A 288,358-nucleotide genomic window follows, 5' to 3' on the forward strand; every position below is an offset into this window, starting at 1 on the left:
TAATGACGCCCGCCTAGGAACTACTACTGCCTGGCAGCGATTGCGGCAAGATTTCATCTAAAGAGATCACCGCAAATACCTAGCTCCTGCAATTTTCGTCCAGGATAGTGCGGTCTTCATGGTCGAAGGCTTTTTCAAAGTCAGTGTAGATCACGTCAACCTGCGAGTCATCATCCATACTCTGCAATACATCATTAGTGAAGATGACCGGGTTAGTGTTAGTGGAGCGACCTCTAATACATCCATGTTATTGTGCAGGTATATTATAATACAACGTTCGATAAAAATATTAATGAGCTACTTTTTCTAGGAGTTTACTAAGTGTATTTAGTATTGAGATCTTTGTCTGTCTGTAGATGTCTTCGTGCGCTCTTTAATAGAATAGGGTCTACATTGGCCGTTTTCTAAGTTATCGAAAGGCAACCTTCACGAAAGCATCGGTTAAACAAACATGACATAGGCTGCAATAAATAAGCAAAATAACGTGAGTATTCCATCACTACCAGCTTCTTTAGTATCAACGATTTTAGACATGACATCAGACATATATAGTGTGAAATGTATCGCGAGCAACAATATTCCCTGGCAAGGTCGATCGTTAACGAACTATTAAAATTTCTAGAGACAAAATATAATTATAAAAAAATATATACCATTTCGCGGATAATTTATTAATTCCATCGAACATCAGTTTAGGGTAGCTACTGTACATTCTTTCTTCTACGTAAGACCAGAGACTTTTGGAACATGTTTTTATATTATTTTCTGAGAAATAAACAAATTATTTTTAGTCACTAATTTGCAACAATTTTACTATTCGTCTTAAATAAAAAAAAGTTTGGTGATTTAAATATGATTAAATATAATAATTATTATCTATAATTATTCTATCTAGAAGTAAACTAACAAATAGAACAAGCAGGCTTTCGCAAGAGCTTTTCAACGATCGATCATATACATACTCTAGAACAAATAATGGAAAAATACCAAGAGAACCAAAGAACGCTCTACATCGCATATATTGATTATAAAAAAGCTTTTGATAACGTGTCACATTCAAGTATATGGACCGCCCTGCAAGCTAAAAGAGTTGAACAAGAGTATATAGATATAATCAGAAACATTTACAAAGGTAGCAGAGCAAAAATAAAACTAGAATGCACTGGTCCTACGTTCTCCATCGGAAGAGGCGTGAAACAAGGCAACACGCTGTCTCCAAAATTATTAATATCTATCCTAGAGTCAAAAGATTAACCTGGAAAAAGACAGGATTAAACATCAATGGCAAGTATTTATTCCACCTACGCTACGCTTCGCAGATGACTTAGTTCTGCTGTCAGAATCTAGCACACAGTTACAAAACATGATCGATTCACTAAACACAGCTAGTAAGCAGGCAGGACTAGAAATGAATGTATCTAAAACAATGGTCATGACAAATAGGTAGTATACAGAGAAGAATATCAGTGGACAATAAAATTCTGAAATATGCAGAGAAATACATATACCTTGGAAAACAATAAGCTTCAACAGAGAGCAAAACGAACTAGAAGTAGAACGAAGAGTACAAAATACTTGGAACAAGAACTGGTCCTTAAAAGAGATATTCAAAAGTACCATGCCAACAAAAGTCATGATGTCATGCCTTCTACCTTGTCTAACCTACGCATGTCAAACTTTGAAATTTACATCCAAATTAAAAAGCAAAATCACTACCTGCCAATGGGGAATAGAACGAAGTGTGCTCAACATTAAAAAGATGCAAAGAATTCGTCACGCAAAAATTAGAGAAACCACCAAAGTGACGTATGCTCTAACTTACGCTAAAAAACTTCAATGGAAGTGGGCTGGACACGTAGCGAGGCTAAAAGACGAGAGATGGACCAACAGGGTAACAACGTGGAAGAGTCTAATCAGTAAACGTCGCAAAGGCAGACCCCACACGAGATGGGCAGACGAGTTGATAAAAATAGGTATCTGCTGGTCACACATAGCTCAAGATAGAGACACATGGTATTCTTTAGAGGGGGCCTTCACCCTCACTTGAAGAGGGGTTAACTTATATATTATTATCCAGACCTAAACAAATACGTGTAAATAACTATTATAGACTTTCTTTTATTTAATTTTTCATCTCTAAACTATATATGTATATTAATTTTCACATGAAATATTATTATTATTTATCTATAATATATTAATAAAGAAAATCATAAAGTTAGTCTTGGAAAGTTGCAGTGACCATAACACAAGTAATAATTCACATAATTTATTACTTTGTTGAGGTTGAGGCTATATTTACACAATAAGTTGTTTTAGATATGGTATTTTTAAATTGCTTATAATAATTTAACTTTCAACTTACGTACGTTTCTTGGAAAGTTTTCGTGGAATCATTTCAATAAACGAGCTCGCATCATTATGTCAGATCTAAAGTTCGAACAAATTGGCAATTAGAGGCGCTTCACCCAACCCCAGCTTCGATCATGTCTGCCAGCGCGCGAATCTCTCTCCAAATGGAGACTGAAGATATGTCTTATTTGCAGTGAAACGTTTGCAGTCGCGTAAGCACTTAATGAGAAATTAAAATACTTATTAAAGTGACGCGCAATTACGAATCGCGCAGAATATAGGGCTCAATCAAGAATCGTGAGCGGCACACGTTGTACTGGGCAGGGCGTATCATTGACAAAAAATTGTCTCGTCATTTTTTATCACAAGAATCTAACTCACCTGACCAAACTTTTTAGTGATCAGTTTGGCCTTCCTCCCCGGGACGGATCTGAACGCGCGTCGACTCCGAGTGTGACGATAGAGGTTGTCAACTCTGGTATTGCTTTTTATTGTGACATATTATTTAAATTTTATAGAACCTTGTGAAAACCAACACTCTTGTGGTTCATATTAAATATTCATGACAAAATATTTGGTCAACGCACGCTAAAAGCAGCTGGCAATTTTAGTTCAGGTTCGCCGTAAAAAAATACCACCAGGCAAGATACAGTTTGTAATAAAATATAAGACAGGCTATAAGTTCCCTTGTCAATGTGGTTATTTCATATTATAAATTAAAGTCGGCCACCACTTCTGTCAGTCTCTCCAGATAAACTCACAATTAATACTATACTGATTTTAATGCGGTTCTATGCAACGTGTGACGTCGAAGTAGATCGCTAGTTAAAATTAAAATAAATATGGAGCACTTAAATAAATAAATCATCTTTAAAATTTCAGATGTTTATATTTTAATAATTTTTATAAATGTAAAAGGGGGGAAACGTGTAAGAGGTTCACGTGATGGGGCGTGGTGAGGCAACTGCTCATGGACATCCGCAACACCAGGAGTCAAGAGATGCGTTGCCGGCTCTTAAAGTATGTTCTTGAAGGTCCCTAAGTCGTATCGGTCCGGGAAAACAACAGCCATTTATTCATTCCATAAGTGGTTTTGCGAGGCAAGAAATGTCTTGCAAAACGGGCGGTTGTGAAATGCCAGACGTCAACGTGATGCGGGTGGTACTTTGCACGTAATGTCCGGTGGTGGAAATTGTCCGCTGAAATCAACCCGAACAGCTCCTCTGAGCACTCTCCATGATAAATACGGTAGAAGATGCAGAGAGAACCCACATCTCTACGCAACGTCAAAGAATCAAGCCGATCGGAGATGACTTGATCGTCGATGATTCGAGCCGCTGTTCATTGTAATCGGTCAAATGGAAGAAGCTGGTACTGGGGAGCACCCGCCCAGAGGTTAGAACAGTTCTCCATGTGAGGCCGAATTTGAATCTTATATAATTGCTGGCTTATAGTGAAATACTGTCTCGCCTTACTGAGTACACAGAGCTTTTTAGACGCCGGTTTGGACTTCGCTTCCAAATGACCACGGAACTGAACGTCGCTCGATATATCGACGCCAAGTATGCCGATACAGGCTGTGCCAGTTAATGAAGTGATATCGAATCGAGAGTTACGACAAAGGGACACGTTATATAGGTGAACGCATAAACATTGTCCCCCTTACTCATAATGGTCCGCTAACTTTAAACAGCCGCTAAGGAGTGTTTTTTCTCATTCTGACTTAGGACAATAGAAGAAGACAGAGTGCGAATTAGCAATGCTTTAAGTTTAAGCAGCTGCTTAAGCAGACTATTATGAATAAGGAGGTGTGTCTTCTTGGGGTTGAATTGGACAAATTTTTGTGTGCCCCATTCAGAGACCTATTTGAATTTTTAAAGTTATATTTTTTGAAACGTTGCAACCTTTTTAGTAATAAAAAAACAAATAATTTGTCAATTGTATTTTTTATCACACATCAAAGTTCTACGTACGCAACGAAAATGGAATTAAGTCGAAAAGATTTAGAAGTTCTCTCTCTCCGCAAGACTGTGCCGCTCGTCTTCAAAATGCTTTTGGGAGAGAAGCACCTTGCTTGAGCACCGTGAGGCGATGGTTTGCTGAATATGAGAGAGGTCGACTTTCTTTACATGACCAATTTCGTGAAGGGCGGCCTTCAACTGCCGTCAACGAAAATAATGTGACTACTGTTAAGCGGCTAATTGAAGAAAACCCGCGGATTACCTATGAAGCGATTCGAAGAATATTGGGGATTGGTATGAGCCAAATTCAGAAAATTTTACACAAAAAATTGAAAGTTGAAAAGAAACTTTGTTGTCGTTGGATCCCTCATGAACTGACAGCGGAGCAGAAGCGGCCTCGCGTGGAATGGTGCTCACAGATGCTAATGAAGTACGACCACGGACATTCCAATGCTGTTTATGACATTGTCACAGGAGACGAACGTTGATTTATTGTTTTGAACCCGAAAAAAAACAGCAATCTTGGTATTCTACCATTTGTTTGCCCATGGTGTTAAAGAAAGTTCGCGAAAGACGACCAAATAGCCGCGTTCTCCTACATCATGACAACGGTTCACACACGGCCAGCAAAACTAAGTCATTTTTAGCTTCCGAAAAAATACAACTCTTTAATAATCCTGCACATAGCCCCGACCTAGCACCCTGTGATTTCTGTATTTTCCCCAAAATCAAAGATTTAATGAGAGTTTTCACTTTTACCAAATCCGAAGAGGCAGTGATAGCATTCAATCAGCACGTAGAAAAGATACCTTCACATCTGTGGTCCTCCTGTTTTAAAAATTTTTTCTATCGCATGAAAAATTGTTTAAAATGTAAAGTATGTCTCCAAAAATTACAATAATCGTAACTAGAATTAGATTGTATAAAACTACGCAATTATTTTTATACTTTTTAGTGCATATTATATCTATTGTTTTGGAATAGTGTTTTTGAAGTCGGTTGTTTGTTTGTTATTTTTTTTGATTTTTTGATTTTTAGTGAATTTGAAGTACACTAACAACATCTTGTCTGAATATGTGCAGAAATACTAAATTTTTCAATGCAACAATGAACGTAAGCGCTTAATTGAAGAGTTCCGTTACTTTGCCATGGATTTCGTAATCAGAACCTAACCAAACTCTCACCAAACTATCTTTGAAGTATATCCTTTCCAGTAAAAAAAGAATCATCGAAATCGGTTGGCGCGATATTGAGTTATCCGTAAATTTATCATCCAATTTGCTATATGCAAATTTAAGACTTTTATGATTTTTCTCATAGATGCCATTGTCAGATCTGGACCAAATTACAATGGGACCACATGGGAAGCACCAGTTTTCAAATAAAAAAAATTATCAAAATCGGTTCAACCAGTCGAAAGGTAACAAACATAAAAAAAATACCAACGAATTGAGAACTTCCTCCATTTTTGAAGTCGGTTAAAAACATGTTATTATTTTTCCACAAGTAGTCATTTGTATAAACATATTAATGTTACATTTTCATCGCATTTCAATCTTTTTCGTCATCATGGATATGTTAAAAATTCGAGTAATTATGGAATATGAGTACCGTCGTGGCAGCAACGCGGCACAAGCGGCACGCAACATCAACGACGTTTACGGAGTTAACACTACAAACCAACGCACCACCTGTTATTGGTTTATACGCTTCCGTTCTGGAAATTTCGACCTGAAAAATGAACCTTGCGGTAGTCCGAAGACTTTCGGCGACAATGACGAATTAAAGGCGATTGTGGAAGCTGATGATACACAATTTACGGCCGAATTAGCAGCAGCTTTCGACGTTAGCGTCAAAACAATATTGGTCCATTTGCGTGAAATTGGCAAGGTAAAAAAGCTTGACAAATGGGTGCCCCACGAACGCAAGAATTGCCATCGCGTAGTACACGTCGACACGTGCCTTGCACTGCTCAACAGACACACAAATGAAGGAATTTTTAACCGCATTGTTACCTGCGATGCGATGAATGTATGATTTTGGGGCGCTCAGCAGAAAGATCCACGTGTGGGCTAAGGAGTGGATCCACAAAGAAACCTCTTTGAGGCGTTCTGAATGGAGCGACACCTACCTCCCCAGTGCGCCCTGGTAACATTGATCCAGTGATTGATTAGTTATTGTGCTCGATTTTCACTAACCGTGCGCAATGGCTGTCTCTTGCTGGCTAATGGCTAATATCTGCTCGACTCTTCCGGCGGTTAGTGGGTGCCAACCGGAAGATTATATAGCATCCACCTGCGTTTTGGCCTGCGCAGTTGATCGGATGACGGAATCCTGGGGAGCTGAGCGGGACAGGGGTCGGGGTTTAGTTACCCCTGTAACGTAATACGCTCTCTTTGGCCCTGATTTCAAGCTAAACGGTAGGCCCGTGAGTAGCCGTCACGTGGGTAATGGTCACGTGTCCCCGCCTCGGCGGGGTCACAGGCAAGGTAAGGTTGGTCCCTATAAGGGGAAGGTGCTCGGCCATGCTGACGGGGTAAGAATGGGTGGAGGACCTGGCGGATTGGATCGATCTACCAGCCATCCATCTCGAGCTCCCGATGTCGTGCAAGAGGCCAACCAACTGAACCTATATTTACTTCGTAGCCCTGATGGTTAAGTTAACCATCCCCAGGTGCGGGCTCCGTGGAGGGTGGGGAACGCGGGGAATGAAATCTAACCCGGGTTTAACATGGAGAATAACAGATCCAACAAACCCCTTAAAATGGGACCTGGAGGGAAACCAAAAGGTACCATAACTGTTTCCAAGGATACTAACACATCCGGAGAGTGTTCAGCACCTACTGGCACCCGGAGCATACTGGCGAAAGAGCCATCAAAGGCCCAACCGTCTATGGGCACAGACATTGCGCAAGTGGTGCCTGCCCAAGCAGTCAGTAGACTGGAGGCTGGTTGGACCCTCGTGTCCTACAAGGGCCGAATGCAAGACAAGCCCTGTAAAAGGGAAAGTCAAACGCAATCGGCACCTACGAGTCACCATCGTCCCAACAGGAGACAGAGGCGCATAGCAGCCCACCATCGCAAGGCCGAAGCTCAAAACGCCAAAGCCCCGATGGCCTCCTCAACAACCGAACCTCAACCCAGCACCTCTCGTGGTTCAGAAATACCGAGGAACCAAACCCGAATTGATTCCAGGAAGGCCCCAACAACCAAAAACCAAGGGCCTCCTTCCAACAAAGTCAGTGCCGTAGCCCAACCCTCTGTACCGACCAAACGTTCTCGTCTGGACGATACTAACTCTCCAAGGGGGAACCATAAGAGGGCATAACTATTGAATCGGCCTAAGCCTACTACAACGCCGCGAAAACTGACCCAGTTGTAGCAATAACATCCATCACAACAGGGTATATAGATGCAAATGCAGTCCAGTTTATACAAAACAAACTTGAAGACAAGCTGATGGCCGCTATGCTGGCTGCTATAAGTGCGGAGAGAGAAGGGCCAGCTTTTCTGGGCAAGCCAATCTATGACGGGGGCGTCCTGAAACTGTGGTGCTCCAATCTCAACACACTTGAGTTGCTAAAGGCAGCCGTCCCAGAAATAACACTACCAAATGGAGACAGCCTAACTGTAAAGAACATGTGGGAAGTCCCTTACCGCATAAGGTGCGGCATCCTGCTGCCTGGAGTGTGGAGGGACACCAAGGCGATCGGTGGCATGCTTAGGTTCCAAAACTCTTGGGTCGAGGTAGACTGCTGGTTGCTACATGCTCTTCACCATCACAACGATGACACATTCATCATTGTAAGCGTTCCGGAGGAGAAAATCCCCAGAATAATGGAACATGAGCGCCGGCTTTCATTTATGCTGGGCTCAGTTTACATGAAATTCCAGGGGCCAGGTGGAAAATTTATTGAGACCCCCCCCTCCAAGGATGCTAACGATGAGGCAACTATTCAACCTGCAGAGCCAAACGAAGGCCATAACACTGCACCACCGGAACCGATGGAAACACAAGGGAATAACCCAGCAGACGGAACCTGTGCCGCAAGCTTCCCTTCTGAGGAAGCGCTCGACAGCCTGAAGGAGCTTGAAGAGCTTCTGGCTTCGGACCAAGGGCGATGCCGACTGCACTAAGGGTATCGAAAAACTCTGCATCAGGGACGGTGAGGAGGGCTTGCTATCCAAAGATAACATCCCCTTCTAAGTGCAGTTTTGTACAAAAAAACCTCCACCATAGTGAAACCGCAACGGCTCAACCTAGAAATGGTTGGAGGTTAACTCTACTGCTCTCGCCCTAATCCAGGAGCCGTGGGTTAGACGAGGCCGCATTTGCTATCTCTCCAATATTGGAGGTAAGCTCATACATTACTCAGGGCCAGAACATCCTAGAGCCTGTATTTCCATTTCAAATAACCTACATGTCAAGCAATCCCTAACAGACTATTGTTCCAGAGATTTATGCGCAATAAAACTACCAACATACTCACCAGAAAGCGATAGTGGTCGCCTCAGCATACATGCCAGATGGAGAAGAACCACCGCTAGAAGCTTTCGTCAGACTGGTGAACTATTGCGAGACCACCAAGAGCGAGCTGATGAAAGAGGTAAGCAACTTACTGAATACCTTTTCATTACTAACCTTAATATTTTAAATGTAGGGTCAGAACCCACCTTTATTAACAAGAGGAGCAAAACAATTATTGAAATTACCCTGGCAACGGAGGGTATGTCTAATTCTATATCCAACTGGCATGTCCCGAAAGAAGCATCTTGATCAGATCACAGATGGATACTCTTTAACCTGAAGGTACTACACACTAACCGTCTCCCAGGAGGAAACCCCGCAGAACGAACCTCATCCAATACAAGATGATGATGGAATCACGTCTGAATGAGGGAACACTCTCTGACAAGATAATCGGCGTAGATAACATCGAAAAACAAGTATCACAAATCAGTGATCTTATGATAGCCAGCTATCACGCTACATGCCCCCTCATCTCCCCCCCAATCTGACAAACCTAAACCCCAGCCATGGTGGGGACCTGAACTGGAAAGGCTCAGGAAAAAAGTGAGGAGGCATTTCAACCGCGCAATGAACACAGGCGAACAATACGACTGGGATATCTACAAGGAAAGTAAGTCTGAATACAAGAAACGCATCAGATACAGAAAATCTGAAAGTTGGCGTAAATACTGCAATGGCATTCAATGCCATTACAAAGCAAACAGGGTAAGAAGAATGGTCTCCAATCAACCTAGACATATTCTGGAATCCTTGCGAAAACCTGATGGTACTTTTACTAACTCACCAGAAGAAACAGAGCGTGTATTAACAGAAACGCACTTCCCAGGCTGCAAAATAACGCAGCAAACGAAGTGGGTGGTTGAAAACACAACTGCTGAAGAAGCTGACTGGCAACTGGCCCATAAGGTTGTGACGAATGACAAGACGAAGTGGGCTATAAATTCCTTCCACCCCTTTAAATCGGCGGGACCGGATGAGATCTTTCCTGCATTATTGCAATGGGGAGGGGATTCCCTTCACATCCGGTTAACTGACATTTTCAGGGCATGTCTAGCGCATGGATACATCCCTAGGAAATGGAGGGAGGTGAAAGTAATCTTCATACCGAAACCGGGTAAAAGCGACTACTCTAATGCTAGATCATACAGACCCATCAGTCTCAGCTCTTTTGCCCTGAAGAACCTAGAACGACTGTGCGAAAGAGAACTGAGAGAAAATTACCTGCGGAATATACCCTTACACCCCAATCAACATGCGTACAGTCAAGGTAAAAGCACTGAATCTGCACTACACGCTGTAACGAACGTTATAGAAGGTGCACTTTCGGAAAAGATCTTTTGTCTAGGAAGCTTCCTGGATATCGAAGGAGCTTTCGATAAGACAAAATTTACAAAAATTAAAGAAGCCCTACAACGACATTAAAAACATGCTCAAGCACAGAGTAATTTTACTCGATGAAGGTGAAACGCAGAAAGCTATAGTTGCCAAAGGCTGTCCCCAAGGAGGTGTCATCTCACCTCTTCTATGGAACTTGGTTGTAAATGATCTGATTGCCACCCTCAACGAAAACCACTACTATACTATACTGTAGGCTGCGCAGACGACCTAACTATACTGATATGCGGAAAGTTTGCCAATACTGTATGTGAAGTAACAAATGCGGCACTAAAAATCGTAGAAAAATGGTGCATAGATAAAGATCTGACAGTTAACCCAACGAAAACGGAACTGGTATTGTTCACAAACAAAAGAGTTCTAGGTAATTACAAACTGCCGAAACTGTTTAACACTGAACTCCAATTAACAAGCGAATTAAAGTATTTAGGCGTAATACTTGACAGCAAACTAAACTGGGGTGCCCACATAGATGCGAAGATTAATACGGCTACAATATCCTTCTGGCAATGCCGTAGAATGATAGGGAAGACATGGGGTCTTGCCCCTTTAATCGTACTATGGCTTTACACAGCTATGATACGGCTTGTGATATGTTATGGTGCAGTAGTTTGGTGGTCACCCACTTGACTTAGAACCACGTGTAATAAACTACAACGATTTCAAAGACTGGAATGTATGGCTATCACAGGATGCATGCGAACTACACCTACTGCAGCCTTAGAAACAATGCTAAATCTTCCGGCTCTACACGTCTTTATAAAACAAGAGGCGGCTTCCGCCGCAGTAAGGTTGAAGACACTAAATCTTTGGAGAAACAATCAACCCGCACACCCAGAGGTCCTGACTGAGGTGATTGAAAAGGAGCCTCTGCTGCTCGCGGTAAGTGACAGGTCTCCAAAGGAATACATCTTCGATAAGAAATACAAAATACAGCTGTATGAAGAACCAAAAGAGGACTTTAATGTTATAGACCTCAGGATTTTCACCGATGGCTCGAAAACAAGATCTGGTACAGGATACGGAGTGTTCTCGGAAGATCTAAATATAAAAATAGCCGCACCACTAGGAGCTCAGAACACTGTCTTCCAAGCAGAGTGCATGGGTATCATAGAAGCGGCCACAGCTACTTTGGCACGAAAGGTAAAGGATTACTCAATCCGCATCCTCTCAGATAGTAAATCAGTACTACAAGCTCTACAAAGCAACACTATCACCTCAAAGCTAATATACGACTGTCACCAGTAACTGACGGAGTTATGTGCAAATGGCAACCGGGTAACTCTTCAATGGATAAAGGGTCACAGTGACTCACGCGGCAACGATGCTGGCCAGGAAAAGCTCGGAGATGATGGCAATAGGACCAGATCCAATCGTCCCCCTCCCCTCTAGATGGCCTACAATGGTCATTCGAGAACATACCAAGGAATTACAAAGTAAATACTGGACGGAAGTGAGAGGTTGTAGACAAGGAAAAAAAATAGGCCCTACTCCAAGTAGATTTTAGGCTTTCTCGCAAGCTACTAAAACTCCCACGCCAAAGATTACGTAAATTAACCCATGTTATAACGGGCCACGGCCCTTTTAACAAACATCTGTTTAGTATAGGTGTCACCGACAGCCCGCTGTGCAGAGCCTGCATGGAGGCAGAAGAGACGGCCGCACACATCATTTTGGAGTGTAGGAGTGTGGCCACTTACCGGGCCAAACACCTGGGGTCACCGAGGACTCTCCCCGAGGTCATGGGTAACATCAGAGGTTTGATTAACTACCTTGAGGAGCTGGGATGGCAAGATTAGCCGCCCACCTCACCACGCAAAATAGACGCGCTATAGTCGTCGAGTTGCGGATAGTAGCCTGTGATAACCTATAACCTACCTGCGATGAAAAATGGATTCTGTTTGATAACCACAAGCGCTCAGCAACTTGGTTGGATCCTGTTTAAGTTAGCGGACCATTATGAATAAGGGGGCTAATATTAGGAGGGAAATTTAAAATAATAAAAAAAAACACAAACTTAACCGATTTTTTTTGTTTAGTAATTTTGTGTAGTATTTTTTTAATTAAAAATTCTAATTATATTATATGTAGAATTTATAACGATACTAGTCTGGTAAATAATATGACTCATGTTCGTCTGACGTAAGTATATTATACATGTACCTCCGTATCTACCCATTCCTCCAACGGACTCTCTGTCGTCACACAACTATCGCAACTTCATCGTGTCGTCCTTTATGTACACAATCGGAGACGAAGCTGGCTATTAATGGTTTAATTTTCTTAAAAGCTGTTTCAAAAGAGTTTCCAATTCTAAAACTTTTACATGGAATATTGTGAGAGGGAATACAGAAATCTTTAGAAACGCCACGTATTTAATTCCTATCTTGTATTCCTATGTTTCAGCATTGAAAGAATGATAAAAATTCGACAATCATGCAGGAGTATTTTATATAAAATAAGTTTTTCACATTTTTTCATATTCTGTTCATTCGTTTGCATTTCTATTCATTTTTTGTCCACTTAATTAGTTCTTTATAAGGTACAAAATCAAGCCAAAATAGCCTAAGCATTTAGATTACATTTAATATTCAATTTAATTACTTGGTCACTAGTAGTTGCTGTTTAATACGTTGGAAAAATATAAATGGATCAAAAAATATGTCAATAGTATTAGTAACTTAACGAATTGTATTATTATTTAAATATGTTTAATTACATACCTTGATTTTAAATTATAATAGAATATTATGGTTTCGAATTTCTATTCTCGTTTTAATTTTTTATAGGAGATTAATCGTCACATTTTGTCAAATTTTCTTAAAATCCGACTCCATCGCTCCTCCGTTCCTCCCACACAGGGGGAAGGCGTCCAAGCTCTCAGTATTCAGAGTATCGCAAATGTAACTTTCGGTTCTTTTCATGGCTAAAGTATGTTGGCGGCAATCCATAATGGGATCGCCATTATTCTTGCCATTAATTCGCATGGCCCGGCTTCCGTGCATTAGCGACCAGTGACTGCCAATACACTAGAAGGGTCACGAACAATATTCAAACGTAAACATCTCTCTCAGTTTTGATATATCATTCTCTAGATAAGGAAAATCAAACAAAAACTCGTATATATCGCAAATATATTCGTTGTTATTCCGATTTTAACGTCAGTCACTTTGTAGTTTGTTTTCTACGAGTCTCAATAGTTTTGTTGCTCTTACTGTTGCAACTTAAGTGCAGCTGCGTATGTCACAAACAAAATATAAGAAGTGCGAGTCGTAATGGAGTCGTATTTCTAACTTAAATGTGCGAGTTAGAGGTTAAAGTATAAAATTGTCGTGTTTTACCGAAAAAATATTTTTTGGGGAGTAAAATATATGTATCAATCTGGGAACCTGGACACAGCAAACTCTGTAAAGGCAAGGTACACAATGTACAATGCTTCTTGAGAAGAAAGTTTTTACATTTCAAATTGAATGTCCAAGTCTCGCAAAACACAGTAGTTTGTTGGGACCAGGGTTACCAATGACGGAGGATGTTGAAGGGTTTCTAAATGTGGGTCGTATAATGTTAATACGGTTCCTCGAGCCGTATGAGGTGTTGCGTTATCCTGGAGTAATAATGGTGAAGATCAATTGATATGTCTAACTGCGAGTTTCACCATCATTCTTCGAAGGTTTGTTGCTATTGCTTGACGGCTTTATAGTTACCATCACAATGCCTTGGGTTGTATTCGTTTTTGGGTATTATTACGGCCTTCGCCATGGAGCGCGTTGTTCACCTGCCATCATCATATATAATCCACTTATCCATCCATTCATTTAATGCTAAGACAGGTCTCAATGTAGGTCGCTTTAAACATAGGAAACGATTTTTTTTACGTTTTTATGCCTAGACACTGAACCGATTTTGATAAAATTTAATAAAGGGATAGATACTTAGACAAAAATGAAGGGGTTGAACTATCTAATACAAACTTCCATCCCCTTTGGCGTGAAAGTTCGTCATTTTCAAAGATGAAACTTTGTATTTAAGCACTTGATAAGAAAAAAAAAATATTTGTTCTAGAGTTCTTAAAATTTCAACCTGTGTGGTGATGATAGTTCGTATGGAAGTCGGAACATTTAACAATACATTTAACATTTAACAATTTGATTTAGACTATATTTGGTGCAAAAACAGACTAGACCTTGGGAAAGGATATTAAAAAGGGCATGAACAGGTTGAAATAAAGGTTCAGAGTTTGAATGGAAATACAGGGTGGCGCAATAGAACGTGCATATTTAAAAGATTGATTAAAAAATAAATACAAAAGGTATAGTTAAAATAAAACTGAGGTATTATTAAGAAATAACTGAAGTTTATTTTTTAAAAATAACATCGTCTAAATGATGACCCTCTCTACGACGACACTCCTCTAATCGCAAACGGAAGTTATTGAAAACTTTCTTCAGTAATGCTGGTGTAATTGCTGCCATTTCACCACGGATATTCTCCTTGAGCTGATCGATGTTTTTCGGATTATTGCTGTAGACTTTGTTCTTGAGGTATCCCCACAAAAAAAAAGTCAGGAGGCGTCACGTCTGGACTACGTGGGGTCCATGGGATATCACCTCTTTTCGAAATCAGTCTGCCAGGGAACATCTGTTTCACAACCGCCATGGAGTCATTTGATGTGTGACAGGTAGCTCCGTCTTGTTGAAACCAAGACCTAGAATTCACAATTCTTGAATTTTCAAGCTCTGGAGCCAAAAAACCTTCCAACATCGCAACATAGCGTTCGGTATTAACAGTGACGTTTTGCCCCCGCGCATTTTCAAAGAAAAACGGTTCAATTATTCCTCTACCAGAGATTGCTGCCCATACTGTCACTTTAGGACTATGCAGTGGTTTCTGGTGCTTGAGTTTGGGATTCTCACTGTTCCAGTAATGACAATTTTGACGGTTTACGAACCCATTGATATGGAAGTGGGCCTCATCTGAGAAAAGGATATTGTCAAAATTGGAAAATCGATTAAGCATTACATTAGCAAATGCGAGCCTTGCTCCGAAGTCAGACTCTTTCAATTCTTGTGTTAACTGCAGCTTGTAAGGATGCAGTTTAAGATCCAAGTTTAAAATTCGTTGCAAACTTCGTCTCGATAAGTGTAAGACAGACGATCTCTTGCGAGTAGACATTTGTGGATCTCCTCGTACAGACTGCATAACTCTCTCAATATTGTCGTCGGTCCTAGATGTTCTTGGACGACCTTTTGCTTGTGGTTTAAACGTTGAACCAGTCTCTTCAAAACGTTGTACCCATATTTTAATTAAATTAGCACTCGGAGCTTCACTAATTTGCGCACGCAAAATGCGCGACGCTTCCCGTCGAAGTGCCTCATATTGACTAAAACTCCATGAGCCCGCCTACTCAACGATGCAGACTCCCCCCACCCGTGCACTTTCTACCCCGCGAAAAAAGATGATGCAATATGCACGTTCTATTGCGCCACCCTGTAGAATTCTTTATTTTCGGAGACAAAACCACGAAACTATGTATTTGGGCACACTTGGACAAGGAATATCCGCTATATCGTAGAAGAGCGCCGCCAGTAGTGGAAGTTGAACGGCATCTGTAGAACTCTGAAATAGTAGTTACGTTACAATAGATAATGGTTGGGTGACCCTTATTTGTCCATTTTGTTAAAAATGTTTAACGCCCATATAAATTTCAAGGCTTGCAGTTCAATACACTATCAAAGATATTGACAAAGGTTGTGACCAAGCTATTTTTTAATTCAGAAACGCTAATACCGTAGATGAAGTCCAAACATATCAGTCTGGTCATTATGTCAGCAGCAACAAAGGTGTGTGGTGGCACTTTGGGTTCTCGTTACATGAAAGGAACCCCACCGTCACGTGCCTCAGTGTGCACCCAAAAAATGGTGAACGTGTCTATTTTACTGAAATTAAATTGGCGAGAGAGACTTTCTTCTTCTCATAAAACGACACTCACCGCTCTTTTTGATCTCTGTGCAAGAGATGAATTTGCAAGAACGCTTCTCTCTGTCGAGGTAGGATAGGTATTACACTTGGAACACAGCAAAGAGATAATGGAAACACCCAACTCAAGGAGCACCTGTTTAGGATTGACCTGGTGTCAAATAAGGAGAGGCCTTCCATACGGTCCATGTTAGTAGTATGAAATGTTTTTGATGAGAATGTTGTTACAATTTGCGTGGGCCATCCTTTTCAAATATCTCTAAAATCTCAATAATCATAAATTTTCGACTTTTCAAGCGGCGTGTGAGGCAAGAGGGTAATTATAGAATGACAATCAGTGGGCTATGGCTTTTGAAGTGGCCGCACAATGTTTATCTACGCCCGCGGTGAAGTTTTCGCTTTATTAATAGCTACATGTGGATTTTCATACCTCAACAATTTTACGATGGATGAATGTACAATGTCTCATAAAAAAGCAAACCAGGGTATCGTGGGAGGGGTAGTGGTTTTTTCGGGTGGTCAGACCCTGCTGGTTCTTACTAGGCGTACAGCGGCAGATAAATAAATGCCTTTTGAAAGTGTCTGTATTATGGTTATTAGGTACAAGGAGAAAAGTTTTGTCTTACTACAAATATGCGAGTAAAACTATACAATGATACATATAAGCATACATAAAAAATATTAAAAAGAAAATTCATTATATTTGAAAGCTTTCAATCATATTATTGTTATTCAATTGATTATCTTCTCTATCACATTTAAAGATTGGTTTGATTGTTTCGTTAAATATGAAAAGAAGCAAAATTGAAAATAAACTTAAAAGAGTTAAGAAAGATATAGATATAATGTAGATGTAAATAATTTATTAAAAGGTATGTATAAGTAAAGTGTATGTGTTTTATGTTATGTTGTTATGTCGAGGTCGTACAGTAAGCAAAACGAATTCAGAAAACAAAACCTGTTATAACTTACAAAATTAATTAACAACATCTGATGAGTATGCAGTGAATAAATCCTTCGTTTCTCTCCCGTCGGTAGATTGCATAAAAATAATCAAATAAGTGGCTGGACATTACTCACGATCACGGGCCACTACAGCGTGTTAGAGAGAGACACGGAACAGGCGAGTCGCGCCCTCTCGCTCTAACACGAGCTCCACACTCACCCTCCCAAAGAAAAACTCTCGAAAAACTAATTACAAGTTGTAATTGAAATTTTGCGTGTTATATAATCGGATACTTGAGCCGTGAGTAATGTGCGGGTCGCTTAGGGGGGGGGGACGCACGGACACACCGCCACGCCAGAGGTGGCTTACTGTCATCTTTACGAATTAAGAAACTTTAAATAGTAAGTAAAAGTCATCCGCATTGCATTATTAGCTTTAAACATTGAGACCATGAGACTCAATTGAATCAATAAAAAAAAAACAATTGAACTGTCTAATTCTAAGGTTGGTTTCTTACTGCATCATTATGTATATTAATAATTGTCATGTCTATGATTTATATGATGTATAGGTAATCTGTGCTCTCTTTTCCTATGGACGGCTTGAATATAAAGCGTGTGTTGTGCAGTAAATAAATAATATTTATGAAATTATGTGGTATTATTTCAAGACATGACAGTAATCAATGTAGAAGTAAGTATATATAAAAATAATAATAATCTGGGGGCTCAGCAGTACACTCGCCAAGTTGATTAACACAAGTGCCCGGCCGTACCATCCTTTTCTGAAAACAGGCAGGAAACAGTTCAGGCCATTGCGACCTCCTGTAACTTCATTGTGGATACAGTTAGAGGCCCGAATTGTATAAACTCGGTATATGATATCAAATTTCATTAAATTTCACCCAGTACTTAAGAGTTATAACTAGTTTGAGATCGTAGAATAAAACACCTTCTTCACAATATGCACTTTATTACAATTTACAATTACTTATAATACCATCGTTTATATTAAAAGGCATAAAAGGCATTTATTTTCTCAAAATTGATTCCTTAAGAATTCTTTTTGATGTCATTTCTAATATACTAAGATACTACTACCGCTTCGGAAACAAATGGCGCTCTAAGAGAGAAGAAGCGGCGCAAGAAACTCTCCCAGCATTTTTTTTGCGCTCTTTTCAATAAAAATATACAATATTGTACAGTCATTTCTATCACAATCTAGTCCCAGGCTGTCGGATCATTTAGATTCTCAGCTGTGGAGTAATAGGATTTACGGCAGAGCCATTTTTTATAAAACATTTAAATTTATTTATAGATAATGCCTGAACAGTGACTGGCAGTTTATTATACGTGTTAAGTGTATACATTTACCCTTAAAGCTATTATGTATCTTATGAAGCCTACTAGAATTAGTTACAAGTAATCCCTTATTTCTAGTGTTATAATAATGAATGAGGAGTAAAAAGGTGACGATTTTTGGGAACGTATATTAAATTTTCATCAATATATTGACAATAAACAGTCATAATATTTATTTCTTTAAATTTTTCTTTGAGAGACTGTCTATAACCAAGTTGATATATATCACGAACAGCTCTCTTTTGCAGAGCAAACACTATATCAATGTCAGCAGCATGACCCCATAGTACTAACACGTCATGGACTCGTAATTGCCTGACAAGTAACTGAGTGAAGATGAGGTTAAGTTTATCAAGAAATAGATGAGCGAAAAAAACATTGTCTATGGAATAACAATAATGAAGACTATGGTATTAATATTTGTATCACTTTGGTATCACTACTCAAAATTTCTTAATTTTGTCACTCACTGTTTGACTGAGCGATCATCAAAACTATAAGGAACTTCTAGCAGATAATATAAAAGCTTCAAACTTAGGATACAATTATTATTGTTTGGTGTATAAATCAAGGAAAGATGATGTTAAGTTAGCGAATTACGTAATAACTTAAGACAGATGGACCGTTGAGTTGGAAATGAATTTTCGAGACATGGTTTTATTTACAAGTTATGTTTCGGCATTCTTTATTTCAGACCCTTGATCCATACTACGAAATATACATTAAATTACAAATAGCAATTGGGTTGTAATATCCAGCCAGCGTCGGTATATTGTGGACAGCATCAACCAGTAAGACCAGGAGTCATAATGCCATATTCCATGATTGAACCTGGACATGAACAATGCAATTATTTTATATTAAATGGCATTAATTAATGAATCGACTACAGCCACGGTTCAGGTCCATGAGGAATCTAATAATGTTATTGTAAGTGACTTCTTAACGTCTTAACTTGACACGACAGTCAGAAGTAATATTTCAAATCCAATATTTAAAAGACAAGTATTGAACAAGATTTTGAAAATGATACAGATATATTTTCAAATAAAATTATAAAACTAATAATATACATAAATTTAATTTTGAAATTATCAATAGAAATGATGACATAGATTGCGATGTTAACTGTTACATAGTCAATAATAATAATTTTAAATTAATTGTGATTAATATACACTGGCCTTCAAAAGTAAGTATCACACTTTTAAAATTGGGAAAACGTTTTAAGTTCACAAGATACACTTTCGAAATAAAAAGGACTCCAAAGAGAATTTAATTTTGTACATAAAAACTTTATAGTCGGTAACCTTCCTTTAAGAATTGGCTGAAAAAAACTTCAAAATCAAAACCATTCCTTTTTCAAAGTGGACGTTTCCGAATTACAATTTTACCATTCACATTTTTCTTTCTGTTTTAAATTTTTTTCAAGATCGATTAACGATAACATTTATATATCATGCCTCTTTCAGTTGAAGAATGTGCTAGGATCATGGCTTTTCTGGAACTAGGCATCAGTATGCGTCGCACTGCAAGAATGGTGGGTGTGACGGTACGAACGGTCCAGAAGGTAAAGCGAAGGTACGAAGAGACTGGACATTATCTGAGGAGACCTTGTAATGGCAGACCCAGGTGTACCAGTGCCCGAGAAGATCGTTATATTATTTCCACTGTGTTAAGAAATCGCCACCAAAATGCAGTTGAAGTCCAGCAACAGCTACTTCAGACCCGGAGGGACTACATTAGTGACAGTACAGTGAGAAGAAGACTTGCTGAAGCAAATTTGAAACCCCGAAGACCAGCGAGTGGCCCAAAACTCGAGAGACAGCATCGAGTAGCGAGACTGCGATACGCTCGTGAACACATGCAGTGGGATGAAGAAGCATGGTCAAGAATTTTGTTTGCAGATGAGTCTCGATTCTCCCTTTACACTTCTGATGGAAGGCGAAGTGTTTACAGGCGACCTGGTGAGCGATACCTTCAGGCCTGCATCTCAGAAAGAGTCCAATACGGTGGAGGCAGTGTACATGTATGGGCTGGCATATTTTCAGAAGGTCGCACAGAGCTAGTAGCCATAGAAAATGGCACCCTCACTGGGCAAAGATATGCTCAAGAGATTCTCAATGAGTATGCAGGGCCGTATTTGGCAAATATGCGTGATGGATCGATGCTGATGCATGATAATGCCCGGCCACACACGGCTCATATCGTACAAGAGTATATTCAGGAGGTCGGTATCAGCCCTGTGCTGCCCCGGGGCGTAAAAAGAATAGGGTAGTCCCAGGTCCAAGGGTGTCGTAAGAGGCGACTACGGGCTTTTTGAAAGTGGGAGAGTCACGCTGCTGTCTCATGACGTCAGCACAATCGGGCCAGACTCGTCCGGGCTACTTACCACACTCGCACAGAATACCGGCGTGAAGTAGCGGCCTAGTGCCGCTATGTTTCGCATAGGTTAGTGTCGAGGACCGGAGGCCATTCCCCCCCCCCCCCCCCACAAAATATGAGAGCGGTATTTAAAGAGAAATTACCCCAGGAGGGTACCGGCTCTTGTAGAGCTAGAGAATCCCTCCCCGAGCATTCGCGCTCGGGCTGCCCTTCGTATTCTGGGGAGGGCACAGTACCGTGTATGTCACAGGACAAACAGGGCAGCAACACCACGGCACCCCGCTCCACGCTTAATGTGGACTTTTGTAACATCCGGGGAATTCACTCCAACTTAAACGCCGTCCACCACCACCTTGAGACGTCGCAGCCGGCCTTGTGTTTCCTTACGGAGACGCAGATATCTCGACCTAGCGATACGTCATATTTAACGTACCCCGGGTACAAAATTGAGAATAATTTCATGCCTCATGCCGGGGTATGTGTGTACGTTAGGGAGGATATCTGCTGTCGCCGTCTCGGCAATTTTGAGGGTAGGGGCCTGTCTACTCTCTGGCTCCGCGTAGATTTAGAGGACCGCGTCCGCATCTATGCGTGTGTCTACAGGTCCCATAGTGGTAACGCAGAAACGGATCACCTCATGGGCTGCGTTCAAGCGGCATTTGATGACGTGCTTGCTCAGATCCCCTCCGCTGAAATCGTAGTCTTGGGTGATTTCAACGGGCACAATGCCGAATGGCTTGGATCACGTACCACAGACTACGCAGGGCGATCTGTGCATAATTTTGCATTGGCGTTTGGTCTGTCCCAATTGGTTGAGTCGCCGACGCGGCTCCCGGATGTGGATAGCCACATGCCGTCCTTATTAGATCTTCTGCTGACTACACATCCCGATGGTTACCAGGTCTCTGTCGACGCCCCTCTCGGAACGTCCGACCATTGCCTGGTCAGGAGTGTAGTGCCTATCCGACGCCAACGTCGCAGACCACCAGCGACCCGCCGCGTTTGGCACTACAAGTCAGCAGATTGGGATAGGATGCGTTCCTTTTTTGCATCCTACCCTTGGGGCAGGGTTTGTTTCCTTTCAGATGATCCTAGTGCCTGCGCCGTTGCAGTAGCCGATGTGATACTGCAGGGCATGGATATTTTTATACCAAGCTCTGTAGTACCGATCGGTGGCAGATCACAGCCCTGGTTCGATGCGTCAGTTAAAGCAGCATCTGACTGCAAAAAACAGGCGTTTCGAACTTGGGTTGCGGCGCTGGGCTCAAAGGATCCGAACTGCAAAGTTCTGAAGAGGAAATATAACCGTGCCTCCAGATTTTTTAAGCGGCAAATCGCCCGTGCGAAATCAAAGCACGTCGTCAAAATTGGCGAGCAGCTTTCCAGTTACCCGACCGGAACACGCAAGTTCTGGTCGTTGTCGAAAGCTGCTCTTGGTAACTTCAACCAGCCGTCCATGCCGCCGTTGCACATGAGGAATGACACCCTGGCCCATACGGCAAAAGAGAAAGCCGATCTAGTGTGCACTCTTTTTGCCTCCAACTCGACTCTTGACGACAACGGAAAAACACCGCCGACCATCCCGCGGTGTCAGAGCTCCATGCCTGAAGTACAGTTCCGACAGAAAACTGTTAGGCGAGCTCTGTTTTCGTTGGACGTCAGGAAGTCGAGCGGGCCGGATGGCATTTCTCCAATCGTGCTTAGAACGTGTGCCCCTGAGTTGACGCCGGTGCTAACGCGTTTATTCCGGCACTCTTATTCAAAAGGCGTAGTCCCTGATTCATGTAAGTCAGCCCTTGTCCATCCGATCCCAAAAAAAGGAGACAGTTCGGATCCGGCAAACTACAGGCCTATTGCGATTACCTCCCTGCTCTCCAAAATCATGGAGAGCATAATTAACCGCCAGCTCTTGGTATACCTTGAGGGTCACCAGTTGATCAACGACCGGCAGTACGGCTTTCGCAATGGTCGGTCGACTGGCGATCTTCTGGTATACCTAACACATAGATGGGCGGCGGCTATTGAAAGCAAGGGGGAAGGCCTGGCAGTTGGTCTGGATATAGCGAAGGCCTTTGATCGTGTATGGCACAAGGCGCTCCTCGCAAAACTTCCATCATTTGGGCTTCCCGAGAGCTTATGCAAGTTGACCTCCAGCTTCCTCACTGGGCGCAGCATACAGGTCGTTATCGACGGTTATTGCTCGAATCCCAAGCCCGTGAACGCTGGAGTTCCCCAAGGCTGTGTGCTATCTCCCACGCTGTTTCTTCTGCATATCAATGATATGTTGGACACCGCCAACATGCATTGCTATGCAGACGACAGCACTGGTGATGCCGTATACACGGGCCATGCAGGTCTCTCTCGGGAAAACGTCGACCAGTGCCGGGAGAAACTTGTGTCTTCTATCGAGTCCTCTCTCGAGAAGGTCGCGGAATGGGGTAAGTTGAACCTTGTCCAATTTAACCCCCAGAAGACTCAAGTTTGCGCGTTTACCACTAAAAAAACCCCATTTGCCATATCACCGCTCTTCGAGAACACTTCCCTTAAAGCCTCGCCTAGTATCGGAATACTGGGTCTCGAAATCTCGAGCAATAGCCAATTCCGTGGCCATCTGGAGGGCAAAGCCAAACTGGCTTCAAAGAAACTGGTCGTCATAAATAGAGCACGGCAATACTTCAAGCCGGCCCACATTCTAGCGCTCTACAAAGCGCAGGTCCGGCCTCACATGGAGTATTGCTGTCATCTCTGGTCTGGCGCACCCCAGTATCAGCTCGATCCATTTGACCGCGTGCAACGCAGAGCAGCTCGAATTGTCGGGAACCCAGTACTCTGTGAACGGCTGGATCATTTGGCGTTGCGTAGAGACGTCGCTTCATTGTGTGTTTTCTACCGCATCTATCACGGGGAGTGTTCCGAAGAGCTGTTCAACCTGATTCCTGCCGCCGAATTCCACCTTCGCACGACACGCCACAAGTTAGGATTTCATCCCCACCATCTGGATGTGTGGCGGTCCTCCACAGTGCGGTTTTCAAGGAGCTTTCTTCGTCGTACCACGAAGCTGTGGAATGAGCTTCCGTGTGCGGTGTTTCCGGGACGATACGACATGGGTACCTTCAAGAAAAGCGCGTACACCTTCCTTAAAGGCCGGCAACGCTCTTGTGATTCCTCTGGTGTTGCAGGAGAGTGTGGGCGGCGGTGATCACTTAACACCAGGTGACCCGTACGCTCGTTTGTCCTCCTATTCCATAAAAAAAAAAAAATCTCAACCCGAACACGCCTGGGATGAGCTTGGAAGGCTAGTCAGAAATCGCAGACCACCACCTACTACCCTCAGGGCACTAAAGCAGGCCCTGGTAGAAGAATGGGAGAATATTCCCCAACATTGGCTCCGAAACCTAGTGTTCAGTATGCCAAACCGGCTCGAAGCTGTAATCAGAGCTCGAGGAGGCAATACCAGTTATTAAAAATTAAATAACATGAAATACATTTTAGTTGATTTTTTTTAGACTAAACTAAAAATGTCTATTTTCATTGTTTTATCTTTTTTAAGTTAATAATGTTACTAATGTATAATTTTAGTTTCTAAGAATTAAAGCCTATAAAATTTGCAACAAAACGTTTTTAATCTTAAATCTCTACCTTCTATAGTTAAGAAAAAAAAATAATTTGAAAAGTGTGATACTTACTTGTGCAGGCCAGTGTATATATATACCCTGTAATGCAATCTATTTCCGTAATACCTTTCAGTCATATTATGTAGGTAGGTTTAGGTAAAAAAAATGTTAACGAAATTGACCACCTGAAAATAATACCTATCCACTAAGTCCTAATTACTAAATTAACATACTAATGTAAATAGCTGGTATTTTTTTTTTATGGAATAAGAGGACAAACGAGCATACGGGTCACCTGTTGTTAAGTGATCACCGCCGCCCACAATCTCCCGCAACACCAGAGGAATCACAGGAGCCTTGCCGGCCTTTAAGGAATGTGTACGCGCTTTTATTCAAATTATTCAAAGAATATATTTTATGTTACTAATAACTAATACTCTGGGAAGTGCATGTTTGAGCAACTCTAATGAGCAAAGTGTAACTTTTATGGCACATCACTGACATTATAGTTCCCCAATTAATACCAAGAGTAACAAATGCATTCAAACCGAAGGGGATCACCTCATCATTTCGGGTAAACGAGCGCTTTTAATTAAAGCTCCCTTCAGCAGCATGCCAACAAAAAACGATATCACAATGGTAACAATCTAGGAAGCGATCTAAATGTATAAACACGCAAATAATGCACAATCAAAAGGGCAGCGGCCAACCGCGCCGAGGGCGAGGGCGATGGTGCAAACCCCCCCACCCCCCACCAACACCCAACACCCCCTTTTGAGTATTAGTTTTAATTACTTTTTAAATAACAACTGCTTATTTTCCATTTGCCTCTAACTTCTTGCTTTAAGGGAATTAAATTCTTAACTACTTTTATGCAGTTATTTACATTTAACTAATTGTATTTTTATCATTGTTATTGTTGCAGTTTTGCTTTTAATTGAATTAAACTTAGGTAACATTACTATCGGTAATCCATTAAGTCCGTCCGTCGTGTCTGTCTTCTCGTAAACCAGTCAATCAATTCACAATCGGACTCACACTGGAAGGCTCCGACCCATCGTACAATATAAATTAAAAACAACATTAATTTAATATCCGTGGCGTCCATGTTATTATAATATACAGTCAGGTGCACTGTATCCCGGTCACGGACGGAAGGACGCTGGCGGATGGAGCAATGTGTGCTCTTAAGTGCAATAATAAAGAATATTATGGTCTAAGGCTAAATACGATATCTGGAAGACTATTTGATGTTAATTTGTAAAATGAATCAAATAAACAAAACACATTTAGTAAGTATAAAGCAAGTAGGTCATAACAAGCGATGTAGACATTTTTTATAAATCAATTTTGGTATAATTAAATTACACTACTCTGGAAAAGCAAATAATCTACTAGATACCCTGTTTGGTATTCATCAACGTTAATACACATTGCTAGAAACAAGAAAAAGAAAAAAGCTTGGGTCAGATGGAAGAAGTATAAAAACGCTTCTGATTATGATTAATTAGTAAAATGAATCGAAAAAACAAAACACATTTCGTTAGTATAATGCAAGTATAGCTCTAGGAAAGTGTTCCCTTGTAAGTGTATGGAGGCTGTCATAAGTGGTTAAGACGTCCCATTTCCCGTTTCTGCGAGCTCGGATCGAGAGTGTTTTAGCCAAATCGACTCTCAGATTAGACGGATATTTTTAAGGCATCCCGCTTCATCCATTAGTGATGGAGCGACTCACTTAAGTGCGGGGATTATTTGTTACTACTACGAGTGTATCCATTAAGAGAATGTATTAGCTCTGCATTCATTGAGACAATAACTTACGAAGATGACAGTGTAATTGCGATCTCTCATCAATTTATGTAACCTCTCTGAATCTCTTATTAACTAGTATTGGCTGTTGCTGCTCTCCATATATATCTTCGAAATATGCGAATTTGTGAAGACAATTTACACAATTATACAAAAAAAGAAAAAAAACCTCGTTGGTTTCCCGAAAGATATAAAAATAAATAAACCTCCCGCAATCAAACTTAGTACAACATACCTCGAGTCCTTATGTAATGTCTATAATAATATAAAATAATCTGCTAGACAAAATTATTTTTATAAAAGAAATACTTTTTATAAGAAAAGTGCTACTATGCCATTAATAATTTTCTAAACGACTCAAGCAAAAATAAATAACAATATGGCTCTCCCTACTATGGTCTGCTGTTCAGACCATATTACGACACCCAAACTGAGTATATATAATACTGCCTTGTACAATCATTTACTCCAAATGAATGAATTTAAGGAATGTATTTATGTAATTGCAAGAAATTATTATCATTATATTTACAATAATATTGAAACTAATCTCTTTGATAAATTAAATCAACCGAAAAACTTTCCATGACTTACACACTTTCTTAATTTTTGTGTGTTTTAGGATATATACGTAATTAATATTATACTATATAATTTAAAATTATTATATATATATATATAATAATTTTATAATATATATATATATATTTATATATATATATATTATTATAATATATATATATATATATATATATATATATATATATATATATATATATATATATATATTATTTAAAATTAATTATATATATGTGTATACCAGTTTCATACATAGGCATCTACATTTTTTTTGAAAGGTCATGTTTTCGGACATCTTTTCCACACTGTTAGTTAAAAAGGCCGATTTAAGTTTATCAAAAAAATAAACAACCAAATAGCATTCAGTTTGAGATCATTTGCTCGTTTTAATGTATTAATTGGATTAAATACTAGTTATCCTTTTAATATAATAAACATGTTAAAATATAACAACGTGCCAAATTATACAGCACCTGACGAACGTACTGTTTATTTCAACTTTCAAATGACACACTTTACATGAATGACACCACACAATGATTTGAAGTCTTTTACTATGAATTAATATTTATTAATAGAACTGGCAATATTAATCAAGGATACTTCACTAATAACTTCATCCTCTTTCGAAACATAAAATAAAAAATAAAAAATCAAATGAAAAGAATAAATGCTCTGGATTGTGAATATTGATTTGAATAATTTTGTTTTATTTGATTATTTTAAGTTAAAGCCTCTTATTTTTCTTGTTATGTCATGTCAAGATCTAACAAAAGAAGAAATTAGTTGAGTTAGATCCGCGGCCATGTTGGAAGGAGGCGCATCCAACGGGCAGTTGCTGAGGCTTTACAAACCAGCCAAAACGTAAACTCCAGGTTATGGAGTAACGGGAGATGTCGAGGAACGGCATTCGGGCATTCGTTAATATATCCAGAAGAAAACCTAACATTATGGCCAAGCAAATAGTGCGAAGACATAGTATTGACCACCAGTTGTTAGTCAGTGATAAAACTGTTCGGAGAAGATTGGATGAAGCCGGTCTTCATTCCCTCCGACCACTAAAAGTTCCAGCTCTACGGAGTGATAATCGCGGAAAGACGTGTAGACTGAAGAACATTTAGAATGGACTGACGTTCATTGGTACTCTTGTCCGACGAGTCTCGGTGTGGACTTCATCCAGATTCACGAAGAGTAAGAGTTTGGCGAGTTCCATCGGCGTCTCCAACATCCACAAGAGGTGCATTCCTATCATGGTGGCACAATAATCGTGTGGGCTGGATCCGTATGGGCGCACGAACCAATTTCATCTGGAATAGAGAAAACATGACTTAAGAAGAGTAGCCAAGAGTAGTACAAGATGTAGCCATTATTGACTAGGCTGCACACTCACCTGACACCCATTACAAAGAACATTTTTGACAGCTTAAGCAACTGTTTCTCCAAGCCTGGTAACGGAAGAGCAACTTCTTATTCATCTGAAGAGAACCTGGGATCTTAAACCCTTACTGGAGATGTAAATTACTTAATATGGAGTATAAACAACAGATGCCGAACTCTTATTTACGTCAGAGGTTATGCAATTTATAAATAAAACCGTTTTTGGTATGCTTGTTTTTGGTATCCTTAAGTTGCATCTTAATATGATTTATGGTGTACCCACAATGAGTCAATATTAAACATTCAAAACGACTCTCTACCTGTTTATTTTTCTATTGTACAATTCAAGCATAACATAAGGTTTCATTCCACATGTAGTTCACTTAAGAAAATATTTATAGGTTTCCTAAAAATTAAGGAAATGTTAAATATATAGATGATGCACATCTTTTTTGAAGTCCATTATTAACTAGATTTGAACGCATCCGCAGTTCCCACTCCGATCAAATGGAAATAATAACAATAATAGAGGTATACATGGTCACGCCAGTTAACATTTATATCTGAGAACACACCGAGAGCCAGATAATGTCGGCCAGTTACTAAATATTTTATTATGATACTATCATCATAAATTCAATTAAAATAACGAAACACAATATGGCTGGTTTTTTCACAAGCAAGTTTCGTTGATGGTTTTGTGATAAAATTTTATGCGCTCATGCATTTTTATCGAGTATTACAATATTAAAGCTATCGTGTCTCATATTTCCTGTATCGTGAAATTGTTATTACATATCATTATTATGATATAAAAAATAACCAGCTTTCTTTTATCGGTACCGGTAACAACCAATAGGATCTAAATATTATGTGTGTGAAGCGTAATCTGTACTCTATGGAAATTAAAGGTTAAAAATTAAAGGTTTGGAATTTTCCAAATAGTCATCTCATACCAGCGACCACTATTCGTGAGTGACGGCTCGCCACTCATCAGTGGTGGCACTTCTAACTGGACAGATCGTACTCACAACCGCGCCTCTATTACTAATGAGCAGTATGTCTAAAGAAGCGAACTTCTCCTATTTAGTAACCTCAGAACCCATTTAGTTTGCAAGTTACCGGTCAAGTCCAGTTAATCTGTAATTAAACTGGTCTCCGGTTCTATTACTTGTTACATATTTAGACATGCCGATGTGAGTTTCCTTAATTAATTTTTGCATAAAAGCAATTAGAACGTTGTTACGTGAAAGCATTTTAGAAATGCTATGAATCATGCTGACGACGCCGTGAGGCATGTTGAAACATAAAGCGGGGTTTAGACAGGGCCAGTAACTGACTTCGATTTCGATTGAGACAAGTCAGCGCTAACCCGAAAAATACCAATGCAAACTGATTTGAAGTCAGTACAGCGGCGGGCAGTCAGCGCTGACTTCTCCTGCTCCGCGTCTTTAAAAAACTATGTACTCTCAATATCATTTTTTTGTAATAGTTTACACTGGCCATAAATGACAGTCTAACACTTTAACCGAATCCGAAGCAGCAAATAACATATAAGAGATACCTTTCACAGTTATTACTTTATTTTCAGTTTTCACATTTATTAACAAATGGTTATATATTCCGAATATAAACTCGCATATAGTTTGATGTTATATTGATTAATTTATAATGTAGCGCAGCCGATCTTGACCGAAGCAGAGCAAGTGAGGAGATCCTATTATTATTAAAGTGACCTTGAAACAGGGCTGGGGTGTCACCTGTGGAGGGGTGATGGCCCCCGCAGACAATACTAATAAGGCGGCCCGAGTCTCTCTGTCTAATTAATGTGAAACTTGAGAGGCCTGTCGGCTGGGCCCGCCGAGTACCGAACATGGCACGGTAACGCCGGCTAAGCGTGGTTGAGTGCCTCTCTTCTCTCTATCTTTGTAACCCCGTGTTAATTAGCAGTATCGTGCGTCAGAGTGTCGACTCCTGGCTTGTTTAATTAAGCCAAGTCAGTTATAACAATCCTATTAGCGCTAAAGTTGCGGTAATTTATAAATAACATTAAACAGGATTATGGCAACGGACTGGAATTAGCGTTGTTGATAATCTTATTGTAAGCCACCGCTGTATTCTGATTACAAAACACTAATTGTGTTGTTCACTCACAACATAATGGTTTGATGTTTTTGTATGGTCATGTGAGAGTCTGAACAGTAACAAATATAACACAGAACACGGAACTAATAATATTAAATATGGAGAATAGAAGACGCCTGCATTTCGCAGCTCTACTTTTCAATGTGGTTACATCTAAGGCTCTCGCATATTTATATAAGAAATTGAACTGGTTGAGCAACACTAAAACCTTGTACCACACCAGAGCGGCTCTATACGGTCTTCTACCTTTTAGTCGGCATCAGCCTGCTGCCTTCAAGGTAGTTTTAGTTATAACGCAACTAAGTGCTGGATCAATATACCGCCACCTTTCGAAGCCTCCTTATCTGTTAATTTCCTTAACTTAAAAATGAAAACATATATATTAAAAGAGTATAGAAGTCAGTATTCCAGCATTAGTTGCGTTCAAAAAGACTAGAAGCTTTTGTTTTATTTTATTATTTGTCATTGTTAGGTATTATTAATTATAATTACTTTTTATATGTTTGTTCTTTTTTCTTATTTTACACTGCTGGGTCAGGGAGCTTGTAATTTAAACGACCGACTCAATCTTTACTTTAGTTTATTGCGCGTTGCACTCGTGAATAACTACAGAAGTAAGAGCAAAGAATATTTAATATTAACTACAAGACTTATAAGTTATAATTTATATAATAACAGGTTAATGCCTAGGACACACGCGGGTAAAAATTATACTGACTGGTCGCGCGGGTAATCTAAAAGATTATTTTGAGTGGACTGTATGGAAAAAAAAAAGGTAGCGGGGTTCGTCTCCCAGTAATACCAATTAGCTCAATGCAGTAAAATTCCAGGGACTAACCTTGATATCTTCTGCAGGCCTCTCCAGGACGTCCTTCACTTTATTACACCACAGACACAGCTTATTTTCAAATTAATGTACCCTAAAGGAAAGGATGTAAAAGGAAAGGAAATGTGAAACGCGAAAAAGAAAAAAAAATAAAAAAATAAATAAAAAGATGCATCACGCGCGCTTATATTGAAGAAATGAATAAAATTAAAAATAAAACAAGATATAACTTAACCTACAATGCGGATTCGTCCAAGTGACGAATGTAAAAAGAACAGTAAGTTTATTGAGTGGGCAAAGGACAAAGCTTTGCTACTGGTCGTTGGTAAGAACCATTTTTTGTACGCACACTCGCAACTCTAATGACTCCATCCGAACCTGGGTGGACGTCATCAACTATGGCGAGCGGCCAACTAAGTGGTGGACAATTATCCACTTTAATTATAACAATTCTACCCTTATTCACCGGGTTCGTAACAGTGTTCCATTTTGATCGCATTTGTAGCTCATGGAGATACTCATTCCGCCACCGATTCCAATAACTTTGGAGCAGGTTGTCTAATAACTGTTTACGCTGTGACAAATTAATATTAGTTTTTATGTCGGGTGCAGAATGAAACGTACCCAATGGCCCTAACGTTAAAAAATGAGCAGGGGTTAGAGCGACCGGTTCAGCGGGATCGAAACTTAAAACAGTAAGAGGACGTGAATTAAGCACGCACTCGATTTGCGTGAGTAAAGTATACATTTCTTCATAGGTAAGTAAAGTTTCACCTATGACGCGTTTAAGGTGGAGTTTGACACTACGTACGTGTGTTTCCCAGACGCCACCGAAGTGTGCGCAGCTGGGTGGGTTCATTTTCCAATTAATGCCTCGGTTTACAACTTCATCGTTAAAGGATGCACAAAATGACTTCGACTTTAAGAATTTATGTAACTCATCAAAATGAGTTTTTGCACCTATAAAATTCGTTCCATTATCGGAAAATAAATTAAGACAATCACCGCGTCGTGAAATAAAACGCTTGAACGCACGTAAAAACGACTCCGTACTAAGATCAACTGCTAGCTCTAAATTAACTGCTCTAGTAACAAAACATGTAAAAAGGCAAATGTATGCCTTTTCTTTACGAGCACCTCTGTACCTACTTATCAAAATAAAGAAGGGACCGCAATAGTCAACACCAGTATTTAAAAATGGCTTCGCTTCGTTCACGCGGGGTGCCGGTAACACTGACATGTACGGATTCTGTGCACATGGATTAGCTCTGAAGCACTTGTTACAAGCTCGAAAGCGTTTTCGTACAATATCACGCCCAGCCATAATCCAAAACTTTTGTCGTAATAATGATAAAAGTAGGTGAGGTCCGGCATGCATATATTTGTGGTGATAAAAATCTATGATCATTGCCGTAATATGATGATTTTTAGGCAACAAAATGGGATGCTTAGCGTCAAACGAAAAGGAAGATTTATTTAGTCGCCCTCCAACACGGAGTAAACCATCCTTATCAATGAACAGCGAATAAGGTAATAAATATTTTGGGACCTTGCACTGCTTTTGGATCGCTGAAATGACATTTTCAAAAAACAAAAATTGCAAGGCGCGTAGCACAGCGATCTCCGCATGCTTCAATTGATCAACCATAATAAATTCAGCGCGTGGAAGTTTATGAACAAAACGAAAAACATACACGATAATGCGTAATAATTTTCCCCACGACGAGATGCGCGATGAAAGTTGAAGAAGAAAGTTTTCGTTTGATGAAGCTGTTTTAACTCCCAGAGCTTTAATTGGTCTATACTCTAAAAGTTTAGAATCATCTTCTTCATTGAATGTAAAATTATCCAACGGCCATGACGATAGATCATTTCGTGCCCACGGTGGGCCATGCATCCAAAGTGGATGAACTAATAATTGAGCAGGAGTTAAACCCCTAGAAATACAATCGCTAGGGTTTTGCTTACCCTCGACGTGATAAAAATGTTTAGGCGCGAGATACTCTTGTATCTTTGAAATGCGGTTAGCGATAAAAGTATCAAACCGATGCGGGGACGAATGCGTCCAATATAATGCGACCGACGAATCTGTAAAAGCACAAACACATCATGTATTTTACAACGCGACTTTACAGAATCACGGATAAAATTAAGAAGTTGTGCCATAAGTAGCAAAGAGCACAGCTCTAGTCTAGCTAACGAGACCATACGTGTAGGTGCAACGCGGCTCTTAGCCATCGCCAACGTAATGCGGTTAGGTTCATCTTGAATAACAACACAAAAATATACAACGGCACCGTAGCCTCGTTCGCTAGCGTCCGAAATACCTAAAAGTATAACGGGATGTGTGGCGCTATGGATACCAAAGAAACGCGGAATTTCAAAATTATGTAAAAGTGGCAACTCCTTCGTAAAGGTTGCCCAAGCTGTACGAATATTTTCTGGTGGTGGATCATCCCACCCGACGTTCGAAATCCACAATGCATGAATTAATAACTTTGCATATAAAATAACAGGTGCACAAAAGCTATTAATATCCCACAGCCTAGCTACTGTCGATAACATAAGACGCTTAGTACATTCAGGCCGCGGAGTAAAATTAATAGCAATGCGAAAAACATCTTCGCGTGGACACCAACTTAGCCCCAAAATTTTTAATGAATCATCATTGTCAAAATTCACGCTGCTTGACAACCGATTATCTTGCGGTATGGCATTTAGAACCTCTGCTGAATTACTGACAAATTTAACTAAATTAAATCCGCCCAATTTAAACATTTTAATTAAGTCCTGCGCTAAGCTGGCACCACTAGAGGGTGTTCGTGTAGATACGCATAAATCGTCCATATATATGTTATTAGATGCAACGTCCGCGGCGCGGGGGTACTGACTCTGTTCGTCAGTTGCGAGCTGCCTCACGGCGCGCATGGCTAGATAAGGGCTGCAACGCAGGACGAAGCAAACGCGAGTAAAATTATACATTTTTGTATCAAGTCCGTTTTCAAAACGATGTAAGATATTTAAAAAACGCCTATCCGAATTTCTTATAATAAGATTTAAAAACATTTGTTAATATCTGCAGTGAATGCTATTTTATAAAGACGAAAATTTAAAATAATTGTTGTAAGATCGGGTTGCAAATTAGGACCTGAATGCAAGCAGTCATTTAATGAAATGCCTGTCGTAGTCTTGTGACTCGCGTCCAACACTACACGGAGCTTGGTGGTAAGTTTGTCTGAGCGACAAACACCATGATGCGGAATGACATAAAATAAATCCCCCTCTTTCACTGGAGGCGCGGGTTCAATAATACCACTAGCTAAATATTCGCGAAGAACACTGTCGTACGCTTTACGTAAAAGAGGACTCAAATTTAACTTTCGATTTAAATTTTCGTAACGACGTTGTGCAGAAATTAAAGAATCCGTGTCGTATTATTTTTAAAAAAGTTTTCACATTGTAGTTAAGTAGGTGACAAGTACTTAGCAGAAGGCACCTCTTGTAAAGACCAAAAACGATTAACTAAATGTTCGAGAGAATCCTCAGTCGATGTGAAAAAACTACAAATAGAATTTTGTTTTTGTACAGAATTATTAATTTGAATATTTTCTACGGAACCAATTATAATAAAACCAAACGCCGTCTCTAATGCGTCCGGATATCCGGGCGGGCCAACTATCTTACCCGATCGCAAGATTTCCGTAAAAACTTCGGATCCAAGTAATAAATCGATATGACCGGGTACATTGTACTCCGGGTCTGCAAGCGTAACATTTTGTAAATAACTAAGGCATGATGTATTTATTTTTGCCGAAGGCTAATTGTTTGATATTTTATTCAATACAAATGGATTAATATGTAGCGAGTAGCCCGACTCATAACTTGATATTAAAGTTAAATTAGTATAGCTCCCTATTGGGTATGCTTTGTCGCCAAACCTTTAACAGAAAGTGAGTAATCTATATGTTTCGTACGAAGTCCTAATCGTTTGCAACACTGTTTCGTAATAAAATGATTTTGTGAACACATATCAATTAAAATGCGAATTTGTTTTTGCGAACCATCTTTACAAAGTACTTTCACGCAGGCCGTACCTAACAAAACGTTCCCGCTACGAGCGGAGGTCTGTACAGCGCTTGACATAGCGCACACAACATCACTCGTAGTGTTATCAATAATATCAGCTGAAGCGGACGGGCCAACTTCAGAGCGTCGATGCACAACGTTCTTCGCGCCGAGCGTAAACAGGTTCGCCCGAGCTGAAGTACTCGCGGGTGGGGAAGATACAGCCTCACCGCCCGGAGCCGCCTGCTCATGTGTAGCAGTGACTGTTGCTCGATTTACTGGGTTTTTATTATCGATCCAGTGCAACATAGTATGATGGCTATATCGAAAATGCTTACATACGTTTGTCGATTTACACACCGAAACAGTGTGTAAACTTAAACAATTAATGCACGATTTATTATTTTTAATAATATTAAACCGTTCGCGAGGCGTCATATTCTGAAACCTCGCACAATCGTAATAATGATTGTGGGTTTTCGAAAAACAAACAATACAGGAATTACTGTTATTATTATTATTATTAGTTACAAATGATTTCAAAATAGTTTTAGATGAAGTTGAAGGGTTTGATTCTGATTTGGACTTCGTATTTAATGAGCTGTGACGCTGCAATATTTTTATTTGATCGCGAATAAAAACAATAAAATCTTCGAGTTTTGGAATATCGCAATTACGCTTATTCATTTCAAATGCGCGAGTAGTTTCGCTGTCGACCTTTTTAAGAGCAATATACAATATAATATAATAATAATATAAATTTCTTAAGGCCGACACAGACGATGCAAATTTATCGACGAAATGTTCCAGCTGGTTTGCGTTAGCAGTGGGGTGTGGTTTGTAATCAAAAATAGTGTCTAAATACGCGGTCGCCAAAAGCCTCTTATCCTCATACCTATCGACTAGAGCCTGAAAAATAATGTCATAATTATCACGTTACGGAGTTATGTCTGAATACACTGACAACGCTTTGCCAGTTAACTTACCAATTAAATAGAATAATTTATCCGACTTGGAAAGTGAGGGGTTATTGTGTATTGTATCCTTGAAACTAGAAAAAAGATTGGCCAGTTGCGTACGTCTCCGTCAAATCCCTTTAATTCGATAGGGGGGAGTTTAGCTTTCCGAGGTAATCATGAATTATCAGCGCCTTGAATGTTCACTGCCGTTTTCGGTTTATTTAATGAAACTTGACGTTGTATATTACAAAGAATCTCTTGAAATGCGATAAGTTTTTTATACCCTGGCACGCATGCAGGGTCAATTTCCATTTGGATGCGATTTAAATCGTCTAAAACCTTTTCGAAGTTTAATCGAATCGAATCAACCCCCGACGCTTGGGTCAAAAATTTTTCGATAAGTGTGTCATCGGTTAAATTTCGTGATAAATCATAAATGCCTTGGATCCTTTCAAAATAAGCCGCAAGTTTGGCTTCCAATATAGCTACTTGCATCAATTGTGACTTCGACATTCTTATGCAATGTATTAAAATAAATGTAAACAAACAAAATTTACAAGTACCCACTATAAATTTGTGGAACGAATATGAACGTACGGTTAATAAGACTATGAAGGTAGATTCAAATTATCGTAATAGGGCGCGGTTCGTATAATAATAAGACTGATGAATAGTAAAGGTAGGTATATTAGGTATGTCTATTCTAAATAAAAACGGTTGCGGAATGAATATTAAATAAAAATGCGTTGACCAAGTAAAGAGCATAAGTTATTTAGTTAATTTAAATAAATGCGACGTGGTAAAACATAACATTTGATTATGTTCTATGCAATACCACCAATAAATGTTACGAGTAAACGTACATAAAATGATGCTTTTTATTAAAATAAATAGGTAAAATACGATGCGGTATGTACTATGTACAATTAAGAAATGCGTATATTACTATTAACTAGTTAGTTACGAATGCTGGGTCAATATAAAACATAAATTAAATGAAAATGGTATCTAGTGATGCAATATTTTATGCGAATGGCACGTGGCTTTAAGGATATTAAAAGGATTTAGGATCCGGCTCGAAGGACCAAAAATGGTCGCGCGGGTAATCTTAAAGATTATTTTGAGTGGACTGTATGGAAAAAAAAAGGTAGCGGGGTTCGTCTCCTAGTAATACCAATTAGCTCAATGCAGTAAAATTCCAGGGACTAACCTTGATATCTTCTGCAGGCCTCGCCAGGACGTCCTTCACTTTATTACACCACAGACACAGCTTATTTTCAAATTAATGTAAATTATGAAGAGCTCAAAATATTAAATAAAAGGTTTATAATATGAGGTAGCGGCGCGGGCGCGTATCGAACGCACGTTTTGAGATGCGGGGGTCGACGTATACTCTTCACGGTCGCTTCGCGAATAATGTCGCGATCCAAGTTATCCCTTTCATTCTACGCAATGAAGCTAATTGGCGCAACCACTGACTATATACCTGTATACTGACTAGCGTCTTTTGTTGTTGAGCGTCCGGAGTCTATCTTCATCTCCCTCTCTCATGATCAGTTGGCACTCCACAATCCCGAGTTGCCAACCTAAATTAAAATGGATGCCATCGCTTCAACACTTTTGCATTTTTCGGACCCGTTGTATGTAATATAAAGCAGTTGTTCCAATTTTCCTGAGGGACCGCTTCCTCAAGGCTTGTAAACCTCATCTATATCCTCAGCTTATATTAAAATATTGGAACGTTAAATAGTAAGGTTATTAATAATACTAATAGAAAATTTAGTGTATGTTCATAAAAATGGCAATAAATTTCAAAAGGTATATGAAAAACATAATATTAATACTAGAAACAAAAATAAACTGTTAATGCCCACTTCTAGGCTTAGTAAACTCGACAAGTCATTCATCGGTAATTGCGTTAGATTTTATAATAAGCCTCCTGAGAACATACTGGAAATGTCCCTCAACAAGTTCAAAGCCTATATTAAACATAAAGTTATGGAAAAATCGTATTACAATTTAAAGGATTATTTAGATGATAAGAAAGCATGGATATGAATTGCTCTAAAAGATTTGAGCATTTATTAACAGGAGGAGCAGCTGCGGGGCTTGCAAGAGGAACAAGCGCGCCGATAAGAGGAGCAGCTGCGGGGCTTGCAAGAGGAGCAAGCGCGGCGACAGGAGGAGCAGCTGCGGGGCTTGCAAAAGGAACAAGCGCGCCGACAGGAGGAGCAACTGCGAGCCTTGCAGGAAGAGCAAGCACGTCGACAGGAGGAGCAGTTGAGAGGTCTGCATAAAGGCCTCTCGAAGGAAATTTTATCCGTGGTTCAGAAAAACTCCGCCCGGATTGACGCTGTAGAAAAGGAGATCGCCCGGATTGACACTGTAGAAAAGGAGATCGCCCGGATTGACACTGTGGAAAGGAAGATGGGGGAGATAGAAGCAACCATTCATCAGCTCAATAGGAAGGTCGAGTGTGGGTCCTTCAGCCAACTCAGGAGTCACCTGCGGCATCACATCGACCAGAAGTTTGAAGGTACCCCCCTACGACGGCAGGTCTTCCTGGGCCGCCTTTAAGCTACAATTAGAGACGGTCAGAAGAGCAAGTAGTTGGAGTGACCAAGAAGCACACTGTGCCCTTACACTAGCGCTCCGTGACGAAGCACTTTCCGTATTGGAAGCACTCGGCGCTAGGAAGGAGGAAGTAACCTACACGGACCTTCTTGACGCGTTGGAGGCACGTTATGGCGATAAACACCTTGATCATGTGTATCGGGCGCAACTTAAGGACCGCAGTCAAAGGGCCAACGAAACTATGCAGGAGTGGTCCGTGGAAGCTGAGAAGTTAGTGCGTAAAGCATATCAGTCGTCGCCAGCTGCAATAGAAGAAATGTTGCTCCAAGTGTTCATCGATGGAATACGGGACGCCGAAGTAAGAGCAGCCGTACGATTGAGTCATTATACTAGCTTGAAGGAAGCGGTGGCACATGCCTTGGAGGTAGAAGCGGTTCGCCACGATTCTCGGGCGTTGAGACTCCGCAAAATTGTACCAGCAGATTCCAGCCGAAGGCAAGCATATAACCCAGTATGCTATGGGTGTGGGGAGCGAGGACACATTAGGAGCACTTGCCCCAGGCGTGAGAGCATAACGCAAGGTAGGAAGGATGCGGCGGTCTCAACATCACCGCTGGAGCAGCAGGAAAACTAGAAAAGGCCAGGGCAGGGGGTGGGCGCTGGATGGTAGAAGCAAAGCCCCAAGGATATTCGGTAAGCAGACATGTGACGGAAACACTTTAGTTATAGAAGGAGTGATAAATGGAAAATCTTGCCGTTTCACTTTGGATACGGGAGCCTCACGTACAGTCGTTAGTCAAAGAAGACTAGAGAGCATCGGAAGACGACATATGCGAGAAAATGTAAACTTAACACTCACAACAGCTACCGGCCAGCGCATACCAGTCCAGGGAGAGAAGATCGTGGCTATGAAAATCGAGGATACGTTATACTGGCAAAAAGTGGTAATCGTGGATATCACAGATGACTGCATCATTGGGTTGGATTTTCTTCGAATTCATCAGTGTACCATTAACATGAAACATGGTGTATTGAAGTATGGAGGTGAAGAAATTCCAACAAAAGGCGGAACTTTTGGGAAAGTGTTGTGCTTAAGAGACACTGGTGAAGCAGCTCATTGCATAGTGCACTAAAATATTAATGCTTCATTTATGTGGATAAATTATGGCGGCGTCTGATGCATTGGGCCTTCTGCTAACTTGAAATTGTATTTAGTTACGCATGAAAGGTCTAGATTGCGCTAGTTGTCTCGCATGCGCGCTAAATACGTGCGAATAATCGACTCGCGCGCCATAAAACAGTATCAAAGTTGTCTTCGAGTTGACTGCCTGTCGTGATTGATTCTATAACCTTTTAAGTGTTTGTGTGCCACGTGTCCGCTACATATATTTTGAAGACTTGCTTGTGACATCAATCTAGTTCTCGAATATACCGTGGATGCTTCCTGATTGCTGTTTTTATCCGCTCTGCTGCGACAACGACAAGCCACGAATCAAGACTGATCTGCGAGTATTCCTCCTTAGGAAACTCTAGATTCAATACAGGTTAGTGGATTGGTTCTTGCATTAGTTGTCGCCATAATTATCCGCTTTCTTTTTCGAGTTACGTTCCCCGCAGTAGATTGTCTATTTACACGACAGCCTACCAACATTTATGTGTAGGGTTTAAATGCCCTATTAGACACTACTTTAAATCTGAGATCGCAGACCCTAGTCCCGGTAGTCCTGCCATAACTGCCTTAATCCTCATGAGGACAAGCAAAACATTAGGAAGGGAACAGTGATCGGAGCTTGTGAGGAGATAGCTTGGTTAATAAAGTGTGAAGAAGGGAGGAAGACCGTAGCTGCAAGCCAGGATGTGAACATACAGAAACTTCTGGATGGCTGTAAGGACAATCTTACCAAGCTACAATTAATAAAAGCGAGAATTTTCCTGCTACGCTACGCCGGGATGTTCTCGAAGAACGACGGGGACATTGGAAGAACTGGTTTGGTGAAACACAAGATCGACACAGGAGACACTGTTCCCATACGGCAAAGACCAAGACGTGTTCCGTTTGCACGCGAACAAGAAGTGGAAGACATGATTCGGGATATGAATGAAAATGGTGTGATAGAACCGTCATCGAGTCTATGGTGTTCTCCAGTGGTTCTGGTGAAGAAGAAGGATGGATCAACTAGATTTTGTGTGGACTATCGTTTGAACGATGTAACTAAGAAAGACAGTTATCCATTGCCAAGAATCGATGACACCTTAGATTCACTTTGTGGCATGACGTGGTTCTCTACTCTGGATTTGAAAAGTGGCTACTGGCAAGTCGATCTGGACCCTAAAGACAAGGAGAAGACGGCTTTTTCAACCGGAAAAGGTTTATGGCAGTTCAAAACAATGCCCTTCGGATTATGCAACGCCCCAGCTACTTTCGAAAGGTTGATGGAGCATGTGGTGGCAGGTATGTTGGGAGAAACCTGCCTTATCTACTTGGATGAATTAATCATTATGGGACGAACTTTAGAAGATCATCTTAAGAAGCTTGAAAAAATCTTCGCAAAACTGCAGGGTGCCAACTTGAAGTTGAGTCCAAAGAAATGTTCCTTCTTTCAACGTCAGGTGAATTACTTGGGGCACGTTATCTCGGAGCAAGGCGTTGCGACGGATCCTGCCAAGATTAGTGCTATCAGGGTGTTGAATACACTATCTACGTTCACAATGAAACACACACAAACACTTCTATTTATTTATTATCCACTGCCGTGGCAAAAATTTAGCGAACACCTAACATAGTAATACTAAGCCTTACACCCAATACACAAAGCACAATCATAGTCCGTTTTAATCTATAGCTAGCGCCATCTAGGCATCTAGGACGTAAACTTTATTGACAGACTCACAGAGTCTGTGAACTGTGTGGAGGTTTACCTGACATGAATTTCAACATCCCGCCCACCAAGGACGAGTCCTTCAAATTAAATTATAATATATGGAACTTGACTACAAATGTACATTAGAATTTAACTTATACGAGTAACAGCTTACAACTAAACATAACAATCTGTAATAGATAATACATAATGCATAAGTAATTGGAACAATGATAAACTTATACAATCATACCCCCCACCGTGAGGGACTGAGCTTGTGAAAGCATTTGTTTTGAAAACTAAAGAAATAATTTAATTAATTTACTAATTAAGTCTAAACTAACTAAACTCTCTTAAAGACGGACATTAACCGCCCACCGTAACACAAGGTAGAAACAAGAACGAAAAGAAATCTATGAATAACAAAAATTAAACCAATTTATCAGAATGCTTATAACTTAGGTAGGAAACAAAGCTTGTTAACAGGACGTTTCAACAATTTATCCTTGCATTTAATAGTAACTACACGCGTGACATTATCCTTGCCTGGATGTTTTTGAACTATTCTACCGAGAATCCATTTTGTTGGTGGCAAATTATCCTCCCTAATTATAACTATATCATCAACATCAGGTTCGGATTTTTTTATGGTCCACTTATACCTCTTATCTAAATTTAATAAATAATCTTTGGACCATCTACGCCAAAAATCATTAGTAATCTTTTGAACTAATTTCCATCTACTTGTTAAATTTACATTTTCAGCATGATTAATGTAATAACTATCACAAACATTAACAAGAGGTTCTCCTACCAGGAAATGGCCGGGTGTCAAGGGGAGAGGGTCTACCGGATTGTCACTTAACTGACTCAATGGTCGTGAATTCAGACAAGACTCTATTTGTACCAACACTGTGGTCATCTCCTCATAGGTTAGAGTATGATTACCTATCCACCTTCTTAAAATGTGTCTTTGCCGAGCAAACCCCAGCCTCCCAAATTCCACCAAAATTTGGGCTTAAAGGAGGTATGTAATGAAACGTTGTACCCTCCATTGCCAAAACATCCGCAATTTCTTGAGGGACTTTTGATTTGGTTGTATGGAATATTTCTCGCAGCTCTTTATCAGCACCGACAAAGTTTGTGCCGTTATCGCAATGTAGATCAGTGCAACGTCCTCGTCGACCAACGAATCTACGAAATGCAGCGATGAAGCCTTTTGAAGTTAAGTCAGACACTGCTTCTATATGAATGGCACGAGTCACCATACACACGAAAAGGCAAATATAACCTTTATAGGATTTGCCTCCCCTACCAGGAGAGATTCGGAAATTTATGGGACCCGCATAGTCTACACCTGATGACTTAAAAACCTTACTTGGCTGCAACCGCACTTCTGGTAATTGACCCATCAGAGGAGTGGTTTTGCGTTGGGAGTATCTTATACATGTGACACAACGGCGAAAACATTTTTTAACTAACTGCCTGGCATGTATTACCCAAAACCTACTTCTGAGGTAATTGAGCATTGCTTGAGGTCCGCCATGCATTGTTGAGATATGAGCGTCCTGTACGATGACATGGGTAAGATGACTTACGTCAGGCATCACTATGGGATGTTTCTCGTCGTAACTCAACTTAAATAAAGTTATTCGACCACCTACTCTCAAAAGTCCCATTCCATCTAAAAACGGGCTGAGAATGTGCAGTTCATTTTTCTTCTGTACATGACCTCCAGACTTTAGTTGCCTGATTTCCTCTTTAAATTTTAATGCCTGAACTTGTTTAATGCAACCTAGTAAAGAATCATTAATTTCCCTTGCAGTAATGAACTCCGGATGTTTCTTTCTTTCGTGCGCTTTTAATTTTAAATTTAAAAATCTATTAACATATGACACAATTCTTAACATTTTGTTCAGAGACGAATATTTACTCCAAAATAAATTGTTTTCTTCTTGCTTGAAACGTTGATTTGCGTCCACTTTCTTCAACGCAACTAAGGTCTTGATTTCCCCAGTTTTGCACGCTCTGACTTCTTCTTGTGTGCTGTATTCTGTTATTGGATAATTGATCAATGGTTGATGAAGAAATGCAGGTCCCTTCCACCAAAGCATCTCTCTCTTTAAGTCGGAAGGTTGCAATCCTCTGGAAGCACAGTCTGCGGGGTTAAGTTTTGTTCCAACATGATTGAACTGATTACTGTCTAGAATGTTAAGAATTTCTGATACTCTATTACTTACAAAAGTTGTCCACCTAGACGGCAATCCTCGCAACCATGCTAGGACAATGGTTGAATCAGACCATGCGTGAAGCTTTTCTTTAGGCACAGCCATAACTTGTGCAACTTCATGCAGCAATTTTGTAGCCAGGACTGCACCGCACAATTCTATTCTAGGAATTGATAACTCCTTCTCAATCGGCGTCACTTTTGTTTTCTAGGCTAGGAGATGTACGTGAACATCACCCTTTTCGTTTACTGAACGAAAGAACACAACCCCAGCGTAAGCTGTTTGGGAAGCGTCTGCAAACGCGTGCAATTCGACTTCACAATCTTGAGTAAAATGTAGCCACCTTGGAATTAAGATGGTTTTCAGCTCAGTGAGTTGTGATCTGTATTTTAACCATTCATTTAGCAAATCTACAGGAAGCTCATCGTCCCAAGCCAAACCTCACTTCCACAGTTTTTGAATGAATACCTTAGCAGTCACGACAACTGGCGCGATCCAGCCCATTGGATCGTATAGCCGAGCAATGTCGGACAACACTTGACGCTTTGTTGGTAATTTGTCAACTTCCGGCAAATCTACCGTGTACTGAAACTCGTCAGAATCTCTGTTCCAACAAATGCCCAAAACTTTAACCATTTTGTCTGCCTTAATGGGAATAGATGGAGCTGAACTCTGATTGTCTTGGTCAATGTACTGCAATAAGGCTCTACTGTTGCTGCTCCACTTCTGTAATTGAAAACCTCCTGCCTGCATAAGCTTATTCATTCCCTTATAAATTTCAATTGCCTCCTCTTCAGTTTGACAGCCCGTCATGAGATCGTCGATATAAAAATCCTTCATCGTTATTTCCGATGCGGTTGGATAATTGAGACGCTCGTCCTCTGCCAACCGTTGCTGAGACTTTACGGCCAAATGAGGTGCGCATGCCGTTCCAAAGGTGAGTGTGAGCAACTCGTACTGACCCAGAGGTTCATCGGGGTTGAATCTCCATAAGATCCTTTGGAAACGCGTGTCCTCATCATTAAGGCGCACTTGCCTGTACATTTTGATTAAATCTGCAACGATACATATAGGAAATATACGCCACCTCATCAGAATGTGTCTCAGATCTTGTTGTAGTTTGGGCCCGACATGAAGATTGTCGTTAAGAGATACGCCGTTCTTACCTTTGCAAGAGGCATCGAAGACAACTCGTACTTTGGTAGTTTCCTTATCTTCCCTTACAACGGCGTGATGTGGAAAATATACTGCCTTTGGCTCGACCATTTCGTCCTTTATTTCGATCATATGATTTAAATCCAGATACTCTTGCATTACCTTGCAATATTCTTCCTTAAAATTTGGATTCCTTTGAAGTTTCTTTTCCAAATAATAAAATCTTTTCTCTGCTATCTCCTTTAATCCTCCGTATTGACATTGTGGATCATCGCTCTTAAAAGGTAATCTGACCACAAATCTTCCTTCTTCATTCCTGAAAGTAGTTGAGTCGTAAAATTCTTCGCATTTTTCTTCTGTTTTAGTAAGTTTCTTTTGAATCAAGTTTGGTTCATTTTCTAACTCCCAGAATTGTTTTAATAAAAAATCTTCTCTTACTTGAACGTGTAGGCTTACCATTTTTCTGACACCAGTTGAAGGTACTTGGGATACCTTCCCTGAAATGATCCACCCAAAGATGGTGTTTTGAGCTAATAAGTGTCCCTTTGGGTGTTTGATAATGTCATTCAAGAGGACTTCGCCATACACTTCAGCTCCTAGTAAAATATCAATTCTACCAGGTGATTTGAATCCTGGGTCAGCTAGTGATAGGTTCTCAATATCTAGCCAATCAGGTGACGAGATTTTGTTGGTGGGTAATCGAGAAATAAGGGATTTTAATACATATGCAGAAATTTGAATAGACTTACTTGGATCCCTACGCGACTCTATTTGGAAAGAAACCATGTGCTTTATACGCAATCGACCATCCCCTATACCTGACACGCAGCCACTAACTGACACTCGCTTAAGCCCTAATGTTTGTACTGTTTGCTCTGTGACAAAAGAGGCCTGTGAGCCTTGGTCGATCAAGGCGCGTAGAACACAGAATTGACCGCTGTCAGAAGATGCTCTCACAATTGCCGTCGCCAAAAGAACGTCGGCCAATCCGACGACTGTTTCTTCCCTTGCAAAATTGGCAACGATATTCACCCTTTGATTGGGTGATGAAGGTTGACTGTTTCCTTGATTAGGTTGCTTTGATTGTGTGAATGTGTGGTTGTTCTCTGTTGTGTTTGTGAACCCTTGTTGTATTTCTCTTTCCTGATGAAGCAAAGAGTGATGTCGTTTACCACATCTACGACAGCTTGTTGTGTAATGACATTTCTTAACTGAATGGGTGGGTGCTAGACAGTTAAAACAAAGAGATTTCTTCTGTACGTATTCTTGTCTCTCTTGCGGCGCTAGTTGTCCAAATCCCTTGCACCGATAGAGGAAATGATCTCCTGAACACATGATACATTGATATTTCTTAGCGTCATCATGAACTGCATGATTTAAATTTCTCTATACGTTTTGCATTGTTGTGAGGAGTTTTAGACATTTGTTTGCTACTATCAATCATTTCCAGTGTCCTAAACCGTGACTCTAGGAATACTTCTAATTCATCCCATTTAGGCAATGTGTCAGATGAAACACCACTGACAGTTATCTCCCACTGGCGGAGTGACTCGTGATCTAGTTTGGACACGACTAGGAAAACGAGAATTGCGTCCCACTCTTTGGTTTCAATTCCCAAGTTGTTGAGAGACGTGATACACGATGTTGTTCCATCTAGCAAACATCTTATGGAGTAGGCAGATTCGCTGGTGATATGCTTTTGAGTGAATAAACTCTTGAGAATAGCATTACAATTGTACCTTTTGTTATTATATCTGTTTGTTAGTTTTTTCCATGCCGCGCTGTAGTTAAGTTCAGTTGTTGGTAAATTTCGAATGAGCGCTTCCGCATCACCCGATAAAGTGCTCTTTAAATAATGCAATTTTTCAACGGCTGACAAATTCCGATTGTTGTGAATAAGTGAGCAAAAAAGATCGTAAAATTGTTGCCATTCTTCGTATTTTCCACTGAATTTAGGTAACTCTATTTTAGGAAGTTTGACATCACTGGACTTAGACTCTTTAACCACCGACTGTGGTGGCAATGCTTGTGATTCGTCACGACGAATCATGGCATGAATAGCTTCTTTCAAACAGCCTTTGTAATAAGTATAGTTTTCTTCAAACGTATCGTACGTGCCTTTCGTAAAGTAGTCAAGACTAGAGCTTTGGCTTTCATTTGCTGTTCCAATAATATGCCAATGAGTCTTCGTAAACTCCTTCCACAAGCTTTCAACTATTTCCAACCTTGTTTCTAAATAACCACTTGTGACCCTTTCCTTAGGACTTTTTCTGTAATTAGCCTCAGCTCGATTTAATTTCGTAAGTCATTCCTGTTGAATGGCAATTGATTTTTCCACACTCATATTGTCAGTTGTGAGAAATTTAATTCAATGAGATAGGTAATTATTCTAAGTCGATGGAATATATTTGTTGAAAATCTGCTAAGTCAATGAAGCATTCATCGAAATCTTTCTAAGTCTTTTTAAAACTTAACACTTCAAAATTTTTTGGGCATGGATTCCCCGTCTGTGCACTTATTAGTGAATTATTCTAAGTCCTTGAATTTACTTTAAAATTTTACAAGTTCAAATAATATCAGTAATTTTATAAGTTAATTTACTCACAGTTTTAGGGTCCAAATTCACTTTGATTTATTAGCACTCAACTCACCGCTACCACATAGAAACTTTATCTTCTTATGTCTGTTGTCCTTTTGAATGTCCCGGGTTTCGGCACCAAATTTTTGTTGAATACACTATCTACGTTCACAATGAAACACACACAAACACTTCTATTTATTTATTATCCACTGCCGTGGCAAAAATTTAGCGAACACCTAACATAGTAATACTAAGCCTTACACCCAATACACAAAGCACAATCATAGTCCGTTTTAATCTATAGCTAGCGCCATCTAGGCATCTAGGACGTAAACTTTATTGACAGACTCACAGAGTCTGTGAACTGTGTGGAGGTTTACCTGACATGAATTTCAACACAGGGACTGGCCGACGCGTCGGCGTCGGCCAGTCCCCTAAAGTCCTAGAAATGCTCTCACATGTGTCGTACTGTCGAGTAAAGACACATGTGAGAGCATTTCTAGGACTATGCTCTTATTATCGACGCTTTGTGAAAGGGTTTTCCGATGTTGCTAAGCCCTTACATCGACTGACGGAGGAGAAAAGAGCCTTTTCCTGGGATGAATAAGAATGCGAACAAGCTTTCTTAGAGTTGAAGAAAAGGTTATGTGAATCACCTATCCTCGGATATCCTGACACAGAGGGAAGATTCATAGTGGATGCTGATGCTAGCAACACCGGGATTGGTGGAGTACTATCTCAGAAGAGAGAAGATCAAGAAGTTGTAATTGCATACTTTAGCAAATCTTTATCGAAGCCAGAGAGAAAGTACTGTGTAACTCGTAGGGAGTTACTGGCTGTGGTAAAGACATTACAACATTTCAAAAAGTACTGGTTGGGTCGCAAATTCCTCGTAAGGACTGATCATGCCGCCTTGAAGTGGTTACTAGAATTCAAGAATCTGGAAGGACAAGTGGCCAAATGGATTGAGCAACTTCAAGAGTATGACTTTGAAATCGAGCATCGAGGAGGAAAAAGTCATGGAAATGCAGATGCTTTATCTAGAAGACCTTGTCCGATGGAATGCAAACATTGCATTCGGCAGGAGGAGAAGGAGAATTTTATGATCCGGCTGATCAGAACAGATTCGATCGACGAGAACTGGAGCAACGATGCAATGAGGAGAGCTCAAGAAAATGATAAGGATCTTCAACCACTTTTACATTGGCTAGCAAGTGGATCACTTAAACCAAAATGGTCTGAAGTGGCTAGACACAGTACGGCTACCAAGAGTCTCTGGGCACAATGGAACAGTTTGGTTATGCATGACGGGTTGCTCTGCCAGAAATGGGAAACCCCGCAAGGAAAGGACTGCCATCTGCAACTGGTCGTTCCCATGGGGAAGGTGAACGAGGTCCTGAGAGCTTATCACGATGGTTTTTCAGGTGGACATTAGGGAATAAGAAGAACTCTCACAAAAATTAAAGAACGATTTTACTGGTTGCATTGCCGTGATGATGTGGAAGACTGGTGCCGAAAATGCAAGAGTTGTGCAGCTGTCAAAGGACCTCAGACCCGGAGCAGAGGAGCTATGAAGTTGTACAATGTTGGGGCTCCGTGGGAAAGAGTAGCTCTGGATATGGCCGGACCGTTCCCAGTCACCAAATCTGGAAACCGTTACATAATGGTGGTGATGGATTACTTCACGAAGTGGCCGGAAGCATTTGCTCTACCGAATAAAGAAGCAGTCACCGTTGCGACGAAGCTGGTGAATGAAGTATTCTGCAGATTCGGCGTGCCCTTGGAGATGCACAGTGATCAAGGGCGGAACTTCAAGTCACAAGTGTTTCAAGAAGTTTGCAAGATCTTGGGAATCCATAAAACCAGAACTACGCCATATAACCCACAGTTGGACGGGATGGTGGAGAGGTTTAACCAAACATTGGAGCGGCATCTGGCAAAAGTAGTGGACAGTCATCAGGGTAACTGGGATGAGCACATTCCACTGTTTCTCATGTCGTATAGAGCCGCAATACACGAGACGACTACGGTGACTCCTGCGTACGCCAATTTTGGAAGGGAATTGAGGTTGCCAGCTGATTCAGCGGATGCTCCGAAAAGTATAACAGAATATGTGGATGAGTTACGGAATAAGATGATTGACATCTACGAGGAAATTAGAAGAAATGGGCTTAAGGCAAGTGAACGGATGAAGACGCGCTACGATCGAAGAGCTAATGTTCCTAGTTTTGAAGAAGGAATCCTGATTTGATTACACAATCCCGTAAGGCGAAAGGGGAAGTCTCCGAAGCTTCAACCAAGTTGGGAGGGACCATACAAAGTAATCACAAGAATAAATGATTTGACTCTCAGAATCCAGCGTACCCCTCGCAGTCCCCCGAAAATCATACATGTTGATCGGGTGGCTAAGTACTACAGAAGCAACGATGATCGGGACGATCATGTCTTGGGAGGGGGCAGTGTCGCGTAGCAACGCTTTGACGTATATGACGAGAGTTGTCAAACGTCATATCGTGCAGCAATGTACATGACGAGAGTTGTCAAACTTCAAGACATTGATAATTTCTACAGCTCCGTCAGCAATACTCGTAGCTCTAGCGTAAAAGTTTACTTTAGACGCTGTAGAACCGGGTTCGATACACCTACCAGTGTATGGAATTTTTTGGGTTTTGTAAAGTTAATGGAAATTTCTAGTAAGTTCAGGATCAAATCGAACAGAAAAAAAGGGATGGAAAATGTGTAAGCAGGATAAAAATAGTGAAAAGAATTTTCTAGTACAATTTAAACTTAAAGATGGAATGAGATAATCATTTTGAAAATGGAACAGATCCGGGGGTATATAAGCCGTACTAAGCGTGGCCTACGGGAATCCCAGCGGAAACTCCATAGGGAGTGCCGCTTGCGCCTCTCTCTCCCCATGAGAAGGTCGCCTTCGATGTAGGCTTAGAGGGCACCTGCCCAAAGCCAACTGCAGGTGGTGTTTAGTGGGTAGGCACCTAGGTTTCACGTGAGTCCCACATAACCAACGCAGACTTAGGCTGCGTTGGTATGCATGAGCATTCACCACCTCCCTCCCGTCGTTATCCCGGAGGGTAGCCCTTCCCTGCTTGGGCGCAAAAAAAAAAAAAAAAGGCCTACGGCAGTTCTAGTTCTGACTCCAAAGTATAAAGAAGAAGAAGAAGAAGAAGAAGAAAAGAAGAAGTAGTGAAAAGTGAAAGTGTTCCAAAAAGAAGAAGATAGACGAGACTTAGTGTTCGGTGCGGAGTGACGCGTTGAAGGTACCGCCGCCCACAAGAGGAACAGCGGCAGACCGGCGAAGTGCAAGTTCGGAAAAAGTGAACGCAAATAAAGACTCGTTCCTAAAAGCAGAGTATTATTTCCAATCCCTGACCCACTCTCGTGTCAGTATTTTACCATCATCATCGGTATCATCATCGTATTCCACCCGGACCAGCTGTTATTTTATTATTCCATTTTATTCGCGTCTCATTATGTAAAATAAAAAATTACTCTCGATATAGATGTAATCTCATGATGAATCTGGAAAAAATAATATATTATGATCTACATGCTCATAAAGTTTTTGACGAGATTAGTGATATCCTTAGAGCTTAGCCATTAGAACAATAAGACAAAGCTACAAATAGTTTTATTAATCAGATGAATGTTGTCTGTGAGTTCTGTCGCGGTCGGCTTCATTGTTAATAAACCAATAGCTGTCACAGCTTAGGCCGCCTACACGACAGCTCGCAAAGTGATTTCAGAATTGAGTTCGACGCAATCCCACGATTGATTCTAATTAACGATACCAGTATTTATTGGAACTGACGCGAACGAAACTAATTGATTTTGGTTTGACTTGACTTCTATTGGGAGAGGAGCCAATTGACCAATGTCACTTAGTGTCTGTTTGTTTATTTGTACGGATGTAATATTTGATTGTAAATTATAATGTAATCACTTTAGATTAGAATTAAGCTACTACGATGCAAGCCAGTGAGAAAGGGATTAATGTGATGGTTGATGATTTAGTGAAGTTATCAATGAAATAAAATACTTAGTGATTGTTTGAGACCACGTGAGTCGCGACAGAAGTGATAACTTCATCAAGGCGTTATTTGGTCTCTATTTCATAAAGTATAACATTTTCTATAAAAATAATGCGCTCACGGGTCAAAAAAAGGTGGAGGTGTAGTAGCTATAGCAGTTTTAAGACATTTATCAATTTTTTGCAATTTCGAGTGGAACTCCAGCGCAGAGGGTGTAAATATTTGTGTTTTATATTTGTGCACACAAAAGAAGGGAATTCTTTTGCTGAGTAATTGGATATTTGGTGCTAATCTAAAAAATATTATTAGTATCAACTCCCCCAGCAAATTTCTTATAGTGGGGGATTACAACATGGTACACAGTGGGCACAGTCTGACATGGAGACCATGGGATTCATGCCATCACGTATCACTGATTCTAATACAATGAGGCTGGACTTAATAGAATTATTGAATGAATGTAATCTATATCAATTTAATGCCCATTAAAACAGTATAGAAGAAGTTTATGACCTAGTTTATTGTAATAACTTTGTCTCTGTGCTTGTTTGCTCTGACCCACTTGTACCTGAAGACTTGCTCCATCCTAGTTATTTTATTATTGAGCCACTCTTTATTGAATTAGATGCATTAGAAGTACCTAAACGAAGTATTTACACAAACTATCGTGGTGAGTATGATTAAAATTGTAGTTGATTATCAGATATGGATTGGGAAATTCTTCTTAACGTGGTTACAGTGGAGTATGTGGTTAATTATATTTACTCGACTCTGTACAAGTTACCTGATAAATTAAAATTCTTTGTGGCAGGGTACGTGTGGTAGAATATAATTGCTTTAATATATATAGGCTATAGGTTATCACGGGCTATTATCCGCAACTCGACGACTACAGCGCGCCTATTTTGCGTGGTGAGGTTGGCGGCTAGTCCTGCCACCCCAGCTCCTCAAGGTATTGTGTCAAACCTCTGATGTCACCCATGACCTCGGGGAGAGTCCTCGGTGACCCCAGGTGTTTGGCCCGGTATGTGGCCACACTCCTACACTCCAGAATGACGTGTGCGGCTGTTTCATCTGCCTCCATGCAGGCTCTGCACAGTGGGCTGTCGGTGACGCCTATATTAAATAGATGCTTGTTAAAAGGGCCGTGACCCGTTAGTACATGAGTTATTTTCCGTAACCTAGGTCGAGGAAGTTTTACTAGCTTGGGGTCTATTTGAGGTAGAGCTTCTATTCTTCTAGAACTTCTATCCAGTACTTATTATGTAATTCCTTGGTGTGTTGGCGTATTACCATCGCATTATTTAGATCTTCCGAGAACACTCCGTATCCCGTGCCCGACCTTGTCTTTGAGCCATCTGTGAAAATCCTGAGGTCTTTTGTACTGAAGTCCTCTTTCAGTTCTTCATACAGCTGTATTTTGTATCTCTTATCGAATATGTATTCCTTTGGAGATTTATCACTTACTGCCAACAGCAGAGGCTCCTTTTCAATCACCTCATTAAGAACCTCTGGGTGTGGAGATTAAGTGGTTTTCCAAAGATTTAATATCTTCAACCTTACTGCGGCGTTGGCGTATGACGTCGGTTTGGGCTGATTTAGCAATTTGGCCCTCTTGTAGTCTCCCCTCGGAGAGTTGGTGTCATCCAAACGAGTACGTTTGGTGGATGCCGAGGGTTGGGCTACTTTGCCTGCTTTGTAAGAAGGAGGCCCTCGGTTGTCTGGGGCCTTCCTGGGGTCGTACCGGGCGTGCTTAACCGGCATATCCGAACCTCGTGAGGTGCTGGGTTGTGGTTCGGGTTCAGAGGAGGGCATTGAGGCGCTAGCTTTCTGAGCGTTGGCTTTGTGAAGGCGAGCTGCTATGCACCTTTGCCTCCTGCTGGGTCGATGGCGATCTGTATTAGCTTATGCCGAGTGACTCTCCCCTATTCGGGGTTTATTTTGATTTCGGCCCTTGTAGGATACGAGGGTCCAACTTGCCTCCAGTCTGCTGACTGATTGGGCAGACACTGCTGATGCGGCGTCTGTGCCCATAGACGGTTCCCTATTATGCTCCTTGGTCTGTATTTTCTGGGTGCCAGCAGGTGCTGAACACGCTCCAGAGGTCTGTGTGGTCCCGGTGGATTACTCCACCGGGGAATTGGTTGGTTTTGCGGTTTTTTTGGATCTTGGGTTGTCCATACTTTACCGGGTAAAACTTCGTTCCCCTTGCACCCCACCCTCCACCGAGTCCGCAACTGGGGATGGTTAACTTAACCATCAGGGATGCAAGGGGAATATAAGTCCAGCTGGTTGGCCTCTTGTGCGACATCGGGAGCTCGAGATGAGTAGCTGATGGATTCGATCCTATCCATCAGTTCCTGCACCCATTCAGCATGGCTGAGCACCTCCCCTTGGGGGGACCAGCCGAACCTCGCCAGTGGCCCCGCCAAGGCGGGGACACTTGACCATTACCCATGTGGCGGCTACTCACGGGGCTACCGTTTAGCTTCAAAATCAGGACCGAAGGAAGCGTATTACGTTACAGGGGTAACTAATCCCCGACCGCTGTCCCGCTCAACCTCCCAGGACTCCGCCATCCCCGCGTACGGCGATCAACTGCGCAGGCCAAAAACACAGGTGGATGCTATAAAATCTTCCGGTTGGCACCCACTAACCGCCGGAATAGTCGAGCAGATATTAGCCACTGGCCAGCAAAGGACTGCCATTACGCAGCGATTATTGAAAATCGAGCGCAATAACTAATCAGTCACAGGCGCAATGTTTCCAGGGTGCACCGGGGAGGTAGGTGTCACTCTATTCAGAACGATACTAAGAAAGGTTTCTTCGTGGATCGACACCACCGCCCACACGTGGAGGTTTCTGCTAAGCACCCCTATTAATAATTGCTTTAATAACTATATTGCCAAATTAGACGGTCTAATTACTAAAAACCTTAAAATGTTACATGAAAGGTAAAATAAGTAATGCCTCATATCCGGCTACTATGACTTACTCTGATCAATTTTGTAACACGGGTCCTCGTATCTCGCAACTCTTCTCTCTTATTTCTCTTCTTCTTTTTTCCCTCTAATTCTCAGCCATCGTCAGTTACTTCCTCAATCGATATCACGGCTTGCAGCATATCCTCGATTGATATATCAGCAGGTGTGTACAAGGAGTTGAAGCGATTAGATCTTAAGAAATCAGCGGGTCCTGATACAATTTCTGCTCTATTTTTAACCAGTTGCGCTAGAGAACTTTCAATCCCAGTTAGCATACTATTCCAACATTCAAAGAAGGTTAAATCCCTGACATGTGGAAATCAGTCTATATCACCCCTAACCACAAAAAAGGTCTAAAAACGTGGTTGAAAACTATAGACCCATCTCATAGCTATGCTTATTATCGAATGTTTTTGAACAAATCATTTTCGATCAATTATATAATGAAATTAACCATATATTTATTCCACAGCAGCATGGTTTTCTCAGAGGTACGTCTATAATCTCCAATCTAGTAGTTTTTTGTGACTTTGTTACTGAAGCTATGGACAACGGTAATCAGGTTGACACGGTATACACTGATTACAGTAAAGCCTTTGATTGCATTGATCACAATGTATTATTAGCTAAACTGTCTGCGTCAGGTATTTATGGGGATCTTAACCGTTAGTTTACGTCATATGTCCGCAATATATCGCAGTCAGTAGTTTTAAATGGGTATTCATCGACCTGGGTTGAAATTCCGGGAGTACCTCAAGGGTAATAATATTGGGGCCTATATTGTTTTTAATATTTATAAACGATATCAAAGCTTGTTTTTATCATTCTAAATGTCTACTTTTTGTTGATATTATATATTTGATATGGAGATCTTTAAATCTTTTGCGATGCTATTCATCTGCCAGCACATCTTTTGAAACTTGACCAGTAATGCGCTATCAATAAACTGGACCTTAATGTTTCGAAATGCTTTAACTAGCTTTTACTCGTCAATAGGAACCCATTCAGTTTCACTATGAGATAACAAGCCAAAATAATAGTGTTAATACTATTAGAGATTAAGGTGTTACATTTGACACTAAGTTAATATTTAGTGAACACTAGTTGACCCGACAGACGTTGTCCTGTATATAATAAATAAAATAATGTTTTTTATTTATTTGTCAATAATATTTCATATCATCAAGAATTATTTCGTAAAATATGCACCCTATTGTTATAATGAAATTGTTTCACAGCAGAACTGTCAAACCGTGCGTCAGTAAATTCTCTCATAGAAAATATGTTCCCACAAAACAAATATCGGACGACGGGGGACGCATCAAAGGAAAAGCAAAATTGTTGTTTTTATTTAATTCCGAAAACTTTCATATTTATTCACCTTTTAAACCTTCCTTGGACTTCCACAAATAATTCAAGACCAAAATTAGCCAAATCGGTTCAGCCGTTCTTAGTTTTAGCGAGACTAACGTACAATTCATTTTTATATATATAGATATTCAAAACATTACTGAGAAAGCATACATAGTATTAGAGTTTGTTCTCCGGTCATCTCAAGACTTTGAATGTTCTTTGCTGTACTAATGTGCGAACCCAATCAGAATCTGAAATATGAAACCCTTGTTATGTCACATACATAAAGAATATAGAAAAGATTCCGAATAAATTTACTTGTTTTCTCTCCCATAAATTTAGTGTACCTAGAGTTGAATACACTCAACGCTGACAGAAATTTCATCTGCTACCTCTCCAGGTTAGAAGAGACGTTTCTTGTAAAAATAGCCCTAAGCCAAACATTAAAAATTATGTTTACTGACTGATTTGTAAATGTTGCTGTAAGCTCCCCAAATAAAATAAAATAAAATAAAAAACAAAATATCGAAGAAGCTTACATGAGAATTAGTTTTTTAAATAACACAAGTTACGTGATACTGAAGCACAATTACTTAGACGAGCCGTACCATACAGCGCTGTAGGCACACAGTGCAGCAACTAACATATTATCTTTCCCTTTAATTAGCTGCGTCCCACGTCCCCTAGTCCCGCCCTGTAGCCCACCTGTCTACTAATTAATACAGCTGAATAAACAAGCATCCACTGCTGCTAATTCCGTTTTCTGGTAACTCTCCAATTCAATTTCTCACAATGGCTGTTCAACATTAAACTTATAAGCAATAATTGTTCTGCAGTTCAATTATTGTCGATTTAATGAGCGGTTTGCGAATTACAGTTTTTTTTGTTTTTTATACGATATTAAAAGAAGAGCAAGGAGCTCTGCTTGTGGTAGATGATGACTTCCCATTTAATTATTCAACTTCGAAAGGGGAGATTATAATTTAACGATAAAATGGTGAAAAAATAAACGAACCTGACCAAATTTCCCTTCCCTATCTGCTGTAACTGTAAACCTTCCGACATGCTCAGTATAATAATGATTACTACTCGTCACTTTCGGGAAACTCGCAAGTTATGACATTTCTTAAAGTTATAATAATAAAAAGTGATACGCATCAGTACATCCACTCCTATCAAACCTTTATCCACCAATTCCACCCGTATGATTTATAGAAAATTAAAAAATAGCACCTCACCGTACAATTTAATTGTCATCATTGTTGCTACATAAGTGCTCAACACTTAGCACCTCGTATCACATTAAGCCAAAGAGCTGAGTACATTGGACACTTATCTTTTTATGTACTAACAAAAAAGTTAAGTCTTTAATATTGATAGATTGATATTGATTGGTAGCGTGAAATTATGATAATATTATAATAAGATATAATTATGTGTTTGAATTTACAATTGAATGAACAAAAGTAAATTTCTTATAAATTCAAACACATAACTCAATTGGTACGTATTGAGGGTGGTGAGAAATAATGAACTCTCGAACTTTTTCGTTATAAAACTACATTAGAAAATATGAACGAATAATCGTTCGGTAATAGTCTTACCAAATGATGTGTTCCTTCCGAACACGGCAAGTGCTCCACGCCGCGGTATGCCTTAGATTGGCGTGAATTTAGCGCGCGCGCAGTGGTCTGTCAATGCGTATTATTTTACGTGTATTAATAGATTGCTTATAATAAGGATAATTTGAGTGAATTTATAGTATCTTATTTATAGAGACAAGCTATAAGACTATGCAAAATAACCCACCTTATAAACAAAATACAACTTGATCAGGGCGTAGTGTGCCATACGGCACATTCGATTTTGGGTTATCTGAAAAATCTAGTGCCCTGGGGCACTTGCCGATTTCGGAAGGTTAAATGTCTGCAATCGGTACGTTTAACTACGAATGAATTTCTTCAGTACCCTATCCAGTCCATGTATATGCATCTTATAAGTCGGGTTCCATGCTGTACTACAATATTCAAACCTCACGTAACAGTTATATATTACTGTAGATGGATTTATGAAGCCTTTAAATAAAGGCTTCATACATCAATGGAGCATCTTAAAATAAAGCCTAGAGATCGATTTAGCCCAGATTCTGTCAATATGATCCGCAAAACGAAGCTTGCTGTCTACTTGGATACCGAGGTCTCGAATAATTCATGTAGTTTTTGTCTATCAATGAAGTATTTGGATTGCAAAGTGTATCGTTTTCTAACAATCTTTACATTATGTTGAAATTTTAATGTGTTCAACATTTTGTTCTCGGTGCACTAGTCATAAATGTTGGCAATGTCATTCATAAGGCATTTTACGTCGGAGCTGATTCGCACTGTCAACAATCTTGAGGTCATCTAGAAAAAGAAAACGTCGCTATGATTTACAACTCGTGTTATGTCATTGATGAAGACATTGATAAACAGTGGCAAGAGGAATCGAGCCCAGAGGTATACCAGAAGACGAAATAAATGGTTGAGATTCTTTTCCATCCTCGCTTCTACACTCGCACATCGGCGATCGCACATTAGTGAGGTAGGAAGCGCACCATTCAAGAAGGTTGTCAGTTATGCCGAATCAATATAGTTTTCCATTGAGAAAGTGTAAGATTTGTATTAATAGATCTTTTAGTCATGAAGCAATGTTATTTAATATATAATATATATATATATATATAATAACATTGCTTCATGCTAATATATAATAATATAATATATTTTTGTATATAACGTTATGCACCAGTGATTCAAATACTTTGGATATTGCCAATAGAGATTGGGTGGTAGTAAGTTATTTGATCTTTCTTTTCGTTTTTGTATATAGGGACTACTCTTTCTTCCTTCCAGACATCTGCTACCGATATGGTGACCTAGTTCTTAAAACACATCAAAAGGATTTACAAATAAGTTATAAATTACTTGTTTCTCTTTTATGTGCCTAGTTTTGTACATTAAGCCAAACTATTGTGCAACTTTTCCTTCATTTTAGACTGTTGGAAACGTATTATATTATAATTGTTATATTTCGTTTATTAATGTTGTATGAATTTGTTAATGTGAGCTCTCGACATGACTGTAAGTAGCACTGCCTTGACTTATCCAATCTACAATATTTCTTAAGTTTTCTACCTAGTCGTTGTTATATATTATTTGTATTACAATATGAGTTACGTCTCTTAAGTAATTAATTCTGCTCACGTAAGCCACTCCGTTCTTCCGTATAATAATTAATTGAAACAGAGATTATCAAATAACACTCCGCGCCGCAGTTCGTTTGTTCGACTAATTAAAGCCAAGCGACACATAATGAGGAGCTGCTGTACACACTAATTAGCCACCACTGCTCCAGAAACTACACCTAACTCTTCCAATTAACACTTTGTGATTCATGTACATACCATAGTAGAAGCACTTCATTGTATTCCAGTATTGTTAACTCTTACAGAAACTCTCCAACAGATTGCAATGTTAACTATACTTATTAAATTAAGTATTTCATTGAATGTATTTGAAGTGATGAAAATGACCTTACCTTGCTTGAACAGTTTGCCGTGTTTGTGAACGATATGATGGTCATTAAAAATATGGCCAACAAATTCAAATTTCAAATTCCTAAGCTAGACAACAAGTTCAAAATCGTCTTAATTATTTATAAGGACAATAAGATATAGAAATATGAGTGATGGCTAATTATATTCGGAATGACGCGGACGCGAAAATGAAAAAATGATAGCATTTGGTTTTTGTAAATCACTCAAACACTAATTATATATTATTAAGAATTTTGTAAAACTACCTTTAAATATTGAAATATAAATATTATAAAGAATTAACACATTTTTGAACTTTTGACTAGCCTTTAAAGAAATGTTCTTAATAAGCCCTTACATAAGCGTGTCACTGTTAAGAGTGCAGTAACTCTGTTTTAAATAGATATACTTAAATAAATTAGTAAAATGGCTTGCTAGTAATGTTTTTAGAACAACATTCTGTGAAATTAGTTTCCACAGCCGTCTTTCCTCCATAAATATAATTGCCTTCCACTTATTGCCCATAAAAGTAAGGGAACGTGCGAATAGCTCTATTGCAGAATTGTACAAAAGGAACGCAATATGAGGTGGAAGTAAGTAACGCTGGCCGGAGCTCGAGTCGGTGACTGAGACGGGCGGGGAGGGGAGGGGAGGGGCGGGAAGGGGAGGCCGCACACATTCATTATTTATCAACTGTATCGCAATTTTCTTTATGACTCTTCCGACGGTGCCAATTTGTTTTTGAAAGACATTCGTAAACTTGCAAGGACGCCCCAATTCAAACTGAATCTTTTTGTGGCAATACTTTAAATCGTAATCAAATAATTATAATGTCTCGAGTTGTGTTTATTTTGAAGCAGTCACTTAAATGAACGACGAGTTGCGGTCTTCGTTGATATTCCATATGTCTCTCATTAGGATCACTTTTGAAATGGAAACCAAGTCACACAAGAACTTAATTGACAGCGATTCAACGAAGCGTTACTCAAGCTTAATTAAAATTGTGTTCATGTGTCATACTTTGTTGCTGTTTTATTTGGTATCACACTGTATGTGAGAACGTATCGTACTTATATTATATTATTGCCTGTCAGCTATTATTTTTTCCTTTAAAAACAACTGTGCTTATATATAAATTATATATCCCTATCAGTAATAATCAAAATGATGTGTATGTATGTGTGAATGTATTAATGTCTTATCCAAACAAAAGAAAACGCTTTTATGGATTACTTAATTAAATTTATCGCCAGAAACAGGAGCTTACCGCTGTGAGAATCATGTAGGTTTTAATTTTTATGTTTTATTCGAAACTGGCGAAGTAAATGATAAAAATTAAGCTTTATATCGCGTCTATATTGATTGCTTGCAATACACTCTTCTGAATAATTGGCTTGGTCGAAACAGATTAACAATGTTATTATAGGAACTAATCGTTCGTTGCTAATAGCAATCGGTATTAATTGTTCGAGCGTTTGCCCCGCTAGAACAAAGAACAATCGAATGAGAACAATGCCAGTAGCGGTTAGAAACATGTACAATAAATAAATCGTTTTGCAAAAATCAAAATAAGAAGCTGTGGTGATGGTGGGGGGATGACTGCTGGCGAGAACCAATCAAATTAGGCCGAGCCAGTGTAGGGGTGTGTTTGCATTTTTTTTCATCAAAAAATATATATTTACAAAATAATATTGTACAAATAAACTTATTTTGTAACAGCCTGAGGCCGGTCGCTCCATTCCCAATCTGTGGAATCATTAGGAAAGTCATTTATGTTATTTTGCCTTTACCACACAAAGTTTTTTAACAATTCTTTTGAATAACGTAATACTTTTGTTTTGAACATTTTCTGGGATCTTGTTGTAAAAGCATATACATCGCCCCACAAAAGACTTAACTAACTCGACTTAGTCGAGTAGTAGGCATTATAAGCTTATATCTGTTCCTGGTGTTAACATTATGGTTATGACAGTTTCTAGCAAATTCACTTATGTGCCTGTGAAAATACATTACATTAACAAGAATATATTGAGAAGCAACAGTCGAGGTGTTAATTTCTTTGAATTTTGCTCTCAATGCTTCTTTAGGACTAACCCTCTTCTGCAGCACAAATTTTGTTTTAATATCGGCAGCGTTGCCCCATAGCAATATACCATAGGGCATAATACTATGAAAATAACTAAAGTATACTACACAAATTAAATTTGAAAAACAAAATTTTATGAACGATGCGGGATTCGAACCCACGACCTCCGGCGTTCCGTGCCGGTGCTCTAACCAACTGAGGTAACCGTTCGAGTACCGCCTCGTTATAAAATTCTGTTTGCTTTGTTCAACTCTCAGGTTGTTGCTTCATCTACACCGGCACGGAACGCCGGAGGTCGTGGGTTCGTGGGGTCGTGGGATCGAGCGCAGTTCCTTTTATGGCATAGTGACATAGCTTCCTGACCACCGTTGAATGTTGAACATAATCAAAGCCTTACAGAAGATGCCAAGTGCATTCTGCGAATCCGTTGTTGAACGTCCCGTAGTAATTGTTTCAAATGAAGTAACTTATGAGAGTTAAACAAGTAAGTAAGCATTTGACTTAAAATATTTTTTTTGAAAATTTGTCGGCAAAATCGACACTGGACGATAGTTATTCGGGTCAGAAGAGCATCCCGACTTAAATATTGGTGTAATTTTACTATGTTTCAAAAGGTCAGGAAACACCCCATGATTAATACAATAATTATTAAAGACACTTACACAACAACTGACAATTATTGCAAGATCAATTATTGAACACACTATATACTAACAACAATAGCGCGTTCGAGCTTTGCACCGGCTATTTCTATTGTACGTTCAACAGAGAGGCCCACAATGTCTTCTCGTTCTTTGAATTTAAATAGTTAACTTACAAGTATGAGAGAGCCGCCACGTGAAGCCTTTTCTCTGTTAAACGCACTTGCCACCTGATGACCCCTGAAGTTAAAGATAAGCTCATATTTTCTGAGCCAGTGCTCTGTTAAACATAAAATATGTATATTTTCTTTATGATTCATAAGTAACACCAGTTCAAGTTCTTTACCTAATAATCATCGCATGTTTCGGTGCATCAGGTTTGCAATTTTATAATTATTACTTATTCTAGTACTTGTTATATTACATTGTATTTTTAGACTGCTAGAGGAGACCCCTATTGTCTTATTAATTTTTTGGAAAATATTCCAAATCTTTACTTAAATTACCAGACAGACTAACTTACCATTTACAGCGATTATAAGTTAAGACCTGCTTCCAAAAATATAGTTTATCATTGAAGTACAAACTTCTGCTGGCTCGCTAAGCACTTTATTTTGTAGCTATTGAATGAGACTAAGCTGTTACACTCGTTTATGTAACGCTCCTCCGGCTACAGTCAGGGTGCGATTTGCGCGTTGCGTGAGCAACTTGCTCACGAGTTTCATACGCACTTTCAACACACTCTCGAGGAAAAAACACACATGTATTGTATAAATCGTTTAATTATTAAAACAATTGGTGAAGGTACAATTTTCAAAACGATATTGGATTGTTTTTGATTGAATTTTCACAGTTTGTGTTACATTGGTACTTGCCACTTCTTCATTGACTTATTATATAAATGTCGGCGACAAACCTAAATAATACAAATTACTGGAAGGAGAAGGCACCAATAATTCATACTATGAGATGTACATGGTTGTGGTTCGGGCCAAAACTTTGCCCTTAGCTGCAAATAGATCGTTATCAATTGTGTCTTCTATTTTCGCTTCGTTACGAGTTGACTCTTCTGTGTACGACTCAGCGACTGCGTCAGAATGCTATCTGCCGTGCGCCATCCATCCGTCATGTCGCTTTAAAGTTAGAGTATCAGTTGAAGCCGACTTGTGTTTTCCTCTCTATAAGTTTGAAAAAGCGGTCATTCTTTGTTTTTTTTTTTGAACGGAGATCTTTGTATTTTTTCACTATTTCACAAAATGTTTCTTGGATTGTACTCGTAGATCTTAGAGTCTGGCTAATTTTGACAAGATGGATGTCTCTGTCTATGTTTTATTGTAATATTATACATACACCAGTAATCAACCAATTATTTCGAAGAAATCACACTAATACAACGCACGTAAACAATATACAAAGATGCCGTCATAAACATAAAGTAGAGTCAGGAGTTTATTATCTAACCAGTTAGCCAGTACGGAAGTGGCCTGTTTCTGACCTGTTTTTATTCCCTCTAAGTAATATTATGGTGTCGTCAGCTTAGCAGTATCCCAGCCCAGTAGTAGTATCTAATATACTAGAAATGACATCAAAAATAATTCTAAAGGAAACAATTTTAGGAAAAAAAATGCTTATTATGCCTTTTAGCAAATGATATCCGCGTTTTCCATGTTCAATTTAAGTAAAGAGTTAATGAAAACAGAGTCGGACCTAAGATAGAGCAGCGTCCTAACTACCCTTTTGAAACACGCAAGTTCTGGGCGTTGTCGAAAGCTGCTCTTGGCAACTAAAACCGTCCCTGCCGCAGATGTGGAATGACACGCAGGTCCATACGGCAAAAGAGAAAGCCAATCTTCTGTGCGCTCTTTTTGCCTCCAACTCAACTCGGAAAAAGATCGCCGACCTAACTGCGGTGTCAGAGCTCTATCCCTGAAGTACAGTTCAGACAGAAAACTGTTCGCCAAGCTCTGTTTTTGCTTATATAGCTATTTCTTCCCTGCCTTTGCCTTTTGGATAACCTTGGATATGCTGTATACACGCGCCATGGAGGTCGCTCTCGGTAAATCGTCAACCAGTGCCGGAAGAAATGTGGGTCTTCTGTCGAATCCTTTCTTGAGAGGGTTCCTTAATGGGGTAAAATGAACCTTGTCCTTTACTACAAAATAATCACTTATCGTATCACCGCTCTTCGACAACACCCCCTTTAAAGCCTCGCTTAGTATCTGAATACTGGGTCTCAAAATCTCGAGCGATTACAATGGCGGTAATTGCGCGGTTATGCCAAATTGTCTTTGAAGAAGTAGTTTACTGGCAGCCCTGACACTATTGATAGAATGCTTCTGAATTTTTTATCATGTTAAATTATATTACTGCTAGTTTCAAGTTGAAAGTGTAACAGGCGGAAAACAACATCTACGAAGAAGCTGCGTTATCTCAGATAAGTTCCTATTATTTGCAGTAGAAATCAAGTAAAACAAGTTTACCTACCTTCAAAAATGGACTTGTTCTGTGGCTGTTATAATTTTTTTCAATCACTCTCTACCCAATTTGATTTTCGAATTTGATAATTTGTCAAATTCGCCTGACATGATGATGAAGCGTAGAAATTTTTCGTACTTCAGAGGGTAATATAAAAATAGTTCTCTGCATGAAGTGCAACAATAAATCAGGCCGGCTTATATCAAACTGGTAATGGTAATGGTGATAGTCGAACTATCGCCTCGTTACCTACTTACCGCCTACTACAAATTAAATCAAATCAATAATATTACGTATATTATTGATTTGATCTCTCATTTTCTTAGAGAGATGAGACGCGACATCAGCACTGAAAACAATAACAGTCGCAACAGTATTCAGAAATTGACTGATAGTGTTATATGAAAGTCAAATTGGACAAGTTTCAAAGTGATTTAGCCATTACAACCAGTTTGAACAGCACTTTCGGGACTGTAAGTTAGAGATGTAGTGCGTCCCTGAGCATAAGACTGAGAGCCTAAAAGCCGGCTGCGAGCTTGTGAACTTCCATCGTGTTGCCAAGCGGAACCAGGAGTCCAACCGACCTTAATAAACCAAACCGAGTCGTTAATTTTTATCTTCTACCACATCTATCACGGGAAGTGTTCCGAAGACCTGTTAGACTTGATTCCTACAAATTTTAATATCATCACCACCCTCTGCTATCTAAGGTGCTTAGACCTATGCTCTACAAGCGTAGCATCGGCCAGGCAGTTGTTGAGTAACAAATTGTTTGACTTAATTGTGAGAGCATACTTATTTCTACGACTATCGTTGACAGTATTAACCTAAGTGTTGGAAACTATTTCAAACTAGTAATTTGCTTTCCTTGAGGACCTTTATTTGACTTTTTGTTACTATTAGACTTTTATTTAAAATAATTGTTTCTTTTATTTAAAGTAATTCGATACGACATGGGTACCTCCAAAAACAGCGCGTACACTTTTGTAAAAGGCCAGCAACGCTCCTGTGATTCCTCTGGTGTTGCAAGAGAATGTGGGTGGTGGTGATGACTTAACACCAGGTGTCCCGCAAGTTTGATTGTCCTCCTCTTCCATAAAAATAATTACTTTTTGGCGTAAAGTATCACCTAGAGCTTCTATTTTGACATTACATACCTACACTTAATTACACGTGAAGATGTCACTGTGTAGATCTAGATAAGGCGTAGATGACTTACTAAGAGCTCGCTGGTGTGATAAGATGGCCACCGATAGAACCTTGTCGATACAGACGAGCGAAGTGATTGTGTTTACGAGCGGCCGAGGGTCGCGCCGGTACAGCCGCGGCCGCCCGCTCAGCTTTTATCATAATTTAAGTTTTCCATTAGCCGTAATTGACGCGAACATCGTTCCTCGCTTACGGCTGCTCCGGACCGCCACTACCGATGTTATTTTTGGATAGATAAATATTTCCTATTTTCAAAAGGTCTCCTAAACCTTATGCTTCGGTAATTGACAATCCTATTAATAATTAATAACAATTACGGCGCATCGCTTTTATCTTAATGTGGCTTTTAACATGCATTTATATTGGATAGGCCGTAGCGATATCATTTCAAGCGCGCTTCACTAATGGAGAAATATCACGTAATTAACTATTGATGAGTAATGTGATTCAGCCACTCTTACTAAATTAGTTACTTAGCATAGATTGTGGTGATTCCATCTGGGTAATTGATTCCATTAGCCGGAGCGGTGGCGTGGTCTCCGGGGGCGTGGAGATATCAAGACAGCATCCGGCTCGCTCGTACAAGTTCCCGGGGATTCAGTGAGCGCCGCCGGAGCACTATAACTACACAATACAAATTATTAAGAGTGCTCGCCGTCCGGGAACGCTTTCTGAAGTAATGAATTAGAAAAGTTGCGCCGCACTCACGCGGATTGAACCCCGCGCAGCCCGCCGGCTACAGCAGAGCTTTAATTAAATCTATTTGAACAACAAACTTTAATTAAATTTCATCCAGCAGTTAGGCGTCGCGGAGGAATAATCGCGCAATTAGACCGGCCGTGAGTGTCGCCCTGTACGTCGAGTTAATTAACTGGCTCGGTCGAGCTCCGTGTCGACTGTACACACGACGCCGGCCCGCGCGGATTAATACCATATAATATACATAGTTTGGTATGAATGACAGTTACTGGTGCATTCATTACTCTCATTGGAAGACATTAAATTAAGTACAGAATAAATTTCGATTTACAATTTTGGCGTTGCAGCAAATTATTAATATAATAGAAGTAATTAAAAGAAGAAATATAGTAACATAAATATCAAGTAACATAGTATTATTATTTATGAACAGGAATGTGAGGTAAGTTTTTTTTTTCAGACTTTTCAATACCAAAATCTTTAATGGACTCGGAAAATCGATTGTACTCAGAACACATCCTTGATAATGGTGAATGTTTAAAGGATTTACGAGTAACAACGATATATTCATTCATTTTGAATATATTATATTTGCTTTAACATTGTTAACGTTAACAATAAACGTAGCTATAAGGATACTAATAATAAAGCTCGTTCACTGTGCGCAAGTCATAAGGTATTCCAGAGAGCTGCTCTGACTTCACCAAAATGATCAAAATTGATAAACTGTTGAAAGTTGGGTACTTATAGGGAAGTCAGTCTATTAAAATATCGCATTTGTAAATTAATTTAGAGTTTTCATGTCGCAGCAGCCTGGCACACAGGTCGGTGCCCCTCGCACACCGCGTCTGCGCCCGTCCACCGCACTGGCAGCGCCAGCTCATACAGAGTGACAACAGGGAGAACAACGAATATACTTTTCTATGAACCGCTGTCACTCGTGGCTTGGAACAGATCGGTCTAATACAAACACTTAGCCGTCCGAGTTATTCGATTAATACTCAACAATACAAAGGCTTGGCTCGGCTCAGCACCACACTGTAGCACTTTCATTGTGAAACTTTAATTGTTTTTCGGCTTATATTATGTTATTGCGTGTCAATTTAAATTAAACAAGTACCATTATGTAAATTAATGAATGTTGCCAGTAATATAATAATCGGTTCATTTATTGTATTTAACTTTTATACTGGTGGTAGGTACCTACAATAAGATTGTAACAGTACGGTACCTAGAGTAGTTGTGTATGTTACGCAACGTTTATTGAAGTCGAAATAGTGGATGATGTTTTTAAATTAACTGTAGTTGTATTCAAATATTCTGTTTAAAAAATATTGACGTATTTTATTTTGAAAATGTTATTTATACACATACCAGCACAACCATTTTTTTAATTTTCTCAGTAGGTATGTGTGATTTGGCTAATCTTTATACGACAAGACAGATTCTTACAAGATTCTCATTAATATATAAACACATTATATACATATTATTATCGGTACATTCGTTGATAATGTACTTGATGGGCTAAAAAATAAATAGATAAACTTTAAACATTGGATCTGAAGTTAGTTTGTATTACTTTTTAATGGCTGTTCACATAATTAAGAACGCTGTGAAGTTTTTTTTTTGTATAAGAGGGGGCAAATGGGCAATAAGTTCACGGGATGGGGGGAAGTAGTCCACTAAGTTGATGTGCAAGGAAGAAAATTCATGCAAAACGCGTGGTTCTTGAACGCGGGATTGGGGGGGACTTAGCTGTTAGCAGCTACTTCCACTCGATGCTTGACTTATTTGGGCTCTTTCCCTCTCTTGGGTGCGTAGCTCCTTTTCCTAGCTATCTCTTCTGTGGCAGTAAGGAGACCTTCGTTCTTCGGCGAGTATTCGTAGTGGTAACATACCAGCTATGATACACACTGCATCCTCGAAGACAGTTCGGAACGCACTTGCTACCCGCAATGCACTTAGTCTGTATACAGATGCAGCTTTACGCCGAGATTTCTGATTAGTAAGTGCATTTGATCAGATAGGAGCGCCTTACATCAGCACGTACAGCACAAGATGTAGCTACTGAGGTCAGCAAGAGTCGCCTTTTCTGTTTTGGTCCTCCGACATTTGGCATAAGTGTTTGTTTCAGATGGCGTCAATTTAACCTGTTCTTCTAGTGGAGGATCATGGTTGGCCTCACTCTTCCTCTTCTTTGCAATCTCTTGTAGTTGCGGGCGTGGGCGGGGTGATCTCTTTGCGCTTTGCTCGGTGATGATGGCGAGTAAGCGGTGTTGTTGCTACCATTTTCTCCGAATAATTATTTCGTAGTGATGGCGTCGTCTGTGTTTCTGCCATCAATATGTCAACGTTATCACAGCTTCGGGTTTCGAGTGCGCTTCTTTCTAGGTCCTGCTGGATCGTCTTGAAGGAAGTTCCCAACGACGCTGTAAGCTTCCTTATTTCGCCATGCACATTCATCTTGCCCTTGATGAATTCAGCGAGGCTATTAATTATACGCTCATGTGTTTGTAGAGCCATTCTTATATCAGTGCTTGCACTTTGCGGTACAGCTGAGCATTACTATCCTCATTGTTCTTTTTGTTTTTTGTTGCTAGTCTTTGTTTTTGGATCTCATTCATGTTATTCCTACGACAACCTAGGGAAATAAACGGTCCACTCCGGCAGAGCCGGGGTTGCCAGAGTAAGGCCTAAATACGCCTGGAGTTCGACCTGTTCCTCCAGGGGAACCGCTCGTAACACCTCTCCCCAGGTGCCACACAGCCCTCGACACGGTCTCTAACATCTTGGCTTGGGCGATTGTCCGCGGAGACTATTTAATTTCGTCTCTATCCTCCTTACTCAAAAGTCGGTGTGAGCATTCCCCTATCCGCACGGGGGACACGCCTGGTGGCAGTATCACCTCAGCCCCAGGGGAGGGTGTAGTGTGTAGTGTGGAGTGTGTAGTGTGGAGGGTGTAGTGTGTAGCGTGGAGTGTGGAGTGTGTAGAGTTGAGTAAGGAGTGTGGAGTGTGTAGTGTAGAGTGTGGCGTGGTACACTGCCGTCGGGTGCGGGAGGTACAAAGGGGCTGGATAGTACCCCTTTTTGGCCTATAGCTCTAATAAATAAAATGAAATTACATAAAAGACAAAAACACTCGCAACAATTTAAGAATCGTAAATGCATCAAGAACGTGTTTCGACAACTGATATCTTTATAACACCGACATTTAATTAATCATAACATATTGAATACTTATTTTAATGAGGGTATTGAACCCACTTTAAAATTGCTTATAATCGTATAAAAGCTATTATTGAAACCATAACATTATCGTAAAGAACTTTGCTTTTTAAAATGAAATCATAATACTTTTAAAACTAATTACATAAACTGTTAGTGAAGCTGCTTTTATTAAAATGTGCTTTCATAACAAGTCGGGCTCTGTACTTTGTACTTATTGAATTTTCATATTATAAAGATTTTAACGTCATTATTATCATCATAAGATATGCTTACTAATGGAATACTGTAATTATTACAGAAAACGTTTCTGACCATCACATCACATAAGCAATTGTAGGTGGGTCCACACTTAACTTACAAGCCAAAAGAAAGATATCGAACAATAGATATAAAGTGTGTGTGGCGAGACGACTGACATTCGCTCGCCGTTGTTCTGTGTATGTGTGCAAGGCCTAACGGGAACACCAGGGAATTAAATTAAAATTGCTTTATCCAATGAACTCTAAAAAGTAATTACTCATTTGAATCTAATCTAATGCACACTGATCTAAAAAAAAATCATAAAACTCAAGTCTTACTCAAGTAATCAAAAAAAAGCCATAAAATAAGTAATACTTAACTGTATTTGTTTTTGACTTAGTTTTTATAAAGGTTAATAAAAGTATTGTTTTATTTCAAAGTGCTACTTTTATTATTGTATAATTCAAATAGGTAATCATTCTGGTAATGGTAACAATCCGGAAATGAATGCCTTACACCTGAGAGGCTGAGAAGAACGGGAGTGAAACTCAGCGGATTTATATTTTAGCTGGAGGGCGGTCGCTCAGTTCACAATCTGTGGTATCATTACGAAAGTCATTTATACTTTTAGTCACAAATCGTCTTTTAACAACTCTTTTGAATTTCGTAACACATACATCGCCCCACAAAAGACTTAGTGGACTTAGCCGTGTAGTCTTCTCATTAAGGCTCAACCTTTTTCAAAGTGGTGGTAAATGTAAAAAGAAAAGAAAAATTGACAGAAGAATATAATTTCCTTAATCTACATGAATAAAGTGATTTTGACTTGATTTGATTTGAATTATTGGTAATTATAGACAAAGAATTTTAACATTTTGCACGACCGAAGCGACCGAGGGCCGAATTTCACCCATCAACGTAAATCGGATAACAATGCAATATTATATATGGAGCTGATCAGATGATGGTGCCGGAAGGAAGCAATCGAAAATCTTAAATAAAATATTCAGATATTAATAAAGATCTTTTTTTTTTTTAAAAATAGACCTAAATTAAATAGAGACATTATCAGGTATAATTATTTCGTTTAACTTGTATTATTATTATGATTTTCTTTGTTGAACACTACTCTGAATAATAAAATAATACTGTGACCCATATTGCAAGACAATAGTTCCAAAAATTACATTACACACACAGATGTACGTGTCGCTACAATGTCACTACGCACACAAAAATGTAACACGACTTCACGTTGGTTTTTTAAATTACTCCATCTGAGAATATTTTGTTAATCTGTAATTACGCGACGGTAACTTAGAATTTTTTTCTTAAGGAATAAGGCTTAAGGAAGTACAGCCATCAGAAAAAATCAATTCAAACAATTTTGTAGCAAAATAGCTCAGTTTTTTTTTCGAAAATCTCCAACTGTGTATTTTTTTATTTATTACTACTTTTGTGACTAAAATAAATAAAAGTTTCCTGACGTTTGCGACATACGTTATTTTTTTTGGTTTCCTCTTCGTTAATATTTAATAACAACGTTATTTACAACGGTCTTATATCAGCAATTAGAACAGCCCTCAGACATAGAGATATATTATCATAGAATAGCTGATCACAGCTTTAATAATACAAAGGTGAAGAAAGCCCCGTATACGTTTACTCCTTATAACATGAGCTAGCTAGCAAGTTTAATCGATATAGGTATAGGGGTTTTGGGTGGTTTTGTCGAAGAGGTGGAAAAGACACAGAAAATGAATTGGAAAAATATGGTCTTAGAAAAAATATTTTTAACTTAAAGTCATATTTATGTGGTAGAAAGCAGCATACGGAGATAATGCACATCTGTGAAAAAAATTAAATTGAAATCACATGTAAATTTTCAGAGCTTACAGTTTTCCGAGGCGTTCCACAAGGAAGTGTGTTAAATTAATCGCATATCTTAGCCCTTTGCTCTTTTTGATATACATAAATGATATATACCCAATGACTTAGTTTGCTGATGATAGCACCTTAATTATTAAATGTAACGATAAGGATAATTTTGAATCGGATATAAATCACTCCTTGGACAAACCGATATTATGACTTAATGCAAATAAATTATTAGTAAATCTAACAAAAACTAGTTTTATGCTATTTTATTTAAGAAATAATCAATTTGAGAATTTTCTAATTTAAGAAGAAGATCAATTTATAAAAGCAACCCAAACAGTTAGATTCTTAAGTATAACAATTGATAATAAATTAACTTGGAATCAGCAGACGAACGTAACTGAAAAAGGGTGAACTCACACGCGCTCCTTCATTTATCCAAAATTATCCACAATATAAAAGCACTACTATCTGCATATTACGAGTTAGTTGAATCTATACTTCGCTTAGGTATTATATTTTAGGGCAACAGTAATGGAGGCCATGCAGTACTTCTTTCACAAAAAACTGTATAAGAGCTATGTTCACATTAAAAAAAACAGTTGCGTGTCCTATTTTAAAAAATACAGTATTTTGACACTACCGCGCTATATATTCTGGAAATGCTTTACAAAATGAGATCCGAAGGCCAATCGAGATATTCCATCATCATCATTTTCAGCCGGTAAACGTCCACTGCTGGACGAAGGCCTCCGCCACAACGAAATTATGTTTTGAAAATGGCTTATGTCTAAATTCTTGTGCTTATGTCTTCATGATGCGATTAATTTAATTATTTTTTGTGAAATATTTGTATGTTTAATAACGGGCACGACTTGAAGAGTTAAAATGTATCTACATAATCTATAACGTATTACCCTTGTCAACAAATAAAGATCTTACTTATTTATTTACAGAAAATCAAAATTAAAAATAAGCTGTTGTTTATAATTTTGACTTTCTGTAAATGATCTTTCTGAATATGATAAACAATTTTATTTAAATGATAAGTAGTGATCAAGAACCTCAGAGAACTACAAGTTGACAGGAAGTGTTTTATAGTTACTGTTGCTTGTCCCACTAGTGGATGTAGAATCCACATATTATTAAAACCAGAGTGGTACCACTTTTTGCTGTGTCATCCGCTTGCGATTTGCAACCCAACTAGAACTACACCGTATACGGCTCAAAACATGTGGGAACTCCTTTTTCAATCCATTTAATTAAACCAGCATTAAGTAGTTGCTGATAAGGGATAATTAACAGTAAATAACTCGTTACCTCGAATCAATACAATGTTTTATGTTAATGTCATTAAATTTAATTATATTAATTCACTTCTGCTCTAGTTGGTTGTAATATGTTTAAGCAAGGGATATGATCGTTTTTTTTTAATAATAATTCTTTATTTGCATAATGAGTGTATACAAGTTAACAAAATAATTCTATACGAATTTACACATTACCCAAAAAGGGCATGCAAATTACATTACCTCCATGTCATTATATAATAATAAAATTCTAATATTACAGCACATAATATTTCATTGTTACATTATACACTGGCCTGCAAAAGTAAGTATCACACTTTTCAAATTTTTTTTTCTTAACTATAGAAGGTAGAGACTTAAGATTAAAAACGTTTTGTTGCAAATTTTATAGGCTTTAATTCTTAGAAACTAAAATTATACATTAGTAACATTTTTAACTTAAAAAAGATAAAACAATGAAAATAGACATTTTTAGTTTAGTCTAAAAAAAATCAACTAAAATGTATTACATGTTATTTAATTTTTAATAACTGGTATTGCCTCCTCGAGCTCTGATTACAGCTTCGAGTCGGTTTGGCATACTGAACACTAGGTTTCGGAGCCGATGTTGGGGAATATTCTCCCATTCTTCTACCAGGGCCTGCTTTAGTGCCCTGAGGGTAGTAGGTGGTGTTCTGACGAGCCTCCCGAGCCTACCATAAATAGAACTCTAGAACGTATCACACTCATACCACACATATTTTACTTTTATTTTTTCCCAGCCAACTATTATTATGTTGATCATTCGTATCCAATCAGTCGTAATTAACCAATTTTTTTGTATAATTATTCACAATCAAGATTCACATCATTGGAGACAGAATTAAAGAGCTTCTAAACAATAAGATTGTTTGCCGAGTTCGCATGATTCAAGTTTTATATGAGTTCCTTGAATCAGATCAAGGCGGTCTGTTATTTCAATCTCGTTAGACTGTAAGACGCGACGAGCAAAAAGTTGGGAATGCGTCGTGCTGCCCATGTGTGCACGGCCTACGTGTTCACGTTCTATAATGAAATTAGAAATACCAATTAAAATGCAAGTTCTCAGGTGCAGCGTGCGCCTTTCTTAACACAAATTGCTTATATCAGTTTGGAGGAAGTAGAAACTAGTGGCGTAGATCTCCACCAGGTTTTTCCCAGAGTTTCATGTAGTATAATTATCGTTTATATTGTAGGTATATAATTTTAAAGTTTATGGAACTATTGGTCTTCATTAAATAGGATAGTGTAAAATATTTCAACTGTGGCCGTTTGTTTCCTGAATAAATGAAATAAAAAATAAATAATTATGGTTTTATTATCGTTTATATCATACCATCTATGTTCTGAAATATTTTCACACAATATTAAAATATTAACAAATTAATTAATTAATTGAGTTTTATGACGACCTTTGTATTTTATTAAATATTACAATTGCGGTAAATGGTCAATCCTCCTCGTCGTCGTACATATACTTATGACGGTGCTGGCGGAAGGATCTGATCTAGCGAGTGTAGACACTGTCTGCTGTGTGCATGAAAGAGACACAATAGACTTGTCCATGGACCACAAGTAGTCCTGGTTACTAGACACCGAACAAACAGTAGAGCCATCGCTAGTGTACCAGTAACTTGTCAGCTCTTCATCCGCGGCTAAGAACGCAGCGGCATGCCACGCCCCAAATGATCATCGATGTTCAACAACGCTACGAGGCAAATCGTGAAAAAGACTTAATAAGTATTTTTATAGTAAAGCTGGACAAACGAGCGTACGGGTCACATGGTGTTAAGTGACCACCGCCGGCCACATTCTCTTGACTTTGTAGTACGTGAAAGAAAGCTCCTTGAAAACCACACTGTGGAGGACCGCTACACATCCAGATGGTGGGGATGATATCCTAATTTGTGGCGTGTCCTGTGAAGGTGGAATACGGCAGCAGGCATCAGGTGAATCAGCGCTTCGGAACGCTCCCCGTAATAAATGCGGTATGACACACAATGAAGCGACGTCTCTACGCATCGCCAAATGATCCAGCCGTTTACATAACTATGGGTCCCCGACAATTCGAGCTGCTCTGCGTTGCACGCGGTGAAATGGATCGAGCTGATACTGGGCACATGTGCCCAGTATCCTTTCCCAGTATCCAGTGCCTTTGTAGAGCGCCAGAATGTGGGCCGGCTTGAAGTATTGCCGTGTTCTATTAATGACACCCAGCTTCTTCGAAGCCAATTTGGTTTTGCACTCCAGATGGCCACAGAATTGGCAATCGCTCGAGATTTCGAGACCCAGTATTCTGATACTAGGCAAGGCTTTAAGGAAGCATTCATGAGCTTCGGGTTCGAGCAATAACAGTCGTTAACGACCTGTGCTGCGCCCAGTGAGGAAGCTGGAGGTCCACTTGGATCAACTCTCGGGAAGCCCAAATGATGGATATACACGATTAAAGGACTTCGTTATATCCAGGCTAACTGCAACGCCTTCCCCCTTGCTGTCAATAGCCGTCGCCCATATAGGTGTTAGGTATACCAGAAGATCGCCTGCCGACTAGCCATGGTGAAACCCGTACTGTCGGTCGTTGATCAACTGGTGACCTTCTAGTTATACCAAGAGCTGGCGGTTAAGTATGCTCTCCATAATTTTGGAGAGCAGGGAGGTAATAGTTATAGGCCCGTTATTTGCCCGATTCAAACTGTCTCCTTTTGGTAATTATATTCAAATACATCAACTGAAACTGCTATATTAGCGTTAAAGCATACTGTTGGCTACTATACCAACAGGAAAACCTCAGTGTTTGCCTGCTTTCTTGACTTGTCTAGGGCGTTTGACCTGGTGTCATATCCAGTGCTGTGGGACAAGATGAGAAGTGCAGAAGTGCCAGAACAATTCACTGCACTAATCAAGTATTGGTATACAAATCAAAAAAATCAGCTTAGGTGGATGGATGCTCTGTCAGAAGAATATCGATTAGAATGTGGTGTTAGACAGGGAGGTTTAACGTCTCCGTTACTCTTCAACCTTTATATGAATCACTTGATTGAGGAACTGAGCAGCACACACGTTAGATGCCACATAGATGAAACCTGTTTTAATAATCTTAGTTTCGCATATGATATGGTACTGCTTAGTCCCTCAATCGGAGGACTTAGGAAGCTTATTTCCATTAGCGAGACATATGCGGCTCACGGCTTAAAATATAACTCATAAAAGAGTGAAGTTATGATATTTCAATCTCCAAAACACAAGTCACGAAATTATCCTTGCTTATTTCTCGCAAAAGCTAAAGATTGTTGATAAGTTCAAATACTAAGGTCACATCATTTCGAATGACTTAAGATATGACTATGACATAGAGCGGGAGCGTAAAGCGCTGTCAGTGAGGAGTAATATGCTCGCCCGCAGGTTTGCACGAAGCACAAATAATGTTAAAACGTTATTATTCAAAGCATTCTACCAGTCTTTTTACTCGAGCGGCTTGTGGGTGTCATATTCGTAGGCTGTTGGGGCTACCATGGCGTTGTAGCGCTTCTGGACTATTTGCTGAGGCATCTGTGGATGGTTTCCATGCCATAATGCGCAAGAAAGCGGTTTCCATGTTGCAGCATCTACGTGTTAGCAGTAACAGCATCCTAAAGATGATTGCTGCCAGAGCTGACTGTTCCTTCCAGAAACACTGGATACAGTTAGCTAGGTTTATAAATATATTTCACTTATAATACTAACGTAGTTCATAAGAAATATTGTTGCTAATACATTTACTAATATACGAGTATATGGAGATCTCTTTGAATTAAATAAATAAATTTACTTTAAAGCCAAGAGCAAATAATTATCATTGCAATAAATGTACATCGTTTCCAAGGTTCTAGGTAGTGAATGGTATTTGAGACAATGTTTCGTCCATAATGTTATAAATTTTGAGAAGGTTCTTAACACCTCACGGGGTGCTCACGGTAGGTACAGTCTGAGCTTGTTTCGTCCTCGCGAAACATAAACGCAATAAATTGTTCCAAACTTTATTCGAAAAGAAGGCTTGCTCGATGTGTTCATAATAAAATTGTTCTTAATTTCTAACTACTTAGTTGCCGTGAGTTTTATTAGAGTGAAACTTTTATTACATCGTCTCAAACTTTTTCGTCTGTGTGTTGCATGTCGCGTGACGGTCGGGCGGCGCCTATAGTTCGCAGCAACTGACCGTATAGTGTATATAGACTATTACTCATTTGTGCCAGTGCTCCACGCTATTTTGTTTGTTTTTGTCAGTGTTAAATGTAAATGTTGTTTGTCAGTGCTTAATGTAAATGTTGTTATCCCATTATCATTCCAATTTTCCAAGTATAAAATTAAGATTGATAATGATATTTTTATACCTTTAATGGAATATTATTCCAAAATTTTTTAGTCAAAGATGCTTTGTGGCAAAAGAATTTCAAAGAAACTCTTAAACCTACGCATCATCAAACAAACAAATAATCAAAAATATTGTATGTCGTAGGTAAATTGCATTACACTTGAAATGTCATTTTTTCATACAGCTCGTTCGGAAGGCAGATTTCCTTGGATGTTCTTTTTAAAACAGAATGGTGTTACAGGTTCTTGCTTTGAATTTAATTTTATAAATCATTTCAATTACAATATATGCAAAGTGGTGCTACAAAATACACAAACGTCAATTATTAATGCCTTACACGAGTAAGTCAAAAAATTTAAATTAATAAGTAAAAACATAGTTAAAGTTATTAAGTACATACTATCACAACAATACAGTAGATGCATCAATCCACACATACCGTTAATAAAATAAAGGCATTATGCGAGCATTTTATTGGCTTTTACATTAAAAAATAGATAATATATAGATAGGCCAGCCATCGCCTCCCTCGACCATATTTTAGGGAAGGAAACGACCTGCCCCACGATGCCGCCATAAGTGGCATTAAGCGAGCATGACGATGCCTGTCATGAGAACTCTACCAAATAACAAAAGATAATGTTAATCTACATAATATTATAACGATACACACTCAAATGCCTTTACTTACAATGTGACCATTTTTTTAATTTAAAGTTAAAAGCTTTAGGCTTTCTTATCCATTTGAATTATCTAATATCACTATAACTACATTTATCAATCTGAGACAGACATGTAACACCCCAGTAGCTAGGTCCCAAGGGTTATTTATATCCAGATATTCTGATATTTTATAGTAACCTTTTGTTTAGAACTTTTTCTTCAGAACTGCAGGCCTAGCCAAGTTACACACGCTTTGTATCAATTGTCTTTCTACAACGTTAACGATTCGGAGTAAGCGATTGTAGAAAACGCTATCTTGTTAGCCAAGTTGACACGACTGAGTCAATCGCTCATTCTCCAATATCTTTAGAAAACATCTATATTTTAAACTAGGGTGAGCGTTCTTTACTACTAGATACTGTCCATTCGCCAGATAATCGAAAAATCCCGAGAATTCAATAAACCTACATACATCTGTTTTGTTGATTTCTCCAAGGCGTTTGACTCTGTCAAGTGGCCGAAACTCTGGAATACTCTCCTAGAAATGGGTACCCCAAAACTACTGGTATCACTTCTTAGGCACCTTTACGAAGATGGTACGGCCTCAGTAAGAACCGATGAGGTTCTATCCAAGAGTTTCCACCCCAGTGCAGGAGTCCGACAAGGATGTATAATTACTCCATTACTGTTTAACATCTACACAGAACTGATTATGAGAATTGCTTTGGATTGTTGGACAGACGGTATCACTATTGGAGGAAAACATATCGAACTTACGCTACGCGGATGATACCACCTTCTTCGCAAGTAGCATCCCTCATATGGAAGAGCTACTACACAGGCTGGAAAACATTAGTCTTGATTTTGGCCTCAGAATTATTAATCGCAGCAAGACCAAAGTGATGATTGTCGACCGTGCTAAGAACAACTCGCCAGAGGTTAAGAAAGTAGCAAATTGCGAGGTAGTGCCTACTTACATATATCTGGGGGCACTGATTTCAAATAATGGCGGCTGCATAGACGAAATCAAACGGCGCATGGCAATCTCCAAATCGGCTATGGATAAATTGAGGAAAATATGGAAGGATCGCAATATCACTAAAACCACAAAAATACGACTTGTAAGGGCTCTCATATTCCCATACTCCTCTACGCTGCTGAGACATGGACCCTACGAGAAAGTGAGAAGAAAAAGATCAATGCTCTTGAGATGTGGTGCTGGAGAAGAATGCTCGGTATATCGTGGACCGCATTCCGAACCAATGAGTCCATTCTTCGGGAGCTCGGCATCAAGCAGAGACTGTCCACTACCGTACAAGCTCGCATTCTCACTTTCTTCGGGCATGTATCGCGACGTGGAAGCGACTCCATAGAACGCTTAATAGTGCAGGGTAAAGTCGAGGGCACTAGACCAAGAGGCAGGTCCCCGATAAGGTGGACGGACCAAGTAAGGCAAGCTGTCGACGGTACTCTGCATGAATGCACGAGAAGAGCGGCAGTTCGCGACGAGTGGCGTCGCATTTTGAAACAGGCCACTAAGCTCGACGTGACGACCACGACCACTCTGACAAGAGTGTAACGCCGAAGAAAAAGAGAGTTCTTTCAAACATCAAACCTTAAATAATCCAGTGTTACCGGCAATCTGTATAATTCAGGCATTGTACACAATACCTAGGCAGTGTATATAATACCTGGGTTGTCCAGGCAATGTATGAAATATTATGAATATCATTATCCAAATTACATACTTTACCTAAGTAATAAATACAATTCCTAGGGATTGTATAGAATACCTGCTGTTCCACCGGTAATGTGTAAAATGAATTGTTAACCGACTCTAAAAAAGGAGGAGGTTATCAATTCGATCGGTATTTTTTTATGTATGTACACCGATTACTCGGAGATTTATGATCCGATTTACGTAATTAATAATATCCCATAAAAATTTTACATAGTTGGCCCAGTTGTTTTCATTTTATGAACATTTTTTATGAATTTTTTTGTTAACCTCGATGGTATAATTGTTTTTGTGTACGGCTTTTTTAGGAGTTTTCATTCATATTGATTATATATTATAATTATTAACTGAACTTAAAAAGTAAAAAAAAAAACAATGTTTAAAAAAACCTACTTCAAAAACTGAAATGTATCAAATAACTAAAAATTTAATTTAATACACTTTTACCTTTAATATTAATAAAATACTATTATTTTACAGCTACATATTGATAGCTTTGAAGTCGAAGAAAAAAGTCGAGAAGTTTTTTTTAGTCATATTTGTCAATATTAAAGTACCTATAAAATAAAAGGCAAATGAAACATGTTTTATTAAATAAAATCAACTTTATTAAAATGTCGAATTAGAGTTCTCCTTATAAGTATTTACTGTGAAAGGTACCTTTCTTTTACTTGAAGCTTCTTCTAGCTTGTAACTTAACGTAATTTGTTTACATAAATGAAAGGTATAAAGAACTTAAGAAACAAAATAATACTGTAAAATTAACAAGAACGTCTACTGCCTACTCAAAATGTTGAATAAATTAAATTATTTATTCTTACGTGAGGAACTGTTATGACATTTCGAAGTGGACAAAATCTTACTTTTAAGACAAGAACACTTCTAAGTATCGCAGTATGTTTTGCAACTATATTTGACAAATCCCTGACCTGTCCCCGTACATTGCAAAGTCGCAACTGTACGGAGTGCCGTTTCTAGACTAGGGACGCATTCCTTTTTAAGTAATTCTTTATCACAAAATGTAAACTGTTGTCTTGAATTCAATTTCTTGACTATGCCATTGTTTGGTGCCAAGTTAATAAAGATTATCATCGGTTTTTTGTAATACTACAGCTAGTATATTGCGAGCATCACCACGACCTCTACCGCCGTCTGCGACTTCTTGGAACAGGAATTCGTACAGTAGTACCCAACGCTTAGAGAGGGATTTTTTTTCAGAAGTTTTAAGCATTTTTTGAGCTTGCTCTCTCAGATTATCTTTGGAACTGATGTGGTTTTCTCTAGCTCGGGCGTTCTTTGCACATAAATGGTAAGCAATTTTAGACCTAAAACCTTCTGCAATATTTTTATGGAGAAGCACAAATAGCTTAATAGGTCTATTGCACATTCAACACGAAAGAGCATCTGCTGTCTCTTCGGAACAAGCACAGCACACGAGTGCAGAACTCAATGAATCGTCACGTCCTGATACGAAACTCAGATCATGTAGCTTTTGATTCTGTCTTTAATACCTAGGCAATGTATAAAAAAAATAATATTTTATACATTTTACATTGCCTAGGTATAGTATACAATACCGGATTATACAGATTGATTGATGTGAATTCCAGCGAACTTAAAAAACACTTCAATCATGCCTCCAGGTCCTTCAAAAGAGTTATTGCTGACGCGAAGTCGAAATACATTGGCAGAATTGGCGAGAGACTTGCACGCCTTCCCTCGGGAACTCGTGCGTTCTGGTCGCTCGCCAAGGCTGTCCAAGGAAACTTCTAACAGCCAGCCATTCCGCCACTGCACAGGGATGATGACTCGCTGGCCCATGGCGCGAAAGAGAAAGCTGATCTCCTGGGCTCCCTCTTCGCGTCCAACTTGACTCTGGATGACCAAGGTGCACCACCACCGCATATTCCGAGTCATACATGCCGGAGGTAAAAATCCGGCATGGCGCCGTGCTTAAGGCGCTTCTCACCTTTCAGCATTCCCCCGGTAGTGCTGCGGACATGTGCTCTGGAACTGGCGCCGGTCCTAACCCGTCTTTTCCGGCTCTCCTACTCATCAGGCGTACTCCCGAAATAATGGAAGGCGGCTTTAGTGCACCCGATCCCTAAGAAAGGTGTACGCTCAGATCCGTCCAACTACCGCCCCATTGCCATTACCTCTATTTTCTCCAAAGTAATGGAGTCGATCATCAACCGCCAGCTCTTGGGGCACCAGCTGATCAGCGACTACCAGTACGGTTTCCGTCAGGGTCGCTCAGCTGGTGATCGTCTTGCATCCCTCACCCATAAATGGGCGCAAGCGGTTGAGTCGAAGGGAGAGGCGTTGGCGGTGAGTTTGGACATAGCGAAGGCCTTCGATCGGGTTTGGCATAAAGCGCTTATAGCGAAACTGCCATCCTATGGGCTTCCCGAGAAGTTGTGCAAATGGGTCACTAGCTTTTTGGCTGATCGGAGCGTCAAGGTTGTTATCAACGGTGCATGCTCCGACTTAAAACCCATAAACGCTGGTGTCCTGTAAGGCTGCATGCTATCGTCTACGCTGTTTCTTCTGCATATCAATGATATGCTGCAAATCAGCAATATTCATTGCTATGCGGACGACAGCACAGGGTATGCTTCGTACACCGGCCGTGCCAACATGTCCCGGGATAGCGTTGACGAGAACCGGAACAAACTTGTGTCTGAAATCGAGACTATGCTTTGCAAAGTCTCGGAATGGGGCCGACAATATTTAGTTCAATTCAACCCCAAGAAGACAAAAGTTTGTGCGTTCACCACTAAAAAATCTCCCTTTGTCGTATCCCCTCGATTCGAGAACACTCCTCTAACTGCCACAGTCTGTATTGGCATACTTGGCGTCGATATATCGAGCGACGTTCAGTTCCGTGGTCACTTGGAAGAGAAGGCCAAACTGGCCTCAAAAAAGCTTGGTGTACTTAGTAAGGCGAGACAGTACTTCACTAAAAGCCACCGCCTGCAACTTTATAAGGCGCAAATTCGGCCTCACATGGAGTACTGTTCTCACCTCTGGGCGGGTGCCAGTACCAGTACCAGCGTCTTCCATTTGACCGCATACAACGAAGAGCGGCTCGAATCATCGACGATCAAGTCATCTCCGATCGGCTTGATTCTCTAGCATTGCGTAGAGATGTGGATTCTCTCTGCATCTTCTACCACATTTATCACGGCGAGTGCTCAGAGGAGCTGTTCGGGTTGATTCCAGCGGCCGAATTCCACCACCGGATATTACGTGCAAAGTACCATCCGCATCACGTAGACGTCTGGCAACCACAACCGCGCGTTTTGTCGAAATTTCTTGCCTCGCACAGCCACTTTGTGGAATCAACTACCGGCAGCGGTCTTCCCGAATAGACGAGTTAGGGACCTTCAAGAAAAAAGCATACTCCCACCTTAAAGGGTCCATGGGCGGTTGCCTCACCTCTCCCAATCCCGTGAGCCTCTTGCCCGTTTGCCCCCTCTCATATAAAAAAAAGCCGGTAACATATGCATTTTAAATGCGAAATAGTAAATAATAAACAATAGAAAATAAGTCTATTAAACAAAACACTTCTCTGTCTCAACACAGCTGGATCAATTCTTATTAAACGTCAATGACGCCATTTTAGTATCGTTTTCTAGTGGGTCTCGGCGAACGCTACGTGGTCGCACAAAAACTTACGTAGTGTTTCGTTAGCACTTGTCTAAACTGTAACTTGGCAACGATTTTTTTTTATTGAGTAGGAGGACAAACGATCGTACGGGTCACTTGTTGTTAAGTGATCACCGCCGCCCACAATCACTTGCAACACCAGAGGAATCACAAGAGCGTTGCCAGCCTTTAAGGAAGGTGTACGCGCTTTTTTTGAAGGTACCGATGTCGTATCGTCCCGGAAACACCGCACAAGAAAGTTCATTCTACAGCTTTGTAGTACGTGGAAGAAAGCTCCATGTAAACCGCACTGTGGAGGAACGCCACACATCCAGATGGTGAGGATGATATCCTAACTTGTGGCGTGACGTGCGAAGGTGGAATTCGGCGGCAGGAATTAGGTTAAACAGCTCTTTGGAACACTCCCCGTGATAAATACGGTAGAAGACACACAATGAAGCGACGTCTCTACGCAACGCCAAGTGATCCAGCCGTTCACAGAGCACTGGGTCCCCGACAATTCGAGCTGCTCTGCGTTGCACGTGGTCAAATGGTTCGAGCTGATTTTGGGGTGCGCCAGACCAGAGATGACAGCAATACTCCATGTGTTTCCGGACCTGCTTTGTACAGCGCTAGATGTGGGCCGGCTTGAAGTATTGCCGTGCTCTATTAATGACGCCCAGTTTCTTTGAAGCCAATTTGGCTTTGCCCTCCAGATGGCCACGGAATTAGCAATCGCTCGTGATTTCAAGACCCAGTATTCCGATACTAGGCGAGGCTTTTAGGGAAATGTTGTCGAAGAGCGGTGATACGAGAAATGGGGTTGTTTTAGTGGGAAACGCGCAAACTTGAGTCTTGTGGGGGTTAAATTGGACAAGGTTCAATTTACCCCATTCCGCGACCTTTTCAAGAGAGGACTCGATAGAAGACACAAGTTTCTCCCGGCACTGGTCAACGATTTCCCGTGAGAGACCTGCATGGCCCGTGTATACGGCATCACCAGTGCTGTCGTCTGGATAGCAATGAATGTTGGATGTGTCTAACATATCATTAATATGCAGAAGAAACAGCGTAGGAGATAGCACACTCCAGCATTCACGGGCTTCGGGTTCGAGCAATGTCCGTCGACAACGACCTGTATGCTGCGCCCAGTGAGGAAGCTGGAGGTCCACTTGCACAAGCTCTCGGGAAGCCCAAATGATGGAAGTTTTGAGAGGAGCGCCTTGTGCGATACACGATCAAAGGCCTTCGCTATATCCAGGCTTTCCCCCTTGCTTTAAATAGCCGCAGCCCATCTATGTGTTAGGTATACCATAAGATCACCTGCCGACCGACCATGGCGAAACCCGTATTGTCGGTCGTTGATCAACTGGTGACCCTCTAGCTATACCAAGAGCTGACGGCTAATTATGCTCTACATGATTTTGGAGAGCAGGGAGGTAATAGCAATAGGCCTGTAGTTTGCAGTTTGTCGGATCCGAACTGTCTCCTTTTTTTTTGGATCGGATGGACAAGGGCTGACTTCCATGAGTCAGGGACTACGCCTTTTGAATAAGAGTGCCGGAATAAACGCGTTAGCACCGGCGTCAATTCAGGGGCACACGTTCTAAGCACGATTGGAGAAATGCCATCCGGCCCGCCCGACTTCGTGACGTCCAACGAAAACAGAGCTCGCCTAACAGTTTTCTGTGTGAACTGTACTTCAGGCATAGAGCTCTGACACCGCGGGATGGTCGGCGGTGTTTTCCGTTGTCGTCAAGAGTCGAGTTGGAGGCGAAAAGAGCGCACAGGAGATCGGCTTTCTCTTTTGCCGTATGGGCCAGGGTGTCATTCCTCATGTGCAACGGCGGCATGGACGCCTGGCTGAAGTTACCAAGAGTAGCTTTCGACAAGGACCAGAACTTGCGTGTACCGGTCGGGTAACTGGAAAGCTGCTCGCCGATTTCGACGAAGTGTTTTGACTTTGCACGGGCGATTTGCCGCTTAAAAAATCTGGAAATACGTTTGTATTTCCTCTTAAGAACTATGCAGTTTGGATCCTTTGTGCCCAGCGCCGCAACCCAAGTTCGATACGCCTGTTTTTTGCAGTCAGATGCTGCTTTAACTGACGCATCGAACCAGGGCTGCGATCTGCCACCGATCAGTACTACGGAGCTTGGTATAAAAATATCCATGCCCTGTAGTATCACATCGGCTACTGCAACGGCGCAGGCACTAGGATCATCCGAAGGGAAACAAACCCTGCTCCAAGGGTAGGATGCAAAAAAGGAACGCATCCTATTCCAATCTGCTGACTTGTAGTGCCAAACGCGGCTGCTCGCTGGTGGTCTGCGACGTTGGAGTCGGATAGGCACAACACTCCTGACCAGACAATGGTCGGACGTTCCGAGAGGGGCGTCGACAAAGACCTGGTAACCATCGGGATGTGTAGTCAGCAGAAGATCTAATAAGGACGGCATGTAGCTATCCACACCCGGGAGCCGCGTTGGCGACTCAACCAATTGGGACAGACCATACGCCAATGCAAAATTTTATCAACATTGTAGAAACGATTACATTTCTTTTCTATCATTTTAAACGATGTAAACTTGGCTACCAATTTTCTATTCGTTGGTTTTTACCACGCGACGTCATTGCCATATATTTGATTAGGTTTCTATTAGCATAAACGATTGTAGATTCTCAACTTGCCTAAGCCTGATTTATATTCGTTTTATTTCGTTTAAGGTAAGTTTTGTATGTCTACAGGTACCTTGTGACTTTATGAAGTCGATTTACATGACCAGCAAGCTTTTCTCTATTTCGAATATTTACATTATGAGTGTGCCTAGTTTTCTTAAAAAAAAATATATATTTTTTTATAGTCCAAATATTTATTTCCTTAAATGTATATCTTAATGACACACTTGGTCCTAATTTATAGATGGCACGATTAGCTTGTTTCTGCAGTGTAAAAAATTGTGTTAACATCAGCAGCATGCCCAAAGTAAAATGCCTTATGTCATCAGACTGAGTATATTATAAGTAAGGTTACTTCTGAGTACTGTAGTCAGCAAGTACAATTTCAATTGCCTAGTATTACAAATAAGTCTAAAGAAGAATGTACTGTAATAACAAAAACCACAAAACGCTTTGAGATGATGTTAAAACTACCATTAAGTACTTAGAGTATACGAAAACCCTAATACACATTATAATGCATTTTTTTAATTGTTAGTGAGGAATATAACTCAGTATTTACACCCAAGACAATTTTTATAAATGAAAGGCCATGCTTTAGTGACTGGGCTACTGTATCCATAGAAGTAGAAAACGACTTGTATGAATTATATAGTGAGAAAAAATTTAACACAAGTGTCAAATTCATTACTTATGTTAAAAACAATTCCAAAATATTTAAAATAGTATGTAGAACAGATAAACCTCGTTTTTAGAGTGATAAAACTCTATTTTAAATTTCATATGTGCATTAAACTGAGGTCGACAAAGTATTTAACTCTTTAAAATTAAAAAACACAATTGACCTCTGGGGTCATTCTGTCAATATAATTAAAACTATAATCTCTGTGATATCTTCACAATTAGCAATAATATTTTATAAATGTATTGACTGTGGTACCTTTCCTAATCTGATGAAATACAGTAAGACTCTCAAGATCTCTCAAATTACCTTAGACCTATTTCTGTATTGCCTGTTATCAGTAGAATTTTTGAAAAACTTATTTTAAATCAAATGCAGACACACACAGTACTTTGCCGACGTGTAAACAGTTTGGATTTACGAAAGGTCGCTCAACAACTGATGCGGCTGTTGAGCTTATTCATCATATCTATGATGCCTGGGAGGTTTCATGGATACTCTGGGTGTTTTTTGTGATCTATCTAAGGCATTCGATTGCGTCCAACACGAGACTATTATCAGGAAATTACAACACTATGGCATCAGGAACAATGCGCTGACACTTATTAGTTCTTATTTAGAATTCAGACTGTTGATATCAATGTCAAATGTTCAAATCATATCTGACAAACCGATATCAAATTGTTAAAATTAATGGAGTTGAGAGTTTACCCCAACTCATCACATGTGGCGTTCCTCAGGGCTCTATTCTCGGCCCATTATTATTTCAAGTCTATATAAATGACATACATAAAATCTATTTTACTTTGGAAATACTATAACAACAATACTAGAACAAGCACAACATGATTTGGATCTACTACACACCTGGCTGCAATGTAATTTACTTACTTTAAATACATCTAAAAAAAACTTATTCACAGCAAAAAACAAAAAAATTTGAAGCCATAATAACTTAACCATCAATGGTGAAATAATAAACAAAATAAATAAAGAAAAATATCTCGGTCTGATACTTGATAGCAAACTCACATGGAAACCGCATATTGAATATATCCGTAAAAAGTTAACATCACTTACTGGTGCAGTACGTAGCATTGCACGATGCTTCCCAAGGCAAGTGCACTTTACTATTTATAATTCTATGATCAAGTCTCACTTAGATTATTTAATTGAAGTTTGGAGAACTGCGTCAAAGACTAATTTACAAGCGCTACAGAGAGCACAAAATAAAATTACTGTTCCGATATAATTTCTTAACACCATCCGCAAAAATTTACCAAGATACCGAAATCATGAATATTTCTCAACTCTATAAGTATAAAACGTGCGTTTTTATTAGGAAAATTCTATCTAAAGAGATACATTCCCAAGTGACTTTTAAAAAAACATTAAAAATACAAAAAAGGATAACTCGACAAGCAAATAATAGTTATACAAAAACACCTAGAACTAATTACGGAAAAAAGAACACCATGTTTGAAGGGGCGAAACGTTACAACAGCCTCTCCATTGAAGAAATCAAAAGCTTAAATACTTTTAAAAAAATATTAAAAGAAAACCTTAAAAATATAAATAAAAAATTGTTATGGTTTAAAAATAAGTAGATGAATAATTATTGCTGCAGTGTAGTCACAGCTTTATAATATTTACAAATTGCGAATGACGGTCTGCGCATGCGCATCGCGCCGCTCGATCGCGTAATTTACTAAAGTTCTTGTATTATTTATTGTGTTCAGAATTGTGTCTTTAGTTGATATTCATTAGTGTAGTGTAGGTAACTTATTTATGAATGTTCTTTAGATTATAATTTGTATAGTTATTTCTTTTTAAGTGTTTCATCTAGTGTGTGTTTACTGTATTTTTTTCCACTTTACTTACTCTGTTAATATTTATAGTTAAAGAAGAAAAAATAATCGATATATTATAGATATTGTTAAATTCTCACGGCTCGCATATTATATTATATAGTAATTAGAATATATTTTCTCTATAAGTTCACTTACAACAACAACATTCATATTGTAATGTTCTTCTGAGAAATAAAGTTCTTAAAATCGTGATATCAATGGAAAGCACGCCCTTGCATCAACCATAAAAATGGGTGTCCCACAGAGTTCAAATCTTGGTGTTTATCTTGATCTTGGTTTTCTATCTTTGATCTATTTAAATGATTTGCCATATGTTGCTAAGGATAACCATGAAATTGTTTTATTTGCTGATAAAACATCCCTTTTATTTAAGATTAAAAGACGTGAATCAGTCCTTGATGATGAAAACAATCCTTTGTCCAAAATTGTTCATTGGTTCAATGCTAATAATTTGCTTTGGAATTGTAAGAAAACTAAATGTATTAAATTCCTAACTCCAAATGTCAGTACGGTGAATTTAAATGTACCTGTGAATGGGGAACTTGGAACTTGTAGACACCGCAGATTTTTTGGGTATTACTTTAGACGCAGAACTTCAATGGCACCCACATATAGCTGGTTTGGCCAATAGACTTAGTTCTGCTGCATTTGCTGTAAGAAAAATATCACCAGCTCACAAACGCAGACACGGCACGTGTCGTATATTTTAGTTATTTCCATTCTGTTATATGTCTTACAGTATATTAGAAAGTAGGGACACGTTGCTGATAATCCAACGATTTTTGTACTGCAGAAAAGAGCTGTTCGAGCAATCTACAATCTATCCAGTAGAAATTCATTTATAGATAAATTTAAAAAATAAAATAAAATCTGTATATGTCAGCCTGTTGGCCCATAAGTATTTCTTAGAAACTATGTTAGTACATAATATTTCATAATTTGATTTAATTTAATTAATATAATAAAATTTAATCCAAATTAATTTTGATTTAATTTAGTTTAATTTAAATACTCGCCACGACATACTGAGGCCCTAGCTATGTGTACATGTGTGTGTATCCAATGCCTCAGCATTGGGCAGTCAGGCTTATCAACAACAATACTCTCAACATGGCGTTGGTGCTCCCCCGCACCCTGTGCATGAGCGATGCGACTCGTTTCCGCATGACTGCGTAAAAGTCGTCTGTATGTGCGTTCGCAAACGTCACTGATGCGCTACAATGACGCTAAATGCGTTATTGTATTGGATTAGGAGAGCATTGTACGTCTTCTGTCTATATTTAACCCACAGGCTGCACGTGTATAGTGTTTGACAAAACGCTTTAAAAAGTGTGACTTTAACGTTTAATGTACATCGTGCGAACCTGCGAGCAATGGCTCTCCTTTGCCCTTCTATGTCTAGGTCGTCCTTCAAATCCTCGGTAACAATATGGCTAAGGTATTTGAATTCCGACACTCTTTTAAGTTCCACTCCTTCCAGTGTCACTAGCGAAACATGAGCTGGTTTTTGTGAGCTCGCCCGAAACACTAGGAGTTCACTCTTCTTCACATTGTTTAAAATACCGTGCCTCCTTGCATAAGACTCACAAACTGCCAGCAGCCTTCGAAGTGCACTAATTGATGGACTCAACAGCACCATGTCATCTGCATAACTAATGCTGTTTATACAGTGACCGTCAATCGAGCAGCCGACCATGGTAGCGCTGAGCTCCACGATGAGCTGATTGATGTACAGATTGAAGAGCGCTCGACAGGTCAAACCACCCTGACGCACACCGCACTTCAATCCATCCATACTCATCAGAAAGTGCATTTTTCCATTTGAACTGATTGGTCTGATGTTCATACCAATATTTAAAAATAATAATTACTTCCTGTGCTACGCCAGCCTCACTTAATTTTGACCATAGGATGTCGTAGCAGGTCAAATTTATTTATTTATTCATTTAATTCAGAGAGATCTCCATATATATTAGTAAATGTATTAGTAACAATATTTCTTTTTAAGTATGTTAGTATTATTAGTTTTTTATACTTTTATAAACCTAGCTAACTGTATCCAGTGTTTTTGGAAGGAACAGTCAGCTCTGGCAGCACTCATCTTTAGGATGCTGTTACTGCCCACACGTAGACGCTGCAAAATGGAGACCGCTTTTTTGCGCATTATGGCATGGAAACCATCCACAGATGCCTCAGCAAACAGTCCAGAAGTACTACAATGCGACGGTAGCCCCAACAGCCTCCTAAACGCATTATTATAATACTTTCGATTACTTTTCGTTCCTTTAACATTATTGTGCGTCGTGCAAACTTACGGGCGAGCATATTACTCCTCACTGACAGCGCTCTACGCTCCCTCTCTATGTCATAAGTCATTCGAAATGATGTGACCTAAATATTTGAACTTATCAACAATCTTTAGCTTTTATTTGCGAGAATTAAGCAAGGATAAGGATCCTGACAATTGAGAACCTCCTCCTTTTTTGAAGTCATAGTTACATAGACAAGACATACATAGTTAGACGTCGTGAGGAGCGGAGAGGTCGCGGCGGAATGACACCGATTAAAAAAATTACAATAATCGTAACTAGAATTAGATTAATTAATTAGATTGCATAAAAATCCATCATTGTTTTATACTTTTTAGTGCATATTATATCTATTGTTTTGAAATGGTGTTTTTGAAGTCGGTTGTTTTTTTGTTAAAATTTTTTAAATAGTAAAGAAGTATTATCTGCAAACAATACTATCTCATGCTTATTTTGTACAAAGTTTGATAATTTTTTTACGTATACTAGGAATAGGAATGGCCCAAGAATCGAACCCTGTGGAAAGCCCATTCGTAACGGGAGACCCAGGTGACCTCTTACTGTCTACCTCAACCATCTGAACTCTGTTGCCCAAATAAGACTTCAGAAGGCTAAGTGCTTCTCCCTTGATACCATAATGATGTAGTTTCCTGATTAAAATTTCATGTTGAACACAGTCAAATGCCTTGGGTAAGTCACAGAAGCTACCAACGGCATCCTAAGAATTTTCCCAGGCTTCAAAATTTTGCTGAACATGCTCAACACTAGCATCTGTTGTTGAGCGAACCCTTGAGAAACCAAATTGTTTGGAGCTCATTAAATTATTACCGTAAAAATGGTTAAGCAATGGTTCTAAAATAAGATTTTTATATACATATTTTACTTAGCGTCGGTAGAATACATATAGGTCTACAATTTATGGGGTCAGAAAAACATCATAATGAGCCTTATTTCACTAAAGATTTTAATGTTACATTGTTCACAGCGATTGAAACAATGAAAGCCTTAAGCAAACAACAAAGTAGATTTGATAGAGACATTTCATAGATGCCAGCCCGTACACTTTACGACCATGTTTAGTCAGTGTGTATGTACATTCGTACAAAGTATGTGAGACAGTCGGGCTCGTTCGTAATAAAGGAGTATCGCGCATCATTAGCGATGGTCGTCGCGGTATGCATGCCGTCTGATTGCTACGGAGCCCAATTGGGTCTTATCCGCCCGCACATGGGAAATATTTTTAATCAACACCTCCATTGAACTTACGAGCGGATGTACGTGAGCTCGGCTAACAGTGCCGGACTCTCATTAATGTGTAATCTAGGGTTATCCACTTATTGGAATGTTTAAATAAAATGACAGGCGTTCTCTATTTGGAATCTAAATTATTACTGCCGCGTTCATTTAAATAACAAACCGGTTTTGCATTGTTTTAGCAAGAACTATAAAATTTCCGCAAAGTCATTAGAGAAAAATGTGTGGGTGTACTTATGTATGCACGCAAGAAGTTATACTTCTTTGGCGTAACAAAGCAAAAGTCCTTAAAGTTATTTATTCCTCCTGCTATCCTACGTTTGTAGAAAGAACAATATTGTAAAAAACTTGCGAAGATGGCTTTGATATTTAATTATTAAATAACGAAAACGGCTGTATGGGCTTGAACCCTTTGCCTGTCCTAATAATGGACGAATGTTGCAAACGTCAGAAAATTTTAGGATCGAACTTCACCCTGTTACTTTTGTGTTACAGTGATGCGCGCGCATCTTTTTCAAATTTCACTCTCATCATTTTTTCATAACGCGCCTAAAGAAGTATAACTTCAAGAAACATCAAGACTTAATCATTATAATTATAAGTCCACGCAATATTGATAAAAGTAATATTAGCATTCCACGTATCTGGAAAGGACAAGTTAGGAAAATATGTAAAATTTTTAAATTTTAGCTTTCCATGCCTTTAGATAGAACGCATTAAGAAAATATGTTAAATTTATTTTATATACCTAAGCATTTTATATACACAGGAAGAACACGTTAAAAATTCTTTTAAATTTGTTTTTATTAGCATTCCATGTCAGTACCTAGAAAGTACATACACTGGCCTGCAAAAGTAAATATCACACTTTTCAAATTAATTTTTTTTCTTAACTATAGAAGGTAGAGATTTAAGATTAAAAACGTTTTGTTGCAAATTTTATAGGCTTTAATTCTTAGAAACTAAAATTATACATTAGTAACATTTTTAACTTAAAAAAGATAAAACAGTGAAAATAGACATTTTTAGATTAGTGTAATAAAATTCAACAAAAATGTATTACATGTTATTTAATTTTTAATAACTGGTATTGCCTCCTCGAGCTCTGATTACAGCTTCGAGTCGGTTTGGCATACTGAACACTAGGTTTCGGAGCAGATGTTGGAGAATATTCTCCCATTCTTCTACCAGGGCCTGCTTTAGTGCCCTGAGGGTAGTAGGTGGTGTTCTGACTAGCCTCCCAAGCTCATCCCAGGCGTGTTCAATCGGGTTGAGATCAGGACTTCTTGATGGCCAAGCCATCACGCTGATACCGACCTCCTGAATATACTCTTGTACGATATGAGCCGTGTGTGGCCGGGCATTATCATGCATCAGCATCGATTCATCACCCATATTTGGTAAGTACGGCCCTGCATACTCATTGTGAATCTCTTAAGCATATCTTTGCCCAGTGAGGGCGCCATTATCTATGGCTACTAGCTCTGTGCGACCTTCTGAATATATGCCAGCCCATACATGTACACTGCCTCCACCGTATTGGACTCTTTCTGAGATGCAGGCTTAAAGGTATCGCTCAGGTCGCCTTGTAAACACTTCGCCTTCCATCAGAAGTGTAAAGGGACAATCGAGACTCATCTGCAAACAAAATTCTTGACCATTCTTCTTGATCCCACTGCATGTGTTCACGGGCGTATCACAGTCTCGCTACTCGATGCTGTCTCTCGAGTTTTTGGCCACTCGCTGGTCTTCCAGGTTTCTAATTTGCTTCAGCAAGTCTTCTTCCCACTGTACTGTCACTAATCTAGTCCCTCCAGGTCTGAAGTAGCTGTTGCTGGACTTCAACTGCATTTTGGTGGCGATTTCTTAACACAGTGGAAATAATATAACGATCTTCTCGGGCACTGGTACACCTGGGTCTACCATTACAAGGTCTCCTCAGATGGTGTCCAGTCTCTTCGTACCTTCGCTTTACCTTCTGGACCGTTCGTACCGTCACACCCACCATTCTTGCAAAGCGACGCATACTGATGCCTAGTTCCAGAAAAGCCATGATCCTAGCACATTCTTCAACTGAAAGAGGCATGATAAATAAATGTTATGTGCTTTTTAGCATAAATTTTAAAACAAGACCCATCGATATTGAAAAAAATTTAAAACAGAAAGAAAAATGTGAATGGTAAAATTGTAATTCGGAAACGTCCACTTTGAAAAAGGAATGGTTTTGTTTTTGAAGTTTTTTTTCAGCCAATTCTTAAAAGAAGGTTACCGACTATAAAGTTTTATGTACAAAATTAAATTCTCTTTGGAGTCCTTTTTATTTCGAAAGTATATCTTGTGAACTTAAAACATTATCCCAATTTTAAAAGTGTGATACTTACTTTTGAAGGCCAATGTATTATTAAGAAATGACATTAACTTTTTTTATATCTAAAGAGCAGTAATCTAGGACTAACATTTTTATTTATTTAACTTATAATAATTTAACATAAATTAACTCGCAAAACATATATCTATTTTAAGAAAATTGCAACAATATGGTAGAGTCACTCACTACCGCCCCATTGCCATTACCTCCATTTTCTCCAAAGTAATGGAGTCGATCATCAACCGCCAGCTCTTGGGATGCCTAGAGGGGCACCAGCTGATGAGCGACTACCAGTACGGTTTCCGTCAGGGTCGCTCAGCTGGTGATCGTCTTGCATACCTCACCCATAAATGGGCGCAAGCGGTTGAGTCGAAGGGAGAGGCGTTGGCGGTGAGTTTGGACATAGCGAAGGCCTTCGATCGGGTGTGGCATAAAGCGCTTATAGCGAAACTGCCATCCTATGGGCTTCCCGAGAAGTTGTGCAAATGGGTCACTAGCTTTTTGGCTGATCGGAGCATCAAGGTTGTTATCAACGGTGCATGCTCCGACTTAAAACCCATAAACGCTGGTGTCCCGCAAGGCTGCGTGCTATCCCCTACGTTGTTTCTTCTGCATATCAATGATATGCTGCAAATCAGCAATATTCATTGCTATGCAGACGACAGCACAGGGTATGCTTCCTACACCGGCCGTGCCAACATGTCCCGGGATAGCGTCGACGAGAACCAGAACAAACTTGTGTCTGAAATCGAGATTATGCTTTGCAAAGTCTCAGAATGGGGCCGACATAATATAGTCCAATTCAACCCTAAGAAGACACAAGTTTGTGCGTTCACCACTAAAAAGTCTCCCCTTGTCGTATCCCCTCGATTCGAGATCACTCCTCTAACTGCCACAGCCTGTATTGGCATACTTGGCGTCGATATATCGAGCGACGTTCAGTTCCGTGGTCACTTGGAAGAGAAGGCCAAACTGGCCTCTAAAAAGCTTGGTGTACTCAGTAAGGCGAGACAGTACTTCACTAAAAGCCACCGCCTGCAATTTTATAAGGCGCAAATTCAGCCTCACATGGAGTTCTGTTCTCACCTCTGGGCGGATGCCAGTACCAGTACCAGCGTCTTCCATTTGACCACATACAACGAAGAGCGGCTCGAATCATCGACGATCAAGTCATCTCCGATCGGCTTGATTCTCTAGCATTGCGTAGAGATGTGGGTTCTCTCTGCATCTTCGCATTTATCACGGGGAGTGCTGAGAGGAGCTGTTCGGGTTGATTCCAGCGGCCGAATTCCACCATCGGACATTACGTGCAAAGTACCATCCGCATCACGTAGACGTCTGGCATTCCACAACCGCGCGTTTTCTTCCAAATTTCTTGCCTCGCACAGCCACTTTGTGGAATCAACTACCAGCAGCGGTCTTCCCGAACAGATACGACTTAGGGACCTTCAAGAAAAAAGCATACTCCCACCTTAAAGGCCGGCAACGCAATTCTTGATGATGTCCATGGGCGGTTGCCTCACCTCTCCCCATCCCGTGAGCCTCTTGCCCGTTTGCCCCCTCTCATATAAAAAAAAAAAACCGACTTCGAAGAAGGAGGAAGGTTCTCAATTCGTCGGTATTTTTTTATGTTTGTTACCTCAAAACTTTCGACTGGGTGTACGCTGAAAGCTGGTGCTTCCCGTGTGGTCCCATTGTAATTTGGTCTAGATCTGACAATGGCATCCATGAGAAAACCATAAAAGTCTTAAATTTGCTATACGTATGTGGATGATAAATTTACATCTATTTTTAGATTTTTCATTGTTGCATTGTAAAATTTAGTATATCTACAACATATTTAGACAAATAGTTAGTGTAGGACTTCAAATTCACTAAAAATAAAAAATTAACAAAAATACAACTGACTTCAAAAACACTACTCCAAAACAATATTGTTTTTGAAGTCGGTTGTTTATTTGTTAATTTTTTTTTGTTTCTGGACATATTACCTAGCAATTACTTTGCATTGTGTTGTATAATTTATAATATATTGAATGAAATTATAGCTTTACACACTTTCTGGCTCAGTTTTTTTATTTTATTATTAAGTTTCTATATTCCTACCTACAAATCTGATTTAATATGTAACTAGTCCTTTTTATGAAGCATATAAGACTTTTTGTGAGATTGGGACACAATTTATATTCTATATTCTATATAAACAGGGTAAAATCCGGCCCTGCTTGGGGTGGAAATACACTAAGCGGGGGTGTTCACGTTGGGTCGGTGCTTGATTGGCCTTATGAATGTGAGTAGATTGCATCGCTCCGCACACGACTTTGTGTCCCTAACCGCACCGCTACTGCTTATGAATTAGAATGGTGCGTACTTAGCTCAAATTAAACAATTTCTTCTCTTTTCTTTTTAGTTAATTTTTCAAACACACTGGTAGCGCTTGTTATAGGCCTGAATGTTCATTTTTATCGCTCAGTTACTGAATGAAAGAGTCCTTCTGAACAATGTTATTGTTTATTATTTTGATGATGTTGTGCTGTAAGTAATACTTAATACACAGTTATTTAAAGAACATATTTGTAAAAAAGGTGAATAGGGAATTGAACTGGTGAATCAAATAATCAACTACCAACTTCAAAATTTTTATTTTTTAATTATATGTAAACCTTAATTACATACCTACATTATCGCTAACTCCACTGTGATTTTGATCCGAATATAAGATCATTGATTAATGGTGCGTTCACCATCGACTAACCTGTAATCCGACGAAGACGGAGTTAATACTTTTCACCAACAAACGCAGCTTTAGCAATCTGACATTACCAAATTTGTTCAATACCGAGATAAGCGTTACTGAGGAAGTTAAATATCTGGGAGTTGTACTGGACAGTATGCAGCTGCTTGGGAATAAAGACCTCGAACACTATCTGGAAAAAGCATGTCTCATATTTTGGCAGTGCAGAAGACGCGTAGAAAAAACCTAGGGTCTTGTTTCCAAAGATAAGGAGATGGTTTTATACAGCACTTATTGAGATAATTGATCTTCTACGGAGCAATAGCTTGGCGGCCCAGGACAGAGTTTGCAATCGTACAAACCAAGTTGAAGCGATTCCAACGGCTGGCTTGCTCAGCGATAACAGGATGCATGCGCACTACGCCAACGTCTGCCTTAGAAACCATCCTATGGTTAACACCGCTTGACATACACATTCAACATGAGACGAAAATGTGGGTTCTCGGCCTGAAGCTGTTGGGTGTACGGAAGAATGAAGACTACCCTACCGAAAAGGATTTTCCTCTCTGTGAGGCACCCTGCCATAGAATACCCAAAACATACATATTGTTGCGTAGCAACCCTTCGAAGTATATGACGAGAGTTGTCAGACTTCAAGACATTGTTAATTTCAACAGCTCCGTCAGCAATACTAGTAGTTCAGCGGAAAAGTGTTTACTTTAGACGCTGTAGAACCCGGGGTTCGATACACTTACCAGTGTATGGATTTTTTTGGGTTTTGTAAAGTTAAAGGAAATTTCTAGTATGTTCAGGATCAAATCGAACAGAAAAAAAGGGGTGGAAAATGTGTAAGCAGGATAAAAATAGTTAAAAAAAATTTCTAGTACAATTTAAATTTAAAGATGGAATGGGAGAATCATTTTGAAAATAGAACGGATCCGGGGGTATATACCGTACTAAGCGTGGCCTACAGCAGTTCTAGTTCTGACTCGAAAGTGTAAAGAAGAAGAAAAGAAGAAGTAGTAAAAAGTGGAAGTGTTCCAAGAGGAAGAAGATAGAAGAGACTTAGTGTTCGGTGCGGTGTGACGCGTTGAAGGTACCGCCGCCCACAAGAGGAACAGCGGCAGACCGGCGAAGTGCAAGTTCAGAAAAAGTAAACGCAAATAAAAACTCGTTCCTATAAGCGGAGTATTATTTCCAATCCCTGACTTACTCCCGTGTCAATATTTTAAAAGAATTACCGTATTCAACTGTTTGAAGAGGGAGCAGACCAGTCAGGAGTAAATGAGCAGCCAGAACTGGAGCTGGCATCTTCTAACAGGAACTGAATATACACACACCAATACCCTTAGACACACAAAGCTCCATCTTCCAATAGGAATGTGTAGCCATGGAAGCTGTAAACGCAATACTAAGAAGGAAAGTACGTGTAAACTTAAGCCTGAAACCTTAAAACTGAAAGTACGTACGTAAACTTAAGCCAAGTAGGTCCACTGGTCCTGACTGTCTACCAGCAAATATTATTAATGGTACCAAAAATTCAATATGTATGTTTTTAAACTTTTATCATCGCGGAACTTCATCATTGTAATTATTATGACGGGTACTCACGATATATATATATATTTCGAACCAATTTCATGAATCGTGGTCACGGTGAAACTGCGCTGGCGGCGAGGAACACTTGACACATTGACACTTGAAACTAATAGTATATCAATCTGTCCACTTGGCACCTAGTTCGTTTTGGTCTTTGATTTCCTAATTAACGACACACACTACTCACGACGTCCATACTTCCGGATCGTTTTATTGCATTCGTACTGCAGAAAGAGACCACGGGATTCCACGTTTGCGCTAGCCTAAAACCATCCTCCCTATTAAAATTGTTATATAATAATAATAATAAGCCATTTATTCCATAACCCTTATTTTACATACAAATGTTAGTAGTTGAATGTTCTTAAAATTTAATGTTAGTTTTAAAAAGACCATAAAAGTTTAAAGTGACCAAATTAGTTATTTTTTCTTGGTTATGGACCCCATTTTGGGTATAGGCCTCCTCTAACTTTTTCCATTTTTCCCTGTCTTTCTCCCCACCGCCTGCACGATGTCATCTGCCCATCCCTGCTTTGGTCTACCAGTGCTTCTTTTACCTGGTGGTCCTTTCCATTTGGTGGTGGTCCTTTCCATTTGGTGGTGGTCTCTATTAAAATTGTTATAATGCTTTTTAATTTCTATAGCTTCTCCAACATGCCGTGGGATGTATTGGCGTTCAGCAGAAATCACGCGTGGGTTGTGCAGCTCGATCCAATGGTTGGTACCGGCTTTTAGCAAGTGTTCGGCTATTGCAGATTTTTTAGGATCGTTATTTTTGAATGCGCTGATGTGTTCCTTATTGCGATGTGAAATAGATCGTTTTGTCTGTCCGATATAAGAGCTTCCGCAGCTGCAGTCAACTTTATAGACCCAGGGGCACTGGTATGGAATACCGTCTTTTGATGAACGTAGGTAGGCGACAACTTTTTTGAGGGGTTGAAAAATTGTTTTATATCATACTTCCTCCTCAGTATCCTGCCTATTTTATAAGTGACCCTTTTCATATGGTAGATATGCCACTTGCTGTTCCACCGTTGCGGTGCGCCTATGTGAAACACTTGTTAAAGCCGCTTTGTGCCCGTTTTGACGAAGTACTCTATTAACGTGCTCCATTTCCTGCGTCAAGTTATCACCATTACACAGATCATATGCACGTTTTGTTAATGATCTAGCCCCTGACGCTAGATGTACGGGATGGTGATGTGAGGTGCCGTGAAGGTATCTGTTCGTGCGAGTGGGTTTTCTATAAACACCATGGCTTATTGTGCCGTTAGGGCTACTAATGCGAGTTACTAATGCGACATCTAAGAATGCCAATCTCCATTTGTCCTCTTATTCGCAAGTAGCAGGTCAAGTGTCAATGAGTCAAGGGCTCTAGCCGCCAGCGCAGTTCCGCCGTGACCACGATTCATGCAATTGTATCGAAATATCGGCATTAAATATATAAAATATGTAACGTGAGTACCCGTTATAATAATTACAATTCACTATATTGTGTTCCTCTCTGGCACACATTTTATCTTTTGCTGAAATTCGGAATTTATCCCGATCAATGGAAGAGTTCGAGAGTGACAGGAAAGGCATAAATAAGGCTGACGCCGAAGAATACCGACCTATAGCAATACTGTCTACACCAGAAAAAGTATATGAAAATATTTTACACAAATACAAATACGCACAGGTAGACAAACACTTATGTGATGAACTGAAGCCATCCTCAGGAGTAAAAGATCGGTCTACACAAATCTTTTAACCTTGGTTGACTATATCTCTACGAACTCAGATAGAGGATGCCAGGTCGATGTCTTGTACTTCGATTTTCGAAAGGCGTTTGATGGGGTCAATAACGTCATACTACTTTCAAAGCTTGCGGCCATCGGCTTCGTCTCTGGACTTCTTCGATTGTTCGGTGACTACCTCAGTAATCATAGGCAGTACGTCACGATCGGCGTATACGAGTCCCAGACCTATCACACGCTTTCCGGAGTTAGTCAGGGTTCGATTCTTGGCCCACTTGTATTCCTACTGATGATAAATGATCTGCCAGCAGTCATCGAACAAGCTAAGTGCTTGCTATGCTCTGATGATTTAAAACTTTTTGCAGAAATAAGGTCAGAGGCGGATTGCGTGGCATTGCAAGGCGACATAGATGCTGTTCTCCGATGGACTATCAAAAATAAAATGGACTTCAACCTTAAGAAATGCTATGTTTGACTTATGGCCGAATGTGGCACCCGATCAAGTTCGACAAGTAAAATAAGTAAATGGTTATAATATCCGAATTTTATGCGATAGTATGGCGGTACAAGAAGCCTGCGAACACCTCAGGAGTGTTCTGAACTTCTGGAAGGAGCTTGGCTGGTTGCAATGTCTGGTCAACACTGCATGCAAAATGAGTGGTTTAACTGCGAAAACAGGAGCCCCTCTACCAATACCAAAATAGCAACAATTACATTGCGATAATTCTCAAACCATAAAATCCCAGCTCGAATCCCACAGAGATATAATATATTATACTACAAACATACCGGTGACAGAGAAACAAACTTACATTGATAGAGCCTGGGGCTCCTCGTGACCGTTATCGACACGAAGCCTTACACCGCTGTGTTCACAAAACACATTTGTTATTGTGTTATTAAAACTTCCATCTTCAAATGTACGGTCTATGAAAATATTTGTTTCATACGTTCCGCTCCCGTGCCATATAAATGTAAGGCACGTTTTCAATAACCTTCAGTTTTAGCTTCATAATTTTAACCCGTGCTGATATGAAACTCCATTTTGTTATGAAATTGGCAGCCGAAATAACTCTGCTAACAATATAACTGCTTGTGAATCAGCTTTATATTAAAAGCCTTTACGCTTTTATTATAAGACAAGATAAACTTCTAAATTGAAAAAGGCAAATGTATACGTCGTGTGCTCGACTCTAGTTTGGTATTCTCTTTGAAGTTGTTACGAATTGAAAGAATAATATTGACGCTTTAGTTTGTACATTATATAAATGAAGTTGTAATAAATAACAGATTGTATTGATTGCTGATCTTAAAAAAAAATAAAAAAAAAATCTGTCTATGTGCCCTGCCTACTACCACTTCAGTTTCGCATCCATTTGGGCTAAGTGGGTGACTTTGGTTCTCTTGCGGAGCACCTCAGTTCTGATTCGATCTCGCAGAGAAACACCGAGCATTGCCCTCTCCATTGCCCTCTGAGCGACCATGAGCTTTCTCATAAGACCTATAGTTGGCGACCATATCTGCGTTTAAGAACATCGTCTTCAGATACTGAGGTATTTCGGACGATAAGATTTTACGGAGCTTCCCCAACGCTGCATATCCGAATTGGATTCGACGAGTTACCTCTTTCCCGAAATTGGACCTACTCAACTATTTCGTATTCGTCAACAATTTCGAGAGTACAGGTCCTAACTTATCATCATCAATCTGTTATTTGTTTAGTAGCTAAGGCATGAAGCGTAACGACCATCGTTTATACAGGTCGCGCTTGGCGATGATCAATTCTGGAAACAGAGTTATTACTGACTCACTTGATATATTTATTATATTTAGTGCCTATTGCGGTCACCCATCCTAGTCAGAACCACGACCGGGGTTGCTACACTTGCGTTAGCTTTACGACCTGCAATCGAGCTTCTCACTGACTCCTCATTTGTAATATGTAATTACGTAATACCTTCAGTCAGACAGTTTCAGACAATTCAAGTGGTCGGTTATTTTATAGCATTTTTATGTGATTGCTTAGAATTTAGATTGACATTACTTTTTTATTTATGAACCTAATGGAATGAAACAAAAATACATGCTATGTGGAGCCTAATTGTAAACCTCAACGCGACGGTGAAAACTGCATTCAAAACGGTTTAGCCGTTACTGAGATAAGCGTTCATAAACGTTCCTACAAACAGACAATAATAATTGTATAAATCATTTTATGGGTTCTATTGCGTTCATAAAGTCCCCCTGTAATAATGTACCGACATCCACCAGTTACTATTATATTATAAGTACTGATTGATGGAGCTGAAGTTTGTATTATTCTTACTGGCTCGGGAAATAATTAAGAACGCTGTATATTTTATTATTTTATTCAAATTCTAAAACTGACCACTCTATGGTGCTGTGCTTGTAGGTCACTATTGTTATTGTTTTAGCGCCATTTAGTACTGTAAAAGTAGTTACGGTTAATCACGCTTCAAATGAAAAAATGGGAAACAATAAAAGTTGTAATAAATCTGAAAGGAAAATAATAATAAAACTTCGCGAGAGGGATTGTTCGTATAAAATGATAGCCGACCATCTTGCAATACTCAGAAACGATTATTTTGAGAACGCTGTAAAGCATTTTGCCACGTATCAAACAATTTTCTATGTTCCGCGTGTTCCTAAACAGAGAAAGTCATCTCATCAAGATGTTCGTTTGTCAAACAAAATCCTTATAAAGTGTCTGATGAGCTGAGAAAAGATAATTTGGGATGGTCCTTCAGTAATCTCACTACGTACTATTTGAAGGTATTTGAACAACTTACGTTACGGTTTAATTTTCGGAGGAATCTCATACATAAAAGATTTATAACGCCCAAAAGAGCTGCATTAGGGCAAAGTGTAGTCTTAAAATAACGAATAGTTGTAATATATTTATTTAAGTTAATCAACTTAAAATTCTGACTTTGACCTCACTATAATATATTTATGAAATAGCATTATTTGTAAAAACCCTGATACATTTGTCAGAAAATCTGAAATCACAATATAAATTTAAGAAGTGTTCTTGAAATCACGCCGAGAATATTTAACAAACTACCAAACCATAGAAATTAAGTTGAAGTGTTTTAAAAAGAAACTATTAAATCTCCTACTGACAAATCGGACTATTCTATAAAACTTCTTTTCAGATGCTTCACTCAATTGACATTTTATCATTTTATCATTTTACTTAATTTAATTACTTACTAACTAATGCTTTTACCAATTTCAATTATTTACATATCAATTTACCTACTGCCATTATGTTTATATATAATATTTGTTTGACTTGTTATTAATTATTATTTGTACGCCACATCATGCGGGAAGTAATGGAGAACTTTTATTGTGATTTATAACATCTTATGTATACCCATGACTACAAATGAATGATGAAATGAAAAAAAAAAAATTTAACAAAAAAACAGCCGACTTCAAAAACACTATTCCACAACAATAGATATAATATGCACTAAAAAGAATTAAAATATTTGCGTATTTTTAAACAATCTAATAATTTAATCTAATTCTAGTTACGATTATTGTTATTTTTGGAATCGGTGTCCTTCCGCTGCGACCCGCTCTCGCCTCTCGCCTCCTCACGACTCAAGCACATCTCAACTATAACTAACTAGGTATGTAGTTACAAACCTATCTTGGCTGACACCGACTCCAAAAATTACAATATTCGCTAAAATAAATAAAATATGCAATTATTTTTATTTCTTATAAGTGCATATTATATATCTATTGTTTTGGAATAGTGTTTTTGAATTCAGTTGGTGTTTGTTATTTTTTTTTTTAGTGAATTTGAAGTACACTTACTAAGAATTTGTCGAAATATGTGTAGATATACTAAAATTTTCAATGCAGCAATGATCGTAAGCGATTAATTGAAGAGTTCCGTAACTTTGCCATGTATTCCGTAATCAGAACCTAATCAAACTCTCACCAAACTATCTTTGAAGTATATCCTTTCCAATAAAAAGAAGAATCATCGAAATCGGTTGGCGCGATATTGAGTTATTCGTAAATTTATCATCTACTTTGCTATACGTATGTATAGAAAATTTAAGACTTTTATGGTTTTCTCATGTATGCCATTGTCAGATTCAGACCAAAATACAATGGGACCACATGGGAAGCTAGTGGAACCAGCTTTCAAATTAAAAAAGAATTAATCAATTAAATTTTCAGTTTTTTTAATTTTTGTGAATCTGAAGTACACTTACTAATTTGTCTGAATGCGTGTAGATCCACTAAACGTGCTGCTCATATGAGACAGCACTGTTTAAATAAAACAAACGAAGTCAGGGAGTAACGCCTATCAAAACAGAAGAAATCAAAGTCGAGAACAATAATTAATTGAAAAGAGACTTGCAATGAACGTAAGCGCATTACAAGTTGATAGCAGACACTTTGATATTCTGCCACAGATCGCACCCTTACTGTAAGATGTTAAGGAGTTCCATTAAACATCATATTCAACTACGACAATTACCTGACCATAACGATGTTACAGTAAGTGACTATTTCTAGCATATAAAAGATTGCTCCTAAAAATTTAAGAGTTCCCTTACTTTGTCATGGATCCCATAAACTGAACCTAACCAAACTCTCGTCCTTTAATTATAAATTCCTATTCCCGTTGGCTCTATTCGTGTATCTATTTCATAACACAACTAAGTCAAAGTCAAAGTTCTTTATTTGCAAGAAGAAGGCTCACATAACTAAAAATTACATGATTCATAGAAACAATTTGTGGAACTTTATATAGTTCTTAATAATACGATAACATTGTGGTATGAAACCTTATTGTATGATTGGCAGGTCGTTTTGAACGTTTTTATTACGTTTACATTAAAACAAAAAATGTAAATGAATAGTGGTATTACGCGAGCATTATATCAACAGGATGAAGATATTATATATATATTATAGCAGCAATTTAATTTACAACACAGCCTTAATTTATCAACTTGGAGCAGTGTACTCCATGACAGCGCCCGTTGATCACCATGACCTTACCGTCAACTTAGATCGATCTGAAAGCTTCTTGCATTAATGTGTTACTAAATACCACCATAACTGACAAGTGTGATGCACTCAGCGATCATAATATCCCCTGAGCTACATACTCAGGTCGTAATATTAACGATGTGATGTGTATTGTAATCTCGCGGTGGGCAATCGCCGCTGAAGGTAGGGCGGTATTAAATTCCGACAGCTACGTGATAAATCGAAATTGGAAAAGTTTAATAATGTTCGGTTGCTCCGAAAGCAATAAAACCGCTTACAAACGGGCATAAGCGAACTAGACGAGCGACGGCGACGCCTTCGCCTTTTGAGTCCGTCAGTCCGGCTCAGTGTTTACTGTTCTGGTTTGTATTGTAACCAGTGACCACTTCTAGCTTAGACGGTTTTTGTGTTTTATCAAGAATTTAAATAAAGGCCAAGAAATTGTTTCTTTTAGTTGTTCGTTTGCACGACGCGGACGCGACGTAGCTGAAGCACAACTTATAAAAGTTTCATGTACAAAGATCGCAAATTATGGTTTAATTATATTTTTCGGAAGTATAGAGTGTCCAATATTATAGTCTGCTGTATTTTATTGAACACAAAATATAAAAACTTAGTGATTTCGTCTTCTTATATACAATATATATATATATATATATATATATATATATATATATATATATATATATATATATATATATATTGTATATATATATATATATATTACATATATTATATAATAAATTATTATATATTCTTTAATTTTACATCCAAAATGTAAAGAAAAAAAAACTGGAAGATTGAAGTGAAAAATCGTGATTGATTACTCATAATATTGATACTCTGAAATTGAATGAATCATAATCAGCGACCAGTTGATGCTGTGTGTATGGTGGGATGGAAGGCGCATTGTTCATTATGAGAAGAGGTAGAAGTCAAAGGCGGTCAGGCTCACGGGCATGTATTGGTTTTCTAGCAAGGTAAGAATTGTAGATCTTGATAGTCGTAGTTGCGCTTTAGTCTGACACTGCTAGGTTTTGAGATCTAGATACTGAAACTGTTTGTGTTTTGTTAATAGTTTCCGTAACATATTATGGTCAGCCTAATATTTTAGGTTGTGTCGTTTGAGGTACAAGTACTTACCTAACTTATAATAATATAAAAGTTAGAATTTAGATATTTCACACCTCATAAGGCGAAGTGGTTGTTATTGTGCCCTCGTGCCCTGAATTGTCAATTTTGTGATTTTAAAATGCCACTATCATAACCATAACGCACTTACACGATACAACCTACGTATAAATAAAAATTGTTTCTTTTAATAGACCAGTACCAAATATTACATTACGAATAATGTTCAACATATCATCAACACCAGACTGCAAACTTTTTTGAATCTGGAAATAGCTCAGGAACAAGCAGGTTTCTTCAAGGGTCGAGGAACCAGGGAGCAGATTTTAATACTTCGACAAATCATCGAGAAATCTAGAGAATTTAACATCCCACATATAATACTAGATGATACCGCGACGTCGTTCGAGTACATATTTTTACATCTTGGGACTTTTTAAGTTTACTTTTTTTAGTTGAATTATATAATTTGATTCTATATGTGTTATTTCAGTTAAAAGTTGTTTTTAGATCCTACAAACGTTTCAAAAAATATTTATAAATATTATTAAGATAATAATTTAGGTATTACTCAATATTGTAACTGAATGAAATTTTAGGTTTGACAATAAGTGATTGCAGTATGGGTTGAAAAACATCTGTGAAGTTAGAAGTAGCCATATGAAAAAGAGGGTTGTTATAAGTTTTACGTTCGTCAGTCTGTCATAAAATAATTAGTTAAACCAGTTATTTAAATGTTGTTCCTTGAACTTAATAAAATTGTTCTTTTAGACTTAGATATCTTTTCTAGGGTATCTTTTTGTTATATGTAAGCGGACATCAACATATATATGTATGACAGGTTTTTTTTTCAAATTTTAAATGTGGTTAAATCCAAAAAACTTAAATACTTTCGTGGTGAAATATAAATATACTTATTTAGTTTGTAAATTTCTTCACATCTCTCTCTTGCAACGTTTTCTCATGGTTGCCATTGTCAGATGTGGACCAAGCACCAGTTTACAAATAAAAAAAGAATTATCAAAATCGGTTCACCTAGTCGAAAGTTCTGACGTAACAAACTTAAAAACAACATACCGACGAATTGGGAACCTCCTCCTTTTTTATCGGTTAAAGAGAGTGACTCTATTGTTTTCATTTCTGACTGTGTCCTTTCATCTGTCCCATTCTGACAAGCGGGTTTTGTCTGGTGACTAGTCAATAACTGTACCATATTTAATGAAAAAATATTCGTTTTTATTAAATTACGCTTTTTTCATATCAGTCTGATATAAATAAAATAACCTTACCCATGATAAGTCACACCATCCTTTTTTGAGTCGTTAATGTATTATTTAAGCACTTTTTATAGCACACTTAGGCTTGTTGATTGACACAGTTGACACACGACTGATAGTCCATTTAAATGTTCCATGAGCTTTGCATTTTTTAGAGCACGCAATTTTATTTTTAGGACATGTGTAGGAGGTCAATAGAAGCTTAAACCCAAGTTTGTGGGGTTGCCGCCCTGGTCTCCCTTCCGCCATCTTGGAAAAAGGGGTGCAAACACTGTTTTCGCGATATCTCGGAAACTATGCGTCCTCCAAAAAATGTGAAAGGCATAATTTGTAGCAAATCTCTTTCCCTACAAATATTTTCAAATAACTTTTTTTTTCTCTAAATTGAAAATTAAAGAAGTTATAAGCAAAAAAGTGATAAAATTTCTATAACAAATTTATTTTTTGCTCTATAACTCTTTTTTTTTTACATTTAACAAGAAAATTACCTCTGACCAATCTTGGATATAGTCTTTTGAGGAAAAGTTTTTGCTTATTTTTTTTTATTTCATTCATTTAAAACCCTGTTACAGCGCTCCAAACTTGACCGGGTTCGTCAATGCTCATGAGAATCCGGTCAAAACGAAATGCTTAACTTAAGTTAATGATCTTTTTTTTTATTGTAAATATATTCTTGAAAAACAAATTATTGAATCCGTAAAACTTTACTTATTCATTCCTGTTTTCCTTGCTATAGAACTTACCAAATTATTGTTGCTTATTCTAATTTCTAAGAGGAGAGGTACATTTTTGAAAATGTTAAGCAGGTATAAAAGGTCCGAGTTACCATTTGGCGATAAATGAACATAAGCCTGCTACGACTCGTTTTCACAGTCTCCGAGAATATCACCAGGTCCAGTCGTGGCTCGGAAGATATCGAAATATACGAGCTTCCAAGCCTCCAGCACCCCCCGATCTCATGAAATAAATTTTCTGCACATGCAAAGGAAATTGTGGAAGTATGTGTGGCTGCAGAAAAGCTGGCCTCAAATGGTCTACAGATGCCTCCATTATTCTAGCGAAACATGCAGCAACATAATGGAAATATCTAAGTTAATGGAAGAAAATAGATTTGAATATGAACTTCCAAATATGACTCTAATTTTAACTCCTGTTAATGAAGGAAATTCTACGTTCAATTACATTCTGAGCCACAGCCTGGACCATCGAAGAAAATTAGAATAGAACAGGTAGCTAATAACTGATTGAAAATATGGTTCTGTCTAGGATTACCTCATCAGCAAGATGTCTGTGCAGTAGGCCTACTGGGAATACGGAATACCACGTAAATGAAACGCGCCTAGGGTCTCTAAAGATGATAATACTAAGTTAAGCATTTCGTTTTGACCGGATTCTCATGAGCATTGACGAACCCGACTCAACTTTAGAGCACTGTAACAGCGTTTTAAATTATAGAAAAGTATAAGAAAAATACAGAAAAAATTTTCTTAAAAGACCATCGACAAGATTGGTCTCAGGTAATTTTTTTGTAAAATCTATTGAAAAGGGGTGCACTTTGGGTAGATATATATATTGGTTTTATGTATAAAAGTATTTATTTACTTAAGATACTAAATTAATTTATGACAATAACACTTGCTAAATAACTATAATTATTGGTTCTACTTGTCAGTAAGCGGATCTCTACTATCAATTGGTTAAAATGGTTACTCGGACCAGCCCTGTAATGGTTATAGACAAATGGTTAATGGTAACTAGGACCGGACCTGTCAATGGTTACTCGCGTACTGCATCTCTACTATGCATAGGTAATAATGGTTAAAATGGTCATTCGGGCCGGTCCTGTAATGGTTAATGGTAACTAGGACCGGCCCCATCAATGGTCACCCGCGTACTGCCTTACTAAAGGCAACACATGGTTATATTACAATTAATTTTATTTACTAAGCAAAATTTGTAATATAATGCTGTTCGATGGATTTACTTCGAACATCTATAAAAAAAAGTTATACAGCAAAAAAGAAATTTGTTATAGAAATTTTCTCCCTTTTTTTGCTCATAACTTATTTAATTATACGTTAAGGGCAAAAAGTTATTGATCATATTTGTAGGCAAAGCGGTTTGCTACAAATTATGCCTGTACGAATTTTTTGTAGGACGCATAGTTTCCGAGATATCGCGAAAAAGGTGTTTGCACCTCTTTTGCCAATATGGCGGCCGGGGGACAAGGGCTGCCACCCCACAAACTTGGGGTTAAGCTTCTATTAATCCCCACATAATATGACCCAAAAATAAAAATGCGTCCTCTAAAAAATGCAATATTCCGTCCTTCAATTGTAACATTTCAATGACAATAAGGACAAAATTGTCCTTAGATTGTCTTTATTTCATTTCATTTCATTTCATTTCATTTCATTTCATTTCATTTCATTTCATTTCATTTCATTTCATTTCATTTCATTTCATTTCATTTCATTTCATTTCATTTCATTTCATTTCATTTCATTTCATTTCGAACCACCAACAGAATTACACATATAGAAATTTTATATTATTTATGTCTTAGGTGCTAAGTTTATATATATAATTCCATTTATAGGCAGCTGCATTGCAAATTCAGAAAGATAAGTCGTCCGACAGAACTTCAGGATAGAATTAGAAGATTTAAAAATGAACATTAAAAAAAAGATTAATGGTGAACATAAATATACACAACATTTACAATTCTAAGAAGTAAGCGTTTGACATCTCCCAATCTCCCACTTGAGAGACAAGTGATTTTACAAGATTTATTTAAAAAAAATCCAAATTATTATAAAACAAATCAATGGAAATATCCCGTGCAGTGAATTCCCCGTATAGTCTGCTTAGCCTAGGTATGAGGGAATGATGATCAAGATTTGTTCAATAGATTTGTCTTTAAGCACACTTTTGCCGTTCCATTGTCAGACTGCGAATGATATGTCCATATGTGCAGAGCGTCATTGGGTAGGTAAGTACTTGTACCTCGAATGACACAAACTAAAATATTAAGTTGACCATATGGTACGGAAACTACATATATGCGAGACACAAACGACTTCAGTATGTAGATATATATATATCTATAGACTAAAGCGCAGTTCTACGACTAGTTAGATCTACAGTGCCTTGTGGTAGTACCTTGGTAGAAAACCCTGCCTTAGAGTAGGGATAGATACTAAGCTATAAAACAATACTTATTTGAATTTAAGAAAGATATTAAAGATTCTTTGACAAAGAAGGCTTACTATAGTATAGTAGATTATAAAGCGGGTAATGATGCATGGTTCTCGTCTGGTTCTGTGCAGGCCATCTTAAATTGTATATTATAATATTAAATACGCTATTATGTTTTAAGATTTAAAAGATAGGCTGGGAGTTTCTTTTCCGTTCTTTTCTTCTTCTTATGTAGCTTCATGACGTATACCAAGTGTTGTTGCTGTCTGTCTGATATCTGTTCTGGTATTGTCACTCCCTATGGTAAATAAATATTATTTTATTCTATTCTAGTACGCTTCGATGCAAGTAAAAGTGAGTAAATAAACTGTGCACGTGTTTATACAACCTAAGTATAAGCACTAACTAAATTTTCAAATTGTAAGTACAGGGAACTGGTGAGTATTGCATGATATTATGTAAATTAAGATTCTTTTTTTGTTGTTTGCTTGAGTTCTCGTAACAGGATTCGCAGTCATGCTCGCTTAAATGTCACTGCTTGTGGCGGCGACATGGGACGGGTTAAAATATGGTTGAGGGAGGCGATGGCTGGCTCATGCGTCATGCTCGTGAACGGGCGCTGCTTGTGGTGAAGGATGATCCTGTTGCCGGAGACTCGGCTTCAGATTCTTAAAAGTTATTGTATATTATATATAATCCCTTATAAGACTTTTGTATTAATTTACATTTACTTTTTTACTTACTCGTGTAAAGCATTGACTATTTGACGTTTGAGTATGTTTGTTGCATCACTTTACATATTATAGTGTAAGTGAAATCAATTGTAAAACGATGAAAATGTAAATATTCATTTAAAAGAGTGGCAATGAGTTTCTTGCTTCTTCTTCTCATTAGCTCACCCTTTACGAAGTAGCGGTAGATTCAATAAGAAAAAATATTTTTTTTGACATTCATAAGTGTCATTTACGTGACGTACATGAATTAAGTTATTTATATTTATTTTAATTAACATAATCATTTTATTTTGTATTTATTAATAATTTGTTAGCAAGTCCAACATTCGACATATAAATAAGTGTGACGAGAAAGCTGAGAAGAAAACAAATTAGGTTTTCGTTGTAATAAGCAATTCACTGATATTATTTACATATTCAAATTACGTCTATACAAAACTCCTGTTTTTAATTATAAACTTAATTTGGTTATGATAAATCTATGGAAATTTTTACCTCGAGTCTCAGCCCTCTGTAGCAGTAAGGGTAGAGTAATTACTTCTTTTCTTTGTAATAAAAACGGATTAAACTTTACTTAGGGCGGCCTATTCATTATGTTTACTATTCAAAACGGCCAGCGACTAAAAAAACTAATTTCATCTGATCCCTTACACAGAGAACTTTAATGAAATACGGATCTTAGAAAATCTTAATTAATTTTATGCTTAAACAAGTATAAGAAACTGGAGGAATTAATAATTTAGATTTGTGAAGCTGTTAAGACATTCTTAATTTGACGAGCTATATCCATATTATTATAGATAATGAAAATGGTCTTTATTTGAGGCTCAATCACGCCTAAACCACTGATCGAATCGACATGAAACTACCACCATTCGATGCAAAATTTATCCTAAATGGTTGATGACAGTGGCGTGCATTGGTTTTCTAGCAAGGTAAGCACTGTAGATCTAACTAGTCGTAGAACCGCGCTCTAGGCTGACAGTACTAGGTTTTGAAATCTACATACTACAGTCTGTATATGTAGTTGTTTGTGTTTCGCATGTAGTTTCCGTACCATACGGTCAACCTAATATTTTAGTTTGTGTCATTCGAGGAACAAGTATACCTTAAACTGCTTTCTTATTTTATTCCAATAGCCAGAGCATGCGTGTTTATTTCCCAAAAAATATTTATTATTAAAATTCTAAGATTACACATACTTAGTAGTTTTTGACGTTCAATAAGTGATTTTAACTCCTATTTTGAATAAAAATATTTGAATTTGAATTTGAATGTTTAATTTCATTTTTACCGCCATCTAGTGGTAAACACACATACTGCAATCATTTACTGTCAAACCTAAAATTTCATGCGTTTATGATCTTTATATATGCCTGGAAATAGTAATTGTCTGTCTCGTATTTAGTAAAGTCAACCTTCAAACTCATACTCGACCTGCAATTGCCTACTTCCCGGCCTTTGCAATAATGTACTATTAAAGCATAACAATGCGTGGAACTATAACAAACACCAAACGCAACATCTCAAGCCGACTTAAAGAACACATTGCGGATATTACACGCGTTTTAATCCTATATAAAGTATTTCATTAAAGTGTGTAATACTCGGGATAATCAACGAAAATACTAAATAAAATATTTATACATAACATATGTGCATATCATGTAAATAACAAAATCAACAAAGTGAAAAAGAAACTTTTTAAAAACAAGCATTTATTCTTAGATATTTCATACGTGTAGAAAGAGCGTCCTGCTGCTAGACTTCTTTCTTGTTTGGTATTATACCTCGTAACTTATCCCGTTACCCGGGGTCGGTTTTTCTTATCATGTGGCACCATCTCTCGCGTTTCCATCACTGAGACCAAGACGTTTCATGTCCCTTTGGCAGGTATTTGGGTCTTCCCCTATCCCTCTTTCTTGTAGCCATGGAAAGGCACATTTCCATCACATCAATCGTCAGGCCTACGCAGCACGTGTCCATAACATCTGAGCCTTGATACTGATATTTTATCTGTTATGGTGCAACTTTAAGGCTTCCTCTTGTACAATGTGTCCCGGCATGTAGTAATAAAACTATTTCATCGACGAAAATACCCCACATAGGGGATCAATTTCAAAACCCTACCAGTCTGAAACTACTTTGTCAAACTATTAAATATATCAATAAACAATATAAAAATAAAATAAAACAAGAAAAAAATTAGAAAAACAGTTGAACTCAAGGCCAGCCGTTTAACTTCCCGCAAAGCACTTCAATTTTATCTAAAGCGTCGTTTTTGAGTTTTTCGAGGTCAGTTAGTTCGGGTGTAAGCTGGTTCTGGACGTCATCATAAATTTGACAAGCCAAGCGATCACCATCTCACCCCCTATTCTCAAACACTCGATAGTAAATCTACTATTCCTCACAGCCAACACCATCAGACTCCATCATCATAATACATTTGACAAGGCAAGCCATTACCATCTCACCCCCATTCTCAAACACTCGACAGTAAATCTGCTATTCCTCACAGCCATCATCCTCGACATTCATCAAGACAACCACCGGTCTTAATATATTTAATAAACTTTTATTTTATTAGACAAAACAGTTGTATTAACAACCTGACTTTATTATTATTGCAATACGAAAACTAAAAGCATTTAATTAAATGTTATCACTGTCAGAATAAATAACACAGATCCTTAGCAAAGCCAAACTGATCCTTACAAACGATATTTGAAGTAAACAACTACATAATTAATTAGAGGAACAATTACCTATATCTCTTCATCTTTTCCGGTTTAGCTCGAACAACCGGCGAGTCAATTTGTTGAAATGGTTATTGTATGGGTCGAGTAAGCTGCACAACTGTGTCCTATGTTGTACAACTGTGTTCTATATTATAATATACTAGCTGACCCGGCAAACGTTGTTTGCCTTATAGTTTTTTCTCCGACGTATTTTACAAATACAACTATTTAAAAAAAAAATTAATTTCTATTGATCCAGAGATAAAGGCCGGCAATGCTCTTGTGATTCCTCTGGTGTTGCAAGTGAATGTGGGCGGTCTTTTTCCATAAAAAAGATAACCCTCTAGAAAATTGTGATAATGATTTTAAATGAAAGAAAGTATTTTCTTGTTTCGTAAATTTTGCAACGATTTTATATTATTCTGCGATTCGGGACGGAGGCAAATCCAACAAATTTAAGATCATGAAAATCAGACCAGCTGTTCTCCAGATATAAGTGTTCGAACAACTATATTGTGCAATGTATGTTAATTTGTACTAAGAATTTTTATGATGATTTTACCAATAGGTATTATAAACGCATAATATAATAATAGGTATTATGCAAATGATGGTTGACAGTAATGCAAAAGATATAGGTAGTTGCTGCAATGTATTCCTATGCCCTCCTCAATTATGTTAAACGATTTATTTCAGTGAGCAGACACATGCAGATTTTGCGATTTAAAAACGCGTGAGCAAGTCACGTAGAGTTGGCCATAAGAAAAACATGGCATGTCCAAGTGTATGCCTGCTTCTTTTAAGGTTTGACCCTGCGATTTGTAGATAGTAATAGAAAATGAAAATTAATAGGAACTGCAGGCGTTTAAAATTAATAACCCCTCCACCCGCAGCCATCCGATCGCCCGCAAGTCCGTCCCACCGCCTGCCACCGGACCGCAGTACAATATCGCGCACTCGATTGTTTATTGTCATCGTCATAACTATCCAAATATTTGTTCAAATAATGTAGTAGACAGAGATCATCTACTTTAAATACCTGTTATGTAAGTATGATTCGCATATGTAAGCTATATTATTGTAAAGTTTTAATAAAATGCATTTAGTAGATTTCGCGTTAAAGAGCAACAGCCATACAATCATACATCCAGACGTCCATACATTCTTACAAACTTTCGTATTTATAATATTAATAGATAAGGTAGGTAGAATTCGTATTTATAATATTAGTAGATAAGGTAGAAGGTAGGGCTGAGATTTTTACAGGTCAATACATCCAAACATTCTTAAAAACTTTCGTATTTATAATCTTAGTAGATACTTTTTTGGAAAGCCAGAAGGTAGAACTGAGATTTTCACAAGTCCACACATCCAGACATCCAAACATTCATACAAACTTTCGTATTTATAATTGAGTAGACAGTTCTTTGGAAAGGCGGAAGGTAGGGCTGAAATTTTTACAGGGTTGTAAGATTAAGCTTAGTATGTATCAATTTATGGGATGTTTATGGGATTTTTACATTATATAATACGTGAGGCACACTAAAAGTTTTGTACTCCTAGCTAATCAGAACTATTTGAATTTTGAATGTTATATTATTTGAAACGTTGCAACCTTCTTAGTAATAAAAAACAATTGGAGGGAAATCATTTGTCAATTGATTTCTATCACACATCAAAGTTCTACGTACGCAACGAAAATGGAAGATTAGACGAAATGATTTTAGAGCGATAATTTTTATGATTTTAAAAGTTCTCTCTCTCCGCAAGCTGTGCCACTCTTCTTCAAAATGCTTTTGGGAGAGAAGCACCTTGCTTGAGCATCGTGAGGCGATGGTTTGCTGAATTAGAGAGGTCGGGTTTCTTTACATGACGAATTACGTGAAGGCCGGCCTTCATCTGCCATCAACGAAAATAATGTGGCTACTGTTAAGCGGCTAATTGAAGAAAACCCGCGGATTACCCACGCGCGCTCCATTCTATTCACATGTATTACTGTTTGTTGCATATAATTAATTCCGAAATAATAGTCAATAATAGTCAAATAGTGTAACATAACATATTATTGAGTAGCCAGTGAAACGATCTAACTTTTGTTGAAATCAGTTGTATAACATACGAATTTAATAAAACGTAATCAGTGATTAAAATTCAAACTTAAATTACGTGTGTCGGTACAATTAAAACTATTCATAAGCGTACTTGTTTGTGCCGTCGCGTCTGTCATCGTGCGTGAGTCATCTTCACCGTGCAGTGCTGCGTTCAAACGAGCGAGTCAACTTGCCAGCCGCCGAGCTCCGTTTAATATCGTATTTCGTGCTAGTAAGTTTATAGTCGGATCGGATAAAATATATTATGTCGCAAAATAAAACAAAATTTGGATGTTGTGAACGCCAGACTACTTCATCAAACATTTTAAACTGTGTTTCCTGCAGATTCAAATTTCATTTAAACTGTGTCAACATTAACAAGGGATTAAAGGACTTATCGGAGGAATTTAAGTCAAAGTGGATATGCCCAGGTTGTCATAGTAAGCAGCCAAAATCGGATAATACCAATACACCAATTCGACCAGCCGTAAATCACCAATCACCGGAGTCATTTAGTAATATAAATTGTAGAAGAGGAGGACAAATAGTACAAAACAATACGTCAGAAATATCAATAGAAAGTGTTCGACAAATTATCCGCGAAGAACTCCAAACTATATCAGACAATTTTAAAACGAATATATTAACACAATTTGAAGTACAAACCAAAGAACTACTGGACAGTTTTAAACGGGTATCAGATTCCTTAAATACAATTAAGAAACAACAAGAGATCAACACTTCAGAAATAAAACAGTTAAAATCCGAGAACGAGACGTTACGGAATACGGTCTCAGACCTTAACTCAAGGATCACTCGCATGGAACAACACGCTCGAGCCAGTAATCTAGAAATACAGAACATTCCCGAGCACAAATCTGAGAACCTAATTACTATTGCTAAGCAACTTGCTTCTGTTACAAATTATAAGTTGAACGAGGCGGACATCCATCTATGCACAAGAGTTGCTAAAATAAACAGTGGAAGTCCCCGTCCTAGATCCGTAATTGTAAAATTCAGTTCTCCTAGAATTAGAGACGATTTTCTTGCAGCGACACTCAGATTTAATAAAAAAGCAAGCAACGCAATTGATAAGCTTAACACATCTCACATTGGTATCAGTGGTACAAAAAAACCCGTATTCGTTGTTGAACATCTCTCACCATCACAAAAAGCCCTCCACGCAGCGTCCCGTAATAAAGCAAAGGAGCTTGGTTACAAGTTTGTCTGGGTAAAGTCAGGAAGGATTTTCATGCGTAAAACCGAAACATCAGAATACAAATTAATTAAAAGTGCTGAATATCTAACCCAACTAACCTAGACCTTATTCCTTATCTCAATTTAATAACCTAAATAGTAATTCTTACTAATTATAATAATTAAGTATTGCTAATTGTTTCAATTTTCGTCAATCTTTGTCTTGGTCAATTACATATTTATTATTAAATACATACACAAATTATCCTTACCAATTTGTATGTCAACTGATAACATTAAAATTTACTATCAGAATGTAAGAGGATTGAATTCTAATGCAGCTGAGGTACGTCAACAAATGCTAAATAATAACTATGATATTTATATATTTACAGAAACTTGGCTTAATAGTGGATGTTTTGATGCTGAAATTTTTGAAAAAGGTTATTTAGTATATAGGCGGGACCGCGAAACTTCTTCAGTTACTAGTTCCATAAGAGGAGGGGGGGTGCTGATAGCAGTATCCAATCAACTGAGTTCTAAGCGAATCAATGAGTATGAAAGCAATTCTGAGGATCTCTGGGTGTCAGTTACTACTGCTGGAGCTCGACCAGGCAAAAGTGCTACATCAATTTTATTATGTGCTGTATATCTGCCACCGCCAATCACCAATGAGTCTAAAAATTTTCGTTGGCAAAGTCAATGTAAATCTGGAAACCTGCACCAATTACCAATGCAGTTTGATTTTAGGTGATTTTAACATGAGTGGAATTACATGGCTATCAAATCAAAATGACGAAACATTGAATTATACAAAACCTTCAGGATATGAAAACCGTGAACTGCTTTGCAAATTCGTAGACTTTATGATGCTCAATGACCTCAAACAATTTAACTATGTGACAAACAAGCAACATAAAATTCTTGATTTGGTACTATGTAATGAAGATCTTCTACAAGTTTCTGAATGTTTGCAACCTGTAAGAAATGTTGATAAATTACATCCTCCTCTTGACATCTTGTTAAAAGTTAAAACGAAAAGAAATACCATACCACTCACCAGTCGACATAATTTTTTTAAAGCCGATTATAAAGCAATTAATAAATACTTAGAATCTGTACAATGGAGTGATGAATTTAAATCGTGTATATGCGTAAATGAAATGGTAAAGATATTTTACGAAATATTACGAAAGACTATTAAAAAGTACGTTCCAATGACTAAATCTGGAAATTTTTCTTACCCTGTCTGGTTTTCTCAGCACTTAATATATCTGCTAAAGCAAAAAAATAATTATTTTAACAAAATTAAGAAATACAATAATCCTTTGGACAAAATAGAATTTGAATACCTAAGAGATTGCAAAAGACTGATAAAGGAATGTTACGTCAAATACATCAATGGACTCGAATATGAACTTATGAAGAATCCGAAAAAATTTTGGACACATATTAAAAACATGAGAAAGAATAGTTCGTTGTATCCAGACACTATGACCCTAAACTATAATGTATCATCAAATCCTAACGATATACCAGACATGTTTGGAATACATTTCTCTTCGGTATATGAAAATGATATTAGCGATAACAACAACGACTTAAAAAATCCAGAATCATGGACTGAACCACTAGACGTCATAGGACATTTTGAATTCACACCTGAAGAAGTCGCAAAGAAGCTTAAAATGATTGATACCACTAAAGGCAGAGGTCCAGATAATATACATCCACTATTCTTAGTTAATTGTGCTAATATGCTAGGCTTTCCCCTCACATATTTGTTCAAAGAATCCCTGCTGTCAGGAACATTCCCAGATGTCTGGAAGGAAGCAAGAGTAGTTCCTATATACAAAAACGGAAAGAAAGACCATATAACTAATTACCGCCCAATCTCTATCCTATCTTCAATATCTAAAGTATTTGAATCACTGGTGCATAACGTTATTTATTCACATGTACAAAAATATATTACCACTAAACAACATGGATTTATGGCTAAGAGATCGACCAATACAAATCTTACACTTTTTATGTCCGAATTGAAAGAAACTGTAGATCAAAACATACAGGTAGACGCGGTCTATACTGACTTTTCAAAAGCGTTTGACAAGGTTAACCATAAAATTCTCATTGGAAAATTACATAGATTTGGGATAACTGATAACCTTCTTAAATGGTGTGCTTCCTACCTTTCTGAGCGATGGGCGAGAGTAGTAATGGATGGAAAAGAATCTCAACCATTTGTTGCGTCTTCTGGTATACCTCAGGGGTCCATTCTGGGGCCTCTATTTTTCAATGTCTTCATCAATGACATAATACGATCTGTAAATCACAGCGACGTTTATCTTTTTGCAGACGACCTCAAGTTGGTCAAGACAGTGAGAAACAGCTCTGACGTGAAATGCCTTCAGAATGACATTGAGAAAATTCATGATTGGTGCACAAAGAACAAAATGTTTCTAAACACCTTAAAATGTCAACATATAAAGTATGTTAGAAAGCGATGCACTTTGCAATCCGAATACTTCATTGACGGACAAAAGCTACATGAAGTACCAAGTATTCGAGACCTCGGTATCCAAGTAGACAGCAAGCTACGTTTTTCGGATCATATTGATAAAATCTCGGCTGAAGCAAATCGATCTCTGGGCTTTATTTTAAGAAGTACTAAGGGCTTCAAAAAACCAGCTACAGTAATTAAATTATATAACTGTTACGTTAGGAGCAAGCTTGAGTATTGTAGTACAGCTTGGAACCCGACTTATAAGGTGCATATAGATAGACTGGAAAGGGTACAGAAAAAGTTAATTGGTAGTCTATCGTACCGATTCAAGACTCCAAATACAGTCAGGACATATGCAGACAAACTGAAGCACTTTCAATTACAGCAGCTATCCTCGCGACGATCTCATCTCGACATGTTATTTCTCCATAGGTTAATAAACGGCGGCATTGATTGTCCAGCTCTGTTACTTAAATTTAAATTTAAATTTCCTGCCAGAATACCACGACATCTATGTGACTTGTTTGAGCCAAGTTTCTGTAAAACCAATCTAGGACGTGATTCACCTGTGGTACGCATTTCTCGTCGCTATAATGACTATACAAAGAAAAGTCCAAATATCGACATTAATTTTGATAGTCTTAACAACTTTAAATTAAAGCTTATTAAGTGTGACCTATCTACAGCCTTAGAATGTAATACCAAGATAGTCTTATATAATAAATTGATTGGAATACTGCATTCACAGATTTGTAATTAATATAAATAGCTCGTAATTTACTAATTTTAATAAATATTCTTTTTTTCTTTTGATTTCTCCTTACTAATAATTTTTGTAACACAAAGCATGCTGTGATTACCTTTAATTGTAGGAAAAGTTAAATTTTATAAGTAAATGCAATGTAATTATTAAAACTGTAACTACTATTTCTTATGTTGGTGATCCATTAAATAAATAAATAAATAAATAAATAAATTACCAATGAGACAATTCGAGGACTATTGGGGATTGGTATGAGCCAAATTCAGAAAATTATACACGAAGAATTGAAAGTTCGGAAACTTTGTTGTCGTTGGATCCTTCATGAATTAACAGCGGTGCAGAAGCGGGCTCGCGTGGAATGGTGCTCACAGATGCTTTTAAAGTACGACCACGGACATTCTAATGCTGTGTATGACATTATCACAGGAGACGGAACGTGGATTTATTGTTTTGAACTCGAAACAAAACAGCAATCTTGTGAATAGGAGTTTGAAAATGAGAACAGGCCAACAAAAGTGAGGCAGGCGAGAAACGTTGGTAAAAAAAAAGCGATAATTCCATTTAAAGATCAAAAAAATCTGCATAATTCCATTTAAAGATCAAAATAGTGTGTGGAATGGTGTTCTACCATTTCTTTACCCAGGGTATTAAAAAAGTCCACGAAAGAGGACCAAAAAGCCGCGTTTTCCTACATGATGACAACGCTTCTACACACGCGGCCAACAAAACTAAGTCATTTATAGCTTCCGAAATAGTACAACTCGTCACCCGTCCGACCTAGCACCCTGTGATTTTTGTATTTTCCCCAAAATCAAAGATTTGATGAGAGGTTTCACTTTTACCAATTCCGAAGAGGCAATGATAGAGTTCAATCAGCACGTAGAAAACATGCCTTCTGATCTGTGGTCCTCCTGTTTTATAAATGGTTCAATCGCATGAAAAAATGTTTAAAATGTAAAGTAGAGTATTTTGAAAAGGAATAAACATAATATTTTGGTTATACCATGTTGTTTTTTAAGTTACGCAAAACTTTTAGTGTGTGTTTAGTTTTACCTAGGTACTTACACATTGATTTACCGGCAATATAAGGTATCAACTAAATTAGGTGAATAAGTTGTTGTATATTAAGCTATATTCTTATACTGTATCACTATAGTAATTATTTTTCCTACGGGAACTCGTTAGTTTTCCAGGATGAAAGGTATCCAAGATGTTTTATTTAATTTTATTAAATTAGATGAATATTTGTTGTGTACTAAGCCTTATAAGAAACTGTTGTTTTTTAACTCTCCCACTGGAACTCCTTAATTTTCTGGGATGAAAAGTATTTAAGGTATCAACATCATAAATTTTACTAAATTAGGTGCATAAGTTGTTGTGTACTATGCAATATAAGTAAGTAGAGGTTTTAAATGTCCCACGGGAACTCTTTAATTTTCCGCAATGAAAAGTATGTAAGATGTTGACCGGAAATATAAGATATAAACGTGCCAATATTTATTAAATAATGTCCATAAGGTGTTGTGTACTGCGCTTTATAAGTAAGTAGAGGTTTTTAACTGTCCCACGGGAACTCTTTAATTTTCCGGGATGAAGAGTATCTAAGATGTTTACCAGGGATATATCATGATCATGCAAAAATTTCAATTAAATCGGTCCAATAGTTTCAGAGATTAGCCCGTACAAACAGACAACAGACAGAGAAACAAAAAAATCGGGACTTGTCCTATTTCTCTTCTTACCCTGACTCGGTTTTGATATTTTTTTTTCTTTGTACAGAAATTTGATCTTTACAGATTTATTATAAGTATAGATATAGATAACAATAGTTCGTATCAAATATTAAACAAAGACACATCAAGTATATCGATAGCATTCATAATCCATAATATTTTAAATTGTGAGATAAAGTTTGATAAAGTTTTAAATTTATGAAAATTTCTATAAATATAGTTATGTTAAGAAATACATAAATAATACAAGTTAAGTTTCGAGCGTAACATACCAGGTAGTTCAGAGATTGCGTATTTAAAACCTGAAAATTTATTTGAATTTAGAATCTAAAAATGCTTGGCTAAATATTGTAAGTTATCAAAATTTTCCAGACCATTAAGACGTGTCAAATAGTACGGGACGCACTTCTTTGTCAGTCAGCCTTTGTAATGTTCTGATGACATTTACTGGCATAATGGAGCGTGCCCGTCTTCCTGCCGTGACAAAAGATGAGTCGGGCTTGTGGCGTGCAAGTAGATGCTCTAAGACATCTCAAAATCAGCTAGAGAAATTATTAGTCGTCACGCCAGCATCAATGAAGCTATCTGCAAGACATTTGCCTCTCTTAATATAACAACTATTTTGGAGCCAAATGGTATTTCCCATCCCATTGGACAGTATCCCGATGCAGTGAGTGGCTTGGGCAAGGGTAAGGGCGCTGGTGGAACTGGACGACGACTTAAATCGACGCTCTTGCTCATACTCATGGCCAGGCTACTTTACTTAGCGCTGGAGGAGCTGGTTCGACTGCCGAAGGCAGCAAACGTCTCAAATATATCGGCTTCAGTGAGTCCTTGGTCCTGGAAGCCCGCAGAATGTACAAAGTACCTTCTACGCATCGCAATACAACTACTGAAAACCCAAGCGCTGGCTTCTATATCAGTCATCGGATCAGTCTATCTACCCATCTACTCAGCTGCCCACGTACCCATCTCCCCATCTTCCCAGCTACCCCACGTGAAACAGCTGCCAGTGCTATTATAACACTTTCTCGTAGTGATCTTACTTCATGTATATCATATTGTTTGTCTATACATAATATTATAATACTAAAATCGCAACAAAGACGTGTGCATTGAATATTATCTTAAAGAATAGTGCTGTGTGTTTTTCAAAGAATAACGAATCCAAAAAAGTACTTTTTACCATTTTTGTCTTTGTAAAAGGGTCAATTATATATTTTTTTGGAGAATGGTAGATTGTTAACCGAGGGTGGAAAGAATCATTTCCCGAGGTATTTAGGCTATAGTCCGAGTAGGAAATGATTATTTTACCCGTGTTAAACATTGCACTTTTCATTTCGAATATGAGGAAAATAAAACTAGTTGTTTATCTACACTATTTATTAATAATTGATAATAATATTATTAACACCTATTTGATAGTAGATTGTTAACCTAGGGTCGAAAGAATCAATTCCCGAGGTATTTAGACGCCCGAGCGCAGCAAGGGCGGCTATTGTCCGAGTAGGAATTGATTCTTTTACCCGTGTTAAGCACTTTACTTTTCATTTCGAATATGACGAAAATAAAACTAGTTGTTTATCTGAACTATTTATTGATATTAAATCATAATATTAGTAGTACCTATTTAAAATTAATTGTCAAATTAGGACAATTTATGACGACTTTTTAAATTTTAAATATGGAACTCTCCGCGTAATTGTTGCGGCTTATTCCGCTCAAAGACGTTTGCGCTAAGTTCACACTGGCTGTTTAGAAAGTCACATGGCCGCAGCTTTTTTTAATTAGTTTTTTTTTTACATAGCTGAAAGCAGTTCTATTTTTGAAGTTCATTCCGGCCCTTAGGTGGAAAATATATTGTATGAGTTTTTCCCTCTCTATGGAGGAAAGCAGCATTTTCCACCCAATAATCGGATCAAGACAACATTACTTTCGGAGTATGAGAAATGAAAAAGATGTATTAGAGTGTAGTCAGTGCACATGAACTCTGAACTGTCAGGTGTTCGCGGTTGATACTTGATAGTTCTCCCCTCTCGCTGTCAACTTGCTTAGTAGTTCAGAAATAATGTGTCTCCGAAGTCCAAATAGATGTAATTTATAATATTGTAATTTTAATTAAATAATCAAATTAAATGAAAAACAATTAAGTTTAATATTGGAGATACACAAACACTAGATTTAAATCAAATTTTGCATGAATATTATCAAGAGATTGTCACAACATGTAGGCTACGCTCGCGTCGGACGTGACGTCACGTGACCAAGAAGCGCGCCGCGGCCATCTTTGGACATTATCGTGAAGCGCTGGCCGCTACACGAGCTATTCATGTATTTTTTTAAATATTTTTTCTTTCTTTGTATTTTAGTAGTTTCTCTTAGTATGAACTATTTCCCTTATTCCCTATTATGCATTTTTTACATAGACAATTACTGTTAAATAAATAAGAGATTTTACAACGAGTGCACAAAACGAACCATTTTTATCCGATTACCATTTTAAACGCCCGAAAAAACAAGACCTGTTTTCCGCCGCTTTTTTTTAAATCTTTGAACGACATTGATATTAGGTTTGGGCTCCAGACCTATACAGCCTATTATTAAATTAATTTTCTAATATATATTTTTTTTAAACTAACTAAATAACCTACCGTATTTTAATTTTAATTTTAATATCTTTTATGTCTTAAAAAACACATGAGGCAAATAAATTAAAGTAAATATTATAAAATATCAAATTAATCTCTGATCTTTTTATTGTGTTTGGCTGTATGTCAAATTTTCTTTGCCTTAATATAGATACATTAATGAGTAGATACGTTAATGCACTTGTGCACAAAAATCAATTTTGTGCAGCCTACATCGTGCACAAATAAGCAATTTCAGAGCATGAGAAGTGAAGATATTATTTAATATACGGATTACGGTGGCAGGAAGAGAGAGACTATCGAAGGCTTCGTAACTCAGCTTCCTTCCTTCTCCCCCGGGTCCCACCATGTTTTTCACTATAAGTCAACAACGGAGCAGCATTGGGTCTGCATAGGTCTCACTTGATGCCGGTTGGTGATCATCCCCGGGAATACACCCATTAACGCTCGACTATGGATGCAGGAATTAAACTCATCAGGAATATTTTTGAGGCCTGGGAGGAATCACAAAATGCACTTGGTATCCTCTATGATTTATCTAAGGCTTTCGACTATGTTCAACGTTCAACGCTGGCTAAGAAGCTATGTCACTATGGTATAAAAGGATCTGTGCTCGACGTTCTGATCTCATATTTAGATAACACAATTCAGAGGGTCGATGTGACCGGAAGGAGATCTCCTGCGACTCCTCTTGGTATGGGGGTACCACAAGGGTCTATCCTTGGACCGTTCCTCCTCCTAATTTATATAAATGATCTCTCTACATAACCTTGTCGAAAAAAACCCAAGGTAGTACAAACACATTGTTTTTGGATGACACTTCACTCATATTCAAAGTGAAAAGAAGCAAAGTTTTAAGACGCAGTAAACAATGCTCTATCTGACATCATATATTAAATTTACCGCGCTTAATGACAAAAATGTAGATGCGAATATTTTATTAAACGGAGAGGTGGTAAAACTAGTGGAATCTGCTATATTTCTTGGCATTACCCTTGATTCCAAATTGCGATGGGGCCCCTATATGTATGATTGATATATGAAGGATTGGCGAATAGGCTTAGTTCTGCAGCATATGCGGTTAAATATTAGGCAGTTAACTGACATACGGAGGAACTACTTTACTTTAGTTATTTTCATAGTATAGAGAACATACCTCTGGTATATTATTATGGGGCAGTGCAGCCAATATTAATACCATCTTTGTGCTGTTGAAGTGCGAATAGCCCATTCGCGCTATTAAATAACCTAGGACCTAAAGAATCATTAAGAGAAAATTTTAAAGAAATAAACATATTGACTGTTCCATCTCAATAATATATTTTTGATAATGTTCTATATGTTCATTAACACATTGAGAAGTTGGCTAGAAACTGCGACACACACAATGTTAACAATAGGAACACACATAGACTTGTTATGCCTACTACTCGGTTAATTCGAGTTATTATTAAGTCTTTTATTGGACGATGTATATACTGTAACAACATGATCCAAGAAAATGTACAAAATAAATGTGTTGCGAAATTTAAAAGAAACAATAAACAGTTTGTGTGGGAAAGGTCATCATATTAACATACATGATTTTCTTAATGATAGCATTGACTGGGAATGGAGGGAACACCCTCAGGCTCTATAATTATATAATATTATTATATTATATATTAATATTATTGAACAGGTTCCCAAGAAGCTCCTCTAGTAGATGCGAAATAAAACAATCCATACAAGACTAGAGATCAATATATTCCCAAACCAAATATTTGAACCATACAAAATTTATGCAAATATTGTTTGTGCGATTTCAAATACAACTAGCGCCATCTCTTATCGACTAGCAAGCAAAATGATCTATACAAATGAAAACTTAACTTTAAAATCTTAACATTCCGCCCACCATGGACAGAGTGTCCATCTAAGTTCAAAGCAAATAATATAAAAAACTACAATTTGTTTAAGACTACCAGTCACCAAACCAAACTTCTTGTATAAATCTCAAGTAAACTATACAAACTTCATTACAAAATACTCTTAAATTCTTTACAACCAAAATAAAATCTAAAACTAAATCTAAATGGAATGTATACATATCTGCAAAAATATTGTAAAGGTCTTAAACTGAGTTTGTAACATTAATTGTCTAAAAACTAGTTGTATAAAGTACACATTATAAAGGAAAACATATAAATCACAAAATAAAACTAAATAAACATAACCATAATTAACAAAAAAATATGCTGTAAGGGCCTAAGCGTGTTCAATTGCAATCGGTACCAATTATTCGGTCACGGGTAAAATAAAAAGCACAATTTCGAAATAGGACGTTTAATAACGCTACTCCTGCATTTTAGACTTACAACGCACGTAAGATTATCAAGCCCGGGATGCTTGTCCACAATGACACCGAAAAGCCATCTTGCCGGAGGAAGACCGTCCTCTTTAACTAATACCACATATCCAATTTTTGGTTCTTCTTCCTGACGACTCCACTTGTGTCGTTGGTGGAACTGCACCCAATATTCAGATGACCAACGACGCCAAAAATTTTGTACAAGTTTTTGTGTAAGTTGCCATCTGCGAATGGTGCTGATATTTGACTTTTCAAAGTTACAGTCAGGTAGAAGAACAATTGGCTCGCCGATTAAAAAATGAACTGGAGTCAGCGGATACGGATCACTCGGATTCGAGTTGGCCTTAAGAAATGGCCTTGAATTAAGGCAAGCCTCAACTTGCGACAGCACTGTTGACAATTCCTCAAAAGTAAGCTTATTGTCGCGAATAACTCTTTTGAGGTGATGTTTTGTCGACTTTACCCCTGCCTCCCACAATCCTCCAAAGTTTGGAGCATGCGGAGGTATAAAGTGCCAGTTAGTGCCGTTATTGCCTAGCCACTCAGCAATTTCACTAATGACACTAGATTGTTCGTTGTCAAAAAGTTGCCTCAATTCACGAGCTGCACCTACAAAATTTGTGCCATTGTCGCTCCAAATATCGGCACAATGACCACGTCTGGCGACAAAACGTTTGAATGCCGCGATGAAGCCTTCTGAGGTCAAGTCGCTGACCACCTCTAAATGAATGGCACGAGTGGCCATACATACAAAAGGGCAAATGTAGCCCTTGTACGCATGGTGTCCCCTACCCTTTGATGTCCGAATACTAATGGGTCCTGCGTAATCATCACCACATTGATAAAAAGGTCTACACGCAGTTACTCGAGATGTTGGCAACTGTCCCATAAGTTGTTGAGGAGTCTGAGCTGCATATCTAACACATTTGACACATCTTCTAACAAAATACTTGGTTAGATTTTTTGCATCTAAAATCCAGTACTTGGTACGCAAAAAAATCAACATAAGCTGTGGTCCACCGTGCAGCGTTTTGAAGTGAGCATCAGAGATTATTAAGTCTGTGAGATGACATTTCCTAGGCAGAATCACTGGATGTCGCATATTATCACTGATGTCAGCATTCTTTAAACGTCCACCAACTCTTAAAATACCATTCGCATCAATGAATGGAATAAAAGAATAAAGTTTACTCTTCTATTTTACGGCAGCGTTTTCCGTAAGACTGCATATCTCTTCACTAAAATGCTCTCGTTGAAAATGACGAATACACACATTAAGTGCGTCCTGTTGCTCGTCATGACTCAGCCAAATACTCGTTTTTGTGTCATCTGACTTTCTTAACCGCAAAAACCTCCTACAATAAGCTATAACACGAACTAACTTTCCTAAAGAAGAATACTTAGTCCACTATTTATTTTGTTCTCCGATATCAATTGCAGAGTGAAAAACCTTTTTTTGCTTTTCTTCTAAATTAGTATCCTTTCTTTCTTGATTTCTGTAAATAATTTTCTCGTCTCTTAACCATTGTGGCCCTTCTATCCATAGCCTGTTCTCGGTCAATTCTATAGCCTTTAAACCCCTAGAGGCACAATCCGCAGGATTATCTTTGGAACTGACATGGTACCACTGCGTACTCTCCCAAACCAGTAGTATTTCCGATACACGATTCGCTATAAATGTTTTCCATCGACTTGGGTGACTACTAAGCCAAGCCAAAACGACAGTCGAATCTGTCCAGGCGAAAACTTTTTCCTTGGAAATTGACAAAACCACAGCTTGGAGAGCAATACAGCGCCACACAACTCTAAGCGTGCTATGGAAACCTGTTTAATGGGAGCTACCTTAGTTTTGGATGTGATGAGACTAACGGCTTCTTCCCCACTATTCTGCACAACAGCAGCGAAAGCATGATTTGAGGTATCACAAAATCCATGGAGCTCTCTACAAACGTCATCCTCACTCGTTTGATTCCATCTAGGCAACTTAAAATCTTTTAACTTGCCTAGATGGAATCTATCTATCTTTTAACCGCGAAATGTCTAATATCACTTTACGTTTGGTGATTGGTGTCGAGATGTCTGGAAGTGTTACAGAATACTGAAAAGTATCCGTATTTTTATCCCATCCTAACCCAAGAATTTTTCCAACTCCATCTACCTTTAGTTCCATTTTATCCTTGCCCTGTTTTCCCTTAATTTTGTCCGTTAGTTCTGCACTATTGCTCGACCATTTTTGGAGTTCAAAACCACCTTTCTTCAATAATGCTGTCATTTCTTTATATATCTTGACTCCTTCCACTCTTTCACATCCTGTCATAAGATCGTCGACGAAATAGTCCTTTAAAACTCGATCCTTTGGTAGGGGAAACTGATCACCTTCATCATAAGCGACTTGATGCAAATTAATAATACTAGCTGTATGGACCGAATAATCTAAACTGTTATCAGAGGTAACGTAACCCGACAAAATCCAACCCAATTTGGAATTTTGTGCCACGGGACACCCAAGTGGACCTCTGTAAAAACCATCCAATAAAATCTGGGCATAGATTTCGGCACCTAACAGTAAGTCAACCTTATTAGGTTGATTGAATGTCGGATCAGCTAATTTAATTTTAGGGAAATAGCCAAGCCCAAGTATCTTACCAGGAAGAAAACTCGTTATCTTATTTAAAACATGAGCCTTAACATCTATACAAAAACTGGGATCTTGAAGCGATTGAATTCTCAAATTTACCACCCACCGTGAGGACATTGAAGTGCCTCTGTCGCTTCCAAGCCCTGAGATAAGGCTCTTACTTGGTATTCTTTGCAGTCCTAGCAATTGAACCGCTGACTCCGTAATAAACGAAGCCTGAGATCCTTGATCCAGCAAAGATCTTAGTGTGAGGTCACCTGTTTTGTGCGACTGCACCTTAACTAGAACCGTAGCCAGCAACACTTGGCTATGGCTGGTCGCAAAACAGGAGACTACATTTATCGTCTCGTTATCCTGTGACGTTGTTGCAACATTAACAACGTTGTTATCAGTTGGTTGAGATAAAACCGGTGAAAAGCCAACTGATTGAGCTTGGGATGGCATTGGGATGTAGTAAGGAATGATGTTTCTTTCTGCAAATACGACATTTAGTATTTTGACGACATGTGTAGACTGAATGGTTTGTACCAAGGCAATTGTAACAAATTCGGTTAATTTTTACAAAATTACGGCGACTTTCAACATTTTCACCAGCAAATCGTTTACAATTACACAATTTATGTCCTTCTGAACAAAACGGACAATTCTCAGTGGCAACGTGCAGTGACTTAGTACTATTTATGTTTCGTTGATGCTGTTTAGGTGATTTCGTGTCAAGAAACTCTAATGACCTGAACCTTTGTTCTAGAAACTCTGTGAACTGACGCAACGTAGGCAATGTATCTGTTGCATCACTTATTTTGCATTCCCAAAGTTTTCTGGACTCAGTGTCTAATTTTAAACTAATAATGTGGATAACTATAATGTCCCATGATGATACATCTACCCTAATATTTTTTAAAGCATTAAGTCACTCTGTTGTTGTATCTAACAGTTCTTTAATAGCGTTAGAATTTTCAGAACTTAACGATTTTTGACCTATAAGACGATTTAGGATTGAGTTGGTTAAATGCTTTTTGTTATTATATCTATTATCCAACTGTGCCCAACATATGCTGTAATTACTAGAAGTAATAGGTACATGTCTTAATAGTTGTTCTGCTTCCCCAGATAAATAAGCTTTGAGGTAGTGCAACCGTTGTACATCATCTAAAGATTTGTTATTATGTACTAAAGATATAAATAAATCACGAAAACTGCTCCATTTCGTATATTTTCCAGAAAACATAGGTATAGATATTTTGGGTAATTTTACCGGGCAAAAGTGATTAGTTTCGGAAACCTGTGACTTTGAATGAACTGAAATAGTCACAGTTTTCATTAGAGCTTCTCGCAAATCTGACTTATAATCTAAATAGCATTCCTCAGTAACACCATAAACATCATTTGAACAATAACTAGATTTTTCATAAATATCCTGTGCGATTTCACAAATTATTTTACTATGGTTATCTACAAAAGTACTCCACTGTTGGTCAAGGTTTTCCAATCTTGACTCAATGTAACATAGTGTTAGTCTAGATTTAGGTGTTTTTTTGAAATTAATTCTACCTTTTTCTATTTGATTTTTTAATTTTAATTGTAATTTATCTAAGTTTGCCATTTTAATGATTAATTTAAATTTTAAAACACCTTAACAATGTTATTGCAAATAAAGTCTTTAAATTTATCACTGTAGATTCCTTGATTTTTTCTAAGTTGAATATCGCACACAAAATATTCAAGTGTTTGAGACTTCTAGAGCCTAGGCAAACACGGGCATGGATTCCCCGTCACTTCACTTTTTGCCCTAAATCCAACTAAGTCCCTGGCTCAATACTTAGAAATTTTCTAAGTTGAAATTTTGTATAATTTCTTCTAAGTCAAAGTAGATATTGAAAAAGTACTCACAATTTGTCGTCACTCACACACATAAACCACTTAACTCCTTGTTGTCGTCAGCAGTGACAGCTCCCCGCAACTCCCTGGACTGGAACCACTCACGAAGCGCCCTTTGTAGTGCTCCACTACAGCTTCAGCACTTTAGTTCGGACACTAATCACTACACTCACGATGTCGCGATTGTACTATTAATCCGACTCTAGAGGACCACGAACAGGTTCCCAAAAAGCTCCTCTAGTAGATGCGAAATAAAACAATCCATACAAGACTAGAGATCAAAACCAAATATTTGAACCATACAAAATTTATGCAAATATTGTTTGTGCGATTTCAAATACAACTAGCGCCATCTCTTATCGACTAGCAAGCAAAATGATCTATACAAATGAAAACTTAACTTTTAAATCTTAACAATTATTATTATATAGAATATAACTGTTTATTGTACTATATTACTGTTGTTTTGTACATTGTTATCCATATTTTTTATAAAAAAGCTCGCTAAGTTTCTTGCGCTCGTTCTTCTTAGGTCTGACGTATTTTGAATTGGTAGTAGATTTAGACGTTCAATAACAATGAGAAAAAGAATTTGAATAACAATGCGTCGGCGATCAATTCTTCACTGTAATGTAAACTCATCCTTTTTTAGTATAAAATACACAAACCCTATTAATACAACAATATTGTATTAGATTTTAATAAGATTAAATTGCTGAAACCAACTGTCATTTAAAGATGTAGCGTTCAGCTAGTTCTGCTTCGACCAATACAATCAACTCAAATAGCATTGTATAGACGAATTGAAGATCGAAGATTGCGAGATTGAAGGACAAAGGACACGTGGTACGGGGGAGGGTGACGGTGGAGGGGGATGGGGAGGGGGCGGCCCACGCACGTCGTCCGAGCTCCGTGTGTCCGAGCCCTAATGAGTTGAAAGCGGATACTTGTAGCGCACTCAGGGCGTGCGTGTCCGGTTACCGCCTAATGCTGTCAGCCGCCCGAGCCGGATAAACAATGATGTGCCGCCTTTTAGCGACATTTGTGAACCACTCAGCTAGACATGAGCCTAAGAGATGCTCAGTTTTACTACTTGCTATCTGACCCGCATCATAAAGATGATAATGATAAGTTATCGTTGGATAAAACATTATTTATATGAGCCAACCTATATGATATTGTCTAATATGTAATATGACGTGCAGTAGCGAAAAATTTAATGGGTGACCCAGATTAAGTAAAGTAAAAAAGCCAATATTCAATTTCAAAAATGACATAATTATTATAAAAGTATTTACCACAATTTTTATCATTACTGAATTTGTATGATATTCTATTTCTTGCATTATTACTAAGTATGTAACGTTAGGACGTACTTAGAAAAAATATTGTAATGGATTAGGAGGGCAAACGAGTTCGGTATGTCATCTAATGGTAGAGATAAGACGAGAGGAATAATTAATAATTGTAATTATTTACTTGTGCTATTATATATTCTTTGTTATTACTAAGTTGTAAAATTTGATTTGGCTCAAAGTTATTCAAGATTGATTTAATAGGGAGCAACTAACTTGAACCTCTATTTTGAATAGGCTGCAGGAATCTTAAACAGTTGAACAGGAGTTGTATATATCTGTAATAAAGTCCATTCAGGCGCACTAGTACTTTACATCAACAGATTACTATGGCGTGTGAGCTCAGGGGCCCGGGGCCTGGGGCCACTCGTAAGCGGCGCCCGCCTCCCGCTAGTCAAATGTAGAGTGACGACAGACGGCCGACGGACTATCAAAGATACTCCATTAAGGTGAGAATTATTTACCCGACACGATCCGACGCAGTATACGATACTGGGACATATTTTAACACGATACTTTATAGAGTAATGTAAATTATATTTACATATACAACATCTATCATCTAACATAGTACAATTATATTACTTTCTTAAAATATATATTATAAAAAAGATTATAAATTGACTAACATGATCTACTTTTTGTACGTTAAGGCAAATGTACGATAGTGGTAAGATACTTTATACTATTATAATTATTATTTTTTTTTTATTTATTTATATTATTGACTAGTGTTGCCCGAACTTTGCCCTATAAATATAATGGTAGCTATGCAAGTTACAACTTCGACCTGAACCTACAAAAGCATTTTAACTATTACATAAATCTCAATTTCAAATATTGATGTTCAAAATATACAATACTTTTTGAAAGGCAAAAATTACCACCCATTCGAAAAAGTATGCCTCAGATCTGAGAAAAACGGGCGCTTACGGGCGCAATTAGTTTGTATACAAAATCAACAAATAAAATTAAATAGTATCTAAATTAATGGCAGAAACTACAGTTGCTAGAGTGTTTTTGTATAGAATAAAGTGGGAACGAAACTGTCGATATTCAAAACATTTGTCGGACGTTGTAAATAATTTAATCTGATAGTCGCGAACGGCGGGCGGCGATGGGCTCGCTAGGTTTGATACGCCATTAGTTCATTAGCAGCCTTATGTGCTTACTGCCTGTCATAAGCCGATTATGGCGAAGTAACGCCGCCCGGGCCGAGACTAATTATTGACGATGGATGTCGATGGCGCTACCACTCGATATGTTAACAATCAGTCTTTGTTTTCAGGTTTTCTTTTACGATTCCCAATTGGTTTGTAGGTAATTATAATTTGGTATCTTTTGTTTGTATTGGTTACCTCAGAACTAATCGTTTGAGAACTGATTTGGTAGTAGCTTCTGCTTTTGAGATTTTTTTTCTGACATACCAGTTTCTTCCACAAGTGCTGCTGAGCCACTTCTTGTTAAAATCGTTAAAGAAAATAAACAAATAAATAAAACTTTCAGATCTCTCGAAAAAAATAAACCGGTGATGTATGGGGGCATATCTGTAAAAATAATAGGTTAAGTCATAGTTTAGTCATATTATGTATAGCAATAGTTATTATTAGTTGTATTGCACATGGCGTGTTTCCTTCTGAAATATAGTAAATTACACCAATATTGCAGTGTTGCGGACTCTTAGTAAAGTTTTTAAAAAAAAAATTAAGCCAAGTGCTTACTCACTCAATTTGGCTTTTCTAGGGGACGATCGACTACGGATGCAGGAGTTGAACTAATCAAGAATATCTTTGAGGCCTGGGAGGAATCGCAGAATACGCTTGGTATCTTCTGTGATTTATCTAATGCTTTCCATTGTATTCAACATTTGTCGCTGGTCAGTAAGCTGTGTCAATGTGGCATAAAAAGATCTACGCTCGATGTTCTGATCTCATATTTAAATGATAGAATTCAGAAGTTCGATGTGAATGGCAGGAGGACTCCTGGGACTCCTCTCGATATTGGGATACCACAAGGGTATTTTATTTATATGAGAGGGGGCAAACGGGCAAGAGGCTCACGGGATGGGGAGAGGTGAGGCAACCGCCCATGGACATCCGCAACAACAGGTGTGTCACGAAATGCGTTGCCGGCCTTTAAGGTGGGAGTATGCTTTTTTCTTGAAGGTCCCTAAGTCGTATCTGTTCAGAAAGACCGCTGCCGGTAGTTGATTCCACAAAGTGGCTGTGCGAGGCAAGAAATTTCGGCAAAACGCGCGGTTGTGCAATGCCAGACGTCTACGTGATGCGGATGGTACTTTGCACGTAATGTCCGGTGGTGGAATTCGGCCGCTGGAATCAACCCGAACAGCTCCTCTGAGCACTCCCCGTGATAAATGCGGTAGAAGATGCAGAGAGAACCCACATCTCTACGTAATGCTAGAGACTCAAGCCGATTGGAGATGACTTGATCGTCGATGATTCGAGCCGCTTTTCGTTGTATGCGGTCAAATGGAAGGAGCTGGTACTGGGGAGCACCCGCCCAGAGGTGAGAACAGTACTCCATGTGAGGCCGAATTTGCGCCTCATAAAGTTGCAGGCGGTGGCTTTTAGTGAAGTACTGTCTCGCCTTACTAAGTACACCAAGCTTTTTTGAGGCCAGTTTGGCCTTCTTTTCCAAGTGACCACGGAACTGAACGTCGCTCGATATATCGAGTATGCCAATACAGGCTGTGGCAGTTAGAGGAGTGATCTCGAATCGAGGGGATACGACAAAGGGAGACTTTTTAGTGGTGAACGCACAAACTTGTGTCTTCTTGGGATTGAATTGGACTAAATTTTGTCGGCCCCATTCCGAGACTTTGCAAAGCATAGTCTCGATTTCAGACACAAGTTTGTTTCGGTTCTCGTCGACGCTATCCCGGGACATGTTGGCACGGCCGGTGTACGAAGCATACCCTGTGATGTCGTCCACATAGCAATGAATATTGCTGATTTGCAGCATATTATTGATATGCAGAAGAAACAGCGTAGGGGTTAGCACGCAGCCTTGCGGGACACCAGCGTTTATGGGTTTTAAGTCGGAGCATGCACCGTTGATAACAACCTTGATGCTCCGATTAGCCAAAAAGCTAGTGACCCATTTGCACAACTTCTCGGGAAGCCCATGGGATGGCAGTTTCACACCCCATCGAAGGCCTTCGCTATGTCTAAGCTCACCGCCAACCGTACTGGCAGTCGCTGATCAGCTGGTGCCCCTCTAGGTATCCCAAGAGCTGGCGGTTGATGATCGACTCCATTACTTTGGAGAAAATGGAGGTAATGGCAATGGGGCGGTAGTTGGACGGATCTGAGCGTATACCTTTCTTAGGGATCTGGTGCACTAAAGCCGCCTTCCATAATTTCGGGACTACGCCTGATGAGTAGGAGAGCCGGAAAAGACGGGTTAGGACCGGCGCTAGTTCCGGAGCACATGTCCGCAGCACTATCGGGGGAATGCCATCGGGCCCGCTCAATTTGTGAATGTCCAAGGTGAGAAGCGCCTTAAGCACGGCACCATGCCTGATTTTTACCTCCGGCATGTATGACTCGCACCGCGGAATATGCGGTGGTGGTGCACCTTGGTCATCCAGAGTCGAGTTGGACGCGAAGAAGGAGCCCAGGTGATCAGCTTTCTCTTTCGCGTCATGGGCCAGTGAGTCATCATCCCTGTGCAGTGGCGGAATGGCTGGCTGGCAGAAGATTCCTTGGACAGCCTTGGCGAGCGAACAGAACGCACGAGTTCCCGAGGGAAGGCGTGCAAGTCTCTCGCCAATTCTGCCAATGTGCTTCGACTTCGCGTCAGCAATAACTCTTTTGAAGGACCTGGAGGCATGATTGAAGTGTTTTTTAAGTTCGCTGGAATTTACATCCTTAGATACCACCGCATTGACCCAAGCCTGATAGCACTCCTGCTTTCAGCGAGAGGCCATTTTGCAGGAGCGGTCAAACCATGGTTGGGAGCTGCCACCGATAGGCACAGAGGAGGATGGAATGAAGAGTTCCATACCTTGCAGTACCACATTAGCAACAGTGTCAGCAGCGGCATCTGGATCTCCCAGCGAAAAACATATCTGCCTCCACGGGTAGGATGCAAAAAAGCACCGCATCTCGTCCCACTCTGCTGACCTATAATGCCACACGCGGCGACAGCCTAAGGATCGAGGTCGTGTTAGGCGCGTGATCGGCACGGTGATCCGGATCAGGCAGTGGTCCGACGATCCCAGAGGAGGGTCAACGGAAACTAGGTAGCCGTCCGGATGTGAGGTCAACAGAAGGTCCAACAGTGAAGGTGTATGATCTTGCACATCAGGGATTCGCGTTGGCGCAATAACCGGTTGCGTCAGACCATATGCTAAGGCAAAGTCGTGAACAGATCTCCCTGCATGATCGGTGGTACGTGAGCCTAGCCATTCGGCGTGGTGGGCGTTAAAATCGCCAAGAAACACGATCTTTGCAGTAGGGATCTGCTCCAACACGGAATCTGTAGCCATTAGGTTGTGTGTTCGAGGAGCCGGTCAGTCTCTGCGTTACCGCTATGGGACCTATACAGGCAAACGTAGATTCGCGGATGGTCATCGCAGTCTACACGCAGCCAGATGATGGATAGGTCCAGTCCTTCAAGAAAAAAAACTCTTTGTTACACTATTCTTGGAACATTCCTCTTCCTAATCTACATAAATAATCTACCTTACCTTGTATAAAAAAAACGCAAGGTTTTATTTGTGGATGACACCTCACTAATATTCAAAGTGAAATGAAATCAAGTTTTATATCATGATGAAGTAAACAATGCTCTATCTGACATTGTGTACTGATTTAGAACCAATAACGTATTCTTAAATAGTCATAAAACTAAATGTATTAGCAAATAGACTCAGTTCTGCAGCGCGGTTAAAAAATGAAAATTAACTGACATAGATACGGCGCGACTAGATAACTTTAGTTATTTTCACAGTACATATATTATGTTTTATGGTTTATTGTTATAGGGCAGTGCAGCCGATATTAACACTATCTTTGTCCTGCAGAAGAGGGCTATTCACGCTACTTATAACCTAGGCCCTAAAGAATCATTAAGACAAAAGTTTAAAGAAATAAACTTTTGGACTGTTACATCTCAATATTATATTCTTGGTAATGTACTATATGTTGATAAGCACAGCAGAAACTGCGACAAACATAATATTAACTCTCGTTAACAACGTCAGTGAGGTGGGAAGCGTGTCGACTAGGGTAGCGTACCTAATACTCAGAATTACTGAACGGTATTCTTTGAAGGTAATTTTTTTTTACATTTATTTCTACGCTCCGACCTCGACACACTCAGACGAGGAGGTGGAAACCATGTATGAGGAAACCTCAACAGCCATTCACACTCCTAAGACCCACTTCAACGTTGTCATGGGAGACTTCCACGCAAAACTGGGCAAACGTAACGGTGATGAGTAGAAAGTGGGGCAATTTCGCAATGGACATTGGAACACCTGAGGCCAGATGCTGGCTGACTTCATTGATAAGGAGGATCTCTGTATGATGAACTCCTGTTTAATGAAGCCAGAACAACGCAAATAGACTTGAATCAGTGCCGATGGTGCCACCAAAAATGAGATTGAGTTTATTATATCGACCAAAAGACATAATAATATATTCAATGATGTCTCTGTGATCAACTCAGTGAAAACTGATAGTGATCACCGCGCAGTAAGAGGCACATTGAATATCAATCCAAAACTGGAGCGATCTCAACCGGTGAAGTTTACGCTCCGACCCGCACCCATGCATATCCAAAACCCCGAAAAGTTTCAACTTGAATTACAAAACCGCTTGGAATGCCTCGGTGACTGTGTAGACGTGGATGAATATAATAACAGGTTTGTGGCAAATGTTCAAACGGCTGTGTCTAAGTTCTTTAAAGTTAACTGTTCAAAAAGTACCGGAAAAATCTCAGATTCCACTCTCAAATTGATGGATATAAGATGCCAATTACCCTTCGTACCCCGGACGATGCTTCGCAGTATCGGCAGCTAAATAGACAGGTCTCCAAGTCATTCTATAATACAGATTATGTGAAGGCGGCCATAGATCGTAAGAAAGGCTCCAAATTATTCGCACGAGATTTGTCTATTGAGTCAACTGACGAAGCTGAATACCTGTAACGCCAGGGTCGTTTCATCTAAGCCCAAACTTTTGAGGGAGTCGAGAAGGACTGGAATGCACTGGGCCTCAACATCAACGGCGAATATATCACTCACCTTCGATGGCTGAGACTGTGGAAGACTTAAGCCATACGCTCGATGGCTTCAATACAGCTTCCTAAAGAGTAGGTCTTAAAATGAACATGGATAAGACGACGATCATGTCAAATTTCCATGATGCACCTACTCTCCTAACCATTAGGAACTGTAGTCTCGAAATTGTTGACAATCCAGTTTGGTAGGTCCAATTTCGCGAAAGAGGTCACTCATCGAATCAAATTCATATGGGCAGCGTTCGAGATGCTCCGTAAAATATTCTAGTCCCAAATACCACAGTCTGTAGATGAAGGTTTTCAACCAGTGTGTGTTGCCAGTGATGACTTACGGTACGCAGACGTGGTCGCTAACTATGGGCCTTATGAGAAAGTTCATGGTCGCTCAGAGGGCAATGGAGAGGGCTTTGCTCGGAGTTTCCCTGCGAGATCAGAAATAAGAAGATCCATAGGAGAACCAAAGTGTCCGACATAGCCCAAATGATGGCGAAACTGAAGTGGCAGTGGGCAGGGCACATAGTTCGACGGACAGATGGCAGGTATAGTATAGCTCGAATAGTGACCACGTACTGGGAAACGAAGTCAAGATGGACCGACAATCTGGTCAGGATCGCCGAAATACATTGGATGAGGGCAGCGCAGGATCGATCGTCGTGACGATCTTTGGTGGAGGCCTTTGTCCAGCAGTGGACGTCTTTTGGCTGATGAGGATGACGATGTATATGCTTTTACAATTTGATCGCAGAAAATGTACAAAACAAATGTGTTACCGGATTCAAAAGTATTGGTAATAATCCGTTTTGTGGTAAAGGTTACTACCATAACAGAAACAATTTTCTTAGTGATACCACAGACTAGGAACGGAGCGCTCGCCCTCAGGCTACTTAATAAAAAATTATCGTATGATACTACATATTATAGTGTAAGTAGATTATGGGAAAAAAGCCCGCTGAGTTTCATACGTCCGTTCTTCTCAGGTCTGAGGCATATTATTTCGAATGGGTGTTTCTTTGATATAGACATAGACATATTTGAATTTGAATTATATTTCTATATTTAAGGAAACTCCACAGGTTTAATTATTAACAAACCCAACAAATGACGACAAATCTCTGTTATAACTTTTTAAGGCAAACAAATTGAAACACGAATCCGGAAGGTAGGCTTTGAAACGGCTTAATAACTACTGTACCCATTCTGTCTGTTAACAATTGTACAAGTAGGTGATAGCCTGCGACAACACTATAATAACCAGTTATAATAACACCAATAAACTACACATTATCACTACATAAAGGTGTAGGGTAGACCGGTGACAATAGTAACGAAGGGCAATAGTAACATTGGAAATTTTTGGGTTACTGAGCTGAAGCATTGCATTAATGTGTGCGAGCGGATACGGTTTATTCATGTACATGTTCGCCACTCAGCCGCGAGCGTAGTGTGAGTCGGAGATGTACTACACTTAATTCGAAATTATGAGTAAGTAACCATAAGTAAGAATTAATAAATACATTTTTATTAAATTTTTCCAGACCGTACGTCACGGGTGTCCCCCAGTCAGCGCATTATCCGGGACAATGTTTCGTAAACGTACATGGGAACTGAAAACCGGCGAGAATGACATAATCTCTAACAGGTTTTGGTTCTCTGGATGGAGTCCTTCTGAGCGGTAAAAGCTTAGACTACACAGACGTGCCTGATAATTGCCACTAATGGAAAAGTCTAGTCAATGCGAAGTGCATTCCAAGTTTCTGTAGTCGCGCATAAGTTTAATAATCTCACTTAGGTGATAAAGTTAGGGTTGAACTTGTGTTTTAATGATTTTGCTAATACATAATAACGTTGATTTATGAATCGGTCAATATCAGGTTCCACACTATAAGTAATTACATAATAAATATTATAAAGCTGCAGTGTTTGTTTGTTTGTTTGAACGCGCTAATCTCTGGTACTACTGGTCCGATTTGAATGATTCTTTCAGTGATGGGTAGTCCATTTATCGAGGAATGCTATAGGCTATGTTTTTTTTTTCAAAATAAGGGATCCGTAATAAAATTGCTATTTTGTAACACAAGGTGTAAAATCGAAAACCTATTTTTGCGTGCGCTGCAAAAACTATTGACAATAGAACAAAATGATGTATAGGCTATAATATAGGCAATATTTTATTACTTATAAAACTATCGCGTGAATTATACTTTATATGGCAACAACGTTTGCCGGGTCAGCTAGTTACATAATATGTAGCTACCGACGCTTTCGCCTGCGTGATTTACTTGAACAATTGTATTCGAAGCAGATAAAAACTTGGAGTAGCTTGTGACATGGATTGTATGTATGGACATGCCTTAAATTGTTGACTATTTGTATATCGTATATAATATAATATTATATTGTATCACATATTGCCAATAATTGCATGGTTTGTTGTTTAACGTAACCACTGTTGAGGTTAAGGTCGTGTCGAATTTCGAGAAGGATTTGAAGCGCTAGTTACACTAAGAATAAACACTTTGACTGCAATGAAAACTTGTTACGATATTTACCAAGTTATGTACCTACAGGTCAGCCTCATACTACTGATAGTTGATACCATAAATGTCTAAATTTAAATTTACTTTTATAATTTCGCCACTATAGCCAAACTGGTGATCATAAAAATTATATATTTACGAACTCGTTTAATTAATATTTAGGCAAATACTTATTCAAAATAAATTAAGAATCATCATAACCTGTATAAGCATTACTGTGTTTTGGTCTGAAGGGCGCCATAGCTAGTGACATTATTGGGCAAATGAGACTTAACATCTTACGCTCAGACTCTTTGGATTGTAAAAGAATCCTGAGCGGCACTAATTACCATCAGCTGAACGTCCTGCTCGTCTCGTCCCTTACTGTAAAAAAAACCTGGTAACCCCAGTCCCATCGAAGTCGGTAGGTACAGCTGTTTCGAAGATAGCAGAACAAATAGACAAAAAAATAGTTATTCTGGAAAAAATATAGAAAAAAACCTAATATTTCGACAAATGTACGTACAGGTCACGTGTGTTAAGTGATCACCGCCACCCACATTCCCTTGCTATACCAGAGGGATTACAGGAGCGTTGCTAGCCTTTAAGTATTGCTGTCATTTCTGGTGTGTTACATTTGACCGCGTGAAATGCCTCGCAAAAGTAAATCTTATCTATCTGAGAATTCATGAAGAGCCGACGCAGTTAAAAGTTTTGACAAAGCTGATTTTTTATTTTTTAGAATTCTGAAACTGTTATGAGATGAGGATCTCAAAAGTCAGAAAAAAATATGAAAATATTTTATTTCCGTTTCAAAGATTGACACTTATTGAACGACCAAACGAAGCGATAAACGCTCCTGTAACTAATATTAATTCAATCTGAGTCGCAATACTCGGGCCCAGATAACAAACATTATTTATACTTGTGTAAACTACTTGTCAGAATGAAAAAGACGGCAGAATCCAATACACTTACGAGCATCTAACAGCGCATACATATTTAACACGCATATTTACCGATCGGTGGATCGCTGGGGGGGGGGGGCGAGGGGGAGGTGAGGTCGGTCATTCAATGAGATTGCTTCTAGCCACCACTCTTAAGTAATGGATCTGCCCAAATAAACTGAATTGAAGAATTAATAGCAACTCATTGAGATTGGTAAATGTAACACGCCTAGATACATTATATACTTTCTAACCGACTTAGAAAAGGAGGAGGTATTTTTTTATGTATGTGTGTTTTTATGTACGATTACGCTGAGATTAATGATGCGATTTTCGTGAGTCTTCTTTAGTTTGGTGCGGAATGTTTGCCATTTGGTCCCATAAAAATTTGACAAAATTTGGCCCATTAATTGTTTTTATGAATATTTTTGTTTACGTGTATGATGTTATTATAGTTTATCTACACCCGTGCTTTAAATTCTCGATTAAAGATTCTAAAACAGCTTATTGCCAACATTAAAACATCCAATGTCCTAATAACCATTACATCATCCAAACGAGTGTTGAAATGAAATTCAGTACCTACAACATTCTTACTACTTACTTACTTATATCATCCGTTTTCATAGTTACGTATTCCTTTGGATGATATTATGGTTACTAGGACTGGCTTTATTAATGTTAACAGTAAGCTAACTGTTTCAGAATCCTTTAGAGAGGATTCATATGGTTGCGTAGCAACGCTTCGAAGTATATGACGAGAGTTGTCAAACTTCATGACATTGTTAATCTCAACAGCTCCGTCAGCAATACTCGTAGCTCAGCGGAAAAGTCTTTATCTTAGACGCTGTAGACCCGGGTTCGATACACCTACCAATGTATGGATTTTTTTGGGTTTTGTAAAGTTAATGGAAATTTGTAGTAAGTTCAAGATCGAATCGAACAGAGTAACAATAGTTAAAAGAAATTTCTAGTACAATTTAAATTTAAAGATGGAATGGGAGAATCATTTTGAAAATAGAACAGATCCGGGGGTATATAAGCCGCACTAAGCGTGGCCTACGGCAGTTCTAGTTCTGACTCGAAATTGTAAAGAAGAAGTAGTAAAAAGTGGAAGTGTTCCAAGAAGAAGAAGATAGAAGAGATTACGTGTTCGGTGCGGTGTGACGCGTTGAAGGTACCGCCGCCCACAAGAGGAACAGCGGCAGATCGGCCAAGTGCAAGTTCAGAAAAAGTGAACGCAAATATGCCTTCGGCTGGAATACGGGAGCCTCACGTACAGTCGTTAGCCAAAGAAGACTAGTGAGCATCGGAAGACGACATATGCGAGAAAATTTAAGCTTAACATTCACAACAGCTACCGGTCAGCGCATACCAGTCCAGGGAAAGAAGATCGTGGCCATAAAAATCAGGGATACGTTGTACTGGCAAAAAGTGGTAATCGCGGATATAACAGATGACTGCATCATCGGGTTGGATTTTCTTCGAAATCATCAGTGTACCATTGACATCAAACACGGTGTATTGAAGCATGTAGGTGAAGAAATTCCAATAAAAGGCGGAAATTTTGGAAAAGTGCTCTGCTTGAGAGACACTACCTTAAATCCTAAATTGCAGACCTTAGTCACGGTAGTCCTGCCAAGGGAGGACAGAGAAAGATCTTGTAAATGCGCTATAATTGAAAGAGAGACATCGGACACGACATGGATCCCAGCCAGAACTGTTCTGGGAAACTCCCAAATTGCAATGGTCCCCGTGTTTAATCCTCATGAAGACAAGCAAATCGTTAGGAAGAGGACAGTGATCGGAGCTTGTGAGGAAATAGCTTGGTTAAGAAAGTGTGAAGAAGGGAGGAAGACCGTAGCTGCAAGCCAGGATGTGAACATACAGGAGCTTCTGGATGGCTGTAACGACTGCTTACCAAGCTACAGTTAATAAAAGCGAGAAATTTCCTGCTACGCTGCGCCGGGATGTTCTCGAAGAACGACGGGGACATCGGAAGAACTGGTTTGGTGAAACACAAGATCGACACAAGGAAACACTGTTCCGATACGGCAAAGACCAAGACGTATTCCGTTTGTACGCGAACAAGAAGTGGAAGACATGATTCGGGATATGAAAGAAAATGGTGTGATAGAACTGTCGTCGAGTCCATGGTGTTCTCCAGTGGTTCTGGTGAAGAATAAGGATGGATCAACTAGATTTTGTGTGGACTATCGACGTCTGAATGATGTAACTAAGAAGGACAGTTATCCATTGCCAAGAATTGATGACACCCTAGATTCACTTTGTGGCATGACGTGGTTCTCTACTCTGGATTTGAAAGTGGCTACTGGCAAGTCCATCTGGACCCTAAAGACAAGGAGAAGATGGCTTTTTCAACCGGAAAAGGGTTATGGCAGTTCTAAACAATGCCCTTCGGATTATGCAACGCCCCAGCTACTTTTGAAAGGTTGATGGAGTATGTGCTGGCAGGTATGTTGGGAGAAACCTGCCTTGTCTACTTGGATATCATAATCATTATGGGACGAAGTTTTGAAGATCATCTTAAGAAGCTCGAAAAAGTCTTCGCAAAACTGCAGTGTGCCAACTTGAAGTTTTGTCCAAAAAAATGTTCCTTCTTTCAACGTCAGGTGAATTATTTGGGGCACGTTATCTCGGAGCAAGGCGTTGCGACGGATCCTGCCAAGATAAGTGCTGTCAAGGACTGGCCGACGCCGACAGAAAAGATACATATGAGAGCATTTCATGGACTATGCTCTTATTATCGACGCTTCGTGAAAGGGTTTTCCGATGTTGCTAAGCCCTTACATCGACTGACGGAGGAGAAAACAGCCTTTTCCTGGGATGAAGAATGCGATCAAGCTTTCTTAGAGGTGAAGAAACGACTATGTGAATCACCTATCCTCGGATATCTTGACACGGAAGGAAGATTTATAGTGGATGCTGATGCTAGCAACACTGGAATTGGTGGAGTACTATCTCAGAAGAGGGGAGACCAAGAAGTTGTTATTGCATACTTTACTAAATCTTTATCGAAGCCGGAGAGACACTACTGTGTAACTCGTAGGGAGTTAGTTACTGGCCATGGTTAAGGCATTACAACATTTCCAAAAGTACTTGTTGGGTCGCAAATTCATCGTAAGGACTGATCATGCCGCCTTGAAGTGGTTACTACAATTCAAGAATCCGGAAGGACAAGTGGCCAGATGGATTGAGCAACTTCAAGAGTATGACTTTGAAAATGAGCATTGAGGAGGAAAAAGTCATGGAAACGCAGATGCTGCGACGGAATGCAAACATTGCATTCGTCAAGAGTCGAAAGAAAATTTTATGATCCGGCTGAACAGAACAGATTCGATCGACGAGAACTGGAGCAACGATGCAATCAGAAAAGCTCAAGAAAATGATAAAGATCTTCAACTACTTTTACATTGGCCAGCAAGTGGATCACTTAAAAGAAAATGGTCTGAAGTGGCTAGACACAGTACGGCTACCAAAAGTCTCTGGGCACATTGGAACAGTTTGGTGATGCATAACGGGTCCACCGGAAATGGGAAACCCCGCAATGAAAGGATTGCCATCTGTAACTGGTCGTTCCCAGGGAGAAGGTGAACGAGATCCTGAGAGCTTATCATGATGGTTCTTCAGGTGGACATTTGGGAATAAGAAGAAATCTCATAAAAATTAAAGAACGATTTTACTGGTGGCATTGCCGTGATGATGTGGAAGACTAGTGCCGTAAATTCAAGAGTTGTGCAGCTGTCAAAGGACCTCAGACCCGGAGCAGAGGAGCTACGAAGTTGTATAATGTTGGGGCTCCATGGGAGAGAGTAGCTCTGGATACGGCCGGACCGTTCGCAGTCACCAAATCTGGAAACCGTTACGATAATGGTGGTGATGGATTATTTCACGAAGTGGCCATAAGCATTTGCTCTACTGAATCAAGAAGCAGTCATCATTGCGACGAAGCTGGTGAATGAAGTTTTCTGCAGATTCAGTGTGCCTTTGGCAATGCATAGTCGGAGGGCGGAACTTCGGTCGCAAGTATTTCAAGAAGTTTGCAAGGTCTTGGAAATCCATAAGACCAGAACTACGCCATATCGTCCACAGTCGGACGGGATGGTGGAGAGGTTTTACCAAACATTGGAGCGACATCTGGCAAAAGTAGTGGATAGTCATCAGGATAACTGGTATGATTACATTCCACTGTTTCTTATGTCGCATAGAACTGCAATACACGGTGACTCCTGCGTACGCCAATTTTAGAAGGATACTCCGAAATGTATAACAGAATATGTGGATGAGTTACGTAAGAAGATGGTTGACATCTACGAGGAAATTAGAACAACTGGGCTTAAGGCAAGTGAACGGATGAAGACCCGCTTTGATCGAAGAGCTAATATTCCTACTTTTGAGGAGGGAACCCTTATTTGGTTACACAATCCTGTAAGACGAAAGGGGAAGTCTCCGAAGCTCCAATCAAGTTGGGAGGGACCATACAAAGTAATCACAAGGATAAATGATGTAACTCTCAGGATCCAGCCTACCCGTCGAAGTCCCCCGAAAATCGTACATGTCGATTGGATGGCTAGTGGCTGAAGTACTACGGAAGCAACAATGATCGGGACGATCATGTCTTGGGAGGGGGCAGTGTTGCGTAGCAACGCTTCGAAGTATATGACGAGAGTTGTCAAACTTCATATCGTGCAGCAACGTAAATGACGAGAGTTGTCAAACTTCAAGACATTGTTCATTTCAACAGCTCCGTCAGCAATACTCGTAGCTCAGCGGAAAAGTGTTTACTTTAGACGCTGTAGACCCGGGTTCGATACACCTACCAGTGTATGGATCTTTTTGGGTTTTTGTAAAGTTAATGGAAATTTCTAGTAAGTTCAAGATCAAATCGAACGGAGTAAAGAGAATGGAAAATGTGTAAGCAGGATAACAATAGTTAAAAGAAATTTCTAGTACAATTTGAATTTAAAGATGGAATGGGAGAATCATTTTGAAAATAGAACAGATCCGGGGTATATAAGCCGCACTTAGCGTGGCCTACGACAGTTCTAGTTCTGACTCGAAAGTGTAAAGAAGAAGTAGTAAAATAGAAGATATGTGAAGTGAACGAAACGTGTGAAGATAGCTCTTGTCTTTTTAATTCAGTTTAATAGTTAAAAGTGGATATTTTATCATTATTATTAGTGTTTTTGTTTTAAATAGTACCTTAAAGTAATACGAATAAATAATTTTTGTGTGTATCTATTAATTTGGACGGATTTAAAAAAAATTTAAGTGAACATTTGTGAGATTTTTTGACGGTGAATCTAAAATACACGTTAAAAGAAGACGCACAACTCGTTTACTACGTTGTAAAGGCATCATACGACTATAAATTTCAAACCAGCTCGTATCGACTACGTAGTCGAACGGTGTCAACTCCAAAGATAACCTTCGGGGGCCGGAGATCGAGTCACCTCGAAGCTTTCGATCTCGAAGTTTTTGTTTTTTTTTTCTTTTGTTTGATATCTTTTTTTTTATAATGCCCCAGGAATGTCCTAAGTGCTCCATATCTATTTTGGTTACGCAAAAAAGACTGAAATGCTTGAGATGTAGTAAACATTACCACATGGAATGTGTCGGATATAGCAGTGATTCACGACCGAGATCTCAGTGGACTTGTCCCAGTTGTTCGCCTTACTCTAAAACGCCGCAAAATATACCACCAACGTCTTCGGATACTCATATCCCACCTAATAAAATTAGCAAAATCGAAGACAAAATTGTCACTGCTATCGGAAAGGAACTACAAAATATAATTGGCGAAGTTCTAGCCTCTGAATTGCAACCATTAAAGGAGCAACTCCAACTTTTAGAAGATTCCAATACTTTGCTCAATAATCAGTACAAGGAATTATTGGAAGTCGTCAATAATAAAACGAAGGAGATCAGTGCCTTGTATACAGAAAAAGAAATTCTGAATGTGACAGTGAACGACTTGCAACAGAGACTTTCTTCTATGGAACAGTTTGCTAGGCAAAGTAACGTTGAAATACACTGGCCTTCAAAAGTAAGTATCACACTTTTAAAATTGGGATAACGTTTTAAGTTCACAAGATATACTTTCGAAATAAAAAAGACTCCAAAGAGAATTTAATTTTGTACATAAAAACTTTATAGTCGGTAACATTCTTTTAAGAATTGGCTGAAAAAAAACTTCAAAACCAAAACCATTCCTTTTTCAAAGTGGACGTTTCCGAATTACAATTTTACCATTCACATTTTTCTTTCTGTTTTAATTTTTTTTTTCAAGATTTATGCTAAAAAGCACATAACATTTATTTATCATGCCTCTTTCAGTTGAAAAATCTGCTAGGATCATGGCTTTTCTGGAACTAGGCATCAGTATGCGTCGCACTGTAAGAATGGTGGGTGTGACGGTACGAACGGTCCAGAAGGTAAAGCGAAGGTACGATGAGACTGGACACCATCTGAGGAGACCTTGTAATGGCAGACCCAGGTGTACCAGTGCCCGAGAAGATTGTTATATTATTTCCACTGCGTTAAGAAATCGCCACCAAAATGCAGTTGAAGTCCAGCAACAGCTATTTCAGACCCGGAGGGACTACATTAGTGACAGTACAGTGAGAAGCAGACTTGCTGAAGCAAATTTGAAACCCCGAAGACCAGCGAGTGGCCCAAAACTCGACAGACAGCATCGAGTAGCGAGACTGCGATACGCCCGTGAACACATGCAGTGGGATGAAGAAGAATGGTCAAGAATTTTGTTTGCAGATGAGTCTCGATTCTCCCTTTACACTTCTGATAGAAGGCGAAGTGTTTACAGGCGACCTGGTGAGCGATACCTTCAAGCCAATCTCAGAAACAGAATCTCAGAAAATCTCAGAAAGAGTCCAATACGGTGGAGGCAGTGTACATGTATGGGCTGGCATATATTCAGAAGGTGGCACAGAGCTAGTAGCCATAGAAAATGACACCCTCACTGGGCAAAGATATGCTCAAGAGATTCTCAATGAGTATGCAGGGCCGTATTAAGCAAATATGGGTGATGGATTGATGCTGATGCATGATAATGCCCGGCCACACACGGCTCATATCGTACAAGAGTATATTCAGGAGGTCGGTATCAGCGTGATGGCTTGGCCATCAAGAAGTCCTGATCTCAACCCGATTGAACACGCCTGGGATGAGCTTGGGAGGCTAGTCAGAAATCGCAGACCACCACCTACTACCCTCAGGGCACTAAAGCAGGCCCTGGTAGAAGAATGGGAGAATATTCCCCAACATCGGCTCCGAAACCTAGTGTTCAGTATGCCAAACCTGCTCGCAGCTGTAATCAGAGCTCGAGGAGGCAATACCAGTTATTAAAAATTAAATAACATGTAATTTTTTTACACTAAACTACAAATGTCTATTTTCATTGTTTTATCTTTTTTAAGTTAAAAATGTTACTAATGTATAATTTTAGTTTCTAAGAATTAAAGCCTATAAAATTTGCAACAAACGTTTTTAATCTTAAATCTCTACCTTCTATAATTAAGAAAAAAATTTAATTTGAAAAGTGTGATACTTACTTTTGCAGGCCAGTGTAGTTGGAATTCCAGAACACCGGAACGAGGATACAAATTAAATTATTAAAGAAATTTGTAACGTGGTCGGTTTAAGATTTCCATCACCGCAGAATATTATATTCACCACAAGGGTCGCTAAAATTAATCGGGAATCAAAGAGACCGAGAAATTTAGTCTGCCAATTTTCGAACAAGTTAGTACGTGATAATTTTCTTGCAGCTATCATAAACTATAATAAATCGCACAAGGATAATAAGCTTTCCTTATCACTCCTTGGAATCACGGGCTCTTCAGTTCCAGTTTATGTTAATGATCACTTAACCCCCGCGAACAAATCACTGCATGCTGAAACACGTAAATTAGCCAAAACTAACGGCTATAAGTTTGTTTGGGTAAGAAGTGGCAAAATTTTTGTTAGAAAAGAGGAGACAAGTCCTGCTAAGAACATATTGAGCTCTGAACATCTACATCAATTATTTAAGCAACAATAACTATAATAGAACTCATATATTATAGTATTTAGATTTTAATTATTTTAATTTTTCTCTATTTTTTGTGTTCCATCTTATTCTTTTTATGAGTTATTCTAAACAAACTAATAATGAACTCATTAGCTATGAGAATATGCTATATTACCAAAATATTAGGGGAATGAGAACTAAGCTCGACTATATTAATAAAAATGTTTTAACACAAAATTATTGTGCTGGTTGAAACCAGGCTCAATAACATATTAGATGGAGAGATTTTTGATAACCGTTACGAAGTCTATAGAAGGGATAGACAGTCCAATCCATTGCTTGGCCACAAGGAGGGTGGAAGTGTTTTGATCGCCGTGCATAAATCTATAAAATCGCACAGGGTTCCAAAATTCGAAAGCAAAGTCGAAGATTTGTGGGTGGAGCTAGAGTATTCTAACTTTAAAGGTGGATCTCAAAACATAAAACTATGTGCTGTTTATATACCACCTCCAATAAACACAGTGATACTTGAATCGTTCATGACAAACGCCTCAAATATAGTTAATGACTCGGGGAACCATCTTATACTGGGGGATTTTAATATGAGTAATATTATTTGGACAAGAGAATATAATAATAAGTTTTTAACACCTACGGCTCCTGATAGTTCCATAGGCATCTCATTTATAGATTTAATGGCTCTTTGTAATAGCATGCAATTTAACTCTGTGATCAATTGCAAAAACAGAATATTGGACTTAGTACTATCAAATATGGAGGACGTGACATTCTGTGAATCTTCGGAACCTATCGCGAGTGCCGATAAATATCATCCACCTTTAAATATCTCTTTGAACTTTATGCGTTACAGTTATTTAAAAGAAAATAGGGAACCAGTAAACAAGATATTTAATTTTTATAATGGTAATTACGAAGCGATAAAACAGACACTATCTTCAATTAATTGGTCAGATATTTTAGGTACAAGTCAAGATGTCGATGACATGGTTTTCGAATACAACACAATTTTAAAAGACCTGATTAAACAACATATTCCTAAAAAATACAAACGAAATAATAATTACCCTCCTTGGTTTAATATTAAACTTATACAAGTATTGAATGAAAAAGAAAAATATCGAATACGTTATAAAAAATATAATAATGAAATGGACAAAATACAATACAATATTTTAAAAGAAAGAACACGTAAAATTATAGATAAATCTTACTCGGGCTATATTGAAAAAATACAAGAAAACATTAAAAGCAACCCTAAATCTTTCTGGACATATATCAAATCTAAACGTAACAATACTAGTACCATTCCATCCACGATGCAGTAACATCATAATTCAGCCAATGGAGGTTTCGAAATTAGTAATCTATTTGCGGATTATTTCTCTTCGATTTATAATAAGCCACTTCATACAAATAACACGGAGTCAGTAAATAAATCAAACACTAATCAAAACACGCAATTTTTTGCGGTAAATGACGTTGAACTGAAGTTAAAATCACTCAATAAAAATAAAGGTGCAGAATGCGATGAAATTCCTCCAATATTTTATAAGTACTGTGCTAAAGAATTGTCATATCCACTAAGTTACATCTATAACGCCTCAATAAGTAACGGGTTATTTCCGAGGGAATGGAAAAAAGGCATAATAGTGCCTATTTTTTAAAAAGGTAATAAATGTGATGTTGTTAATTATAGACCGATAACTATTTTATCAACTCCTGCAAAGATCTTTGAATCAATTTTATATCCTCACTTGTTTTGGCAAACTAAGCACCTTTTATCTGACAAACAACATGGCTTTATAAAAAAAAGATCTACGATGTCAAACTTGTTAAACTTCACTATAAATGAAATGAGTAATAATCATGAAGTTGACGTCATTTATACCGACTTCAGTAAAGCATTCGATAAAGTGGACCATTTCCTACTAATAAAGAAACTTAGGGACATCTATGGCATATCGGATGAATTACTGACATGGTTAACATCTTATTTGGCTTCTCGACCACTTGTGGTTAAGGTTAGTGTTAGTTTATCATTCTCGGGATTTTTATCAGCTATCCGGGGTACCACAAGGCTCACACTTAGGCCCCTTATTATTTACCTTATACATAAATGATATCACTAAATTAAAAAAAAATTGCCCTGTACTTTCCCCGGGGCGTAAAAAGAATAGGGGAGTCCCAGGCCCATGGGTGTCGTAAGAGGCGACTAAGGGCTTTTTAGAAGTGGGAGAGTCACGCTGCCGTCTTATGGCGTCAGCACAATCGGGCCAGACTCGTCCGGGTTAATTACCACACTCGCACAGAATACCGGCGTGAAGTAGCGGCCTAGTGCCGCTATGTTTCGCATAGGTTAGTGTCGAGGACCGGAGGCCATCCCTTACCCCCCCCCCCCCCCCCCACAAATTATGAGAGCGGTCCGTAAAAAGATATTACCCCAGGAGGGTATCGGCTCTACCAGAGCCGGAGAATCCCTCCCCGAGCACTCTCGCTCGGGCCGCCCTTCGTATTCTGGGGTGGGCACAGAACCGCGCATGACCGAGGACAAACGAGGCAGTAACACCACGGCACCCCGCTCCACGCTCAACGTGGACTTTTGCAATATCAGGGGAATTCACTCCAATTTAATCGCCGTCCACCACCACCTTGAGACGGCGCAGCCGGCCTTGTGTTTCCTTACGGAGACGCAGATATCTCGACCTAGCGATACGTCATATTTAACGTACCCCGGGTACAAAATTGAGCATAATTTCATGCCTCATGCCGGGGTATGTGTGTACGTTAGAGAGGATATCTGCTGTCACCGTCTCGGCAATTTTGAGGGCAGGGGCCTGTCTACTCTCTGGCTCCGCGTAGATTTAGAGGACCGCGTCCGCATCTATGCGTGTGTCTACAGGTCCCATTGTGGTAACGCAGAAACGGATCACCTCATGGGCTGCGTTCAAGCGGCATTTGATGACGTGCTTGCTCAGATCCCCTCCGCTGAAATCGTAGTCTTGGGTGATTTCAACGGGCACAATGCCGAATGGCTTGGATCACGTACCACAGACTACGCAGGGCGATCTGTGCATAATTTTGCATTGGCGTATGGTCTGTCCCAATTGGTTGAGTCGCCGACGCGGCTCCCGGATGTGGATAGCCACATGCCGTCCTTATTGGATCTTCTGCTGACTACACATCCCGATGGTTACTAGGTCTCTGTCGACGCCCCTCTCGGAACGTCCGACCATTGCCTGGTCAGGAGTGTAGTGCCTATCCGACGCCAACGTCGCAGGCCACCAGCGACCCGCCGCGTTTGGCACTACAAGTCAGCAGATTGGGAAAGGATGCGTTCCTTTTTTGCATCCTACCTTTGGGGCGGGGTTTCGGACGATCCTAGTCCCTGCGCCATTGCAGTAGGCGATGTGATACTACAGGGCATGGATATTTTTATACCAAGCTCTGAAGTACCGATCGGTGGCAGATCACAGCCCTGGTTCGATGCGTTAGTTAAAGCAGCATCTGACTGCAAAAAACAGGCGTATCGAACTTGGGTTGCGGCGCTGAGCACAAAGGATCCGAACTGCAAAGTTCTTAAGAGGAAATATAACCGTGCCTCCAGATTTTTTAAGCGGCAAATCGCCCTTGCGAAGTCTAAGCACGTCGTTAAAATCGGCGAGCAGCTTTCCAGTTACCCGACCGGAACACGCAAGTTCTGGTCGTTGTCGAAAGCTGCTCTTGGTAACTTCAACCAGCCGTCCATGCCGCCGTTGCACATGAGGAATGACACCCTGGCCCATACGGCAAAAGAGAAAGCCGAGCTCCTGTGCGCTCTTTTCGCCTCCAACTCGACTCTTGACGACAACGGAAAAACACCGCCGACCATCCCGCGGTGTCAGAGCTCTATGCCTGAAGTACAGTTCAGACAGAAAACTGTAAGGCGAGCTCTGTTTTCGTTGGACGTCAGGAAGTCGAGCGGGCCGGATGGCATTTCTCCAATCGTGCTTAGAACGTGTGCCCCTGAGTTGACGCCGTTGCTAACGCGTTTATTCCGGCACTCTTATTCCAAAGGCGTAGTCCCTGACTCATGGAAGTCAGCCCTTGTCCATCCGATCCAAAAAAAAGAGACAGTTCGGATCCGGCGAACTACAGGCCTATTGCTATCACCTCCCTGCTCTCCAAAATCATGGAGAGCATAATTAGCCACCAGCTTTTAGTATACCTAGAGGGTCACCAGTTGCTCAACGACCGACAGTACGGCTTTCGCCATGGACGGTCGGCAAGTGATCTTCTGGTATACCTAATACATAGATGGGCGGCGGCTATTGAAAGCAAGGGGGAAGGCCTGGCAGTTAGCCTGGATATAGCGAAGGCCTTTGATCGTGTATGGCACAAGGCGCTCCTCTCAAAACTTCCATCATTTGGGCTTCCCGAGAGCTTGTGCAAGTGGACCTCCAGCTTCCTCACTGGGCGTAGCCTACAGGTCGTTGTCGACGGATATTGCTCGAACCCGAAGCCCGTGAATGCTGGAGTGCCCCAAGGCTGTGTGCTATCTCCTACGCTGTTTCTTCTGCATATCAATGATATGTTGGACACCTCCAACTAAATTGCTATGCAGATGACAGCACTGGTGATGCCGTATACACGGGCCGTGCAGGTCTCTCTCGGGAAATCGTCGACCAGTGCCGGGAGAAACTTGTGTCTTCTATCGAGTCCTCTCTCGAGAAGGTCGCGGAATGGGGTAAATTGAACCTTGTCCAATTTAACCCCCAGAAGACTCAAGTTTGCGCGTTTACCACAAAAAAAAAACCCATTTGTCGTATCACCGCTCTTCGAGAACACTTCTCTTAAAGCCGCGCCTAGTATCGGAATACTGGGTCTCGAAATCTCGAGCGATTGCCAATTCCGTGGCCATCTGGAGTCATCAATAGAGCACGGCAATACTTCAAGCCGGCCCACATTCTAGCGCTCTACAAAGCGCAGGTCCGGCCACACATGGAGTATTGCTGTCATCTCTGGTCTGGTGCACCCTAGTATCTGCTCGATCCATTTGACCGCGTGCAACGTAGAGCAGCTCGAATTGTCGGGGACTCAGTGCTCTGTGAACGGCTGGATCACTTGGCGTTGCGTAGAGACGTCGCTTCATTGTGTGTCTTCTACCGCATTTATCACGGGGAGTGTTCCGAAGAGCTGTTTAACCTGATTCCTGCCGCCGAATTTCACCATCGCACGACACGCCACAAGTTAGGATATCATCCCCACCATCTGGATGTGTGGCGGTCCTCCACAGTGCGGTTTTCAAGAAGCTTTCTCCCTCGTACTACAAAGCTGTGGAATGAGCTTCCTTGTGCGGTGTTTCCGGGACGATACGACATGGGTACCTTCAAAAAAAGCGCGTACACCTTCCCTAAAGGCCGGCAACGCTCTTGTGATTCCTCTGGTGTTGCAAGAGAATGTGGGCGGCGGTGATCACTTAACACCAGGTGACCCGTACGCTCGTTTGTCCTCCTATTCCATAAAAAAAAAACAGAATATGAACTATACGCAGATGACCTAAAATTATACAGGACGGTAAAATGTTTTGAGGACCAAAAAATGCTTCAAGATGATATCGACTATATCTACTTATGGTGTCAAAATAATAGTATGGAACTGAACGAAGGCAAATGCAACTTTTTAAAATTTTCCAGAAAACATATTAAACTTAAAACTGAACCATTGCTGAAAAAAAAATTTAAAGATTTAGGCATTATATTAGATAGTGAACTAAGATTAAACAAACACATAGATCACATTGTTCGTAAGAGTTTTAAAATGCTAGGTTTTATTTTCCGTAATACGAAAGATTTTAGAAGTATTTTACCACTCAAGATACTTTTCAACTCTGTTGTCAGATCTAATCTAGAATATAGCTCAGCTGTTTGGTGCCCATATCACAAAAAATATATATCACGAATAGAATCTGTACAAAAAAAGTTTCTTTCAAAGTTAAGTTTTTTTGCAAATAAATATATCCGTAATGATAGCTATGAGAATAGATTAAATACATTTCAAATTAGGGCTCTGCGAATACGTAGAAATGCTTCACAATTGCTGTGTTTACATAAACTTTTAAGCTATGATATGGACTGTCCTTCGCTTTTATCACAAATCGGTTTGCATGTGCCTGCCTTCAATTGTCGGCTTAGTACTTTTTCCCCAATGCACATTAAAGTCCACCACAGTAATTATGGCTTAAACTCTCCTCTACAGGTAATGTTACAATTATATAATTGTATTTTTAATATAGATGAAAACACTGATATCTTCTTTTCAAACTTTCTTAATTTTAAAAAACAAATTTATATTGCTCTCCAAAATTTATAGATTTTAGATTTTAAAATATCACATGTATTTCTTATAGTATGCCTACTATGTATATTGTGCCTACCTATAATTTAAGTGCATTTAAACTATTTTATTATATTTGTTTAATTCTTAGTGCATAAGTTAATAAATTGTATTTAGTTGGTAAGCCTTTATAAATAAATAAATAAAAATAAATAAACAAGTGGAAGTGTTCCAAGAAGAAGAAGATAGAAGAGATTTAGTGTTCGGTGCGGTGTGACGCGTTGAAGGTACCGCCACCCAGAAGAGGAACAGCGGCAGACCGACCAAGTGCAAGTTCAGAAAAAGTGAACGCAAATAAGGACTCGTTCCTATAAGCGGAGTATTATTTCCAATCCCTGACCCACTCTCGTGTCAATATTATAGGTTGAGATAAAGTATTGTATGCAACTGTTGATAATTAGGTATTAAAACACTCATGTGATACTATTATCACACTTGGATACGCCTCGTGTGATAAACCCACATTCGTGATTTAATACCCCTTATTACACAACAGTTACATAAATAAATATTGTGTACTGCTTCCTTAGGAGTTTTCATTTAGTTTGATTATATATTATTATTACCTGACCCGGCAAATGTTGTTTTGCCATATAAATTATTTTTAGCGTTCGGCCGTTTTTTCTCATGCACGAGCACGTGTCGCTATAACTAGGGAGTACTAACAGTCAACAGCTTCCCACAGGCTCATTGAAGGTGCAGTTAAAATGTATTCATGTAAGTGAATAAATTTCCCGCTCTCGCCTCTCGCCTCCTCACGAATCAAGCACATCTCACCTATTACTAGTTACAAACCTACCTTGGCTGACTCCAAAAATAACAATAATTGTAACTATATAGTTACAATACCACCATATGGTCCACGACAACGACGACCATATGGTCGTTAGTGGGCTATCAGTTGTGATATGGTGGTATAAATAGTGATTGAATAAAACTAATTCAAGTCTAACACTCTGGCAGTTTAATCTACACATACATTAAGTACACTGATACGCACATGAAGTTAAACCATTATGAAATGAAATGAAATGAAATTTTTTTTATGAAATGAATTGAAATTTAGAATATAGAAAGAAGGAGAAAACACAGTAATTACAGGTACAGATATTACGACACGACAATTGAACAGTAGGTACTTTCTATAGACAAGCTACACGGGCTTGCGCTACACTGCGAATTATCGACTATTACACGACTCCTGTACCGGCGCGGGCGCGGGTCGTTGAACGATATTCGTTCTGCACAGGCGCAATATTCCCCGGTTACAAGTGGTGGATTTCTACTGCACAATACTGAATATTTTATGTTGAATTATTGTTAATATTCAAAAAATTCAATTCAAAATTCAAAGTAGTTCATTGTAGTGTAATAAAATATATATCATAGATAATAATAAATAGTAAATAGATAGTAATAAGTTATGTGTTGTGTAAGTGTATGTAGGTATAGTGTACGTGTTAGTGTATGTATCGGCCACATCACTCCCCCCCCAGAGACCGTCACTACGGGCGATAATAATCCGGAAATCGGACTGTGTGGCCTGAACAAGTCATTTTGATGTCACCCTGAGCTGGGGCACTCTGCTCTATAGGATCAGGGTGAAGTACAGGGCTAGGTTGGGGGTTGTTGATAGGAGTGGGAATAGGAAGAGGGTCGTTAGAGGGGTTCATCAGTATATAGGCCGGTTTTGAGTCGGTCTATGGATACGGAGAGCTTGATTGCCTTCGTGTGCTAAGTCAGCTAACGTCTAGCGACTCGCACCGGTGCTCGGGTCCTTATAGCGTTTCAGTCCCCAGTTGATACTGCCTACTGAAACCCTTTTTTATTTGACCACGGTTGGTGTTCTGGGTCAACACGACACACCCTCCGGTCTTGATCCGGCCTGCCAGAGGCAAGTCCGGGAAACCAGGCCGGTGGGGTGCTGGCGTGCCAGCACCTCCGTTTGAGCCGCGCCTAAGGCAAGGCAAAAAAAAATATATAAATTTTAAATCAGCATGCCACTACCTAACCTGCTGCCGATGTCACAGCGACGCGTGACTCGACCGCGCCCACTTCGGCGCAAGGTTTTTCGGCGGTCGGCAATCTCCGGCCTTGAGGCCGGGTTGGACGCAATAATAGCGTCCGGCCAAGCCACCCTCGCTGCCGGCGCAACGAGACGCCCCGACGCCGCTCAAGCGGGTCCTTCGACGGGAGCCGGTGAAGAGACTTTCGTCGCGAGAGAGAGCTGACGCCGTCGCCGTCCCCGTCCTTTGAGTCTATTCCATCCGTCGTCCGACCACCTACGCCCAGGCGACGACCAACGCGTACGATTGACGCCACACCCACCCTTGCCATACGCACGGTGACGCCTCCAACGGCGAAGCATACCGCGCAAGCGTCTCACCCACGCATGCCTCGCTATCCCGCAACGCAGCTGGGTATACCCGTGGGGCGTTTCGAAGTTCGATTCAGGCAGGCAACGCGAGCACACGTGCCGCGTTATCTGTCCTCCTTCGAATATTTTTATTACCTGCGTTATCGCACTAACTGCTCAGGCCACCTGGGCTAGCTATTGTTATCGCGCGCTATTGTTCGGGACTCTTTGAGTCTCGCACCTGTTACGTTCCTTCGCGGAACGTAGCTTAGTTATTATCTGTGTTAATTACCCGGTTTTACGATCGTGTTAGTTAGCACCTGTGCTGTGTTTCGCGATTCTGCACGCTAATCGTGTGTGTTGTGAGTGTTGCAGATCGTGCCGTGTGTGTCTTCTCCGTGGGGGCCTGCACAGCGTGCATCGGGGTTCCGGCCCAGCCAGTCTACATCCAGCAAAGCTAAGTCTTAGGCTTAATTATTATTATTATTAATTTCTTTTAATTTTGCATACTTTATTATCATTAATAGTATTTTATTAATGTGCAAGTGTACAACTAAACTATAGTTGTCCACTTTATTATTATATTCCCCCTCTGCCTGACTCGGGCAGCGGGGGTTGCCACCCGCTTAACCTAATTAATAACAACCATGGCTTCACCAATTGTTGCCGACAAGGGCCTTCTACGCGCTCTGCTAGATGAGTTATTTACGGAAAAGATCGCTCCGCTAATTAAGGAATCTATAGATGAGACAGTGGATGCCGCTATTAAAGCGAAATCCAAAAAATATAAATCGTCATCTGACGTTTCGAGTTCCGACGGGGAATCCGAAATGGAGATAGGTAATGCGTCCGACGCAAGTTCCGTGGCCTCGGTCAAACCAAGAAAAGTGATCACCCGATCAGCCCGTCCGCCTGTCCTTCAGGCGTACTTTGACGCGCAGGCGACCCCTAAGGTCCCCGCGGTCAGTCCTGACCGCACGGAAGCCCCTCAGGCTTCCAGTGCTTCACCGGCCCAGCCGGAAACCGCTCTACCGTCGAGAGCGGAGAGTGTCGCGTCGGATACTGACGGCTTCATCACCGTCAGTCGCAAGAAGAAGCGCGGTCGTGAATCGCCTTCTCTTGATGGCACACCCGCGAAGAAAGCCGCGGCCACGACTGGCTCCGCTCCCGCGTCCGCGCCCGCGCCCGCTAAAGCCCGCGTACCGCCTCCGACAAGCGCCCGCCTCCTATTTTTATAGGGGACCGAGGCCGATGGTTAGTCATCAAAAATAGGATCCCGAAGACGCTCTCCTTCCAGGCGAGGGCGTCCCAATCTCTCATCAAATTAGAGACCAGAGAGGTAGCGGACCACCGCGCCCTGACATCTCTTCTTAGAGAGCTGAGTGTGGGTTTCCACACGTACGCCCTGCCTGAGGAGAAGCGTCTGAGGGTCGTTATTAGGAACGTCCCCAACGAGTTAGACGAGGCCGACATTCTGTCGGACCTCAAAGAGCAGGGTTACCTGCACTTTGCAACTGCACACGAGGTGCACCGTATGCGCGGAACCACCAATAAACAACCATTTAACATGGTTCTCGTAGTCCTCGACCTCACGCAAGAGGGAAAGGAAATTTTCAATATTAAATCGGTTTGTTCCCTTCAGGGCATCCGTACCGAAGCTCCTCGCAACCGCGGGGGGCCCGGTCAGTGTCACAGATGCCAATTATACGGGCACTCGGCACGCAATTGCGGACACACCCCGAGGTGTGTGAAGTGCCTCGGGAAACACGGCACGCCAGAGTGCCCTCGACCAGCGCAATGCGCGGAGCCCCCGGCCTGCGTCTTGTGCGGGGAGAAGGGGCACCCCGCGAGCTATCGCGGCACCACGTGTCCCAAGGCACCCAAACACAAGCGTCACCCAGGGCGCCGCCAGCCGCAAGGCAGAGCAGAGAAGGTGGAGTTCACTCCAACCTTCAAACCTGCGCCGCCTCCGAAGGTAAACGCCTGGGCGAGGTCTCTTTCGGCTGCCAACGCTGCCACAGAGGCCACTCTCGCGGCCCCCGCGCCCCTCCGGCCTCCGCTAGCGTCCCGCCCGGCGGCGTCGGTCCCGCGACCGAGGCCACCGGCGCCCGCGTCCGCGGCAACAGGTAACAAAGGCGGCAGCACCTTTGCCTTCATGTTCGAACTGTCAGAGATGTTCGACATTGATGAAATCACAACCCTGGCCAGCAGGCTCGATGCTGTCCGGGAAGACCCGCCGTCGCTCCTGCAAGTTATGGCAGACAACGGCAAAATATTCCGTGCCCTCACCGATATAGGGCTAAAGTATAAAAATAACATTCGCGATGCCTAATTACGTAAGCGGACGGGTTAAACCACATACGCTCCGTATAGCGTATTTTAACGCCCAAGGCCTTAAGCCTCAACTAGACTTGGTGAAGGAGTTCGCTCACGAACATCAATTAGACCTATTCTTAGTGCAAGAGACATTTCTAAAACCACGTATACGCGATCCGCGTATCGCTAATTATAACTTAGTCAGGAATGATCGCACCACCTGTATGGGCGGCACCCTCATTTATTTTAAAAGGTCTCTACACTGTATACCTATAGATCCTCCGGTCCTCACTAACATCGAGGCCTCTGCCATCCGGGTCAGTATGGCGAATCACCAGCCGATCACTGTTATTTCAGCTTAACTTCCGCCCAACAAAAAAGTATTATACACAGATATAGAAGCATTACTCGGCCACGGGGCTGCAGTTATAGTGGGTGGCGATCTTAATGCCAAACACTCCAGCTGGAACAGTAGAGCCACAAATAGAAACGGAATCTTATTAGATTCGCTGACAGACACGCTGAACTTTTCAGTAATAGCACCCGACGAACCAACACATTATCCGGATAACGTCGCGCACCGACCCGACATTCTAGACGTTGCGTTACTTAAGAACGTAACGCTCAATGTAAATTCAAACGAGGTTTCTCACGAATTAGAGTCAGACCACCGGCCCGTCGTCCTAAATCTAGGCCCACCGGTTAACTTACATCCACCGACGAAAACAGTGATCGACTGGCAACGGCTGGAAAAGGATCTCGAGTCTATCAAGTCCGACGACCTTGACCTTATACCGGAATTCATCGACTCGGTCGACACGGCTCACAGTGCTATCTCTCATGTGACGTCACATATACAGAATAGGATCAAGGCCTGCTCCAGGCAGGTTCCGATGATGCAACCGCATCGCCTAAACCTGCCTCCAGAGGTCAGGAACTTACTCACACAGAAGCACAGAGCCACTAGACTTTACGACAGGTATCCGTCGGTCGAGAATAGGCGCCACCCCCGCTACCTACAGCGGGTGGTACGGGAACGTATCGCGGAACTCCGCGGCGAACGTTGGGACCGCTTGCTCGGCAACCTTAAGCCATCACATGTGGCTTTCTGGAAGCTGCCTCGCGCGTTCAAACAGGAGCCGCCCACTGTCATGCCTCCTTTGGACAGACCGGGACTGCAGCCGGCGCTCGATGACGATGAGAAGGCTGAATGCCTCGCCGATAGTCTCGAGAGTCAGTGCTCTCCAAATGCAGCAGCCGACCCGACACACGTTGACGAAGTTGATCGTGAAGTTGAACGTCGCTCCGCTCTGAGCCCTTCAGGCGATGTAATAAAACCCACCTCTTACGAAGAGGTGAAGCTAATCATTAAGGAGCTTCACTCCAAGAAGGCCCCGGGGCCCGACACTATAAACAATAGGGTTCTTAAAATCCTACCCTCGACTCTTATTACTTTATTGGTTACCATTTTTAATATTCTATTGTCTAATAGCGCGTTCCCGGAACAATGGAAAGATTCCATTGTTATCGGTATCCCAAAACCCAATAAACCTAAAGCTAATCCGAGTAGCTATAGGCCTATTAGCTTAATTAACTCGATCGGGAAACTTAACGAAAGATTAATTCTCGCGCGTCTTAATCATTACATCACGGAGCTCAACCTGATACCCGACATACGGTTCGGATTCAGAACCGCTCACTCGTGTCCCCAGCAGGCTCACCGACTCACCGAGTACATTCTCGTACGGCGTCAACTTCACGCTACCACGGCAGCCGTGTTTTTCGATGTCGCGAAGGCATTCGACAAGGTATGGCACAACGGATTAGTATTCAAGCTGTATCAACTGGGAGTGCCAGACAGGCTCGTGCGCATCATACGAGCCTACCTTACTGATCGCTCCTTCTGATATCGAGTAGAGGGCACCCTATCCTCACCCAGACCCATCAGGTCTGGCGTGCCACAGGGTTCAGTCCTCTCTCCCACTCTTTTCTCGCTCTTCACGAGCGACATTCCCAAGTTTCCGAGTGTCCAGCTCGCTCAGTACGCTGACGATACGGCACTCTACTTTGGCTCCGCTCTATTGAACCGCTCAACCTTGAGCAGGAACATTAAAGTACTTCAAGCCGCCGTCGATGAACTAGGCAACTGGTTCAGAAAATGGCGGATTGAAGTGAACCCCACCAAGAGTGCAGCGGTACTCTTCGGTAACGCGAATAGCATCCGCGCTAAAAAACGACCGACCGACGTCATTAAATTGTATGAAACACCCATACCGTGGGTGAAGGATTACAAATACTTAGGAGTCACGTTCAACAGCAATATGAACTTCAAGAAACATATTGATACGGTATGCAATAGAGCCCGATTTGTCCTCAGTCGCCTTTATCCACTTGTGTGTGGGCGAAGCAAACTTCCGCTCAAACACAAAGTGACGCTGTACAAAACCATCGTACGGCCCATACTGTCATACGCAAGCGTCGCTTTCGCGCACACCCGACCGAGCTACTTACGTCGTTTGCAAGTAGTTCAAAATAAATTCACGCGCATGGCAACCGGAGCCCCGTGGTTCATCCGAAACGTTGACCTTCACCGCGACCTAGAGCTTCCGACGATAGCTCAACACTTTAAAGAGATCTCGCGACGCTTCTTTGACAAGGCGCCTAACCATCCCAATATCTTGGTTAGGAAGGCATGCGGGTACACCCCCCTTCACCATAGTCTCAACCCAATAAGACGTCCCAGACACGTAACGGTAGACCCGGATGACGACATCACCATCGCGAACGCGACACCCACACAAACACCGACACAGACACGCACACACCGCCTTCGCAGGCGTAGGCGCGGTCAACCACCGCAAACCACTGGCACTCGTCACTCTGACGATGGCCAGCGGCCCGCACCCTAGATACACCACACATTGTTTTGATACCCGACGAGACGTTAGTCCTCGTCCTGTAATCGCTTCACTACACTCACTCACACACGGACTGACTGACGGACTGACATACACCACTTACACAATCACAAACACACTCCACAAACAGACACAAACACAAACATACATGCACACTAACATTTACACTACTTACACACATACAAACATACGTACATACAATCATAAACACATACATACACACTTACATTCATTACACTAAACATCACCACACTCGCCGGCGAGTGTGTTCTTCTCATCTTTTCATCTTCATTTTCATTTTCATTCTCTCTCCTTCCCACAAGCACACAGCCCGGGATAACCATCGAGGCATGGCGCGGCAGAAGGGGACCAGCGCAGTGACACCGATGCCAGCAGTTTCGGCACTCTTCCCATAACTGCTACCGGCCTATTGCTTGTGTGCGGTGTGGAGAAAATCACCCTGCCCGAGAATGCCAGCGCCCTAGGGAGGACCCACCGACGTGCGCCAACTGCGGCGGCGCACACACGGCGAACAACGCCAACTGCCCGGTATTCCGCAAGGAGACGCGCAACCGCCGGGCGGGCACTACCGCACGCACCGCCTCAGCTGTGCGCACGCACCCTACCACTGCCCACGCATTGGAGGCCGACGCGCCCGGCTCGCTCATGGCTGCCGCCAACCAGCCACAGCGACCGGGTAAACGCCGACGCAAGCGCGGTAAACGTGCTCAAGCGCGCCAAGGTGTTCCACCTGCCGCACCACCTACTGCACCGCACGCTGCGCCACCTACTGCGCCACGCGCTGCTACGTCCGCCTCACCACAGCGCAGTAAAACGTCCAAGCCTACTTGACTCCCCCGCAGGGGGGACGAAGGCGAAGCGAGTGACGCCGCTGGACCCGCGACTCACCAAGGTTTTCAGCACCTATAATCACCACAAGGTCGCCAGCCGTTTTCCTTCTTGGGTGCAAGATGTAAGGGAGAAGACCAGGGACTATCAGAGGGACGCGCTGTACCATTGCTAAGCATGAGCTCAAACTCCTGCTTGGCGATTTCAAGTTTATCCGGTGCCAGTCTGTGAGGGGTACATGAAATAGGAGGGCCGGCTGTGGTCCTAATGTGGTGTACCGTATTGTGCTTTGGAGACGCCGGCGTACCTGCGGGACGTGTGATTTCCGGATACTTACTCAGAATAGCGTGAAAGCGCGTGTCGCCTGTTGGAACCTTAACAGAAAACACATTATTATTAGCAATACAAGCATTTGATGACAAGGTTGTGGTATTGTCTAGTAAGCGTTGATGTCGGCAATCTACTATTAAATTATAAAAGCTAAGAAATTCAACGCCTATAATTGGTTTGGTTACATTAGCTACAATAAATCTCCATAGAAAATTTCGCCGTAAGCCTAGATTTAAGTTAAGCTCAATAAAACCAAATGTATCTATAACAGACCCGTTGGCCGCAGTGAGCTCGAAGTAACTCTTGGCACGACGTTCACGAAGTGCAGAGAGAGTGTAGACACAAAACCGAGGGTAACTGCCGGTGTCCACCAGAAACTGGACATTCATGCTGCGGTCGGTGATGAAGAGGCGACCCTTATAAGATGGACAGTCGTTTGTCGCCACTACCGACTGCCGGCGGCGTTTCCCGCCTTGTTGTAGTCGCATGGTTTCACGCACTTATGAGCCTGTGCTCCGAACTTGCTATGGTACCAGCACACAGGGAACTTGCGATAACTGGAATCTGACCGGTTCCGGTATCGTGATGATGAGCGGCGACGGTCACGTGGTCTCGAGCGGTCCATAGAATAGCAAGAAGTCTTAGTGTGCTCTTCCAGCTTAAGAGCTGAATCATGTTCTTTAACTCCGCAATCTCATCTGATTGGTTCGATGTATATGCCCTGCTTGAGGAAGCAGAGGCGACGTTACATGGTGACGTGAGCTCATGGATACGGTCTGCCAGGTCTGCAAGCTGCTCCAAAGATCGGGTTTGTTGGGATGCTAGTACCGTTTGGATATTATGCGGGAGTCTGTTGCAGCATATGGATTTGGGAAAGTCAGCAGGTACAGAAGGGCCAGCCAAGTCTTGCAAATGTCGCAGAAATTGTGAAGGTTTTCTATCACCGAGCTCCTCGTGCGCTCACAATTGCTTAACCTTTTTCTCATGCGACGCGGATAAGCGCTTAATAAGCTCTGTCTTTAGCTTGTCGTACCTATTGTTAGGTGGAGGGTTAATGATTACATCCTTCACATGTTTTGCAAACTGCACGTCTAAATTATTTGTCACATTGTAAAATTTTGTGACGTCATCAGTAATATAGTGGCTTTGAAACTGACCTTCTAGAAGTGCAAACCATAATTCCGGATCCTCGGGTGAAAACGGGGGAACTTTAATTTTTAAAATCTGCATTCCTTTATTTTCACGCTCAGTGGAAACGCGCACTCGTCGAGTTCGTCGCGTTGGTACGTTGGCGTCCTTACGCGAACCAACATCTGTTACAGATTCACTGCTATCCCTCATAATGGTACCTGGATTATCTAGTATACTCGTGTTCTTCAGGCGTCACCAGTTATGGTCGTTAGTGGGCTATCAGTTGTGATATGGTGGTATAAATAGTGATTGAATAAAACTAATTCAAGTCTAACACTATGACAGTTTAATCTACACACACATTAAGTACACTGATACACACATGAAGTTAAACCATTAAAATATAGAAAGAAGGAGAAAACAGAGTAATTACAGGTACAGACACGACAGTTGAACAGTACTTTCTATAGAGAAGCGACACGGGCTTCACTGCGAATTATCGAGACACGACTCCTGTACCGGAGCGGCCGCGGGTCGTTGAACGATATTCGTTCTGCGCAGGCGCAATATTCCCCGGTTACAATTAGTTTATAGTGTTATTGTTTTTGTAGTGTAATAAAATATATGGGGGTATTGTCATGTATATAAAAAATAATATTCAATTTCTACCTGAAACCGTGCATTGTTCATCGTTTGAAACTATATACGGACAAATAACTATTAGCAAATCTTGTTATAATACAAAATTAATGGTCATATATAGACCACCGAACATGAACAAAAACAAATTCATTACCGAAATCAGAAGAACACGTCACCGTACTTCTACACTTAAAAATATTATTCTAGTTGGTGACTGCAATATTAACATCCTTCAAAGCGAGCTAAACTCGACCGCAAATGAATACTTAACACATTATCGGAACTAGGCTTACAATGTGGCATACAAGATGTGACTCGAGAAGCTATTGTTGCGTACGCCGGCAGGCGTCCTGCCTCGACCACATATTTGTGCGGAATGCAACAGCCGCTTCACTGCACTCATATACTGTAATGAGTAAGGTCGAAGTTCCGAAACAGGTTTTCAACATGACAGCTCCTTATCTTGTTTACAATAACAAAGAAATAGAACGCAAAATACAGGATGTTCAGTGGTTAGAACTGCTACAGTATAATAATAGTACCGAAATATATCATAAAATAAGTGAAATCTTTTGTGAAATATATGACTCTTCAAAAATGCATACCAACAATAGAAAAAAACGTGAAACAAAGGAATGGGTTACCAAGGAGCTGAAAAATATGATGGAATACAGAGATTTACTTTTTAGGCAATGGAAAGCTCAACCAGTTAACAATCTACTAAGACTGAAGTATAATAAAATAGAAATAAATTACAGAAAGCCATAAATGTCGCTAAAAATAATCAAAGAAAAAAATCCATTGAATGCTGTAAGGGTGATATGCGTAAAATATGGAAAGAAATAAACAGCTGGCTAGGTAAGAACAATTTATCTGTAGATAGTGTAATAGAAAAATATATGGGTAAAAATGAAACACCCAAAACTATATGTAATAAATTCTGTGATACTTTCACAAATGAAATAGATAAAATAAAATATAAATGTCAGCACAAGTTTTTAGACAGGCAAACATATATTAAGGAATCCAACATTAGTTTTAGATACCAAAAAGTGACTGCGTTTGGAGTAGAGAAAATTATTGATCAATTAGATTGCAATAAGGCGCCAGGCTCGGATGGTATAAGGGTTCGGGATATTAAATTAATTAAAAAAGACATATCTCAGGTTATAGCGCATTTTATCAATCTAAGCATTAAGAAAGGAATGTACCCAGAAGAGTTAAAACTGTCATTAATTAGACCAATTCACAAACAAGGACTACATACAGACTATACAAATTACAGAACCATTGCAATCCTAAACACAATAAATAAAATTACAGAAAAAGTCATTGTCGGCCAATTAGTAGCATTTCTGGAAAATAATAATATTATATCGAACATACAACATGGTTTCAGACCAAATAGAAGTACAACAACAGCGCTTACTTCTTTTACTAATGATGTTAATACTTATTTAAACGAAAATCAATTGGTGGAAGCTATTTTTATAGATTTTAAAAAGGCTTTTGACACGCTGGAGCACGACGCCTTATTGCAGTCGATGGATGAATGCGGTATACGAGGGCCTATTAAAATCTGGTTCCAAAACTATTTCAAAAACAGGCTACTTAAATTAAATGTCCTTGGAGCAGAGAGTGATCCAGGTACAGTATTAAATGGTGTTCCAACTGGCTCCATATTTGGTCCGATAGGATATATTATTCATGTGAACAGTATGAGCAAAGTTATAAAAAATTGTAAAGCATATATGTATGCTGATGACACATGTTTATTGTATAGTAGTAGAGACCCAAATCTTATTCAAACCATAATGCAACAAGATTTTAATAATATTAATAAATGGGCACATGACAATGGAATTATTATTAATATGGAAAAGACAAAATGTATGCCTATATTCTCACCATATAGTCAATATAAAGATATTAAATTTAAAATAATAGGACATAGTTACTCTTGCTTGCATAGTTCCTCACAAATATGTCAATGTAGTCAGTTGGAACAGGTAACGTCGTATAAATATCTAGGGCTCATTGTTGATAAAAATTTCTCATGGAATGCACATGTTAACTCAGTATGTTCGAAACTCCGCACAGTATTTGGTAAAATTTATCACTTAAAGTCATCGGTGAGTAAAAATATTTTGTACACTCTTTGGTCGAGGCAACAATTAGTTACGGATTGAGTAGCTATGGACTAACTTTTACTACGAATAAAAATAAAATCAAAACTTTGCAAATAAGAACATTAAAGCTCTTAGTGAACAGAAATATAAAAAACAAACTTAACGGGAACTATGAACGCTTGTTTTAAATATGTAATATTATTCCAATTGATATAAAGGTAAAATTATTAACGTTAATCGAACAATATCCAGATATAAATAAATTTGTAGTTCAGAGAGTGCATCTACCATACATCACCTACTCAACTCGGCTATCTAACAAAAACAAGCTAGTGGTACCTAAAATATGTAATTATTACGGTATGCGTAGCATGCAATGGGTAATACCTACATTAATAAATGAATTAACTACCCATATAGCGTCACAATTGTCGAATTGTAAAACAAAAAATCAGGTGAAAAACTTATTGCGAAAGTTCTACTTAGCACAATGTCCATAATAAATAGACTTAAGAAATACTGGTAGGGACTTTTAAATTGTCACACACAAAAACATAATATTGATTTGATAATTTGCGAAACACGACAATTACTGCCGACAAACTGCTGCGCAGTTTGGCAGAATCATATGTATACATCGCTTTGTAATGTTGTATCAGAAATAAATGGTTTAAAAAAATATATATATCATAGATAATAATAAATAGTAAATAGATAGTAATAAGTTATGTGTTGTGTAAGTGTATGTAGGTATAGTGTACGTGTTAGTGTATGTATCGGCCACAACTACATCATAATGTCGTAATAATAGTCTAATAGTTATCATTTCATTTTACTTACGAGAACTCTAAATATAATTTAAAAATATCGACTTCAAAAACTGAAAAGAATCCAATAACTTAAAATGTTATCACATCTTGACTTAAATTAATAAAATGCTATTATTCATATGTGCTACCTATTGACAGGTTTAAGTCGGTGCCAAGCCCTTAATAAAATAAAACTTAATACTATAAACAGCTTACTTACTGTAATTATTGCCGCTTGGGTTGTTCTAGATTCTAGACGAAGCTATCCCGCTCAAAGTCACGCGTGGCGAGTGTAGGTACTTACTATTACATTTGGCTTGGCACCGACTTCAAAGCTATCAATATGTAGTACATACAAATAATAGTATTTTATTAATATTAAAGGCAAAGGTGTATTAAATTAAACTTTTCGTTATTTGAGCCTTTTCAGTTTTTTTTTTTACTTTCTAGTGTCACCTAATAATTATAAGATATAATCGACCTGAAAGAAAACTCCTAAAAAAGCCGTACACAAAAAACAATTATAATATCATCGAGGTAAACAAAAATTTTCATAAAATGAAAACTACTGGGCCAAACTATGTAAAATTTTTATGGGACCAAATGGCATCTATTAGAAAAGAAAGAAATATTTTTATTTTGAAACGTATAAGTAAGTAGTTTTATACAAAGACATAACATAAAAAATAAATATAAACCTAAGATTGATAAACAAGCAAAAAACAAAAAGACTGAAACATTTCTATTATTTATATACGATTCAAAAAATGGTCCCAACTCAGCATGTTGCTGGCTATTCTGCATTGAACTAAAATATTACGTAAATCGGATCATAAATCTCAGAGAAATCAGTGTACATACATAAAAAAAATACCGAGCGAATTGATAACCTCCTCCTTTTTGAAGTCGGTTAAAAACGCAATTATTTCTTATTCCTTGTGTTGTTTTGGAGAAGTTGTTTTGAAGTCGGTTGATTTTTGTAATTTTTTTTTTAGATTTTTTGTGATTCTGAAGTATACCTACTAATTTGTCTGAATAATATGTGAAGACCTACTAAACGTGCTGCCCATATGTGACAGCGCTATTTAAATGAAACCAATGAAGTCAGGGAGATACGCCTATCTCAAAAGAGGAAATCTATCTCGAGAATAATAATTTCAAAAGAAACTTGCGAAGAGAGCTAAAATAGATAGAACGTTGGGTCAAGGTGTAATGCAGCAAGCTGCAACGAACGTAAGCGCATTGCAATATGATTACAGACAGAAATTCTGCCACAGATAAGAAGTAAAGTAAGTAAGCCGTTAAGGGGTTCCATTGATCATCATAGTCGACCACGACAATTACTTGAGCATAATGACTTTACGGTAGATGACTCAAATATCCGGAGAGCATATTACTCGCCCGAATTATTTAGCCGATTATCGTTAATTTGCCCCTAGGAATTAAGGATTTCTGTTACTTTGTAATGGATCCCATAATTAGAACTTAATCAAACACTCCTCAAACTACCCTTGAAGTATATCCTTTCCAGTAAAAAAATCAGCAAAATCTATATTGAATTACTCGTATTCGTCCATTAGTCGAACACATACTTAATGCTAATTTAAGATTTATATGGTTTTCACGTGGATGCCATTGTCAGAACTAGACCAAATAAAAAAAGGATCATCAAAATTAGTTCTGAAGTAACAAACATTTAAGAAAAACCGTCGAATTGAGAATCTCCTCCTTTTTGAAGTCGGTTAAAAATGCGGTTAGTAATATAATAATGCCTCGACCATAGCCCGGATAGTCCTTACGGAAGTCTTATAGCGAAGAGCCACGATTAATATATCAAAAGATCAAATACAGATGCCACTGTCTGCGGCCCTGCCACCGATAGCTCAGCCCTTGGGCCGCTCCGCTAACGGCGGCGTAAGTTTATGATATTTTGTTTTTGTATCTATCTAATAATATAACATATATCTTATTTTGGATATCGTGTAAGAAACAGTATTGTGTGGAAATTAAAGAAGTGACATATATTATTATATAAATACGTAGATGATAATAAATAAAGAGGAGCAGGTTTTGGCCAATCTATTACTTAAATTAAACTTTAAAACTCAATAGACATAGTTCAATATTATATCAATACTACGAATAAGTAATGGCTACACAATAAAGAAGCCAATGCTCGCTGCTAGTTCATTATCCAAATGGACTTCAGCTATTTGATCCACTTATGTGATTGCCTGCAAGCATTATCTCTCTTCCACTGAATGGAAGCCATAAGTTTGTTCTGTAACTTCCCGCGTCTTATGATACATACACGTATAGTTACTTAAAATATATAATACCTTACATAAAATTTATAAACATTTAGACAGCTTCCGTCCCAGATCTGGTACCTACTGTGACACCTTCTGCAGCTTAATTACCTTATCCAGTCTTGAGTAATAAGTAGAACGTATCTATCTATTGAAATACTAATTCTAGGTTAGCTTTGGGACAACTGGTAGGCAGAAGGTACCGACTTATTTTAGACAAATAGTAACTATTTTATTAAACGAAATTTCGTCTTTAATTCGATTAAATCATGTAACCCCTTAAAAGCCTTTAATGGAGTTTGTTGAAAATGTGAAGTCCCTTCTTCACGTCACGTCGGTGTTTCCCTTTAGAACCTTCAAACAGAGCGCGTTCACCTCCCGCCGACCGCTACCATCCAGTACCTACTTATCAATATTCTAAGTCTACGTAAGTTCCCAATCTGTAAACTTATACAAACCCTTACAAAAAAAATAATAGAAGGCGATGGGTATAAACATTTACTTTCAATGCTTTCAGAAATTCAAAGAACTTTCGTAAATAACCAGATATCTACAGATAATGTTCAGTTGTATCCAATCACTTAGCTGTGAGAGCCTTCTATAAATTATATGACGACGTAATATTGCACGACTTTTTAGGTTAAGTATTTCAATACAATTATGTTGTCACAATTCTATATTATGTAGATATGTATTTATGTATGTGTACTTGGGGTAACTTAGAACTTGTCTGACCATAATGATTTTATTTGGTGGTGATTTCCAAGTCGGAAAATAGTAGTAATAGTAGACTTAGAGGAAAGTCGTGAGAAGAGTCATGCCCTCGATTTATAAGAAACCACTGCATATTTAAATTTCTTGAACTTTTGATGGAAATCGACTCGAATTATTCTTCAAAAAATTGCTTCCTGTATTATTGAATCAATGGACTCTGTTGGTTTTTTTATTAATTTAACTTTCAAGGTAATTACAATTATTTAAGTTAAGTGTGATCTGTGATCAATATTTATGTGATTACTAACCGACTTCAAAAAAGGAGGAGGTTCTCAATTCGTCGGTATGTTTTTTTTATTTTTGTTAGCTCAGAACTATCGACTTTGTGAACTGATATGGATAATTCTTTTTTTATTTGAAAGCTGGTGCTTCTGATTATGGAATCCATGACAAAGTATCGGAAATCTTCATGTCTTAGGAGCAAATTAACGATACCCGGCCGAATCTTTTTTATGCTATCCGCATATTTTAAGTCATCTACCACAACAAAGTTAAAGTCATAAACAATAATCGTAAATAGAATTAGATTAATTAATTAGATTGTATAAAATTTTTAATACTCATTAATCTATACTAATATTATAAAGCTGCAGTGTTTGTTTATTTGTTTGTTTGTTTGAACGCGCTAATCTCTGGTACTACAGGTCCGATTTGAATGATTCTTTCAGTGTTGGGTAGTCCATTTATCGAGGAAGGCTATAGGCTATGTTTTTTTTCAAAATTAGGGATCCGTAATAAAATTGCTATTTTGTAACACAAGGTGTAAAATCGAAAACCTATTTTTGCGTGCGCTGCAAAAACTATTGACAATAGAACAAAATGATGATCGCGTGAATTATACTTTATATGGCAAAACAACGTTTGCCGGGTCAGCTAGTGGATAATATATCTATTGTTTTGGAATAGTGTTTTTGTTAAAATTTTTTTTTTGCAAGTTTATTTTATGGGTGATTCAGTCAATTCGACAGAAACCCCAATTGTGTAAGAAATCCAAAGGTTTCTTCATCAACATAACGAATTTTTCGAATTATTCACGACCACTTTCATGTCAGATAATCATAAAATTATCATCAAAGCTAATGGAAATGCAAATAATGTAGTTAGAACAAGCTATTCTCCCAGCAACATACATCGGAAGTCCGCGACATATACGTGAATACGCTCAATATATTATGTCGTATGTGACGTACATACGACAAACCGCAGTGCACAATCCACAGTGGACAGAAATTTAGCAACAATTATTTCTTGCCAATGACCCATTGAATGCCACGAAATTACCGCAAGTGTGTTTAAAAGTAAGTTAAAATCACTCATGGACTTCATTGTTAAGCATCGTGTATTCAGTGAGACGCGCTGTTGGATGTATTCAGTCAAGACTCGAGTGGCAACAACGCGGATTGCCACATACACACACTCTCATTTGTTCGGTGAGAGTTTAAGACCGAATGAAATCGACCATGATATTTGCGGAAATTCCTTATGAACGATGAAAATGAAGTGATGAAGATCCATTGTTACATGAAGTTGTTACAATAAACCTGATTCATGGCCCCTATGGAATATTAAATACAAATTTTCAGTGTATGGTTGATGGAAAATGTTCCAAACACTTACCAAGACAATTAGTTTAAATTATGCCACTTTATCGCCGGCGATCCACTGATGATAAAGGAAGGAAAAAACAATAGTCAGAGTGAATCAGCTGGAACTTGAAATTTATAATCGTTGGGTTGTTCCGTATTCTCCGTTACTCTCCAAAACATATAAAGCACATATAAATGTTGAATATCGCCATTCCGTAAAATCGATAAAATATATCTGCAAACCCGAAGCTCGTGAACGCTGGAGTGCCACAAGGCTGTATGCTATCTCCTTCACTGTTTCTTCTGTATATGAATGATATATTCGAACCTCCATATATTGCTATGTAGACGACAGCTGTGATGCCATGCAGGTCTCTCTCAGGAAATCGTCGACCAGTGTCGGGAGAAACGTGTGTCTTCTATCGAGTCCTCTCTTGAGAAGGTCGCGGAATGAGGTAAATAGAACCTTGTCCAATTTAACCCCCAGAAGACTTAAGTTTGCGCGCTTACCACTAAAAAAAAACATTTATCGTATCACCAATGGCTAATTCCGCGGTGATCTGGACGGCTAAGCCAAATTGGCTTCGAAGAAACTGGGCGTTAATAATAGAGCACGGCAATACTTCAAGCCAGCCCACATTCTAGCGCTATACAGAACGCAGGTCCGGCCACATAAATGGAGTATTGGTTTAGGTAATTTGTGTAGTCTCTTATTATAACATCATAAAGTTGGATTAATACCTTCTGCACACCGACGCAGGCAATCACTACCTGGTGCCGCACAGTCGGAATACGACAGTCAGGTTGTGACGTTATCATTTACAACACAATATCAAATTGCTTTCAATTTATTTCGCTATGGCCGTCTTTGGGTTTCGCTTTGTAGATGAATCTGACGTTGGAGCAAGGCAACAATAAAATGTATTCGTCTCCGGAATGTTTAATATGGGGAAAAGTTTAATAACGCGTCCGACTGGGGCGAACAATCTGAGAGGGGGCGGTCAGCGCTGGCCCATCTGCGATAAATCAAATCTCGTACCTACCTTAACTGTTATAGAAAATCCTTATTGCTTTTTAGAACACTGTTTGAATTTTATAGCGAATTTATTCGAATTGAACGATGAGTATTCTAAATTCAACAATATTAGGACTATTCTTGTCTACTAAGTAGGTACTTATATAGATGTGCTGATGGTTCTGTATATGTTACGTAGGTACAAGTACTACAACTCTGCAAATTACTTACAATTAGTGGGAACGATTTCAGCAATATAAATAATTATAAATCACGATTTAAGAAAATGGAAAATTTGAATGATTTTTATTACATTGTCATCTAGTTCATAGCTACTGATCCCCTTCAAGTTCCGTCGTAGCTACTGACCCCCTAAGCGGTCGACAAGCGCTGGGTACCTTTCAGAAAAGCGAAACAAAATTCTAAAACAAATGCGCGTATTCTAAATAGTTTATCATCCATAACGCTTGTGTTGAGTATAATACCGACATGATATTATATAAAATCAGCAATGTATCTGGAGCAACGCGATTGGAACGGGCAGCTCGTAAGATCCAGTGGTAATTGAAAACAGCATGACTTGTGCTTGTGGGTTCATCAAGACGCAGCAGTGTAAGCCTGGCGAGCCTGGAGCCTGTCGCCGACACAATAGCTCCCTGACGTTAATTAAATGTTAACAAACGCCCTCGTCGTCGTCTAATTGGAACCGTTGCCTATTATCCTTACCTTACGAAAAGAATGACTTCCATTCTTAACAACCACACTTCAAAGCACTTTCGCAAGTTCCATTATTAGTGAAAATTTTATGCTTACATTTTTTGATTATTTTTTTCTTAACGCAATAAAATATAAAAATTATGTATAGGTATTTAATTATGTTTGCTTATTACTTCTTTGGCAATGCCGAGAACTAGCTTGTGCCTGCGACTTCTTAAAATTCCGCAATGGATGTAGAGAGAAATATGAAATTAAAGTATGTGTTTAAAAAAAACTACAATATTCATTAAAAATATTAAATGTACGTTTCACACGTATATTTAAAAGCCTTATATACCAAACTACTACACATTTAATAACTACTGACTAGGTTAAAGTTTACTGTTTACATTACCTACCTATAGGTATATAAGTCACTTTGTTAAGTATGGCTTACGTCATAGACCTCCTCCAATTTCTTCCGCTGTTTGCTATCTGCTGCCACTCTCAACCTAAGGGGACCTTAGCTCATTTTATTTATCCTCGCATATTTCTCACACCAAAATCACTTTATTCATGTATGACATTGAAACTGCAAGATTGGTTGCAGTTTCAATGTCTGTTAAGGTACGATTCTTTTTTTTTCTTTAGAACTAAGTCTACTCATTAAGTTTTCTATGGGCCCCATTGGAGTTTGGAAAATTAGGATATAAATATTAGGATAAATTTAGGATTTAATAAAAACAACACGTATAATGTTGGTGGTTGATGGTTATGGCAATTTATAGCGCCGACGTTTTCCTGTAGAAAGAGAAATACCATACACAACAGACTCACGCTTAATACAGGGTGGGCCAAAAGAAGTCATCCGATGTTGTTTGGCTCTCTTTTTTTTCTAAATGAAAAACTTCGATTCTGTTTTTTGATAATATTTATTTGAACCTTTGAAATTGTAGTGGTCAAGTCGAGAAGATGATATCGGACAAATGGGCGCCGTCACAATTGATTGCCATACGGGCTCGTTTTATGGCATTTTTTCACCATTTCAGCGAGAACTTCGGGCGACAGATTCTCGCACTCGTGTCAAATGTTGTCCTTGAGGGCTTCCAGAGTATCAGGCTTGTTTACGTAAACACGAGACTTCAAAAAACCCCACAAAAAAAGTCTGAAACGATTAAAAATCTTGCGGGTCATTGCAAATCGCCAAAACGAGAAATGAGGTGACCCGGGAACGCCGCCTTCAGAATATCGGTTGTGGCTCGCGCAGTATGTGCCGTTGCTCCATCCTGTTGAAACCACATGTCCTGCAGTCCTAATTCGTCCAATTGCGGCAGAAAAAACTCGGTCAATGGCCCTATAGCGCGCACCGTCCACTGTTGTCGTTTGGTCAGCGGCGTTCTCGAAAAAAATGACCTGATGACTCCTCCAGTGAACAGCGTGAACAGCGCACCATGCAGTCACTTTAAGCGGGTGTAATGGCTCCCGATGCACGGACTGGACTTTGTACTGGAACATGCGCAGGTCTTGACCAAAATACGCCTTATGGACGTCCGGCGGATGGCTAATTGCGTGGCACGGCGGCACGACATCCTCGGCAACAGCGGCGATATTCTCGGCAGAACGGGCGCTCCGGGGCCGCCCACTCTTGGCAACGTCCCGTGTGGTCCCATACTCTTCAAGGTTGGTGGCTAAACGGCTCAGTGTTTGCGCAGTCGGTGTCGGACGGCCGGGGAATCGGCGACGGAATTCGCGCTGCACCAACACCACAGACGAATTGTTACGCAAAAATATAGACTCAATTATTCCACGTTTTTGGGGAGTGTACTGATCCATGGCCTGTTCACTTTTATTCTGCATCTGTCTTGTCCATAAATGTCAAAACAGATTTGATATTGGTGGCCATTTGCAAAAATGAGAGCATCTTTCAATAGGGTGATTTCTTTTGGCCCACCTTGTACAATAAGCAAATCCTTCAAGGCTTCATCAATGATCAACGACCTAATCGTTAAGTTCTCGGTGTAACGCCAAGCAAAATCCCTTTTTTTTCTACACACGCCGAGAAGAAGTAACGCGCGCGCGGCTTAGCACCAGGTTGCTAGAGGACTAGGAGGGATCCCAGGAGCAGACCATCGCGCCTAAGAATCTCAGGTACGTTGGCCTATTATTTAGCCATAACTGATTGCAATAATATAATAAAATATATATTTTTCTACGCACGCGACCATACAGATGTGTGCTTCTTCACTATATAATATTAATACAACTGCTCCATGCAAATTAGAATGAAAGTGACGGTTATATTATAGATAACTTGGAAGAAAATTGATGCATGTCTCGTTTTCTAGATTACTCGTATAACCAAGCTTGTGAATAAATATCGCAAATAGTTGGATATATAGCTGGTTTTATGGTGAGATCTCTATGTCACCATTTAAAATGTCCCATGCGTTTCCAGTTGATGCATCCAATATACGATAATATATATTTATACAGTTTGTCCTTTATTGCTTATTATGAAATAATTTATAATAATTAATAACACGACTCATATATTGGATGCAGCACCTCACAAACTAATTTGTTATGTATATTACAGTCATTGTAAAATACTCTATAAGTATGAAAATTGCCGTTGAGTTGTTGAGTTTCTTGTATGTTCTTCTCACGAGCTCAACTTTTTGCGAACATAATATTATGGTAAGTTCAGTAATTTTACAGAAATATTTATAGTGACTAGTCAAAGCGCTTAGGTTAAGCATAATTGAATAAAGTTAATTTGACTTTGACTTTGACTTTGAATACTTACGTGGCGTCGAACATTATAGGCTCCTATCAATATCTACCAATAATAAAGTAAGTAAATAGTACTTTCATAGCTGGCAACATTTTTTTTAATGGCGTCTGTTTTGCTTACAAAATATTTTGCTTTTTTGACAAATTTATTAGTTGGTTTATAATTTGTGAACTAACTTAGGTGTGAAATGTGATTTTATTCGTTATTTTTATTATGAAATGCGTTGTGACACCCTTTCACTGCACAGTAAGTCATTTTTCAATTAAATTAAGCGCGCTGATTCTCATGGAAATGGACAGTGTGGGAAATGTAGGTAGCCTGAAAAGGCCACATTGAAATTGCTTCATTTCGTTTGGGCCTACTCACGTTCTGAGCGTTATAAGTCTAAGGTGAGATATACACTGGCCTGCAAAAGTAAGTATCACACTTTTCAAATTAAATTTTTTTCTTAACTATAGAAGGTAGAGATTTAAGATTAAAAACGTTTGTTGCAAATTTTATAGGCTTTAATTCTTAGAAACTAAAATTATACATTAGTAACATTTTTAACTTAAAAAAGATAAAACAATGAAAATAGACATTTTTAGTTTAGTGTAAAAAAATTACATGTTATTTAATTTTTAATAACTGGTATTGTCTCCTCGAGCTCTGATTACAGCTGCGAGCCGGTTTGGCATACTGAACACAAGCTTTCGGAGCCGATGTTGGGGAATATTCTCCCATTCTTCTACCAGGGCCTGCTTTAGTGCCCTGAGGGTAGTAGGTGGTGGTCTGCGATTTCTGACTAGCCTCCCAAGATCATCCCAGGCGTGTTCAATCGGGTTGAGATCCGGACTTCTTGATGGCCAAGCCATCACGCTGATACCGACCTCCTGAATATACTCTTGTACGATATGAGCCGTGTGTGGCCGGGCATTATCATGCATCAGCATCGATCCATCACCCATATTTGCTTAATACGGCCCTGCATACTCATTAAGAATCTCTTGAGCATATCTTTGCCCAGTGAGGGTGTCATTTTCTATGGCTACTAGCTCTGTGCGACCTTCTGAATATATGCCAGCCCATACATGTACACTGCCTCCACCGTATTGGACTCTTTCTGAGATTTCTGAGATTCTGTTTCTGAGATTGGCTTGAAGGTATCGCTCACCAGGTCGCCTGTAAACACTTCGCCTTCTATCAGAAGTGTAAAGGGAGAATCGAGACTCATCTGCAAACAAAATTCTTGACCATTCTTCTTCATCCCACTGCATGTGTTCACGGGCGTATCGCAGTCTCGCTACTCGATGCTGTCTGTCAAGTTTTGGGCCACTCGCTGGTCTTCGGGGTTTCAAATTTGCTTCAGCAAGTCTGCTTCTCACTGTACTGTCACTAATGTAGTCCCTCCGGGTCTGAAATAGCTGTTGCTGGACTTCAACTGCATTTTGGTGGCGATTTCTTAACACAGTGGAAATAATATAACAATCTTCTCGGGCACTGGTACACCTGGGTCTGCCATTACAAGGTCTCCTCAGATGGTGTCCAGTCTCATCGGACCTTCGCTTTACCTTCTGGACCGTTCGTACCGTCACACCCACCATTCTTACAGTGCGACGCATACTGATGCCTAGTTCCAGAAAAGCCATGATCCTAGCACATTTTTTAACTGAAAGAGGCATGATAAATAAATGTTATGTGCTTTTTAGCATAAATTTTTAAAAGAAGTCCCATCGATCTTGAAAAAAAAATTAAAACAGAAAGAAAAATGTGAATGGTAAAATTGTAATTCGGAAACGTCCACTTTGAAAAAGGAATGGTTTTGGTTTTGAAGTTTTTTTTCAGCCAATTCTTAAAAGAATGTTACCGACTATAAAGTTTTTATGTACAAAATTAAATTCTCTTTTATTTCCTTTTTATTTCGAAAGTATATCTTGTGAACTTAAAACGTTATCCCAATTTTAAAAGTGTGATACTTACTTTTGAAGGCCAGTGTATTAAATCTAATTATAATCAAAGCATTACTTATGTTATGATATCAATACGAAAATATAGCCAATATACATACCAATATGCATTACTTATTATTATTAATATATTGACAATGTCTGTTTCAGATAAATATACATTGATTATCACAAAGTTACAGCATAAAAATTTATGTAATGGAGCCAATAATTTGTGCTTTTACGATCAACTTTTGGGACAAATAAACAAAGATCTGTCATGTCATCAAGCTGGCGAATAGTATTTTTGTGATTTTATTGTCTTGAAACATATTTAGTGAGATACGAATACCTATCAACTTACAAACGTTGAGCCCATGGTTGATTGTTGTGTGTCTGGTTGCCAATGCCTTAGTGAATGTAAAATTCCAGAAGTTGGCTTGCATACGTAAGTATTGCTTTTCACCTAACGTTTTCAATATAATTTGTAACAAGCTCGTATCAAATAAATTTTATATGAAATACTCATTCTTTCCAAAGGTATTAATTTTTGATCCATAGTCACCTATTTTCAGTTATTATCTACAGTTTACAGTATTCTCGTAATCAAAATAAACATAACATTAAACAGTGACAACCAAAATGTTGCCATAACATAGATATAGTTTTACCCAAGATATAGGGTGATAATGCTTTTATTTTAAATCTTATAACAATCTTACAACATACAGCAGGTGTTTATTATTAGTATTAATAATTTACAACGGTATTTTTGTACGGAGTAAGGAAATTAGTACGACATTTGTATGTTTTCCTGTGATTGTTTTTTTTATGGAATAGAAGGACAAACGAGCGTACGGGTCACCTGTTGTTAAGTGAACACCGCTGCCCACAATCTCTTGCAACACCAGAGGAATCGCAGGAGCGTTGCCGGCCTTTAAGGAAGGTGTACGCGCTTTTTTTGAAGGTACCCATGTCGTATCGTCCCTGAAACACCGCAAAAGGAAGCTCATTCCACAGCTTTGTAGTACGTGGAAAAAAGCTCCTTGAAAACCGCACTGTGGAGAAATGCGGTAGAAGACACACAATGAAGCGACGTCTCTACGCAACGCCAAGTGATCCAGCCGTTCACAGAGCACTGGGTCCCCGACAATTCGAGCTGCTCTGCGTTGCACGCGGTCAAATGGATCGAGCTGATACTGGGGTGCGCCAGACCAGAGATGACAGCAATACTCCATGTGTGGCCGGACCTGCGCTTTGTAGAGCGCTAGTATGTGGGCCGGCTTGAAGTATTGCCGTGCTCTTTTAATGACGCCCAGTTTCTTTAAAGCCAATTTGGCTTTGCCTTCCAGATGACCACGAAATTGGCAATCGCTCGAGATTTCGAGACCCAGTATTCCGATACTAGGCGAGGCTTTGAGGGAAGTGTTGTCGAAGAGCGGTGATACGACAAATGGGGTTTTTTTAGTGGTAAACGCGCAAACTTGAGTCTTCTGGGGGTTAAATTGGACAAGGTTCAATTTTCCCCATTCCGCGACCTTCTCAAGAGAGGACTTGATAGAAGACACAAGTTTCTCCCGGCACTGGTCGACGATTTCCCGAGAGAGACCTGCATGGCCCGTGTATATGGCATCACCAGTGCTGTCGTCTGGATAGCAATGAATGTTGGAGGTGTCCAACATATCATTGATATGCAGAAGAAACACCGTGGGAGACAGCACACAGCCTTGGGGCACTCCAGCATTCACGGGCTTCGGGTTCGAGCAATATCCATCGACAACGACCTGTATGCCAGTGAGGAAGCTGGAGGTCCACTTGCACAAGCTCTCGGGAAGCCCAAATGATGGAAGTTTTGCGAGGAGCGCCTTGTGCCATACATGATCAAAGGCCTTCGCTATATCCAGGCTAACTGCCAGGCCTTCCCCCTTGCTTTCAATAGCCGCAGCCCATCTATGTGTCAGGTATACCAGAAGATCACCTGCTGACCGACCATGGCGAAACCCGTATTGTCGGTCGTTGGTCAACTGGTGACCCTCTAGGTATACCAAGAGCTGACGGCTAATTATGCTCTCCATGATTTTGGAGAGCAGGGAGGTAATAGCAATAGGCCTGTACTTTGCCGGATCCGAACTGTCTCCTTTTTTTTGGATTGGATGGACAATGGCGTTAGCACCGGCGTCAACTCAGGGGCACACGTTCTAAGCACGATTGGAGAAATGCCATCCGGCCCGCTCGACTTCCTGGCGTCCAACGAAAACAGAGCTCGCCTAACAGTTTTCTGTCTGAACTGTACTTCAGGCATAGAGCTCTGACGCCGCGGGATGGTCGGCGGTGTTTTTCCGTTGTCGTCAAGAGTCGAGTTGGAGGCGAAAAGAGTGCACAAGAGATCGGCTTTCTCTTTTGCCATATGGGCCAGGGTGTCATTCCTCATGTGCAACGGCGGCTTGGACGGCTGGCTGAAGTTACCAAGAGCAGCTTTCGACAACGACCAGAACTTGCGTGTTCCGGTCGGGTAACTGGAAAGCTGCTCGCCGATTTTGACGACGTGTTTTGACTTTGCACGGGCGATTTGCCGCCAAAAAAATCTGGAGGCACGGTTGTATTTCCTCTTAAGAACTGTGCAGTTCGGATCCTTGATTGATAATAAAACAAGGAATATGATGTAAAGTTGTTGAACAATTTGTAGTGAAATAATAAACAAAATAATCTGTTTCAGGTTTTAATTAGATCCAATGCTAAAAAAACAATGGATAAAATCAACAGAACGGACAGATTTATGGGAACCAAGTAAACATGCAACAATTTGTTCAGTCCACTTTGATGCGACACAAATAGTAACAAAAAATATAATCAAACGGCATAATGAAGGTGCAGTTAAAATTTATTCATTAAAGTACATAAATTACCCGCTCTCACCTCTCGCCTCGTCACGTCACATTAGTGTGATATAGGCACAGCTCACATAATATACGTGTTTGTAGTTACAAACCTACCTGCTGACTCCGACTTCAAAAATAAGAATAATTGTAACTACATCATATTGTCTAAATAATTTGATTGACTTTTAGGTAGTCTAATATTTATCATATAATTTTACTTAGGAGAACACTAAAAATATAAGATTAATAATTTGTAGAAGGAAACGCAATTATTTTTGGATGACTGAAATATCCGGATAGCATATAAAAAATTCGGCCGAGTATCATTAATTTGCCCCTAAGAATTGAGGATTTGTTACTTTGTGATGGAATCCATAATTAGAACTTAATCAATCTCTCGTCAAGCTACCCTTGATATATCTATATAATATATAGTATATCCTTTCCAATAAAAATATCATCAAAATCGGTGGCGTGATAATCAATTATTCGACATTTGTCGCACACATACTTAATGCAAATTTAAGACTTATATGGTATACTCGTGGATGCCACTGTCAGAACTAACCCAAGTTAACATGGGTCCGGACAACAAGGAAAGCACCAACGTTCAAATATAAAATAAATGTGAATATAAATAACACAATATATTTCCTGATCATTATTAGAGCTCTGACTGTAGTTTATTTTAATAGGCTAAGTGATTTTATGAAATTATAATGTAAATTATTTTTTTATTATTGACACACTTTTTACACAAATTATCTTGCCCCAAATTAAGCATATATAGCCTGTGTTATGGGTTGCAAGACAACGATATATTTAATACAATATACTTACTTAAACATACATAAATACATATAAACATACATAAATACATTTAAACATCCATGACTCGGAAACAAACATCCATAAATTCATCATATAAATGCTTGCACCTACCGGGATTCGAACCCGGGACCTCTAGCTTAACCACTCGGCTATACAGGTCGTCGAATTATGTTTAATTCATTTACATTCCCAATCGTCTGATCACTAGTGACATTATGACATCTATTTAAATTCCGTGAGGGGTAATTTTACTCATATGACAACACCTAAGACTACTCCTGTCAAAACTATTGCTTTAGATTCAATCAATGAAATTTTTGTGATATGGCGTGTGGCTGCACCAGTCGGGCGCAAATTATTTCGCCAATGTCGAGTGGAATTGAAGAGACACGTTATGAATGGAAATTTTGTATGAATTTAATTTGGATAATTTATAAGCGGCAGGCATTTTGAGTATTGTGTTATTATATGGTTAGTTTCTAGCCTGGAACAACACAATATTATACAAAATACACTCTACATTATATATTTACAGCTTAATATTATTATATTTCACATATTTACATAAATTGCTTTAGAGGGCACGCGGGGACTACTTCTATAGTGTCAAATGTCAATATTCTAAATAGATTAGTCTATACTAATTACATAACTCATTGTAGTTTACGTAGTGATTATATTCTCTTTGTTAGTTTGTATTTTTTTTTTTTCAAAATTTTCAGTATTTACGCATTACTGGCTACTGCAATAGAGCAATTTTGTAACTCATTGTAATTTGAACGTATTTAAATTCTCTTTGACTATGTAATTAATTTTTTACTGTACTGTTATAGTCTTAATTACCTATATCTTTTAAAATATCAATTTCGTTATCTGTAGTATTTATTGGTATTTAACTACTTATATATAAAACTTAATATATATTAAACATGTTTCGGCCGGCTGGACTGTCCGATGAAGATTCTGATAGTGATGATTATGGTTATTGTGAGAAACCGGTATGAATAAGTAATTATTATTTATGTGCCTTTGAATAATTTTGTAATCTTTATGGTATTCTGTCGTACAGATTAATGCAATGAAAATGGAAGCTCCAAATTGTGCAATCTCACCATCAAGTTATCAGTTACAATTACCGCCACCACCACACATATTTTTGATAAGTAGATTTGTGAAATGAAAATTTAACTATAATTGTTTGCAGATAAAAAAATTCAATTATGCAGCACAAGAAAACATTAAAAAGAAAACTGAAAATAGGCTCCAGGATGCTATCATTAATGGAAATCTTAAGGAAGTTGAAAAAATTGTATCATTAGGTAATGGTGTTCCTTATTACTGTATGCATATCATTGTGAGGGCTGAGGGCTAGACTGAGGAAGACATCATGTTGGTGGCGCACTAATTTTTTAATGTCTTTATTGTAGATCTATCAAATAATGCAGAAACATCCACTTTCAAGTCTTACCAACTTTGTTAAAAGTGGTTTTTCATATTTACCTACACTGCCTGCCAAATATGGCAATGTTGAGGTGTCCAAAATATATAAATTAAAATGATTTGAATTCTAAAATGAATACCAAACATTATGTTTACACCAAGAACAAACATAAACTTGTTATGCCTACTACTTGTAGGTACATCACCATATATAAATGTTTATACAACATCATCCAGAAAATGTACAATGTATGAATTTTTTTTTATAAAAGAAGCCCACACCCGTCTTGCATCCTGTCTCAAGTCAGAGGCATACATTTATGAATAGTAGTAGTTTTTGATTTTCAATAATTTTATTTAAATCCTATTTTGAACAAAAATATTTGAATTTCAAAACAGATAGTACTTAACAACATCCGGTAAATGCCAATGCTAGTAAAAAAATAAAAATAGGTAGCATAAAAAGAATATTATCATATGCCAGATTCTTCCAGTTATCCCATATCTATGGATCTTAATTAACAGGCTTTACAAGATTCCCAGTAAAAAAGTGGTGCAGTGTTTATAATTATATATAAATAACAATATAATACAGAAAAAGATTATTAGCCTTTGTTCATGTAGCTGATTTAAAAAATAGATTCGATGGATATTGACATACAAATAAGTTTCTTGCAGCATAATAAATCAGATATACACCAGTGGAGCAAAGCCTGATCTCAATCTATAAGTGTTATGTTGAAGTTAACAGATATTGTTATATTAACCAATAGGGTGATTGTGGGTGAAACTGTTGGCTAATGTTGATGTAGGTAGACTATGATCACATTGAGACAAGAGTACTACAAATAATAGGGTTTGAATGTCTACACTGGGCAGAGACAACAGATATCTGTAGGTGACACATGTGATTGATTGTCTTGTAGTGCATTGGAAAATAATAATTATTGTAGGTTTTGAGACAAATAGGTTTCATGCTGTATATAAAATTATGAATTTCAGATCTGAATAATAATATCAATATGCATCTAGAAAGTGATTGGACAGGTCTAATGCATGCATGCTTTCATGCCCAGAAGAAAATAGTGGATTTCTTTTTGGAGAAAGGTGCAGATCCTAATGTCCATGCAGGTAAATAAGAATAATGTTAATTACTTAGATTATGAAGATCGCATGTGTCTACAGGTCCCATAGTGATATCGCAGAATTGTATCATCTCATGGGCTGTGTCCAAATCGCAATTGACGACATACTTGCACAGATCAGATCCCTTAGCTGAAATCGTCAGCGTTATCCAAGTCACCCTTCAACTGGCATAATAGAGAATGCTGTCCTTATTAGATTTTCTGCTGACTACTCATCACTATTTTATATATATATATTTATATTTCCGAGACCTGGAGGGCCTACTGTCAGTCTCTGTTTAGTGATCCGCAGTCGCATTCTTTTCCTTAAGCTGAGCCTAATACCGATGAACTGGAGCCTGACATACTGGAAGATGAAGTAAGAGCAGCCATTAAACATCTCAAAAATGGCAAGGCAATAGGAAGAGATTCTATCCCTATAGAGACAATCAAGGCGTCAGGAGAGTATGGTGTACAAATCTTCCACGCGTTGTGCAACAACATATGGAGGACCTGCGCTTGGCCTCGCGATTGGGCGCACATCGTGTTAATCCCTCTACACAAGAAAGGCTCCACCAAATCCTGCAGCAACTACCGCCTGATTGCTCTGATACCCCATGCTAGCAAAATCCTTCTTCACATCTTGAATGAGCGTCTGAAATCCTATTTATCTAGAGAAATATCGCCAGAGCAGGCTGGGTTCGTAAAAGGAAAGGGTACACGGGAGCAGATACTGTCCATCCGCCAGATAATCGAAAAATCCCGAGAATTCAATAAACCTACATATATCCGTTTTGTTGATTTCTCCAAGGCGTTTGACTCTGTCAAGTGGCCGAAACTCCGGAATACTCTCCTAGAAATGGGTACCCCAAAACATCTGGTATCACTTCTTAGGCACCTTTACGAAGATGGTACGGCCTCAGTACGAACTGATGAGGTTCTATCCAACAGTTTCCACCCTAGTGCAGGAGTCCGACAAGGATGTATAATTTCTCCATTACTATTTAACATCTACACAGAACTGATTATGAGAATTGCTTTGGATGGTTGGACAGACGGTATCACTATTGGAGGACAAAACATATCGAACTTACGCTACGCGGATGATACCACCCTCTTAACAAGTAGCATCCCTCATATGGAAGAGCTACTACACAGGCTGGAAAACGTTAGTCTTGATTTTGGCCTCAGAATTAATCGCAGCAAGACCAAAGTGATGATTGTCGACCATGCTAAGAACAACTCGCCAGAGGTTAAGAAAGTAGCAAATTGCGAGGTAGTGCCTACTTACATATACCTGGGGGCACTGATTTCAAATAATGGCGGCTGCATAGACGAAATCACACGGCGCATGGCAATCTCCAAATCGGCTATGGATAAATTGAGGAAAATATGGAAGGATCGCAATATCACTAAAACCACAAAAATACGACTTGTAAGGGCTCTCATATTCCCATACTCCTCTACGCTGCTGAGACATGGACCCTACGAGAAAGTGAGAAGAAAAAGATCAATGCTCTTGAGATGTGGTGCTGGAGAAGAATGCTCGGTATATCGTGGACCGAATTCCGAAACAATGAGTCCATTCTTCGGGAGCTCGGCATCGAACAGAGACTGTCCACTACCGTACAAGCTCGCATTCTCACTTTCTTCGGGCATGTATCGCGACGTGGAAGTGACTCCATAGAACGCTTAATAGTGCAGGGTAAAGTCGAGAGCACTAGACCAAGAGGCAGGTCCCCGATGAGGTGGACGGACCAAGTGAGGCAAGCTGTCGACGGTACTCTGCATGAATGCACGAGAAGAGCGGCAGTTCGCGACGAGTGGCGTCACATTGTGAAACAGGCCACTAACCTCGACGTGACGACCACGACCACTCTAACAAGAGTGTAACGCCGAAGAAGAAGAAGACTCATCACTATAGTTACCAGGTTTCTATCTTCCACACCCTTCTTGGAATGTCCGACCATTGCCTGGTAGTGGCTATGCCCAGCGCCCATGTTGCAAACCATGTGTAAACCGCCACATTTGGCTACCCTTGAGACAAGGTTTGTTTCCCTATTGATGATCCCAATGACTGTAGTAGCTAATGTGATGCTGCAGGGCATGTATATTTTCATACAAAGCTCTGTAGTACCGATTGGTGTCAGATCACAGCCCTGGTTCAATGTGTTAGTAAATGCAGCAGCTGACTGAAGATCAGACAGTTGACTGATGTGAAAACAGCTCTTTTAGTTTCTTTTGCAACACAAAATGATATGGAAGTACAGCATTATGTCATATGGTTTGAACTGTGGGGAAATACTGCGGAGCCATTGGAGCAATTGAAACATTCAAGTTGATAAACATCCTAACCCTTCTCTCACAATACATATTATATACACTCAGCGGCACAATTAACCGCCCACCTTGATTTTTTACGATTTTGGTTAAAAAAAATTGTGGCCTTACTTGTGAATGTTATTTTATAACGTAGGTATATTGAAGTAAAATGAAAGATAATATTGTTTTTAATTATTACGTTTTTTTATAAAAAGTCTGAAAAACACATTGACCGTAAATTAACAAATGTGATGAAATGGCTTAAAAATAAAAAATCTGTTGAATAAATGAATTCTAATAGTGCGTATTTCCACCTCTAGCCCTCATGACTTCCATCAAACGGTTTGGCATGCTGTCGATGACATCTTTGATCTGTTGTTGTGGAATGTTCTGCCACTCCTCAATCACGGATTGTTTTAATTCATCTATGGTGGTTGGGGCTGGTATGCGGCTTCGAACACCTCTTTTTAAATTGTCCCATATGTGTTCAATAGGATTTAAATCTGGGCTCCGGGATGTCCATGTTAATTTTCGAATGCCGACGGTATCCAGGTACGCGGTAACAACTCTAGCAACGTGGGGGCGAGCGTTGTCCTGCATTAATAAAAAACCTTCGCCAATAAATGGAGCAAATGGCATTACATGAGGTTCCAACACTTCTGTTACATACCTCTGAGCATTTATTCCACCTCTTTCGAAGATAACCAAGTCGGTGCGTGCTTCGTAAGTAATGCCGCCCCATATCATGATAGAGCCACCTTGGTAACCTACTGCTTCCACAACAGTACATGGTGCAAACCTTTCATTCTTGCGTCTGTATACACGCTGGCGACGTCAGGACCGTGCAAGCATATTCTTGTCTCGTCAGTAAACATATCATTCTTCCTTTGTTCCATATTCCATTCGGCGTGCTCTCGGGAAAAACGAAATCTTTCTCTCCGGTGGCCTACGAGCAATTGTGGCACTCGAGATGGTCGAAAAGCTCCAAGGGCATTCTCTCCTAGTCTTCTTCTCACTGTTCTTCACTGAGGTGCATCTTTTTCGGTCCTGTCCTGGTCTTCGCTCATAAGAGCCAGTTTCCCGAAACCGTTTCACTGCATCCCTTAAGGTGGTACGTGCGACACCAAGCTTCCGCGCCACGTAACGCTGACTAAACCCTTCGTCGATAAGAGCGACGGCTCTCGCCACTGAATTAGCATCAAATGGCATGTTTGTGATGTCCAAACACTAGCTTTAAGTTACGAAACCAAAACAAACTCAAATTGTTTACTTTTAATGCCACTGAAGCAATGTAAGCAGTATGGCACCGATAACGATAATGAGACGAAGTTCGATATTTATCCTATTCAAAACTTATGCGTAAAAAAAACAAAGTTAAGTGGGTAGTTTGTAATTCTTTCGTCACTACATTTCTTTCACACTTGACTTATTTATGCCCAATAACTTACAACTGCGATAACATCAAAATTTGCCACTTTAAAAGGGTGGGCGGTTAATGGTGCCGCTGAGTGTAGATATTATAATGTATGTTAGAAAAAAAATTTACTGAAATCAAGAAATATCGTAATTAATAACCAACATACGGACAGTCCCCGCTGTCGGCAATCGCCCTCAGATAACTGTTACTGCTGCCTCGTATTCGGCAGAGTAGAGAAGCCGCTTTTTTTGCGTTGAACGGCGCTAAAGCTATTGACTCGCTATCTGCGTGTGCAAACATAGCTGACGCGCTACAAAAACTAGGCAGGTCCATCAGTGCTCTGAAGGTAGTGTTATACTGGACCCCTGTCCGATTTATTATTGTAGCACACCCACAGGCTACTCGAGTAGAACGATATGCAGTATGCTATACAAGAGTTATGTTTACTACGTGGACGGCCAGATCTTTTTCTGTCACAAACAGAGGAGGCCTAATTGTATCTATTAATAGCCCGGTACACAAACATTTTACTAATACCAAGCATATGGAGAGTTTCATAATTGCATTCAGCTCCATACCTACTTTGTGTAATGCAATCACAGCGATTTGGTTCTCTTTATCACCCCACTCCATTTTAATATCGCAAAACATAGAACAATGTATTGGCGCTAAAATGAGAAAGCTCGACGAACAATCATATATAAATTACAGATTCCAAATTCAATCAATGTAATATTTTATTTTAATTGTAACAGTATTTATGGCCAGACTAAGTATTAAATTGGAAATGCTTTGTTCCATTTTTTGTTAAGGTTCAAGTTTATAAATAATTTTATTATTTTGACTAATGTTTTTTTTTATAATTAATACAAATTTGCTGCCCACAGTGGTTTTAATATTCTTTCATCAAGTATGTAATCATTTAATGGGAATAATATCGAATTAGGATATTGTCCCCACTATCTGGATGAGTGGTGTTACTCTACAGTGCGATCTCCCACATAAAACCAAACTATGGTATGAGCAATGTGCGTTGTTTCCAGCACGATACGACATGGGTACCTTCAATAAGCGTACACCTTTTTAAAAGACTAGCAAACTCATTTAATTGCTCTAGTGTTGTAAGAGAATGTGAGTAGTGGTGATCTCTTCACATCGGGTCACCTGTACACTCGCTTGTATGTTCGTATTCTCTTCAGTAAAAAATCATGTTACTACTTGCACACTGTACAAAAAGTTTCAAGGTTATCATTTCATAGGTTGAAAAATGCTCAAAAGACATTAAGATACTTAGATAAGTTTATAAATTACAGATTCTGTTACTCCAGTCATGGTGGCATGTTCCAACAGATGTAATGAAACAGATGTACACGACATAGTGTCCAGTTTAATAGAACATGACTGTCTGCTGAATGTGGGAGACAAGTACGGAGAGACTGCACTCATGAGAGCCATCGCTAGTGGACTGACTTCTGTGGTGGAACTAATACTAAGTACCGACGTCAATATTGAAATGAGGGATCGCCAGGGATGGACGGTAAACTATTTGTTGGTTGGGATACAATGAGATACGCTGATGAAGTAACAACAACTGATATTTTAATAAAATCTTATAGAAATGTAATTATACAGAACAATGTCGACTTTAATATCAAAATTATTAATAGATTATAGTGATTTGATCAAAAATAATGAGAATTCGCAGATTTTTCCCTTACATACTTGACCTGTGTATGTATGTATGTATGTGTGTGCATTTTCAAGAGATGTGATACTAGTAGCTTAATTTGTCTCGATCTGGTTTGAGTTGACTATAAAAAATGTTTCTTGTCAACATTGAATGTAACATGTCTATGTTATCAAATGTATCAGTCAGGTTTGTTATAACAGGCAGGGTGTGTGATTTTCTTTTGAATTTCACCAGATCATTAATGAAAGGAATATATTAGGGTTTAAAGTATGAAATTGTCGATTGCCGAAAATTGAAATTGGTTTTTTTTAATATATAGTTATTTAATCAAAGTAATTACCATTATTATCTATAAATTGCTGTCCTCTAATAGGAAGGTAATTTATGCCATGCGATAGAACTGCGGTGATCTATAAGAAAACTTTTTGATCACGTAGAAATTTTTCCATATCACGAAAAAAAAGTTTGTCGGTTACAGCAAGGTTGCTATCATTGTTCGGAGTTCGGCACAGAAGACATCTGCCGTTATTGCTTGACCAGATCGGAGAAAGCTATAGTGAATAGCACCATGCTGAGACCCCAAACATTTACCTTAACTTTTTTTTGGTTAGCTTTGCTTGCGGCGTTGGACAGCCATTGCATTTTTCGTCTACAGTTGTCGTAAAGAATCCACTTTTCATCGCATGTCACGATTCGATCCAATATTCTTCATTTCTGTATCGATTCAACAAGGTAACACAGGTTTCAAAATTGCATTTCTTTCTGTAGATCAGTCAAATCACGTCAGGTAACGCTAAATAATGCCGCTAATTCTTTGATCTCTTTCAATTCATTGTAATTCACCTCCAAATGGTTTGTTCTTCAAACCAAAGTTTCCATCACGAAAGCGTTTAAACCAAAATCGCACGGTGCGTTTATTATCAGTCTCAGTTCTATGTCATTTCGTAGTATCTATTACAATAAAATGGCAATTTCATACTTGAACCCCTAATATATTATTTTAGTTTAATATATTTTAGTTAAACGTAATATATTTTATTGCAGGCTGTATTCTGGGCAGTTCATCATAATAAACCAAAAATATTGGAATTACTGATTGGGAAAGGTGCTCGGTTATCAGAAGTTGATATGCAAAGCAGAACTCCTTTGGATATCGCTGAGTCTCACGAGTTTAATGATATAACGGACATTTTAAAAAGATATATCAAAAAAGATGACAGTGAAGACACAAATGAATGTGACGAGAATGTCATAACGCCATGGCAACACTACTATCCAGGAATCACAAGTAATGAAAGGTATGTTCTGTTCTAACTACCACTATTACAAAGTTTATACAAAATGCCTAGCAAGTAAGTAATGTATCTGTTTTGTTAATTTGAAACATAATCTCAATAGTTAAGGTGCCTTGAACCTTGAAGTAATATTTTTAAATTCAAATTACATTGCATGACATTAAATATTTATTTCAACAAATAGCTTTTTGGCAAATATCCAATTTTTATGGTTTAACTTATTTTATTGTATTGTCACTTTTGCCACACAAACACATTAATTAACTTGCCTTGTAGAAGCATAATAATAAATACTTTGAATAACAAATGATTTACTAAATTAACTTTTTAACCAAAATTAAGGAACGATGCTACAGTAAACTTCATTAATTAACCATATATTTTTTAAATTTAATTTGATTAATCCCAGAAGTGAGGGATATCGCTTTAAAAATATCAAATTGTAAAATATTTAATGACTTTGGTCGTCAGAAGAGGCAAAAGTCACGCGATAAAAAGAGAGGCAACTTCTGGGTTACTAAGAACGTAAGTTAATAACGCTGTGCGATCTGAATTGCACCTTATTATATGGCCGCAAGAGTCCCTATTGCTTTAATTGATTTTGCGGAGTGAGCCTTCTGTACTTGTACTATTTTATAATGTTTGGTGATGGTAAAAACTTTACAATAGTTCACTTGAAGCCACTACTGGCTACAATATAAGGCGCCAAACTATGAAGGTAGTCATAGTTAAGGAGTGACTCCGCGGAAGCCAGCAGGCGGCGGCATTACTTACAGGTGCGAGTGTGAGGCCGCGCGACATCTCACACTTTACAACAAGTGAGTGATGATGCAGCGATGAAGCGTCGCGCACCGCCTTGTGATTCTTGAAATAAAAGATAGTAGACAGTAGTCGCCGGCCGCCACGTCGCGCGGAGTCGCTCCTTTAGTCTCAATAAAATCATTCTTATGCATATTTCTATATATTTAGAAGCATTTCAAGTGTTCGCTGGCTGTTTTGAGTGTTGTTTAGAACGTAAATATGATGAGATATAAGTGTCACAGTTTGTGTTCAGTAGAGCCACTCACAGTCTGTACATTATCACTATATATATAATATGTATATCAATCACTACATCGTTATTGTGAATATTGGAGTCAAGATATTAATTTGAAAACAACGAGCGCAATGAGGCGTGATTCCTCACTTGGACGTCGAGTGAGAGTCGTCGTCGAGAACGTCGCATCAAGATGCTGAATAGATGAATGATTGAAAGTTGTGAATAATGTAAAGTATTTTTTTTTTATTATTTTCAGGCCAAACTATAGTGGTGAAATAAGTCACCTTCTCTACGGAATGAACTGTGCGCGGCTTCAGCGTATTTTCAATGAAAGTAGAGTCGATTTAAGGACGTTTCTCTTACTTGAAGATGATGATATGATTAACATGGGTGTAGAGATGCCCTTCGAGAGACAGAGGCTTAGAGTCGGTCTCCGAGCATTTCACACGCGGGCCTGGAAGTTGACATCTGTGGTTGGATTGCAGATGCGACAATGTGATCACTTCAGGTTTGTTATAATATATTTGTGACCTACACACAGATCTTGAGCGGTGAACGACATGCGCATGTCGGCGTTACGCCAGGGTCCATCACGTTGAAATAGCACACTAAGAATTTCTCAGTTTATACAATCACAATCTTTTAAAACAAACAAATAAAGTTAGGTATTGTTAAATAATTCCTAAATACAGCTTAATATATATAATGAATGTTTTAGTGAATTTATATAACTTCAAATGATTTATATAATATAGTTTGTTAATTTAATTTGATAAAACATTAGTAAGTAAGAAGATGGCGCTGCAAGCAAGATTCGAAATGCAATTAAGAATGACTTATTGCATAAAAAAATATGTTTGATACAGAATAACGGTATAAATTCTAATAGAAATTAATTTAAATATTTACACAGTATATTCATAAATTTAACATAAACATCTTCAATCAGTCAAAACAGTCTGTCAATTGAATATCAGACCTTAATAAATAACGGTTTTGCGTCTACAGATAGCTATTTGTATTTAAATCTTATATATTTCATATATTCCTATAAAAATATATTCACTTTGTCGTCAAAGTAAAACATAAATATCAAGTTACCTACTATTACCGGTAGGTGGCGATTTGCGCCCATACGCACGATATACAGTGTAGGTACAGCGGACACCTGGCGCTGCCTGACGTGGCTCCGCTCCTTGATTAACACCATCCATCTTCCCTCAATTTATTATTGTTTCTAAAATATACTTATTTCATAATCTACAGCTAATAAAAGGGTCTTGGGACATGACGTGTCAAATAAGTAATATTTTTTTTTGTGTGGACTGTGAACTAACATATTAGTATTACTATTGCGACATTTGAAAGTTATTTCAAATTGTGATTTACCATTAACACAACCTTTGATACGTTACAGTAATACTCGACACGAGTTTAAATGAATGAAACTGTCAGCTTTACTCTAGCTGCTTTAAATTAAAATAAAACCTTGATCCGAGACTTGAATAAAACTTGTTTGTAATGATGGCTCAGTGGATGGAGCGCCGCTGGACCTCACACAACTAGTTACAGACACTGTTCATGTACACCTCGTATCATTATCAAGTCTACTGTCCTAGTGGCAGCAGTACATCGGACAGAGCAGGTGATAAATAAAGTCTTATAAATAAAAAAAAATCTTCTTTTATTAATATAACTAGTAGTTGCCCGTTGCATTGGCAACTAAAGGTTTAATCTCAATAAAATGTTTAAGAAAGGGTTAACAGAGAGAGTTGTCATACTGAAACACGCAGGGCAAGACATTAAGTTGGCATAGCGACATCCCATTCTTGACGGACGCCACGAAAGAAAGGGAAGATATAATTAGTAGGATGGGCTCACGTGATTAGAAGCGGTGAGACAATCGCCTATGGACATGTGACATATCATAACGCATACTCCATACACACATATATATATATCTATGATATAATATATACCTTATTGCTTAAATACATCAAATTATATTATTATATTATTTAAAAAATTTCAGTGTAGGCGGTTCCTTAGCTATGTTGGGAAGTCACTTACATCAGTTGTACGTCCTGGAGGCCACGCTTCATTACGTACTGCGAGACTTTTGTAAAATTCAAAACCAGATTAAATTCGAGCCCCCGGACTCACCCGTTATTGAGAAACTGCATTCGGGCGGAGCAGCACTGTTACAAAATATATGTAGGTTGAGGAAGGAAGTTAAAATTATGACAGAAACACACGACAAGGTAAGATGACTTGTGTATCAGCTATATGATGAGGTAAGATCTCCGGAATACGTTGGATGAGGGCAGCCCACCACCGGTCGTCGTGGAGATCTCTCGTCGTCTTCCGGCTGACATGATGATGATGTATTTTATGTGCACGATTTGTTCTCTTGTGATTGCAGAAACATTATTGTTGGACTTGGTGTTATAATTTTATGAATTGAAATACACGTATCCTGTGTTGGAGGCTAGACCATTGTGTTGTATCTCCAATAATTTAGCATTCATTATAGATTTGAATCACAGTCATAAATTCCAGAGACTTGTAAAGTGTCATTGTCACAGTAACTTTATCTGTATTTATTGTGGCACCTCTACTTTTTTGGATTCTTCTCATTTGGTTCAATTTTCAATTCAGAGCTATTTACTGTTTTCATAACTAGTTTTAAATTTTTCATTTTACATACATACTTAAAATCACGCCTCTTTCCCGTAGGGGTAGGCAGAGACCACTTCTTTCCACTTGCTACGATCCTTACATACTTGTTTCGCTTCGTCCACTTTCATTATTCCTTTCATACATGCTCTCCGGTTTAGGGTACTCTTGACCTGGCCTTTTTTCAAGACGTCCCTGATTTGATCTTGAAAGTCCGCCTAGGTCTACCCCTTACAACACTTTCATTCACACGGCCTTATACATTTTCTTCGTCAATCGTTCTTCATCCATTCTCTCGACATGTCCAAACCATCTCAGCATAAGCAGCAGCTTATTTCCTCAGGATGGTAACACTATTTCTTCTCAGTAATACATATTTGGGCATTTTTTTTCTAATAATATTTTTCTTTCCATATTTAATTTTCTCAACAGGTGTTCCTATTCCATTGTAAAGATCTTCTGTTCTAATGTTTCTCTGTCATTTTTATCTGCCACATAAGTCGCAAGTAATATGGTCAACTGTTTTCTAATTTTTTAATATTTAAAGATTCGAGTTTCAACTGTGTAAACTACACAGTTGAAACTCGAATCTAATATCCCTTGCAATTTACCCGATCTCAGAATTTTAAATTTTCTTCTAGTAACTGCTCTAAAAAATTTTCTAATGTTTTCTTCGAGCCGGTATATTTGAATTTTACCAGAACTTGAATTATATTTTAACAAAAACTACTTCATGTATTTGTTTTTTTTTTTTTTTTTTATGGAATAGGAGGACAAACGAGCGTACGGGTCACCTGGTGTTAAGTGATACTCTCCTGCAACACCAGAGGAATCACAAGAGCGTTGCCGGCCTTTAATTTGTAAGTAAACTGCACGCGCATAATGATGAGCTCATACAAACTGTATACTTTGATGTTATAAGACGGACCTATCGCCGCATAGAATAATATCTGATCTTTATAATATGTTTGGATGACGGGCGTAGGTCGCCGTGAGCGGGCTTGTTACCATTACGTTACGTTTTTGGTCATTTGATGATATGATGCGACTGACATACACACTCCTGTCGACAGTTACAGAGGAGGTTGGGCGTGAGGGCGACAGAGGCCCGAGGTCCTCATAGGTGGCGCGTTCTTGTCGCAGCTCAGTTCGAGATTAAAGAGGAATCACATAGCATTCCTGATTACAAGCAAACCATGCCCGCTTCGTTTAAAATACTCGAGTTGTGTCCAGCAAAGGAGATTGCCCGTTTACCGCCTACGTTTTTCTCATGCGCCAAAATGAAATGAATATAGTATTTACTTGCTTAATTTTTACCATCATCTAGCCACCGCATTCAATGATTTGAACAGGGGATACAGGTCTACCATCACTGACTTATTTGCATTATTTAGGAATAGGATAGGATGTTTTAATTTTATTTAATTATTGTGGTCTTACTTGTGGTTTTGCTGACTTAATAATTATAATATAGGAGTGTGAACACGATCAATAAAATCTCCAAATGTTGAAATACTTAGTTGTACCTGTGTAATAGCGTAACCCAAAACATGTTTTGTCTTAATAAACGCGTTTTTATTCATGTACTTACATAAATGTTATCACTCATAAAATTGTAAATTGTTTATTTAATAAATATATAATTATTATATTACCTATGTATTTTATTCAACAGTTTAGTGTTGTGTAGTTTATTTATATTTACTTATGGAATGTCTACTAAATCTGCAAGTTTGCTTATTAGGTAGGTAAATATGTAATTAGGCCGTCTATGGTTTGGTAGGTCCAGTAAATTCTTTTGGAAATGAAATTAATTTAATGAAAAGCATTTCGTAGTTTGTAGGTTCGGGTATGTTAATATAATATCATTGTACATAAACTAGTTACTTACTGGACATCATACGAATTACTTTGATTTTGAGGTTATGTTACATTTTATAAAATAACATCTATACCCGTATTTTGATTTAAAAAATGATGACCGGGGGGGTAATCTGTGGATGTTTACATATCATTTAAAAGAACTATGAATTTGATGCAATTCTAGGCGGCGGTCCATACATTTTTTGGCCATTTCCTTTGATGTGACGCATTTAATACAGCTAGTGTGAGAGCACGTTTTAACCAGTGAGCCAATCAGATCAATAGACTGTTTTTAAAGTATTTCATTATTGAGTAATGGCAATCCCTTGGAGGTAGATTAAAGTTGTACAGGCGTGGCTTGACTTCGTGGAAATACCATTTAGATACGCTACGATACTATCAATGTCTGCGTTTTCAACAGATTCGCTTGACGTTTGAGGTCGTTGTCTGTATTTGGGAAACTATATTCTCTTTCTTTTTTCAGATAAGTAAAAGTAACCCAACTCCGGCTGATCTTATTCAGGAGAAGTCGACCAAAGAAGTTATATTAGCTTATGCTTCAGATGTTGTTAAGATTTGTTCACTCGGATTCCTCATTTATTATGTTAAAAATCATATAATTGTTCCTTCAATAAAATAATTATTTTAAGATCAAATTGTTTTATTCTCATGAGGTGTCTCAACGCATTAGGTATTATTTTCATAAAATCAGAAAACAAACAAACGTAAGACTTTTAAGAAAAACCGAAACTGAAGGAAGTATGTGTTCGGTTCCCGCGTGTGTCGTATCGAAGAGAACGCCACCGGGGGAAACTAGTTTTTAACCGACTTCATAAAAGGAGGAGGCTCTCAATTCGTCGGTATGTTTTTTTTTATGTTTGTTACCTCAAAACTTTCGACTGGGTGAAGTGATTATGATAATTCTTTTTTTATTTGAAAGCTGGTGCTTCCCGAGTGGCCCCATTGTAATTCGGTCCAGATCTGACAGTGGAATTCATAAGAAAACCATAAAAGTCTTAAATTTTGCTATACATACGTATAGCAAAGTGGATGATAAATTTACGTATAACTCAATATCGCGCCAACCGATTTCGATGATTCTTTTTTCATTGGAATGGATATACTTCAAAGATAGTTTGGTTAGGTTCTGATTACGGAATCCATGACAAAGTAACGGAACACTGTCTGTAATCAAATTGCAAAGTACTGACGTTCATTGCTGCATTGAAAAATTTTGTATATTTACACATATTTAGAAAAATTTTTAGTTAGTGTACTTCAAATTCACTAAAAATCATAAAAAAAAATCATTGTGTGTCTTCTACCGCATTTATCACGGGGAGTGTTCCGAAGAGCTGTTTAACCTGATTCCTGCCGCCGAATTCCACCTTCGCACGACACGCCACAAGTTAGGATATCATCCTCACCATCTGGATGTGTGGCGGTCCTCCACAGTGCGGTTTCCAAGGAGCTTTCTTCCACGTACTACAAAGCTGTGGAATGAGCTTCCTTGTGCGGTGTTTCAGGGACGATACGACATGGGTACTTTTAAAAAAAGCGCGTACACCTTCCTTAAAGGCCGGCAACGCTCCTGCGATTCCTCTGGTGTTGCAAGAGATTGGCGGCGGTGATCACTTAACAACAAGTGACCCGTACGCTCGTTTGTCCTCCTATTCCATAAAAAAAAATTAACAAAGAAATAAAAAACTACCTTCAAAAACACTATTACAAAAGAATAGATATAATATGCACTAAAAAGAATAATAATAATTGCGTATTTGTATACAGTCTAATTAATTAATCTTATTCTAGTTACGATTATTGTAATTTTTGGAGTCGGTGTCATCCAAGATAGGGGTGTTACTACATACATAGTTATAGGTGAGATGTGCTTGAGTCGTGAGGAGGCGAGGTTGCGGCGGAAGGACACCGATTCCAAAAATTGCAATAATCGTAACTAGAATAAGATTAATTAATTAGATTGTATAAAATACGCAATTATTTTTATACTTTTTAGTGCATATTATATATATAGATTTGGAATAGTGTTTTTGAAGGCAGTTATTTTTTTTTTGTTAAATTTTTTATCTACTACGAATAATGCCTTTGATGTTAGGAATCGAACCGGTGAAATAGCCCTAAGGAATACTCGTTATAGATTCATTATAATCAAAGCAGTAGCGTGTTGTGTTGTCATAACATCAAATAGCAATATCAAAATAGCAGCGTTAGTGAATGCATAATATAAAAGCATATACCTAATAACAAAACAACAAATTTTATAACTTTTGTGTGTCCGTCTGTTGTTTCGGGTAATCTCCGAAACGGCCAGACTGACTTTTACGAGACAATAACTACTTTTGTTTCGGAAAAATAATTAGGGTTCCGCCAAAAAAGTTAAAATCTATGAAACTTATCTACTATCTATCTACGAACTTATCTTGGAAACGGCTGGACCGATTTAGGCAGGACTTTCACTGATATTATAGCGCGTAAGATATGCTTTAATTTTCAGGGAATAAAATGGATCCGCGTTGGTTAAAAAAAATTAAAACCCCTAACATTTATATTTTGACGGCCTTAGTGGTGCAGCGGAGATTGATGCCTCTTGCAATGTGAGAGGTTCCGAGTTCGATTCGGGATTGAGTAGAATATGAGATATTAATAATTATATGTGTATACGGACCGCCTTCTGGAATATCTGTTTGAAACTTCTGTGGAAACGTACTAAATATAATTATATAAGCAACAACAAGAAAATAGTTGTCTCTGGCAAAAGCAAAAAAAGAATACCGCCTCCTCGGCCCCCTCGAGAAGATCCTTCTTCCTGCATCCTCAGCGAGATATTAAGGCTTAAATAATGGCCAGCTCGTTGAGGATTATCCACTGGAATGTTTGAGGCCTTAAGAATAAGGCTTCATTTCTAAAGCATCTCCTCCAGGACCAGAAGATTTATATTGCACTCCTAAGCGAAACACTGCTAGCGAGTGCCGACGCTCTTCGGGTCCCAGGCATCGTCGTTTATAGAAAAGATGAAGTTGGCGAGCGTGGAGCCTATCGGGACCTCGTCGTGCTCGTGAGGAGGAGTTTGCTTCACTTGCCACTTCCACACCAGAATCTCACCAACTTCTACGCATTGGGTGTTGAGACCAAAATAGCCAATACTGATGTCCGAATCTTTGCAATTTATCGCCCGTCTAACCGTCCGCTTAACTTAGAAGAAGTACGGGGGTTGCTTGACTCAAAAGCAACACTCGCGGGGGTTGATTGAAACACCCAGCGTGGAACTCAAACTACGCAAACCATGAAGGTTCGAAGCTTTGGAGAGATGTTCAACTTCACGGGTATGAGGTTCACGGACCAGAGAGTCCAACGCAATATCCAGACGCTCAACGAAGATCCCGACCCCAGTACGCGCTCTGCGGCATGAAGATGGCTCGATGCGGTATGCAGCGGAGGACCACGCCAACATCTTCGCCAAACATCTCGAACGCCAATTCCAGCCGAACCCATTGGACGACACTGCTCACCTGACAGCAGTCGAGAAACACCTGGAGGAGTACTTCCGTATGCCGATAGCCACCGAAGAAGATGCGCTGTTCTTCTCTCCCAAACAGATCGTCAAGATCATCAGACGCACGGGGCTTAAAAAAGCCCCGGGCATAGACGGTATCACTAACACAGCTCTCCGTCACTTGCCGCGGCAAACCATCGTGACATTGACACAATTGTGTAATGGCATCCTACGCACGGGGCACTTTCCAACTATCTGGAAAGAAGGCCTCGTTATCATGTTACCAAAGCCCGGGAAGGACACGCTTCGAGCCGAAAGCTATCGGCCCATCACGTTGCTCCCCACAGTCTCCAAGATGTTTGAAAAACTCCTGTCTCTCCTCTCGCCACACGTTCAACTGCGAGAAGAGCAGTATGGGTTCCGCGCTGAACATAGTACAACACTACAGCTATCCAGAGTACTGCACTACCTCACGGCAGCCTGCAACAAGCGGGAGAGTGCCGTTGCAGTATTTCTGGATATGGAGAAGGCGTTCGACCGTGTTTGGCACAACGGATTGACCTATAAACTCTCCCAGACTTCAGCCTCCAGACGGTTGGTCAAAACAGTCACCAGCTTTCTTAAAGATCGTCGGTTTCGACTGCGGATAGATGTATACAAAACTCCACCGCACCAGGTCGCTGCTGGCGTACCACAGGGTAGTTGTCTTTCTCCCCTATTGTATGCCCTCTACACAAATGATATCCCGCTCGGAGCCTCCACCACTCTGGCGCTGTATGCTGACGACGCGGCGTAGGCAACAACGTCTCTCAACTCATCGCACGCTGCTCTGAAGATGCAGCGCCAGTTGGACACACTGCCCGCATGGCTTAAAAGCTGGCGGCTTACGGCCAACGCGAGGAAGACGCAGGCCATCTGTTTCAACAGGCATACGAGAGGCCTGCCAAAGCTGTAGTTCTGTGGGGAGGAGATATCGTGGACTCCGACGGTGAAATATCTGGGAGTCACGATTGATCGTCGCCTCAGTATGAAAGAGCACGTCGAGGACGCGGCTGCGAAGACCAACGTCGCCGCAGCGCTCCTTCGTCCAGTGCTCCCCTCAAGCCTCCCTCTGAAGAATAAGGTAGGGGTCTACAAGACCTACCTTAGATCCCGCCTCACGTACGCAGCACCATCCTGGTACGCGCTCGTGACTGAAACATCCAAGAAAAGATGCAGATTACCCAAAATAAGATTCTCTGCAGCATCACAGGTGCCCCATGGTACGTGAGGAACACCACGATACAGAGGGGCTTAGGAGTAGAAAGCCTGCCCTTCATTAGGCGCCTCGCCGTCGACATGTTCACGCGAGCCGATGCGTCGGGTTTCGCACACCTGCGGAACCTAGCCCCTTGGCACGCGCGGCCACCTAACGGCCGCCTCTTCTCGCGGGACCTTCTGCCGCGGGTCCTTGAAGAGGAGGAGTGACGACGTGCCCAATCCGCTGCCCGGCTGATCATCCCGTGTTTTGTCACGAGGCTCGATCGCAAGGGCCGCTTGAGGCGACGAACTCTCACCGGAATCGACTTCGCGCCCAAATAATTTGGATGCTCCTCGGCTTTACCTTCTTAAATTTTAATCTATCTTCCTACATTTTTTTATCAAAAGAAGAAGACAACATTAATGGGAATCATCCACTTCCCCACCCGATGACCTGAGCATATCCATGCCCAGCGGAAGAAATTTGATGCATAGGGCATATTTCCCTGAACATCATTCCCCACGCGCCCGTGAGAAGACTAGTTGTGTGGACTTCAATTTAAATATTCCAGTTTAAGTAAGAGGGGAATTAATATAGAATTTGTTTGGGTACAAAGACACAGAGGTATAGCGAGAAATGAAATAGTTGACATGGCATCGAGACAAGGACATTTAGAATGAAGACTGCTCGCACATTATTAAATCCGTTCACGGATTTCGATTTAGTATTGAAAGAAAGACAGAAGAAATTGTGGAATAACCTCTGTAAATAAACTTTTAAAAACAAAGGAAAATGATTTGCAGATATTTAAAAAGACGTGCCTGTACAACCGTGGTATATTAAAAATAAATGTGAATCTAGAAAACATACATCAATAATAAATAGAATGAGGTTTGGTCCCTGCTTGCACGGAACAGAAAAAACTAGTGGAAGTGGGCGTTACCCTGTCGCCACTATTGTGTAGTAGCCTCAAGTGAGACCAGTCATTTGATGTCAAGTGAAGCATAATTATCTTTTAGAAAAATACAAGTATACTGTGCCATATTGGACTGTAGAAATAATAGCCGCAATAAAAATATGTCGAACAAAGGAATTTCCTAAAATCTCAGTAATTGTAATTTCCTAAAGTCTCAGAATTAAATCAGTAATCATAATTTTCCGATTTAAATACAATAAATATTTTTTATTGTTTTGTAAAAATAACAATTAGAAATGAACCATAACTTTACGATGTATGGTTCAAGTTCATTTACCTTTACGTTTAATCGATAATAACTGATGTTTGAATTTTTAATGTAAACAATAAAAATATCTTACTAAGAAGTGCATGCATGTAGGTACATATTAATATAATTTTATCGAAATACATTTTATATTTATAAATTCTCTAAAAACTCTTTTCCATGCATCATGCGATAAGGGTATAAGTAAGCCAAATACACTGGCCTTCAAAAGTAAGTATCACACTTTTAAAATTGGGATAACGTTTTAAGTTCACAAGATATACTTTCGAAATAAAAAGGACTCTAAAGAGAATTTAATTTTGTACATAAAAACTTTATAGTCGGTAACCTTCTTTAAGAATTGGCTGAAAAAAAACATCAAAAACAAAACCATTCCATTTTCAAAGTGGACGTTTCCGAATTACAATTTTACCATTCACATTTTTCTTTCTGTTTTAAATTTTTTTCAAGATCGATGGGTCTTGTTTTAAAAATTTTATGCTAAAAAGCACATAACATTTATTTATCATGCCTCTTTTCTCGATAAATTAATCTAAACTCGATAAATTTACCTTAGACACATTTTTGACAGTTTATACAACATACTTAATAAAAATTGCTTCAAAAAAAGGAAAATCATTATCTGTGGTGATAAAAATATAGACGTGTTAATAAATAATAAAATTACTCAAACCTTTAATGAATTAGTACATGGTTTTAATCTTAAATTAGCACTTACACAGCCAACGCGCTTAGTAAGTGGCACATGTATCGATAACTTTTTGACCAATATTCGGAGCTATAGCTGTTCTGTTGAAGAACTGGCTCTATCAGACCATACAGCATAAATTTTCAGCTTTACTGTTAAAAAATTTAGTCGGATAGAATACTGGTTTATTTTAAGAAGAGACATTAGCGAAAAAAACTTGAGTAAATTTAAGGAATACCTAAGTAGTATTACATTTTCGGATGTTTATGAAACATCTGAACCAAATGAAGCATACAATAGATTTTTCGCAATGTTCTCACTTCTTTACTATCTCTGCTTTCCTTACATTAAAATAAAAATACAGTCAATTAGAAAACCAAAGTGGATATCAAAAGGAATAAGACAATGTTGCAAAAGGAAACGAGAGTTACTATGGAAATATAGAAAAAAACCTAATAATAAAAATAAACAAAATTACAAAGTGTATGGAAAGCGTTTTAAAAATATCATCAAACTAACACAAAAATCCCAAAATGATTATAAAATAAGAAATTCGCATAACAAATCTAAGACTACATGGGACATAATAAATAAATACAGATTAAAACTCAATAATTACAAAATTGAACGTATTAAAAAAGGCAACGAAATAATAAGTGACCCCTTAGAGATTGCACAAGCTTTTAATGAACATTTTCTTAGTCGTAAAATTTTGTCAACAACTAATGAAAGAGCAAACGCTAACTGGAACAAGCCGAATTCAATTTTTATGAAACTATCATCGCCTACTCAAATAAATAATATCATAAAAACACTAAAAAATACAAATAGCACTGGGTTTGATGAAATTTGTACCAAAGCAGTAAAATATGTATCTGATATAATATCGCCAGTTTTGTGTCATATTACAAATCTATGTGTAGAGAATGGTGTATATCCAGATAATTTAAAAACTGACGACCCATGTAGCCCTGTCATGTCATGTGACCCTGACTACTAAGCTGGAGGTCCCGGGTTCGAATCCCGGTAGGTGCAAACATTTATATGATGAATATAGATGTTTGTTTCAGAGTCATGGATGTTTATATGTATTTATGTATGTTTAAGTAAGTATATTGTATTAAATATATCATTGTCTTGTACCCATAGTACAGGCTATGCCTAGTTTGGGGCAAGATAATTTGTGTTAAAAAGTATGTCAATTTAAAAACTTCAATTGTGAAGCCACTCTTTAAAAAACAAGATAGGGAAGACATGGACTGTTATAGACCAGTTACACTTATACCAATTTTCTCAAAAATAATAGAAAAGTATATTTGTAATAACTTAAACGATTATTTTGAAAAGAATGAAATATTAACCGAAAAGCAAAAAGGCTTTAGAAAAAATAAATCAATTAATTTAGCAATATACAATTTCTTGAAGGAAGTCATTACTAATGTAGATAAAAGAAAGCATGTATGCGTACTTTATATGGACCTCACTAAGGCATTTGACTATGTCGACCATCAAATATTATTGAATAAGCTAAGCGTGTACGGGGTTAGAGGAAACAGCTTATCACTTCTAAAATCATATCTAACGGGGAGGCAACAAATGACACAAATAGCGAGGTTAGTACGGCATGATAAAACAGAAACACCATATATATCGGAGTCAAAAACCGTAACCACTGGAGTACCGCAGGGAAGTATATTAGGTCCATTGTTGTTCATAACATATATAAACGATTTCCCTACGGTAACCAACCATGAGATGATTTTATTTGCTGACGACAGCACAGTGATATATATAGGTGAAAATTTAAATTCTTTTGAAAGTGACATTAATAATACTATAGGCAATATTATAAACTGGTTGACATGTAACAATTTAGTCATAAATCTTGACAAAACTAGCATAATGACATTTGTAAATAGACGCAATAAGATAGCATTGAACATTAATTATCTAAGTAAAAAAATATCTGAAATAACACAAACAAAATTTTTAGGCCTATATATAATATTGATGATTGCCTAAATTGGAAACCCCATATTGAAAATTTGTGCATGAAGCTAAATAGATTTTCATTTGCATTGCACATGCTGTCTAAAGTAGTAAACCAGTCCGCAGTGTTAGTAGCTTTTAACGCATATGTCACATCAAATATTCGGTACGGGATCATATTTTGGGGAAATTCCACAGATAAGGATAGAGTCTTTAAATGTCAGAAAAAATGTATAAGATCTATATTTCATTTAAGCCCTACTGATTCCTGTAAACCATATTTTGATAAATTTAAAATACTTACTTTCCCGTGCCTGTATATATATGAAGTGCTAGTATTCATTAGAACAAATGATCAACTATTTAGTTACTCTGATAGTAAACGCAGAAAAAATAAAATATGTTTCACGCAGCATACAACGGCACTTTTTGGTAATAGTATATTTAATATAGCTCCTCAGCTATATAATAAACTACCAGCATCATTAGCGGACCAAAACTTAAATATTAACTCTTTTAAAAATAAAATTAAGGAATTTTTTATGACGAAGAAATATTATTCAGTTAAAGAATATTTAACAGACATGAATGTATAGTCATTTGAATAAGTTAATTCAGATATTTCAAATTAACATTTTTAGTAAGCAAATTTTTATTTTTCACATTTTTATAATATTATGGTGGATAGACTTTTATGAATAATTTGGTTTTTATGTTGTATGTTTTTCACGGTAAACTTAGAGTAAGAATTGTAAAATATTATTTTTGCATGCCTACCCGGCAGATTGTTAGCACCTATGATTATAATGTAACACCAATGTACCCACTCAATCTATGCAATTAAATGACTTGATTTGATTTGATCTTTCAGTTGAAGAATGTGCTAGAATCATGGCTTTTCTGGAACTAGGCATCAGTATGCGTCGCACTGCATGAATGGTGGGTGTGACGGTATGAACGGTCCAGAAGGTAAAGCGAAGGTACGAAGAGACTGGACACCATCTGAGGAGACCTTGTAATGGCAGACCCAGGTGTACCAGTGCCCGAGAAGATCGTTATATTATTTCCACTGTGTTAAGAAATCGACACCAAAATGCAGTTGAAGTCCAGCAACAGCTACTTCAGACCCGGAGGGACTACATTAGTGACAGTACAGTGAGAAGAAGACTTGCTGAAGCAAATTTGAAACCCCGAAGACCAGCGAGTGGCCCAAAACTCGAGAGACAGCATCGAGTAGCGAGATTGCGATACGCCCGTGAACACATGCAGTGGGATGAAGAAGAATGTTCAAGAATTTTGTTTGCAGATGAGTCTCGATTCTCCCTTTACACTTCTGATGGAAGGCGAAGTGTTTACAGGCGACCTGGTGAGCGATACCTTCAAGCCTGCATCTCAGAAAGAGTCCAATACGGTGGAGGCAGTGTACATGTATGGGCTGGCATATCTTCAGAAGGTCGCACAGAGCTAGTAGCCATAGAAAATGGCACCCTCACTGGGCAAAGATATGCTCAAGAGATTCTCAATGAGTGTGCAGGGCCGTATTTAGCAAATATGGGTGATGGATCGATGCTGATGCATGATAATGCCCGGCCACACACGGCTCATATCGTACAAGAGTATATTCAGGAGGTCGGTATCAGTGTGATGGTTTGGCCATCAAGAAGTCCTGATCTCAACCCGATTGAACATATCTGGGATGAGCTTGGGAGGCTAGTCAGAAATCGCAGACCACCACCTACTACCCTCAGGGCACTAAAGCAGGCCCTGGTAGAAGAATGGGAGAATATTCCCCAACATCGGCTCCGAAACCTAGTGTTCAGTATGCCAAACCGGCTCGAAGCTGTAATCAGAGCTCGAGGATGCAATACCAGTTATTAACAATTAAATAACATGTAATACATTTTAGTTGAATTTTTTTACACTAAACTAAAAATGTCTATTTTCATTGTTTTATCTTTTTTAAGTTAAAAATGTTACTAATGTATAATTTTAGTTTCTAAGAATTAAAGCCTATAAAATTTGCAACAAAACGTTTTTAATCTTAAATCTCTACCTTCCATAGTTAAGAAAAAAATTCAATTTGAAAAGTGTGATAAGCATAGTTTACACGGAGCCAACACTGGCTGCCAATAAGACTGGCAGCCAGTGTTGGCTTGGTATTGACCTTGTGTAAACAGTTTTTCAAGCCAAGCCAGCGCTGGCTGCCAACGCTGGCGAGAATAGAGCGCCCGTCTATTTTTCTAGCCAGTGACCTCCGCCCGCATACCCCTCGACCCCCGCGCCAGCATTGCACGTGTAGACGCATCTCGCCAGTCACTGGCGAACGTCCGTACGGTGTGTGTACTTTGTTGTTTTGTTTGGAATTTCTGCGACAAAATGCCGAAAAATTCAATAAAGAGGATACTTTAAAATTCGTACAACTTTATAGAGAGCACGAATGCTTGTGGGATAAGCGTTGCGATGCATATAAAAATAAAGAAATGCGCGCTTCGGCACTAGAACAATTTCGTGTAGGAATGAATATAGAAGCACTGACTATCGATGAAGTTAAATCAAAAATCAAAAGTATTCGAAATACGTACTACTTGGAACTCGACAAAATCGAAAAATCTACAAGATCTGGGGCTGCGGGAAGCGTTTATAAGCCAAAAGCAAAATGGTTTGATGAATATGATTCGTTTGTAAAGCCGGTTTCTATTAGGAGAAAAACCATAGTAAGTAAAATCACATTATTATTTATTTTAAACGAAAATTACATTTAAGGAAAATTATAACCACTTAAAGACACACGCATAGGTACTACAACAAAAGAAGCTCGTGTAGGTATTTGTCCGTTGTCCGTTTCAATGTAGATTTTCAAAGTGGATTGTTAATGTATGCTATTTAATTGCCAAGGAACTCTTCCTTCGTTATTAAACCTTTTTTTTTAAACTTCTCTTTTCTCTCTTGCTATTTCTGCTGAATGATTGCTACCTTGATTGCCAATACTCTGTAGGGAATGTATTTGGCTCCTCCATGAACCGGGCAGAATATTTCCCTGTTCATCTTCCCTATCAACACAAGTAGCGGTGATGTATGACTGTGATTTCTTTCGTAGCCAATTATGAAGGGCACAACAAGCACAAACGATTGCATCTACTGTTTCCAAGTTAGTTAATATTGGCTTTTCTAATACCCGGAATCTACTAACTAAGATTCCAAATACATTTTCGATTATGCGTCTTGCCCGAGATAACCTGTAGTTAAAAACTTTTTCTTCTGTACTGAGGTTTACACCTGGATACGGCTTCATTAAATAAGTCTTTAGTGGAAATGCCGCATCTCCCACGATGACTCCGTTGTCAGGTAATAAGTTATTTTCCAGGTCTTGGTATATAGAACAATTTTTAAAAACTCCTCCATCAGATGCGCTACCACACGCGCCGACATCTATGTACGAAAAACAGTAGTCGTGATCAGCAATAGCTAACAATACGACGCTGCTTGTTTTTTTATAATTAAAGTATAAACTTCCACTTTTAGGAGGAGCTTTAATTGTCACATGTTTTCAGTCTATACAACCATAACATAAGGGGAAATTCCATCGTGTTTTAAATCCCCTTTCGATGTTTTTCCATTCTTCTGCGTTTGGTACCTGTAAAAAAGGGTAGTAATGAAAGCGGCCTATTTAATACCATTTTTAGTCATCAAAAAAAATCTATAACATTACAATTACATTAATTTGTTTTGTATAATTACAGGACAACATGAATACCCCAAATAGCAATGAATCAGGATCATCGAATAGCAATGAACCAAGACCATCGTTGGTTCCACGCTCTGAAAATGGGTTAGAAAATGAGTCTGCAGAAGAGACACCACAATTTACCCCACCCACAAAACCCAAGCGGGGCAAGTTATCACAAATATCTAACATGATAAATGACTTAAGGGAAATAACCGATAACACACAATACGAAGAAACAGTATTTGGAAAAAGCGTCTCGGCACAAATGAAAAAATTGACAGAGGAACAGGCAGTCATTGCTAAGGAAAAGATACAGAGTATATTGACTCAATGCATGCTCACAGATATACGAGCCAAGAATGCGTATCAAATGCAACGATCGGTTCAGCAATTGCAAAATACGCTACCTACTAATTGGAATTCTACACAAGTTCTTCCGAGGTACACAGTACCCCAATACTCTCTGGCAACACCTACAATCTGTCCTCCTCCAGATCCCAGTCCATCGACTTGCTCTTTTTCGTGTTCCCAGTATACCACTGATGTCTTATCCCCAGAAACTCCATATAATTATGTCAGTTATGACGAAAGTGTAGACAACAGTGATGCCATTCAACAAGCATTCAATAACGCTTAAATCACATTGTCATGTTTGTTGTATTTTATAATAATGTGTGCCTTATTATTTCAATTTTAAGTAAATAAATAACACTTACCTTAATATACTGTTTTAATACTTCATAAATTGTTCGACAAACTTCTGGTATGAATTGTGATATAGATGGTTTAGAAACACGGTAAAAATTACTCAAGCTTCGATAACTCATTCCTGTTGCTAAGAACGATAACGTTACTTCTAATTTTATTTTCGCTGGTAATGCATCTCTCATCAGAGTGTCTTGGCGCTGAATCGAGCTCTGTATAAGCGAAAGAAACTCATCAAAGTTTTCAGCAGTAACCCGCAACGCTAACCTGTACTCAGAAGGATCTTCTAATCTTAGTTGTTTCAGCAACAAGGCATAAGCTCCAGTTACAGGTCTATCGCTTAACCATTTTCTTATCCAAAGTCGTTTCGCTCCCTTGTTTTCTAATATATCAATCAACTCTTCTCTTAATAGTGGAGAGATGTTTTTTAAACATTTCTTATTCAACAGCCTTTGACGCGTATCCATTATTTTTTTAAAACGTGTGCACACCCGAAAAAAATATCCGTAAATGTATGGCCTCGTCTAAACAACAAGGGCCAGGCCAACGCTGGCTTGTCTGCAGACTGGCGCCAGCATTACTGGCTCCGTGTAAATTATGCTATACTTACTTTTGCAGGCCAGTGTATTATAATAATTTTAACTGTCACTTAGGTACAGCTAATTATTATTTGAGAAATATGTGTAAGATTCCAGTTAAACTAAATAAGCGTTAATTTTTAAATATAGACAAACAATTTTTTTAATTAAATTTTAATATTTGGCATATATTAAGGTTACACCCATAAGATTCGGTAGATTGTTCATAGAATTGAAAAAAAATCGAAAATTATGAATTCTGGGAATGTTTGCCATCATTGTAGTATATGTACATCATAATGTAAGATATCATGTATCATAAGACTAACAATATTATTAATAATTCATCAGTAGCTATAGCTTCTATTTATATTAATCATTCGTTACTGCTTGTTTTGGAAATTTTCTTTCCGCACGCGCATTATATATGGACATACAGTACGGTTTATAAAATCTCATGTCTTACTGGCCCCTGGGTTTATACAGAATAACCATGAATAGTTATAAAAAAAACTACGTTTTATGCGTATATTGTAACTTTACAAGACTATTATTATAGACTTGATAACATATTTTCAAATTATAAACCCATTTCTCAGGCAATAATAAACCAACTGAGTTCAGACCACTTTGGCCAGTTAGCCTCTTTTAATATTGAGGTCAATAATTGTTCTAAAATTAAAAAGTTTACGTTTGTTCCTGTGAATAATAGGCGGATGAAGAAATATAGAGGTAATGTGTCAGATAAACTCTCAAATTTGGATTTATTGAAACATAATATTAATCCTAATGAAATGTATGATAAGTTATGTAAAATTAATTAAAACAGAGTTTGCTTCTATATTTACTTCAAAGACAGTCAAATCAGGTGGTCTCTTGTCATTTAATGATTGGGCAACAGCTGGCATTCATAGGAGCAGACAAAGGCTATATGAACTGTATAGTGAGAGATCATTGTATAATCATGATACATCTTTTCTCGAGTATGTTAAAAAATACTCAAAATTATTAAAAAGTGTTTGTTCTATTGAAAAAATAATTTTAAGCCAAATGCTTACTTACTTTAACTCTCATAAGTTACTTCATTTGAAACAATTTGGCTTTACTAGGGGACGTTCAACAACGGATGCAGGTGTTGAGTTGATCAAAAATATTTTTGATGCCTGGGAGGAATCGCAGAATGCACTTGGCATCTTCTGTGATTTATCTAAGGCTTTTGATTGTGTTCAACATTCAACGCTGGTCAGGAAGCTATACCACTATGGCATAAAAGGAACTGCGCTCGATCTTCTGACTTCATATCTAAACAATAGAATTCAGAGGGTCGACGTTAATGGCAGGAGATCTCCTGGGACTCCTCTCAGTATGGGGGTACAACAAGGGTCTATTCTTGGACCGTTTCTCTTCCTTATCTATATAAATGATCTTCCTAATCTTATAGAGAAAAAACATAAGGTAGTATTGTTTGCGGACGACACTTGACTGATTTTCAAAGTGAAAAGAAACCAAGCTATGTATGACGAAGTGAACGATATTTTATCTGACATCGTGTACTGGTTTAGCGCTAATAACCTATTGTTAAATAGCAAGAAAACTAAATACATTAAATTTACCGTACCAAATGTCAAAAATATAAATGAAAATGTTTTATTAAACGGATAGGTGATAGAACCGGTGGAATCTGCTATATTTCTTGGCATAACTCTAGATTCCAAATTACAATGGGGCCCCCATATTGAAAGATTGGCGAACAGACTTAGTTCTGCAGCATATGCGGTTAAAAAGATTAGACAATTAACTGACATAGATACGGCGCGACTAGTATACTTTAGTTATTTCCATAGTATTATGTGCTATGGTATATTGCTATGGGGCAACGCTGCCGATATTAATACAATATTTGTGCTGCAGAAGAGGGCTATTCGCGCTATTATAACCTAGGTCCTAGAGAATCATTCAGAGCAAAATTCAAAGAAATTAACATCTTGACTGTTGCTTCTCAATATATTCTTGGTAATGTATGTTCATAGGCACATAAGTGAATTTGCCAGAAACTGTCATAACCATAATAGGAACAGACATAAACTGATGATGCCTACTACTCGGCTAAGTTGAGTTAGTAAGTCTTTTGTGGGGCGATGTATATGCTTTTACAACAAGATCCCAGAAAATGTTCAAAACAAAAGTATAACGTTATTTAAAAGAATTGTTAAACAACGTTTGTGTGGTAAAGGTTACTATAACATAAATGACTTTCTTAATGATACCACAGATTGGGCATGGAGCGACCGCCCTCAGGCTATTAAATAATAAGTTTAATTGTACAATGTTACTTTGTAAATGTTACTTTAATTGTAAAACATATTTTTGATGAAAAAAAAGCCCGCTGAGTTTGTTGCGACCATTCTTCTCAGGCCTGAGGCATTCACTTTGGAATGGGTGGTAGTTTTTTTGACTTTCAATAAGTGGTGTTTCAATAAGTGATAAGTGACTTTCAGTAATCTATATTTTGAATAAAAATATTTGAATTTTGAATGCTGTACGCTGTCTTGATTTTATTTAAATTGAGCTAAATATTGTCCACCCTTTCAAATAAAACCATACCTGAGCAAAAATATTGGCCTATTACTATTTTATCTTACGACGTACTTTATCAGTAATATTCTTAGTCAACCCTGATTACACCATTTCTAGTTTTCACTAACTTATCGATATGTTTATTCATTTTTGTACAACATTAGCTATTTTGACAGAAATCAAATCTATGGTTATAGAGTTAATATTCGCAATTTAAGAAAAAGTTCTGAGGTTGTCATAAACACTTTAAGAATATGAGATTAGCATAATTGTAATAAGTTCGAAATAACATAATTTACTCAAACAAAACAAATCTTATAACTACACTGGCCTTCAAAAGTAAGTATCACACTTTTAAAATTGGGATAACGTTTTAAGTTCACAAGATATACTTTCGAAATAAAAAGGACTCCAAAGAGAATTTAATTTTGTACATAAAAACTTTATAGTCGGTAACCTTCCTTTAAGAATTGGCTGAAAAAAACTTCAAAAACAAAACCATCCCTTTTTCAAAGTGGACGTTTCCGAATTACAATTTTACCCTTCACATTTTTCTTTCTGTTTTAAATTTTTTTCAAGATCGATGGGTCTTGTTTTAAAAATTTATGCTAAAAAGCACATAACATTTATTTATCATGCCTCTTTCAGTTGAAGAATGTGCTTGGATCATGGCTTTTCTGGAACTAGGCATCAGTATGCGTCGCACTGCAAGAATGGTGGGTGTGACGGTACGAACGGTCCAGAAGGTAAAGCGAAGGTACGAAGAGACTGGACACCATCTGAGGAGACCTTGTAATGGCAGACCCAGGTGTACCAGTGCCCGAGAAGATCGTTATATTATTTCCACTGTGTTAAGAAATCGCCACCAAAATGCAGTTGAAGTCCAGCAACAGCTACTTCAGACCCGGAGGGACTACATTAGTGACAGTACAGTGAGAAGAAGACTTGCTGAAGCAAATTTGAAACCCCGAAGACCAGCGAGGTGCCCAAAACTCGAGAGACAGCATCGAGTAGCGAGACTGCGATACGCCCGTGAACACATGCAGTGAGATGAAGAAGAATGGTCAAGAATTTTGTTTGCAGATGAGTCTCGATTCTCCCTTTACACTTCTGATGGAAGGCGAAGTGTTTACAGGCGACCTGGTGAGCGATACCTTCAAGCCTGCATCTCAGAAAGAGTCCAATACGGTGGAGGCAGTGTACATGTATGGGCTGGCATATCTTCAGAAGGTCGCACAGAGCTAGTAGCCATAGAAAATGGCACCCTCCCTGGGCAAAGATATGCTCAAGAGATTGTCAATGAGTATGCAGGGCCGTATTTAGCAAATATGGGTGATGGATCGATGCTGATGCATGATAATGCCCAGCCACACACGGCTCATATCGTACAAGAGTATATTCAGGAGGTCGGTATCAGCGTGATGGCTTGGCCATGAAGAAGTCCTGATCTCAACCCGATTGAACACGCCTGGGTTGAGCTTGGGAGGCTAGTCAGAAATCGCAGACCACCACCTACTACCCTCAGGGCACTAAAGCAGGCCCTGGTAGAAGAATGGGAGAATATTCCCCAACATCGGCTCCGAAACCTAGTGTTCAGTATGCCAAACCGGCTCGAAGCTGTAATCAGAGCTCAAGGAGGCAATACCAGTTATTAAAAATTAAATAACATGTAATACATTTTAGTTGAATTTTTTAACACTAAACTAAAAATGTCTATTTTCATTGTTTTATCTTTTTTAAGTTAAAAATTTTACTAATGTATAATTTTAGTTTCTAAGAATTAAAGCTTATAAAATTTGCAACAAAACGTTTTTGATCTTAAATCTCTACCTTCAATAGTTAAGAAAAAAAATTAATTTGAAAAGTGTGGTACTTACTTTTGCAGGTCAGTGTATATTTACAATACAACGAATACATAAAATTAAAACTATCATTACGTGGAAGCGTACCAAGAATACTGGCAGCATTACCGCGTTGGATAGCAAAGTTGATCCGTTGATTGAAATAGCTGCCAGCGCTTGGGTTTCCAGTAGCCTTATTGAGACGCGAAGATAGAATTTAGAACATTCTCCGCGGCTCTGGGCCCCACAGGCTAAGTGTCTCGACACCAAACGGCACAAAGATGTATAACTCACTGAGACCAACATATTTGCGACGCTTGCCGTCTTCGGTAGTCGAAGCAGCAGCCCCAGCACCAACAGACGTAACTTGGACATGAGAAGGAGCCAGAGTGTCGACGCAAGTAGCGTCCCACACCAGCGCCCTTCCCCGTGCCGTTTTATACCTACCTAGCCGGAGTGATACGCATATTGACAATGTCATATTGTCAAGTAGCGTTCCAATCGGCGCAGAAGGCAATGCTTGGAACCAAAAGCCCCACTCATTTTGTGTCACGGCCATAAGATGAGCACGCTCTGCTATGTCAGTAGATGAGATTGTAGCTGTACCTACAACCAATAATATCAATTAATACAAATGTCTAATACCTAACTTGTAATGTAGCATTATACATCGTAGAAATAGTAATCGTGCATAATAACTGTAATAAGCGTATGCAGAAAGATTCGTTCTGACAAGAACATTTATTTTATATAACGTAATATTAGCTCTGACAAGAACATTTTATTTTATATAACGTTATATTAGCTCTGATAAGAACCATTTCATAATGCTGTACATCAACTCATAGAATCATACAGATCACCAGTAGTCATCTCAGTGAAGTTTCAAGCATCGTACTTTCTCTCGACGACCGCAGACATACTCACGTGATCAGTCATATGCTCCGCGTTACACAACCGCACAGCAAGGCCGAGTGTCCTCGAATGACGCGTCGGGACTCAGGCGTCGATCGCTATTCATGCAATTTTAATCAATGAGCAATAGCGTAGGTGCGGAATGCTTATTGACATCGTATGATCGAGGTTCGACGCGAGTTTACACAAACTGCGATAGCATTCGTTTAAGAGCGTGATAGAACACATAATATTATTCTCAAATCTTATTGAATGAAACGTTTTACTATTGGTTAAAATGTAAGCTCTAGTATTGGTGTGTATTTTCTGAACTTGTTAATATTTTTTAAGTAACGATTGTAATTGGGTAACTAGTTTTAAGGATTTTGTATATATATCGTGTAACTTTTTAATAAATCATATATACAGAGACTTCGATTCAGGCAGGCAACGCGAGCACACGTGCCGCGTTATCTGTCCTCCTTCGAATATTTTTATTACCTACGTTATTGCACTATCTGCTCAGGCCACCTGGGCTAGCTATTGTTATCGCGCGCTATTGTTCGGGACTCTTTGAGTCTCGCACCTGTTACGTTCCTTCGCGGAACGTAGCTTAGTTATTATCTGTGTTAATTACCCGGTTTTACGATCGTGTTAGTTAGCACCTGTGCTGTGTTTCGCGATTCTGCACGCTAATCGTGTGTGTTTGTGAGTTGCAGTTCGTGCCGTGTGTGTCTTCTCCGCGGGGGCCTGCACAGCGTGCATCGGGGTTCCAGCCCAGCCAGTCTACATCCAGCAAAGCTAAGTCTTAGGCTTAATTATTATTATTAATTTCTTTTAATTTTGCATACTTTATTATTAATATTATTTATTAATGTGCAAGTGTACAACTTAACTATAGTTGTCCACTTAATTATTATATTCCCCCTCTGCCTGACTCGGGCAGCGGGGGTTGTTGCCCGCTCAACCTAGTTATTAAATATGACAACCATGGCTTCACCAATGGTTGCCAACGAGGGCCTTCTATACGTCCTACTAGATAGGTTATTCACGGAGAAGATCGCTCCACTAATTAAGGAAACTATAGATGAGACAGTGGATCCGGCTTTTAGAGCGAAATCCAAAAAATATAACTCATCATCTGACGTTTTGGGTTCCGACGGGGAACCCGATCAGCCCGTCCGCCTGTCCTTCAGGCGTACTTTGACGTGCAGGCGACCCCTAAGGTCCCCGCGGTCAGTCCTGACCGCACGGAAGCCCCTCAGGCTTCCAGTGCTTCACCGGCCCAGCCGGAAACCGCTCTACCGTCGAGAGCGGAGAGTGTCGCGTCGGATGCTGACGGCTTCATCACCGTCAGTCGCAAGAAGAAGCGCGGTCGCGAATCGCCTTCTTTCATCGCCGCGGCTTTCTTGACGGGTGTGCCATCAAGAAAGCCGCGGCCACGACTGGCTCCACTCCCGCGTCCGCGCCCGCGCCCGCTAAAGCCCGCGTACCGCCTCCAACCAAGCGCCCGCCTCCTATTTTTATAGGAGACCGAGGCCGCTGGTTGGTTATCAAAAATAGGATCCCGAAGACGCTCTCCTTCCAGGCGAGGGCGTACCAATCTCTCATCAAATTAGAGACCAAAGAGGTAGCGGACCACCGCGCCTTGACATCTCTTCTTAGAGAGCTGAGTGTGGGTTTCCACACGTACGCCCTGCCTGAGGAGAAGCGTCTGAGGGTCGTTATTAGGAACGTCCCCAGAGAGTTAGACGAGGCCGACATTCTGTCGGACCTCAAAGAGCAGGGTTACCCTGCACACGAGGTGCACCGTATGCGCGGAACCACCAACAAACAACCATTTAACATGATTCTCGTCGTCCTCGACCTCACGCAAGAGGGAAAGGAAATTTTTAATATTAAATCGGTTTGCTCCCTTCAGGGCATGCGGGCCGAAGCTCCTCGCAACCGCGGGGGGCCTGGTCAGTGTCACAGATGCCAGTTATACGGGCACTCGGCACGCAACTGCGAACACACCCCGAGGTGTGTGAAGTGCCTCGGAAAACACGGCACGCCGGAGTGCCCTCGACCAGCGCAATGCGCGGAGCCCCCGGCCTGCGTCTTGTGCGGGGAGAGGGTGCACCCCGCGAGCTATCGCGGGTGTCCCAAGGCACCCAAACACAAGCGTCACCCAAGGCGCCGCCAGCCGCAAGGCAGAGCAGAGAAGGTGGAGTTCACTCCGACCTTCAAACCTGCGCCGCCTCCGAAGGTAAACGCCTGGGCGAGGTCTCCTCCGGCTGCCAACGCTGCCACAGAGGCCACTCTCGCGGCCCCCGCGCCCCTCCGGCCACCGCTAGCGTCCCGCCCGGCGGCGTCGGTCCCGCGACCGAGGCCACCGGCGCCCGCGTTCGCGGCAACAGGTAACCAAGGCGGCAGCACCTTTGCCTTCATGTTCGAACTGTCAGAGCTGTTCGACAAAGATGAAATCACAGCCCTGGCCAGCAGGCTCGAGGCTGTCCGGGACGACCCGCCGTCGCTCCTGCAAGTTATGGCAGATAACGGCAAAATATTCCGTGCCCTCACCGATATAGGGCGAAAGTATAAAAACATTCGCGATGCCTAATTACGTAAGCGGACGGGTTAAACCACATACGCTCCGTATAGCGTATTTTAACGCCCAAGGCCTTAAGCCTCAACTAGACTTGGTGAAGGAGTTCGCTCACGAACATCAATTAGACCTATTCTTAGTGCAAGAGACATTTCTAAAACCACGTATACAGTGCGAGCGAGTGTCCAGCTCGCTCAGTACGCTGACGACACGGCACTCTACTTTGGCTCGAACCGCTCAACCTTGAGCAAGAACATTAAAGTGCTTCAAGCCGCCGTCGATGAACTAGGCAACTGGTTCAGAAAATGGCGGATTGAAGTGAACCCCACCAAGAGTGCAGCGGTACTCTTCGGTAACGCGAATAGCATCCGCGCTAAAAAACGATAACCGACGAATAAATAAATAACCTAACCGACCGACGTTATTAAACTGTATGAAACACCCATACCGTGGGTGAAGGATTACAAATACTTAGGAGTCACGTTCAACAGCAATATGAACTTCAAGAAACATATTGATACGGTATGCAATGGAGCCCGATTTGTCCTCAGTCGCCTTTATCCACTTGTGTGTGGGCGAAGAAACTACCGCTCAAACACAAAGTGACGCTGTACAAAACCATCGTACGGCCCATACTGTCATACGCAAGCGTCGTTTTCGCGCACACCCGACCGAGCTACTTACGTCGTTTGCAAGTAGTTCAAAATAAATTCACACGCATGGCAACCGGAGCCCCGTGGTTCATCCGAAACGTTGACCTTCACCGCGACCTAGAGCTTCCGACGATAGCTCAACACTTTAAAGAGATCTCGCGACGCTACTTTGACAAGGCGCCTAACCATCCCAACATCTTGGTTAGGAAGGCATGCGGGTACACCCCCCTTCACCATAGTTTCAACCCAATAAGACGTCCCAGACACGTAACAGTAGACCCGGATGACGACATCACCATCGCGAACGCGACACCCACAGAAACACCGACACAAACACGCACACACCGCCTTCGCAGGCGTAGGCGCGGTCAACCACCGCAAACCACTGGCACTCGTTACTCTGACGATGGCCAGCGGCCCGCACCCTGGATACACCACACATTGTTTTGATACCCGACGAGACGTTAGTCCTCGTCCTGTAATCGCTTCACTACACTCACTTACACACGGACTGACTGACGGACTGACATACACCACTTACACAATCACAAACACACTCCACAAACAGACACAAACATACATGCACACAAACATTTACACTACCTACATACATACAAACAAACATACATACAATCATAAACACATACATACACACTTACATACATTACATAAAACATCACCACACTCGCCGGCGAGTGTGTTCTTATCACCTTTTCATCTTTCATCTTCATTTTCATTCTCTCTTCTTCCCACAAGCACACAGCCGGTCTGAGGTTCGAGTCTCCTTAGGAGACGCCCCACTACTGTTGTGCGTAGTCTTTGCGGCCTCCACGGCCCACGTCTTACTTCGCTGTGAAAGCCAGGGCTAACAGCACAGAGGAGGTTTTAGTCGGTATGGGGTGTCCGCTTACGCGGACACTCGTTGCCGACATATTACGCCCCGTTCCGGGGCGTAAATACGTAACAGTATTTCCTCCTCTCAAAAAAATAAATAAATAAATCATATCTTCCACATATTCCTCACAGTCAAGCAGTTGTTTTATTTAATCGCCAAACGCTCAGTCTCTAAAAGATCAAAAGATCATCAAAGGCTGACTTACAAAGAAGTGCGTCCCATGCTTTTTGACACTTTAAATCGTATTTTATTTAAATTTTAAGATCGTTGGAATTGAAACAGGAAATAATGGAGCTCCAAGAAGGTGAAGTGAATTCTTATCCAAAACTTTAATACAGCCAGAACATTAAATTTATTGGTAATATCAACCCGGTCTGAAATTTGCAAATTTTCGCCGATAAAAAGCTCGCATTCCGAAAAATTTTACTCAAGGCCGATTGAGCTAAAACTTTCTATTACAACTTTCAAATCATCTAAAACAGAGTCCACTTCACCACCCAAAGTACCATCATCCAAGTACCAAACATAAAATTTTGATTTTAGTTTTGTTATGGCGGAATGAATGGCAAGGCTAAATATTGCTGCACCAAGAGGGTCGCCTTGCTGACAGCCAACGGAAGACCAAATATTATGATTTTTGAATAATAATTTGGATGGTTTACTATAACATTGCCAAATATAATGATTGATTGAAGGAATTGAAGTTTTAACTTCTCTCAGCAGTGCTCCCCTATAAACAGAGTTAAAAGCATTTTTCACATCTAATTTTAGAAAGACATCACCAGAGTTCCTCTCCAAAAAAGTTCGCGCAGCGTGGACTGCAGCATCGCAAACACTTTTGCAGCCGAAACCCAACTGAGTTGGAATGAATTTAGTTGATAAGAAAAGAGACATATGTTTACAAAAATTTTAGAAACAAGGCGTCGAAATGTGCACGAATAGGACGAATACCACCATCTTTTTTCTTAAGAGCACATATATTCGCACCATATAAAATTTCAGTAATTTCGGAATTAACTTTTCCAGAAAGCATAAGATTTACTAAGAGAACTCAAGCAACGCTCTACCCGCATCTCCCGTGGAAGGACATACCAGATCTTTAAGATGGGGTGTCAGTCCATCGGGGCCGCCGGCAGAACCAGTCTTAAAGGACATTATTGCTTTTAGTACATCACCATCATTAGCCCGTAGATTATTATCGAAAAAAGATGCTTCCGGAATAACACAATTAGCATCTGGTGATGGGTGTTTACTTTGTAAAGCCAAAAGTGTTTCATTTGAGTCGGGTGCCAGGCTATCATTTGAAAAAAGTATAGATGCAGCACCTTTCACGTCACCGCCATTAACTTTCTGTTCTACTTTTCGAAAAAGGTTGAATTTTGAATTTTGGTTACTATTTAAAATATTGCCAAAGATATTTGGGTCAGAACAATTTGATTTTATTTTCTGTGTGAGTGAACTGTGGTCATCTTTTTTTGTATGTAAAGTTGAATATGCGAACATAAACAAATGCTCCCAAAAGTTCGAAATTGATGTTAATAAATTTGTAGTTATGTATTTTCGTGATTGTGAATTTAGGCCTATCATAAAGCCGGAATTAAGTGTGTGTATTACATATTTAATAGATAAATGTGTGAGTTTGGCGACATTGGTTTCTATAGTAGAATGACATGATGCCACTTCTACTAGGTTTTTTCTGTTCTGTAGGTGTTCTGTAGGTTAAAAGTTTGTCCAAATAAGAAATGCAACCATTGCAAATATGAAGAAACGGATATAAACCGTATAATAGTATTCAATCACCCAGCCTTCAGGCTGCGCGTACCGCGCAGGCGGAATGACAAATGTTCGACCTGTTTGAACACACACTACACAGTTCACGAAGTGAAATGTCGTAAATTAATATATTTCCTGCTGAAGATTATGAACACTATCTTACACATTATGTTATGATGCTATTTTTTTTTAACTCATATATTTTCATATGTTCTATAGGTACCCTAATTGAAAAGCTACCATAAAGTTAGGAACAATTTTTAGAAGGACTTATTTATTCTCTGTGAATTTCTAAAAAAAATTTATTTAATATCTTTAATACTTATCTAAAATTTCTCCGTTATCGTCTTAGTTCTTCATAACATAGACTATATGTTACGCATGTATTCACCGCTTCATATTTCTGTAGTCTATATAGTTTATTTTTCACAAAAAAATATATCATCGTTTAAGAGGCGATGTTGACGTTATTAAAACCAAAGTAAAATAAACAAAACACATGCTGCTTGTATGAACTTTCCCGCGTAATGTCTTTAAATACGCGTTGCACCGTGACTCAGGACGCACACTCAGGGTACAAAGACTAATTTTAGTGAGTGTGATAATATAATTAATATAATAATTAATTATGTCTTATGACAGACAAACTTAAATTTGTACTCCGCCACAACAATCAATCAAGCTTATAGCAGAACCCAAAAATGATTATAAACCTATTTATACTTAAGTCTATTTGTAGCACTGTAGAGAAACTGTAAATATTTGTTAATTTAATCATATTTTTATATTAATAAATGTAAATTTATTTTATGTTTGGCTTGTGTCCATAGCCGTTAATAAATTGAAAAAAAAAATTAGTAACTATCAAGCCTTTAGACAAGTAGGTTCATTAATTATTTATATTATAAATCTTATAATCTTTAGGTACTATGCTTTCTTTGAACTTACTAGAATCGCCCCTACTTCGGCTACTTGCTAGTTAGCTGCTTGTTAACTAATATATGAATATTTTTCTGTAATTGTATTATGCTTAAAATAACAATTTTTAACTGTGTGAACTCTGTTCATAGTGGACAGAAACTCATTATTAAGCGCCGTAGTAATAATGTAGAAACAAAAATTACTTTTAAGACTTGAATTGAATTAGACAGTCAAATGAAGAATTTCCAAAATAATATTGTAGGTACGTTGACTTAACTTTTTACAATATTCTGATGATGCAAATGAAATGTATAAAAAATTTTGTAATATAATAAATTTTGAATTTAATAGAATATTTACAGACACAACTGTTCCGCTTAGCTCTGTGGTACTTAAGTTAGCAGAAGAAAATTATATGATAAGTATGTATTCTGAGAAGCCCATGTCCGCAGACCAGTCATTTATAAACAATGTCAGAAATTATTCCAAAATATTTATCCAGTGTTAATAAATGTGACGGTTCTTTTAAATTTTATGAATATACGCTGATTACATTGTAAAAATATTCAAATAAAATAAAGACGGAAGATCTGTGGGTATATCAGTTACAGTTATAACGTAAATAATTAAGGCATTTTCCTCATATTAAATAAATGTATTGAAGATGGGGGGTTTTCCTTATTAATAAAATGTAGTAATATTATACCATTGTTCAAGTCTGGGGATAAATGTGATCCCTTAAATTTTGGTCCCATATCCGTTTTACCAACATTAAGTAAATTAAAAAAATGGAGAAACCTAAATAAAGCAATGCATATTAAAGGCCATTGCGAATTTAAATTTTTTAAGCTTACTAAAGACGCTGAAACAATTTTATTTAAAGTGATTCTTATTGTAATGAAATTACCATTCATGATAGCTAACTATTTATTTCCTTAATACTAAGTAGGTTTGACTATGTTATGGTGTTCCAACGCATCCGATTTACGTAATTGTTCTTTTGTTTGATGCGAAATAGATGCCATTTGGTCCCATAAAGTTTTTACATATTTTGGCCCAGTAGTTTTCATTTTATTAACATTTATATGAAAATTTTCGGCTTCCTGGATGACATAATTGTTTTCTGTGTACGGCTTTTTTGGAGTTTTCATTCAGGTTGATTATATATTATTATTACCTGACACTAAAACGTAAAAAAACTACGTTTAAAAAAAACGACTTCAAATAACTAAAAATTTAATTTAATACACCTAATATGCAAACCTTTACCTTTAATATTGATATAATACTTTTATTTGTATGTGCTACATATTGATAGCTTTGAAGTCGGTGCCAAGCCAAATGTAATAAAGGTACCTACACTCGCCACGCGTGACTTTGAGCGGGATAGCTTCGTCTAGAACAAAACAAACCAAGTGGACAGACACGCGTGGCCAGACAACCTCAATGATTACAGTAAGTAATCTGTTTATAATATTAAGTTTTATTTTGATTAGGGCTTGGCACTGACTTCAAAGCTATCAATAGCACATACAAATAAAAGTATTTTATCAATATTATAGGTAAAGGTTTGCATATGAGTTGTATTAAATTAAATTTTTAGTTGTTTGATACTTTTCAGTATTTGAAGGCGGTTTTTTTAAACATAGATTATTTTTTATTTTATATAATTTTTATACTAGGTAGGTACAGTTGTAGGTAAAGAAGTCAACGCTAATGTCGTCAGAAGAGGTAAGAGTCATGCGATAGAAATAGAGGCAACTTCTAGTTGAATAAAAATGTAGGTTAGTAGCCCTGTGCGGTCTGAATTACACCTTATTGTATGACCAAAAGAGTCCCCATTTCTTTAATTCACTTTTCGGAGTGAGACTTCCGTACTTGTGATCTTCTGGTTTATATAAATGTCCTCCCTTTCTGTGTAAATAAATTATGTGAGAAGGAATTATTTTCAGATGACACTTCCCTACTTATTAAGCTAAATAGACAAGCAGAAAATGTTCACGATGTTAATAAAGCTTTTTCCAAGGTAGTGTGTTGGTTTAATAATAATAACTTGTTATTAAATTCAAATAATGCATAAAATTTTCATTACCAAATACCAAACAGGTCAAATATTAAAATTAACTAAGAGAATCCAATGTGTTAACTCGACGGTATTTTTACTTTTAGTTTCTTTTTCTTATTAGTATTTTTACAACTTTAGGTTCACGTTTACCTTATTACGAAGACAAAGATCGGCTGTTTTTGCTGTAAAAAAATTTATTTCTGTCTGATGTTGAGACGGCAAGGCAAATAGGCAATATTCAGTAACTTCCATAGTGTTATGTCATATAGTATGTTACTGCGAGGATCAGCAGCTGATATTCAGGACTTTTTGTAGTACAAAAGCGAGTCACACGCGCCATTTATGATTTAAGACCTCGTGATATCAATCAATAAATCAATATAGTCCTGTCAATCTAGACCAAAAAATGAGAGTGAAGATGCATAAAATCAAAACAAGCTGAAAATAAGTATAATTCTTCAAAACATAATTGGACAATCTGCGCTTCTTAATATATATTTTTAATGATTTAATTTGCAGGATTGTTATAAGCCACTGACGAATAGTAATGGTAGAATAACTTTTGAACCACAATTGCTTTGAAGACTTGATTCGCATCCTGTGTATGACGGCTAAAATCTATTTTGGTCAATTGTCTAAACAACCGAGGCTCCAAAGCGTGCCGCAGCGATCTCGATGACGTCACAGGCTATAACCCACTTTATATCGTGACTTATTATAACCTGAATGTTTGTGGCGATGCGTCAGCCTGCACTTCAGTACCATATGGATATCATTGACTGTCGTCACTGCACACGCGTCTGTTGCCACTTTAAATTAATTTGTTTGTGTTATGATAACTATTAAATATTGAACCAACAATGTAGGGAAGCTAGTCCGCATTACTTATATAGAACCTTTTGTTGAGTAATCGTAGCTCATTAGAAGCTGCATGAATTACGAGTGATAGAGTCCCTGCGGTAGTCTGACGCAGGCCACACTCTACAGGTCACACCGTCCGGTCCGGGTCATATATAATATAGCACATATTTGTAACGTCGCATACAAACTGTGGGGCTGGAGTAACGTGTTCATAGTTTGTATTTGTAAAAATAATATAAATTAACTATTTTGTAAGGACAATGTTTGTCGGTACCTAGAGGTTCATTCAGTTTCTCGCCTCTTCTTCAGCGTTATAAACAGGACGTAATGAATCAGATGTTTTTCAGGAACTTCAGTAAGGAAGCCATTGCACCTGCCTAGCACCTTAACAAACGCAGTCAAATGAGTTTCCCCCAGACGACGCGCGAGAGAGACTACAAGAGCCAGTAAGAAATTACTGCGCTGTTGAACGCGAAGACGATGGTTGCTGATCTCCGTCCAGAGTGGTCCTGACTACTGGGGCGACTCCACGTTGTGTGACAGGACCACATAAGGTCTAGTCTTACATAGCGGTTCACAGTTACATAATATAGAGTCATATTTACACGGCTGTCAATCAAGTGGCAATCTAAAATGAGCTAGCTATATTTAAATCTTGATTTATAAGAGTGGCAATGAGTTTCTTGCTACTTCTTCTCATTAGCTCAACCCTTTACGAAGTAGCGGTAGATTCAATTACAAAAAAATATTTTTTTGACATTCATAAGTGTCATTTCTTTGACCTACATGAATAAAGTGATTTTGATTTGATTTATCCAGGGGGCTGTGTGACGTATTGGTGAAGGTTAGGGATATCGTTGTTAAGTTTGTCTGAATTTGACGGATAATTCGAACAGATTTTGATTTAATCCCAATGAATGTAATTTTTTCAGTATACACTGTCCCTTGCTAACTGCAGAAGAATCACTGGATCATTTTCTTCTTCTCCCATCACCTTATTGTAATAAACCCTCAACAAAAAGACATTCATAAATAATATAAGATACAAAAAATAATAATTGTAATCTTAAAACTTTTTGGGAGCCGTCGTTAGTAAAATTGTAAAAATAGATAGATACTGTAGGTATACCTTTCGGTTTTGTTTTGGTGTCATGGCATGCAGGTTAACATTTTTTTTGGAATTATTTTGCTTTGCCAAAGAGTTTTAAGACATCACAAGCGCGTGAAACGATACACACTCGTTTTTAACATTTAAGTAATTTTTTTTAATGTAAGGCGAGTACTTTTGTTAGTCTCAGTACATTGTATTAAGTTACTGTTAGAGTCTGTGAATAATTAACTACTTGTGATGTAAGAAGCCAGTGTGAATATAGAAAAATTTCATAAGAAATGTAATGTGATGTAAAAGTAACAATTATTTTAAGTCGGTATGTCAGGATAGAAATGAATCAACTTCACTGCTTTTTATTTTATATTGACATCTAAACATTTGTAACAAATTTTGTACTAAAATATAAAGGTGTATCCATTAGTATGAAACTTTAAAAAGCTGTTTTATGATTTCAAAATACTTATCGTAGGTGTCTACTACTAGATAATATATTAATTGCCTAAAATTAAGTGAATGGACTTTTGTAAATTGGCGTTAAGGCATTTAACTTTTATAGTTAATTAATTTTAATAAAGTATTATTCAATAAATTATGAACATGATTTGTAAGCTCAGTGTGCGGCGTTTGAAGGCCGGAATTGTACAAAACACTTAATATAATGGCCAACCACTTATCAACACTTGCATTAATATCGGTCTGGAACTCTGGAATATCAAAACCAGCGGTTGCACTCAAATGTGCACAAAATGTAACAATCACAGTGGAAGCTTCGACTCGAGTCAATAACAGTGCCAACAAATAATAGCAACTGTAGCAGTATTGCTTATATAAATATGTACCTTTTATAATATCAAACAAATTTTAAATTTTTCAGTACATACTCGTCCAATAATCTTTGAGATTCATTAAAATTAAGATTGAAAAATAAATATCTAGATCTCCTCTCACACGTTCAATAAGCAAGAGTTAACTGTAGACACTCGGCCGCGACTCGCGCCCGTTGACAGCTCTGTTCCCAGGGCCACACTCCTTACGACACACCAGCGAAGTCTCAAGTTAACTCTTGCAAGTTATAATCGTAAGTTAGGTAGATATAATAAATAATTAACAGTAGTATGGAATAGCTGCTGCCATTTGACTGCTTCGAGATGCTCAGTGTTTCTGGATGGGGATGTGTCTGTCGGTGATGGCCAGCTGGGGCAGGGGCGCCTCCACCGTGAGGACCCCGTCCCGGGACAGGGACGACTTGATGGCCTCGGGGTTGGTTCCCTTGGGCAGCAGGAACTCCCGGTTGTACTCCCGGTACACGGACTTGGTCTCCGACTTCTCCTCGTGCTTAGCGTGAACCTGGAACAATGGAGGTGACCGTTACACCTGACCGGCGACTGGCGACACGGCTGCAGCAGCTGGTGGTTACAAGTGGCTCGGTAACCAGATCCGGGCCAGGAGTGTCAGGCCATCATCAGATGACGTGGTCCAAGATCAGGTGGTCCATCTGCTCGTATATCAAAATAATCGATATCAAGAATATTTTTGTAGAACACCTGCCTTATTGTTGAATGTTATATAATTTTCTAAACCATAATGGCGGTGTTCAAGGTAATTCTATACTTACTCGTTTACACGATGTATTGTAAATAATGTCAATAAAGCTTCTGTAACTAAACTGACTGCCAACTGCCAAGGTCGAGACTAGCGACGTATAATTAAATATGAATACAGTTTAGTGATCCTAGCAACAGTGCAACAACAAACAAAACTCTAAAGTATTGATTTAATCACGATCCACCGACATCCGCCATTCCTCTGTGATATACCAACATATAACTGTCTATATTAGGACATGATTATTAGATATCGCAACAAGCCCCACAGTTTTAGGTTCTACATAATGATCTTTCATGTTAGGAAGTACTCATAACAGCCCGTCAATAACCTTCCCATACTAATATTCAGTTGTTACTTTTTATAAATTAAATTTTCCTGAATTGTATTTCCTTTGTCATTTATCTACATAAATCTGTCACAGTGAACCACAAAGTTCCAATACGTTCGTTCCCGTAACCAAACACTCACCAGTAACTTGTTATCGACGGTTTTGACGACGATTTCCTCAGGACTGTATTGGCTGACATCGAAACGAAGCTTCAGAGACTTGCCATCGCCTTCGTCCTGGATCAGCGGCGAGTTGAGACTGTCCCAGTGACTGGGCTCTGCCAGCTGTCTGCTGTCACTGTGTGCCGTCGATGTGGTGGAGCTGTGGGCACACCAGGTATTGTGTTATCTACATAGGAGCAGGGCTCACTGGCGCCGCGCGGACGGGATAGATCCTTCCGGCCTCTAATAGAAATTATCATTTTGTTTAGATCTCACATGACATGGTATCAGCAGGTATCGACCGTATCACAACATTGCGTCCCATACGTCTGGTACGTGAAGGTATCCGCCGCCTGCGTGCCGCTTCATACATTTAATTTTATAAATTAGTTTCTTGTTACAGATGTCTCATGAAATATGAATTACCTCTTTTCTTCTATTACAAAATTACCCATGATTATAAAGTGTACTAGTTAGTAACGTGTGTTTCATGAGTTGTGACTTATTATGGTGTACCAACATAAATGTGAGTTAATTACATAATTAATAATTTACATTACGTGTTATTATTAAATACTGCATTACTGAATACCGAAACTAAATAAAAATATAATATAATGATAGGTACTACAGTCTACGACACCTGTTCTGAGGGAAATTTATAAATAAAAAAAAATATATATATAAATAAATAAATATATTATAGTCTTCATCAAGCACGTTCTAGCACAATATCAGCGGTAGTGCGGACTACTTGCTCTCTTTCAAGACAGCCAGTTCATAGAGCAACGCGTTGTTCAGAGAACAGTGGACGGCATCATACCATCAGAGCCTTAGGTCACCTACATTGACCGACCAAATAAGATCTACCGCTTGTAGTCCCGGGAATGAGTGTCCCCAACCACCTCAATTAAGCGAAGGTTGTGAGATATTATATGGTACATACCATCGTCCCCTACTGTGTACTGCGTACCTACAGTCAGCTCATCAAGTGGATCGACTTCCAAATACAAATGTATACATAAATTGTATTCACTCTAGAGATTAAAGACTTTTTAATATTATGTAAAATATGAGCTCGATTGGTCATTTATGACTCTGTTAATTGTAAAGCACCTTTACCTATTTCACCTTCCAATAGAAGATTGTGTGATGACCTTTAATGAACTGTTTGTAATAAGTATCCGATGTTATGTGATGTATTCTATTCGATGTTGCGCTTCCTGCATTTTAAGATATTGCAGCGATGTCAATAGTATTTAAATTATTATCGCCTGCTCTATGCTACGTTATCAGAATTTACCTCATTTAAAAGGCGTCCTTGGGAAAATTAACAAAAGTAGGGTAAACGTGTCATATATATATAATGTTTTACCACTTAAGTCGGTACTGTGTGTGATAAAGTAATATTGTAATAAAAATGCAAACAATATCGAATACTCGAATTAATTAATATTTCTACTTTATAAATGTTTCATTGCGAGTTCCGACTAACGTTCGGGCTGTCGTGAGAAACTCGCATGCAGAAAGGCGAAATCTATTTTGCATAGTTGCATGCAAAATACATTCAAAATATCTGAAAAGCATTGGTTTTGTTGAATTGTAGTTTGAAATCATTAATGTATTTTACTATGCAAAATTATTAAAAAAGTAAGATCCCACTATCGCTATACAAAATCGTTCTATATATATAAATATATGAAGAGCCAGGCAGAAGATTCATTCGGAGACTGTTACATGTCCATCTCGTACTGACCGTGCGACCGACATTAACATCATCCATCGATAGATATGTTAACCAAATGACTACTTAGTTTAATATCTTGTTCACATAAGAGTGGGCAAACGGGCGAGCTGCTCACCTGACGGAGGAAACAATCGGCAGCCGCCAGAGACACCCGCGTCGAGAGTGGCGTGCCAGCTATAAGATGGAGTATACTGGAGACTAAGCATTCCCTGGAGCCTGCGGCGTGTGGTACCCGACCCGCGATTGTGGATTGACAGACAGCAGTATAGTGCGTGCGGGATTTCACATTCCGACGTAAGGGCCGGTGATGACATTGTAATATTATTTAAGTAGAACTAGAGTCGCAGTAAAGTAGTTTATAATGTGTGACGAGGCGCGCCCACGTGCTAGCACACGACCTACAGCCTGATGTCAACAACGTGATCTCATCGACCGCGTCATGTTACTTACAACTCACTACCGAGTACGGGACGCGGCTGCCGACTGCTCACTACAGCTTCCCATCAAATTATTCAAACTCAAATATTTTTATTCCAAACAGGATGTGACATCACTTATTGAAAGTCAAAAACTAATACCCATTCCAAAAGTATGCCTCAGACCTGAGCAGAATGGGCGCAACATACTCAGCGGGCCTTTTATTCATAAAATATATGTTTACAAAGTAATATTGTACAATTAAATTTATTATCTAACAGCCGTCGCTCCATTCCCGATCTGTGATTTCATTAAGAAAGTCACTTATGTTATAGTAACTTTTACTACACAAACGTTTATTAACAATTCTTTTGAATATCGTAATAACGTTCAAAACAAATGTTTTGAACATTATCTGGGATCTTGTTGTAAAAGCTATACATCGCCCCACTAAAGACTTACTAACTCGACATAACCGAGTAGTAGGCATTATAAGTTTATGTCTGTTCCTGGGGTTAACATTATGGTTATGACAGTTTCTAGCAAATTCACTTATGTGCCTATGAACATACATTACATTAACAAGAATATATTGAGAAGAAACAGTCGAGGTGTTAATTTCTTTAAATTTTTCTCTTAGTGATTCTTTAGGACTTAGGTTATAAATAGCGCGAATAGCCCTCTTCTGCAGCACAAATATTGTAATAATATCGGCAGCGTTGCCCCATAGCAATATACCATAGGACAATTACTATGGAAATAACTAAAGTATACAAACTAGTCGCGCCGTATCTATGTCAGTTAATAATTGTCTAATCTTTTTAACCTCGTATGCTGCAGAACTAAGTCTCTTCATTAATTAATTAAATTCGTTTGTCGAACACGTTGACGTTTACATCTCGCGGCCATTGAACGATCCGTGTGAATGATAGATACCATGGCGTGTTCGAGCAATGAAGTGATCTGAATCCCAGAAATCGGACTCAAGAAGACAATACCTATTATATGTAGTTACAATATGACTTCTTCTGAAATACGGACTTTAGTGAAACAAATAATGAATTGTTCATACGTATATAATATATTATGGTGTATTAACAAGACACATAATATTGTACTTGTAACAGGACATGATGTTTCAACACGCTTGCAAAACCATTATAAAAAGCTTTTATTAATCTAAAAATTTCAACAAAAAAACAACCGACTTCAAAAACACTATTCCAAAACAATAGCTATAATATGCACTAAGAAGAATAAAAATAATTAAATTAATTTTATACAATCTAATTAATTAATCTAATTCTAGTTACGATTATTGTTATTTTTGGAATCGGTGTCGTTCCGCTGCGACCCGCTCTCGCCTCTCGCCTCCTCACAACTCAAGCACATCTCACCTATAACTATGTACCTATGTAGTTACAAACTTATCTTGGATGACACCGACTCCAAAAATTACAATAATCTTAACTAGAATTAGATTAAGTAATAAGATTGTTTAAAAATACGCAATTTTTTTATACTTTTTAGTGCATATTATATCTATTGTTTTGGAATAGTGTTTTTGAAGTCGGTTGTTTTTTTGTTAATTTTTTTTTCCTTTTTGATTTTTATTGAATTTGAAGTACACTAACAATTTGTCTCAATATATCTATACTAAATTTTTCAATGCAGCAATGAATGTAAGCGCTTTGCAATTTTATACAGACAGAAATTCTGCCACAGATCGCACCTTTACTGTAAGTAATTAAGGAGTTCTATTGATATCATCAATCATCATATTCGACTACGACAATTACTTGACCATAACTACGTTACGGTAGACGACTTAAATATCCAAATAGCACAAAAAAGATTCGGCCGAGTATCGTTAATTTGCTCCTAAGAATTGAAGAGTTCAGTTACTTTGTCATGGATTCCATAAACAGAACCCGACCAGATTCTCACCAAACTACCTTTGAAGTATATCCTTTCCTATAAAAAAAGAAACATCGAAATCGTTTGGCGCGATATTGAGTTATTCGTAAATTTGTCGTCCACATACTTATAGCAAATTTAAGACTTTTATGGTTTTCTCATGGATGCCATTGTTAGATTGAAGCAAATTACAATGGGGCCACACCGGAATCACCAGCTTTCAATTAAAAAATAATTATCAAAATCGGTTCACGCAGTCGAAAGCTTTGAGGTAACAAACGTAAAAAAAACATACCGACGAATTGAGAACATCCTCCTCTTTTGAAGTCGGTTAAAAATAGGAAATTAACATATAATATTTATATTAAATTGTAACTATGTTTAATTGAGCTACACTTATCGTAATATATATAACATGTTGCAGTTAGGTATATTGTCAAAGCCGTGATATTACAACTTCACTAGTGATATTATAAAACGGTAGATTGTGAATCTAGCTATTTCATTTCTTACGATTTGACGGACAGATTTTAGTGACATTGTAATGTCACGGGAAGGTAGGTACATTATAGTGATATTGTGAGGCAATGATATTTTGACAATTTCACTGGTCGTTAATTTAAGAGTCCATCTGTTTCTTGTATTTGTTGTGTGTAAACAGTGTGTTGTGCAGTGTTAATAATATATATTATATATATGGCATCATACGATACATAGCTACATACATACACCACACAAGCTTTACCTTTCCGACGACTTCGTCACCCCTCCAGTAGAAACAGATTCGAAATTGTAAGACATGCAAAAGGCAATATTATCTGTTAGTTTTAGTATAAGCTTTTACAGAGCTATGCATAATAATTGTTTAACCCCCCACTTTAACAGCATAACATGATAAAAAATAAAAAATTTAGGTACCAAATATTTATAAAAAGCTTACTTATTACAATATCAATGTAATATAGCTGGAATACATTAATAATTATATTTTGTATATACCAATATATTAATTGCTTACGTGAAAATAATAATAATATAAAGCTTAGGTATATTATTCATACAGTAGATGGAACCTAATTAAGTAAATCGGCTTAACTTGAAAAAGTGTTTTGTCCCGCTTGCTACAAACTCAAAAATAGTCATTACTCAAAATCTCTAACCACGTTACTCGCCTTTAAGGATAAAAAAACCCGAAGAAATAGTATGTCGTAAGCCTTAAATTCAAGTAGCACCAAACCTACACAGACACCACCCACGATAATAAACTGCTTGGGCGAAACAACTACCCACTAATTTACCTGCAAGTACCAACTTAAACCTTGATACATATTTTACTCATTACAGGGTGGGCGATATATTGTACGGAGACAGTTTTGCAACTAATTTTGTTACATTTTAAAAAAAGTTATTGCAGATAAATAATAATAGGATATGACTGAATGTTTGTACTCCAAAAAATGATCGATTAGAGGACGTTTGGCTGTGACCTTACGTTGTATCCATGTGACCTACCAGAGAGTTTGAGTGACGTCCAAAGTCGAGTCATAATAACTCAGATGCGCTCCATTTTGTTCCAAGTATGAATTGGGTCGTTACAATTACTGTTACTATAGCTCCTACCCATATACCTACACGTAGCTTCACATGCATCAATAAACGGTTACTAATCACCCAAAATTATCGTAACAGTGTTAAATTTCCATGTTTGTGGACTAATGTACGTAAATCGCGACGAACTGACACACAGTTCTCGTTCGCAGCTACTGGTTGCTATTTCTATTTATGACATCATGTGTGCTCGGCTTGCGTATCGCAGATCGCTGTACGCTTAAAATGGAGTTGAATAAGATGTCTGCAATTGATGCCGTCCGCGAAATGATCCGCAATAATACCTTAATATAATGACTTTCATGGACCCGTCAACGAGGTCGCCCAAGAGGCCGAATCTTACGAAACCACAATCTCATTAATGCAAGATTCCCTTTTAGGAAAACCGGGCGGCGCGCGGGCCGGCGGTAACTATTGCAATCAGAATAATAATAATGTACTTAACTTAAGAATGAACTCGCCTCTTGTTTAATACATAACCAATTTTCTGTATAAGGTTGCGTAATGCCATTCTACATAATTAAGTTAAGCGTTCAGTATGAGTTGACCGTAAATATGTTCTTGAGTTCGTGTGTTTTTATAAAAACTAATTTATAAATACCTTGTAGTACTCTTGAAGAAGTTGTTGCTTTCTCTGTTCATTAATTCGGAGCGGAACTTGCTCATTTCTTCTTCCATTTTGCGCATTTCAGCGTCGAATCTCTCCCTAATGCTCGAGAATTCAGTATCGATGACTGAAAAATCTCCCAACTTGATAGGTATGTTCCTCTTGAGACCACTGTCTGCCATATTCACGTGTATGAAGTGTAAACGTTGGAACTAAACAAACACTCACGAAGAACCTTAGCTTGTGTAAACAGTTGAACACGGTTCACAATGTCGCAACGCACTGGCTGGTAGACAAGGCAACACTGATCATTAGCTGTCGACTCGGCGCCGGTGGCTTGCGCACACTTTTAAATAGCCTCGCGTCGGAACTCGGAACAATGTTCGACTCGCTCAGTCGCTCGAAGTCACTCGGAGCAGCCCACGCTGTATTTCTCGCTCATTCGACGTGACGCCACGATGAACGATCCACGAAGTCGGAGATCGACAATCCAAAACTCTACAGTATACATACAGCATTAAACAATAGCCATACCGACCACCGAGTCGACTGGCAAAAACAGCGCTCTTTATCGATGAGTCATTGTATCTGTCTTTACTTATATGGCATTCTTCACACCTACCAGTTACCACGCAATATTGTATTCATTGAAGTATTTTAAACGATTTCCAACTGTAGGTCGAGCCTGTGACGATGAAATCTAAGCCAGCTATGGTGGAGAGATACCAAAGTCGCCAACATACTTAAATCTTGTACAAGTTAGGTTTGTTTTTGTGATGTCACTCATCAATGGAGTATCGTTCGGACACGTTATGATTGTCAACGCTGCCCTGCCCACTGGTTATCTTATTTTACGCCAAGCTTGCTGGGGTTTTACAAACTGTGGCCACGTGCAATCAAAAATGCTGACATAACAGCAAACAATAACTACCTACCTCACCAAATCTGTTTAAAAGGTCTCATTTGAAAGATATAATTACCTATTAGATATTATCCGTACACGGCGTGAATACATTGACAAGTCGACTTATATCCAATTTTGAATAATAGCAAATTCGAGTTCTGGATTTTTTGCTTTATATGGGGAATAAATGAGTAAGTCGATAAACTCAATCATTTTTGGTGTATCACTCATGTAAATAATTAAACAACTCTGTTGCGTACGAGATAAATATGACATCTGGAGATGTCATAATATAATATTATTATTTATTTAAACAACTCAACATGCTAAGTTATTTACGCGACATACACAAATTAGGTAACAGTACAGCTTGAGATGATCAGTTGTTCAGATTACCCATAACTGCGTTCCCAAATATAGGTACATTTTGAAATGTCAAATTATTAACGGCACAAAAGTGCGGTGCAATATGTGATAAGTTGATATATCAATCATTTGGAAATTGGCCGCTGTGTCTAATTAGATAAAGCGATAAATAAGATAAGTATAGGTTTAATTTTGGCACTATCCCCTTCTAAGGAATCAAATATTTTTACAACAAGGTTCCGTCTTTGACCAATAATTAAGTTTGTCTCGTACAATTTTTGTTAAATTATTTTAAATATTGTTACTAAGCAATACAAATATTTATATACGATACCGATTCATAAAGCGGTAGATTTTTCAAGAAAACAGTTCGGAAAAAAAGTACAAAAAATGCATGATTTAGACGAATATTCATTCAACTTTCCATAGCGGCCATGTATCGTTTGTATAAAGAAATTAGCGCAAATCCTGTGCCTCTTTAATTGTACAGCCAGTGCCTCCATGTTTTTAACTTGTGTTGTTGTAAAAAACCAGCTAAAGATACCTACTTGTCACACGTGTGACCTTATAAGCACATATATTTCGTAAACACAGGAAGACGAAAACTTCATTTTGAATGTCGCGCTTGAACACCAATCATTAGCTGAAAAAGAATATTCAGAAAAAAGGAAGGACAGAGAGGAAGCAAAGAGCAACCCATCCATTCGCGCATTTACATATTTTGATCTTCAGTAAAGCTTACCCATCTCCTATCTCAAAATTTCTGTTTTATTTTTATAAGAGATAGCTATGGTCTATAAATCTTTAAAGTTGTACCAATGAAGCTGGAAAATATCCTAAGTTTAACAGAATTATCTTAAAAAAAGGGCCATATACGATTTAAAACAAATGCCCTGAAATTTTTTATGGCAACCACGGAATAGTAAAACAGAAGGACTCCGCGCCGTGATATTAGCAAGTGTAACACCTTTATGCTAGTGCGGTTACGGGGGATACCAGTTACACAATTTTTTCTCCCTTAAATAATCATATATCCACAAATACTTTTATACAATTGTTTTTACACTTTTAAACCACGCACGACGGCATTTCATTGCGACGCAAACTGTTCTGTCACAGACGATGGCAAATCTCAAAATGGCGGCCGATCAGCTTGTATTAGTGTAAGTGTGTGCGTGAGGCTATGAATTTACACGTTTACCGGCTTGTTTTGGTGCTTCACTGTTATGTAAGTTGACACGGAGTCCTCTTTTTTTAATCGTCCGTGATATGCAACCTGTAATATGGCCGCAACAATGACCTTTATGTATAGAACGACATTGGGCTGCAATATCAAAAGAATTGGAGAAATACGTTTCAAGGCGGATCTTATATTTAGAAGTAGTCTCCAACGGGATTATGCCAATGACACAGTGAACATTGATCCTGATTTGGATACATAGTAAGAGGAAAATGGAGAAGATTAAGTATAACAAAATTCGACTATAGTTATTGTTTCATCATTTAAGCTTGTATTAATATAAAATACTTTGATGTAAAAAAAATGTTTTATCTTACATTTTTCAATTAACATATTTAAAGAGAGTACATACTGTCTACTACTAGAGTAAAATACACAATATTTTTATGGCGTCAATCTTATTACTCTATCGATTTTTCTTTAATTACTAAGGTGAATACGTTGACATATCGTCGGTGAACAACCTAACATGTCATTTTTTTCGGTGATTAAAATGTTAATTTACTATTATACTTACATCATTTGAAAGTTCCGATTAAATTACTTAAAAACATATAAAAATTATTTAAAAAGACAAAAAATTCGATTTACCAGTAATATTTAAGCTTAGATATACCTGCCCTGAAAAGTATACAATTTCGATTTATCAATGTATTCACGCCGTGTACGGTTATATTCACTCAAATAATCCATATAAAGGTTATATTCTGTTCATCGCATAGGTATATACCTCGTGATAATATGACTATATTTTAACTGAAACCTTTGACGCACACCGTAAACGGTGAGACCAAGAGAGTTTCAATGAACAGTCTCACGAATTACGTCATTTTCGGCGCTTTACCGCTAACGGGTATGTAGGCAGCAGGAATTGACTATAGCTGATACACATTGAAGGTCAGCTGTTGACTAATGTAAAACTTACAGCATGATTTAAGTAGAATTATTTATGTAGTAATACTTTTTGATAAACAGGTAACATAACTTTTATTCGAATTGCAAAACCGTCCAATATTTAGTCAAATATAAATAAAATGTTTTGGCGGTGAAGTATGATTGCACATTTCAGCTTATTTTATCATTAACTACGCTCACTCCCAATTGAGCTAAGCTGTACCTACTCGCGAGTGACCACCGCCAGAAAACACTCGAGGACTGCCGTCTTGCTGGAGAACAGAGGTGTGATAGTTTCGTCCGCTTACTCGAAGAAAAATGAAAATCTGACAAATGCTGTAAGACATATAATAAAATCGAGGATTTATTGAAGCTTGTATGAAAAGGATTGATGCAAGTGTAAGAAGCCAGAGATCCGGAGTAGAAACATGGAGGGACGTAGGCGAAGTACCCCAACCCTCAAGGTTTTTTTCAGATTGTAAGCACCGTTAGCCATTGAGACCCTTACAGTTTATCGATATGATATGAGGGCAGGCCGCAGGAGCTAGTTTTGTGTATGTAATATTAATAAATGACCTATAGGGGCATCGCTAGAGACACGGACTTCAAATCAAATAAATAATAAAAAAGTTATAATATTACAAATAGTTTGGCAGTCCTCCCTTGCGTTAACCTGACACTGCCTAAAGAATTTCGAGTAGACCGCAACCTCACCTTAACATCTCTTAATTTTTGAGTGACAATAATGTGTGTGACCTAGCGTTATTGTGGTGGAGGATCAGACCCTTTCTATTGATCAATTCCGGCTGCTTTGCCTTAACTTGTACTTTAACCTCATCAGTTGTAGGCAGTAGAGATCCATAGATTCGTTCCACGGTAAAAGCTCATAACGAACAATACTCTTCAACTCCTACACTCCATCATCTTACTGTGCATCATCTTATTGTGAGATAACCGGCCGGGTCCCCGTCCGACCTTTGCCACGACCTTTTTTGGACGATCTCTTCATGTCGTACTTAATGAACTTTTCATTGCCAGTTATTTATCTCTTCAAAAATAGTTCGGTTTACTACGTCTCAATAATGAATTGCAAATGAGCACTCGTACACAGCTCATTAGGTTTCTTTTAATGAGTCGAAACTTTTTGTAAATGGGTCAAAACTGTTTTTACAGATAGAAGATATTTTATTACCAGTTTATACCCAGGTAGGTTAACTAACTGAACTGAACGGAACTAACCGAATTGAACTAGTTTTATTTATTTAAGCCTATTGGATTTATATCATCGACCTATCGACTATTGAGTTCGAAGCAGGCCCGGCTCACTGACTACTTGGTTGTCACTGTATTTTCAATGTTGTTCATAAAAGAGTGGGTTACGGATACCATATTTAAAAGCCTTAAATAATGTGGACTTCTGTAACAAAAATGACCATAAATAACCTCGTCATAATTGAACATGGTGTTGTTAAGGGGCTTCACTACCTTCTCAAGAATGGTATCTTGATAAACTTGTGCTGATGTTTTGATACCTTTTTCACAAAAATATGGCTCAGTCATATTCATAGCTAATCATCACTGAAATCGGATAGTGCCCACGTTGCTTGCACTCTGTCGACTAATTGGGAAGCTTCCTTAGAGCTTTGATAATAAATAAGGTTTTAAAATGTTGCTCAATTGTAAAAAAAATCTCATCCGTAAATAAAAATTTTCTGTGACCTCCCTTTGCGTACCGCTTTAGTATTTGTTTTGATTTTACCACCCTATTCTTTTTAAATTATCAGTTATGAAATGACCAGTAGGTACGTCTCTAATAGGCTACAAGTCCTAAGTCACCTTTTAAAATACGCGACATCGTTCTATGTGCTATCTATCTCCCGAGAAATAATCTTTTGCTTTCGGACATGATTTCTTAAAATTCTTTCCCTTACTGCTTTGACCACCATTTTCGTACGAACACGCGGACGGCCAGATTTTTTTCTGTCACAAACAGAGAAGGCTTCATTGTACCTATTAAAAGCCTGGTACACAAACATTTTACTAATACCGAGCGTATTGAGAGGTTTAAAATCTGCATTTGGCTCCAAACCCAGATTATGTAGTTATAAGATTTGTATTATTATTATTATATTATAGGTATAAGTTACCATGAAATTATAACATAATGTTGGTGACACGATTTAACTAATGTTTCCATACTCAATATAATACTGATTGTTAAATGTCACGCTAGGATAAAGCTACAGTTGCCAACCTTTAGTTAGTGGTCGTATTCCAGACGGCAGTCGTGCCATCTTGAATTACGGCCAACGAGAACACCCCGTAAACAAGTACCGTGTGTGACGAGAGCAGAGTGACCAAACAATAGCGGACCAACTTGAGTTAATTAGACTGGAAACTTCTTCGTTTACAAACTAGTAATAGTAGAGTAGCTAGACACTCATAGCAGGGTACTAGATAGACTTTTGGAAGACATTAGAAAATATCATAGAATAAAACATAAATATAAGAAGTGTCATTTATTCAATAAAAATAATGTGATATTATTGGAATGTAATGCTTCATCAGTAATAATATAGATTCGTGTGTGTGGGTGTGTTTAGGTAAGTATAATTAAGGTATAATATTGTATATATTTACCTTTATTTATTTACGGTGTGTGTGATTAGTATTGATGCATCTACTGTACCATGGCCTGGTATTATTGTTGATACAGTAGTAGTCGGCCGTGAATGTACTCAATAGCTCTTGTTTTTTACGTATTAATTTACATTTTTTTTTGAGTATTTGTAGTTTGAGTATTATTGCTGCATCACTTTACATATATTGTAACTGAAATGATTTGTGAGTGATTGCCACAAAGAGTTTCTTGCCACTTCTTATTAAAGCTCAACCCTCAAAAGAGGTGGATATAAAAAGAAAAGTCATTTCCTTGACCTGCCTGAATAAGGTGATTTTGATTAGATTACCCTAAAGGATTGAGCTTTTGATTACTGTTAGTAAAAATATAATATTAATTACAAGTTTGAGCAGAATTATCAAATTGTAAGTAGAGGTATTTGGTGAGTATTGCATGATATGTAGGATTATATGGATGTGTTAGGATTATTTTATTGTTGTTTGCTGAGTTCTCGTAACAGGTTTCATCATGCTCGCTTAAATGTCACTGCTTGTGGCGGCGACATGGGACGGGTCGTCCCCTTCCCTAAAATATGGTTGAGGGAGGCGATGGCTGGCTCATGCGTCGTGAACGGGCGCTGCTTGTGGTGGCGGGATGATCCTGTTGCCGGGGACTCGGTTTCGGATTCTTTAAAGTTATTGTGTATACATGTATATGTATGGATATATACATGTTTATTTATTTATAATCGCTAATAAAATGCTCACAGAATACCTTCATTGATTTATGGTGTATGTGGATGATGCAGCTACTGTACTCAATAACTTTTGTATTAATTTACATTTATTTTTTTTGACTTACTCGTGTAAGACATTGACTATTTGACGTTTGAGTGTGTTTGTTGCATCATTTTACATTTTACAAATTATATTGTAATTGAAATGATCTGAAAATATTGATATAAAAGAGTGGCATTGAGTTTCTTGCTACTTCTTCTCATTAGCTCAACCCTTTACGAAGTAGCGGTAGATTCAATAAGAAAAAATTTTTTTTTTTTTTGACATTCATAAGTGTCATTTTCGTGACCTACTTGAATAAACTGATTTTGATTTGATTTGATTTATTGCTTTTTAGCCGACTTCAAAAAAGGAGGAGGTTCTCAATTTTTGAAGTCAATTTTCAAAGATTTTTTTTATGTTTTAAACCTCAAAAGTTTCGACTGGGTGTACCGTACCGATTTTTATAATTTGATTAACTTTTTTTATTTGAAAGCTGGTGCTTCCCGTGTGGTCCCATTGTAATTTGGTCCAGATCTGACAATGGCATCCATGAGAAAACCATAAAAGTCTTAAATTTGCTATACATACGTATAGCAAAGTGAATGATAAATTTACAAATAACTCAATATCGCGCCAACCGATTTCGATGATTTTTTTTTATTGGGAAGGATATACTTCATAAATAATTTGGTAAGACTTTAGTTAGGTTCTGATAACGGAATCCATGACAAAGTAATGGAGCTCTTCACTTCTTAGGAGCAAATTAACGATACTCGGCCGAATCTTTGTTATGCTATCCGGATATGTAAGTCATCTACCATAACATGTTATATAATTGTCGTAGTGGAATATGATGATCAATCGGACTCCTTAACGACTTAAATAGTAAGGGTGCGATCTGTGGCAGAATTTCTAACTGTCTGTAATCAAATTGCAAAGCGCTTACGTTCATTGCTGCATTGAAAATTTTTGTATATCTACACATATTTAGATAAATTGTTAGTTAGTGTACTTCAAATTCACAAAAAATAAAAAATATTTTAACAAAACAACAACCGACTTTAAAAACACTATTCCAAAACAATAGATATAATATGCACTAAAAAGTATAAAAATAATTGCTTATTTTTTAAATGATTGTTGTAATTTTTGGAGTCGTTGTCGTCCAAGATATGTTTGTAACTACATACATAGTTATAGGTGAGATGTTTTTTATTTTTTTTTATATGAGATTGGGCAAACGGGCAGGAGGCTCACGGGATGGGGAGAGATGAGGCAACCGCCCATGGACATCCGCAACAACAGGTGTGACAAGAAATGCGTTGCCGGCCTTTAAGGTGGGAGTATGCTTTTTTCTTGAAGGTCCCTAAGTCGTATCTGTTCAGAAAGACCGCTGCCGGTAGTTGATTCCACAAAGTGGCTGTGCGAGGCAAGAAATTTCGGCAAAACGCGCGGTTGTGGAATGCCAGACGTCTACGTGCTGCGGATGGTACTTTGCACGTAATGTCCGATGGTGGAATTCGGCCGTTGGAATCAACCCGAACAGCTCCTCTGAGCACTCCCCGTGATAAATGCGGTAGAAGATGCAGAGAGAACCCACATCTCTACGCAATGCTAGAGAATCAAGCCGATCGGAGATGACTTGATCGTCGATGATTCGAGCCGCTCTTCGTTGTATGCGGTCAAATGGAAGAAGCTGGTACTGGGGAGCACCCGACCAGAGGTGAGAACAGTACTCCATGTGAGGCCGAATTTGCGCCTTATAAAGTTGCAGGCGGTGGCTTTTAGTGAAGTACTGTCTCGCCTTACTGAGTATATGAATATTGCTGATTTGCAGCATATCATTGATATGCAGAAGAAACAGCATATCGGATAGCACGCAGCCTTGCGGGACACCAGCGTTTATGGGTTTTAAGTCGGAGCATGCACCGTTGATAACAACCTTGATGCTCCGATCAGCCAAAAAGCTAGTGACCCATTTGCACAACTTCTCGGGAAGCCCATAAGATGGCAGTTTCGCTATAAGCGCTTTATGCCACACCCGATCGAAGGCCTTCGCTATGTCCAAACTCACCGCCAACGCCTCTCCCTTCGACTCAACCGCTTGTGCCCATTTATGGGTGAGGTATGCAAGAAGATCACCAGCTAAGCGACCCTGACGGAAACTTTACTGGCAGTCGCTGATCAGATGGTGCCCCTCTAGGTATCCCAAGAGCTGGCGGTTGATGATCGACTCCATTACTTTGGAGAAAATGGAGGTAATGGCAATGGGGCGGTAGTTGGACGGATCTGAGCGTACACCTTTCTTAGGGATCGGGTGCACTAAAGCCGCCTTCCATAATTTCGGGACTACGCCTGATGAGTAGGAGAGCCGGAAAAGACGGGTAAGGACCTGCGCCAGTTCCGAAGCAAATGTCCGCAGCACTATCGGGGGTATGCCATCGGGCCCGCTCGATTTGTGAATGTCTAAAGTGAGAAGCGGCTTAAGCACGGCACTATGCCGGATTTTTACCTCCGGCATATATGAATCGCACCGCGGAATATGCGGTGGTGGTTCAACTTGGTCATCCAGAGTCGAGTTGGACGCGAAGAGGGAGCCCAGGAGATCAGCTTTCTCTTTCGCGTCATGGGCCAGCGAGTCATCATCCCTTTGCAGTGGGCGGAATGGCGGGCTGGCAGAAGTTTCCTTGGACAGCCTTGGCGAGCGACCAGAACGCACGAGTTCCAGAGGGAAGGCGTGCAAGTCTCTCGCCAATTCTGCCAATATGCTTCGACTTCGCGTCAGCAATAACTCTTTTGAAGGACCTGGAGGCATGATTGAAGTGTTTTTTAAGTTCGCTGGAATTCACATCCTTAGATACCACCACATTGACCCAAGCCTGATAGCACTCCTGCTTTCGGCGAGAGCCCATTTTGCAGGAGCGGTCAAACCATCGATGGGACCTGCCACCGATAGGAACAGGGGAGGATGGAATGAAGACTTCCATACCTTGCAGTACCACAACAGCAACAGCGTCAGCAGCGGCATCTGGATCTCCTAGCGAAAAACAGATCTGCCTCCACGGGTAGGATGCAAAAAAGCACCGCATTTCGTCCCACTCTGCTGACCTATAGTGCCACACGCGGCGACAGCCTAAGAAGCGGGACCGTGTTAGGCGCGTGATCGGCACGGTGCTCCGACGATCCCAGAGGAGGGTCAACGGAAACTAGGTAGCCGTCCGGATGTGAGGTCAACAGAAGGTCCAACAGTGAAGGTGTATGATCTTGCACATCTGGGATTCGCGTTGGCACAATAACCAGTTGCATCAGACCATATGCTAAGGTGAATTCGTGAACAGATCTCCCTGCATGATCGGTGGTACGTGAGCCTAGCCATTCGGCGTGGTGGGCGTTAAAATCGCCAAGAAACACGATCTCTGCAGTGGGGATCTGCTCCAACACGGAATCTGTAGCCATTTGGATGTGTTCGAGGAGCCGGTCAGTCTCTGCGTTACCGCTATGGGACCTATACAGGCATGCGTAGATTCGTGGATGGTCATCGCAGTCTACACGCAGCCAGATGATGGATAGGTCCTGTCCTTCAAGAAAACTCAGGCGTCGAGAACAGACATCCTCCCTGAGGTAAACGCACACGCCAGCCCGTGGTATAAAGGAGTGTTCCAAATTATACCCCGGGTAGGAAAGGTAAGATGAATCAGCCAGGGAGGCTATCTGTGTCTCGGTTAAAAAGAGCAGGGCCGGCTTCGCCGTCTCCAGGTGAAAGTGGACGGCATTTAAATTTGATCGAAGCCCCCTGATGTTGCAAAAGTTCACAGCGAGTGTGGAGGAGGGTGGTTTGAGCCTCCTGCTCAGTTTGCCCCGAGTCAGCGCAGATTTGCCCCCTCCAGAATACGCGGGGCAGCCTGGGCAACCACTGTTAGGTACAGGCCCTAATTGTGGACGCCCAGGGACGGATTCTCCAGGGCTGCATAGCCTAGTACCGTCCTGGAGTAGTCTCTTTTTAGTCTGTGCTGCCATTTGTATTTGGGAGGGGAGGTGTAGGCCTCCGGATACCCCACTCACCGGACGAAACAAAGCGGCATAGCCGCTATTTCACGCCGGTTTTGAGTGGGGGAGTGGTATTTCTCCGGGCGTGCCGGCCCAATTCGGTTGTGTCCGTGAGGACCCAACATGGCACTACCACTCCTAAATAATGTGCTTGAGCCGTGAGGTGGCAAGAGGCGAGAGCGGGTCGCGGCGGAAGGTTAAATGCGAACAGTAACGGCGCAAACATTTATTTATTTATAGGGAACATCAATGTCATGATATATCTAACAGTCAATAAGTTTTACTTTATAAAGTAACAAACACATGACTATAAGAGATGTTCACATCACTGTTTGGTTAATTTGTAAAATTGAAATCCAATAACAAACGTAGGTCACACTAAAAGTTTTGCATAACTTAAAAAAACAACATGTTATAACCAAAATATTATGTTTATTGCTTTTCAAAATACTCTATTTTACATTTTAAACATTTTTTCATGCTATCGAACCATTTTTTAAATCAGTAGGACCGTAGATCTGAAGGCATGTTTTCTTCGTGCTGATTGAACGCTATCACTGCCTCTTCGGAATTAGTATAAGTGAAATCTCTTATCAAATCTGGTGGGGGCTAAGTGCAGGATGGGTGACTAGTTGTACTTTTTCGGAAGCTAAAAATGACTTAGTTTTGTTGGCCGTGTGTGAAGAAGCGATGTCATGATATAGGAGAACGCGGCTTATGGTCGTCTTTCGCGAAGATTTTTTAACACCCTGGGTAAACAAATGGTAGAATACCACTCGGCATTAACAATCGTTTGATCTTCAAGTGGAATTGTGCAGATGGGACCCGTAGCTGAGTAAAAGAATGCGATCATTTTTTACCTACGTTTCTCGCCTTCAATTATTGTTCGTGTAAAATTTTCTGTTTGGCTCATACCAATCCCCAATAGTCCTCAAATTGTCTCATAGGTAATCCGCGGGTTTTCTTCAATTAGCCGCTTAACAGTAGCCATATTATTTTCGTTGACGGCAGTTGAAGGCCGCCCTTCACGAAATTCGTCATGTAAAGAAACCCGACCTCTCTCAAATTCAGCAAACCATCGCCTCACGGTGCTCAAGAAGGTGCTTCTCTCCCAAAAGCATTTTGAAGACGAACGGCAGTCTTGTGGAGAGAGAGAACTTTTAAAATCATAATAAATCATCGCTCTAAAATCTTTTCGACTTAATTCCATTTTCGTTGCGTACGTCGAACTTTAATGCGTGATAAAAACAATTGACAAATTATTTCCCGCCAATTGTTTTTTTTTTGTTACTAAGAAGGTCGCAACGTTACAAAAAATATAACATTCGAAATTTAAATAGTTCTGATTAGCTAGAATTCCAAAACTTCTAGTGTGTATAACATATAACTAATCGTAATGAGATCAACTAAAGTAATTTAAATTTTTATCAAGGTTATAAGGCTAAAAATTACCACATTTCGTTATTTACTTATAACAAAAATGTGAAATGAGCTGTGTGTCTGCAATGTGTTCCAAGAAAATGCAGCGGAAGTGCGGAAGATAAGTTGCCTGAAAAGTGCCAATCCTAAAGAAAATACTTCATTGTGATTTTTTTTTTCTTTTATTTGGAAAACAAACAGCTATATATTATACATAGTTTTAGCCTTAATTTAGAAAAATGCATTAAGCCAGTAAAGTTTTCACAAACGTGTAGATTCATAATTGCTAGATTAATTACTATTTAATTTTATTTTTTTAATTAATTTTTATAATTTTGAATAAGTAATTCAATAAAAATACTTGTATTTTAAATACGGGTGGTATTACTTACAATAAGGTGGTACAACTTATTATAAGAGGTATCCTTTTATGGCTTCGAGCGTAGTCATTATTCGCGGTGACTCGATCAGAGTTATATTTAATTAATAAAATGCAGCATGTCCAACCAGCGTTCAACTTTATATGAGCATGATGATGTTTTGATTTCGATTCCGTACTTCTCGAAAACTCGCGTTTGAACGCTTACTGCGACTATTGGAAACATCGAAATTTTAATTTCATTGCAAAACACTGCCTTAAAAATGCTTTTAAAAAGAGCAGACCGAATTAGGCACAGCAGGAAATGAGTCAGTGACCATTTGGAAAGGTTCTTTACGCAGGTTGTAATAAGTAGTGTACTATATCTCTGAAATCAACAATCCTATCCTAATCTATCGAAAGGCTTGTTAAAGTTGCGTTGTCATTATAAAAGATTATGAATAATATAAAAAAAAAATATCTTCCCAGTTTCAATGCTAAATGTAAATCAGTTCAAGTAAACAAAGCAGTTCTCGTCGACTGAAAGCTTTCACAATATACTCGTATTTTCCGCCGTCATATGGACCGTCATGAGCGGTGCGCAGCGCGGGCGTCGGCAATACATTGGCAATGTTAATTAGGTTGAATAACATAACACTGACTCAATCAATTAGTCACACTTCTGAAACAGTTATTACAGGTATGACTGATAAGTGGGCGGTTCATTGAGGAACTAACTGTCGCGTCTTTCAATTTCCAGCCAAAAACATGTTATTTATACAAGATTGTGTACGTGATTTCAATCGTGTTATATATTTGAATTTCAAGCCAAAACATTATTCATACAAGATCGTGTCATCGTCATCATTTTAGCCGGATGACGTCCACTGCCGGGCAATTTCCTCCCCGTAAGATCGCGATGACGATCGGTCCTGCGTTGCCCTGATCCAACATATTCCGGCGATCTTGACCAGATCGTCAGTCCATCTTGTGGGAGGCCTAGGGATGAAACGATACTAGTAAATACAAGTACATACTCGATACTTAGAAAATAAGTATCGAGTAGGTATCGGTCAAAAATACTCATATCAGTATGCCACATGTAGGATCTCGCTTTGTAGCCACTTAATAAAATTTTTTCGTTGTAAGATTGATAAAAAAATATATCTTAAATTGATGTTTGAACACTTCCTAATCTGAGTTTTGTGTAGTTGGCTTGTTTGTCTATGCCCCCGAAAATAAAGGTAGGTAGGTAGTTGCCACCATATTGATAACTGTCTGTGGTTGTGATTATTTACGTTTGTTCCGCATCCCGCCTAGGTACGTTATTACTAACCTTTAACAATAATCAGTTTTTGTTTTGTGTTTAAACCATTTTAATTTCTTGTCTAGAGTGGTTAAAAAACAACAACTTCGTCAAAAGTCGATGAAGTGTCAATTTAGTTGGCTAATCCAGTCTGCGCTTTAAAAGCCAACCCATTAGAGGAATGGGAGGGAGGATTTAAAGCCCGTATTACCAGATTTATATGAACAAGCACGCATATATTGAACGTAGTAGGTACCTCAGTACCTTGCGAAAGGCTGTTTTCTAAAGCTGACGCAACAGTCAATGCTGCCAGAAATCGTCTAACAGGCAAACATTTGGAAAAATTAATATTTTAGGGAAGCATCACAAAAACAGACTTTTTTTCATAATTTTATATAATATTATGTACTTCTCAATAAAGAATACCAATGCTTGTTACGGTTTTTACTCTAAATTTTCCAAAAAAGATTCGATACGAGTAAGTATCGATACTATATCGAGTAAAAGTATCGATACCTCGATGGTATCGTTTCATCCCTAGGGAGGCCTACCAATACGAAGTCTTCCGGTACGTAATTAAATTTTCTGATGTTTGGGACATTATTCCTATTCAATAACAACATAATATTGACATAATGACACACAGTCAAAGAACACCTATGGGCTATGTAATACAAAGAGAATTTAAACACTACGTTCAAGAGAACGGAGTGCCATAGAAAATAATGAGAAATGTCGCTAGTATTGTGTTGTACTAAATCTTGATACCAATTTAATCAACTAATGACGTAATATCAGAGCTGCGAATATAATAAATATATAGGGTTGGATTCAATCCATATTTTTTATCGATAATTAACTATACTCTACTATACAAATATGTATATTCTTATACCGACAGACATTAATATAAATGTGATCTAATTTTAAGGTTGTTAATTGTTAATTTTAAGATGGACGTAAGCCAGGTCTAACTAGTTTGAACTAGGGATACGTTTTAGCTATCTCAAAGAAAAAAACAATTTACTTATTTAATATATTTTTAATAGTTTTGTTTTACGTTGTGTAGTCGTTTCGGTTTAGATAGTCTTTGATATTCGTTTTTCAGATGTGTCAATAAATGTTTTTGAAGTCGTTGGCGTTGGTCCTGAATCTAAAATTATAACAGAATACATATTAACAGATGTTAACCCTAATCTTTAGGCTTTAAATATTTTTTGCACATCATGTACAATATTATATAATGAAAAGGATTTTAAAGGGCAATAAACTTATAAACTATTTTAATATCAATAAACTTATTAAACAAAAATAAAGATACCATAAAAATGAAATAAATAAAAATAAATTTAATAATAATTTTAAAAAAGTCTATAAAAAAGTGTCAAACACTACAGATAGACTACAATATTATAATTTTTACTCTAGATGAATTAAATCAATACTCTATCACTTTTAATCACTTTAAGCACTCATTATTAGCTTATTATTTGTTCTTTAGTGCTTACCTTTCTTTATCCAAAAATAATTTATCCATGAAAATTTTCTTACTCCCATCTGACCAGCCTGATTTTAAAGCACATATTTTACAACTTTTTTATTATTATTATTATTTATAATAGACTAAGCAGCTTTCGCTGATGTGTCTATATCATTTGCCATATCTATTCAAATGTTTGTCCAGTCTATTCTTAAACTGATTAACAGATTTTGATTTAACCACATCCTTGGGCAATCTATTCCATATATGAACGACTCTGTTGGTCAGAAAGTGTTTCAATTGATTTGATGATGCTAATTGATATTCTAGCTTCATATCATGTCCCCTTAGTCTAGGATTGCTCTTCCTTGGAAACATGCTCTCAAAATTTGGGACATTATAATAATTATTTAGTATTTTGTATGTTTCAATTAGATCGCCTCTTTCTCGTCTGCTTTTGAGGGTGCTGAGTCCAAGCTGTGTAAGTCTTTGTTCATATGTAAGATTTTTCAGTTCCCTAGGCAACTTAGTTGCTCGCCTCTGTACCCTTTCCAACAATTCTATATCCTTAACAAAATATGGATTCCAGACCTGTAATGAATACTCCAGTAATGGTCTGATATAAGTTTTATAGATTTTTAGATATGTTTTCTTGGTGATGTTGAAGAATGCTTTTCTGATTAGGTACAGGATTGAGTTGGCTTTCTTCACAGTAGCCACAATGTGTGCTTCCCATTTGAGATCATTGCTTAAGATCACTCCTAGGTCTTTTTGTGTATCAACCGCTTTTAGTTGCTTATTGTCTAACCAATATGATACTCGGGGATTATTTTTTCCAATATGTAGAACAGTGGTTTTGTTGACATTCAGTGAAAGTAACCATTCCTTTGTCCAGTGTTCAATAGCTTTTAAATTTTGTTGTATATCACCCTGTTGATGTATAGGCTTCCCAAAGAACTTGGTGTCATCCGCGAATAATGAAAATGGGAGACTTATAACATTTTGCAAGTCAGTTAAGAATAATGTGAATAATATTGGTCCCAGTACAGAGCCTTGTGGTACACCGCTGCGAACAGGACGATTACTTGACATTTCATTCCCAACCCTCACGCGAAATTTTCGATCATTTAGGAAGTCACTAATCCAGACTAGCAGTTTACCACGTATGCCAAGGTGTTCTAATTTATGAAGTAGCCGACTAATTGGAACTCTGTCAAACGCTTTCTCGTAATCCAGATAGATAATATCAGTTGGTTGACGTTTGTCCCAATTTAATATCCACTGTCTAAGACAGCTGAGAAGGTTATTGACAGTTGATCGCTTCTGTGTAAAACCATGTTGTTCTCGAATAATTATATTTTCTCTTGTTATGAATTCTCTTAAGCTGTCAACTATGATTTTCTCCATAGCTTTACACAATATGCACGTCAAGCTGATTGGTCTGTAGTTTTCAGCATTTAACTTATTTCCTTTTTTGAAAATAGGCGTAACCACTGCTTCTTTCCAGTCTGTTGGGAGTCTTCCCATTGCAAAAGACAGATCCATTATTAAGGTTACTTGGTTAATGATGGTGCTGCATTGTTGGAGCATAATAGCAGGAATATTATCCGGACCACTAGCTGTCGATTCATCAAAAGTTTTTAAAGCCTTTAGAACTTTCTCTGGTGTAAATACAATGTTTTCTAATGATGCCTGTACTCTCTCTATGTTCACATCTGGTAATTTCCCAGGTCGCTCACACACATATGCGTGTTCAAATTGATCAGCAAATATTTCAGCTACCTCTACTGACTTTGTTGTGATTTCAAATGTTTTTGGATTCATAAGAGCTGGCGGTATGTCAACTCTTGTTGATATTTGTTTTCTGACATATGCATAAAAGGCTTTTTCTCCACTATCAGCAATGTTTGATTCAAAATTGATCCTATTTTGACGTGTTAACTGTACTATTTTATTATTTATGGCACGATATTTTTTATAAGATTCATTATCTCGGTCAAGTAAATATATATTCCATTGCTTCTTTTTCCTGTCCGTTAATATACATATCTCCTTAGTAATCCATGGTTTGGTTTTACTGTAACCCTTACGACTTTTTATTTTTGGTATAAACTTATCAATAGTAATAGAGATATTTTCTTTGAACATCCTCCATGTATTATCTATAGAGTTATTTTCTGGAATATCAGATGTGAGCAAGTATTTATTAATTGCATCATAATCACCATATTTGAAAGCTCGTTTATTGGACGTGAATTCTTTTATAACTTGACCCACCAGTTGTATCTCAGCCAACAGAATCACATGATCACTTTTTCCTATTGGAGGGTGATAATTGATTTCGCTAATGAGGGACTCATCATTGCTGTCTCTTATTCCAGTGTGCAGGTGTGTTTCGGTTACTAGTATAATTGTTGGATTCAAAGTTTTGATTTCCAATGAAAAAAGATCAAATTTAGCCGTTAATGATGCCAGGTTTGTATATAAAATTTTGAGGTTTGTTATTGGAGAGTTTACTGTGGGTAGTTTTTTGTACTTTTTATAATTTTGGGTTGTTTGTTTATGTACTTAATTGTGAGATCTTTTTCCCCATTATTAGTTCTTTCTGCAAGCTCTAATCTCAGTTTTTTTAACTGATCCCTTTGATAGGGTGTCATGTCTGATTTAACAGAGGTTGATGAAGGCAGTTTATTTTTATTCTTCAAGATTTTAACAGCATTGTGTTTGTTGCGGAGTATGACTTTGATTGGCCTGGGTTTGTTAGCAGTGGGCTTCCCAAGACGAATGGTTGTTATGAGCTCCGAGGATTGGAGCGGGACTTGAGCGAGTTCTTCCAAAACTCCAGATTTGTCATGATTTTTAGCTTCCTCTTTACCACCTGAGCTCGCTTCCTCGATACCAAACATTATCACATTTTATTACCATGTATAGCCTAAAAATGTCTTATGCATTTATTCTATAAATAATTAAGCAAATTACCCTGAATAATACATGAATAAATTAAAAGAAAACGACAATTCGTAACAAAAATTGTTAACAGTTACTGTTAGGGAAGGTTCACTAGCCAGGTGTTCCGATTTTGAAAATTAAAGATTTGGTTAATACTAATTCACTGGTTTAATAAAGACAAAGGTATAATAAGGTTAATGCATTGAAAACATGTGACACTCTCTGATGTCGTTAACGGAATGCGCCTAGATCCGCCGAGGGTGGGGGGTATGAGGCGATGAGACCACAGTTACTTTTCAGAGGCAGGCAGGACACAAATTTTGTTATATGCTCTTCGAACGGTTCCAGAAGAAGTAGTTACATCAGCAACACGAGCTACACCGTCGGGCCCTGGATATAAAAATGTGATCCGGCCAAGCAGCCAGCGGTTTGGCGGAAGATGATCATCTTTCAGAACCACTAAGTCTCCGACTTGCAACTGTTTTTGGTCTGTCCGCTGCCATTTTGTGCGTTTCTGGAGCTCTGATATATATTCTTTGTAGTATCTGTTCCAAAAGTGTTGCGTGAGCACTCGCATCCTTTGATAGCGAGGCAACGAGCAAATTTGAGCCTCCCTTTCTACATTCACCTGAGAATGGGGCAACATAACTGGAGTCCGTCCTATCAGGAAGTGAGAAGGAGTTAAAGGATTCAAATCATTGGGATCGGACGATATAGGAGTACGAGGTCGGGAATTGAGTATTCCTTCTATTTGAATTAAGACCGTGTTTAACTCTTCGTATGTCAAATGCTTCGGCTAGTCCGTTAAATGAGGGCTATAAGCAGGACAAAATTTAAAATGAATCGACTGATCCGCTGCATACGAACTGATGTCATAACATTTTGATTTGAGAAATTTTGCGAGTTCATTGCTAGCCCCGAGAAAGTTGGTACCATTATCTGAGAAGAGTTTGGCAGGCTTACCTCTGCGAGCAATAAATCGATTTAATGCGGCGATGAAACCTTCAGAGCTTAAGTCTGTTTCCAGAGCCAGTTCTATGTAAACTGCTCTTACGGCTAGGCAGACGAAAACACAGATATAAGATTTTATTATTTTACACCCTCTACCTTTTCTGTCGGCTATGTGTATAGGACCAGCGTAGTCTACAGCAGTATTACAAAAGGGGAACTATACACTATAAAGCCTTTCGTTTGGCAAACTAGCCATTAACGGTTGAATAGTTTTACCAGAGAACTTACAACATGCATGGCATTCATTTGTTATTTTTCGTGCTAAATTTCGACCTCCTGTTATCCAAAATTTGTGCCTTACAGTAGCTAAAAGAAGTTGAGGCCCTGCATGTAACAGGATTTTGTGGTAATGCCGAAATAACAATTTTGTTACATAATATGAAGCATGAAGTAAGATAAGGTGCTTCGTGTCGTAATCGTAATTAGAATTGGATAGTGTACCACCAACTCGGATTAATTTTTCATTTGATATAAATGGATTTAGACTAAGAATACGTGTTTTAAGTGGTAGAGGTTTACCTTTAAGTAGAAGTGTGTATTCATGGGCAAACATATCTAGTTGCACGAGTCTGCATAATGTGTTAGTGGCAGAGTTCAATTCAAATACCGTTAAATGTGCGATTGATATCTTGCTAGGATGCCTGCAATTGTAAAGAAATCGTAATACATAAGCAGTTATACGTTGCAATTTGCCATAATTTGAATATTTATAAATAAAGTGAACTTGTTCACAAATCATTTTAAATTCAACTTTAGTTTTTGGTAAAATGGTAGGTATAAAATTTGGTTGAACTGGCCATTTCGATTCAGGTTGTAATAAAAATGCTGGACCTGAGAACCAAAGGATTGAGTTTTTGTAACTGTCTCGCGTTGCATCCTCTTAATCCAATGTCAGCCGGGTTTTGATGACTAGGTACATATCTCCAAGCTTTTGGGTCAGTGTGTTCTGTTATTTCGTTGATTCTATTTAACACAAATGATTTTAACATCGATTTAGGAGCACGAATCCATCCTAAGACAATGGTTGCATCGCACCAAAATACACTACGGTCCACCATTAATCTTAGAGCAGCAATTACCTTATTTGCAAGTCGAACAGCTAATAACGCACCACAAAGCTCTAGTCGTGGTATTGTCATAATACCCTTCAGAGGCGCCACCCTACTCTTGGCCATAATGAGATGAACTGTAATGCTGCCATCCAAAGAAATGGATCGTAAAAAAATGCAAGCACTATAAGCATGCTGAGATGCGTCGCTAAAGGCGTGGATTTCTATACAATTTGGTGAAGTACACAATATATGACGTGGGATCATAATATAATTTAATTGCGCAAGTGACTCTATGAAACCTAACCAATCTTTCTCAATTTCTGGAGGAAGGGGTTCGTCCCATGAAATCTTGGAAGCCCATAGTTTTTGTAAAATGATTTTGCCTTGCAAGATACAAGGATTAACGAGTCCTAATGGATCAAATATTTGACCCACAGTGGACAAAATTGACCGTTTGCTTGGTCTATCACGTGATGAGTCCGAGTGAACAGAAAATAATAACATGTCTGATTTACATGACCATCTTAGACCTAATGTTTTTGCATGATCGTCATTTATGAGTTTGAGCAAGCTGTCGTTTGCATCATCGCCTTGAATATTGTCCAAAATATCTGGGCAGTTCGATCGCCATTTTCGCAAGTTGAACTGTCCTTTTTTGAGCTCAGTGATCACGCCTTGAATAATGTGTAGAAGTGTGGATTTAGAGGAGTGACCACCTATATAATCATCGATATATATATCATGTAATATGGCATCTCGTTTTAGTACGAGATGCCTGAATCGCTACATTCATGACCTAGCTGTGTAAGACATCGAGTAGCTAAATAAGGAGCCGATGCTGTGCCGTATGTTACGGTGTTGAGTTTGTATACATCTATTTTATGGCTAGGGTCAAAACGCCACAATATTTGTTGCAAATATCTTTGATCCTCCGCAACAAGTACGCAGCGGTACATTTTCTCACAATCAGAAGTAACAACATATTTATGCTGTCTAAAGCGAATTAAAATTGAAATTAAATCGTCTTGTACAGTTGGTCCTATACTTTGGATATTATTAAATGATATACCCGTGGTAGTTTTCGCGGAAGCGTCAAATACAACTCTTTGTTTCGTTGTAAGACTAGACTCACGTAAAACACCATGATGAGGTAGTATATATGAGTGTATTTCATTAGAACTTGAGCTATTTGTATTTACAGACATGTGGCCGAGGTCAATGTACTCTTGCATAAAATCACAATATTTTTGTTTGAGTAATGGATCACGTTTAAATTTTCTTTCTAATGACTGCAGTCGTATTAATGCTGTTCATACGAATGGCCTAACACCTCAGGAGACTGTGTAAGGGGAATACGGACAACAAAACGACCGTCACTTTGACGTTTAGTAGTCGTAGCGAAATGTCGTTCACACTCATTCTCTGCCTTAGTTATTTTACGAGGGAAAGGTGTTGATTCTAAATCAAAAAATCTATCTCCACTTCATTTAAGAAATTGCAATGGACTGTATTAACGCTCGTATTTTGTGTATCCAAATGTTGTGTAAGCATAGCGCCAGACACTAACCAACCAAATTTTGTTTTACTAAGAATCGGTCGATGTTTACCTAATGCAATGCGTTGGTTCTCCAATGTATTCCAAAAAACATCAGTGTTTAGCAACATGTCGATTTCGGACGGTGCAGTGTATTAAAGCTTGGATCAGCTAAACGTATGTTCTTGGGTATGTTTAATGATTTTGTATCGAAATATGTGGCAGGTAGCATTTGTGTTATGTGTGATATAATGAACCACGAAATATCTGTTTTGTACGTTTCCGTTCTAGAGGATATTGTGACAGTGGAACGTTTGTTAATGCGAATCGCTTCACGACTCAGTCCTTCGACGGTTGTCGAAGTTGTATGAACAGGAAGCTTTAGTACTTTACTAAGTTTTTCAGTAATAAAGTTAGACGTACTACCGTTATCAAGGAGTGCACGAACAAAGTGCCATCTACCGTCGCCGCCAAGAACGTCGATAAGCGCTGTTGACAGAAGAGTGTAACCACAATGAGTGGATGACAAGCCAACATTAATTTGTTTTGGTTCATCATCACTGGTGGAATGGGAATTGCGATACTCGACATTCTGCTGCACAGGCGTCGTCACCATGGCGCGCTTCTCGCTTGTGATGTGTGAGCTTGTAGCACAGGACTGTTTTGACGTATTACATGATGCATCATCAGTATGCAATAGAGTATTGTGCCACTTAGCACAGACTCGACATGGACCAAACCTACACCTTTTAATTTCGTGACCGTGACACAAACAATTAAGGCAAAGTTTAATTTGCTTTGCTTTGTTTATTTTGGCTTGAACAGCTAAAGCCTTAAATTTAGGACATTGGTAAATGACATGATTTTGTTTGCAGTATGGGCACGTATATGAACGTTGTGTTTGCATATCTGCGTTCACAACAAGTGCACGGGACCTAATTGGTTCGCTATGTCTGCGTTTAATGTGTGTTTGATCTATCGTCTCTAGTACTTCTGCACGATTTTTCAAAATTTGAATAAAGTTTTCTAAGTCTGACATTTTGTCTAGTTCGTTTATATATTCTTTCCATTTCCTATTTGTAAAATTATCTAACTTACTAGAAACCATGTGAATTATAAGTAGATCCCAGTTCTGTGTACTAATGTTAAGAGTTTGAAGTGACCTAAGATTTTTATTAATGGTGTCGATCACGTGGCGCAACGCAAGAGATGACTCTCTCGTTATGGGCTCAATATCAAATAATGCCTGAATATGATTATTAATCAAAACCTTATTTTTATGAAAGCGATCACACAATAACTGCCATGCAATGTCGTAATTATCGGCGGAGAAATCTAAGGATGTAATAACGTTTTCAGCTTTGTCTTTTAATGATGATTGCAGATAATGAAATTTATTTATCTTCGGTATGCTATCATTTAAATGTACAAGTGACATAAAGGTATCATGGAATCTCAACCAATCATCATAGCGACCCGAAAAGGTAGGTAGGTGTATCGTCGGTAACTTTAGGTTTGCCCTACCTGCCATAAGTTCAGTACCAGATACAGAGTCGGCCGACCCATGGTGGTCCTTGACCGGCTGCGCTGCGGTAAACCTGCTCACCAATTCTCGTGCGCTGCCAACTGTCGAGAAGTACTCAATTTCAAACTTCTCACGATACTGATACTCCTTTTCACACTCAATTTCTGAAATATTTGGAAAACTCTCTATTTCAATCTGTAAAACATCATATTCACCATACCACTCTTCGATTTTAGATAATCTAAGGTTTAGATCACTGATTTGTGATTTACTTGGGTTTTCACAAGTGGTTATGGTCTCTAAATAAGAATTAAATTGAGTAAGTTTGGCTTTATAGGATGCTCGCTTTCTTTTTAATTCAATAAGTGTAGACATATTGGGTTATTACATGAATATTAATGAAAATAATAAAATTAAAAAACAAAATGTTAATTTAAAATAAGTTAAAATACTTAATTTGTTAAGTTACATCTGTTACTTACTAAATCAACCAACTATACGTTATATATGAATGAAGTACAAAACAAATAAAGTTGTTTAATATACCAAAATGTTAAATTAAAATAACTAAGAATTTTTGTACTAAAACAAAATGCAATGACAAATAGAACGTAATACTTAAATGTTTAAAGTGCGAAGATCTCAGGACACGAAGGCATTAATTTACTTATATCCTCGCGTTTCACTTCGGTTGCTGAAACGTAAGAAGAAATACTAAAAGCAAATTGCTAAATATTAGTTATTATATAGAAAGGTATGAAATCAAGGAAAGTATTGATAAAGCAAATGATTTGACTTAATTTAAAGTAACAAACATAATAATTGTATCGTTTTGCATAACAAAATAATTATTGTATTAATCTTGAGGGTACTTGTAAAATGAAAAAAAAGGCATCAATTATTTACGTTTCGATTTAAATTTTACCTATTTTAGTAATTTATAGATGTAATGGTTAGATATAAAGAGGTGATGATTAAATGGAATAAGAAATTTTACTTAATTTTTAGTACTTATGATTATTTATGTACCAAATAAGTACCTATGTATTACGTTTAATGGCTGACGTTTACGAATGAACTAGCAATTTGACATACGAATATAGATAGTAGGTTGATTATATACGTAATAATTTAATAAATTCAATTTGGATTCAAATGCTATGAAAGAAATAAAGGTAAAGGAGTAGGTATGTTATGGAACGAACTCAAAATGTTAATGCCACTGCATAATTAATTCCATGTGGATACGATAGATCTTCCTTTTCCTTCACAAATTATTGTATAACGATTGCGTGTGTGATATCTTCAGCTTCAACACAAATATATTATATCGGAACAATAACGCTCGCCATGAATAAACTTCCAACATAAAATGGCCGCTGGTGGCCGTTGACCGGGCGTTATTCTTGTTACCAAATTATTAATTAAGTTAAAGTAATTTTATCTTTTCTTCACACGGTCTCCGATGTTTATCCGTGTCCGTGTTATCCGTTAGGGAAGGTTCACTAGCCAGGTGCTCCGATTTTGAAAATTAAAGATTTGGTTAATACTGATTCACTGGTTTAATAAAGACAAAGGTATAATAAGGTTAATGCATTGACAACATGTGACACTCTCTGATGTCGTTAACGGAATGCGCCTAGATCCGCCGAGGGCGATGAGACCACAGCCGGTTATTAGCGCGCGAACAGTTACTTTTATTTTAAATGAATGACATGTCCCATTACACTCAAACCAAAGCAAAGAGAAGAGTCGAATGTATGTTAGAGCGAGACAGCGATTTCCGCCATTAGGTATTTTTAGTACAATTTCATACATTTTCAAGTTTAGAGAGTTGCACCAGGCTGATACAATACAGTGCTAATTTTCAATTTTTTTTTATGGAATAGGAGGACAAACGAGCGTACGGGTGTAAGTGATCACCTGGTGTTAAGTGATCACCGCCGCCCACACTCTCTTGCAACACCAGAGGAATCACAGGAGCGTTGCTGGCCTTTAAGGAAGGTGTACGCGCTTTTCTTGAAGGTACCCATGTCGTATCGTCCCGGAAACACCGCACAAGGAAGCTCATTCCACAGCTTCGTAGTGCGAGGAAGAAAGCTCCTTGAAAACCGCACTGTGGAGGACCGCCACACATCCAGATGGTGGGGATGATATCGTAACTTGTGGCGTGTCGTGCGAAGGTGAAATTCGGCGGCAGGAATCAGGTTGAACAGCTCTTCGGAACACTCCCCGTGATAAATGCGGTAGAAGACACACAATGAAGCGACGTCTCTACGCAACGCCAAGTGATCCAGCCGTTCACAGAGCGCTAGGTCCCCGACAATTCGAGCTGCTCTGCGTTAAATTAAATAAAACGCAAATACATTTTAAACGTGTATTCTTCAATAAAACCAGACCAACAAGAGAGTAGCCATAGATAACCCCAAGTCAGTATAGAACATAGGTACCATAAACAAATGTTTATGAAGCATACTATAAACATCCCCTTTCTTCAGTTACACACACTGAGATTACAAATTAAGTTTTTCAGGCACTTTGATTGCCCTGCCACTTCTAGTAATGTAATTGTGATTATTACTTTGGTTCCTGGACATTTCAATATTACTGGAAGTGTCAGTGCTATTTGACAAGTCCTCCGATACACTATCATTATCAGATAATTGATCATATAAATTTTCACCTTCAATTTTGAACTTTGGTACATCATTTATGAATTTTCTATTTCTACAGTATACATTTCCTTTCTGATCTTCCATCAAATATGAGCGTGGTCGGTTCATACATCTTATCACTTTACTAGGAATCCATGTTGAATTTAGATCTTTTTTAAACATTACTTTCTGTTCACCACTCAGATTTGATAGAGATTTACTATTTTTATTATAACACTTTCTAACAGAATTACAATACTTATTATACACATCATAATTAACATTTACTATCTTGGGTTTAAGATACTTTTTTGGTACAGGTATTAATGAATTCAAATTCCTTGAGTATAGCATTTGTGCCGGTGATGGCAAGTATGGCTTGGGAGTATTTCTGTAATTAAGCAAACCAAGGTATATCGGAACCATCTTTGTTACATTTTTTTAGAATACTCGTGAAAATCTTAACACCTCTTTCACTTTGTCCATTAGCTTGAGAATATTTGGGACTTGTTGTAATATGAGTAAATTGATAAGCATCAGCAAAGCTTCTGAATCTATCTGAAGTAAACTGTGTCCCACAATCTGTTACTACAAAAGCTGGAATGCCATGCCTGGCAAATACAGTGAGTAATGACACAGTCACTGGTTAAATTATCTAATTTGCCTATCTCAATGAATTTAGAATAGTAGTCAATCACAACTAAATAGTCATTATTGTCATAAAAGTACAAATGTCCATACCTATTTTACACCATGGAATTTTTTCTATTGTATGTTTTAACAGAGGTTCTTTTTGTATATGCAGCTTTTCACAAAATTCTCCAAGTCAACATTTATTTATGGCCAGAATACACATGACCTAGCTCTTATTTTGCAAGTATTTATTCTTACATGACCTTCATGTATTTTTCTCATCATTTCATTTCTTAGACTGCTTGGGATGACAACAAGATTTCCTTTTGGGATAATACCATCAAGTATGGCCAGTTCGTGACGATATGTCCAATATTGTTTGACATTTGGGGTCAAATTATTATCAGTGTCTGGCCATCCATTTAATAATAATGACTTACTGGTACTTAATACTATATCATTATTAGTTGCCTCTTTTATTTTTCTCAGCCATACATTAGATATTGCCAAACTTTCTCGAAGCAATCTTACATGCATTACATTATTTTCTATTAAATTTTGCATTTTAAATTCAGTTTCTTTAGTAATTTTACAGCTTCGAGAAAGTGTGTCAGCAATAAATAATTCCCGGCCAGGTTTATATTTCACAATTAAGTTGTAACCTTGGACTGCCAGCATCATCCGTTGCAATATAGCCGGTACTTTATACAGAGGTTTCTTAAATAATATTTCCAAAGGTTTGTGATCAGAGTCTACAAAAACCTTACGACCATACACATATTGGTGCATTTTATAACAACCATAGACTTGCAAGCATCTCTTTCTCCAACTGACAATAGTTTTGTTCGGCAGAAGTTAAGCATCGAGAACCAAAAGCAATTGGTTTTCGATGCTGATTTCATTTTGTAGGATTACCGCTCCTAAAGCTGTGGAGGAACTATCCACTGACAATGTAATATCTTTATTTGTGTCAAAATAAGCTAAACATGGACTGGAACACAATGCCTGCTTTAATTTGTTAAAAGAATCTTCTTGATTGTGTTCCCAACAAAAAATTAAATCTTTTTTCATCAGTTCTCGCAAATGAACATTTATATTTGAGTAATTTGGAATAAAACGTGACAAATAATTACACATTCCAAGAAACCTTTCCAAATCTTTTTTATTTTTAGGAGTTGCCATCTTCATTACTGCTTCAACCTTTGATGAGTCAGGAGATACCCCTTCCGCTGTAAATTTATGCCCTACAAAGAGCAATTCCTTTACAAAAAAATTACATATACTTTCATTGAATTTAATACCATTCCGTAAGGCTATTTTCAGTACCTTATTTAATCTATCCTGTAATTCTTCAACACTTGAAGCCCACAGACAAACATCATCCAGGTACTATGAAATTCTTCAGGAGCTGATGATATACCAAAAGGCATTCGACAAAATTTGTACCTACCAAATGGTGTCTGAAAAGTACATAATTCAGAACTAGATTCGTCTAATTTTTGTATCCAAAATCCATTCGATGCATCTAGCAAAGCAAATGTCTTAGCATTTTGCATTTTACTTTTAATCTCGTCTAGTGTATGTATTTGGAATTTTGGTTGAATTATGTTCTTATTGAGAGCTCTAGGATCAAGACAAATCCGTAATTTATTATTAGGTCACCAAAACCAAACTGTTAACCCATTGAGTGGGTTTTGTTACCTTTTCTATAACCCCAAGGTTCTCCATATTTTCAAGTTCTTCTCGCAGTTCAGGCAGTAATGAAAATGGGATTCTCCGAGCAGCTTGTATTACCGGCTGTGCCTCTTCACATAATTGCAATTTAACTGTGTTGGGAAGACAACCAAGACCACCATCAAACAGGTCACTGAAATGGATTTTTAAATTTTTAATTAAAGTAGGAATTTCACCTTCTTTCGTATTAACATTATGAACACTCACAAGTTGAGTATTAGCACTAATAATTCCACATTCTATGCAGGTTTTACAACCTAATAATGTTGGTACTGAACCCTCAATCACAATGAATTTTAACCAAATATTTATTTTTATTGGGATGTTTCATTAATAACTCACATTCACCCTGTACTTTTACACTTTTCCCGTCTAATTGAAATACTTTTTATTACAGGGCCTGATTTGTTCATCCGAAATGGATAAGTATTTACATATCTGACTGCCTATAATGTTGCAGCCTGCGCCTGTGTCCATCTTTACCATTACCTGTTTATCATTCACAATAAAGTCTTGACGGATCTCATTTCCCAGCATGGTATGGTGATGCACCTCTGCCATTCCTATAAAAAATCCATCAGAGGCTGCCTCCTCAACTGATGCTGCTTCTTGTACCACGTGTACTTTGTTATGACGTTGGTTACACATCTTAGAAAAATGTTTAGGTTTTTTACATGTGAAACATGTTTTTCCAAATGCTGAGCATCTATTAAGTCCATGAGTTTTGCCACAGTTTCGGCAGATTTTAATAATTTTTGTTTTATTTGCCACAAACACCTCCGCTTCCAATTTACATTCGTCTGTTGTATCTTGTTGTACAAAAAGTCTACAGTTTTCTGCGTTTTTTAAAAAGTTCATTACATATGGTAGGTCTAACTTTGCATCATCTTCGGAAATTAACTGAACCTTTAAATTATTATACCTCTCATCCAGCCCTGCTATAATTTTGCTCACCGTAAGCCCTTCTCTCAATTTACCAAACTCACACGTCAGACCAATATTTATAACTTTCGTGAAGTATTCTTCCAAGCGCTCACCGCCATTTTGTCTGGTGACAAAAAATTCATTTCTAGCTATTATTAAATTCTTTTTCGGTGAAAAATGTGCTCTGAACTTCTCAATTAATTCGTCAAACTTCTTGTCTTATGACTCCCAATTAAATGAATTATATATTCGGATACCTTGCTCCCCGATGAAATTAAGCAATATGGCTATTTTCCTTTGCTCTGTAGCTCCGTCCAAGTCATTAGCTGTTAAGTAAATTTTAAGTCTTTGACTCCACGAGTAAAAATTTTGTGCCAAATTGCCATCATGGCACATTGGCGGCACCGCACCCGACGCACCTGACACCATGTTAATTTACTTGGACTTAAATTAAATAAAACGCAATTACATTTTAAACGTGTATTCTTCAATAGAACCAGACCAACAAGAGAGTAGCCATAGATAACCCCAAGTCAGTATAGAACATAGGTACCTTAAACAAATGTTTATGAAGCATACTATAAACAGTTATTCGTTACGTTTGTCTGAGAAGTTCTGGAGATCCTCAAGAGACCGAATCTGATGGGCCGGGCTTCCGTCTCGACCCTCGTGCTTTCTGATATATATATTTCCTCTTTCAGTCCAGCAGTATTTAAATCCATGCTCCTTAACCCAAGCCTCCAAAATGTAAAGTTATGCAAAAGGGCTGGAACGTCAATCACGTTATAGAGAATTTTGAAAAATAATATATGACGAGGAAAGAACCTCTGTATTGCTTTTAAAAGGTGTGACGTCATTACATTTGCTATCTTGCTGAAGATCACTCATTGGTTCTTCTAAAGAAAACTACGCGAGGTATTTTATTACTTTCGTTTATTCAACGGGCAGCGTTACGACGTCCCAGAGAGGTCCGTACCGTTCGACAGCCCGAGCACGACTGACTCAAGTGTCGACCATGCGGCTGTATTTATAGGACCCGGCGCACGTGTTAATCCACGTGTTTTGAAATTCGGCCGTATTTATGAGGCTCGGTGCACGTGCACGTGTTTTCAATTCGTGTTGTAGTATGTGCGCGCTCTGCACCAGCCTGGTTGGTATTTGTAAGTTGTAGTGGATTCTTATAGATTCTCGTTAGTTCTTATCGACTGTTATTGTAACCGTAGGTTGTCGAAGGTTCTCGAAGATTCTCGTAAAGTTCTCGAAGATTCTCGTAGAGGATTGAGTGTTCTCGTAGATTTCTCAAAGATGATCTTAGAGATTTTGGAGGTTCTCGGATATTCTCGTAGAGGATTGGTAGTTTTTCGCAGAGTTCTCGGAGAGGATTCGGAGGTTCTCGTAGAGGTTTCGGAAGTTCTCGCAGAGTCCTCGCAGATACTCGTAGGTTCTTGTTGACCTGCAAGTATAGAAAGTTTTACTGATTAGTGCATCTGTTATCAATTTGAGTTGCTTTGTTGTAGTTACATAAACACAAATGCTATAATTATAAGTGAGGGTTCTCAGTGGTTCTCGTAGAGTTCTCGTTGAACTGCAAGAATATAAAGTTTTAAGAGCCTTTTCGGAGGTTCTCGAAGAGTTCTCGGAGGTTCTCGTAGAGTTCTCGGAGGGCCTCGTAGAGTTCGCGGGGGGTCTCGTAGAGTTCTCGGAAGGTCTAGTAGAGTTCTCGTTGAACTGCAAAAATATAAATTATTTAAGAGGCTTTTCGGAGGTTCTCGAAGAGTTCTCGGAGGGTCTCGTAGAGTTCTCGGAGGTTCTCGTAGAGTTCTCGGAGGGTCTCGTAGAGTTCTCGGAGGGTCTCGTAGAGTTCTCGGAGGGTATCGTAGAGTTCTCGGAGGGTATCGTAGAGTTCTCGTAGATTAATAAAAGGTTTTCATCAGGATGTTTTGAATTATAGAATAAAACTTTTTACATTGTGTATCCATCAAGAGTCCGTGGTTAGCACAAGTATGTAACGTGAGTAGGTCAGAGGTAACACGCTCCAGACACTCGTATGGATCTGTGGTGTGTATGTGTCTAATCACAATTCCACAAGGCTTCCCAACGGTATCTCCATGGTTCTCTGATGGGTACATCATGGGTCCGTGGTTATCCAAGTTTATGAGATGATTAGCTCAGAGGTACCACTCTCCAGATATTCATACGGATCTGTGGCGTCTACGTGTCTACTCACGATTCCACAAGGCGTCCCAACGGTATCTCTGATGGATACATCAAGCATACGTGGTAATCACAAATGTATGACGTTGTTAGCCTGAGCTACCACCGCCAGAGGTACCATGTTCCAGGCACTTTTCTCGCAGGACTCCCTCGTGGATTTATAAAAGTTATTCGTCTGGTTTTTTTTTTTGAATTATTGAATAGAGATACTTCCCTTTACTCTGATTATCCTCACACTGAGTATTAGTGTGGCTGCAGTGACAGCCTTTCTCATATGATTGATGGAATGGGCTGGGTGTGTTGTACAATAGGATCGCGGTGAGTGGGTAATTCCTTTTCCGCCGATACGGTCAACACGTAAATAAGCATGTACAGGTGCCATCCTGCAGCACCACGAGCTGACACCAAACTGCATCGTCAAGAGTGGATTCCGCGACGGAACGGACTATAATTCAGACATCTTACAAACTTTTTTTGACCACTTTCTATTCTATCGATATGTTTACTATGTACAGGATGCCAGACTGTACAAGCGAACTCTACATGATTCCGTACAAACTGTTGTGTATAATATTTTACAGGTCAATGGAGACTTGAAAGGCTTAGACACTCGCAACACAAATCCAAGTTGCTTATACGCTTTTATCCAAATGTTTTGAGTTTTCTTCAGTGTTAATTCTGCCAATATTTGTCTTTTAAACAATTCGACACGTGTTTCGCCTCTCCACAAGTCATCCTCAGGACATGTTGACTCGCCAAAATCTGGCACGAGACTGAATCAAATGAGCCGGAAACCGCTTTTTTATACCCTCGTACCATGAAATGACTCTGTGATTGGTCGGCTGTTGTGACGTATTACCCCCGAAAGAGATGCGTAACAATGGTGAATGGACCAAATTTGTTTGTTGTGCAGAACAACGTCTCGTCAATATAATAATCATATTTACTTTCGAGCGCGTGAGTCAGCATCACATACCGTATTTGAGCCCAAGCAGTATGTCCGCTCACGTTTTCAGTATTGTAGCTATTATTATTATCAACACAGCAAGCTACCAAGCGATGAACATACTGAAGCATCCTTATAGGGTCAATGCAACAATAGAATCCAAGGAGAAGCCTAAAAATATAGCTTCTTGTCCGGTATGCCAGCAACTAGGTCACGAGAATTCGAGTCAGTTGAAGTCAGCTCAAGATGGGATATAGCGAAAGAACGTCGACTGTGCTTCCGATGCCTACGCTACAAAGGAAGAACTCACCACTGCCAGTCCATAACATGTGGTATCGACGGCTGCAAATACACGCATCACAAGATGCTACACAGCGACCGAAGGAAGCCATCAGAGAAGCCAACGGAATCTATCAACTCAGCGTGGACTCCATCCAAGCAGTCATATTTGAAGATCATACCAGTACGTCCTTCGGGTCCAGCAGGGACCATAGATACCTACGCACTATTGGATGATGGATCAACAGTCAAACTCATCGATGACGAGATAGCAACCACCATAGGAGCTGAGGGACCAATATACCCCCTCAGGATAGAGTCAATCAATGCTTTGAAGACGTTAGAATTCAATTCAAGAAGAGTGAACTTTACAATACAGGGGCCAAACAATAGAAAAGAAACGTTATGTGCAAGAACAGTTAAGAACCTGAGAGTTTCACCTCAGCGAGTATCAATGGAACAGCTCCAAACCTGCAGTCACCTGCGAAATATAGGGAGACAGCTCACATATGCTAACGAAACCTCAAGTTCTGATTGGGCAGGACAACTGGCATCTCCTACTGTCTTCAAAGGTACGAAGAGGAAACGCCGATCAACCAGTAGCATCTCTTACGCCCCTTGGATGGGTCCTACATGGGAATCAGACTCGCACATTAGGACAGAGCAACCACTTCGTATCGCACATCACGGAATCATCAGATAACATAGAGAAGCTGATGAAAGAGTACTTCGCGATGGACACTCTCTGTATCAACCCTAAGAAACCCAGAACGGACCCAGAAGAGCAAGCCTTACGCATATTAGAAAAACATACAGTCCATAAAGAAGAACAGAAGCGATATGAGACGACTCTTCTGTGGCGAAGAGAAGACATCACGCTGCCAGAAAACTATGAAAATTCGCTTCGTCGGCTCCACAACATAGAGAAAAGACTGGATCGTGATGAAGATTTGAAGACAAAATATAATGAGCAAATGGATGCACTGATAGAAAAGGGATACGCAGAGCCTGCACCTGTAGAGAAGACGCCGAATAGAACATGGTATGTGCCACAGTTCGCCGTCATCAATGCGATGAAACCAGACAAACTGCGGGTGGTCCACGACGCGGCTGCGAAAACAAAAGTAGTGGCCCTCAACGACTTACTGCTCAAGGGCCCCGATCTGCTGCCATCATTACCCGGAGTTGTGATGTGATTTCGTCAACATCCAGTTGCCGTGACTGCCGACATAAAGGAAATGTCGGGGACTCAGTGCTCTGTGAACGGCTGGATCACTTGGCGTTGCGTAGAGACGTCGCTTCAATGTGTGTCTTCTACCGCATTTATCACGGGGAGTGTTCCGATGAGCTGTTTAACCTGATTCCTGCCGCCGAATTTCACCATTGCACGACACGCCACAAGTTAGGATATCATCCCCACCATCTGGATGTGTGGCGGTCCTCCACAGTGCGGTTTTCAAGAAGCTTTCTCCCTCGTACTACAAAGCTGTGGAATGAGCTTCCTTGTGCGGTGTTTCCGGGACGATACGACATGGGTACCTTCAAAAAAAGCGCCCTTCCTTAAAGGCCGGTAACGCTCTTGTGATTCCTCTGGTGTTGCAAGAGAATGTGGGCGGCGGTGATCACTTAACACCAGGTGACCCGTACGCTCGTTTGTCCTCCTATTCCATTAAAAAAAAATGTTTATGCAGGTGAAGCTTAAACCTCAAGAAAGAGACGCTCTCCGATATCTCTGGCGGAAGAACAGGAGGAATGACGAGCCACCGGAAGGATACCGCATGACTTCGTTAATATTTGGAGCTTCAAGTTCCCCTTCCACAGCAATTTATGTGAAGAATTTCAACGGCAAGAGGTTCGAAAGCAGTCACCCAGAAGCAGTAGCAGCTATTATAGAGAAGCATTACGTCGACCACTATGTCGATAGCTTCAAAAGCATAGAAGACGCCATTCGCTGCACGAAAGATGTACGCCTCATACATAGTGAAGCTAGTTTCGAGCTCAAACAATCGAGATCCAACTCTTCAAGATTATTAGAAGTTCTTGGTGAAGAAGACTCCGGGCAGGAGTCAGAGCTGTGCAGTGAAGAGAAGTTAGAACGAGTCCTGGGACTTATATCGAAACCAAAGATTGATGAGCTCACAATTAACTTGAACTTCGCGAGAATTCCGTTATCACTCATCAAAGGAAAGACGCCGACTAAGAGGGAAGCCCTGAGGATAGTGATGTCCATTTTTGATCCACTTGGTTTAGCATCCCCAGTAACAATCAAAGCGAAGCAAATGTTACAAGAAGTTTGGCGTCGAGGTACATCGTGGGATGAAAAACTTCCAGAAGACATCGCCGAACAATGGTTAGAATGGATGAACCATCTCAAGAATCTCAGCGAAGTAACCATACCTAGGTGTTACCTACAATATAGTGACACTACCAATCTTCAACTTCACATATTTACCGATGCAAGCGAGGCGGCATATGCCGCGATCCTTTTCTGGCGAGCGATAGCACCAGACGGCAGCGTGAACATATCGCTTATCATGGCAAAGGCGAAAGTTGCTCCGCTAAAACTGATGTCAATCCCATGATTAGAACTCCAAGCAGCAGCGATGGGGACACGCCTAGCAGAATCTGTAACCGAGTAACACCAAAGAAAACCAGCCTCAAGGACATTCTGGACCGACAGTAAGTCTTAACCTGGATAAAGACCGGGTCACGCTCCTTCAAGCCTTACGTGGGTCACCGCTTGGCCGCAATAGAAGACAATTCGTCGGTAAATAAATGGCGATGGGTACCAACCAAATTGAATGTAGCAGACGATGCCACCAGAGACGTCCCAACGAGTTTCGACAAAAACCACCGGTGGTATATAGGGCCAGAGTTCCAGTACGGAAACGACACTTGGCCAATAGAAACAGCAGCATCAGTACAGAATTATGTTGAACCCACTGGTGAAGAAAGAATCCATCATGTAACGATTCATAGTCAACAACGGCTCAGTGAAGGCTTACCGGACGTAACAAGATTCTCAAATTGGGATAGGTTACGATATACAACAGCGAGAGTTCTACAATACATCGAGTTGTGCAGAGCAAAATCCGAGAAGGTGAACTATAGACATCAAAGGAGGAATAAATCTACCGATCCAGATTGGAGACAGACCAGAAACGATAGAAACGTACATCCTAAGACACCAGTCAAAGGCAAGAATTTTAAAAATCAATCACTGAAGGCTCTTCCTGTATCTGCAGAACTACTGAAAAGGGCGAAAACATTACTCATGAGGTCGACACAAGAAGATTGCTTCCATGAAGAAATAGAAAATTTAAAAGATGAAAAACCAGTCAAGAAAGAGAGTCGCCTTCATCAATTGAGTGTGGAATACACCGAAGGAATCTTGAGACTCAGAAGTCGTATCTTAGCTATTGAGAACGTTCCAGACCAGCTGAAGCGTCCAATGGTTTTAGACGGCAGCCACTCAACCGTCAAACTGTGGATCGAGTCTCAACATCGACAGAGACATCACAGCGGAGTAGAAGCCACAGTGAACGAGTGCCGACAGCATTATTGGATTCTGCGTCTCCGTCACACGCGCATTGTTACGACAATGTCTGTACTGCCGTATGAAGAATCAAGCGCCGCTACAGCCTAGAACAGGAGATTTGCCATCATGTCGTTTAGCTCACAACAAACGACCTTTTACGTTCACAGGAGTGGATTATTTCGGACTCTTCACAGTCAGAGTTGGACGAAGCCATCAAAAGCGATACGTTGCCATCTTACATGCCTCACCACCATGGCAATACACCAGGAAATAGCAGCATCACTTAGCACAGACTCAGCAATAATGGCGCTTCGACGAATGATAGGACGTCGTGGGCGCCCTAGCGAGATCTGGTCTGATAATGGGACCAATCTGAAAGGCGCCGACAGGGAACTCCGAAACGCCATCGACAAATCAACAACAAGAGAACAATCTCATGGCGATTCATTCCTCCCGGAGCGCCTTTTATGGGTGGCGCCTGGGAACGGATGGTGCTCTTCGTGAAGACAGCGCTCCGAGCTACACTTCTCGAACGATATATCACTGAAGAGGTTCTCTCGACACTACTGGCCGAAGTCGAGTATAAAGTGAATAGCAGACCGCTGACTCACATCTCAGTCAGCGAAGAAGATCCTAACCCAACCAGTTTTTGCTGGGTGGATCCGGACAAGTACAGACACCAGGAACATTTGATGATAAGGATTTGTCATCGAAGACCCATTGGCGCGCAGCTGAGCGGTTGGCGGACATTTTCTGGTCGAGATGGGTTCGCGAGTACCTGCCGGAGCTCCAACATCGTCGAGACCCCATGGGAAAGGAATCAGTGTCAAGATCGGCGTTAATTACGCGGTTTTACAATCGTGTTTGTTAGCACCAGTGTTTGTGTTTGAAGATTCTGCACGTTAATCGTGTGTGTTTGTGAGTTGCAGTTCGTGCCGTGTGTGTCTTCTCCGCGGGGGCCTGCACAGCGTGCATCGGGGTTCCAGCCCAGCCAGTCTACATCCAGTAAAGCTAAGTCTTAGGCTTAATTATTATTATTAATTTCGTTGAATTTTTGTATATTTCATTATTATTAATAGTATTTTATTAATGTACAAGTGTACAACTAAACTATAGTTGTCCACTTAATTACTATATTCCCCCTCTGCCTGACTCGGGCAGCGGGGGTTGTCACCCGCTCAACCTAATTAACAAATATGACAACCATGGCTTCACCAATGGTTCCCGACGAGGGCTTCTTCAGCGCTCTCTTAGATAGGTTATTTACGGAGAAGATCGCTCCGCTAATTAAGGAAACAATAGATCCGACAGTGGATACCGCTATTAGAGCGAAATCCAAAAAATATAACTCGTCATCTGACGTTTCGGGTTCCGACAGGGAATCCGAAATGGAATTAGGCAACATCTCCGATGTTAGTTCCGTGGCCTCGGTCAAACCGAGAAAAGTGATCACCAGATCAGCCCGCCTGCCTGTCCTTCAGGCGTACTTTGACGCGCAGGCGACCCCTAAGGTCCCCGCGGTTACTCCTGACCGCACGAAAGCCCCTCAGGCTTCCAGTGGTTCACCGGCCCAGCCGGAAACTGCTCTACCGTCAAGAGCGAACAGTGTCGCGTCGGACACGCATGGCTTCACCACCGTGAGCCGTAAAAAGAAGCGCGGTCGCGAATCGCCTTCTCTCGATGGCACGCCCGCCAAGAAAGCCGCCGCCACGACTGGCTCCACTCCCGCGTCCGCGCCCGCCCAAGCCCGCGTACTGCCTCCGACCAAGCGCCCGCCTCCTATTTTTATAGGAGACCGAGGCCGCTGGTTGGTCATAAAAAATAAGATCCCGAAGACGCTCTCCTTCCAGGCGAGAGCGTACCAATCTCTGATAAAATTAGAGACTAAAGAGGTAGCGGACCACCGCGCCTTGACATCTCTTCTTAGAGAGCTGAGTGTGGGTTTCCACACGTACGCCCTGCCTGAGGAGAAGCGTCTGAGGGTCGTTATTAGGAACGTCCCCAGAGAGTTAGACGAGGCCGACATTCTGTCGGACCTCAAAGAGCAGGGTTACCCTGCACACGAGGTGCACCGTATGCGCGGCACCATCTCCAAACAACCATTTAACATGGTGCTCGTCGTCCTCGACGTCACGCAAGAGGGAAAGGACATATTAAACATTAAATCGGTTTGCTTCAGGGCATCCGGGCCGAAGCTCCTCGCAACCGCGGGGGGCCCGGTCAGTGTCACAGATGCCAGTTATACGGGCACTCGGCACGTAACTGCGAACACACCCCGAGGTGTGCGTCGGCAAACACGGCACGCCGTAATGCCCCCGACCAGCGCAATGCGCGGAGCCCCCGGCTGTGTCTTGTGCGGGGAGAAGGGGCACCCCGCGAGCTATCGCGGGTGTCCCAAGGCACCCAAAAACAAGCGTCACCCAGGGCGCCGCCAGCCGCAAGGCAGAGCAGAGAAGGTGGAGTTAACTCCGACCTTCAAACCTGCGCCGCCTCCTAAGGTAAACGCCTGGGCGAGGTCTCCTCCGGCTGTCAACGCTGCCACAGAGGCCACTCTCGCGGCCCCCGCGCCCCTCCGGCTACCGCTAGCGTCCCACCCGGCGGCGTCGGTCCCGCGACCGAGGCCACCGGCGCCTGGGTCCGCGTCAACAGGCAACCTAGGCGGCAGCGCCATTGCCTTCATGTTCGAGCTGTCGGAGCAGTTCGACATAGACGAAATCACGACCCTGGCCAACAGGCTCGTGACTGTCAGGGACGACCCGCCGTCGCTCCTACAACTCATGGCAGACAACGCCAAAATATTCCGTACCATCACCGATATAAGCCGAAAATTTAAAAACATTCGCGATGCCTAATTACGTAAGCGGACGGGTCAAACCACATACGCTCCGTATAGCGTATTTTAACGCCCAAGGCTTTAAGCCTCAACTAGACTTGGTGAAGGTGTTCGCTCACGAACATCAATTAGACCTATTCTTAGTCCAAGAGACATTTCTAAAACCACGTATACACGATCCGCGTATCGCTAATTATAACTTAGTCAGGAATGATCGCACCACCCGTATGGGCGGTACCCTCATTTATTTTAAAAGATCTCTACACTGTATACCTATAGATCCTCCGGTCCTCACTAACATCGAGGCCTCTGTCATCCGAGTCAGTATGGCGAATCACCAGCCGATCACTGTTATTTCAGCTTATCTTCCGCGTAACAAACAAATATTTGGCACAGATATAGAAGCATTACTCGGCCGCGGGGCCGCAGTCATAGTGGGCGGCGATCTTAACGCCAAACACTCCAGCTGGAACAGTAGAGCCACAAATAGAAACGGAATTTTATTAGATTCTCTCACAGACACGCTGAACTTTTCAGTAATAGCACCCGACGAACCAACACGTTATCCGGATAACGTCGCGCACCGACCCGACATTCTAGACGTTGCGTTACTTAAGAACGTAACGCTCAATGTAAATTCAATCGAGGTTTTTCACGAATTAGAGTCAGACCACCGGCCCGTTGTCCTAAATCTAGGCCCACCGGTTAACTTTCAACCACCGACGAAAACAGTGATCGACTGGCAACGGCTGGAAAAGGATCTCGAGTCTATCAAGTCCGACGACCTTGACCTTATACCGGACGTCATCGACTCGGTCGACACGGCTCACAGTGCTATCTCTCATGTGACGTCACATATACAGAATAGGATCAAGGCCTGCTCCAGGCAGGTTCCGACGATGCAACCGCATCGCCTAAACCTGCCACCAGAGGTCAGGAACTTACTCACACAGAAGCACAGAGCCACTAGACTTTACGATAGGTATCCGTCGGTCGAGAATAGGCGCCACCTCCGCTACCTACAGCGGGTAATAGGGGAACGTATCGCGGAACTCCGCGGCGAACGTTGGGACTGTTTGCTCGGCAACCTTAAGCCATCACATGTGGCTTTCTGGAAGCTGCCTCGCGCGTTCAAACAGGAGCCGCCCACTGTCCTGCCTCCTTTGGATAGACCGGAACTGCAGCCGGCGCTCGATGACGATGAGAAGGCTGAATGCCTCACCGATAGTCTCGAGAGTCAGTGCTCTCCAAATGCAGCAGCCGACCCGACCTACGTTGACGAAGTTGATCGTGAAGTTGAACGTCGCTCCGCTCTGAGCCCTTCAGGCGATGTAATAAAACCCACCTCTTACGAAGAAGTGAAGCTAATTATTAAGGAGCTTCACTCCAAGAAGGCCCCGGGGCCCGACACTATAAACAATAGGGTTCTTAAAATCCTACCCTCGACTCTTATTACTTTATTGGTTACCATTTTTAATATTCTATTGTCTAATAGCGCGTTCCCCGAACAATGGAAGGATTCCATTGTTATCGGTGTCCCAAAACCCAATAAACCTAAAGCTAATCCGAGTAGCTATAGGCCTATTAGCTTAATTAACTCGATCGGGAAACTTTACGAAAGATTAATTCTCGCGCGTCTTAATCATTACATCGCGGAGCTTAACCTGATACCCGACATACAGTTCGGATTCAGAACCGCTCACTCGTGTCCCCAGCAGGCTCACGGACTCACCGAGTATGAGGATGATACGGCGTCAATTTGACGCTATCACGGCAGCCGTGTTTTTCGATGTCGCGAAGGCCTTCGACAAGGTATGGCACAACGGCTTAGTATTCAAGCTGTATCGACTGGGAGTGCCAGACAGGCTCGTGCGCATCATACGAGCCTACCTTACTGATCGCTCCTTCCGATATCGAGTAGAGGGCACCCTATCCTCACCCAGACCCATCAGGTCAGGCGTGCCACATGGTTCAGTCCTCTCTCCCACTCTTTTCTCGCTCTTCACGAGCGACATTCCCAAGTTTCCGAGTGTCCAGCTCGCTCAGTACGCTGATGACACGGCACTCTACTTTGGCTCCAACCGCTCAACCTTGAGCAAGAACATTAAAGTGCTTCAAGCCGCCGTCGATGAACTAGGCAACTGGTTCAGAAAACGGCGGATTGAAGTAAACCCCACCAAGAGTGCAGCGGTACTCTTCGGTAACGCGAATAGCATCCGCGCTAAAAAAACAACCGACTGACGTTATTAAACTGTATGAAACACCCATACCGTGGGTGAAGGATTACAAATACTTAGGAGTCACGTTCAACAGCAATATGAACTTCAAGAAACATATTGACACGGTGTGCAATAGAGCCCGATTTGTCCTCAGTCGCCTTTATCCACTTGTGTGTGGGCGAAGCAAACTTCCGCTCAAACACAAAGTGACGCTGTACAAAACCATCGTACGGCCCATACTGTCATATGTAAGCGTCGTTTTCGCGCACACCCGACCGAGCTACTTACGTCGTTTGCAAGTAGTTCAAAATAAATTCACGCGCATGGCAACCGGAGCCCCGTGGTTCATCCGAAACGTAGACCTTCACCGCGACCTAGAGCTTCCGACGATAGCTCAACACTTTAAAGAGATCTCGCGACGCTACTTTGACAAGGCGCCTAACCATCCCAACAGCTTGGTTAGGAAGGCATATGGGTACACCCCCCTTCACCATAGTCTCAACCCACTAAGACGTCCCAGACACGTCACGGTAGACCCGGATGACGACATCACCATCGCGAACGCCACACCCACAGAAACAACGACACAAACACGCACACGCCGCCTTCGCAGGCGTAGGCGCGGTCAACCACCGCAAACCACTGGCACTCGTCACTCTGACGATGGCCAGCGGCCCGCACCCTAGATACACCACACATTGATACCCGACGAGACGCTAGTCCTCGTCCTGTAATCGTTTCACTACACTCACTCACACACGGACTGCCTGACGGACTGACATACACCACTTACACAATCACAAACACACTCGACAAACAGACACAAACACAAACATACAACAAGCCCCGTTTCGGGGCGTAAATACGTAACAGTATTTCCTCCTCCCAAAAAAAATAGCTATTATTATTATTATTATTATTATTATTATTATTATTATTATTATTATTATTATTATTATTATTATTATTATTATTATTATTATTATTATTATTATTATTATTATTATTATTATTATTATTATTATTATTATTATTATTATTATTATTATTATTATTATTATTATTATTATTATTATTATTATTATTATTATTATTATTATTATTATTATTATTATTATTATTATTATTATTATTATTATTATTATTATTATTATTATTATTATTATTATTATTATTATTATTATTATTATTATTATTATTATTATTATTATTATTATTATTATTATTATTATTATTATTATTATTATTATTATTATTATTATTATTATTATTATTATTATTATTATTATTATTATTATTATTATTATTATTATTATTATTATTATTATTATTATTATTATTATTATTATTATTATTATTATTATTATTATTATTATTATTATTATTATTATTATTATTATTATTATTATTATTATTATTATTATTATTATTATTATTATTATTATTATTATTATTATTATTATTATTATTATTATTATTATTATTATTATTATTATTATTATTATTATTATTATTATTATTATTATTATTATTATTATTATTATTATTATTATTATTATTATTATTATTATTATTATTATTATTATTATTATTATTATTATTATTATTATTATTATTATTATTATTATTATTATTATTATTATTATTATTATTATTATTATTATTATTATTATTATTATTATTATTATTATTATTATTATTATTATTATTATTATTATTATTATTATTATTATTATTATTATTATTATTATTATTATTATTATTATTATTATTATTATTATTATTATTATTATTATTATTATTATTATTATTATTATTATTATTATTATTATTATTATTATTATTATTATTATTATTATTATTATTATTATTATTATTATTATTATTATTATTATTATTATTATTATTATTATTATTATTATTATTATTATTATTATTATTATTATTATTATTATTATTATTATTATTATTATTATTATTATTATTATTATTATTATTATTATTATTATTATTATTATTATTATTATTATTATTATTATTATTATTATTATTATTATTATTATTATTATTATTATTATTATTATTATTATTATTATTATTATTATTATTATTATTATTATTATTATTATTATTATTATTATTATTATTATTATTATTATTATTATTATTATTATTATTATTATTATTATTATTATTATTATTATTATTATTATTATTATTATTATTATTATTATTATTATTATTATTATTATTATTATTATTATTATTATTATTATTATTATTATTATTATTATTATTATTAGTTGTTAATTATAACATAATCTTATGATTTCAATTGTTTTATGTAGATTCCTGTTTGTATTGTATAAATTACAGTTCTTACTTGTTGCTGCATAATAACCATTGGAATTATAATTGTTAAATTTACTTTATGATAAAATTGATAGAAATTACTTTATCGTTCTCTAAAGGTTTTATAGTGTTTATGTAGTAAATATAATTGTTAAATAAAGGTTCAAACCACTATTAGATAATAATACTAGGAATAGAATGATAGAATACTTGAAATAATAATAATACCCGTGTACGATAGAGTTACTAAATCGTATATACAACTAAAAATCATGTTATGACCATAAGTACTGTAAAGAATGTTTAATTAGATAAATATTATAATTATAGTTGATAAATGTAAATAGATAAATGACGTAAACAATGAAACAGGTATGCGGGGGATGACGCTTTCTCTGATTGGTTAATCGTTCGAAGCGCGGCGAGGCAGCCAATCAGAGAGCCGGACGCTCGGGCGAGATTGCTATAAAAAGTCATCCACATTCCGCTACCTGCGCTTGAACGGACGAGACGTGTTTGCGCGCTGGTTTTTGTGGAATTATTATCATCGCAATTTCTTTTATTATTAACTACACGCGCCCCTTTGGCGCGCTTTAACGGTTCGAAGCAGTGGAAAGTAAATACGTGTGTTGTTCTGTGTCGCAGGACAGGAAGAGGGGCTGCCTTAGCCCCGGTGAGCAACCCTCGGCGAAGGTGATCGCCGAGATGAATGTGGACAGCCCGGTCTCGCCGCCGGAGCAGGAGTCCGGCCAGCGGCTGCACGGCGGCCTGCCGGACTGGATCGCCGTGACGCGGCGGCATGCGGCCAAGCCGCGCCCGAACAACGGACGCCCCAAGCCATTAGCGACGGCCAACATATTCAAGCCGCTTCTGGTACAGGAGACACCGGGAGCCCAGGTAACGGCCAAACCCTCACAGGCGAGGCCGACTCCAATAATTATCTCCAAGGAGAACTTCAACTTTGAGAGATGCCGCGCGGCGCTTCTTGCCGCGGGCATTAAAAATTTTAACTTTAATATTCAGCCTCATATGGCACAGCTGTCCTGCAAAACTAAGGCCGATAAAGAATCGGCCCTTGCAGCGCTCAAAGGTGTGGAACGTTTGCAGTTCCACACATACACAGATAAGGACGACAGAGCCCACATCTCTGTCGTCCAAGGTCTATATTATAGCTCTGCAGAAGAGCTATGCAAGGTTCTGCAAGAACTAGGGTTCAAACCCACCAAGGTTGTCGCCTTTAAGAGAGTCAATAATAGTTTATCCCCCCCACATCCAGTAGTAGCAGGTGTTCCACAGGGCTCCGTCATCTCACCGAGGGCAATTTTATTCTTTATGAGACATCCCAAAACCTCCGAACACGGTCCTCGCCCTGTACGCTGATGACACAGCTTATCTGTGCAGCAGTAAGACATCAAATCTATAGTCTCCCACCTTAATACAGCCCTACATTGTGTAAGCAACTACTTCTCTAAGTGGAAGCTTAAAATCAATGACACAAAGACCGAGGCGGTACTTTTCTCATACAAAACTTCCCGTAAACTCAATCTCTCTTTAAAGCCACATATTAATAACCACCCGATCGAATGACAGTCACAGGCTAAATACCTAGGACTTATCCTCGACCGGAGACTTTCCTTCACGCCTCATATTAATTATGCCCGCTCTAAGGCACTTAATGCCTTGAGCCTGTTGAGACCCATTTTCTATAGGAATTCCACTCTCTCAACTATGTAGTAACAAGCGTCTACTATACCAGTATACGCCCGGTCATGACATACGCAAGTCCGGTATGGATTAACACAAATCAAAACAACTATCGTAAACTACAAACTGTGCAAAATAGATCCCTTAAAACCATCTACCGGACCCACCCGCGTACAAATCTTAAACGACTTCATGTAAAGAAAAACATCCCAACACTAGAACAACACATACAAGAGGTATCTGATAGTTTCTACAGAGGGCTACGCCGACTGAAGGACGGAATAAACCCCGCCCTCCGGTCGACTTGTAGTCGTCCTCAGACCTCACAGAACACTAGCGTACACACACACACACACACACGCACACAGAGTTCTAGCTAGGTCTAAATAAATGTAAAACCAATATATTGTAAATTGGTTTAGTTATAAGAATTAAATAACGGCGAAAACTGGCCTCCTATTTCCTCTCCCTCTTTTCTTTCCCAAGATCCCCCCCCCCCCCACCCCACACCCCTCTTATATTAATATATTATATTTGTATGTATACATATCTATGTATTTTTTTACCTTAGTTTTTAAGTTAGTTTTAAGTTCTAGACATTAGTCTTAAGTTAGGTTAAGTGATAGGTTACGATTAATATTACGTTATGTCATAGCAAATAGCCAGGTTTTCCCAGTTTCCTGGATCCCCCCCCCCCCCAAACCTCATGTATAAGTTAATAAGCATAATAAAGTTTTATCCCTCAATACGTAGATAGGGTTGTAGAAATAAGTTTTGTGATACCTACATATATAAGGCGTAATTGTAAATTGCTTTAATAATAATTTTGTATTATAGTACATAATTTTGTATTATAATTTAAGTAATTTTGTATATATATTTTAATATCAAATATAGAAATTTGGAATTTGAAATTTTTTTTATAAGTCATCCAGTACCGCAGTACCATCAGAACAAGAAACAACAAGGAATAAAGGAAGCTCTCAAGAAGTACTCAGCAGTTTTATTACTACGAGGAACCCCTGCCCCTGTGGTGACCTACCCTGCGGTGACCTACCCCTGCGGCAGCCTACGTGTGCGGCAGCGAGAAAACCTGTGATAACCTACTCCGGCGGGTGGGAACTACCTACCCTCTTCGTCTTCAACCCAGTGAGGTCAATTCCAGCAATAGTCAAGTGTGCATGCTGCACATTTGTTCATTCAACAATGTAAACATGGATAATTATGGATTTCCGTAAAGTAACGCCAACTTCAATAAATTTTCTTATACGATTTTGTTAAAATGTGATCGATGTGTGGGACAAATGTCAATTGCGAGTCCATAATGACACCCAAATCCCGAATCTATGTTACACGTGATAAAACTTACCGCCTAAAGTATAACCGTTGTTAATTATGTTGCGTTTTTTGCTATAACTAATAACTTGACATTTATCCAGATTTAGAAATATTTTATTATCGATACAATACATTCCAACTGCTTTTAGATCAATTTGTAGTCATCCGCAATCTTGAGGATTTTGAATTATTCTAAAGATTTAAGTATCATCCGCATAAAGTAATATATTAGTGTTATGGGCTATTATAGAACATATATCATTTATATAGAGATTAAATAATAACGGGCCAATAAGGGATCCTTGAAGAATACCTTAACTTATTTCTTTATATTGTGATGCGAAACCCTTCACAACAACTGCTTGGGTCGTTTTTTCTATAATATAAGACTTGATTCAACGTAGGAGATCACCATGGATTCCAAGTCGCCAAAGCTTAAGCAATAGGGTTTTATCACAAATAGTGTCAAAACACTTGGCAAAATGAGTGTATACCACGTCAACCAATACCAATGTTAATAAATTAGTATCGACATTACGACCACGAAAGAAACCATGCTGGTCAGGATTAAAAATTGTTCCATCCTGAGAGATCTGGTCAATTACGATTTTCTCAAGAATCTTTGCAAACTGACACAGCTTAGAGATACTCGTACCACGATATTTTTCAATATTAGGACTCAAATCACCTTTAGGAACGGGGGATATCCAGGCTTGTTTCCAGATACTAGGAATATAGCACTCACTAAGTAACTTCTTAAATAATAATGTAACTGGCAAAGCCAAAGTACGAGAACATTTGATTGAGTGAACAAAAGGGAGGAACTCCATCCGGTCCTGCACCCTTATCAACATTAACACCTTCAAAATATTTTTGTACAAGATGCTGTGAGATCTCAATTGAACTAATATCAACATTGGTGAATCTAGGAGTTTCTAAGTTTTCTAGTAATGAAACTGCAAACCGTGTTGACGCAACAGGACGAGCGCGAAGGGTGAAAAGGGCTTCACGTTCCAGCGAAGTCCGGACGACGAATGATGACATCTCACGCGCGCCCGAAGGGCGCGTGGGGGATGATGATCGAGGCGATAGCCTCCCGCATCAGGTATCAGCGCTGGACATGACTATGTCCAGGTCATTGGGGTGGGGTTCTTACGTCTCCCATGACGTTTTTCCTTCCGTTTTTCTTCTTTACATCCTTCATTTGGCTTCTTGGTTGGAGCCCCCGCTTGTCCCGAGCGATCGAGCCCCGTGGGAAGAATACACGGGGCGATCAGCTGGTCGGCGAGGATTTTCGGCTTCAAGACTTCCGGGACTAAGTGTTCTAGTTGGAATGTTTTTATGAAGGAGCCCAACATTCCAAATACCTCGTCACTTATGTCCTCACTTCGCAATGGTGGTTTTTCCATTATGCGGGTACTCTTCTTTTTTCCTTTGGCTTTGGCCTCTCGAGGCAGGGCTTGATTTTTCGAGGCCATGGGTTTGGGTTCGTCTGCCGCCACGTCTTCTGGTCGTGGGGTTGGTTCTGGATCGCTTCTTACTGGGCGCAACAACTCTTCATGGTTGTTGCGGGTATCT

The 288,358-nt window shown here is 39.1% G+C and overlaps 3 protein-coding genes across 5 annotated transcripts; 2 read left to right on the plus strand and 1 right to left on the minus strand.

The window, feature by feature from the left end:
* Positions 1–20,000: 20,000 nt before the first annotated feature.
* Positions 20,001–185,823, plus strand: LOC126970732 (transposable element Tc1 transposase). Its single transcript, XM_050816824.1, has 3 exons — positions 20,001–20,752; positions 151,212–151,443; positions 185,813–185,823. Exons 1-3 carry the CDS (start codon positions 20,015–20,017, stop codon positions 185,821–185,823), a joined length of 981 nt encoding a protein of 326 aa, XP_050672781.1. The 5' UTR covers positions 20,001–20,014.
* A 1,729-nt stretch (positions 185,824–187,552) lies between these two features.
* LOC126970562 (ankyrin repeat, SAM and basic leucine zipper domain-containing protein 1) lies at positions 187,553–202,328 on the plus strand. Of its 3 annotated transcripts, XR_007730664.1 has the most exons (9): positions 187,555–187,804; positions 188,011–188,125; positions 189,249–189,377; positions 194,423–194,646; positions 195,844–196,097; positions 197,390–197,641; positions 199,166–199,394; positions 200,579–200,669; positions 202,157–202,328. XR_007730664.1 is itself a non-coding variant. In XM_050816537.1 (8 exons), exons 1-8 carry the CDS (start codon positions 187,736–187,738, stop codon positions 202,310–202,312), a joined length of 1,428 nt encoding a protein of 475 aa, XP_050672494.1. In that variant the 5' UTR covers positions 187,556–187,735; the 3' UTR covers positions 202,313–202,328. The 3 variants fall into 3 exon arrangements, 2 of the variants coding, with proteins under 2 accessions (XP_050672496.1, XP_050672494.1); XM_050816537.1 differs by lacking the exon at positions 200,579–200,669 and having other exon boundaries at positions 187,556–187,804; XM_050816539.1 differs by lacking the exons at positions 189,249–189,377; positions 200,579–200,669 and having other exon boundaries at positions 187,553–187,804.
* A 29,554-nt stretch (positions 202,329–231,882) lies between these two features.
* Positions 231,883–240,266, minus strand: LOC126970566 (heat shock protein beta-1). The gene is made up of 3 exons (XM_050816544.1): positions 239,923–240,266; positions 233,612–233,792; positions 231,883–232,882 (listed from the first exon to the last, which is right to left on the minus strand). The coding sequence occupies exons 1-3, from the start codon at positions 240,108–240,110 to the stop codon at positions 232,688–232,690; spliced, it is 564 nt and encodes a 187-aa protein (XP_050672501.1). The 5' UTR covers positions 240,111–240,266; the 3' UTR covers positions 231,883–232,687.
* Positions 240,267–288,358: the final 48,092 nt, after the last annotated feature.

The sequence above is a fragment of the Leptidea sinapis genome, chromosome 21, assembly GCF_905404315.1.
Source record: "Leptidea sinapis chromosome 21, ilLepSina1.1, whole genome shotgun sequence".
NCBI classification, from domain to species: Eukaryota; Metazoa; Arthropoda; class Insecta; order Lepidoptera; family Pieridae; genus Leptidea; species Leptidea sinapis.

Excerpts from the sequence above, each read along its gene's own strand:
- LOC126970732 (XM_050816824.1), top strand. The coding sequence starts at position 20,015 with ATGGCTTTTCTGGAACTAGGCATCAGTATGCGTCGCACTGCAAGAATG. Across the intron at positions 20,753-151,211 it reads TACAAGAGTATATTCAGGAG|GTCGGTATCAGCGTGATGGC; the intron begins GTCGGTATCAGC and ends TATATTCAGGAG.
- LOC126970562 (XM_050816537.1), top strand. The coding sequence starts at position 187,736 with ATGTTTCGGCCGGCTGGACTGTCCGATGAAGATTCTGATAGTGATGAT. Across the intron at positions 194,647-195,843 it reads GGGATCGCCAGGGATGGACG|GCTGTATTCTGGGCAGTTCA; the intron begins GTAAACTATTTG and ends ATTTTATTGCAG. Across the intron at positions 197,642-199,165 it reads CGACAATGTGATCACTTCAG|TGTAGGCGGTTCCTTAGCTA; the intron begins GTTTGTTATAAT and ends AAAAAATTTCAG.
- LOC126970566 (XM_050816544.1), bottom strand. The coding sequence starts at position 240,110 with ATGGCAGACAGTGGTCTCAAGAGGAACATACCTATCAAGTTGGGAGAT. Across the intron at positions 233,793-239,922 it reads TTCTTCAAGAGTACTACAAG|CTCCACCACATCGACGGCAC; the intron begins GTATTTATAAAT and ends GTGTGCCCACAG. Across the intron at positions 232,883-233,611 it reads CCGTCGATAACAAGTTACTG|GTTCACGCTAAGCACGAGGA; the intron begins GTGAGTGTTTGG and ends CCATTGTTCCAG.